The following is a 288358-nucleotide window of genomic DNA, read 5'->3' as shown; positions in this document are numbered from 1 at the left end:
AATATTTTATGATCTTCACTGATGATTGCTCAAGGATGATGTGGGTAACATTCTTGAAGGATAAAAATGAAGCTTTTGGTAAGTTCAAGGCATTCAAGGCCTTAGCTGAGAAGGAGAGCGATAAGAAGATAAAGTGTCTGGGGATAAATCAAGGTGGTGAATTTACTTCTGAGGAATTCACTAGGTATTGTGAAGAAAATGGTATCAAACATCAACTTTCTACACCAAGGACACCAAAATAGAATGGTATCGCAGAGAGAAACAACCGGTCAGTTGTTGAAGTTGCTAGAACAATGTTGATACAAGGAGGTGTAGCGAAAACTTTCTGGAGAGAAGTTATCAGCACAACTGTCTACACTATGAACCGGATTCTGGTAAAGAGAGGTAAGGACAAGACTCCTTATGAATATTGGTATGGTAGATCACCCAATGTTAGTTATTTCAAAATATTTGGAAGCAATTTTTTTATTAAGAGAGGTGATTATATTAGCAAATTTGAGGCTAAAAGTGATGAAGGTATATTTATTGGCTATTCCACCAAGAGTAAGGCCTACAAGTGTTTTAACAACTGGACACAAAGAATTATTGAGAGTGTTGATGTTCGAGTGGATGAAAATCCTGAAGTCTCAGAGGCAACTAGTTCAGAGAAAAAAGATGAAGATCCTTGCATTTTATTTTTGGAACCAGAAACTGTGAAATCTAAAACTGGCAAAGCAAATATTGATGTACCAATTCAATGGGAATAGATAAATTTAGAAGAAGATGATGATAATGAAGAAGATGAACCTAAAGATAATGATCATGTTATTTCAAGATATGTGAAACTGAATCACAATCTTGAACAAAATATTGGGGATAAGGATGCTGGAGTACTAACCAGAAGAAGAATTAGAGAGAATTCTTGTATGATCTCCACTATTGAACCAAGAACTGCTAAAGAAGCATTTTGTGATGATCATTGGGTTAAAGATATGGAGGAGGAATTAGATCAAATTGAGAAGAACAAAACATGGACCCTAGTACCCTGACCAGTAAATAAAAATGTGATAGGTACTAAGTGGGTATTCAGGAACAAGTTGAATGAAGATGGTGTTGTAGTTCACAACAAAGCTAGGTTGGTTTACAAAGGTTATGCACAAGAAGAAGGAGAAGACTATGGTGAGACTTTTGCACCAGTGGCAAGACTGGAAGGTGTTAGAACTTTACTTGCATTTGCAGCACACAAGAAATTCAAGGTATGCTAGATGGATGTTAAGTCTGCATTTTTTAATGGGATACTAGAAGAAAAAGTATACATTGAGCAGCCATATGGTTATGCTCTGACTGATAAGAAAGAAATGGTATGTAGATTGCATAAAGTTTTATATGGATTAAAGCAGGCATGAAGAGCATGGTAGGAAAGGCTTCATACACATATGATAAAGATAGGCTTTCTAAGAACCAGTGATGATAGTAACATTTATCTCAAATCTGAAGGAGATAAAATACTAGTCAGTGAAGTATTTGTTGATGATATCATTTATGGAGGTAACGATGACATGAGCAACAGTTTTGCAGATGAAATGAAAAATGAGTTTGAAATGTCTTTAGTGGGAGAAATAAAAATTTTCATAGGCTTGCAAATACAACAAATGAAGAATGGTATTTTCATCACATAGTCTAAGTATGTGAAAAAGGTCTTGAAAACATTTGGCATGAGTGATTGTAACCAGTTGGGACACCTATGGTTACAAGTTGTAAGTTGTTTAAGGAAGATGACTCCAAATCTTTTGATGAGAAGGAATACAGGTCAATGATTGGTAAATTGCACTATGTTGTTCACAACAGACCGAACATAGCTCATGTAGTTGGCATGGTTGCTAGATTCAAGAAAAATCCTAAGGAAACACATCTGATAGAAACCAAAAGAATTTTTAGATACTTGAAAGGTACTGTTGATTATGGGTTATGGTATCCATATGGAGGAAATTTTGACTTGAAGGTGTACACAGATGCAGATTGGGTAGGAAATATTGATGACTAGAAAAGCACAACCAGTGGAGAATTTTTTCTTGGAGAAAGACTTGTTTCATGGAGTAGTAAGAAGCAGAGTTGTACTTCACAATCTACTGTTGAAGCTGAGTATGTTGCAGCTTACATGAATTGTACACAGGCTATATGGATGAGGCACATTTTGGAAGGTTTTAAGATGAAGCTTTCAGAACCTATAAAGATTTTATGTGATAATACAAGTGCCATAAATATTTCCAAGAACCCTGTTTTGCACGCACGAGCCAAGCATATTGAATTGAAGTATCATTTCTTGAGGGAAAAAGTACAGAGTAAAGATGTGATCTTGGAGCATGTTTCTACCAAGGAGCAGCTTGCAGATATTTTCACTAAACCTTTGCCTAAGACTACTTTTGAGTATCATAGAAGTCAGTTAGGGGTTGTTTCTCTTCATGAAGTCAGTTAAGTATGATGTAGATTACATCAGTCCCAGAGCTACTTGCAAAATTTTATAGAAGGATCATTGTAAAAGTGGATTTATTCCACAGAGGGAGCATCAAGTTGCAAATTGTTGATGATGCAGAATGAAATTTGACATTACATGTTTTACTTTCAATTTGGCATTGTTGTCAAAGGGGGAGAAGAATTATGTGATTATGGGAAGAAGAACCACCGACAAGCTGAAGACATGGAGAGCATGGTGAATAGTTGGTAATGTAAACCAGAATTCCTATTCACAATCATGTAGCAATCAATGGTATTGATATTTGTATTGCCATCAATGCCAAAGTGGGACATTGTTGGCATTTGCATGAAGATTGCACTAATGATATGTTATGTTGTCATTGATGTCAATTAACCGGTAATGAGATTGTTGATATTGTTGTAATATTGTTATTGTAACCGGTAGGAAGAATTTGTGGAGTGAACCGGTAACCAGTGTAAACCTTATCTATTGATGTAACTGGTAAAACCTACTTGTTGTTTTTGATAAACCCTAACCGATTAATTTTGGTGAATTGGTTATATTGGTTTATGATCTGATGATGAGCGGTAATGATTATGACACACATGATTATTATACAAAGATAGTTTGAAGAGAATTTGGTGAGTTGTTGTAACGGTTTTTGTCTAGGGAATGAGCAAATGTATTGCATCTAATGCAAAGCGCGTGATGAGTTACTAAGTTCGATGAAATGGTGATCAAGGAGCAATCAAGGTTTTCTTGATTAATGTGCAGAGATTGCTATGTAATCCAATGGTCGTACATGAACTGATTTGTTTGTAATCTCTATGAGAATTAGGTTTTTGTTGTGTTATCAACCTGATTGATTTGTTTATAAGGTTGATGAAGTTGTTTAGTTTAATGAGTTGGCAAAGAGTTGGCACAGATTAGTTGAGTGTGTGGTTGCCAATCGGATGACGTATCTGTAGTTTGAGTAAAGGAAGATAGGAGCATGAAATGGATCTGATCAAGCAAGTGTAGTGATATTCAGACAGATCACAAGCTCTTGTTGTTTTCTAACAATTATAGCAGAATTGAAATCCCCTAACCGCGTAAGCTCTAACAAGGTGATCCATTAGATTGGATTTTCAAATCCTCTACCGAGGTTACTCCTTATAGGGTATTGCTTCTAACAAGGAATTTGTAAATCCCTTAACCGGGTGATTCCTAACAGGATTAGTTCTTAACAAGACTTTTTGTAAAGCTTTAACAGGCTAGGCTCCTAACAGGGTGAACTTCAGAAGAGTTCAGATAGTTATCTTGTGAGTCTCATCTCACCGTGGTTTTTACCTATTTTGGTTTCCACGTCAAAAATATTTGTGTCAAGTGGTGAATTTTGTGGTTATGTTTTCATGGTTGATTTACTTAACTATTTTGATAAGTCATGATAACTGAAAGCATTGAGAAATGAAGAAGTTGTTTACTATTAATTTGTTGTAACAGTCAACCGGTTTATCTTATGAGTTTTTATATTGACAGAGGTATTACATTGTTAGTTCTAAGTTTACTTTGAGAGAATGATTTTTTAGATTGGTGAAGTTTGTATCAATTTTTCTATCTACTGATTCACTCCCCCCCCTCTCAGTAGTTGACTGGATACTTATTCTTTCATCATACCATCACTACTCACTATCATATTAGCAACAACATTAAATCTTTGAAGATCATTCTTTCTCTCTCATGGTTTTGGTGTGGAGATAACCCTACTCTTGTCCAAATTGTCTTTGGTTTTTGTGAGAGATTGGTAAAAAATATCTTTATAGTAATCTTTTTATTTTATTGTCTTTCATTGAAGCATACATGTCTCTTTTGTGTCTTTTATGTCATTGTTTTTCTATCCATCTTGGTTGTATATGGATGTGGAAGCACCAAAATAGGGGTTTGACTAAGGCACTTGCCTCTAAACAACCACCCATAACCTTCTATTTAGTGTTTTTAGTGTAGGTTTGGGAGAAGCTCTTTTTGTGGAAGATTTTATGGAATTTGGCTTTTTAGGTGACTTATGAACTCTTTTTCTCTTATGTCTTTAATTTAGTTTATTTAAATATGTAGTAGTCAATACATTTTATTTTATTTCATTTTGGTGTTGGAATCAATGAACACTGAGAGGGTGGGGTGAATCAATGTTCTGTAATTTACAAGTTTATTAAACCGATTCTTAAGCAATCTCAATACTCTTTACCACATATTTTAAAAGTACCCTATCATCCTTGACTACTTTCAAAGAGGTTTGGAATCTCATTTCATTAAATTTGTTCAAAACTTTTATATCTGCAACTTTTTACAAGGACACAGAATGATAATCAACTGCTTGTAACATATTTCTGAGCTTACTGGAGGACGAGTCACTAGAATCCTACTTAAAGGAAGGCAAAATTTTCTCTAAAACATTGGTTGCCAAAGATATAACCTCCTTGTCTTCTTATTGAGACTTTAATAAGTCCTCACTTGCTTTGATTTGGGAAAGGGTGGCTAACTTCAATGCTTGAATGGGAGAAAGGGTGCTCAAATAAATCAATCCATGGGAAAAGCCCTCTTCATCTATAGCAATTTGCTTCCCTTTTTCAAGTATAGTGGCTCTTGCCATGGTTACTGGTGCCTCATCAACCTTCTCTTCTCCTTTTTCTTTCTCCACACCTACTCTCATACCTATATCACCCTTTGTTGTATCAACTTCTACTTTTGCTTTCTCACCTACTCCCTTCTCATTTTCAATGTCCTTGGCTGCTTCCTCAGAATGAACTTCCATAACTGGAGGATCTTGCATAGCTTCACCAGAGTCCCCAACTTCTTGGTTATTAGTGGTATTATCTGTAACTACATTCTCAACCAGATCAATTTGTATAGATGGTTGTGTTATCACTGTTTTGAAAATTGGGTAGTATTGCTCCATGATTGGCAAAAAGTATGCAAGGTTGTCCTTTGCATTTCGTGTTGCTTCTAAGTTTTTTGGGTCAAAAAGGGGTTTAGGTTTTTTGAATTTGTACCCTTCCTATGTTCTAAAAGCCCTTGCATTTTAATTTTGTGTTACCTTTTTCCACTTATCCAGAAGGCTAGGTTTGTCGTGAAAGGGTCCCCCCTTTATGAATTACCTTAGGCAGGTCTTTATTGATTTTTAATTATTTGTGCCCTTTCCCTAAGTTTTGAGTTCTTTGTCGAGCCCCATAAAAAACATGCAAGTTCCAGCAAATCTAACGGTGTGCGCAGTCTCGCAAAGGAAATGTGCACAAACTTTATCCTTCACAAAGTATTGAAAGGATAGATGGGTCCCAAAAGTAAGCAGATCCTTTGGATAAAGGCCGATCAACTTGGAGTTGATCCGACGGTACACGTGGATTTGCAGCTGAAAGTGGTCCGAAGTTTACCTTTCGTGAAGTAGCGAAAAGGTAGTGGGCCCGATGAAAAGGGTGACATGCTAGGTAAAGAAGGTGCATCTCCTAGTTAATCTGACAGTTTGCGTTGGTTCGCTAAGAAAAATTGTCGGAGGTTTAAAGTTAGCCAAACAGCGAAAGAGATGGTGGACCCAAGCGGATGGTTTAAAGGATGAAGCTAAAAGTTGAGCATCTGGCTCAAGATTTGATGGCCCACATTGTTTCACTGGGTGAAGTAACATGGATCTTAGCCTTCATGAAGTAGCAAAATGAGGTGGCAGTTGCATGACAGATGATGTGGTGGAATAGTTGGATGTCCAGCTAGGGTTAAGATGCAGAGTCCAATAGAGTTCCTGGATGAGTTGACGGCTGACACGTTAGAGCTATCTGCTAGAAATAAAGGCACGTGGACTCCGTTCAGAGGGCCTACTTTGAAGGTTAAAGGGTGTTAAAGGTCATGTGTCTAAAAGGTGATCTAACGGAAGGCACTATTTTGCATCTCGGAGATGCAAGGTGATTAGTCTTCATGAAGCAATGAAGATTGTTAGCGGTAGTGTTTCCCTACTGTTAGTGAAAAGCTAAGTGGTTACTGTGTGGAGTAAAGGTCAAGTAGATAATAGAAGATCTGAGGGATGGCACTATTTTGCATGGTAGAAATGCGTGAGGTTTAGCCTTCGCAAAGCAGCGAAAAGAGGGTAGGGCCTGGTTTTAAGCAGCTTGACCCAGGTAAGGTAAAAGACGTGCGGGTTTCGCAAGATCCAAAGGACAGCGCTGCTTTGAAATGAAAAGGTGCACAGATTTTAACCTCTGTAAAACCGCGAAAGGAGAAACACATAAAAAATGTTATGATCCGTTGGAGCCATTTTTGGAATTCGGTTGCGAATTCAATTCTGAGTTGATTGCTGGAGCATGCGGTTTTAAATGCTTCAATTCATTGCTTCGTTTCTGTATTTAGTTTCACATCAATTGGATATTGGCATCATTTCGAAGAGTTCTACAGAGGAGTTGGAGCATAGAGAGAATTTGTTCAAACAACCAGTGAGTTTCTGCATGTTGCTTGATTATTACTATTTGAATTTGGATCATTGGATGCTCATTTTCTCAGAGGTTAGTTAGAATTTCAATTAATATAACTGTGATTCTGGGATGGCACCAAGAAGGGATTTCATGGGGAAGGTGAATTATCAGGATAGAAACATATGTGATGATTTCTTGGGACAACTGACTATGTCCACAAATGTCGGGGCCAAAATTAAAGAATTGGTACCTAAAGCCCCCCATCTAAGAATTGGAGACGGTTTGTATGACAAAGGAAACTGGTTGAGAGATCCACAAATAGGGATATCTAGTCTGGGTCTTTTCAAAGTAGGATTTAGTCAGAGACATGCCCTCGCCCCAATGAATAGTATTTGGGAATTAGATGTAGGAAAGCTCATAGTCCTTGGGGTTTTCATGGATGTTGATTTGCTAATCGAGATTGCACAACATTTATGACCCAATTGCCAAATGTATCAGGAATGTGAGTGGAGGAGCCCTAAATGAAATCAATGATGATGAGTTTAGAGAAGTGTTTAAGCTCAGTGAGGAGTCTAATTATTTAGAGCCTATAAATTTTGATAACCTGGCCCAGGTTTATAATGTACAAAGAGATCACCTCAAGAGTGGACCTTTGAAAGAGTTTTTTGTTCAAATAGGGGGGTTACCATGGAGCCTTTCTCCCTGAATTTGTTTACTCTAAGGGCTAAAGGCATGTATTGGTCACTATGTCAGATTTTTGGGGAAGATGTTGAAACTACCATGTCGACTCATTACATGTTAATGATAGCACAGATTCTAAACCCCTCTCTGGCAGTAACCTTTGATTATGCACCTTGCCTCACTGATGCAATTCATATAGGGCTAGTGGATATAAAAAATGGTAAGATGGATAGGCCTTTTGGGTGGTACTCTCTTCTTATACACATGTTTTTGTTCAAAGGTGCTGATTATTTTGCAAATGAAATGGATTTAGTTAAAGTGAAAGATAATGAAGAGATGCCTATACAATTATGGAGTACCATTTTGTCCCGGGATAGAGAGGATGCCATCTACCTGAAGTTTGACAGATGCTTTGCATCTAAGATTAGGATTCTCTTATGTTCAAAGAACCCTAGGATCCCCAGATCTCTTTTAGAATTCCTTAGGCCTAAGGAATTTGCTGGAGCTATCAAGATTGTACACAACTGGGGTGACATATACTTATAGTATGTTTCTACAGTTTTCAGAGTTTATGGTTTCAGAGGAACTCCATATTTATTGCCTTATCAAGTCCCATTAAAGATAGGAATTACAGAGGTCTTAAGGAAGATTGGAGGTGTGCAAGAGGCAGAGCTAATGAATAGGGGAAAAGGGACCATTTTCCCAACTGTCACCGTGGCCCATCAATTTGTGATTACCAAGGGTGGTTGGAAATACTTTGATGACTTCTTTCAACCATATAGGTTGCCTACTGCAGTGATTAGGTTTGCTGATCCTGAGGATTTTTCAATGGCATGTTCAGGAAGAGAGCAGTATGTAAAGGTAGGCCACCCCAATTCCATTTCCCAAAGGATTTAATTAGAAATGAGTTCAACTTGGATGAACAAGAATTGAGGAAAGAAAAATGGGTGGCATACAAAAAGGCTCTGGATTTTATTCATCAGTTTGATTGTAGTTATGACCCTCTATCTAGCTTCAATCCTTTTGAGGAAAAGATCAAATTCTTAATTCTTTATTTTGAAGATTTAATGCAAACTTTGAAGAAAAAGAGGGAAGCTATAATAAGAGATAATCCTAATAAGGCTAAGATGGTTCTAGCCAAGCCTGCCTTTGCTAAGCCCATCCCTCCGGGTAATTATGTAATGCATAAGAAATTAAAATACACTATGTTGATGCCAATAACAGGTGAGCCCTCTACTTCAAGAGGGAAGAGAGCAATTGAAGATGTCATTGACATCCAAGATTCCCCTAAAAGACAAAGGGTGGGGAAGGAAGTGCAAACAGGTGAATCTCTATACTCTCCATCTCAATCCCCTATTCATATAGGAGATGAATAGGCAGTAGTAGAACAATTATTGCAGTTAGGGAGTCTCAGAGAGATTGCATACATGTATGAGGAGACACAAGAGGGAATGCCAGAAGAGCCACCTAGTGCTGAGATGAAGTTAACTATAGATGAGTTCAAAGGTAGAGAGCTAGACCCTGTTGTCAAGCAAGCCAATGAAGAGTTCTTGGCTGATAGCAATTTTGTCACAATAGGTGCCTTTATGCAATTTGTTTGGAAGCAAAACATAGAGAAATTCAAAGCAAGGTGTGAAAAGAGGAAGAATGAGAAGCCTCACAAAGATGCAACTTTGGTGGAGGAAGAAGTAAAGGAAGAAATGATGGCTGAATTTAAAGCCATCACTCCTGAAGCTGGAAGAGAAATGGTGTCAAAGGTTGGTGTTCTAATCCTCCCTGAATGGGATATAGCAGATGCCTCGGTGCTTGAAGCAGACAGAAAAGAAACCAAGCCTATGGAAGGATTGACATTCATCAAGGATAATGCTTCTTTGGTCATGTGGTTCTTGAAGAGGGATGAGACTAGGAGAAGGAAGGATACCTCAGATTCCATTTTCCTAGGAGGTATGATTGTTAAAAGAGTCCAAGACACAGGAGTGGTGGAAGCTGCTAGCAGTGTTCTAGAAACTGCAAAATTTAGTGTGGCAGTGGCTGAGAAAGAAGCAGAGGAGAGAGCTAATATCCAAGTGAAACTAAAAACAATTCTAAAGGCTTATGATGAAGCCAAAAATGAGGTAGCCAATAGGGACAGTATTATTACTAGACTTCAGAGTCAATTGGCAGGACAACACCAAGGAGGTGAATCCTCTACTCTGATGATTGCATCTTCTCCAGCAAGACCTCCACCCACCAGTCCTATTGTAGAATTTCCTCCTTCTCCTATGCCTTCTAGTTTTAAACCAACTGCGACCATTCAACATGAATTGGAGAAGTTAAAACAGGCTCAAGCCATGTTTGCAAATAAATATGAAGAGAAGGTAAAGGCCACAATTTTGAGTTTTGCTGATACAGTAGAAGCCCCCATTGTACACTCTAATATGAAAAGAAGTCTGGATACTTTGAGTGAGTTGAATGAAGACCAAGCTATTTTAGAGTTGATTTTGAATAAGTGGATGCCAAGAGAAGTGGATCTAGAACTTATGTGTGCATCCTATGATGAGGCAGGATCTGATGCCATTATTAAGGCCACATGTGAGTTAGAAAAAGGCATGGCAAAGCTAGCAAAAGGAAGAGCCAGTGTAGAAAGGAAGGTTAACTTATATAGGAAGGAATATACTGAGCATAAATTTGAATTGTTTCTTGGGGTTTTTTTAGCCCAAATCAGTTAAAGGACAAACAAGTATGGCTTCATGAGCTAGGAGATAACTTGTCTTTAAGGGTAAATGAAATCATCAATAAAGATGACACATCTTTGTTTGTTAAGACAATTCAAGAAATAGAAAAGATAAAATCACACTATGGCTTTTTGGAATCAGAGGTTAGGAAAGTGAGAAACTCTTGGAAAAGGTTAGTTAAATTGAAGAAGAAAATTGTTAGCTACTCGTGGCCTGATGATGACGTGTTTCAAGAGTGGACCAAAAAGTATGCAGTGCAAGAAGAAGAAATCCCAGAACAGTTAGAAGATGTTGCAGTGGAGCAACAAACCAAAAAGGCCGTTGAGACTGAAAAGGACTTGTAACTATTTTTTGAAGGAAATTGAGGTTGTAAAAAATTATTCTTAGAAAGGTATGAAGCTTGTTTTGCATCCATGTTGTTATAAATGGATACTAGGACCTAGGAAAAAGGGATCACAAGAATTTTGTAAAGAAACTCTGCAGAAATATATCTCGGTTTTTTCTGGCTATTATAGAGAATATTTTGAGTTATGTAAGTTTTTTCTTAAAAATGAATATCAATATATAGATCAGAACCTTTCGAGCCTAAAACCTGTGTTGTCTTCTGGTGTGCTTTCAGTAATTTACTAGTTTCATTTGAGTAGTCTAGGGTTATTCAGCTGAAACACGGATTGTAATGAAATCTTTATGGATATGTTCTTAGCTTTTCTCTTCAGGAGAGGAATTAAATATGCATGAAACATCTCTGTCAGTAGATTATTTGTTTGAAATTTTGAATTTGATAAACAGTGTCTAGTTTAACTAGAAAAGAACTCTTATACATGTCAGGCATGTATAGGGTTAATAAAATCCAAAGTAATGAGATGTATGGGGATGTTTAATTTTGGAATCCTTGCTTGATTTAGATGACTCTTTAGCCTTGATAAGGCACTGGTATTAGTTGTGGTTTTCTTTCTATATCTCTTGGGGATCAATACTAAAAATGAGCATGAGTTTTTATTTTATTGTTTTAGTTTTATTAAGGTGATGAAGTCCATAGGTTTTTAGCATTGGTTTACTATGGATCTCAAATTTTAAAGTGTAAAAGTTTTCATAGAAGGTATACCCACCTGAGCTTTGGATAAGTTTGAAGTGTAGAAGGTTTTTTGTTAAAACCTTGTTATATGTTATTCAAGAATTTTAATTTTCTTGGTGTCCTCTTCATATGCAAATAGAGTTCATTATATTTCTTACAGGGAGGATAGTAGGGAATCAGAATTTGAGAACAACAAAAGTGGCGACTCTGCTGGGGAGAGTCATAGTGTGTATCTACGGTGCAGATTGGTGCTTGAATTAGTTCGAAAGTTTGTTTGGATATCTGTGTGTTTGTGGAAAATTGTATTATCTCTCATTTGCTCTATCCTTTTCTCTAAAAATCCTCCTGATTTTTTAAATCTTTGCAAGAGATTTGTCAAAACTTGTTTTCTTATTTTCCCCACAATTTGTGTGGGTGGTGACTCTAAGAAATATAACCAATGCTATTAAATAAGTATAATTGTTTTTAGAAAAATAAGTATAATGAAGAGAGGAAGGAATGCCAGGTCATTCATGAGGAAGCACCCTCAAGAGACGTTGCAAGAGGGATTACCTGAACAGGCACAGAGAGGCCAGAAAAGATCAATTGTACATGAGCCATCTAATGCTACTTGGGTACAAAAGAACACTAATGTGGGTAAGTCATCTGAAAGACCCATATATGTAAATTCAAATTCTTCTTCCTGTGAATCCGAGCAGGACATTTTTGGTTTCCATTCTGGGTTGTTTGGTAGTAATGAGGAAGTCCAGATTTTAAATCAGAGGATCTCTCATGTTAGTTTATCCAGGAAAGACAGGAATAGTTCAAATATTAAGATGGACTTTGTACACAGAACAATAGATGGAAATATTATTTTAATTGATATTGACCAAGTTAATGTATCAGACTCTGAAGAAATGTTCCCTGATGAAGATAAGGTATCCCAAGAAATTGAGGCCCTGAATAGAAAAGTCCATCATTTAATTTCCTTAAGGGCACAAAAGGAAGCAAATAAGGAAAATGAGGTGAAAGCTAAATTGATGGAAAGGGATAGGCTTCTAAGACAGATTGCTGATCTCGAGTTATTCACCCAAGAGAAAGCTAAGAGTGAGGATGAAGGTCCGGTCATCAGAGAAATTCTAGTTGCCAAAACTAAACCTGCATACAAATTTGTTGTGCAACCAAGTAAGGAGGTCCTTAGTGACCCACAAACTGTTAGAAATAATGTTGACAAAGGAAAATAGAAGTGCATGGAGGATGGGTCTGGATCTAAGACTACAATAGAAATCTCCCATATGTTATCTGCACATGAGAGAGAAATAGATAAGATGAAGAAAGAGAAGGAAGATCTGCAGAGGGAGTTGGAAAAGGCTGAATTAGAAGCGGCCAATCAAGAGGTCAAAAGAAAGATTAATTATCTAAAGGCTCCTCCTACAATTTTTCCTTCAGTAGACCCAAATAAACCTATTCCTCAGCATGCCTCATTCCCTCCAGTAAAAATCCAATCAACCTTGCCTATTAGCACTGTTCCTGCTAATCAAGTCCCCATTACAAATCAAAGTAGCCAAGCTCCTCCAATTCATAGCCCTAATGTGAGAATGAACATGGGAAATACCCTTACTGCTAATCAACTCCAAAGAAGACCTATTAATTTGGAGTTGTACATATAGCTTTTCTTTGATGGAATCCCAGGATACCCTAACCATGTTCCTACAGAATTAAGAGATAGACTCCACAAATTTGTTGGCAATAATGCAATTAGTGCAAATGAGCACCTAAAATATTTTGGTGACTTAATAAATGATAATGAAATAATTGATGAATATGTCATCATGAAGTTGTTTGTACAATCCTTGGTAGATGATGCAAGGGACTGGTACAGAGGTCTCCTTGTGAACAACATTGGGTCTTGGGAAGATTTTTAAAACTATTTTCAAGAACAATATGGTGACAAAACAAATGTGAGCTTTATGCTCAATGAGTTTAATAATATTAGAAAGTCTGATAATGAAATTGTCACAGATTTCAATGCTAGATTTCAGAAAGCAATGCATAGGCTCTATCAAGTAATGAGATTAGATGACAATATGTGTCTGAACACTTATTTTAATGCTTTCGATTCCAAAATGGCCTATATTCTGAGGGACCAAAACCCACACAGTTTGAGAGATGCTTTTAGAATCGCTATAAATGTGGAAAGTAATAGGAAGACATCTGGAAAAATAGGAAGGAGGACTGATGGAAGGTTGTGGCAAGAATCAAAACAACAACCTAATAAAGTTGCCAAGGAAGATGACAAAATAGAAAAGTTAATGATTGCCATGAAAGATCTTACTACCAAGGTAAGTAAAAATGATAAGCCTCATTACAATTGGCAAGATAGGCCTCCAAGATTGCATGACATGCCTTACAATACAACTTGGAAGGATGGCAAACCCCAAAATGAGAAGCCAAAAAATGCTCAGAGCCAAGATACCCCAGATCCTTTGAAAGGAGGAAATGTTCATAATATGGAGAATACTCCTTGGTGCATGGCTTGTGATGGACCACATTCTCCTCATCAATGTGTTGTAGCTCAAGCCCTCGAAGAATCCATGAGAAAAGAGGTTGAGCCTGATATTAATATGTTCGAAACTATTATTGAAAGTGACGATGAGTCTTTACAAAGTGATTTTAGTGAATGTGATGTGCTAAATAGTAATAGATCTTACCGAGGACAGTTGACACTTGATTGGCATCCTACTTTGAATGTGATAAATATTGAAGATGAAGAAGTTCATCTCCAAAGACCCAGTGATGAAGAGGTAAGAAATCTTACTAAGGTTGCCATAGCCAAAGCCAAGCATAATTATAACTTGAGAAGTAGTAAGAATGATGGAGATCAAGGGGAACCTGGTTCAATGTTCATAAAAGAAGTATCTCAAAAGAAAGCAGTAAGTAATGGCATCTTACCTCAAGACAGTCAGGTAAAGAATGACCAATTTAAGGATGTATCCAAGGGTATGGATAGTAATGCTGCTGGTGATATACAAGGGACTGCTACAATGAAGATTGCAAGTCAGCCTAAGGCAGAAAAAGCTAAGATTAATATTGAGTTGATTAATAATTCTACTTTTGATATGACTCAGGCTCTTACCCAGATGAAGGTAACAGTCCCATTGGTAGAATTATTGAAAATAAAGGAGCATAGAGAAGCTACTCTATCTTTGTTTTTTAAGATATCTGACATTAGTATAGCTTTGCCTTCAGTTTCTATGAAAGATGAAAAGGATCTTGAGTTGCAAACCCCAGAGGTATATGTTGGAACAACTATTACTCAAGAGCCTTCACAGGTTGACCCTTTCTATGTTACTTTGTTAGTGAATAACTAGTTAATTAAGAATTGTATGATAGATTCTGGTGCAACTGCAAATGTGATGCCTTATGGTGTCATTAAAGAATTAGGATTGTCAGTAAGCATAATGTATGGGAAATGTTATGTTATGGATAACAGAGAAGTACCAGTAATAGGTACAATGAAAATTGTGGAAGTAAAAATAGCAGCATTTCCTGAAGCAACATATAAGATGGATGTCATAGTAACTGATACAAAACCTCACAATGGTATGCTATTATCTAGACAATGGGCTGTAGCAGTGGGGGGAAATGTTCAGTTAGATCTCTCATATACTACAATCCCAATAAATGGAAGCCAGGTTAAGTTGTATAGAGAACCACATGCCCCTAGAGTAATTGAGAAGATAGACCCTAGTATGTTAAATTGTATGATTGATGTGGATCTTGACAATTTTAGAATACAACCAATCTTACATCAATTAAAAAATACCGATTCTATTGTGGCTGAATTGGAATCTCAACAACATGGTTTGTGGCACATGTATTTTGATGGAGCTTGCTCTAAAGAAGGATCTGGAGCAGGAGTTCTTTTTGTGTCCCCATCAGGTATAACCTTCAAATATTCTTTTCTGTTAGCCTTTCAACGTACAAATAACACTATTGAATATGAAGCCTTGTTATTGGGGCTTGAAGTTGCGAAAAGGCATGGGATTCAGTTGTTAAGAGTATTAGGGGATTCTAAATTGGTTGTTTCTCAAGTTAGATCTAAGTATGCATCTAAAAATGATCGTTTGAAAAGATATAAACATGCAGTTTGGGATGTGATTGAACATTTTAGTGCATTCTCTATTAATTGGATAGAAAGATCAAACAATATCATGGCTGATTTCTTAGCAAATGTTGCATTAAAGAATGATGATATAACACTAACCGGTGTATCCACAGTTGAGATAAAAGCTAGGCCTGCTATTCCTGATAATGTATATAATTGGCAAGTGTTTGAGGATGATGAAGACAATCTCAGGTTCATACAATGCATTGATGACTATGATGGACAAAAAATTGATTGTAATGCATTGGTAGAAGTGGTGGAAGATAGAGAAACAATGTTTGGAAATGACATGGTTCAGTTGGAAACCAATAAAATACCTAAAGGGTTAGTAGAGTTGGAAGGTATGTTCAGTTACAGTGATAGTCATTTGCATCAGTAGTCAACCACCAAGTTAGATGAATTGGAGGAAGTGAACTTGGGGACAGAATCATCCCCTAAGTTGGTGTATATTGGAAAAAAATTGTCTCCTCATGTCAGAGTTAATCTTATTAATTTATCAAAAAAATATAAGCATGTTTTTGCTTGGTCTTATGAAGATCTGAAGGCGTATAGACAAGATCTGTTTCAACATGAAGTCCCTTTGCTTCCAGATGCTAAGCCTTTTCGACAAAAACAAAGACCCATCAACCCCCTGTTGGAATCTAAGATGCAACAAGAGCTAACCAAGTTGAGGGAAGGGGGGATCATTAAGCCTATAAGGCATTCATCATGGGTGTCTAATTTGGTTCCGGTTAGAAAGAAGAATGGGGACATAAGGCTTTGTGTTGATTTTAGGAACCTAAATGTTGCTTCTTTAAAAGATAATTATTATTCTCCCAATATGGAAGTGATGTTGCAGAGAGTAACTGGTTGTGACCTGTTGTCTATGATGGATGGGTTCTCGGGATATAACCAGGTGTTAGTAAAAGAATTTGAACAATTCAAGACCACTTTTACCACCCCTTGGGGAACATATGTATATGTAAGAATTCCTTTTGGGTTAAATAATGTTGGAGCTACTTTCCAGAGAGCAATGGATGTAGCTTTCAAGGAGTTCATTAACATTATCATGGTTGTGTATCAAGATGATTTAACATGTTTCTCCAAAAGGGCGGATGACCACTATGGGCACTTGGAAAAGGTTTTCAATAAAACTTTGGAATTTGGTGTCTCTTTAAATCCAAAAAAGTGTCATTTTGCTGTCACTGAAGGAAAGTTGCTTGGGCATATCGTATCCAAAGAAGGGGTTAAATAGACCCTGAAAGAATTGAATCTATAAACAATGTACCTGAGCCAAAAAGTGTCAAAGGTATCCAGTCTTTCTTGGGCAAGGTAAATTCTGTTAGAAGGTTCATTGCCAATTTTGCAGAGATAGTTAAGCCCATTGTTAGATTACTTAAGAAATATACAAAGTTCTACTGGGATGAAGAAGCTTCAAAGGCTTTTGGTGAGATTAAAAAGGCTATCCAGGAGGCTGCAGTGTTGAAGTCCTTTGATTACAGTAAGCCTTTTTCTCTATTTTCTTTTGCTTCTTATCATACATTGGTTGTAGTCCTTCTACAAAAGGATAATGAAGGATATGAACACCCTATAGCTTATTATAGCAAATCTTTACAAGCTACTGAGCTAAAATATGAAATTATGGAGAAACAAGTGTATGCTCTGGTAAAGGCTGTAAAAGCATTTAGGCCATATCTTGTGAATGCATAAGTAATTGCTAATGTCCCACATGTGGCTGTCAAGGACATTTTATCTCAAACTAAGGTCATCGGTTAAAGATGCAGATGGATAACCAAAATTCAAGAGTTTGATTTAGAGATTAAAATCACTAAATTGGTAAGAGGTTTAGGTCTTGCTAAGCTAATGGCCGAATCAAACCTTCTTGATGTTGAGGTGAATAATATTGAAATTAAGGACATCCTGGTCACAAGTATTGAGACATAGCCCTGGTACTCAAAGATAGTACATTTTTTAAGGGATGCAACATATTCAGAGGGAATGACCCACAACCAGAAAAGGGCATTGAGACTAAAATATCAAAAGTATGTCCTTATTCAAGGTGATTTGTATTGGCGGAATAGAGATGGAGCATTGTTGACGTGCCTGGACAAATACCAGGCTAGAAAGATGTTAACTAAAATGCATGATGGAGTATGTGGAGGTCACTACTCTACCAAGACAATAGCTAGTAAGATAGTTCGCGCTGGATATTATTGGCCTACTTTGTTCAAATATTCTCATGAACATGTTCGGAGGTGTGACCCATGCCAAAACAATTCTTCCAAATTGAAGTATGAGGGAGCTTTTCCCCTCAACCCAGTCACAGTGGAAGCCCCTTTTGTCCAATGGGGCATTGATTTTATTGGAGAAATAGTTGAGAAATCAGGAAGAGGTCATAGGTGGGTCATAGTAGCCATTGATTATTTCACTAAGTGGATTGAGGCTATACCCACTAGAAGAGCCACAAGTAAGGTTGTTATTGATTTCCTGATGGATAATGTTATAACCAGATTTGGTGTTCCTGTGAAACTGGTAATGGATAATGCCATGAGATTCAGATCAAAGGAGTTCATTGAATTTTGCACTACCATATCATCCTTAGGGTAATGGGCAATCTGAATCTAGCATTAAGAGCCTTTTGAACATTATTAAAAAGATCCTTGAGGAGAACAAAAGGTCTTGGGACCAAAAGTTGAAGTTGGCCCTATGGGCAAATAGGGTTACTGTAAAAAGGGCAATTGGTGTGTCACCATTTGAGTTGGTTTATGGCATGCAATCTAGGGTGCCAGTCAACAATCTTCTTCCTGTATACAGGTTCCTGCAAGCTAAGGATATGGAGTTATCTGAACCTATGGAAGACAAGATGATTCAAATGGTGGAGGTGGAGGAAATCGGGGCTTTGGCCCATAAGAGAAATCTAAAACTTTAGTTTCAATCCAAATATCTGTTTGAAAAAAGAACCTTGTTAAGAAAGTTTCAAATTGGCGATATGGTTCTTCAATGGAATGCAAAAGGGCAAGATAAGGGAAAACACAAAAAATTTGAGTCACTGTGGATAGGCCCCTCTGTGGTTTATGATCTTAATGGAAAGGATTCATATTTTTTGCAAAAAATGAATGGTGAGGTACAGGAATCTCCAGTGCATGGACAATTTTTGAAGCATTACTTCTCTTAAGTCCATGCAACGTAGGTTTTAGTCTGTACATATTAGGTTTTGTTTATGTTGGTTGTTTTAGGCTTGTTTTTGGTCTGTTTTCCAGAGTTTTTCTATGATTCTTGTGTTGATCTTACGATCAACCATCCCCAATCAGAGCCGTTGTTATCACTATTTTGAAAATTGGGTAGTATTGCTCCATGATCGGCAAAAAATCTGCAAGGTTGTCCTTGGCATTTCATGTTGCTTCTGTGTTTTTTGGGTCAAAAAGGGGTTTAGGTTTTTTGAATTTGTACCCTTCCTATGTTCTGAAAGCCCTTGCATTCTAATTTTGTGTTACCTTTTTCCACTTATCCGGAAGGGTAGGTCTGTTGTGAAAGGGTCCCCCATTTACGAATTACCTTAGACAGGTCTTTATTGATTTTTAATTATTTGCGCTCTTTCCCTAAGTTTTGAGTTCTTTGTCGAGCCCCATAAAAAACATGCAAGTTCCAGCATATCTAACGATGTGTGCGGTCTCACAAAGGAAATGTGCGCAAACTTTATCCTTCGTGAAGTAGCAAAAAGGATAGATGGGTCCCAAAAGTAAGTAGATCCTTTGGATAAAGGCTAATCAACTTGGAGTTGATCTGACAGTGTGCGTGGATTCGCAAATGAAAGTGGTCCGAAGTTTACCTTTCACGAAGTAGAGAAAAGGTAGTGGGCCCGGTGAAAAGGGTGACATGGTAGGTAAAGAAGGTGCATCTCCCAATTAATCTGATGGTTCGCATTGGTTCACAAAGAAAAATTGTCAGAGGTTTAAAGTCAGTGAAACATCGAAAGAGATGGTGGACCTGGGCGGATGGTTTAAAGGATGAAGCTAAAAGTTGAGCATTTGGCTCAAGATATGATGACCCACGTTGTTTTGCTGGGCGAAATAACATGGATCTTAGCCTTCGCGAAGTAGCGAAATGAGGTGGCAGTTGCATGACCGATGATGTGGCGGAACAGCTGGATGTCCAGCTACGGCAAGTGATGATTTGTCGGTATGACACATGGTTCCAAGTAGATCGTGGATGACCCACTTTGATTGGGCAATTATGGTGTTGAAATTCATGGCCAAGATAAAACACACGGTCGTTAAGATGTGGAGTCCAATAGAGTTCCTAGACAAGTTGGCGGCTGACATGTTAGAGCTATTTGCCATAAATAAAAGGGCACGTGGACTCCATGCAAAGGGCCTACTTTGAAGGTTAAAGGGTGTTAAAAGTCGTGTGTCTAAAAGGTGATCTAACGGCAGGCGCTATTTCACATCCCGAAGATGCAAGGTGATTAGTCTTCGCGAAGCAACGAAGACCGTTAGCGGTAGTGTTTCCCTGCGGTTAGTGAAAAGCTAAGTGGTTATAGTGTGGAGTGAAGGTTGAGCAGATAATAGAAGATCTGAGGGATAACGCTATTTCGCATGGCAGAAATACGTGAGGTTTAGCCTTCGTGAAGCAGCGAAAAGAGGGTAGGGCCCAATTTTAAGTAGCTTGACCCAGGTAAGGTAAAAGACATGCGGGTTTCGCAGGATCCAAAGGACAATACTGCTTCAAAATGAAAAGGTGCGTGGATTTTAACCTCTACGAAACAACGAAAGGAGAAACACATAAAAAAAAATGGGTGGCATACAAAAAGGCTCTGGATTTTATTCATCAGTTTGATTGTAGTTATGACCCTCTATCTAGCTTCAATCCTTTTGAGGAAAAGATCAAATTCTTAATTCTTTATTTTGAAGATTTAATGCAAACTTTGAAGGAAAAGAGGGAAGCTATAATAAGAGATAATCCTGATAAGGCTAAGATGGTTCTAGCCAAGCTTGCCTTTACTAAGGTCATCCCTCTGGGTAATTATGTAATGCATAAGAAATCAAAATACAGTGTGTTGATGCCAGTAACAGGTGAACCCTCTACTTCAAGAGGGAAGAGAGCAATTGAAGATGTCATTGACATCCAAGATTCCCCTAAAAGGCAAAGGGTGGGGAAGGAAGTGCAAATAGGTGAATCTCTATACTCTCCATCTTAATCCCCTATTCATATAGGAGATGAATAGGAAGTAGTAGAACAATTATTGTAGTTAGGGAGTCTCGAAGAGATTGCATACACGTATGAGGAGACACAAGAGGGAATGCCAGAAGAGCCACCAAGTGCTGAGATGAAGTTAACTATAGATGAGTTCAAAGGTAGAGAGCTAGACCCTTCTGTCAAGCAAGCCAGTGAAGAGTTCTTGGCTGATAGCAATTTTTTCATAACATAGGCCTTTATGCAATTTGTTTGGAAGCAAAACATAGAGAAATTCAAAGCAAGGTGTGAAAAGAGGAAGAATGAGCAACCTCACAAAGATGCAACTTTGGTGGAGGAAGAAGTAAATCAAGAAATGATGGTTGAATTTAAAGCCATCACTCCTGAAGCTAGAAGAGAAATGGTGTCAAAGGCTGGTGTTCTAATCCTCCCTGAATGGGATATAGCAGATGCCTTGGTGCTTGAAGCAGTCAGAAAAGAAACCAAGGAAGGAATGACATTCAGCAAGGATAAGGCTTCTTTGGTCATGTGGTCCTTGAAGAGGGATGAGAGTAGGAGAAGGAAGGATACATTAAAATCCAGTTTCCTAGGAGGTATGATTGTTAAAAGAGTCCAAGACACAGGAGTGGTGGAAGCTACCAACACAATTCTAGAAACTGCAAAATTTAGTGTGGCAGTGGTTGAGAAAGAAGCAGAGGAGAGAGATAATCACCAAGTGAAACTAAAAACAATTCTAAAGGCTTATGATGAAGCCAAAAAGGAGGTAGCCAATAGGGATAGTATTATTGCTAGACTTCAGAGTCAATTGGTAGGACAACACTAAGGAGATGAATCCTCTACTTTGATGATTGCAACTTCTCCAGCAAGACCTCCACCCACCAGTCCTATTGTAGAATTTCCTCCTTCTCCTATGCCTTCTGGTTTTCAACCAGCTGAGACCATTCGACATGAATTGGAGAAGTTCAAACAGGCTCAAGCCCTATTTGCAAATAAATATAAAGAGAAGGTAAAGGCCACAATTTTGAGTTTTGCTGATACAGTAGAAGCCCCCATTGTGCACTCTAATATGAAAAAAATTCTGGATACTTTGAGTGAGTTGAATGAAGACCAAGCTATTTTAGAGCCGATTTTGAATAAGTGGATGCCAAGAGAAGTGGATCTAGAACTTATGTGTGCATCCTATGATGAGGCAGGATTTGATGCCATTATTAAGACCACATGTGAGTTGCAAAAGGCATGGTAAAGCTAGCAGAAGGAAGAGCCAATGTAGAAAGGAAGGCTAACTTATACAGGAAGGAATATACTGAGCATAAATTTGAATTGTTTCATGGGGGTTTTGTTAGCCCAAATCAGTTAAAGGACAAACAAGTATGGCTTCATGAGCTAGGAGCTAACTTGTCTTTAATGAAATCATCAATAAAGATGACACATTTCTGTTTGTTAAGACAATTCAAGAAATAGAAAAGATAAAATCACACTATGACTTTTTGGAATTGGAGGTTACGAAAGTGAGAAACTCTTGGAAAAGGTTAGTTAAATTGAAGAAGAAAATTGTTAGCTACTCGTGGTCTGATGATGACGTGTTTCAAGAGTGGACCAAAAAGTATGCAGTGCAAGAAGAAGAAATCCCAGAACAGTTAGAAGATGCTACAGTGGAGCAACAAACCAAAAAGGCCGCTGAGACTGAAAAGGACTTGTAACTATTTTTTGAAGGAAATTGTGTTTGTAACAAATTATTCTTAGAAAGGTCTGAAGCTTGTTTTGCATCCATGTTGTTATAAATGGATACCAGGACCTAGGAAAAAGGGATCACAAGAATTTTGTAAAGAAACTCTACAGAAATATATCTCGATTTTTTCTGGCTATTACAGAGAATATTTTGAGTTATGTAAGTTTTTTCTTAAAAATGAATATCAATATACAGATCAAGATCTTTCGAGCCTAAAACCTGTGTTGTCTTCTGGTGTGCTTTCAATAATTTACTGGTTTAATTTGAGTAGTCTAGGGTTATTCAGCTGAAACACGGATTGTAATGCAATCTTTATGGATATGTTCTTAGCTTTTCTCTTCAGGAGGGGAATTAAATATGCATGAAACATCTCTGTCAGTAGATTATTTGTTTGAAACTTTGAATTTGATAAACAATGTCTAGTTTTACTAGAAAAGAACTCTTATACATGTCAAGCATGTATAGGGTTAATAAAAGCTGAAGTAATGACATTTATGGGGATGTTTAATTTTGGAATCCTTGCTTGATTTAGATGACTTTGTATCTTGGATAAGGCTCTGGTATTAGTTGTGGTTTTCTTTCTATATCTCTTGGGGATCAATACTGAAAATGAGCATGAGTTTTTATTTTATTGTTTCAGTTTTATTAAGGTGATGTTGTCCATAGGTTTTTAGCATTGGTTTACTATGGATCTCAAATTTTAAAGTGTGAAAGTTTTCACAGAAGGTATACCCACCTGAGATTTGGATAAGTTCGAAGTGTAGAAAGTTTTTATTTAAAACCTTGTTATATGTTATTCTAGAATTTTAATTTTCTTGGGGTCCTCTTCATATGCAAACAAAGTTCATTATATTTCTTACAGGGAGGATAGTAGGGAATCAAAATTTGAGAACAACAGGCTGCTCATGAGAAACCTCTGTTTTAACCTTATCTACCGAAATAGAGGTATCTTTGCTTGATTTCCCTTCCGGTTGGGAATCATCCTTCTCTCGATTGATCTATTGGTTATTTTCTTTCAAAATTTTCTTTAGTATACCTTCTGTCTCCTTAACAACTTCATCAAATCTTCCAATCATTATTTTATTCACTCTGTGTTTGCTTCAGAATTTTTCTTTAACACGTCCCAAAATTCTTTTTATTTCATCCTTTGTTACATCTGAACATAGATTTACTAAGGTATAATCTTTCAATCTCTCATCCTCCAAACTAGTTCTATATCTTCGGGCATCCAAAATTTCATATAACTCCTTTGGAATCATAGATAATAGTTCAATCAATGCTTGTCTAAAAATGTTCATATGTTATACAACAACTTCATCAATAGCCCTTTGATCTTTGTCATCAAAATTTTCATAATATACAAGGAATTTCTTGAGATTTCCTTCCTTTTCAATTTCATTAATAATTTCATCCAAGGATTTCGGGGGTACAATAGTATAAGAACCTTCAAGCTTACCCAATGTAAGAGCTTCATCAAGTTCTGATTTTTTCTTTTTGCTTGCTCTAGCCTTACCAGATGACTCACTTTGTGTTTTAGGCTTCTTTGCTAGTTGAGCTTCATTGGATGGGGGGTTTCCTTACTACCCTAGCATAGGTAGTAGTCTTCTTTATCTCATGCATTGCATCATCTGATTCAGTTTCTTCTTCTACAATGGCTGCAACATAATGTCTATGGGGCTTATGCTTTTGCCTCTTCTCTGCTCCATTGGTTGATGATGATTGTGGCTTAGGTGGAGGGATATCCTTTTTTGCACCGGAGGTAGGTGTTGACTTACTTTGTTTAGCTTGTCTGCTTGGGAGGAGTAGAGACCAGTTTAGCCTTAGGCTTCACCATGTCTTCCTCTTTCAAAATATTTTTCTCTCAGGCTCTCTGTATATCTTCCTTAGTTATGCCCATTTTCTCTGCAAGTTGTTCTACTTACTTTGTAACCTTTCTCTTCCTTTCAGACTGAGTGAATTGCTTGTGTAGGTTCAAGTCCTTTTTTTTAAAAGTGCCAAATCTTTCCTCCTTTTCATCTACTAGTTTATTGAGGACGTGTTGAGCATAGGTGTCAAGAGTAATCTCATCCACCTTGTATCCCATAGGCAAAATCCAAATTGTCCTAGGCTCAACTACTTCCATGTGACATTGATCCTTATCCACCGTAAAGAAAATTATATTTTTATACTTCTCAATAATAGCCTTTCGAATTCTGTCTCTGCCTTGGATCAGCTCCTAAAATATCTTAAAGTAACCCCATAAGGTGGTTTTCTGAGCAACCACATCACCCAAAACCTTCAAACCTTCCTTGATTTGAGTTGTCATCGGTTTATCATATGCCCATTGAACCTTTCCAATACCGTGGATCTCATTCAAGAAGTACAGTGCCAAACAAATGATCAAAGATCAAAATTTATACACATTATAAAACTTAGATAATAAATTTAAATAAATTAGACAAAATAAAACCTCTATGACCCCTTTTCACATCCTATTACACACACAACATGACCCCTTAAGACCACATATACCCCTGATGATACTATATGACCCCTTAGGACCATAGAAGATCACACAGTGTCCTAAGGGGTCATATGTGGTCCTAAGGGTTCATGCATGTGTGTCCTAAGGAGTCATGCATGTGTTAACACGTGCGACCCCTTAGGACCACATATGACCCCTTATAACATCCTAGTGTATACACCATGCACCTTAGGATCACATAGTGTCCTAAGGGGTCACGCATGTGTTCGAACACATGCGTGACCCCTTACGACCACATATGACCCCTCATAACATCCTAGTGTGTAAAACATACCCCTTAGAATCACATAGTGTCTTAAGGGTTCATAGGTGGTCATAAGGGGTCACACATGCGTTCTTACACATGTATGACCCCTTGTAATATCCTAGTGTATACAACATACCCCTTAGAATTATATAGTGTCCTAAGGGGTGATATGTGGTCCTAAAGGGTCATATGTGGTCCTAAAGGGTCATATGTGGTCATAAGGGGTCACTCATGTGTTCTAACATATGTGTGACCCCTTACAACCACATATGACCCCTTATAACATCCTAGTGTGTAAAACAAACCCCTTAAGATCATATAGTGTCCTAAGGAGTCACACATGTGTTCTAACACATGTGTGACCCCTTAGGACCACATATAACCCCTTATAACATCCTAGTGTGTACAACATACCCCTTAAGATCACATAGAGTCCTAAGGGGTCATATGTGGTCCTAAGGGGTCACACATGTGTTCCCCTTAGGACCACATATCACCCCTTATAACATCCTAGTGTGTACGACATACCCCTTAAGATCACATAATGTCCTAAGGGGTCATATGTGGTCATAAGGGGTCACGCATGTGTTCTACCCCTTAGAACCACATATGACCCCTTATAAAATCCTAGTGTGTACGAGATATCCCTTAAGATCACATAGTGTCCTAAGGGGTCATATGGGGTCCTAAGGGGTCATGCATGTGTTATGCGTGACCCCTTATGACCACATACGACCCCTTATAACATCCTAGTGTATACAACATACCCCTTAGGATCACATAGTGTCCTAAGTGGTCATATGTGGTCCTAAGGGGTCACACATGTGTGAGCCCTTACGACCACATATGACCCTTATAACATCCTAGTGTATACACCATACCCCTTAGGATCACATAGCGTTCTAAGGGGTCATATGTGGTCATAAGGGGTCACACATGTGTGACCCCTTAGGACCACATATGACCCCTGATAACATCCTAGTTTGTAGGACATACCCCTTAAGATCACATAGTGTCCTAAGGGGTCATATGTGGTCCTAAGGGGTCACACATGTGTTCTAACACATATGTGACCCCTTAGGACCACATATGACCCCTTATAACATCCTAGTGTGTATGACATACCCCTTAAGATCACATAGTGTCCTATGGGGTTATATGTGGTCCTAAGGGGTCACGCATGTGTTCTAACATATGCGTGACCCCTTATGACCACATATGACCCCTTATAACATCCTAGTGTGTATGACATACCCCTTTGTCCATCACAAAGTGTCCTAAGGTGTCATATGTGGTCCTACGGGGTCACACATGTGTTCTAACACATGCATGACCCCTTACGACCATATATGACCCCTTATAACATCCTAGTGTATACGACATACCCCTTAGTCCATCACAAAGTGTCCTAAGGGGTCATATGTGGTCCTAAGGGGCCGCACATGTATGACCCCTTAGGACCAAATATGACCCCTTATAGCATCCTAGTGTGTACGACATACCCCTTAGTCCATGGCAAAGTGTCCTAATGGGTCATATGTGGTCCTAAGGGGTCACGCATGTGTTCTAACACATGCGTGACCCCTTACAACCACATATGACCCCTTATAACATCCTAATGTGTACGACATACCCCTTAAGATCGCGTAGTGTCATAAGGGGTCATATGTGGTCCTAAGAGATCACACATGTTTTCTAACACATGTGTGACCACTTACGACCGCATATGACCCCTTATAATATCCTAGTGTATACAACATATCCCTTAGGATCACATAGTGTCCTAAGGGGTCATATGTGGTCCTAAGGGGTCACGCATGTGTTCTAACACATGTGTGACCCCTTACGACCACATATGACCCCTTATAGAATCCTAGTGTATACAACATACCCCTTAGGATCACATAGTGTCCTAAGGGGTCATATGTGGTCATAAGGAGTCATGCATGTGTTCTAGCACATGCATGACCCCTTAGGACCACATATGACCCCTTATAACATCCTAGTGTGTACGACATACCCCTTAAGATCACATTGTGTCCTAAGGGATCATATGTGGTCGTAAGGGGTCACGCATGTGTTCTAACACATGTGTGACCCCTTATGACCACATATGACCCCTTATAACATCCTAGTGTGTACGACATACCCCTTAGTCCATCACAAAGTCTCCTAAGGGGTCATATGTGGTCATAAGGGGTCACACATCTGTTCTAACACATGCATGACCCCTTATGACCACATATGACCCCTTATAACATCCTAGTATGTACAACATACCCCTTAGTCCATCACAAAGTGTCATAAGGGGTCATATGTGGTCCTAAGGGGTCATGCATGTGTTCTAACACATGCGTGACCCCTTGAGACCACATATGACCCCTTATAACATCCTAGTGTGTATGACATACCCCTTAGTCCATCACAAAGTGTCCTAAGGGGTCATATGTGGTCCTTAAGGGTCACACATGTGTTCTAACACATGTGTGACCCCTTACGACCACATATGACCCCTTATAACATCCTACTGTGTACGAATACCCCTTAAGATCACATAGTGTCCTAAGGGGTCATATGTGGTCCTAAGGGGTCACGCACATGTTCTAACACATGCATGACCCCTTACAACTACATATGACCTCTTATAACATCCTAGTATGTACAAAATACCCCTTAAGATCACATAGTGTCCTAAAGGGTCACACATGTGTTTTAACATATGTGTGACCCCATATGACCGCATATGACCCCTTATAACATCCTAGTGTGTACGACATACCCCTTAGTCCATCACAAAGTGTCCTAAGGGGTCATATGTGGTCCTACAGGGTCATCCCTTATGACCACATATGACCCCTTATAACATCCTAGTGTGTACAACATGTACCCCTTAGTCCATCACAAAGTGTCCTAAGGGGTCATATGTGGTCCTAAGGGGTCACACATGTTTAGTACATGTATATATATTTAATGATCCCTCTCTCTCTCTGTGAAATTAATTATATCTCTCTCTTTGTCATGAAAATGATCTCCCTCTCTCTCTCTCATTAATGTTTTAATAATTTAAAATGTATGTATGTGATATATAGATAAATTTATATATTTTTAATGATCTCCCTCTCAATCTCTTTAAAATAATTTATTTAAATTTGAATTATGTGAGAACTTCATGTATATAGATGAAATATGTGAGAACTTCACATGTGTACATTTTAATTTAATGAGCTCAAGATTAATGATCTCTCTCTCTCTCTAGAATTTTATTGATTTTAATTTAATGTTTTAAATTAAATGCACTTCATGTGTCTGCTTACGTAAATTTTAACTTTATGATCTACCTAGATAGATGGAGGATCAGGATCTAGGGCATGTACCTATGCCCGATCAGGATCTTCATGTAGAGGCTCTTGGTCAAGATCCACCTCCACAGGCTCCTGATTAGGATCCTCTCCCTGATATCGATATTATTTTCCATCGTAGTGACCATGAGATGAGGAAATTGAGAGGTATTTTAGATGACCCACAGACTGATGGCGTGTACAAGAGTACATGCGAATCCATTTTTAGGAGTTTATAGTCTTTGAGGGATTGTCTAGTTAGCCACACCTCATTTTCACCACAGGTTATAGATTCTATCTATAGACAGTTGAGGGCTGAGGTGAGGGGTCCTCATTCCTTCATTGACGTCTTGGGGGTAGTCTTGAAGGAAACTCTTAAGGAGAGATGTTTTCCACAGTATCAAGAGAAGAACAAGGTCAAAGGATATCAAGTGACAAGATGCATTGATCCACAGGTTATAGAGTTGATTTACCCACGCTTCTTAGCTGCCCATGGTCATTATCCAAATAAGGACTAGATACCATTATACTTTGCACATCAAATCTATGTTGAGGTTCACTGTCAGTTGAAACCCAACTACCTTGACATTCCCAGATATTATGGATAGGGCAGGGGCAAGATTGTGTTGAAATGTATGGTGGACGGCTGTGTATGGTGGATGTAACCCATTCTAGGTGAACCACGTTAAATCTCTGTGTTATCTGTGTCTTGTTTTATTTCTTTATCTTTTGTATTTAAATCTGCATATAATTGTTAGTTCATATTTGCTTCGAATCTGCTTGAAACCCTAACAATTGGTATCAGAGCGAGGTTTTCTGTAAATTGGCAGGACTTTCAGATTTGAGTGGGAGCAATGGAGGATTCCAAATTCAAGGTTGAAAAGTTTAACGGCCAGAATTATCAGTTATGGAAAATGCAGATGGAGGATTACCTGTATCAAAAGGATTTGTGGCGGCCATTGGAAGGAAAGGCAAAGAAACCGACCACAATATCAGATGAAGAGTGGGACATTTTAGATAGAAAGGCACTGGGATCCATTCGATTGTGCCTTGCGTCGTCTGTAGCATTCAATATAACAGAAGCAAAAATGACTGTAGATTTGATGGCAACATTGGCTAAGCTGTATGAGAAACCCTCGACTTCGAATAAGGTATTTCTTATGAAGCGTTTGTTTAATTTGAAAATGAGTGAGGGAGGATCTATAGTGGAGCACTTAAATGAATTTAATACAATTACCAGTCAATTGTCTTCGGTAAAAATTACCTTTGCAGAAGAGGTTAGGGCTCTCTTGATTTTATGTTCTTTGCCAGAAAGCTGGAATAGCTTGGTTATGGCTGTAAGTAACTCTGTCTCTGGTAAAAATACTTTGGTATTTGATGATATTGTTGGTGTTATCCTAAGCGAGGAAATGCGAAGGAAAAGCACAGGTGAGACTCCAACATCATCGAGTAGTGTTTTGAATGTGGAGAACAGAGGAAGATCAAAGGAAAGAGGAAAAGGCCCTAGGAATGATAAGTCACGAGGGAAGTCAAAGAAAGGACGCTCTCAATCTAGAGGAAAGAAAGATTGCCGGTACTGCGGAAAGCCTGGTCATCTAAAGAAAGACTATTGGTCTTGGAAAAACAAAGGAGACAAAAATGAAAATGACAGTAAGGAAGCTAATATTGCAAGTAATACTTTACAAGATGCTTTAATCTTATGTTTGGATAATGTTAATGATTCCTGGGTAATAGATTCTGGGGCTTCATTTCATGTTACACCCCATAGAAAATATTTTCTAGAATATGTTCAAGGTGATTTTGGACAGGTATTTTTGGGTGATGATGAGCCCTGCCAAATTGTTGGAAAAGGAAAGATAAAGATCAAGTTGCAGAATGGTAATGACTGGTTTCTGCAGGAGGTAAGACATGTTCCTAATTTAAGAAGAAATTTAATTTCTGCAGGGCAACTAGGTAGTGAAGGTTGCATAGTTACCTTCTCAAACAGTATGTGGAAGGAAGGTCACTAAAGGATCATTAGTAGTAGCTAAAGGTGTGAAGGTAGGCACCTTATATCTGTGTACTGGTAACACTTACTCTACCTTAGTTACTACAGATAAAGTTACTGCAGGGACAACAACAATAAATGTTGCAAGAACATATTCGATAATGTGGCACCATAGGCTTGGGCACATGAGTGAGAAAGGGATGAAAATCCTTCACTCCAAAAATCTATTGCCAGAACTAAAGAAGATTGATTTAGAGTTCTGTGAAAACTGTGTTTATGGTAAATAGAAAAGAGTCAGATTTCTCAAGGTTGGGAAAGAGAAGAAGAGTGAGAAGTTAGAGCTTGTACATTCAGATGTATGGGGACCGGCTCAGGTATCATCTCTTGGTGGCTCTTGTTATTATGTTATTTTTATTGATGACTCAACCAGAAAAACATGGGTATATTTCCTAAAACAAAAATCAGATGTTTTTGAAACTTTTAAGAAATGGAAAGCTTTGGTTGAGAATGAGACAGGAAAAAAGTTGAAGTGTCTCAGATCGGATAATGGAGGTGAGTATTGCAGCAAAGCATTTGATGATTATTGTTCCTTAAATGGGATTCGAAAGCAGAAGACAGTTCCAGGAACTCCACAGGAAAATGGTGTGTCAGAGAGAATGAATAGGACCATCATGGAACGTGCGAGGAGCATGAGATTGCATGCTGGATTGCCCTTACATTTTTGGGCAGATGATGTACATACTGCTGTCTATTTGATAAATAGAGGACCTTCAACCCCTTTGGATGGTGGTATTCCAGAGGAGGCATGGACTGGTAAAAAGGTAAATTATTCTTTCCTAAAAACTTTTGGTTGTGAAGCTTTTGTCCATGTTGATAAAGAAAACAGAACCAAGCTTGATGCTAAATCTCAGAAATGTACCTTCATTGGATATGGGATAGATGAATATGGCTATCGGTTATGGGATTTTGAAAATAAGAAAATAATTAGAAGTAGAGATGTTATATTCAATGAGAAGGTTATGTATAAAGAACAGATGCAGGAAAAGAAGCATGAACGGGACAAACAAGAATATGTGGTGTTGGATGAGATTCCTGAAAATGAAATGCCACAGGTACCTGATGCTCAGCAACAACAGATTGTCCCACAAACTCCTGCAAGTGTTAGACGTTCTACGAGGACAAGTAGACCCCCTGAAAGATTTTCTCCTTCTTTGTATTCTATTTTATTAACGGATTCTGGTGAACCAGAAGAATATGAAGAAGCAATGCAGGTGGATGCCAAACAACAGTGGTAGCTAGGCATGAAAGAGGAGATGGACTCCCTTATGAAAAATAAGACTTGGGACTTAGTTCCTCTACCTGCAGAAAAAAGAGCCTTGCCTAACAAATGGGTTTATCGGTTGAAGGAGGAGGAAGGAGGTCAGAATAGATATAAGGCCAGACTTGTGGTAAAAGGATTTGCACAGAAAAAGGGTATAGATTATGATGAAATATTTTCTCCAGTTGTAAAAATGACTTCAATTAGAACTGTACTTAGTCTTGTGGCTGCAGATGATTTACATCTTGAACAATTATATGTCAAAACAACTTTTCTCCATGGAGATTTGGAGGAGGAAATTTACATGTTGCAACCACAGGGATATGAGGTCAAAGGTAAGGAGAACTTGGTGTGTAGGTTGAAGAAAAGTCTGTATGGCCTAAAGCAAGCACCCCGACAATGGTATTTAAAATTTGATAGTTTCATGGCTGAACATGGTTATCATAGATGTCATTCTGATCATTGTGTATATTTTAAGAGATTTGATAATGGCAGTTATATTATCATGTTGCTTTATGTTGATGACATGCTTGTTGCTGGGTCTAACATGCAACATATAAATGATCTTAAACAGAAATTAGCCAGGTCATTGCTATGAAGGATTTGGGTGCAGCTAAGCAAATTCTCGGTTTGAGGATTACACGGGACAGGAAAAATAGAACCTTGAATTTGTCCCAAAGTGAGTATATAAAGAAGGTGTTGAAAAGATTTAACATGCAGGATGCAAAAGCAGTTAGTACACCTTTGGCTAGTCATTTCAAATTGACTAAGGAGATGTGCCCAAAGGCACAGGAAGAGGTTAATAAAATGTCTAACATCCCGTATTCATCAGTTGTTGGTAGTCTGATGTATGCAATGGTATGCACAAGGCCAGATATTGCACATGCAGTGGGAGTTGTGAGCAGGTTTATGAGTAATCCGGGTATGGAACATTGGAATGCTGTGAAATGGATTCTTCGGTATTTGAAAGGAACTACTACGAAGGCATTATGTTTCAAAGGATCTAATGCTGCTCTAAGTGGATTTGTTGACTCTGATCTGGTGGGTGATATTGATTCACGGAGGAGTACTACAGGGTATGTTTTTACTATAGGGGGAATTGCAGTCAGTTGGATTTCTAGGTTGCAAAAGGTTGTTGCACTTTCAACCACTGAAGCTGAGTATGTTGCTGCTACAGAAGCCAGCAAAGAGATGATTTAGTTGCAATGTTTTCTGAAGGAATTGGGTCAGACACAAGAGGATAGCCCATTGTATACTGATAGCCAAAGTGCCATTCATCTTGCGAAGAACTCTGCTTTTCATTCAAGGACAAAGCACATTCAGCTCAAGTACCACTTCATCCGGACTATTTTGGAGGAGGGTCAGTTACGGCTTGAGAAGATTCACACAAGTGAGAATCCTGCTGATATGTTCACAAAGGCAGTTCCACAGGAGAAGCTGATTTCTTCATCAGTTTATGTTGGTCTTCTTGATTGGTAATTGTGGAATTTATACCAGTCAAGTCCTAGTGTTTTATCCAGCAGATGTTGCATGTACAGTGGTGTCGTGTAGTATCAGTCTCCAAGTGGGAGATTGTTTGGTGTGGAGCCTGATCAGTCTCCAAGTGGGAGATTGTTGAAATGTGGGAACTGATCAGCAAAGTACTGTACACTCAACACGTATCCTCACTGGGATCCGGGGCCGGGCCACGGGCAGGGGTTCAGGGGCAGCAGCCCCCGAGAAAAAAAATTTTGCCATTTTTTTTGTTGATGAAAACCAACATTGTAATAAAACCCTAAAAAGGCCGACTTTGTTTGTTGCCCTAAAAAATGCATGTTATAAGCGGTCGGGATGCTTAAGGCATTGCAAGGTTGATGTACTATTTTTGCTGGATAATAAGAAAGATTGGACGGCTGTGTATGGTGGACATAACCCATTCTGGGTGAACCACGTTAAATCTTTGTGTTATCTATGTCCTATTTTATTTCTTTATCTTTTGTATTTAAATCTGCATATAATTGTTAGTTCATATTTGCTTCGGATCTGCTTGAAACCCTAACAGATTGTTGATAGAGATGCATATCGTAGGCATGATAGAGCTCCACCCAGACATGGGGAGCTTGTTGGTGAGATATTTCTGGCAATAGTCCCATCCCTCACCCCCACAATAGATCATGTTGTGATTGCTTCTTGGAGAGAAGCAATTGATAGGATTGGACATATTGCATCGGCAATAACCACCATATCATCAGATAGGCTGGGTAAATATATGATGAGCCAACCACGTTCCAGATCATTCATAGATGCATCTTCTAGTCACAAGGTGGCTTCAGATTTAGATCAGTATGTTACTGTTGGCATCCCCTCACTAGATGACATAGTGGCTATAACAAGAGGTGCTAGACATGTACAAATTTCATAGTATTTATTTGAGGACCTGCTACATTTATATCGGTTCACTTTATCTTGACTTGGGATACCATTGGCTGCTGCTAGAGATGAGATTCTTAGAGACACACAGGCTACTACATCAACACATACGCCAGGACAATCACAAAATTCTCATCACTCCACATATGCTTCGAGTGACCCACCTATAGATCACTTTGTTGATGTAGAGGAGCAGATACTGGCTGATCAAATCCATATCATAGATGAGGACTTGGGTTCATTCAAGGAGTAGTTACGAGGATTGAGCCAAACCGGTTTTATGGATATGCTACTAGCATCAGACACTTCATTGATTCCTAGTCATATAGTTAGCCCCTTACACTCCTCATTCATTCATACAGGCAGAGAGAGATATACAGACATGACTGATGTGGTTGATATGATCATAGGAGATTATCAGACTATGCAGGCTCTTGATACACAGGTGTGTATGTGCGCGTAATTTTTAAAACGATGTACATGCAATTTTTAGATTTAATAAATAACTTTAAATAAGTATCATTTATTATTCAAAAAAATCCTAAAATACACATGTATGTGCAACAATTACCTCATGTCACTCCTAGCTTGAGCTCAGAGCCATGTGTGCATAGGCGAATTTCTTTGGATGCTACACCTGCTAGTGGATAATTTAGTTATGGATTTTGTATGTACATGTGCATTACAGTATATTTTAATTTACTCTAGTCTATTTGATTATTTAAATTTAAGATTCATACATGTAGATATATTTTTAATATTTAAATATAAATTATACTTTTGCAGGGGTCTATTGGACATGCAAACTCTCACCAGGACTCTCACTCAGACGATCGCTTTGTTCGTGGCCAAAATGATGCATGTTGAATTGCCACTTTATAGCTCATCTACAATTTATCTTTTTATATATGTATTCTAGACTTTCATCTAGACATGCACGTATTGCTACATTCAAACTTGCTTTACATTGATGTGTATTCAGAGTTACTTTATATTGAGCTTTTATTCTTGGACTTACTTTATATTGCTATGTATTCGGATTATATCATGTGCACATTAGATTATACTTTATATAGTTTGTGTTTGACCATACTTGCATGTTTGATTATACTTTATATATATATGCATGTGTTTTTTATTATATTATACAAGTATAAATCATATCCATGTACAAGTATGAATCATATGTGTTTGATTATACTTAAATATCTAGAAGCCTCTCGACTTAATAGCTTTTGAGTAATTTGAAATTTTTATCGAACATTTTTTAAATATAAAATAAAAAATAAAATTTATTTATTTATTTATTATTTTTACATATAAACAACATTTTTTTAATAGTTTGTTTTTCCTCCACATCATCTAAGTATTTCTAAAGTCGTGTAGAATTGTTAAAAAAACATTTTAAACAAATCTAAATTGTAAAATGACATAAATCGAGTGAAAATCACAATTGATGATATCAATTGTTTGAAAACAATTTTATTAGTAGTTAAGTCAAACATGTTTATTTTAAAATATTTAAACATAAATATTAAAGCTAAATGAATGTTAGAAATGAAAAAAATGTGAGTGCCAACATCTCATATTTATTTCCAAGATCATTAATTGGATTTTAGAATAAATTATAAAAAGAATACAACTAAATACACTACTATATTACTTATGAGCTAATTAAAAATATTTATTTATTATACCTTGATAGATGTATCAAATAATGTCAATATAGGAAAATGGAAAAGATGAATTGCATAAATAAAATTATTATATTACATTTAATTGATTATCATCACATTATATTTGATCTACAACATATAACTTAAATAATTAAAAATATATATATTTTTAATAAAAAAGAGAGTAAAATTAATGTAAATTGGTAGTTAATTTATTTATATATATTAATATATAGAGCAATACTATAAGCTAGTGACAAATATTTCATACCAAACTCCTCCTATAGCTTCTTTCATCCTCTCCACTAAAATACATCCTCCCTTATAGTGTGTCTAGTCTACCTAGGCCATCATTGAGCTACATATCTTGACCATCAACCACAACCTAGATTCTACAACAAGTCTATGATTCTGCATTCCCAATTATCTCCATTTTGTTCAGACATGAATTAATTTCTATCTACACCAAGTAGAAAGGACATTTTAAAAATTAGATCAACTCTTACATGAAGATCTTGTTCTCAAATTAGATGAGAATGCAAAATGAAATTGCATCTCTCTTGACAGGTATATCAAAATTTAAAAATATAAAATGAATAACCCCAAGGGTCTTTTTAGTTAGGCCTTGACTTACATATAATCCACTTGTTCAGTATTTTATTCAGATCACATATTAGAGGGACTTACAAAATTATTCATTGAAATATTAAATATATGAGGGTTAGATATATAAAAAATTTGTAAGTTTGTAGTATTCCAAACCCTTAAATGATTTTTGATCTCATATTTGATTATAGTTTATTATTGAAAACACTTGAAATGGTAAGGTATATAATGTTTTTACACTTTTGAATATTTGTTTTGATTTTAGATTTTATTTTAAAAAAAATATATCAAAAGATGGGGTAAGAAAGGAATATGGTTTATAAATCCTCATCTTGAAATTCTATTGGAATAAAAGAATGCATAAGCAGATGGATCTCAATGTAACTAATTTCTTTTCTTAACTAAACACAACCATAGCACTACAAATGATTCAAATCTTCAATGGATTCTTGAATCATAAACAATATATTGAGCATCCACTTTTCGTGCAACTTAATAAGATTTATATGTATTAAATAATAATAAATAAAAAGTTTCTTAGACTAACCACACAAGGAAGACGTGCACTATTTACAATTTTCTAACTTATGCACACACGATTGACTAAATACTTGTGGCATTCTCATTCACAATAAAAATTCAACTAGACTAGTCAATAAATATTGAAGTAAATTCTATTAAAAATTTCATATAGTTGTATTGTGCATTTAAATTACATGTATAGTTGTAAATGCATTTAATAAAAAATGAATACATGAACTAATTTAAACTTAAATACAAAAATGTACTAGAAATAATTTAAATCAAATTTCATACATGTCCCAATTTAAAGATATACATGATCCTAATTGTGCATACATCCGGGCTTAAGACATTTTCAACTCATCCACATGTCACAAATTTTTACTTTGTACATGTGTACACGCGCGTAAGTTATTATTTTTAATATCACAAGCTATATAAAAATCAATTCATGGGTTCAAACACATTTACTTAGGTGAACTATTTATATTTCATACCACTTGATGTGGTTCAGACCGCTCTGCAATAACACTTAATATTTTCTCATGATCTTCAAATATCATATCAAGAGCTTTTAAAATTTATATTTCATACCACACCAAGTGCTTTTAAAATAACCTTCAAATATCTTCAAATTATTGCCCTCAAAATAAATTTCTAATGTCTTCTTTCATTAAAAAATGTGAATTGTTTTGATCATTTGTGTATAAAAAAATGAAAAAAAAATATGTATATTTATATGACATAGTAAATTGTTAAAAAAAATAGAAATTTGGGTCGGTTGGGGTTTGAACGAACATCGATCATTACGAAAGGTTGAGTTTGTTCGAACCAGGCCATTATGTGAAAGTTTGCGCCATTATTTTTCCTAGGAGGTTCAAACAAAGGGGGGCTCAATCGAACCCCCTATGGTTTGATCAAACCCCCCTTTGTTCGAACCCCTGTTCGTACGAACCACCATTTTTGAGATCTCTCCCCAAATTCTTCAGAATTCTGAGAAATTTTGGCCTTCAAACCTCTGGTTCAAGGCTCAAACGAAAGAATATTGATAACCCCGAAATATAAGATGGTAGTTCTCGGAGCAAGCTTTCCAACGAGTATAATTTTATTACATTGTGAATTTATTATGTTCTTGTTTTTTTAATTTTATGAAATATTGGTTTTTCACTGAACATGAACTTCTATATTCAACGCATTGGGAAAAATAGGAAACTAATTAAAAAAATTGAAAAATATCTATGCCCTAGGTATTGATGTCTTCTTTCTAAGAAAATAAATAAATTCAATTTCAATATATATAGAACAAGTTATGTGTTCAAACCTAAACCTATGTTTGAATTATAACTAGTAGGACTTCAAAACTTAATAAAATGAAAAATATTCAACATATCACTATCAAACCAACAACAAGCCCTGGATATTGATGTTACAAACCAAAATTCAAAAGAATTGAGTTTTTATCGTTTATAGAAAAAAAATTATGTGTTTCGTGTGGCACATCACTCTTAAAAAATGTAGTTTGCTATAAAATACTACTTTTCGAGGGAGATGGAAATTTTTTTAAAAAAATTCTTCAAAACAAATTGGAAAAAATATATTTAGAATCTGTAGACAAAATGCTACAAATCACTAATTTACATCATCTTCAAATTCTTAATAGTTTAAAAGTTATAGTTGTCGGAAGTTGAAGATTATTTAAAAAATGTTCATCTCAGTGTCAAAAGTGGTAAAAAAGTGGGAACCATTATTGTGAGTTCACCCATCAAGCATTTCATTATTATCCTTTGTAGGATTGCTTTCTTACTCCATAATAGTCATGAATAGGTTTTCTTCCATTTTTCTCTCAAATGCCTACTGAAGGACCATTGTTCTATTTGGAATAGAGAATTTTATAGAAGTTTCCCTTTTTATGCTTGAACTCCTTAAGACTCTTTAATTGATTAATACTTCCATTTTCTTCAAAATGACATTTAGATGCATAGTGTCCATAATTATAAAAATTGAAAGGTAACTTACCTTTATACTTGCTAAAGTCTTTCTTCATCTTCCTTACAAAGTTAGCTTCTTTGCCATCAAGATCAGATTTTTCATTCTTAATGCCTTGAAAGTAACTTCATTCTTTAAACATCCACTTGTTCATATTCCTCATTTCACAAGTAATAAGAGATCCAAACAATTCATCCATTGTAAATATATCTAGATCTCCAACAGCAAAAAAAATTGGTTCATACCTTAAGAGAAGGGATTTGAGAAACTTTTTCATAATCACTGGTTCCTTCAGTTATTCACCTAATCCTCTAATAGCATTAACAACTTCATCCACCCAAAGCAAGTAGTAAAAGAAAATATCTTCCTTCATCTTCAAGCTTTCAAACTTTCCTCTATAGGTCTATAGCTTTGCTTATTTTTCTTTGTCATCTCCTTCATAAAAGGATATGAATTTTTCCCAGATATCTTTACCTAATATGCAACACATCACTTTCACAAATTCAGAATTTGACAATTAACATGAAATAGCATAATTTGATTTGGCATTGTTCTCACATGCTTTCTTACCAACTTGATATGTTGGAGGTGCAGTATATGCATCCATAAAAGATTGTCAAACATCAAATTCCAATGAGGATAGATAAGCTTCCATTCTTATACTCCGTAATGCATAATTTGTGCCATCAAACAATGGTACCTTGTTTGAGGAGGAACCTTCTTGACTTGCCATGTGTTTCTATCCAAGATCTACCTTCAACTATTAATTTGTACCAAGGAACCAGAGCTCTGATACCAATTGTTGGAACACACCAATATACTGAGGGGGGTGAATTAGTATATCATCAAATATCAAATTTAATTACTTCACAACCAATCATTGCTTAATTGTTAATATTTTTAACATAATCAAAATGCAAGCAACAAATACAACCACATAAAAGATGATAACACTAGATTTTACATGGAAACCCTAGAAAGGAAAAACCCCGATAAGCAAGTTGCTTGGATCTCTAATACAAATCTATCCGAACAAAAAATGTGAACATTACAATCAGTTATTAAAAAACTAACTTTAGGAGATACCAATCCCCTTGTCAATACAACTTCTATGGGCAACAAATGAAATTGAAATCCCTTACTCTAAGCACCAACTTAGTACCATAGAGGCACCAACCTCAAAACAAATTATACAATAGATAACAAACATTCCATGTTGAGATAAGATTAGAATGATATTAGAAATGATTTTTATAATTCTTCTTTGTCATTTTGATACTCTTGTTCACACGTTGTTTTTTGCATCTGGTCCCACCAACCTTTCTAAAAGCACGCTAGCCAAAGATCACCTTTATATAGCCACAACAATGAGATAAGGGTCCACAAACTCTTTTGTGGGAGTGAGGGTATCGTTCGATCTACTAACACAAAGTTGGTGTGTCACCATCCCGTAATTTTGCAACTACTAGTCAAGATCCCACCAACGGTCTTGCGAACACGTAGAAGCCATTCAATTCTAAGGATTAGATCGTGACCATCAATTTTGATCAAGGTAGAAATCAACTTTCCAACTTAGGAACATTAATGTCTTTGTTCTTCCGGTCAAATTGATACCTGCTAGGCAAAGGGGCAAGTAGTGAGCATGATCATAAAGGCTTAAGTTGTGACTTAAGTGACAGGAAATAGGTAATACCAAGTCAATGAATAGATATAAGAAAAGTGCACGCATCCAAAAATGAGAATTAGCATTATAGGGATAAGACAATATAGAAACCCTAATCAGACTAGAGTGCTTGGTAAACTGATTCCAAGGCCAAAATTGTCAGATCCAACTAATTTGAAATCATCATGATTTTTGCAATACCATGCCCAACATCTCAATATTGTTATCCTATAAATGATATAGGAGCAACCTTCTATAATGATCATAATAGATCATGAGAACTTTTGTAGCTTTGCATGACAACTTTTGCAATAATGAAATGGTTATGCAAACAATCTCCCCGTATGATGGACATCATAACAATGACTACCAACGATCTCCATACAACTCTACAGACACAACAGTTGTAGACTTGACATCAATGACAACAACAATTGCCAACAAGTTATACCCTTGGTGTTTAATTAACAATTTTTTTGGCACTTACTTTCACTTTTGCAAGTTGTAATACAAGTGGGATAATGTTGTCATTAGGTGTGTTATACACCTTGCAAGTTGTAATGTTTGGAATTAGTTATTAGCCGATAGGCTTTAATAGGTGGGCACTCCCACCTATTTCGTCTCATGTCAGATGCTGTATTTTTTCCCTTACACCGGATTTTGGTGAGCTTTTTATATTAGATTTTTGAAGAAATGTTCAACTGACCCAATATGTACTTCTGCAAAGAATTATCAGAAAATGTGTTAAAGTAATCGATGCTTGTTTTTCATGCCAGTTTTAAAAAATTGAAATTCTCGTCCTCTACATTGTCCCTTTGAAACTCAAAGAACGCATGTAATGAACTAGGACCCACGTTTTTGTATGAATAATGAATACGTTTATTTTTATATTCATGTTTGCTCAAACTCTTGCGCCCATGTATGGCTTCTACAAGGTCACTCTCAAGAAGTGCAATGTATTCATCAATAGAAAAATATAGAAAGTATTTTGTTTAACTATAGTATTTGTATTGTTTCTAGAGTGTGAGTTGCCTATAACATCCAATCAACTTTTGATATGTGATTGTTGTCAAAGAAAATGATATACAATTATCTTGATAGATCATTATTATTTGAATTTTCTTAATAACTATCAATCTTTTTATTATTTCTTTTTTCATTTTTTTTTGTTATTGTTTTAACAAAGATTGGAAACTATTGGATTTCGGTATATTAAATGGTTTATAAATTTATTTCTTATATAATTAAATATATTTTTGTATTTTTATTTTGACACTTCTGACCGTTTTTTTTCCCCTTTCTTACATGGTTTTCTGGTCGTTAATTTGATTTCCACGTACGAAAAGCGAACAAGTAATGGGCAAACGAACAAAGAAAGAATCATAGTAAAATTTTATTATAAATACCTCTTTATCAGCAAATACACTTGGTATCACCTTATATCTTTGAGAGTTAAATGAACCAAAATTTATGTGCTATACCATTGACCTCTTCAATTGTCATTATGGATCCTATCACGTGACTTTATTTTAAGTTGATATCTTCTTCTATGATGGTTTAGAAATTGGGCATGGAGAATTGGAATAAAAATCCTAATCAACAAAATTAATATCCTTAGGTGAATTAATTTAGATAACCAATAAAAGAAAAACAGAAATTAGAATGGGGACTTTAGGGAGATTAAATAGCATACGAAAGGGAAACATACCACTTAAAAAAACTAAGCAGCTAAGTATATTATTTAAGGAGAGTTTATTTATTTTGAAGAATTTTTTCTACTTTAATCATCATAAGGTATACAATTCCTTAGCTAATGAAGAAAATGACTTAAATTTTCATTTAAATATTTTAATGTGGGCCCACATAAATATCTCTCTTATCTCATTAACAAAGAGATATTTCTTTTATGTATATATTAGGGTAGAAAAATATTTCAATAAACAAAAAGTAAGTAAAATAATTTAATTAGAGGGAATAAATTATTCTATGAGAATTTATTGTAACATGAATAGTTAAAGAGTAGAAAGAAATATTGAGTTTGGGAATATAATGAAGTTTATTGAGAGGTCTAATTTTTATTATATAATTTAATTGCATGTTTTTTGTGAGCTAATTAGAATAAGGTTTAGATTTAATTAGCAGAGATATTAAATAAGGATAATAAGATAGGATTCTATTAAAATTTTGTTGGTATATGAGTGAAAATGTCAAGAATTATGATCTTAAGAAACATCGATCTAAAGCTTCTAAATTAAAATACATGGGAAGACTTAGAATTTCAAATTATTCATGTGAATCTAATACATTGGTGAAATTGATCTTGAAATAGTATATTAGTCTGTAAGTTGTTTATTATTTATAGATTAAATTTATAATTTATCATACATGTGTAAGTAGATTTCTAAAATCACCATCTATGAATAATTATTCATTTATCCTTTTCAAATTTATTTTAAGATATTGAATATTTAAATTTGTTCACTTTTGGTAGAAAATAAGATCTATATTGATCTAGTTTTTCATAGGTTCAACTTTCAATTTTCTTCTTAGAAGAAAACAATACTATAGTAATTATATAATAATAATATACTAATATTACTAATAATATAATACTAACAATAATAATTTTATTATCTAAATTACAATCTAATAATATAATAATGATAATCTAAAAATATAATAATAACAAAGTATTATTCTATTATGATTAATAAGAAATAATAAAATTCGAATATTAAATAAAAATAACTTATTAAAATAACTTATGTTGAATCATAAAATTGTTGTAAATTTAGGAGTGAATTCGAATGCCACAATTTGTATATAAAAAAATAAAAAATATTTTCTAAATCTTAAGAATATGATTAATTTTGCATAATGTAAGTAATAGGAATTTACAAAAAATCAAGGTTAAAAATAATTTGACATAAAACTAATTTTAAATAATACAAATTTACAATAATAATAATTACCAATTACATCTAAAGGGTTGCAAGTAGGATAGAATAAGGGTAATAGGATTGAGATTAGAATTAGGGTAACCATCAAGGTTAGAATAAAATTTAGGTTCTATTGAGCTTTACAATTACAATTTGGGTTAGGGTTATAATCAAAGTTATGATTACAATTATGATTAGTGTTAGAATTAAGGTTACACTAAGGATTAGGGCTAGAGATAGACTAAAAATTGGATTACATTTAGAATTAAGGCTAGGTTAACTATTAGAGATATGATAAATTTTGGAGTTAGGGTTAGAATTAGGATTAGTGTTAGAATTAGCATTATAATTACAATTAGGATTAAAGTTAGAATTGGGGTACAATTATAACTAGGGTTAGGATGAAGGTTATTTAAGACTAAATTAGAGTAAAAAGAGAGTTAGAAACTAATCAACTAGTTCTTTTTTTTTTTAAATAATGAATGTGACAACAACTTCTTTATCTCAAAAAGTTTATCTATCTATATCTTACTATCAACTAACCCTTTCACCCCTTTTGTTGCAAGTGCCAGTTTAATTTTATTTATTTATTATTTATGCTCCCATGTGAAATAGGAATTCTCATGTGTATTCCTTAATATGTTGTGTGGGAATATGCAAGAGCATTATGTCATGTAAGAATTGCAAGAGTATCTATGGCATTGCAAGTGTATAAGAGATTCTAGGACTCACATAAAAGCGTGTAAGTGGGTGGTTACAATGTAAACCTGAAATGTTGACCAAGTTATGGAAGTCTATGATGCATGCCATAAAATAGTTCGGAAAAGGTGGAAAATGACAAAAGGGGGAATTCAAGTTTGGTGCATAGATTTATGGCATACAACAAAATAGTATATTATCATATGAGCTTGGTGTTTGAATTTGTGCCATGGAATTGGGGCATCATAATTGCCATGTTTTAGCTCATGATTTTTCAGAAAACATTGGTCATTTCCTAGTTGGTTATTGCCTATATAATAGATGATTGGGTTGAGGTTATAAGAGAGAGATTGTTGCAATGCAGAGGTTATGTTGTCAAATGTCCTCTAGATGAACAAGATGGTGATCTATTATGAGCCATAATATATTGTACATGTTTTGTTGTTGGAATACATTGATTCTATGCTTTTGGAGGCTAGGATTTTTATCTCGAAATGATTTTCCTCACACATCACATGTCCCCTCTTTGTGTGGATGTTTTTCTTTTTCTTGTCTTCCACTTCAATTTATTTCTAAGGGTTATTTTGTATGTTATTGTGTTGTTGAAATTATTTTAGATATGAAGCTTGCACATTCTCCTCCAAGGGTTAATGTAGGAAATCTCTGACTTGATTAGACTTTATATGCAGTTGTATCAAATTTTTGTTTGCAAAACTTATGGTGCTAGAGGTGTATGCATAGTATATTTTTTCTCACAATAAAATCTCGTTGATTAATTTTATTTTTTTGGCAAAGATGGACACGTATTGTATTGTTGTATATAAAAATTTAGGCCTTACTCTCCTTTGTTTATAAGCAAATGTTTTTTATTTTCTATATTCACCTCATTTAAACATCTTTCAGTAAAAGTTTATTGACAAAAAAATTAGATATTAAATCACTATAAAACTTCTATATTAGTAAAAAAATATTTCACTAAATTTACACAAAATTTGTGAAAAAAAAATTCTACTCGCTTCAAAATTTGATTTTTTAATGTAAAAAAAATCACATAGAATATTAGACTTTTTCCTAGTGAATCATTTAAGTATACCCTAAGTATGGGATGCTCTAGCCTTCCACTTTTCAGCTAATAATATTTATTACAAATTAACTTAAAGAGAGCAATGTGAGAGGGAATTGTTAATGCAATAGGGCCACATTTACTTCCTTGTGATAATTGTTCATTGTGTGCACTTGTGAAGTTTTTGATAAGCCATGTTAGTTTTATGTGGAGACTACACCTTTCCTTGAGACAATTGGATATTATCAATAGTTATTCTAAGTGGGCTTGATCTTGGGGGAAACTCTATACTTGAACACATTTTAGTCAAAATAGTATAGGAAGTCTTAATTTTTCACCCTATGAGCATTGGCTTGATGCAATGAATGCTAAGTGGATTTTTTATGCACTACTCATGAAATATTGGTCAATGAATATGACTCAAAAACTAAGTTGAATCCTAATCAAACATTATAATTTGGCACATGACAAAAAAACCCACCTTCTTGTTAATGGTTTCTCTTTTGATAATACCTAGGATTGCATTTGAGATTATAGTAGACAATCTTTAGACACGTGAAGAGATCATCTTGCATTATTGTATTAGAATTAAAAACTTGTTGCAAACTCTTTGAGGGCTTGATCACTTTGAATGATGGTAACTAAATGACAATAATTATATGCAACTATTTGTATTGATAAGTTTTTTTATTATGGGTAAAGATGAATTTTAAAAGGATCACACCTTTTTATTGGTCTATGATAGTCATTCCTATATCAACATGAAACAACACAAAATATGCAAAACAACAATCAACCATCAACATTCCACCAATGAGAACAAAGAAAAACAAATAAGATAATCCTCCCAATAAAAACAATGTAACCATCAACCCAAAATAAATTAAAACCAAAACGTATAAAGAAACTCCTTATCCTACCAACAATCTTAGCCTTTTGAGTCAACTCACTGAGTGGTCTGAGTTCTCTTGTCAGTTGACAATCATTCTTTTGGGATCATTAATGTTTATGCTTCCAATGATGTTGAAAGATCGTCTTTGGCGGTGGGTTGATGACTCATTACCTCCCACCACTTGGGTTATGTGCAAGGATTTTAATATGATCGAAGATTCAACTAACAAGGAAGGGTTAATTCATTTTCCCTAGATAGTTGGTGAAAGAAAGGTGTGGTTTTACATACCCAATAAATTGGGCCTTTATGACCCTAACATTTCCCAGTGCCATCCTACTGGCGTTTGGCATACGTGGTGCAATTTTCGTGAGGGTAATCATAGAGTCTTTAAGAGACTCGATCATGTGATGATTACAACTCCATCATTTTTTTCCTTTGGAAGTTGTCATAATCCCTCAGTCAAGCCTCTGTCAGATGTGACCTTGTCAGATCATTTTCCTATTTAATTCTCTATTGAGTGGCAAGTGGACCACCCCCATCCATCTCAAAATCAGTTTTTTTTAATACTTTTTTGTTGAGTCACCCTCCTTCTGTAGCCCACATTCAAAAAAATTGGAATTTGGAGGGTCGTCCTACTTAGTAGCATGGATGGATTGAATGGTAGAATTCTATCATCCAACACACAACAAGATTTCTTAGAATCTACAGTCGACAACTTGCCAACTTTCGTTAGCGATCCTATGAAGCTACCACATTGGACTTGCGGCATGCCACTGAGGATTTGGCCACGAACCCTTTCTCGCCTATGTTACAGTTTAGGGTTGCAAAGCTTCGTCATCAGAAGCAGATTGCTGATAATCATACTGCCAAAGGAGCTCAAATCAAAGCCAGGTTGCATTGGCTTAAGGTGGGGTATCGTGCTTCGAAAGAATTATTTCTTGCCCTTTGGGCTCCCCATTCCTCACCTAGCATTAAGCGCATTAGGGAAGGTCAAACAATGCTCTTTGAGCTACTGGATGTTCTCCAGGCTTTTGTTCGTCATTATGAGAAAGTCTTCACTGCTCAAGATCCTTCTTTTGAGCGTGATGCTACTCTTCAGGAATGCCTTTCGATGGTTCCTAATCGTCTCTCTAAGGCTCAGAGAACTTTTTGTGATCAAATGCTCTCTCTTGAAGACCTTAGAGAAGCAATTTTTCTATGGTAGATGATAAAGCTCCTAGTTGCGATGGTTTTCCTTTTGAATTCTACAAGGGTTTTTGCCCTTGTGTGGGGCCTAATTTGCTCAAAGTTTACCAAGAAGCCTTTCATTCTCAATCTTTAGGTAATCTTATTAATCAAGGAAATATCAACCTCATACCTAAAGCTGGAGACCCTAAAGACATGCAATTGACATCCCATTATGCTCCTCAATGTCTCTTATAAGATCATTGCAAAGACTTTAGCTTTAAATATTAGGCATCTCCTGCCTCAGATTGTGTGTCCTAAGCAAACTGGGTTTATTAAATCCAAATTCATTCTGGATAATATTATTGTTGTGTGTGAGGGTATGGAGTGGAATCATCGCTCCAAACAAAATGCAATCTTTCTCAAGATTGATTTTGCGAAGGCCTATGATAGAATTGAGTGGTTGTTCATTCTTGCCATGCTTCAAGCTCTTGGCTTTGGTCCTCATTTCATCTAATTTATGCAGATGTTATTTGGGGATGCCTTTGCATGCATCACCATCAATGGTCATAAATCTCCTGCCTTTGTTCAGATCAATCTGACAGGGTTGCCCTCTTGTGCCTTCCTTGTATGTGCTCACGATTGAAGGCTTTGGGTATCTGCCTTGCCTAAGTCGCCTTCTTTAAGGATTCCTTTTGGCCCTTCTGCTTAATTAACCAATGGTCACTTTGTGGATAACTCCTTCCTCACCCTCATTGAGGATGAGTAGAATATTCGAGAGGCCCTTCATTGCCTTGACATTTTTTGTTTGGCCTCTAGGTCTACTATTCAGTGGCACAAAACACAATGTTACCGACAATCATTCTTACCTACTCCGTAGCTGCTTCAATTCGGCTAGAAATGGCTTAATTGTGACAAAATTTTCAGATTTCTAGGTATCCCTTTTGCCTTTCAAAGATCCCCAATTGATCTATGGAATGTGGTCTTTGCCAGAATTGAGAAAAAGCTTTCTTACTGGATTGCTAAGCCTCTCTCTTGTAGGGAAATTTCAGATTTGTTCCAAGGTTTTGGCCGCTACCCATGTTTATTACTCTTCTTGTTGGGCCCCTTCAAAAGCTTCATACCTGAAGCTTGAGAATCTTTTAAGGGATTTTTTGTGGGCCTCCTCCATTGCGCATTCTAGCTTCCATAGAGACATGGGAGTTTTGATGTCTCCCTCGTGATTCTGGTGGCCTTGGTTTGCTTTCTACGTAGAAACAAGGGGCTTGCTCTATGTCCTAAGTGTGTCATACGAGCCATTTTTGGCTCAGAGGCCTAGAAGATGCTTCTCAAGCATTGCATTTCTTCAAGTTATCCGGTCCACAAACTAGCTTGGAAGGGGATTGGTTTTCAAACCCTCCTCATTATGAAGGATGTTGTTCACGTAGAGGGCACTTTTGTTGCCAAAAGCATATGACGTGCCTGGGAAGCCATTAAGCCATGGCTTAGATGGAATGGTTCTAGTTTTCGGGATGATCTTTCTTTAACAACCACAATCTTTGGTGGTCGCCTCTCATTCAGATTTAAGGCCAACCTTTGGCTAAAGTTCCTGGAGTGATTGCTCTACGCTTTCACAAGCATGGCATTCACACTCCTAAAGATCTCTTTTCCAGAGCTTCCATCAGCATTTTCTCTTGGGAGGATATTCGAGTTCAGCTCACTCGACCAGATCGACGGACATTTGAAGTCGTCTTATCAACTTTGCCCATCGAGATGGTGCATAAGTTGGGCATCCACTTTGTGAGGCTCTAGTGGAAAGATTGGTTGTGGTACCCCCAAACTACATTCACCTATTACAAACCCTCTTTGGATTACTCATCTCTCTCTGCATCTTCCCATGGTGTCGACTTTGAATTTCAGATGGCACTTGCAATCGACTTCTACCACTTGGCGATGCAAATTTCTTGGTATCTGGTTTGTTGTTGTGGAGCCAAAACTTGCCCATTTTGCTTGGTGTATTCTTTTCCAAGGCTTGACTCTTGACTCTCACCTGCAGCACATGGGTGTTTTGGATCCTAGATGCTCTTTCTGTGGGAACCTAGAGACTTTTATGCATCTCTTTTGGTTTTGTTGAAGGGCTCAATCCTTTTGGAGATGGATTCATGATTCTTCTGGCCTTCCAAACCATAAATTTTTTCTTGGCATATGGTTTTTCTTGGGGACCCTCTTGGTTTCCCCCATTCTTACCCCAAATTTGGCATGCTTTCAGGATGGAAATTCTCTTTTCTATTTGGAAAGACAAAAATGTTGTTTTATTTTCACACAACTCTATTGATACTTAGGTTTCGCTTATGCTAAAGCTTGTATATGTAATAATGTCATGCTGCATATTCAGGTTCAAGCAAACAAGGTCGCCTTGGAGGTGGCCCGCCTTCAAGTGCTTCTTGATCATTGGGGTAATGCTTCCTATATTGTTGCTAGAGTACCTCCCGATCTCCCCCCATCTCGAGGTCCTTCTCCGTCGTGTGGGGTCCTCCTCCACGTGGGCATCGACATGGGAGTAGTTATTCTCACCACTCTCAGACTCTGCGATCTCAGGGTCACTGCTAATGTGGTGGTCGTGACTTCCACCATTAGTGCTCACCTTCTCCGACTCCTGGTGGGAGCAGTGTTGGTGGTTCCGCTCCTTTTGCTGGTGGAGGTTGTGGGTAGCCCACTAGAGATACTACTAATTGGCCCATCTCGTTCAAGGTTTTTCCTTTCTTGGCTCTAGCCATTTCTCCTGTTCGTGTTGTTGAGAACATTGAGGAGGCTACTGTTGTTGATGAGTGTTGGACCCTTCCGGATGATGCTCCGGACCCCACTGATGTATGGGGTCCTAAAAATGATAAAGATCCACCTCCGCCTTCCACTAAGATTTCTTTAGCCGCCTAGCGGCAGTTATATTGTTATCTTCTGCTTAGTTTCTAGGCACTGCTTGTGTTTTTTGGCTTTTTCGAGCTTTGCCCGTCTTGACTTGGAGGGGTAATCCCATATCCCCCTACTTTTTTTTGTGAATAGTGTTACTCTTTATTAAAATTTAATAGATATGATTGCCTATTCATCAAAAAAAACAAAAACTCATGGGACCACCAACTTTAAAATATTCCTAAAAAATCTCAGTAGCTAGAGTTCTGTTTTTTAGGAAATCCCCCTCCATGAGACCCAAACCTTAGCATTCCTTTTGTTTATTATAATGCTCATTGTACCTACAGTCCCGCTGATCAATTTGAACATTTGCTAACATTAATATACTGTATCTTTCTTTCTGCAGCTTGCATAGTATTATTTTTAAGACGAATTATTTTTTCAATATAGCATTTAATAAATAGGGATTACTTTAATATGTTTGTAAAAATAAATGACACCGAATTTACTAAAAACATTGAAATTGTGTTTGTCCACTAGTTTCATGAGTACAAATATCTGGATTTCAGCCAGTGGAAATATTAGCAGGCATCTGCCATCAAAAGGTTTAGAAATTAAAAGATTAAAAGAAATGATAGTTTGAGGATGGAATTTCAAAAAGGCAAAGAATCAAATTGTGTATCGGATTCAGCATAAGTAAAATGAAATTACAAGTGACCAAAATGAGCTGATGAACTCTGAAAACATAGACGAGTGTTAGGGGCAAAAGTAAACTTCGAACCAGAACTAAAGTCAGGAGATAATCCAAAATAGATGCCCTCACAAGCAACTGACCAAGAATAAATGACACAAAAGTGGAAAAAGAATAAAGATTGAACATTGCCACTCAAATATATTTTCAAAATAAAGAGCTTGCTCATGGGTAAAACTTACGCTTCTAAGATGGGAGGAATGATTAACTCTGATAAATTCATACCAAAAACCTGAACATGCTCCATAGATGCCAAATATTTGGTTTGCAGGAATTCCACTCTGTACATTAACAGAGAGAACATGAATCCAGTTTCTCTTGCTTCAGATAAAATCATTCTTCCACAGATAGATTTACTTTACGTTTACTGGTAGTGGTAAACATATTTGAATTATCTTGGCAAGTATGCTATTGTACACAAATTGTATTCTTTGTGGAACAACAACAGCACCTCTCACATTTACAATTTGAACGTTACATGAAATACAATGGCACAAAAAGGTAATCTTAACCCTTTATACGACAACAATACCCCTTAAGAGTTGCAGTTATGCAGCTTCATGACTGGAAATCAAATTGCTGATTGGAAATATAAGCTGTTGGAATTGTTTTTGAATCTCATGCTTTGAGTAGTCATATATCTTCCAAGGCTAAGCTTTTCACACATATGCTTTCTGAAGGAGTAACACAAGCATCGCACTCTTCATTACCAACAAAAGGACATAATCCACAGGAAGCCATTCTCTATACACAAATTATTTGAATGATGCTTCAATCTCTTCAAGAGTTCGCCCCCGAGTCTCTGGCACAAAAAATGCAACAAATATGACATTGCTGACACATATGGCTGCAAATATCCAGAAGGAACCTGCATGGACAAGAAAATCAACGCTGGTTAAGATATTAACCAGTGGAACATGTGATTGGAGAAGCTACTAATATTACACTGTTATTTTGCCTCTTGACCTCTCCTGTGTTAATGCAGTTGTCCCAAAAAAGCAATGTGAATAAAAGCAAACACACTCTCAATTAAAGGACCAAGTTTCTTCCCACATGGCAAATTGGAGAGAAAAGAGGTACACTCTTCTCTTTACCATTCTTTTTAACATTATCAAATTATAAACTAGGATTTCTAGCAAAATGGACTAGGCATCGAATTGTCTAATATTGATAAAAGTTAAAACATTAAAGCAAACGATTCATATTAGACATTCTGTTGGACTCTGCACCATAGCAGGATATACCTAGCATAGGAGAACCAGTTTGGCTTCTCCCTATAAATATAGGAACTTTTTATTACTAAGAGGGGAAAGATGGATCCTATCTGCCTACTATTGCAGAGATCTTGGTTTATCAATTAAAATGAATATTAAATTCCACAAATTGAGCTCTTCAGTTAAAATTTAGTAAATAACTTAAGTCTGAATAAGGTGAGGCTAAAAAATTGGGAAAAAATATGCAGAAGTGATTATGACCTGGAGCACTCCATTCAAGAATGAAATTGAATGTGAGAGTGACTACCCAAGCACTAAACCAGCTTATCAGAATCGCCAAGCTCCCTGCAGTGCCCCTTACACGAGCAGGAAGAATCTGCAGAGAAATAAACTGTCACAATTAATATTGCACCAGTAAAAGAATCCAGTATCCATGCAGAGAGAAGGGCATATATGATTATTTTGTTCACAAAACAAATACAAAAGCACTAAATAATGAGTTTTATAAATGATTGTCTTTTTAGAGGTTAGTTGTTAAAACTAGAAGAATATTCGATTACATGAAGAACAAAGATTTACTCTTGGATCAAACACCGTAAATTGAAAATACAAAATGAGAGCTTGTATGCATGAAAATACATATTTCACTTTTATAACCATTTTATAATTTATTTAGTATCATAATAAACTTGATATTTTACTAAAATACATAAAGACCCAGAATCTATCATATAAACAAAATCCAAACATATCTTTGTAAAACTTAATGATACCAACCTCTCCCATGACTATCCATGGGACTGGCCCCATTCCGAGAGAGTATGAAATGATATATACCTACAACAAAAAACCACTTCAGTAAAGATAGACAGATGCTGAATCCTTCTCTCAATATGTAAGGGCAAAAACTTATATGATGAACCAAAGCAAAATGAGGTTATTATGTTATGTTTTCTGTAAACAGGCACAGATGTTTTAACACCTAATGTAATTTCGCATGGGTATGCAAAATGATATATTGCTAATGAAGAAAGAGAAAATCTAAGAAGCATTTGCAATGTAATCCACCAATCAAAGAAGCATTTGCAATGTAATCCACCAATCAAAGAGGATTCTTAGTTAGCAGTCATTCATCATATTGTACAGGAGCTCTGAGCCTAAGTACCAGAACAATATGAGCCTTATGTAGACAAGTCCTCCATTCAAACAATCTTTATAGGGTACAATTTATTTCCAGCATGGATGCAAGAAAAGATGCAGCTCAGATTTGTGCTGCTAGAAGAGAGAGAAATTGGAGTATTACAAATCATATCTAACATGTACCAACTTTTCTTCCTAGAACAATCTAAAGTAGGATACAATAAAAATGGAAATTAATGATGTCAAACATTTTGAGTTCGATAATTCAGAATTTCAAACCTGAGCAAGGCATTTACCCCAACAGAGATAATATTAATGTGTTTGATGTAGATAAGAAAAATCATCAGGGTATTTAGTTTCATATAGATTAAAAGCATAATGAAAGATGAGACCAATGAAACCATTGCAAAATTACTTATCTCAGCTTGTTCTAATGACTAGCCGAACATTAATATAAAAAATCAAAAAATATTGAAGATGAGGAGAGACTTTCATGTAAGGGGATAAGGAGTTCCAATTTTGTATGAGATTTAAGTCAACACAGGTATCAAGAACATAGGATTTTTTCATGATTGAAAACCAAAAATCATATTTGCAGAACTCCTCTAATTAGTTTGAAATATTTTATCATGAGCATCTGGTCATACCTGCCAAAGTTCATAGGGATTCTTACTTTACTACAGTTGGTGAGCTGCATATACATGATTGTAGAAACTAATTTTTTCATAAATGAATTAAAAATCACTTCTTTTACATAGCCAATGAATTTGCTGGATTAAGAATATAATGTCATAGCATGAGAACTGACAAGAACAATAATATGTTATGAAATCATCACATAGATCTGAAAGATCTAAACCTATCTTGTCTCGTTAGAACAACTTACCAATAAACCAAAGATAGCAAGCAGCCCAACACACGTACTCATGTCAGGGGAAATCTCATCACCAGCAATGTCCTGAAAGTTCTCCACTGGTCAACATTATTGTTATATGCAACCAATGCCAAGAAAGCATACCATTACATGAGATGCAGTAACCATAAAACACTAACCTACTACGTGATGTAGGAAGCTTAGAAATTTTACAATAAAATTTAATGGCTATGCTAAATTTGGTGAGCAGTATATTTTGTAACTGTAAGCTAAAGTAATGTTGTTCATACAAAAGAAGAAACAAGAATAGTAGACGAGTAAAACAGAATGGAAGTAAATTCAAGTTTGATCCTTAACTAGATGGAGATGAAAGAGATCACAAAGTTATGGAAACTCTAAAAAAAATGATGATTACAAATTAAAAACAAATAAATAAATCACAGGACGATATTCATTTGCATTCATCGAATTATGAATACAAAATTAATTACAAAGTGAAACTGACAGAAAACCTGCATAGAGATGAGAGAAAGTCATTTAGATTAGTTATTTTCAAAGTAATATAGCATTTTATCTTATTTATAAATTTATAATGATCTTTAAATAAGGATTTTTGTGGAGCTGATTACTGCCAAAAACAACTAAGGATCACAGCCATGACTGTGGCATACCTGCAGCTAAGGCCACAATATGCATGTAGCTGTGCAGCCATGCCAACATCTTCCTTGCAGCCAAGGATGAACCTCGTCAACTGTAAGGAGGAATGTTCAAGCCGGTGGCAAAATGTCTATTCTCCAGCAGGATAGATAGGATCACAGAGGATGAAGACAATTCAACCACTCCTTATGCTTTTCAACGGATTCCTTTTTATGCTCATGTTTGAAAGTCCTAATAGGAATTTTCCTCTTTTAACATTCTAAGATCTAGTCTCCTAGTTTTACTGTCGTTACTAAAATAAGACGTCCTCCTACTTGGGTGTGATGGGACAAATGTGATGATTAGCTATAGAAGTGTAATAAATGTACAAAAGTAGGAGCAAATATATATACTGTATAGTCGAGAATATAGGGACAGTGGATTTTGTACGCATGCAACAAATTTTGTCAAGATAATTTGTGAGTTTCCTATCATATGAGTCTCTTTCATTACTCCAGTATTATGAGCATTCTGATATTCTGATTCAGATAACAGTTCAATATAGGAAAAGAGAAGGATTCACTTAATCCAAGCTAGGGGCCACTTGAAATGGATTGCAATCACATAAGCCCAGATTATTGCACATATAGTTAAGTCCATTTATTATAGTCAAGTTTATCGCAGTCAAGCTTATTATAGTCGATAGATCAACTTCGTTAACCTGCAGCACCTACATTGAACCTGTAGCGTCTACTGTGTAACTACTAATTTGTTGAAGAAGTTATACAATAGGCTTTTTTCCTAGCATAGCATTTATTTTCTTGTTTGCAAATTTTGATTTTTTCCTACAACGCAACTTTAAGATTTCAGTCCTAAGGAATCTATCCCTGTGCATACAACCCCCAAAACCATGTTAAGGAGATGTCACTTGGTTGACATATAAATAGAGTACATCATGACCCAAGAAGTCACTTGATATTGGATAAGTGTATCCATTGAGTTGTGTGCAAGCCTTAGTTGCACCAGGTTTTGTCAGAATTAATGGCACTTGTCAAGATTATTTATTCTGAAAATCATGCTGTAATAAAATTGTCGTTAAGTGTTTTTCAGTTGTTGTATGGTGCACCTGCAACTAGGGTTTTTAGTCCCTATGACTAGGGTTTTCGAAGCTATTTTCCATAGTAACAACCAAGGTTTGAAAACCACCAACGGCCAGGGTAAATTTATATAGATATTTTTTCAAAATCTTTTGAGTAGTTTACTTTTCTAGATCTGGGAATTTTCTGTAAAGAAAAAGAAAAAAAGTTAATGGCATCAACCAGCCACAGATTTCATAATAGAGTGGAAGGTACATTAAATTTCTTTCCTTGGAAAGTCAAGGTGACTTTGTTTCTGGAAGAGAATGATCTTTGGGATATCATAAATGATGAGATGCTGTAAAATCCAACCCCTTGGACACCACAATTTTTTCTTTTTATTTACTTAACACTGAATACGAACTTAATTCACCAAATATTTTTCACCTAGCTTAGAATGCTGATTTGAAAACCCCTCAATTCACCATGGTGACAATAACACAACATTACTTTATATGTGCTTACACTCAATAGTGTTGAGCTCCCATAAATAAGGTCATCCCTAGGCCCATACCTAAGCCTCAAGGATTCATTCATGATGACCCTGCCTACGTATCCTCTTGTGGGAAATTAAAGGCTCGTGGTTCGCATTCAAATGTTGGAGGGATTTCATTCTCTCCTCTTGTACGAGATCTCTCTTTCAACTCTGACTATTAATTAAGCGTAATCTATTTGTTAGGATTCCCAAAGATACTGAGAGGGGGGGGTGAATCAGTATCTAACCGGTTAATGAATTTACTTGATTTAAAACATGTAAAGCATATCAATATTGTGTACCGGTAAACCAAAAATAATGCAGTAAACAAGAAAAACAGTAACCACATGAAGAGCACACCATAACACAATAGTTTAACGAGGAAACCCGGTGTGGGAAAAACCTCAGTGGGATTTGTGACCCACAATATTCACTTACTGGCCAATAAGGGAATATTACTACTACAATAGGGGCCTGCACATGAAGGAAGGCCAAGTGCCTAGAGCTCACTACTCAATTACAAAAGGAAGTCACACTGACTTACAAAAATGGATTATAATAATCCAATGTCTTGTACTGCTTCAAAATAGCATCTGCTATGCCAGATCCAATACCGGTTTTAGCTCTGCTGCATACATAAACCCTTAACCTAAAATTCGCATATTAGGTCTGCATTATTTCGCCTATCTTTCATTACCAAATGTTCTATAATGATCTCATACATATATGAGTCATCTTACAACTCGCCATGTCAGCTTACAATGATTTTACAATTAATTACAAAATATATTACAAATAAAATTCCTGTCGGCCTGGGTGCCGGTATCCTTTCTTTCACTATCGGTGTTCTGTGTGTCGGTGTAGAGTTTGTCGTTGCCGGTGCCGGTATAATTGTCTTGCCGGTATCATATGATTGCAAGGTTGCCATCAATGACAAAACCTTTCATCACCTACAATTTCTCATTGGAGTGTGCATTTGCCAACAATCTCCCCCTTCGGCATTGATGGCAACACTCATGAGAAAAATCCAAAAAGTGTTGTCCAAAAAGAATTTGCGAAAATTGTCTTACCAAAAACTGTGTGCCAAATCATATGTGCTCCCCCTGAGCTGATGGTGTCTTCTGCTAATCATTTTTCTCATTACCACTACTCCCCCTTTGGCATCAATGACAAAGGTTGTCAAAGTGTCAACTGAGTGTGGTTTCCAGCTTCATCCTTGTAACCGGTTGGTTACAATTTGAAAAAGGTCTGCCAATACCAGATTCAGGCTCTCAGTGAACCGTTCACTGTCCTTTAATGCAGCCTCTGTCCTCTGAATTGTACCGGTGAGGTGTTGCATTTGTTGTTCCGGTGTCTTCTGTCCTTGAACCAATGCCTCAGATATCTCTTTTCTCAAGGAGGCGAGGTAGTCCAATTTTGGACTAAGTCTCCATTTCAGATCTTTTCCCTTTCCTTTTATTCTTTCCTTCTCTCTTTCAAATTTCTGAAGTTCCTCCTCAAAACCTGTTATTTTCTGCTCAAAAACTAATAATGGTTCAGATGAATTAATGAAATTGTCAGCTAATTTATTTATTTCTTCTTGTACCATACTGATCTTCTTGTCTATATCTACTTTCAAAAAGTTTATTTTACATATATCTCTGTACAACTTTTTAAATTCTTTTAGTGTTTTACATAGTGCCGGTAAAAGAGTGTCAAATTGTCTCATGCACTTCTTTATTTCCTCTTCAAAGAATTTATGTTTTTCTTTCTCAATTTTCTCTTTGAATGCTTCCTCATTTATTTGTTCAACTGTAACAATGTTGTCAGTAATATACTTAGATAACATGTCAAGTTGATTTAAAGAATCTTTATTATCCACATTACACTTGGGTGCTATCATCTTCAAAATTGGTAAAGTGTCATCTATAGCCTTATAGGCTTGTGCATTGCATTCTGTTATTCTCTTTATTGAATCTAATAAGACCTCAGTTACATTAGTAGGTCTGAACTCTGTCATGGCTGCACCAGATGATTGTCCAACAGTTTTTACAATCTGTAATTCGCCGGTTGTAGTTTTAACTTTTCTTTCCTCTTTCTCTGGAGGATCTGCTTGGGTTTGCATTTCTAAAAACAAAATTTTAGGCTTATCCTTTTGGGCCGGTGGCACTGTCTCTGTCTGTACCTGTGAAGGAGCCTATTGCTCTGCCTGTTTCTCTGTGTTGTCTACTGCCGGTGACTCAGTTGGTTTTTCAGTTTCAGTAGATGTCGGTGGCTCAGTGGATGCATCAGTATGCACATCTGTGGTCTTTGCCTTTCCAATGTCCGGGGGTTCACTTGATTCTTCAGTTTGTTTTAGTTCCCCAATTTGTCTTTCTTTATCTTTCCCAAATTATCAATCAGTTCATCTTTAAGCCATTGGCACACATCTATTCTTGCATTATCTTTTACCATATCATAGGCACTTTTAATGCATAGGCTAGAGATTGAGTTTAACCTATTTGCATGTGTAGTTTTGTAGCCTAATATCATACTGATAAATTTGACATTGATATCCGTTACATCATTTACCCTTAGTGATCTCTTGTCAAATGTTGCACCAGTTAGGTCTATCACTGTGTCATTTGAGACTCTCTTGGTTTTGTCAGGTCTGTTATTGGTGGAAGGTAACCCTCTTACAGCTTTGACAGCTTCCTTAGTAATCTTGTGAATAGAGTCCAGCCAAAAGAATTCACCATGAACCCTGCTTAGCACAATTCTTATGATATCCTTGGGAAAATCTGGGATACTAAGAATTTTTGTAAAACCTAGGGTTTCTATTATTTTGTGTTCAGCTTTGACATTTCCGGGTTCATCACAAATTTCAGATTTATACATGTTTTTTATTTCATCATCACCCAATTCCTCTATATGACAATGTATATACATTCTAGGGTCTTCAGCATAAACTACTCCCTTAGGGATTTTAGAGAATGCACCAATGTTATCATCTTTCTTAGCAATTTTGGGAACCAGTTTGAAAAGGGGTCTAGGGCGCTTAACTACCTCAACAATAGTAGGGTTTGCAATGAATTCAGGAGTAGATGAAGAAGTCATGGGTATAAATACCTTTATCTGCCTTAAGGAATGATTGCTTGATGAATTGCTTCGCTAAGGGTGTCTTCGCTTGGAAATTTTCGCACTCTCGAAAGTTTGAATGCTCGGTGAATGAAAATGGAGCCAAAATACTTTCTTTATAATGTTATTTTCGCCATCTACCACATTTAATACTTGCCGGTTAAGTCACAACTTAACTCATCTGCCGGTATAGAAGTAATTTCAACTTCTCACCATCAATCGAGGGAATAATAGCATGTTTTTCACTTAGTTGCTAAACCCCCAAAAGAATTTTCTTCAGTTGGATGAAGAGTCTCCTGCCGGTGGAGTGTTACTCTGTTCTACCGGTGGAGGAGTATTCCCATCAACATTCTGATCTGATTTTTTAATCCATTGTTTTGAGAATTCTTGCTTTACCTCTTCAACCTTTTCTTTACCTTTCAAACTAGGATCTTTGTTATTTGCCGGTGAGGACTTGCTTCTACAAAATTTAGCAATGTGTCCAATCTTGTTACAGGCATAACAAGTCACATTGTTTTTCTGGATAGCTTTTCCATATCCTATGCCAATATGTGTTCTGCATTGATTAGATAAATGTCCAAATCTTCCACAAACATAACATCTTACATTCATTCTGCAATTTTCTGAATTATGACCAACTTTGTTGCATTTAGAACATTGACCGGTGGGTGTATTAGTGCTTTGATAATTTCTAGATCTACATTGATTTGCTCTATGACCATACTTGTTACAGTTAAAGCATTTGCCATTAAATTTGTAAGCAGTAGGTTGTTTTACCGGTTTGCTATGATCATGATTGTTTGCAGTACTGGAGCTTTCACCTGTTTCAAACCCAAGCCCATTTGTATCACCATTAGGTTTCTGATTCTTTAGCATGTCACCAAGTTCTTCTGAGCTTTTCTTGAATTTCTCCTTGTGTTGATTTGCAATAGCCAGTTCTCTTTCCAAGATTCCTTTCTGTCTCATGAATTCATTTGAGTCATTTTGTGTATGCATCGGATCTATCTTCAACATATCATTTTCATGACTAAGTCTTGTGTTTTCATTTGCAACATCATTCACTCTTCTAGACAAGTCTTCTTCAATTTTCTTTCTATCTTCAATTTCTTTACAAAATCTCATAGTCATATCCTGCATCTCATTCTTTGTTGTACTATTTTCTTGTCTTAGCTTGTTTACCAGATCATTAAGAGTTTCCTTATCATCATTCTCATTCTGCATCTTTTCACAAAGTTCTCTTCTCTTATTTCTTGCAATGGTAAGATTTTTTTGAAGCGCTTGAATAATATCTTGAGCAGCTTTTAGATCATCTTCAAGTTTGATATTTTTCAACTTTTCTGTATCATAGTCTGAAAGAGCTGTTTCCAATTGTTTCTTCAAGTTTTCCATCTCTACCGGTGTCAAGATCTTCCTCAAGCTGTTAGACTTCTGAAAATAGAGGACCAAGCTCTGATACCAATTGTTAAGATTCCCAAAGATACTGAGAGGGCAGGGGGTGAATCAGTATCTAACCGGTTAATGAATTTACTTGATTTAAAACATGTAAAGCATATCAATACTGTGTACCGGTAAACCAGAAATAATGCAATAAACAAGAAAAAAAATAACCACATGAAGAGCACACCATAACATAGTAGTTTAACGAGGAAACCCGGTGTGGGAAAAACCTCGGTGGGATTTGCGACCCACAATATTCACTTACTGGCCAATAAGGGAATATTACTGCTACAATAGGGGCCTGCACATTAAGGAAGGCCAAGTGCCTAGAGCTCACTACTCAATTACAAAAGGAAGTCACACTGACTTACAAAAATGGATTATAATAATCCAATGTCTTGTACTGCTTCAAAATAGCATCTGCTATGCCAGATTCAATACCGGTTTTAGCTCTGCTGCATACATAAACCCTTAACCTAAAATTCGCATATTAGGTCTGCATTATTTCGCCTATCCTTCATTACCAAATGTTCTATAATGATCTCATACATATATGAGTCATCTTACAACTCGCCATGTCGGCTTACAATGATTTTACAATTAATTACAAAATATATTACAAATAAAATTCCTATCGACATTTTGTGTGCCGGTGTAGAGTTTGTCGTTGCCAGTGCCGGTATAATTGTCTTGCTGGTATCATATGATTGCAAGGTTGCCATCAATGGCAAAACCTTCAATCGCCTACAATTTCTCATTGGAGTGTGCATTTGCCAACACTATTAACTTAGTTCCTTTACAATGAAAGATAACCATTGCCATTAGGTGTTAGTTCCATAATCAAAATTACCAATCATTAGTGTTCAATATACACATATGCACAAGGGTCATATCATGGATCTCACACCCAATGACTATCTCAAGCATACATCACATATATACAAGGGAGTAGCTCATACAAATCACAGGTACACAAGCTGACTAGCTTTGGCATAAATCACATACACATTGAGTAGCTCCAATATACATCACAAATACATAGTGAGTGGATCATAAAAGCATCCCAAAGACAATAATGACAAGCTCATATAGACATCGAAAAGACAATAGCGATTGGCTCATATAGACATTGCAAATAAATTAGTGACCAACTCATATAGGCATCACAAATAAAATAGTGTCTGGCTCATATACAATGGCTAACTATCTCCTATCCATAGTGCATCCCAAATAAGAAATGAATGTTGGTGCATTGCACATTACACCGTGGTGCTTGGAATATTTATAATTTAAGTAGGTTTATCGCACCATGTATTTCAATCTATTTTCCTAGGAAACAAAGTATATGATGTTGAAGTGGTTGATTTAATATGGGTTCTATTCTAGTAAAGCATTTCATGCTTGTGAAATAAGCAACCTAAAATCCATTTCCTTTGGTCTTTTGGTAGAAAAGTTCTTGATAGTGGCTTCAAGATTCAAGGTAATTATATCAAAGTATAGATAGCAAGAAATAATTATGCTATATCCCCAACCACGAAAAGAATTACCCTTTTATAATTAATACATTTATTTTTAAAATAAGTTGTCACTTCCTCCTACAGTTTGCTTAGCAAATTCTAATATACTTCCTTGTCCTATATTAGATTAAGATTTCCAAGTCAAAGGGTTTATGATATTGATAAGATGAGAACAATGCGAGAACTAGTTTACACAATGCCAGTTAATTGATTCAAATCACCTACAACACATAGGAAAGAGACTAGATGGTATAATGTCACACTCCTCAAAAATAATACCTACAATCTTTTCATTAGCATAAACTAGCTGTGATTAATTATCCTTGGTGGAAAGAGTAGACATTCAAAGTTCATCTCTTTTATTTATTTTCTTTTGGAAACATAATTGTGAAAGACGATTATACTTAGCTCTAGGATTATCTCAAAGATACTTTTGTTTTGACGTTGAAAAATCACTTCTCCATGCAATAACGACCTGTTGTGCATTGCACACGCTCCCTGTTGCCGACAGGGTCCCCCTTCCTGTTTTGAGTTTTCCGTCGTTGCCTGCTAAGTTTCGCGTGGAGTTTCTCGCGTCTCTTTGAGCGAGTCCGCGACTGGTCCGTGAAGTGATTGATGTTGAAGTAATGAGCCGATGAATCCTCCCGGCTAGTCTAGCTCTCGGTCGTGAACGCCAAGAGTTTTGTTCGAAGTTTTGAAATCGCCTTAGGTAGGCGTAAGGTAGTAGGAATTGGCGGAGCCCGCCAAGCAAGGACAGTGCGCCTAAAGGTCGCATGAAGACCAAAGCCGCCGTTTTTCGCACAACAGCTGTGAAGCAGACTGCATAAGGATTGTCGCAGCGATGTTTATAAGATTTGAAGAAAAGATAATTTTCGCCTGCAAATGAACGATCGAATTGCCTGGCCAAATGCCTTAGAATCCTGAAGCCTCCTAAAACCAAATTTGTGAAATCTGGCAAAAGGCTAGTCTGAGGTCCGAACAATTTCACTAAGATAATCTTGCCAAAATCGCCCAGGGGATCGAATTTTGGACCCTAGGGTGAAAATTTCAAAATCTGATGCTTTCCATTTGGTCCGAAAATAATGCGAAAGCCTTTAAGTATTGCAAAAGATGGTTCCAGGTCCGATAATCGCTAAAATGTCCAAATTCGGATCCTAGGACGAAGGATGGAGGGCACAAAATGCAAAGTTTTCCTCAGGCCTCGAAAACGTCTCAAAACCCCCCTATTTTTGGACCCCAGCTCCGAAATTTAAAAAATGGCTAACGTAAAGAGCACACGCATATGGGCGTTCAGGTCCGAAGTTCGCTAGATGTGTTTCCAACTCCGAAAGCACTTGGGCGTTACATTTTCGGACCCCAGGGCAAATGTGTAGGTGCGAAATGTCGCAAGGGATCATCTTCTAAGTCCGAAACCTTTAACTCGTTACTTTTTCGGACCTTGGAGCGAATTTTAAAAGAAGAGATAAAGTGCGAAGTAGTCCGAAATCACTTAAGTTTTTCATTTTCGAACCCTTGGGATTAAAAAGTATAAAGCGTGAAATGTTCCAAAAGGGGCCTTGTGGTCCGAAATCACTAAAGCGCCTCATTTTCGGACCCTAGAATAATTTCGAAAAGGGTATGAAGTGCGAGATTTTGCAAAACCTCCCCCAGCTCCGAAAATCACTTAAGACGCTCAAATCCAGACCTGGGAGTAAAATTAGATAGTGGAAAGGGCAAAATCGCGAAAACACGTTAGGGTTCGAAAATCGTTCGAAATCACTTAAGTCTTCTTTTTCGGACCCTGGAGGGCAAATGGAGAGTGTGCGAAATATTTAAAAGGTACGCATTTGGTCCGAAAATCGCAAAGTGCCCTAGCTCCGAAAATCGTTTAAAGCCTCGAAGTCCTTTTCGGACTTGGAAAGCAAAAATTGGAAAGATACAAGTGTTACAACTTGCTAACAAAGAGGGTGAATGCTCCGAAGATCGCATAGGGCATCTAGGTCCAAAGTTTCTTTTTTTTTGCAAATGAGGGCGCCGTGACTCTTGAAGTCATGAAAATCGCGAAGGGTGGCACAGTTTAAGAGGTTAACATCCACACTCAACCCTCCAAGGTTTTTTCGGACCGCCAAACCCTTCCTTGGGTAGCGAATGCATCTAACATAACCTGCATATAGGCGTTGGAAGTCTGAAGTTTTTCTTATAGGCGTCGAGCTCCAAAATTCCAGGAATCGCCAAGATCGCGAAGGGCGCTGTGACTCCAGGGTTTTACAAAGCATGCGAAAAGGGGGCGTTCAAGTCCGAATTTTTAAAAAATTACGAAGTGTGCTAAGTGCTCCAAAAATCTCCAGCTCGCCTAAAACCCCAAAGACCTCCGAAATTCGCCAGAGGTGTGCAAATCACGAAATATAAAACGCGAAATTTGCGAAGCTTGCAAAGAGGAAAACGCAGTTCGAAATTTGAAAACCATCCAAGGTCCGAAAATAAGAAGGTAAAGTGTTGCATTAGCTCCTCCTGATCATTTAAACTCAGATTGCCAATCACCCAAGGATCGTCCATTCATTTCACGCGACAAGGTTGGGTAATCTCTTGCCATCTGCTCCCATTAGGTAAGTACGCTTTGTTGTGTATGATCATTTGAAAAATGCTTAAATCAAATAGACAAATGCGTAAAATTTGATCGCAATGCTTGAATTCTTGAAATTTGCATCTCTTTCGCTCATAAACGTTGTTCAAAGCACTCGAAATTTAGAAATCCACTCTTAAGGCTTCGCCAGAAATTGCATCTCTTTTCAAACTTAGGAAAATTTTCATGCTTTGTCTCTGTTGAAAGTTAATCCAAAATCCACAAATGATAAGTATAAATGCGTAGTCAGGAATCTTCGTGAATATTCTGGTTTCGGGATTGATCAAGCTGTTAGCTAGAAATATTGCTCCATGTCCAAACTAAATTTTAAATTAATCCCGGCATGCTGGAGCATTTTGTTATCTAACCCGCATTACCTTTCTTGTATCACCTCGTAATCCGCATCCGACTGTGCAGGATAAATGCCTAAATCGGCGGTGGAATCATCAAAAACTCCCGCAGCAGCCGAAACCTCACGAGCGTCCAAATCAGATATCCCGCGTAAGGTTGAAAGGATGAAGTATCAGTATCAGAGGGGAGGATTGCAGGAGTCGAAAGTTCAGAGCGTCTGGGACAACATTGGTGATACTGACCTTGCCCATATCGATATTCAGGACTTCAGGAATCGGGTCTTCTCACCCAACGCATATGGCAGGCCTAGGCAGATGGTGGAAAGTGGCATCGCCCAAGCGGCGGGTTTTCCTCCAGCGATACAGAACTATGAATTAGTAGTGGAGGCTGCTCGACATTATGAACCAAAGTCTAGACTAGTGCTTCTGGAGAATATGACTATCGCCGACTTCTCCCCTGAGGCTATTGGTGATGCATTTGACATCCCCTTTCCAAATAATCCCACAGCTACAACCATAGACGAAGCACAAGGGGCATATGATATGAATCCGGCCCGATGCAAAGCACTGATCAACGAAGAATGGTTTAAGGAGAAAAGGCCTTCAAGCACCAGGATTGTAAAAAAGACCCCCAGGAGTGATTTTCATAATGAACATGGGGATATGGTCACCTTACTCAACCGAGTCATGGGACTTCCTAAGTCCAGCTACTTTGAAGAATGGATGTTCTATTTTACAGAGCAGGTCTTCGTTGGAAAGTCTAAGTTTGACTGGGCCCAGATCATAAGCGATAACATCCACACTCAGCTGATTGAGCTCGAAACGAAGAAGTACTTCACCATGACCTCTTATTTGGTCTATATGTTCGCCAAGGACCAGCCACTGCCAGGATTGATAAGGAAAGGTGAGATCGAGAATGGGCCCGGTCAGGTGAAAGTCTATGATTGTTACCCACAGCTGCACTACCAGGATATAGCTCAAAGGGAAAAGAACAGCCCGGCTTACGCAGTTGGTCAGTATGAACGCGTCAATGACGCCTTCACAATGTGCCTGGTTAGGCTAATGTAGGGAGGGTTACACATAAGGCTCTCGGAGCAAGCTACTACTTTAGTGCAGAGGTATGGAGCCTGGTTCATTCAGTTCCCCAGGTTTTCCTACATCCAAATAGCTGGCTTCGATGGTGCTCCCCTTCGACTTCCACGGTATCCAACTGACAAAGTAATTCTTATGGAGGTTGCAAGGCAGTCCCGCCCAACCGGCATCTTACTCCGAGAAAGCAAGCAGGCTGGATTCACATTTCCTATGATCATAGGCAGCCATGATGTCTACTTGAAGACCCCTACCCTAGCAGAGGAGTCCCTTGCAAAGTTGGCCTCTTATGGCCTACAGGACCATTTCCCAAGAAAATACTTTGATCACGATAATCTAGCTAAAAGAGCCTATGGTCGAAGGTACAAAGCAAAGGAGTTAGTTGAAGACTATTGGAAGAATTGCTCCAATGACTACGAGGTCAGGCGACAGGAATATTCTAGGTTGAGTGTGCAGCAGATGCAACTCTTTGAATACCGTCGGGTCCCAGATCAGCTCACAGACTCAGGAAATTGCCTCTAGGCCTAAGAATTTGAGGCAGTTATGGCAGCCCCAGCAAGGTACACAAATCAGTGGTTACATCAACAGATCGAAAGGCTAGTCCATGAGGGAGTCCAGTTCACTTACCATTTGATGGGCAGTCTCGATTCTCAGTCTTCAGAAGACAAAGGAACATCTAGTGCACCCCGGGAAAGAACTGAGAAAACAAAGAAAAGAAAGAAGGCTAAGGCTTGCAGAGGAACTCGGACGTCCAAAAGAACAAGAAGGGAGAAGATTCCTATAAAGAGGCCGGAGGTCACTTCATCTTCAAAAGATCCCAGTTCGTCCGATGATGCTATAGAATTGGATTGCGTACCTGCTCCGCCCTCCCAGAGCGACATCGATGCATTTGAGGCTAATGATCCTCCTGCGCCTGATGTACTGGACACTGAGCTAAGAGCCCTCAAATTGACCGAACTGGGTAACCAAATAGAAGAAGGAGAAATCCCATCCACCCAAGGGGTCAAAGTGCATGAACCTACCCAACAGAGCCATCACGAGTTGCTGCTCCTCAATACAGCCAAGGACGACTCCACCGTCGAGGGAGAACAAAGGATAGACGAAACTCATGAGCTCGAGAGAACTGAAGAGCAACCTTCACATGAGGATGTCGGGCAATTGTTCAGCGAAATAGGGGAGAATTCAGCTGCAAGCAAAGAGCTTCACACCTCTTTCACTCCTCCGGTTCCAGGGCAGCTGCGAATTTGTGGTCAGTCGGTTGAAAACGTAGGAGAACAGAATGCTGACTTGACCCTATCATCAACCCAGACAGTGCCTCAAGAGTGGCTGATTGCCAGAGCTCAACGCAAGGCCGCCACCAAAACACCCATCGATCTAGAGGATATCTTCTCGCGTATGGATCAAGCAAAAGCCAAAGGGAAGAAGAAACCAAGGGCATATTCTAGAGTGACCAAGGACGAGCAAAGGAACCGCACTCTTCATATTGCCACCCCGCCCGTGGGCAAGCCAGCAGATCAGATAACACTAGCAGATTATAGCATCACAACTGTCCCCATCGGACGAGCTACCAAAGAGCAAGAAAAAGAAGAATTTAAGGATTCAGTGCAGAACATACTCAGACAGCTCGAAGAGATCACAGCGGAAAAGGATATGTATCGGGCTCGTGTCGAGCAAGCCGAGGAATACATCGATCAGCTCCTAAGGCCATTACACAACCCCTCTGAATCCCATATTCCCTCGACAGCGTTGGCGCAAAGGACCACAACTGAATTTGAAGGAATTCAAGATATCGCAAAGGTTGTCAAGGAGTGGATGCAAGACATCAAGAAAAGGGGAGAACAGATCCTTAAGGAGGTGAAAGAAATGGCCCTTCATGGAGAGCTCACTCTAGTCAAGTTGTTAGAGGTAAAGAAGGAATCCCTTCACATGCACGAAGTGGCAGCCTCTACCCTTCCCCTCATGAGAGTTCTTTTCTGGACACATGTGCAAATTCCCACATTGTCTACCATCCTAGATCCTCATAGCATCAGTGTTCTCAAGGAGTGGTACTGGACCATCACCATGAAGAACGACACCAAAGAAATTATAGACAAAGAAAGTGACGCATGTGAGGTAATTCTGGGGAACATGCAAGAACTAGGTAAGACCATCCTCCAATCAATGGTTTTAGGATGGATAAATGACCTGTCCAACAGTGCAATCCAGCCGGACTGGGAAGAAATGTTGGGGACGGATAAGATTTCCTATTCCGCTAAGGACTTGAGTTTTGCTGGTCAGTTCCATTCAGATATATTATGCTTTGAGTGTAATCGCTCCAGCTGGAAGGACGGTTTAAAGCACGTGGACCAGTATCTCGAGGGCATGCAGTACAAAATTCGCCACCCTCCCATGCCTCCATTCAGTCTGCTCTTCTAGTTGTGTATCAAATTCCAGGAATACGTTCGCGAGGAACGAGTAGCAGGTCATGATTTATGGCGGGAATACCTGCATGGCGAGGATCAATTTCTAGAGAAAGAGTGTGAGACCGAAATAGAGAGAGTAATTTCTCAAAGTGTTTTTTTCCCTCCAAATCTTTAAAGTACACTTATGCCCAAAAAGGTGACAGTTGACTTTTGGTCAACAAATGTAAAACTTTTTTTGGTGCACCTTTTTGGATTGTTCCAAATTGTTGTAATTATCCCTTTTTGGGTAGTTATTGCCCATTTTGGGGTGGTTGTTGATATTTGCCTCCCATTTATGGGTATGGGCAGCCATGCTTTATGGATGAATCTGGGCCCCTTGTTTAGATTAAATCTAGGCCATTCATCCTTTTTGAAGCCTATTTAAGGGACTAGTTTTCCCTCTTTTTTGTAAGAAGTTTTTGGATTGTTGCGAAAGCTCTGGAGAAATTTACAAGAATTAATGCAATGAATTAAGACTGTTTTCAAGTTTCCTTGTGAGTGCATGGTCTCCTTCTTCACTTAATTTAGAAAGCTTTCAGTTATGTCTATTTATTTTACATAGCATTTTTTCAATCAATCATCTGATAGAATCCTTACAATCCATACCATTAGAGAACGGCTGATTGTTTTTCTTTCTGCATGGTTAATCTGGACCCTTTCTTGCTTAGTTCGGTTATCAAATACATACTGTGAATGTAGAAGTTCTAATATCGTACTTGATAATATGAAAATCTAGTTTCTCCTTTGAAGATTGCACTGGATTTATGCAAACATTGTGTCTAAATAGCTGGTGATGTTTAATCTAGTTCCCTGGAGGTGTCTGTCTGCTTGACTGAATTTGTTGCCTTAATTAGAATTTACAGTTCATGTCTTTCTCTCCCTCTCTATCCTTCCCTCCTTTTTCTTTTTTTTATTCAAAAGATTTGCAGTCCTATCAAAACAGTATGAAATTAACCGATATCATCCAATAGAAAGATCGTAAAAGTTCCAGGGAACTTATCCATAAATTGCCAGTTAAACATAAGTCCCCCTTGTGTTTCTAGCAAAAACACATCAAGCCATTGAAAAATCCCGCAGTCAAGACCTGACAAAAGAAACCTTGAGGTAGTCTCCTTTGATCAAACTTAGAAAACAGCATTAGGGACTTCCTTATCTCAAGAGAGAGTAGGATAATCAGTCGGCTATTCTATTCTGCGTTGGCCGTATGGAGTTTGCAGCAATGCGATTCCAGACACGTCATCACGACCAATGATGTATAGATCTCACTCCTTGTGTTCCTTGGAAGCCCCTCGAGCAACTCCATGTGGCTCTCTTTTACTTGTTTTTCTCACCCTTTTATCACCAAAACCCTCTATCCTTAACACTTTGATGGTAATCCGGAACCTATTGAAGCTCCCATAGTGGCACAATCAGTTACGATGTGGAGAATGGTTGTTACATGTAGCTTCACACCCACCAATTGATTTTGCTTGAATGTTTCTAAACTCTTTTCTACAAATCCATTTTTTGTATAAAATGCAACTATTGCGGTCCATGAGACCACTATTCTTAAGGTCTCTATGCCTTCACATTGACTTCTAGCAGCTTCCTTTCTTATGCCATACTTTTTATTGCATTATTTCTACCTTTTCTTCTCCCACTGTAATCTTTATTTCCCTAACATCCCCTCATATTTGTCCTCCAACAGCGATAAATTTTATGCATCCCCTCCACAAGTTGAATAGCTGTACTAATCACCTTTGTGCCTCCACTCTTTCCCTACTATATCCTCTTTCTCAACATTTCCCTCCTTTATGCTTTGACAAAGGTTTATTCCCTATTCCAAAGCTCCCAGTTCAGCATGCATTAGGAAGGTGTGGGCATCAGCTATGGAAATTGTTTCTACTTTCTCCTACCCATCATTCAAGTTGCCCAAAATTGGCTCCCTTCAGCAATGACAGCTCCTTACACCCTTATTTTGCCTCCTAACCTACCTTCCTACGCAATTTTTTCTCTTTCCTCCTTTTTTACAACTACACTCCCACATTGCTAATTCATGGAGGTCGTGGGTGAAGGTTTTCCCAATGCGCATATTTTCCATACTAATGCTATTTCCACCCCCACCCCCCCAAGAATAGGCTCACCATGCCATATTGATGGCACGAATTCTCCTTTCCCCTCTCTTGCACCATACTCATTTATTACGAGTTGTCTCTTGGCCATAGAGAGTAGAAAATTTGCAATAAATGCTTGTTCTTTTGCCTACTCAAGCCTTTGGCAAAAATGCTACCACCATTCTTTCTTTACATTTTATTTATATTGTCTTATTTTATTCTACTCCTTACTGTGGACTACAAGGATGTGACAGTTGCAGTAATGGATCATTTGATTCTTCATTTATCTAAAAAGAAAATAGCCAAGGAGATGTGTCATGTCCCCTCCTGGATCGTTATACATATACGGAGAGAAAGAGAGAGAGAGACCCTAAATGAATTTATATAATAAACAAAAGGAATATTTGAAATTTATTTATTTATTAATATTTATTATTTATTATTAAATATTAATTATTGTTTCATTTATTTATTATAAATGAAACAATTATTATTTATTTATTAATATTTATTATTAATAATATTAATATTATTATAAACATTATTAATATATTATAAACAAATACAATGTAATTAGAAACAAGTAAAAGTCATCACAAATGAGTTGACTCATGGTTAAAGGTAACAATCCATTTGATTAAAGCACTAATTACAAAGACAAATAAAAGGTGGTAACAATTTCATGAGTGTTTGTGATTACTACAGCAACTACGACGGGTATATAAACAGCGATCCACTATTATTAATAATAATCATATTACTATTGACAGCCGAGTTACCTATTGTAGCGAACCACTATTATTAATACCGATATTATTAATAGTGATATATTTATGAGTTAACAAAGTCATTTATAAATAAATCGGTCTTATTAAAAGAAAACGATTCTGTGAAGAAATGAATCGATTTAGTTAAAGCACCGATTGAGGAAAAGTCATATGAAATGATGCATCAATGAAGAGACAAATACATATATGAAGAAGCGGTAATTAGTAGTTATTTTTTATAAGAAACGATTTTTGGAAAGAGTCGTATCTTTTGAAAGAATACATCGATGGTGTTTACTAAAAGAAATTGGTTAGCACGAAGAAGGATACTAATAATTAATACATCAAATAAATAAAAGGTAATAGTTATTGCGAACATATATAAATAAAAATAGGGAATGGGTGTGACGCTTGAAAGAAGTTTAAGGTGTGTCTTTTAGGTTATAAAAAGACAGACCTGAGATCATTATAAGGGAGGAAGTGTGCTATGAATAGGGGAGAGGGGGGGAAGGGCAGCAGAAAGGATAGAAAGTCTGCTGTGTGGAAAGAGGAAGAGGTCAGGTAAGTAATGAATGAACACTTCATGTTATATATTAACAAATATAAATAATGAACATTTAATTATATACGTTAATAAATATAATTAATATTTATTTAATGTATACGTTAACAAATACAAGTAATTAATATTTTTATATATATATTAATGAATGGATAATTTAATATATATGTTAATAAATATAATTAATGTATATTTAATGTATGTTAATGAATATTTTTATATTAAGGAATGGTTTTAGGAATATGTGTAAACATATGTTAAATGGATATGTGAAAATATATGTTAATGAATACATATTAATCAACAATTAGAAAAATACATAATAAATAAATGTGAATATTGGTTAATGAACATTTTTATAAAAATATGTTAGGGAATACATGTTAAATCAGAAATATGTAAATGTGGATTATGGAATGGAGAATAGTAATCAAATGCAAAAATGTATTATAAATGTGATTATATGATGGAGGCTATAGGGAGGAAACTCACTTAGTCTAAGGGAGGGATTATGATAATCCCTAGGGCAGTATATATACTGAAAACTGATATGCATATGTATGGCTTGGTTGATTAAACTCAACCAAGAAGAGATGGATCTGGCTGGTCCCCTCTGAGGACTTGGATGATGGAGGCATCACCCAAGGCAAGGAATAGACAAGGGTCTTCCTTGGATGGCTTGGGTGTAAGACGTTACACCCAAGATAGGATTCGAACTCATCTTCGATTTCCTGAAGGGCTTGGAACCAAGGGGTTCCAAGAAGGCGAGCTTCACAGCGACCTAAGGACATACTTTCGTATAGCATTCGTATCCTTTTTATTAGATGAAAACTATGATCATGTTAATTAAGTATTAAAGATAGATTGCAAATTAAAAATGGTTTATATATATATATATATATATATTTATATGTTGTATTCTAACAATCTGTTTTGCAGGACAGTAATCTCTAACTAGTAGGGACATTACAAGATGTTTGATGCTTTGGTTAATCTTTACCAAAATGAGAACATAACTAGGAAGATGATATTGTGAAACAAACTCAAATCCATAGAGACAACTAAATAAAATACAACAATCGATTACTTGATGAAGGTCACACAACTTTGTGACCAACCTGTAGCAGTTGGGGAGACAATTGCAAATGCAAAGCTTGTGAACTTGGTGTTGAATGATTTCTCATCTTTATAGCACGCATTTGTACAAGGTATTTGTGCCTGAGAGAATATTCCCTCTTTCGAAAGACCATGGGATGAGTCTATCCAAGAGGAAACTTGAATGGAGTCAAAAGCTAGGAAGAAGAGTGGTGATAGTAATTTAGCCCTCCTTGGGTAAACGAAGAAAAGTAAAGGAAAAGAGTCCAACAAGGATAAGGGAGAGGATGAGGATTTATCCTCATAGCTAGGAAAGGACTTGAGTAAAGTCAAGCGCTTCATTTGTCATAATTTCAATCATTATGCATCAAAACGTCTAGACAAGGACAAAATGAAGCAAAAATAGAGGGAAGTGGCAGTCTTTGCAAAAATTCATATGTATAAGTTTTTTGTCAAGTTTGAAAAAGACTTCTCAATGGTATCTTGTCTTTCTGAAAGGAAGTTAAGGTAGCGAAACAACTTCCTACACTAATTTTGAGAGGGCAATGCAAAAAGTTTTCAAATCTTTACAACAATCGCAAAAATAACACAAATAGCATCCATACCATAACACAATGATTTATGTGGGGAAAACCCTTTTGGGAGAGAAACCCCACACTCCAAAAGCCACCCAATATATTATTCAAAAATCAACAACAAAATACAATATACTTGCAAAGAAATCTTTTCACAGGAGTATCACCAACTAGAGATTCAGAGGTAACTCAATACCTATAAGACTCTTACACAACCTCCATCTCATGCACCTAATATATATAAGAGAGACAATACATGAAACTATTAAATGGTATTACAAAACCATGAGCTTAAAACACCTAAAAAGTGGTGCCCAACTTATTTCCAATCCAAGATGCCCTTTTACAGCTCATGTATGTGTCCACCACATTATAATGTTTCCTATTTTAGGAGACCCAACTTTTGGAGGCAATAGCTTTTGATCTAGGTGTCTGATTGATGAACCATTTAAAGTGTTAGAAAGCTAGTGAAGTTCTCTATCAAGCTATAACTGACTATGCCAATTATGACCAATTTTAGGTCCAAAAAATACCTCTAAGGTCTTCAAAATTGACTTCAAAACTTTCAATTGGAACTTTAAAAAATGGAAACTTTAATATCTTCAAATCTAGACATGATCTTGCAACAAAAAATTACTAGCATGCTTATTAAGCCAACTTGTAGTTTTGGAGAAAATTTTGGACCAATCCGTGCTCAAATGTAAACTTACTATAAATAGTAACCATATGTAATTATAAGGCTTCGACATCATTATCCTAACAATCTTCCACTTGTTCAAAACCCTGCAAGAGCAAAGGGAGTATCTACACCATAATTTATCACTAGGGGTCATGAGGCCCATAAACTCCGAACACCATCTAAACTTCTATGTGCTCACAACCTTAGTTTAAGAATCTGCAACATTCATCAAAGTCTCTACCTCAACCAGCTTCACCCTACCATCCTCGACCATATCTCTAACAAAATGGTACTAAACATCAATGTGCTTGGTCCTAGCATGAAATGTCAAGTTCTTAGTTAGGCAAATTGCACTTTGACTATCACAATAAACTATCACTGCACCTTGTTTTACTCCAATATGAGAACACAATCTTTGAAAGGATTCTTTACAAGCATGAGTAGCTGCGATATACTTAGCTTCAGTCGTGGACAAAGCAACCACAATCTATCACTAACTCATCCAACTAATTGCACCACCAAATAATGTGAACATATGAGCACTAAAAGATCTTCTTCTATCAATATCACTTGCCTAGTCTAAATCCATATAACCATGAATATCAATGGAAATCTCATCTCCTATCAAATTGCCACGATAACACAAAGAATACTCTGAGGTAGCCTTCAACTATTTGAAGACTCATTTAACTGCATCTCAATGTACTCTACCAAGATTAATCATATATCTAGAAAAGAACTCCCATTGCTTGGGCAATGTTTGGTCTAGTGCAGCCCATAGCACACATCAAACTTAAAACTGCACTCTTGTAAGGTACTCTGCTCATGTTTTCCATCTCTGATAAGGATGTAGGACAATTTGAAGTAGACAACTTTGTTCCAACTGTAAGGTCTACAATTCTGCATGTTAAACCTCTGTAAAACTATAGTCCCTCATGAGATTTCCTCTATCTTTACAATCTAATGAGACAATTATGCTTATGATTCTCATGGTCTTGATTGGAAATATATAATGGAATTATTACTAGGCAATACTTATACCAAGAAGGGCTTAATTTGTGAGTCTTTCATGAATAGGAAATGTTCTAATAAACAAGAACACGACCTTTCTTGTTTGATACAAATTCGAATATGCAATGGATTTGCAAAATGTACTAAGACTATTGTGATTCATTGATTGTATTATTGATACAAGAGTATAAATTCTAATCTTTATTTGTTAAGATCGTTGTTCTTGACTTGTCCCCTTATGATCATGCAATTGGAATGGTTATGAGTTTGATCTGAAATATGATCTTTGTTTCTCTTCCTGTTATATCCTTGTATTTATGAAACCTCTAGACATCGTCTCTGCTAGAACTCCCCTTTGTGCATGTGTCCTTTACCTTGTAATTGGACAAGTAATCACCCTCCTCTTACTCGTTGTCTAATAGCTCTTCTAAGTGCTACAAATATGAACAAGTATAGAAAAAAAGATTATTCAATGCCTTGAGATGAACTCGTGATCATCCTCTAATATGCAATGAGGGGGAATGACGTGAGAAGTTGTGTCTCATCATCCATAATCCATTGCAAACAAGTGCCAAATTGTGCCTCTTCCTTGTTAATTAATGACATTAGTTAATTAACTAACTGCAGATCATAGTAATCCTTACTTGGACAGCGATAGTGTTTGAGACTATTAGAATATTTAATTATATTTTAGTCACCTATATTTAGTTCCTTGTTTAATGGTCAGTTAGCTTTTAAGCTTTATTTAGCATTTAGCTTTTTCTTTTTAGTTAATTAGCTTTTAAGCTTTATTTAGCATTTAGCTTTTTAGTAGTTCACTTTAAACGACTTGTTCTTAATTTAGAACGTCGTCTTGTAATCTCTATATATACGCTTGTATATTGTTGAATAGATTATCCGATTATTGAATCATTCATTCAATTTATTTTTCATGGTATCAGAGCGGGTCAATGGGATTCTTTAAAGTTTGGCAAATTTTTTTATAAAAAACGATTTTGCTTTTTTTGAAGGCTTTTTGAGGTTTCAAGGGTTTCTAGTTTGTGGGTGAATTTCTTTGTGCTAGGCAGCAGTTCATGTTTTTTTTAGAGTTCTAGAGATTTTCAGGCCTGCAACTTGGAGTTTTTTAGCGTTTTTGCAATTTTCGACTAGGGTTTTGACCCTTCAGTTCAAATCGAAATTTTATTTTTCTTGCAGATTCTTTGGTGGGTTTTTTGAGACCTCAACTGGGTCGTTGACAGTTTTTTCTGGGTGCATCGTTTTCCATGCCTCGATTTTTGAGCTGTCGGATCTGCATTCTGTTTTTAGATTCTTGGTGGGTTTTTCGAGAGCTTTTCTGGGTTGGTCTCATATTTTTCTAGGTGCCTCATTTTCCGCACCTCAAATTTTGTGCCAACAAATTTGCCTTGGAATTTAAAAACAGTTCACAATTTCTGCTATTTCTATGGACGTTGAGATTTATGCTGTTTTTTTTGGGCACCATTTATGCTGTTTTAAGTTTGCAAAATTTTTTTAATTTCTGAGTTTCTTCCAAACCTCAAAATTCGTGCCTTGGAATTCGTGCCAGAATTCTCCTCCAAGGTTTCAGATTTTTTCTGCAACTGCTTCTATTCTGATTTTTGAATCAGATTCTTCTGTCTCATGCTTTCACTAGGTTGACCTCGTTCAACCTCCATTTTCGTGATGGCATCTTTAACCAACATCATGTTGGAACACATTCAGAAGTTCAGTGGCCTCAACCACAACACCTGGAAACAATGCATGTTCACGATATTTGAATATCGTTGCCTTGATCAAATTGATTTAGACCAAAACTAGTCTTACAGGTCCCAAGGTTTTCACGATTTTTTCCTGAAAAATTGTCTGTCGGTTTTTTGATTTTTTCCACAAAAAATCATGGGAGGGTTTTCATGATTTTTTCCTCAAAAATTGTTCGCAGGGTTTATAATTTTCCCTTAAAAATTATCTCATCTGTAATCCGTGATATTCACATAAGATTTTAGTTATCTGGGTTTTACCCTTTTTTTCCACAAAAATGATGATTTGTAACCTCAGATTTCTTGGTTTTTCGATTTTCTCCTCAAAATCGTAAATTCTCTTTTCGAGGGTTCCTATTTCAGGGTTTGACGGTTTTTTCCTCAAAATCGTGCTTTGTTGCAGTTAGTTTGGGTCGCACCTGCTAGGGCAAACATCTGCAACCGTGGTATCTTGTAGTCAGTTTTGGAGTTGATACTCTTTTGCAAGAGGGTTTGCCGATTTTTCCTCAAAATCATGGTTTCAGGTTTCAGTTTGGTTACCCAACGTCAAGTTGGATGGATTTTGGTATTCTTGGTCATTAACACTTTTCAGATCTAGGGAGGGTCTCCACCACAGCAAAGTGTTCTTTTCATTTGTGATCAAAAGACCCGCAGTGTCTTCTGTAGGGTAGTTAGTAGATAGAATGACCATTAAGGGAGGGTATTAGAATATTTAATTATATTTTAGTCACCTATATTTAGTTCCTTGTTTAATGGTCATTTAGCTTTTAAGCTTTATTTAGCATTTAGCTTTTTCTTTTTAGTTAATTAGCTTTTACGCTTTATTTAGCGTTTTGCTTTTTAGTAGTTCACTTTAAACAACTTCTTCTTAATTTAGAACGTCGTCTTGTAATCTCTATATATACGCTTGTATATTGTTGAATAGATTGTCTGATTATTGAATCATTCATTCAATTTATTTTTCAGAGACAACCACATGCCTTTGATTGATCTGTTGTATTCTTTCCTTGGACAGCGATAGTTTATGCCTTTGATCAACCTATTTCATTCTTTCATTGGACAACGATCTATTTATTACTACTAAGTAAGGTGAGAAATATCCTTGGTTCGCTAGGCCTTTGGACAATACTATAATCCTTGCTTGTTTTGTTTTAGAGATCAGACGAGGTTATTACAGTCTCCCCTCCTTGGAATTGCTTGCCCACAAGCAACCTTGAACCGTCATGTCAATACGTGGGTCCCAAACAAGCCGAATGCTCCAACACATTTTCCTCACTATATACTGATGTCACGGAACTCCAATTTTTTGTTACTCTTTCATATTATGAAGCATCCCATGTAATCTATCCATCACACAAATTCCTGAGTCCTAAGTTTTATGATCGTCTTCAATCTTCTCACATGATTCTGGAATGGCTTTGTTATCCAACTCGAAAAGCGGATTATCATAGGTCACATTAGCTTCAACCTCAAACAAGGGATTATTAGCAATTTAAAAGTTATCCTTGTTTCCAAAACCAAACCTATCTTTTTCCAAACTTTCATTATCTGATTTCTCCAAACAATGGTTTGAGTCAAAGGTCACATCTATGTTTGTCAATTCCTTAATCTCATCATTTCTTCCTTTGTCTTCTAGCTCCTTGAAGTGTTTAGTTACTACATCTTGAATTTTTGTTTCTTGTAATGCCTGTTGACCATATATTAATTTAACTTTCCTTAGTTTGTATAAACCTAAGGCCTTATGACTACTAGCTGCCAATCTCTTCAAACTCACACCTTTGTCAAATCATCTTCCAAGGCCTTCAATGCTATTGGTTGAGATTCTTGACTAGGTTGAACATGTATGCAAAATTCCTGATGCAATATTTGAATCACAATTATGAGTTTGGAAACTCATCTCTAGTTCATCTAAGTGTCCATGCCTTTCCTTGATTTTCTGCAAGTTCTTTCTTGCTTGAGAAGCAATCGTCTTGGCATGCCTAGATTTCTCATTCCACCATTCACACAATCGTAGAGTCCTCTCCACACCTTTAGCACTATCCATTAGTTTCTCTAGTTCTTTTCCTACCATTGCTTCCTCAAAGAGTTTTCTCATTTGCTTGTTGTAATGTCCCTTTCCTAAGCCAATTTAGCATGTTGGAGTCATTAGCCTATTCAAATGATTAATGTGGACTAATGATTAGGGTTAGGGAGTCTTGGAAGCAATATCAAGTGTCATTTCATATTCTAGTAGTTGGATGAGCGTAACGCTCTTTTCTAGAGGCTTTTCGGGTTAATTCTTCCACACTTAATTATTTTTATTAAGTCAATTATGCGCACCAATAGAGTTAGTTGGCATACTTGCTATTTTTAGTATTATTGGTGGGTTCAATTTTGATGATCATCTCAACTTTTGATATAGTCCAAGGACTTTAAATTAAATAATGATAAGTTGTAAGTTAATAAAGTTAAAATAAAGATTTAACTTTATCGTTATTTTAATTTATTTAATGAAGGGACTATAGAGGCCAATTATTAAATTAAAGGTGACTTATTTTAATGGATGAGTGTTTATTACTCAATGCTACATTGGGAGATTAAAAGGGGAAGTGAGTTTTAAAATAAAAGCAAAAAAAGAATTCCCAAAAAAATAGCGAAAAAGCAAAACAATGCTTTTTTCGACAAAGCAATGAAAAAGTAAAAAAGCTTTCCCAAAAAAATTTTAAAAAGTGTTTTTTCGAAGAAGCAACCAAAAAGACAAAATAAAAGCAAGATTGGAGCTATCATTTGAAGATATGTTGAGTTTGGATTTTGATATTGTTTATGTTTGGAAAAGATTGCTTCTTCATCTTTGGTTTGCGAGGACGAGAACCCTTGCAGGCAACATTCTCTACATTGCTGAGAGATACAATCTGGAGAATACTTGGTGATTTCATCAAAAAGTCACAACTGTGCTCATTGTAGGAAGATCTACATTTCCGTTTTGCAAAGTTTATTGAATATCTAATTGATAGAGGTTGATTTGGAAGGTGATTTGTGTTGACGTGGCTAAAATCGTATTGCTACAACTCTATCTAGCCAACGCAGAATAGAATGTTCTCGTTGAGTATCCTATCCTCTCTTGTATAAGGAATCCCTAATGCTGTTTTAGTTGATCAAAGGGGATAACCTCAAGGTTCCAAATGTCAAGTCATGACTGCGGGATAACTCAACGGTTGATGTGTTTTGTTGGGAGCACAAGGGGCCTTACGTTTGCAACAAGTTGGTCTACATCCTAAGATGTTGTGGGAAAAATAAAAACAAAAGGATAGGGTTAAGAGACCTAAAATTAACAAGACTAGTGTGCGAGTAGATGGATTCAACATACAAATCCCTGCTTGGCCAGAATAACTCACAAGAACGGTGCAATCTTCAAGGGGACTTAGCAGATTTTCAGATTGCAGGTGCATGCCTAAACACCCAATTTTGGCGCAACTTAGATGGACACCAACAATTGAACTAAGCACAATTTTAAAGGCTCAGACTAACCATACATAGGGATACACAATCAGTATATCCCCAATGGTATGAACCCGAATCCATCAAATACCTGCACACCAGAAGGACCTATCTAAACTTGCTGAAGGAAACCATGCAAATAGAATAAAACCAAGATGATAAACACCAAAATGATTTCAGCTACTATTACAAAAAATTTCTGCAGCATTTCTATGCTACTCCTAATCTGAAAATTGTCTAACTCTAAAAATATCTAACCCTCTACAAAAACTCTAACTATCTAACCCTTTACAAGAGAAAGGCCTCTGCCTTTTATAGATTTTACAATTTTGAATCAAGGCTCAGGATTGACTGCATCCAACATTCCCGATTCGCCTTCTAGAACCCGACAGCTTAAACCCATGCCCATTCAATCCTCAGTTATCCTTTCACCCACATTCTCAACTACCTACAATTGTTTGGCTTTAATCTGGTCAATCAAGTAGTTGGACATAACTGATCCATGTCCCTTTGTTTTGAATACATTTGGTAGGACCCATAGGCAGTTGTTTACATTAAACAAGTTCAATTTTTAAACTGATTTTCTAGAATTTGTTCCAGCTATGTATCTTTCTGAGAATGCATATTTTGTAGCACTTTGTGTTCTTTGTCTTCGGTCTGGCTGTTGGACTTCAACTCGTCGTCCGGTGGTGGCACGTTTCCCTATGCTTCATCGCATCGACCTTCCGCTCTGCAGTGCGTTCTTGGCTTTGATCGCGATCCTATCTTCTCGACATCATTGATCTGCAAATAATCAATTTGGACTTAAATTAATCACTTTGAAAAATTAAATACATTTATTTAACAAATATTAAATTTTAGGGCAACGTCGAGCTTTGAGGGGGAAATGAGAGAGCTTTATTTCTCTCTCGCAAAACCTAAAGGAGGTCCGAGCTTTCTAATATGATGAAATTCCTGAATTTTTGTTTTGCAATCTTAATTGTCGCTGAATTTATAAAACACCCCCTTTGGTTTAAATTAAAATTCGGCTATTTCAAATGTTTTGAGCGACTTTTAATTTTAAATGCCCCTCCTTAAAAAAATCAGACCTTTTGAGGTAAATGTGTGATTTCACTTTGTCTCAAAAGACATGAAAAGCACCAAACTTCATCAATTTAACACCCTCCCTAAACAAAACTCAGGTACATTTGTTAATGTTTTACCAACATAAAAATTGGAAACAAGATACACAAAATTTATCTTGGGAAAACCCTCCACTTGAGGGTGAAAAACCCAGCCCACTCAAAAATGAACTTTATTATATCTCTAAAAATGAATACAACTGTTGATAGTTTCAGATTACTATCAATCACAATAAGATAAGATAAGTTTGATTTGTTAATGCATGGTAGCTTATGCAAGATAAGATCTTCCCAACCTTCCTTGTTCTGTTATTTATCTACATGCTTCATGTCTGATTTATATTGCATATGATTATCGGATTGTACAAACATTGCTTATCATTATGCTATCGGGCTAACAACTCGATAGCATATTAATGTCAATTGTTAATTGGCATTAATATGCTATCGGGGTATTAACTCGATAGCATATTGTTGTGACCATTTCACACATCGCCCCATCGCAAATGGGGACCCCCTCTTTTTCGCTTGTTTTCGCTTTCGTTTTTAGGGTTTTGTTAGTCCGTTAGTTGTCTGGATTTAGGGCTAAGCCTTAGGGTTTTAAATCTTGCCTGTTCAAGCCAAAATCCAGTCATTTTTTGAGAGCTTTTGAGCTTTCTTTTCTAGAATGCAAATTTTGAATGCAATAAATTCGCCAAAATGGTCTAATTTTCAATTGGAATGTTCATGCAAAGCTTAAACTTGTCTAAATGATGACCGTCAATGTGAATTTTTGTCTGATTGAATATTTTGACCAAATTTTGACTTTTTTGAAGTTTGATCCTGGGCATTGGAATTGATTTGTTTTCGCCTCGTGAAGTGTTAAAATGTGAAAAATCTTGTTATTTTGGCCTGTAGGAGCAAAATCGCTCCTGTCCCTCAGTGAAGGACGGGAGCTCAATTTCAAATATCTCATTGTCCTTGCAGAGTCCAGACGAAGTTTACGTTTGAAGTGATGGAGAACGACAAGATCTTTCCATTGAATATAAATTGAAGATTTTCATGAGCACAGAAAGGCCTCCAGGAAGAAAATCGCTCCTGTCCCTCAGTGAAGGACCGGAGCTACAATTCAAATTTCGCCATGTCCATGCAAGATTTTGATGACTCAGCAATTGGAGGACGTCCGAAGGAAGATACTTTGCCAAATGAATATAATTTGAGATGCAAAAAATGAAGGAAAATGACCTATATTGACTAAATCGCTCCTGTCCCTCTCCAAGGGACCAGGGCGAGGTACCTTGTAGCTCTCGTCCCTCTCCCAGGGACCAGAGCGATTTCCTCCATTTTGCAAAATCCAGACAAGGGTCAAGGCAAGTTTACGTTCAAAAACAAGGGAAAACATGAGATGAACGCATTGAATATAAATTGAAGATTTTTGGGACGCCCATAACAGTGCTAAATGCCTAGTTCGCTCCTGTCCCTCAGGAAGGGACCAGAGCGATTTTTGATATAATTACCTCTTTTTGCAAAATTCCAAACAATGTCAAGGCATGGACGAATGGGGTGAAGAGGGACGAATCCGTTGAATATAAACTTGGAACCTGGCAAAGTGAGGTAGTGGCCACAAGGGAAGGATCGCTCCTGTCCCTCTCCAAGGGACCAGGGCGATACATTGATGATAATACTCCCTACGCAAGTTCAAGGTCGTTCCTCCGAAGTTCAAGGTCGACACAAGTCAAGACAAGGTGGCGAGGGACATTTCAAGGCGTCTTCATCATGCGCAAACACTCAAAGGACGTTAAAATGAAGAAATTGACACCCTATGACATAGATCGCTCCTGTCCCTTAGGAAGGGACCAAGGCGATGTTAGATGCATTGGCCATTTCATGCAAAATTTACGTAAGGACAAGACATTGCAATGTTTTAGAGGGTCCATGGTATGGTAAAAGGATGATAAACAAGAGTTTTGAACGTGAAATGATCATTATTTTGAGCATGGAGACTATATCGCTCCTGTCCCTCTCCAAGGGACTAGGGCGATTTGCTTTGGATTCCTTGTTTTGCTTCAAGATCAAGCTAAGTCAAGACGTCTTAAGATAGCATATGGTCCAAGGCATCGTTTGAAGATAATTTGCAAAAGTGTTGAACGTCCAAACATTGCCAAATAATGTAAAAGCCTCACATCGCTCCTGTCCTTTGGACAAGGACCAGGGCGATATCATCAAAAGCACGCACGTTCCTTCAAAGATCAAAGCGAAGCAAGGTTAGGTAAGGTGAAGGACGACGTTTGAAGGACATTACAATGAAGATCGAAGTGCAAAGTTGACAAGGTCAAGGAAAGGACATGGATCGCTCCTGTCCCTCTCCAAGGGACAAGGGCGATGATCCCTTTAATACACTCAAAACTTCATGCGAGCAAATGGAATAAGCGCAAAAGACACGAACAAAGGATGCTATTCGCCCACAATAAAAAAATCGAAGTCAAAAGATGCAAGATAGACATGAAAACAAGAGGATCGCTCCTGTCCTTTGGACAAGGACCAGGGCGATGTGCACTTAAAGGACACCCATATGCGCACACAAGGCGATCAAATTCGAAGGACCATCAAGGTGATCGATTTTTAACGTGGAGATGAAGGAGTTGGACGTAAGAAATGCAAAAGTCAAGACAAAATGGTGAATCGCTCCTGTCCCTCTCCAAGGGACCAGAGCGATGAGGTACGTCCCTTTGTTTTCCAATTTTGGCGCCAAACAAACAAATTTAAATTTCCTTAAATGCTAAATCGATTAAAAAATTGAAAATCCATTTTTTATTTAGCATTTAATATGGCGTTATCTTTTATTAATTATTTTTTGCCTTTATTAAAAATCGAAATTCTCATTTAAAAAAGCGCAAGGCATTAATAATTAATTATTTAATTAATATAAAAATCGATTTGAAGCGCCCAATTAGGCAAGTCGGCCTTGTTATTTTATTGCAAATCATTTAAAAAATGGTTTTATTTGTCAAGTCGGCCTAAGAGGTGAAAGGGTATGAGCGCTATTTATAAGGGGAGTGAAACGTTCATTTTTACATAATCATTTTTACCTTTCTTCATGCGAATCAAGAAGAGGCGAATATAGTGCGAAGTGTGTTCAAAGGTGGTGCGATTTCAAACCAAAGGTGGCGCTAGTATCATCTTGTGTGGAGTGCGAATTGCGTTGAAGACCAAAGGTGGTGCGAATTTCATTCATCCAAGGGTGGCGCGTAGTTATCAAAAGGTGGTGCGAATTTGAAGACCACACCAAGGGCGAACTTGGAGATCCATCTAAGACCACACCAAGGGCGAATTTGGAGATCATTTAAGACCACGTCTAAGGCATTACTTGAAGATCACGTTCTCTCCAGAGGTGGCGAAGTATATTTTGAGGGAATCATATTGAAGATTATCTTATACCTCAAATTTTGCCTAGGCGAATTTTGTTTTTGCATTCTAGAGTTAGCTCTCTATCAAGGTATGGCGATTTAATTGTTATTGCTTTATTCATTCATCGTCATATTTCTTTTTTGAATTTTGAAATTTTGAATCTCTTAGCTCAATCGTTGTTTTTTTTTTTAGGAAATGATAACTCTAGGGACTTATCATGAGGTTTCCTAAAACCTATCTCTCTTATCTACGTTATTTATTGCAAAATCTATTTCTTATAATGAAATGTTGTGTAGGTATGGCGACCCCAAAGGCGGGAGCATCCACCAGTCGCTCGGCTCTCATGAAAGAAGATCAGAAGACTGAAGAGGTGGAGACCAAGATCGTGTCCAAGTGGAGCAACATTGGAGATACAAACTTGGGAAACTTTAGCACGAAGAAGTTCCGAGAGGTCCCTTACATCGGCAAGCCATCACCTGTCGCCCGGAGAATAATAGAGAGTGGCATCATTAAGGCGGCCGGTTTTCCTCCAGCTATTCAGTGCCACGAGTTGATGATCGAGTGTGCCCGTCATTACAATCCACAGTCCAGGACAATTGTGTCCAATGAGGGAAACACTTTGGCGTACCTTTCAGAGGAGGCCATAAGTGAAGCCTTCCATCTTCCAGAGCACAGGGACATGATATACAAGAGCATTGAAGGAGCTAGATCAGTGTACGATGACGATCCAGATGCTTGTCTAAGCATCATCAACAAGAACTGGCTACTCAAGAGTCGTCCCCGTCTGAGCAAAGTACCGAACACACCACACCGGATCGATTTCCAAGAGGAGTACAGAGATTTGATCACCATGCTCAACAGAGTTACAGGAGCACCTCATGCCTTCTATTTTGAGAAATGGCTGTTTTATTTCATCCAGGTGATTGTTCAAGGGAAGGGTACAATACATTGGGCTAGGATAATTAGCCATTGCTTAGACGTACAGTTGAGAAGACTCAGGGCTACTAAGTCCTTCCACATGAGTTCATACGTCATTTATGCCTTAATCAGGAGCGTTGAGTACGCAGGACTACCTCACAGAGGAGTGATTGGAAGAGGACCCGGCGAGGTCAGAGTTTGTGAATCCTATGCCTACTTGCATCATCCACCAGGGAAGAACTACAAGTTAATCAATGATACTTTCACGATGAACATCACCAGGACGTTGCAAGGAGGGATTTACAACAGATTATCTCAGGATGCCCAGGAGTTAATCAAGAGGTACGGTGCTTGGTTCATTCAGTTTCCCAAGTTCACTTACATTAGAGTGTATGGATGTCCTTTACCTCCATATATGTTGCCGAGGTACCCGACAGATAGAATTGTGTTACTTGAAGTAACAAGGCAGTTGGCAGCATATGTGAAGGCATTCAGACACAGACATCAGAATGGAGTTCAGGTACCTATTATCTTGGGTAATTCAGTTGAGGTATGTCCCAATGTCTCAGCCATGGATGACGCAGAGAGGGAGTTAGCCTTGTATCCTTTTTCATCTTTTGCTTGGAGGAATAGTTTTGATCCTCATGGACATTTAGAAGAGACAGTCGGTAGAAGATTTAGACATGAATACCAAATTGAAGATTTTATGATGAATCTCCTAGATGATCTTGAAGTGAAACGCAAGATACATTCTAGATTGCCTTTGGATTTCATCAGGAAATGTAAGATTTACAGAGTGGTCAACCTTACTCCATATAAAGAGTGTTCTCTTTGAGGACATCAGCGTTAGATGTGGTCAAGTTGAGGAGGTGATCAATCCGATCCAGGACAGAGTATTTGAGGTACTTCGTACCATTCTTGGCAGGAGGATCGAGGTCGAGACAGATGTGGATTTACAAGAGTTTGAGGATAGAATCACTATCATCTTTCGCAAGGACGCAGATGTTACAGATGAGCAGTATGATCAGATGTATGCCACCATGCTCCTGATTGATAGAACAAAGGAACTTGAACCTACTTGGGACACGGCTCTTCTAGATGCATTTGATCAAGTTATCCACTTAGAAGAGAGTATCAAGAATCTTCCCGAGATTCCAATCACAGAAATCGAAGGAATTGTGACAAAATTCATTGCATATGCTAAGAAGGAAAATTGGAAAGGGAATAAGATTCTAGATGAAAGGTTGTTACAGATGACATGACATCTTATTTCTCATTGGTTGATACCTCCTAGATTTTCGTGCCAAATTTAATATTTGGCTATGTATTTAATATTGTTCAGTAAAAAGGAGGTCATTTGTAATAAACCCTAATTAGGGTTTAGGTGTCATGATCTTGTCCGTTGGTTTGCTTTCGATCTGGACCTTTCATTGTAATTGGGGATGCTATTTATACCCCCATTTTCATTTCATTTGTAATAGTCAGTTAATAGAGAATAGAGTTAAGAGCGAAATAGAGAGATTAGAATTGTAAGCAATTTTTATTTTGTAGCAAGATTGAGTCTTGAAGAGAGAAGTTCAAGCAATTGTTGTATATGATGACTTGGAAATCAATAAAATATTGAAGTTATGGTGTTTTGTTGCAAGTTCCTTGAGTTATCTTCATGGTTGTTGGATGTACTTGAATCACGCTCAATCAAAGTAGTTTGTTAATTGGAAAGACTAAGTGTGAGATTTGATATTTGGTAGGATTCGCAATCCAAACCACTAGCTTCTTGCTGATTGTAAGAACGCCTTGCGTGGTCGACTGGAAAACACCTTGAGTCCTTAACCTTCAAGCATTTTCGTATCTAGGATATGTACCTTCGTAGTAGTGTCCTTGATCTTTGATGCATTGAACATCATTATTACCTTAGAAGATCGCACTAATTTCAGTTGAGTTGTTGTCTCATGGCAAAATTGAAATTGGTTGAGTCTTGCCAAATCTCATTCATGCTAAGTCGTTCATAGGGTTAGGCTAGATTAGACCTCTTAAGCCCTATCTTTTCCATTTTTTGAAAGTTCTTTTTAGATTAGTGAAATCTTCGAGCTATTGAATCCGTAAGACGCCTTGAAGGAAACAGCAAATCACATCATACCACTAAAAAAGCTTGTCCACACGTGGAGACCCCACTAAAAGAACCTTGGAGTCTATCTAACTGATCCTTTTTGCAGATCTTCAGCAGTTAGAGACTATTTTCTCAAGAGAGGATAAGATGCCTAATGGTATTTTATTCTGTGTATGATCGTGTACAAAAAACACGTCAACAGAATTGGCACTAGAAGGAGGGCTTCTTTAGTTTCAAAGTTCGAAGTCCGAAGATTTTGAAAAGAGAAAAACATTGCGAACATGATCATGAAGTACGATGGTGTTGCCAGATGAAGGACTGAATCAGGTGGTGCAACCCAATTTGCAAATAGGCAATACCCAGGAAGACATCATTTCCCAATTGAATCAAGTAGCTTGGAACGCAAGGAGAAGCCAAGTCGAATATAACAGAGTTAGAATCATCTTAGAGCAAGAGGAAGATATAGCCGAAGAACATCAAAGGGTCATAGCTAGGAATCTTCGCAATCAGAGGAATCCACAATAATCCTTGCAAGACTTCACGCTGGATCGCATTGGTTCTTTCTCGCCCGAGAAACATCAAAGGTTGTTGAGGTCCACACCAGGCATCAAGGATCTAAGTGAACTTCAGTTTACTTCCAAAGCAAAGCGAGTTAAAAGAGAGGACACTCCCAAAGAGTTCGAACTAAGATTGGAAGAATCTCCTGAGTCATCACAAGTTCTTCAAGAACAAGTCCAAGCGGCGATCCAATCTAGTATCCAAGCAATTTCACAAACAAAAAGCCAAGCTAGTTCATCAAGTTCAGTTTCAAGGAGTACAATGGCTCATCGTGCTCCACCTCCACCTCCTCCTCCTCATGTACTTAATGGTGCGACGTGGCTAGTCAACAATCCATCACCGTTGGAATTTGCAGTTTATCATGATATGCCGAAGAATCCAGAACACTTTTGTTCCAAGTTTAATGTTAGTGATTTCCATCGCACAGCAGAAGATCACATCAAGATGTTCGAGGACCTTCTTCGAAACAGACAAATTGAATATGGAGATGTGGCATGTAGGCTTTTTCCCTACTCATTGGGAGAAGAGGCATACTTTTGGTTTATTCATTTGCCTACAGGGTCCATCAGGACTTGGGACGCGATGAAAGATGCATTCATTGCTAAATTTGGCATCCCAACTACACCAGCGGAGTTATATAGACAGTTTGTTGAGGTTCGAAGGAGAGAACATGAACCTATTACCTCCTTCAATGACAGATTTCACCGAGCCTACACAATGCTACGTCCTCCTTATCTTATTGCAGATCCAAGGGAAATTTACTATGGAGCCTTAGATCATCTCACAGCTATGTTCGTAAGGACACATCCAGCTCCGAATGATCTAAATGCGGCATACACAAGAGCCATTGAAGTGAGTAAGCACATGGGACAAAACATCACTGGACCACTACTACACATGGGGTCCGTCGCAGCACCTAACCAGATGCAGGCAGTTGGCACGGCTTTGGCCAACCAAACTCCAGTCATGAATCCAATTCCGCAAGCGACATATCCCAACGTACAGCCGGCGAATCAGTTGGTCCTTCACCCAGGAGCTCCAATTTCTCAAGCCCTACCCGCTCAACCTGTGTACCTGCAAAATGCTACAAATTCGTCAAGGACACAAGAAGAGAAAGATGAAATGAAAGAGCTGATTGAGCAAGTCAAGAAGTTATCAACTGAGGTCACCCATTTGAGGAACCAGAATAATCAACTCCAGAGCATGCAGAGGGCCAACCATGGCCAACACGCGAACAATCAGAATTTCCAAGGGAATAATAATCCAGGATTCAGAAACAATTATCAAGGAAATAACAATCAAGGTTTCCAAAGAAGACCATGGAATACAGCTCCCAACAATGGAAATGTGGTGACGCCCTTGGACAATCCACCAAACGCGCAAAGTCAAGAGAACCCCTCTTCGAGCAAAGTGTTTTTAGCCGAAGCAGCCTTGTCTAGTTGGTGTAGACTCCACAACACGAACCAACATTCCGAGTTGCAATGTCCTGAGTTTAAAATTGCGGCCGATATTTTCCAACAAGAGATGCGTACCACCAATCCACCTGAAAATCCTCCCACCACAGGGTACGAAATTGTTCCAACCACGCAGTATGGTCAAGCCATGATCGTTGAAACCTGCAGATATTCACAAGAAGAAATTAGTCAAGAACAAAATGGGAGATTTCCTCCAGAATCGGCCAATGGACCGATGTTACCACCAGGATCTCAGTTTCCGCCAGCATCTGCAAATGGACCTGTAGAGGATTCAGAATACTATTTCCCACCATTGAACGACAGTGTTTTAGTAGAAGGAATCAAGGAAGTATTCCACCAATCGTCAGGAGGTGCAAACCAAAGAGTTTATCACAGGAATCAGAGAAATCCCGAACCATTGACAACATCGATTCCTCCAAACAATTTTTCAACTCCACCGGATCCCCAAGCTAGCAACGTCCCTGAATATCCACAAAACACTCAAGAATACAGACAAAGAAGAAATATTTCACCTCCTGCGGGAAATGAAATGAAAAGATTGACCGCCTTGGTGTTAGATGAACTCAAGAAAGTTAAGGTAAGTTTACCACTCTACGAGTTGCTCAAAGTGTCTGAAATTAAAGAGGCAGTGATCAATAGTTTGAGTGAACCTAGTGCAACAAGGTCAAATATTCAAGCCACTATCAATGTGACTCAAGAGGAAGCCGATTCTCAAGAACAACCCGAGCAAAATGAGTGCATGGTTCAAACTATAACCTTCCCAGCTAAAAAGGAAGATATGTTGGAAGGAAAAGTATTACTCAAAAGAGGCGAAGCAAAGAAAGCTCAGCCTACAGTCAAAGAGAACCTCACTACTAACTTGGTTCTTCCCGAAAAGGAGGTCGCAATCAAGAAAGATGTGGTTAAAAAAGGAAAATCTGCAAACCAAGCCAGTCACTCGAAAGAGGAGAGCCCAGCGAAGGAAGATTACTCGAAGATTAATCAAGTTAAACATCAAGAATCAAGTGAAGGAAATTCAGTGCCTTCTCAAGGAAAGGACGAACCAGCCCCGTTCCTGTTATCAGTCAGAATATTTGGAAAGCTATTACACAATTGCCTTTATGATTCCGGAGCCTCAAGCAATGTCATGCCTTTAGCCGTTTGTCAAAGACTGGGAATAACTCCCGCACCTACCAAGAGAAAAGTCACTCAGCTTGACAAGACAGAAGTTCCAGTCATGGGAGAATTGAACAACATTCACATGCAATTGGCCGCAGATCCAAGGATCCAGAATTTTATAGATATATCAGTAGTGGATATTCCAGATTCATATGGAATGCTCCTGAGTCGAGATTGGTCCCGAAAATTGAATGGATATGTATCGACCGATTTCGCACACATGTGGCTACCATGGAGAGGAGTCCCGAACCAGATTAAAATTGATAGCACCCCAAGGTTGAGATTGATGATAACTGAATATGGAGAGGACAACGAAGTTCTATTTTTAGAATCCGACCTAGGAACATATAAACCAAAAGTAGAAGAGATCTTAATGATACAAGACATACAAGATGAAGATACCCAACAAGAGGTCATGGAGTCAACTGAAATCGTCATTGAAAGCGATCAAGGATCCGACCAAGAGGACGAAGGGATGTTTGAAAACTTCAGAAGGTTTGTACAAAGAAACATCCAGCAAAGTGTACAACTTGGCAATATAGCATCTGTTCGAGAGTTGCTCCTTCCGAATTGGTGTAGAATTCACAATGCCGTCCACTCGGAATTATCTTGTGCTTTATGCCAGACCGCATTGGAGCAAGTAAACAAAAGAATCCCGCAGACACTAATTGTAGAGGAAGCTCAAGATTCAGAGAATGAAAGCTCTACAGACACCGAAAGTTCTGTAGAAGATGAAGTTTCGTCCGATACAACAGATGAAAGTCATGAAAGTCCAGAAACAGACAATCAAGAAAATCAGATATGGACACTAAGGTTCGACGGATCTAAGTCCAAACAAGGATCCGGAGCCGGATATGAATTAATTAGTCCTAAAGGAGAAACATACCTTGCCGCTCACAGATTGCAGTTCCCTTGCACCAACAACGTAGCAGAGTATGAATCTTTGGTTCATGGATTACTGTTAGCCATCCAAAAGGGGGCAAAGATACTGCAAGTATACGGAGACTCAGAAATCGCAATAAGACAAATCAGGAAGCAATATGTCTGCCATGACAAAAGGCTAACTAAGTATAGAAATCGAGTCTGGGATCTGATTGAAAGTTTTGAAGCTTTCAATATCAATTCAATTTATAGACATCAGAATCAAGTGGCCAATTCACTTGCACAGGCCGCGAGCTCATTGATTCCATTAGCAATGGAAGGATTAAAGAAGTTTACAATCGAGTTAATATCAGTTCCTTCAGTCCCAGATAACATTACCAATTTCCAAGTTTTCGAAGACGACAAGCACATTCTAGACTTCCTAACCAGCACGGACGTTTTCTTAACACAGATCATAGATGAAGATGAAGTGGGTGAAGCTGAGTTCGATGCCGAAGGAGTCCTGAACTTAAAGACAAACACTATTCCGAAAGGAATGGTTGAATTAGAAAGGATTTTCGATCCTGACAAGTTGAAAGAAAAGAAGAATCACAGTATAGAAGGCAATATGTGTGACGCGATCAATCTAGGTGACGAGACACAAGTTAAGAATGTTTTCATTGGAAAGTCCTGCACAGCGACTGAAAAAGATGGAATCCTAAAAAACATGAGGGACTTCCCAGATGTCATTGCATGGAGCTATGAAGATCTCAAGACCTACGACACTGCGATTATCACTCACACAATCCCGTTGAAGCCAGGAAGCAAGCCATTCAGGCAAAGACAAAGACCCGTCAATCCTTTGTTAGAACCGCTGATATACCAAGAAGTGAAGAAGTTACTCACAGCTAAAATCATTTTCCCAGTAAGACACTCGACGTGGGTCGCCAACCTGGTACCTGTTAGAAAGAAAAATGGAGAGATCAGATTGTGTGTGGATTTCAGAAATCTTAATAGAGCGTCAGAGAAAGATAACTATCCGCTCCCATCATTAGATGAAGTACTGCAGATCGTCAATGGATCGCAGATGATGTCCTTCCTAGACGGATATTCAGGATACAATCAAGTCCTAGTCGAACCTGAAGATCGAATAAAGACTGCTTTCACCACCAAATGGGGAACATTTGCCTATAAGAGAATGCCTTTTGGACTCATAAACGCCGGGGCCACATTCCAGAGAGCTATGGATATCGCTTTCAGAGATTTAATTGGTAAAAGCATTATTATATATATGGATGATATCACAGTTTTCTCTAGGCAGAGAGAAGATCATGTGGACGATTTGAGAAGAGTCTTCCAAAGATGTAGAAGATACGGTGTCTCCCTTAATCCGAAGAAATGCATATTTGGAGTCACAGAAGGAAAGCTTTTAGGACATGTCATCTCAGAGAAAGGAATATCTATTGATCCTGAAAGGGTGAGGGCCATATCTACTATCAATTTGCCAGCAAGCAAGAAAGAGCTCAAATCATTTTTCGGCAAAATCAACTTCGTCCGAAAATTCATTACCGGATTTGCCGAGATTGTCAGACCATTGAATGAAATGTTAAAGAAAGATGCAAAGGTTGAGTGGACTCCACAAGCCAGAAGGGCATTTGAAGAAATAAAGACCGCCATCATGGAGGCGCCAGTCTTGATTAGTCCTGATTATCTCAAACCATTTTATTTATATTCCTTCGCTTCCGAATACACTTGTGCCGCCATTCTCACCCAAAGAAGTGAAGAGAGGGATGAAAACCCGATTGCTTTCATGAGCACCCCGTTGAAAGATGCAGAATTGAGATATCCAAACATTGAAAAGCAAGCATACGCATTAGTAAAGGCAGTAAAGAAGTTCAGACATTACCTCCTGAGAGCCAAGATTTATGCAATAGTACCTGATGCGGCAGTCAAGACTCTTCTCATGCAAAATGAATTAGGAGAGAGAAGAGGAAAGTGGGTCGCCATCATCCAAGAATTTGATATTGAGATACAACCCATGAAACTTGTCCGAGGACAAGCTTTGGCACAGACATTAGCGATAGATGGGCCAGGATTAGTCCAACAAATTTATGAATTAGAAGATGTCACACCTGATGAATGGTACAAAGACATTGTGACATATTTGCTTAATCACAGATGTCCTGCTCAGATGACACCTACACAAAAGAGAGCATTAAGGTTAAAGTGTCAACATTACGTGCTTCAAGGATCTGTTCTATACCGGAAAAATTATGAAGGAGTATACCTGAGGTGTGTTGGCAAAGACGAAGCAAAGCAGATAATTGAACATTTCCATTCCAAGTTTGGAACCGGACATGGAGCCAACCTCGCCACAGCTCACCAGATCCTAAGAGCAGGATATTACTGGCCTACGCTTTTTAAAGATACATTCAATCACATTAAGACTTGCCACACATGTCAAGTCGCAGCTATAAGAGAGAGAAATCCTGCTATGCCACTGAATCCCGTGATTGAAGCCAGACCATTTGCGAAATGGGGAATGGACTTTATTGGTGTTATCAACCCCGCATCCTCAGCACAACACAAGTACATCATTACAGCTACAGATTATTGTACCAGATGGTCAGAGGCACAGGCACTTAAGGTTTGTTCTACTGAAGTTGTAATCAAGTTTCTAGAGGAGAACATAATCACGAGGTTTGGATGTCCCTATGCGTTGGTTTGCGACAATGGATCGGCATTCACATCATTGAGATTCTCAAATTGGGCTTTTGAGTACGGGATAACCCTCAAGTTTTCATCAAATTATTATCCTCAGGGTAATGGATTAGCAGAATCCACAAACAAAAATTTGCTCAGTGTTATCAAGAAATTATTAGAGAGAAGCCCCAGAGAATGGCACACCCAGCTGAGATTTGCTTTATGGGCAGACAGAATCAGAACAAAGAACGCATTAGGCATTTCGCCTTATTTCCTAGTCTATGGCCAAGACCCAGTCTTCCCTATGCAACTCAGGATTCCAACCTTGAGATTTATTCAGGAGTACATGGAAGACACTGATGCGGTACAGGCCAGGTTGACACAGTTGATGAACCTAGAAGAGAAAAGAGATCAAGCACTAGATAACTTCGCTAAACATCAAGGAGTGGTGAAGAGATGGTTTGATCGACAAGCAAGAGTCAAGGCGTTCCGAATTTCGGATCTCGTCCTGTATTGGGACAAAGCGCATGAGAAAAGAGGAGAACATGATAAGTTTGATAAGCTTTGGAAAGGTCCTTATCAAATTTCAGAGATATTGGGAGAAAATGCATTTAGGTTGCAGACTTTAACTGGAGAGGACATTCCGTTGCCTGTCAATGGGAGATATCTCAAACACTATTTCCAATCCTAAAATGCCAAGGCCTTCCCTTGTACATAGCTAGTTTAGTTTGCTTTCGTCGCTTTCCGTTTGTTTGTTTTTCTCGCGTTGGTTTGCCTTTTGTTTTTCTTAGTTTAGGTGCTTTTGTTTTTTTTAGGTTAGTTGTTTTTGTCCTGAGGGGTATCCATTTGACATTGGGTGATTTTGTTATATAACGCTCTGACTTCCTGCTGGATTGTTGGATGCATTTGGAAAATCATGAGGTCTTTTGGAATTACTGAGGGAGTTTCTTTTAATGAAGCTTTGAGTCAGGACATATTTGCATTGAAGTAGATTAGCTTATTGAACTCACGTATTTTTTGTCCTCCAGTTATTATATTTCACACACTTATAATCTCCGAGTCATTATGGTTTACAGGCGAAGCTGTGATCAGTGAAAAATCTAAAGTCTAGCTTCAGCGCCACCGCAATCCTCAAACCCTAGTGAGTTTCGTTACTCACAAGCCAAAGAATTGACAGAACTGAAAAGCAGTATCAAAAGAAAAGTTGAAAAGATGAGAAAAAATCAAAAGAAAAGAAATGAGCTAAAAGGAAATATCAAATTGGCTAAAGGGAATATGCGAGTAACTCCATCGGGGCTATAGACGCCTGACTGGCAATGGAGCAATGTTCGTGAGCTTGCGGCGATAACCTCGTCGGGACTATGGACGTCTGACTGGCAGCGAGGCTCTATCCAGGATGCTTTTGGAGTTTAGACGAACTATGTAGCTTATCACAGGGGAACTTGGAGATCATGATTGTCTTGTTGAGGGGAATTAACGCATTTGCACACACATGGGTAATTGTGGACTTGATACTTTGTCTCAATATGATGGTCTCTTCTTGTAAGTGTTTCTTAACTCCTGGTTTTGTTGAGGGAGGTTTTCTGGGTCTTCTTTTAGAAAGATTGATTCCCAAATGTTTTGCAACATGTTTTACCCTTTTTTTCCACAAAAATGATGATTTGTAACCTCAGATTTCTTGGTTTTTCGATTTTCTCCTCAAAATCGTAAATTCTCTTTTCGAGGGTTCCTATTTCAGGGTTTGACGGTTTTTTCCTCAAAATCGTGCTTTGTTGCAGTTAGTTTGGGTCGCACCTGCTAGGGCAAACATCTGCAACCGTGGTATCTTGTAGTCAGTTTTGGAGTTGATACTCTTTTGCAAGAGGGTTTGCCGATTTTTCCTCAAAATCATGGTTTCAGGTTTCAGTTTGGTTACCCAACGTCAAGTTGGATGGATTTTGGTATTCTTGGTCATTAACACTTTTCAGATCTAGGGAGGGTCTCCACCACAGCAAAGTGTTCTTTTCATTTGTGATCAAAAGACCCGCAGTGTCTTCTGTAGGGTAGTTAGTAGATAGAATGACCATTAAGGGAGGGTATTAGAATATTTAATTATATTTTAGTCACCTATATTTAGTTCCTTGTTTAATGGTCATTTAGCTTTTAAGCTTTATTTAGCATTTAGCTTTTTCTTTTTAGTTAATTAGCTTTTACGCTTTATTTAGCGTTTTGCTTTTTAGTAGTTCACTTTAAACAACTTCTTCTTAATTTAGAACGTCGTCTTGTAATCTCTATATATACGCTTGTATATTGTTGAATAGATTGTCTGATTATTGAATCATTCATTCAATTTATTTTTCAGAGACAACCACATGCCTTTGATTGATCTGTTGTATTCTTTCCTTGGACAGCGATAGTTTATGCCTTTGATCAACCTATTTCATTCTTTCATTGGACAACGATCTATTTATTACTACTAAGTAAGGTGAGAAATATCCTTGGTTCGCTAGGCCTTTGGACAATACTATAATCCTTGCTTGTTTTGTTTTAGAGATCAGACGAGGTTATTACAGTCTCCCCTCCTTGGAATTGCTTGCCCACAAGCAACCTTGAACCGTCATGTCAATACGTGGGTCCCAAACAAGCCGAATGCTCCAACACATTTTCCTCACTATATACTGATGTCACGGAACTCCAATTTTTTGTTACTCTTTCATATTATGAAGCATCCCATGTAATCTATCCATCACACAAATTCCTGAGTCCTAAGTTTTATGATCGTCTTCAATCTTCTCACATGATTCTGGAATGGCTTTGTTATCCAACTCGAAAAGCGGATTATCATAGGTCACATTAGCTTCAACCTCAAACAAGGGATTATTAGCAATTTAAAAGTTATCCTTGTTTCCAAAACCAAACCTATCTTTTTCCAAACTTTCATTATCTGATTTCTCCAAACAATGGTTTGAGTCAAAGGTCACATCTATGTTTGTCAATTCCTTAATCTCATCATTTCTTCCTTTGTCTTCTAGCTCCTTGAAGTGTTTAGTTACTACATCTTGAATTTTTGTTTCTTGTAATGCCTGTTGACCATATATTAATTTAACTTTCCTTAGTTTGTATAAACCTAAGGCCTTATGACTACTAGCTGCCAATCTCTTCAAACTCACACCTTTGTCAAATCATCTTCCAAGGCCTTCAATGCTATTGGTTGAGATTCTTGACTAGGTTGAACATGTATGCAAAATTCCTGATGCAATATTTGAATCACAATTATGAGTTTGGAAACTCATCTCTAGTTCATCTAAGTGTCCATGCCTTTCCTTGATTTTCTGCAAGTTCTTTCTTGCTTGAGAAGCAATCGTCTTGGCATGCCTAGATTTCTCATTCCACCATTCACACAATCGTAGAGTCCTCTCCACACCTTTAGCACTATCCATTAGTTTCTCTAGTTCTTTTCCTACCATTGCTTCCTCAAAGAGTTTTCTCATTTGCTTGTTGTAATGTCCCTTTCCTAAGCCAATTTAGCATGTTGGAGTCATTAGCCTATTCAAATGATTAATGTGGACTAATGATTAGGGTTAGGGAGTCTTGGAAGCAATATCAAGTGTCATTTCATATTCTAGTAGTTGGATGAGCGTAACGCTCTTTTCTAGAGGCTTTTCGGGTTAATTCTTCCACACTTAATTATTTTTATTAAGTCAATTATGCGCACCAATAGAGTTAGTTGGCATACTTGCTATTTTTAGTATTATTGGTGGGTTCAATTTTGATGATCATCTCAACTTTTGATATAGTCCAAGGACTTTAAATTAAATAATGATAAGTTGTAAGTTAATAAAGTTAAAATAAAGATTTAACTTTATCGTTATTTTAATTTATTTAATGAAGGGACTATAGAGGCCAATTATTAAATTAAAGGTGACTTATTTTAATGGATGAGTGTTTATTACTCAATGCTACATTGGGAGATTAAAAGGGGAAGTGAGTTTTAAAATAAAAGCAAAAAAAGAATTCCCAAAAAAATAGCGAAAAAGCAAAACAATGCTTTTTTCGACAAAGCAATGAAAAAGTAAAAAAGCTTTCCCAAAAAAATTTTAAAAAGTGTTTTTTCGAAGAAGCAACCAAAAAGACAAAATAAAAGCAAGATTGGAGCTATCATTTGAAGATATGTTGAGTTTGGATTTTGATATTGTTTATGTTTGGAAAAGATTGCTTCTTCATCTTTGGTTTGCGAGGACGAGAACCCTTGCAGGCAACATTCTCTACATTGCTGAGAGATACAATCTGGAGAATACTTGGTGATTTCATCAAAAAGTCACAACTGTGCTCATTGTAGGAAGATCTACATTTCCGTTTTGCAAAGTTTATTGAATATCTAATTGATAGAGGTTGATTTGGAAGGTGATTTGTGTTGACGTGGCTAAAATCGTATTGCTACAACTCTATCTAGCCAACGCAGAATAGAATGTTCTCGTTGAGTATCCTATCCTCTCTTGTATAAGGAATCCCTAATGCTGTTTTAGTTGATCAAAGGGGATAACCTCAAGGTTCCAAATGTCAAGTCATGACTGCGGGATAACTCAACGGTTGATGTGTTTTGTTGGGAGCACAAGGGGCCTTACGTTTGCAACAAGTTGGTCTACATCCTAAGATGTTGTGGGAAAAATAAAAACAAAAGGATAGGGTTAAGAGACCTAAAATTAACAAGACTAGTGTGCGAGTAGATGGATTCAACATACAAATCCCTGCTTGGCCAGAATAACTCACAAGAACGGTGCAATCTTCAAGGGGACTTAGCAGATTTTCAGATTGCAGGTGCATGCCTAAACACCCAATTTTGGCGCAACTTAGATGGACACCAACAATTGAACTAAGCACAATTTTAAAGGCTCAGACTAACCATACATAGGGATACACAATCAGTATATCCCCAATGGTATGAACCCGAATCCATCAAATACCTGCACACCAGAAGGACCTATCTAAACTTGCTGAAGGAAACCATGCAAATAGAATAAAACCAAGATGATAAACACCAAAATGATTTCAGCTACTATTACAAAAAATTTCTGCAGCATTTCTATGCTACTCCTAATCTGAAAATTGTCTAACTCTAAAAATATCTAACCCTCTACAAAAACTCTAACTATCTAACCCTTTACAAGAGAAAGGCCTCTGCCTTTTATAGATTTTACAATTTTGAATCAAGGCTCAGGATTGACTGCATCCAACATTCCCGATTCGCCTTCTAGAACCCGACAGCTTAAACCCATGCCCATTCAATCCTCAGTTATCCTTTCACCCACATTCTCAACTACCTACAATTGTTTGGCTTTAATCTGGTCAATCAAGTAGTTGGACATAACTGATCCATGTCCCTTTGTTTTGAATACATTTGGTAGGACCCATAGGCAGTTGTTTACATTAAACAAGTTCAATTTTTAAACTGATTTTCTAGAATTTGTTCCAGCTATGTATCTTTCTGAGAATGCATATTTTGTAGCACTTTGTGTTCTTTGTCTTCGGTCTGGCTGTTGGACTTCAACTCGTCGTCCGGTGGTGGCACGTTTCCCTATGCTTCATCGCATCGACCTTCCGCTCTGCAGTGCGTTCTTGGCTTTGATCGCGATCCTATCTTCTCGACATCATTGATCTGCAAATAATCAATTTGGACTTAAATTAATCACTTTGAAAAATTAAATACATTTATTTAACAAATATTAAATTTTAGGGCAACGTCGAGCTTTGAGGGGGAAATGAGAGAGCTTTATTTCTCTCTCGCAAAACCTAAAGGAGGTCCGAGCTTTCTAATATGATGAAATTCCTGAATTTTTGTTTTGCAATCTTAATTGTCGCTGAATTTATAAAACACCCCCTTTGGTTTAAATTAAAATTCGGCTATTTCAAATGTTTTGAGCGACTTTTAATTTTAAATGCCCCTCCTTAAAAAAATCAGACCTTTTGAGGTAAATGTGTGATTTCACTTTGTCTCAAAAGACATGAAAAGCACCAAACTTCATCAATTTAACACCCTCCCTAAACAAAACTCAGGTACATTTGTTAATGTTTTACCAACATAAAAATTGGAAACAAGATACACAAAATTTATCTTGGGAAAACCCTCCACTTGAGGGTGAAAAACCCAGCCCACTCAAAAATGAACTTTATTATATCTCTAAAAATGAATACAACTGTTGATAGTTTCAGATTACTATCAATCACAATAAGATAAGATAAGTTTGATTTGTTAATGCATGGTAGCTTATGCAAGATAAGATCTTCCCAACCTTCCTTGTTCTGTTATTTATCTACATGCTTCATGTCTGATTTATATTGCATATGATTATCGGATTGTACAAACATTGCTTATCATTATGCTATCGGGCTAACAACTCGATAGCATATTAATGTCAATTGTTAATTGGCATTAATATGCTATCGGGGTATTAACTCGATAGCATATTGTTGTGACCATTTCACACATCGCCCCATCGCAAATGGGGACCCCCTCTTTTTCGCTTGTTTTCGCTTTCGTTTTTAGGGTTTTGTTAGTCCGTTAGTTGTCTGGATTTAGGGCTAAGCCTTAGGGTTTTAAATCTTGCCTGTTCAAGCCAAAATCCAGTCATTTTTTGAGAGCTTTTGAGCTTTCTTTTCTAGAATGCAAATTTTGAATGCAATAAATTCGCCAAAATGGTCTAATTTTCAATTGGAATGTTCATGCAAAGCTTAAACTTGTCTAAATGATGACCGTCAATGTGAATTTTTGTCTGATTGAATATTTTGACCAAATTTTGACTTTTTTGAAGTTTGATCCTGGGCATTGGAATTGATTTGTTTTCGCCTCGTGAAGTGTTAAAATGTGAAAAATCTTGTTATTTTGGCCTGTAGGAGCAAAATCGCTCCTGTCCCTCAGTGAAGGACGGGAGCTCAATTTCAAATATCTCATTGTCCTTGCAGAGTCCAGACGAAGTTTACGTTTGAAGTGATGGAGAACGACAAGATCTTTCCATTGAATATAAATTGAAGATTTTCATGAGCACAGAAAGGCCTCCAGGAAGAAAATCGCTCCTGTCCCTCAGTGAAGGACCGGAGCTACAATTCAAATTTCGCCATGTCCATGCAAGATTTTGATGACTCAGCAATTGGAGGACGTCCGAAGGAAGATACTTTGCCAAATGAATATAATTTGAGATGCAAAAAATGAAGGAAAATGACCTATATTGACTAAATCGCTCCTGTCCCTCTCCAAGGGACCAGGGCGAGGTACCTTGTAGCTCTCGTCCCTCTCCCAGGGACCAGAGCGATTTCCTCCATTTTGCAAAATCCAGACAAGGGTCAAGGCAAGTTTACGTTCAAAAACAAGGGAAAACATGAGATGAACGCATTGAATATAAATTGAAGATTTTTGGGACGCCCATAACAGTGCTAAATGCCTAGTTCGCTCCTGTCCCTCAGGAAGGGACCAGAGCGATTTTTGATATAATTACCTCTTTTTGCAAAATTCCAAACAATGTCAAGGCATGGACGAATGGGGTGAAGAGGGACGAATCCGTTGAATATAAACTTGGAACCTGGCAAAGTGAGGTAGTGGCCACAAGGGAAGGATCGCTCCTGTCCCTCTCCAAGGGACCAGGGCGATACATTGATGATAATACTCCCTACGCAAGTTCAAGGTCGTTCCTCCGAAGTTCAAGGTCGACACAAGTCAAGACAAGGTGGCGAGGGACATTTCAAGGCGTCTTCATCATGCGCAAACACTCAAAGGACGTTAAAATGAAGAAATTGACACCCTATGACATAGATCGCTCCTGTCCCTTAGGAAGGGACCAAGGCGATGTTAGATGCATTGGCCATTTCATGCAAAATTTACGTAAGGACAAGACATTGCAATGTTTTAGAGGGTCCATGGTATGGTAAAAGGATGATAAACAAGAGTTTTGAACGTGAAATGATCATTATTTTGAGCATGGAGACTATATCGCTCCTGTCCCTCTCCAAGGGACTAGGGCGATTTGCTTTGGATTCCTTGTTTTGCTTCAAGATCAAGCTAAGTCAAGACGTCTTAAGATAGCATATGGTCCAAGGCATCGTTTGAAGATAATTTGCAAAAGTGTTGAACGTCCAAACATTGCCAAATAATGTAAAAGCCTCACATCGCTCCTGTCCTTTGGACAAGGACCAGGGCGATATCATCAAAAGCACGCACGTTCCTTCAAAGATCAAAGCGAAGCAAGGTTAGGTAAGGTGAAGGACGACGTTTGAAGGACATTACAATGAAGATCGAAGTGCAAAGTTGACAAGGTCAAGGAAAGGACATGGATCGCTCCTGTCCCTCTCCAAGGGACAAGGGCGATGATCCCTTTAATACACTCAAAACTTCATGCGAGCAAATGGAATAAGCGCAAAAGACACGAACAAAGGATGCTATTCGCCCACAATAAAAAAATCGAAGTCAAAAGATGCAAGATAGACATGAAAACAAGAGGATCGCTCCTGTCCTTTGGACAAGGACCAGGGCGATGTGCACTTAAAGGACACCCATATGCGCACACAAGGCGATCAAATTCGAAGGACCATCAAGGTGATCGATTTTTAACGTGGAGATGAAGGAGTTGGACGTAAGAAATGCAAAAGTCAAGACAAAATGGTGAATCGCTCCTGTCCCTCTCCAAGGGACCAGAGCGATGAGGTACGTCCCTTTGTTTTCCAATTTTGGCGCCAAACAAACAAATTTAAATTTCCTTAAATGCTAAATCGATTAAAAAATTGAAAATCCATTTTTTATTTAGCATTTAATATGGCGTTATCTTTTATTAATTATTTTTTGCCTTTATTAAAAATCGAAATTCTCATTTAAAAAAGCGCAAGGCATTAATAATTAATTATTTAATTAATATAAAAATCGATTTGAAGCGCCCAATTAGGCAAGTCGGCCTTGTTATTTTATTGCAAATCATTTAAAAAATGGTTTTATTTGTCAAGTCGGCCTAAGAGGTGAAAGGGTATGAGCGCTATTTATAAGGGGAGTGAAACGTTCATTTTTACATAATCATTTTTACCTTTCTTCATGCGAATCAAGAAGAGGCGAATATAGTGCGAAGTGTGTTCAAAGGTGGTGCGATTTCAAACCAAAGGTGGCGCTAGTATCATCTTGTGTGGAGTGCGAATTGCGTTGAAGACCAAAGGTGGTGCGAATTTCATTCATCCAAGGGTGGCGCGTAGTTATCAAAAGGTGGTGCGAATTTGAAGACCACACCAAGGGCGAACTTGGAGATCCATCTAAGACCACACCAAGGGCGAATTTGGAGATCATTTAAGACCACGTCTAAGGCATTACTTGAAGATCACGTTCTCTCCAGAGGTGGCGAAGTATATTTTGAGGGAATCATATTGAAGATTATCTTATACCTCAAATTTTGCCTAGGCGAATTTTGTTTTTGCATTCTAGAGTTAGCTCTCTATCAAGGTATGGCGATTTAATTGTTATTGCTTTATTCATTCATCGTCATATTTCTTTTTTGAATTTTGAAATTTTGAATCTCTTAGCTCAATCGTTGTTTTTTTTTTTAGGAAATGATAACTCTAGGGACTTATCATGAGGTTTCCTAAAACCTATCTCTCTTATCTACGTTATTTATTGCAAAATCTATTTCTTATAATGAAATGTTGTGTAGGTATGGCGACCCCAAAGGCGGGAGCATCCACCAGTCGCTCGGCTCTCATGAAAGAAGATCAGAAGACTGAAGAGGTGGAGACCAAGATCGTGTCCAAGTGGAGCAACATTGGAGATACAAACTTGGGAAACTTTAGCACGAAGAAGTTCCGAGAGGTCCCTTACATCGGCAAGCCATCACCTGTCGCCCGGAGAATAATAGAGAGTGGCATCATTAAGGCGGCCGGTTTTCCTCCAGCTATTCAGTGCCACGAGTTGATGATCGAGTGTGCCCGTCATTACAATCCACAGTCCAGGACAATTGTGTCCAATGAGGGAAACACTTTGGCGTACCTTTCAGAGGAGGCCATAAGTGAAGCCTTCCATCTTCCAGAGCACAGGGACATGATATACAAGAGCATTGAAGGAGCTAGATCAGTGTACGATGACGATCCAGATGCTTGTCTAAGCATCATCAACAAGAACTGGCTACTCAAGAGTCGTCCCCGTCTGAGCAAAGTACCGAACACACCACACCGGATCGATTTCCAAGAGGAGTACAGAGATTTGATCACCATGCTCAACAGAGTTACAGGAGCACCTCATGCCTTCTATTTTGAGAAATGGCTGTTTTATTTCATCCAGGTGATTGTTCAAGGGAAGGGTACAATACATTGGGCTAGGATAATTAGCCATTGCTTAGACGTACAGTTGAGAAGACTCAGGGCTACTAAGTCCTTCCACATGAGTTCATACGTCATTTATGCCTTAATCAGGAGCGTTGAGTACGCAGGACTACCTCACAGAGGAGTGATTGGAAGAGGACCCGGCGAGGTCAGAGTTTGTGAATCCTATGCCTACTTGCATCATCCACCAGGGAAGAACTACAAGTTAATCAATGATACTTTCACGATGAACATCACCAGGACGTTGCAAGGAGGGATTTACAACAGATTATCTCAGGATGCCCAGGAGTTAATCAAGAGGTACGGTGCTTGGTTCATTCAGTTTCCCAAGTTCACTTACATTAGAGTGTATGGATGTCCTTTACCTCCATATATGTTGCCGAGGTACCCGACAGATAGAATTGTGTTACTTGAAGTAACAAGGCAGTTGGCAGCATATGTGAAGGCATTCAGACACAGACATCAGAATGGAGTTCAGGTACCTATTATCTTGGGTAATTCAGTTGAGGTATGTCCCAATGTCTCAGCCATGGATGACGCAGAGAGGGAGTTAGCCTTGTATCCTTTTTCATCTTTTGCTTGGAGGAATAGTTTTGATCCTCATGGACATTTAGAAGAGACAGTCGGTAGAAGATTTAGACATGAATACCAAATTGAAGATTTTATGATGAATCTCCTAGATGATCTTGAAGTGAAACGCAAGATACATTCTAGATTGCCTTTGGATTTCATCAGGAAATGTAAGATTTACAGAGTGGTCAACCTTACTCCATATAAAGAGTGTTCTCTTTGAGGACATCAGCGTTAGATGTGGTCAAGTTGAGGAGGTGATCAATCCGATCCAGGACAGAGTATTTGAGGTACTTCGTACCATTCTTGGCAGGAGGATCGAGGTCGAGACAGATGTGGATTTACAAGAGTTTGAGGATAGAATCACTATCATCTTTCGCAAGGACGCAGATGTTACAGATGAGCAGTATGATCAGATGTATGCCACCATGCTCCTGATTGATAGAACAAAGGAACTTGAACCTACTTGGGACACGGCTCTTCTAGATGCATTTGATCAAGTTATCCACTTAGAAGAGAGTATCAAGAATCTTCCCGAGATTCCAATCACAGAAATCGAAGGAATTGTGACAAAATTCATTGCATATGCTAAGAAGGAAAATTGGAAAGGGAATAAGATTCTAGATGAAAGGTTGTTACAGATGACATGACATCTTATTTCTCATTGGTTGATACCTCCTAGATTTTCGTGCCAAATTTAATATTTGGCTATGTATTTAATATTGTTCAGTAAAAAGGAGGTCATTTGTAATAAACCCTAATTAGGGTTTAGGTGTCATGATCTTGTCCGTTGGTTTGCTTTCGATCTGGACCTTTCATTGTAATTGGGGATGCTATTTATACCCCCATTTTCATTTCATTTGTAATAGTCAGTTAATAGAGAATAGAGTTAAGAGCGAAATAGAGAGATTAGAATTGTAAGCAATTTTTATTTTGTAGCAAGATTGAGTCTTGAAGAGAGAAGTTCAAGCAATTGTTGTATATGATGACTTGGAAATCAATAAAATATTGAAGTTATGGTGTTTTGTTGCAAGTTCCTTGAGTTATCTTCATGGTTGTTGGATGTACTTGAATCACGCTCAATCAAAGTAGTTTGTTAATTGGAAAGACTAAGTGTGAGATTTGATATTTGGTAGGATTCGCAATCCAAACCACTAGCTTCTTGCTGATTGTAAGAACGCCTTGCGTGGTCGACTGGAAAACACCTTGAGTCCTTAACCTTCAAGCATTTTCGTATCTAGGATATGTACCTTCGTAGTAGTGTCCTTGATCTTTGATGCATTGAACATCATTATTACCTTAGAAGATCGCACTAATTTCAGTTGAGTTGTTGTCTCATGGCAAAATTGAAATTGGTTGAGTCTTGCCAAATCTCATTCATGCTAAGTCGTTCATAGGGTTAGGCTAGATTAGACCTCTTAAGCCCTATCTTTTCCATTTTTTGAAAGTTCTTTTTAGATTAGTGAAATCTTCGAGCTATTGAATCCGTAAGACGCCTTGAAGGAAACAGCAAATCACATCATACCACTAAAAAAGCTTGTCCACACGTGGAGACCCCACTAAAAGAACCTTGGAGTCTATCTAACTGATCCTTTTTGCAGATCTTCAGCAGTTAGAGACTATTTTCTCAAGAGAGGATAAGATGCCTAATGGTATTTTATTCTGTGTATGATCGTGTACAAAAAACACGTCAACACATATTAAATGCTATAAGTTATCGGGTTAAATTCGCCGATACATACTTGCTATTGGGTGCATAAACATTGGCACCAATTCACATCTGTTATCGGGCTTAATTATATCGGGCATATTTGTTATCGGGTTTAATGAATACACCGCTTCATTTGGCATTAACATTGGTTAACAAATGCACCGGTTGGATTATATACATCATGCACTTTGAATCATCGGTGTTTATATGAACTGATTCATTATATTGATCAGTCATTATATTATGATATTACAATATGCTATCGGGGGTTTTTGAACCAATAATCAGCATTGTGTTAATGGTATAATTGTAAAGGCACCGATCAATGGGTGCATTGATCGGTCATGCCTAAAAGGCATGACTGGTCAATACACCAATTGACCGGTTGCCTAAATGATATATATGCCAATTGAATTCATTTGGAGAAGGCATAGAAAATATTAAATGATCTCTCTCCTTCAGACCTGCAGATAAAAATCAGAATTATTAGACATTGACATAATTCCTCATATCCATATATAGCATTCATAGTTCATAACTTGTTCTTTAATTGAAATTGAAATAACTTTACATGATTCTCTACAAATCAATCATGACAATGAAGTCAAATGATACATCAAATATACATTCTATAAACCTTCATAAGTCTGAAAACTCTGAACACAAAAAACATAAAATATTACTGATCTGACGGACTCCATACACATTATTCTCAACTTGCTACGAGACAAAATTGGAAGCCCGCAATATGACTATCAATCTGCCATAGAAGAAGTAGACCACGAAAATAGAAGAGCGATATACATAAAGAATCGCAAGGCAAGTGAAGAGGCTCCATGATGGAAGGGGAAGAGTCACCGACAACCACACAAGTGAAGACACTCCATGATGGAAGGGGAAGAGTCACCGACAGCCACACAAGTATTCCACCGACATCCACTTAGACATCTCACCGACATCAGTCAAAGCGATGCAAGAAAGAAAACAGTAACTGAAGCCACGAAATAAATAAGAGACGTTGGAGAGGAGAATAGATATCATTTTAGATCTCTATCGCAGCTATAACTTCAACAACATTGACTTAGTTGCGCGAGTTTAGGTGGAGCGATTAAAAAAAAACCGCTCTCTGCTTAGCATGAAATTCGGCTTTATAGACTTATTTGCGCAACTTTTCCTTTCAAAAATTTTCAGTCATTTGTGTCATTTGGCGAACTCAACGTCTTTTGGTTTTTTGGCCTAAGAGGCTCTATTCGCGTGATTTGGAACTTGCTTTTCATTTTCGGCTCAATGAGCCTTAATGCACGACTTTAAACTCTTGACCTTTTCGGCCTTTTAGCCCCTTTTGTGAGCGATTTTGGTTGACATTTCGCCCCCTCCACTGCGTGATTTCGATTCACATTTCGCCCTCTCTTTAATGATTTTCGGGCTTTCTAAAGAAGTTGCACGATTTTACCTTTCTATTCATCTTCTATCAAACTCGAGCCTACAGGTGAATTCGGGTATTTTGAAGGTTTTGTGTGATTTTAACTTAAAACATTTTCGGCCCAAGAGATGGTGCTGCGCGACTCAATATCCTTTGCTTATCACTTTCAGCTAATGGGCTGAAATTGCGATTTCGAGCTTGCTTTCCATTTTCGGCTCAAAGAGGTAGTTTTGCGCGATTTTGGTTTTTCTTGCAAACTTCGTCATTTTCAGTTGCTTTGCGCAAACATACTTTCTTTGGGTTTGAGAAAACTCGGGATTTTTTAACGAAATGGCGCGATTTAGGTTATGCCTTCCAACTCGGCATAATGGAACAAAAATCGCGATTTTACTGCAGATCGTGCGACTTAGGGTTTTTGCTTGCCTTCACTAGAAATGAACTTCGTGTTTTGCAATAAGTATGCGCGAGTTTGGCTCAAATTGGGCTTTTTGACAAAATGGATGGGCATGCCAAATTTGGTCCGACTTCCTCTCTATCAGGCAGACTAGAAAAAAGACAGGGGTCCCCTGAAACAAAGGTGTGTGTGCAGAACGCACAACAATTTGGAGGGTTTTGTTGTTGTTGTTGTTTATTTTTGGTTGTACTTCCTCATGTTAACTGGGTTTTATAGAAAAAGGTTGGCCTTTGAGGGTTTAAATCTGCATTTTTGGTCTTTATTATTTGTTGCTAATTAGTTCAACACCTAGCCGTACCATTTTGGAGTCATTTAGTGGAGTACCTAGGGTTTCTGGACATTGTATTTGCTGGTCATTTCTGTAGCAGACGTTTATTTCACCAAATCAGCAAATGGGTATGTTGGAATTAGATATGTAACATCATTTTATGATCTGGGTTGCTCTTTCATTTGATAGATTTTGTAAAATCAAAACAGAAATCAATTTTGGAATTTTCAGCTACTTGTATTTCTGAGTTTCTTTTATTTTCAACTTTAGCTTGGATTCACGATGAAGCAAACTTTCATGGCACTTAGCTTAGTAGAGGAAAAATACATAGAAGCCAATACCTGCCAATTGTGAGGCCATATGGAATCCTAAGTTACTTGCAAGATTCTTTGATCAAGTGTTGGATGCCACAATCATTTACTAAAATAATCAGAGTTAGTGTCAAATTCTCTGATAATCCAATGTTTCATGACAAGTCCAAGAACATAGAAATCAAATATCACTTCATTTGTGACAAGATTCAGAAGTGTAGTAGTTACGCTCTAGTATAATTCCAAAGATCAACAAATAGTTGATATTATAACCAAGCCCATAGCAAAAGGAAAATTTAGAGCATTCAAAGACAAAGTTGGATTGGTGCAAAATTCCTTCCTCACTATGAGGGAGTGTTGAGTTTTTAGTTTAGATAGGAACTTCCAAATTAGTTCGATGTAACATGTTGAAAGTAGTTCAAGTTATTCTATTTTCATTTTACTTATAGTAAGAAGTGAGAGTCTTTTATTTAGCTAAATTAAGTTTAATAAAATGAAGGTATGCATTAATGATTCAGACTAACTCATCACTTGCAAGAGAGAAGGAATTTTTTTGAAAATTATATTTTTGCCTAACAGTATAAAGATAGGCAGGAGATACAAGAATGATGTATAGTGATTAAATACCATGCAGCTGTGGTGAATAGTTTGTACAGGTTTCCTTGTAATTTTTTTGAAGGAATGAAAAGTTGACTTGAAGGTGTCATTATCTATGTATTTGTTTTACATTTTTGTAATTTGATGTTTCAACTGTTGTGTGATTGATGCAATGCTAAAAGAATAATTTTAATTATAGAACATTAGGACAGCAATCGCCTTGGTTGAAACTTTTCACAAGTTGAGAGCACTTTTTTTAAACCAGCTGAGACAAATCTTATTTAATCTAAAACTAGATCATCATCATACCTATCTAGGTAGTGGTACATGGTTCCTTCAAAGTGAGTCATAATAATAAGGATTCAAGTTGTGTCATCAAGAAATAATTTAGAACAGAGCACATTTTATTGGTTAAACGTGCCCAAGTTGTCCCATCTATAATGGGGAAGTTCTTTCTGAGAAACAAATTAGTAGCCAATGACAAAGGTGATATTGACTAGTCAAAAGTGTAAATGATGTTCAATTTACATTCAATATGCAAGTTATATTCTATTTAATATTATCTTGTTCTATATATTACTGAATTAACATATGAATCTGACTATCTTCTTTTGTGTGGCAGGTGAGAGGAGCATTTGTTATTTTCTATGTCCTTTCTCACCAATGCCATTCGATATATATATATAACAAGTGGGGTACGATCAAGCAATGCCTTGATCGGTCATGACCGATCAAGACATTACTTGATCATGCCTCTTTGTTAATAACAAACAATGCATATTAATTACCAATGCCAACCGGTATATGTTTAAAATTTAACACCCGATGACTATCGGTGTATGCATAATCTTAACAGCCAATAACTATCGGCGTATGCTTAACCTTAACAGCCGATAACTATCGGGCGTATGCTTAACAACCGATAACTATCAGTGTAACTTTATCATGCCACCCGATATTAATCGGTGCACATATAACCCGATATCAATCGGTGTTCGATTAATCATTTGTTTATTATCAATTATGTTAATCGATACAAATCGGAATGCATTAGCATGATTTAGTAATCAATGAACATAAACAATGATATAGTATGATTATCGATGTTAAGGATTTGATCGAACTGAATAGGTTAATTATATGCAAATGTAGAATGGCTATCAAATGAAGAATTAATTGTGTGAAGGTTTTCATCATAATTATCGATATGATAAATGATTGAATGAGAGGCTTCATTTATCTCTCATTCAATCATTTATCTTACCGAAGCTATCATGCATTAACACTCCCTCTTAGCTAGGTAAGATAAATGTAAACAATATATTCAAGCATCACAATTCAAATGATAGTTAGCATTTTTTACTCAATTTGACATTCTAGAAAATCATACCACCTAATCACATCATATGAAGTATAACCTAAACACGTGATACAGATGTCCGTCACGTCAATCTTGTGAAGACAGGATATCACTTAAGCATGTGATATCAGTATTGCCTAAACACACAATACCTAAGGATAATCATATGAGAAGGATTAACTTCTCATCTTATCCAAGTTGTGATATGTGCACTAACACTTTATACAAATGTTTTATCACAACACAATCATGGCACATCCATGCCACACCAGAGATCCAACATGATAACTGCTTTGGACATTATAAGATCGTCACCTTATAATGTCTCCATACAAGTGTTCATTATCTTGAGAGATCGTCACCTCTTAGATAAGAACTCAAGGGATAAAAATCCAAAATGTCCTATCATTACACATTAAACATCTTATTGATATGATAATACAGATTACAAAGCAAATTACCTTTCTATCATACCTAAACCTTTTCTGAAGTGATCAACCTTCACTCTGGAAAGAGGTTTGGTCAGAATATCTGCAGTTTGATCTCCTGTACAAACATATTCTAATTGGATCACATTCATGTCTACCATATCTCGCACATAGTGGTATGGAATCTCAATATGCTTGGATCTGTCATGGAACACTGGATTTACTGAGAGTTTTATGCAGCTCTGATTGTCACAATGTATAATAGTGGGTTTCATAGGCTCTCCAAACAACCCCACAAGCAACTTCCTAAGCCATACTACTTCTCGGGCAGCCATAGAAGCTGCAATGTATTATGCCTCGGTGGAGCTTTGAGCTACTGAAGACTGCTTCCTGCTGATCCAAGATATCATGGCTGAACCTAGACTGAAGCAACACCCTGAAGTGCTTTTTATGTCAGTTACACTTCAAGCCCAATCTGAATCTGTAAATCCATGGAGGTTTATGTCAACTTTCTCATATTTGAGACCAAGGTTTAGAGTACCTTGTAGGTATCTCATGATATGTTTTACTGCAACTAGGTGTATCTCCTTAGGTTCACACATGAACTGGCTTAAGGCATTAACTGCATAACAAATATCTAGTCTTGTATTCACCAGGTACATCAAGGACCCAATCATCTGTCTGTATTGAGTAGAGTCAGTGGGTTGTGACTCTGTTGCTGCTTCTTTAAGTTTATGTAAATTGGTTTCCATAGGAGAGGTCATGGGCCTACAGTTTAGCATTTCGAATCTCTTCAATATATCCAAGGTATACTTTCCTTAGTTTAGTATAATGTTGGCAGAGTTCTGCCATACTTCCAATCCTAGGAAGTAATGAAGGAGTCCTAAGTCCTTCATATCAAACTCTTTGGATAGATCTTTCTTGCATTGATCTATAAGATAATTATTTCCTGTGATTAATAAGTCATCAACATATAAAATCAACATTAGCATATTACCTTTATTTCTTTTGTAGTAGAGATTAGGATCTGCATCATTTTTAGAGAAGCCTAGTCCTGAGAGATAAGTGTCAATTCTTTCATACCAGGCCCTGGGAGCTTGTTTAAGCCCATAAAGAGCTTTCTTGAGTCTGCACACATGAGACTCTGCATCATAAATTTTAAACCCTTCAGGTTGCTCTAGGTAGACTTCTGAGATCTCACCATTTAGAAATGTTGTCTTAACATCCATCTGGTGTACCTTCCACCCCTTAGCTGCTGCAATAGCTAATACAGCTCTTACTGATGTATATCTGGCAACAGGTGCAAAAGTTTCTTCATAATCTATTCCTTATCTTTGAGAGAACCCTCTAGCTACAAATCTAGCCTTGTGTTTTTCAATACTACCGTTTGCAGCATGTTTGATCTTAAAAAGCCATTTAGATGAAACAATAGATTTCTTAGTTGGCCTAGGAACAATCTCCCAAACATCATTTTTGATAATGGATTGATACTCTTCAGACATGGCATCCTTCCATACTTGATGTTCAAAAACCTCTGATACATTGTTTGGTTCGGCTTTAGAGAGATCATTCATAAGGGAAACATAGCTAGTGAATTTGTTAGGCTTTTTGCTTTCCCTGAAGGTTCCTGGAGGAGCAACAAACTTCTGAGCTTCTACTACAATTTTGGTGGCCCATAGTGGTCTTTTCTTGAGGTTTTCTCTCGGTGGACTTTGAGTTTCACTTATAGTTTCCTCAGGATTCTCCCTCTGAAGCTCAAGAGAAGGATCTCTATCTATGCTAGGGTCGGGGATATAGACTTTAGGGTCTAGAGAGCTTTGGGCTGTTTTGAAGGCTAATTCTTCTTCAAAGATCACATCCTTGCTTAGTTCAATATTCTTTTGACCAAGTATATAGATCCTATAAGCCTTGGAGGTTTCACTATATCCTACAAAGATTCCCCTTTTTCCAGAAGGCTCTAGTTTTAATCTTTTCTCCTTAGGTACATGAATATAGACAGGGCATCCAAATATCCTAAGGTGGCTAATATTAGGTTTTGATTTAGTAAAGACTTCCTCAAGGGTCTTATCTTCAAGGTGAGAGTGAGGACATTTGTTTTGAATATATACAGCAGTGCTAGTTGCTTCTGCCCAAAGATTGATATTTAGATTCTGATCAAGAATCATAGCTTTGGCAGCTTCAACTATTGTCCTGTTTTTCCTTTCAGCTATCCCATTTTGTTGGGGGTTATAAGGTATTGTTAACTCCCTCTTAATCCCTAAATTTTTACAAAACTCTTTAAATATTTCTGATGTGTATTCCCCCCATTGTCAGTTCTTAGGGTTTTAATTTTATTTCCTGAGTAGTTCTCTGTTAGTGATTTGAATTCTTTAAACCTATTAAGGATCTCTTCTGATTCTTTACATTTCAGAAAGTAGATCCAAGTTTTCCTAGAGTAGTCATGAACAAATATTACATAATACAGAAATCCCCCCAAAGAAGGCATGGACATAGGTCCACATACATTAGAATGAACTAACTTTAAAATTTTACTTGTTTTCCTAGTACTATTCTGAAAAGCACCCTTAGTATTTTTACCTAGGGCACATCCCGTGCATGCCCCTGAATGATATTGCTTTAGCCTAGGTAGACCTGTGACAAGGTCTCCCATTGATGATAAAGCTCTAAAATTTAGGTGGCCTAGTCTTCTATGCCAGATTTCATTGGCATCTGTGTTCTCATGAATTAGGGCTAAGTTGGGCTCTGTACATAGCTCATACAAATAGCCTTGTCTTTGACCAATTGTTTTAGCTTTCTTGATGGATGAGTTCTTTGGCCAAGGCAATACTTTGTTGTCCATGAAGGTTACTCTGTATCCATTGTCCTCCAGTGCTGATATTGAGACTAGATTTCTCTTGATGCCTGGAACATATAGCACTCCTCTAAGTTGTAATGATACACCCGACTTTAGTTTGATGGTGCAGGTTCCAACTCCTTTGATAGGGTGTGTAGAGTCATCTTCGATAGTTACTTCCTCATCATTTTCCTCTTTCATTGAGTCTAGTACTTCTTTGAATCTTGTGATGTGTCTGGATGAGCCACTATCGATCACCCAGGAGTTCACTTTATTTGATGCTTGATTTGTGAGTGTTGAATAGAGTACATACTTCTCGGAGTCCTCTTCTCTTTTGGATTTTCCTGTTTTGGCAAATGTGGCTTGTTTAGCTCTTTCTGGACATTTGGCAACATAGTGCCCAATTTGTCACATCTGTAACACTGAATCTGAGAGAGGTCCTTTTTGAAGGTGTTCTTGTCGTGACGACCTTTTCTCTTCCTGAATTGCTTCTGCTTGCCTTTCTTATTTGAGTTCGTATTAAGAACTTGAAGATCTTCATCTATATTCTTCTATTTGATCCCTTTCTTATTTTGCCTTGATTCCTCTTGAAGACAATCAGCCTTTAGCCTATCGAGTTTTGGGAAGTTATCCCTTGCACTGATGCCTTGGACGAATGTTTCCCATATGCTAGGCAACCCATCTAGAGCAATGAGGGTTAATTCTTTGCTTTGGATCTCATATCCAAGGGTTGCCAGTTCATCCCTTAGGGCAGATATTCGCATGAAGTAGGCATTGACTGATGCTCCTTTTATTATGGCTATGTGATTTATTTATCTTTTTAGAGCCAAGGTTCTACTGGCTTTAGATATCTCAAAAGCGTCTTCAAGTGCTTTGAACATGTTGGAGGTTGTTTCATGTTTCCTTATAATGGGCATTATGTTGTTCCTTACCCCATCAACTATGATTTTGATAGCCTTATCATTTCGTTCTCTCCGAATTGCTTTGTCAAGTTCAGTCTCAGGTTCTTCAGTTTCAGTCTTTACAAATGATTCAACTTTATTTTCTTTTAGAATCATTTGAATTCTGAATTTCCATGCGGAGAAGTCATCACCTCCTGCAAGCCTGTCTTCAAATTTGATAGCGCTAGCCATTGATAGGATTGTGATTTTGAATATATGCTTGATTTGAATTTTTCGTAAAATTGAACAGCCTCAGATTCGATTTAACTATAGCTTTGATACCATGTAAATGATGTTCAATTTACATTCAATATGCAAGTTATATTCTATTTAATATTATCTTGTTCTATATATTACTGAATTAACATATGAATCTGACTATCTTCTTTTGTGTGGCAGGTGAGAGGAGCATTTGTTATTTTCTATGTCCTTTCTCACCAATGCCATTCGATATATATATATAACAAGTGGGGTACGATCAAGCAATGCCTTGATCGATCATGACCGATCAAGACATTACTTGATCATGCCTCTTTGTTAATAACAAACAATGCATATCAATTACCAATGCCAACCGGTATATGTTTATACTTTAACACCCAATGACTATTGGTGTATGCATAACCTTAACAGCCGATAACTATCAGCATATGCTTAACCTTAACAGCCGATAACTATTGGCGTATGCTTAACAACCGATAACTATCAGTGTAACTTTATCATGCCACCCGATATTAATCGGTGCACATATAACCCGATATCAATCGGTGTTCGATTAATCATTTGTTTATTATCAATTATGTTAATCAATACAAATCGGAATGCATTAGCATGATTTAGTAATCGATGAACATAAACAATGATATAGTATGATTATCGATGTTAAGGATTTGATCGAACTGAATAGGTTAATTATATGCAAATGTAGAATGGCTATCAAATGAAGAATTAATTGCTTGAAGGTTTTCATCATAATTATCGATATGATAAATGATTGAATGAGAGACTTCATTTATCTCTCATTCAATCATTTATCTTACTGAAGCTATCATGCATTAACAACAAGAAGGTCACAACTGTGTTGGTCAGAACAAAAGGCTTTATCAACTTCTCATGCAAACCTTCCGTCTTGAATAGCCTTCTAGATGTCCTCTAGATTGAATGGAATTAAGATGATAACCATACTTGCAATTAATTTCTGTAAAGTATTATTGACCCTGGAAGCTGATCCAAAAGATATTCAATATGGCATAAAGGATACATGTTTTTCATAGGATTGTTCTGAAGTATGTAGTAGTCTATGCAAAGATGCCATAACCAATTCTTCTTAGGAGTGAGGACAAGTAGAGCACCACAAGGTGAAGAAATTGGCCAAATCTTCCCTTGGTCAATGGGATCTTGAAGTTTCTCTACAAATCTCTTCATTCTCCCAAAATTGTCTGCAATAATTGGGGATGTTTGTATGTGGTGAGCTCGGGATGAGATAAATCTTGTGCAAGACAAAGCATAGTGTTGAAATGCAGTTTATCTCCAAAGACATCTACATCTTTCTATAGTAGATTGTTATAATTGAGCTGTGAGGGAATGCTTCTTTGCAATGTTTCGCACCAACTCTAGGGACACCATGAACAGCACAAACTTTTGTGCATGACAGACAAGATTTCTACAATGCTTTGCAGATTCACTGAGATGGTAGTCCTTACAGGAGACTCTAAAATGTGGTAGAGAACATTGTTGACCTTGATGGACCCATGTCATGGTTAGCTCTTTAGGTAGCACCTCGATCATACAAATATGGCTTTCCAAGAACATTGCAGATTTCCATTGAAGCTGAATAACAAGTAAAGGAATCTCACATTGTTAGGATACCATCTTTAAATGAACACTAACCAATTACTTGATCTCTTGTTCCTAAAGAAATTAATGAATGAAAGATTTTAATGGCATCCACAAGAGTAAACAACCTATGGGACCGAGAAAAAAATATCCTTAACTTATCCTCATGCTCTTTTCCATGTCAGACCTCCTACTATTTATTTTGACAAGGAAGTTGGCCATTTGGTTGATTTATTTTCCTCAAATAGCTAGTGCATGTTGTCAACCTTCCAGCCCTTTTTGTACCGAGTATGGATATCCTCATAAGTTGTGCATTTCATGATGAAGTGTCATTCCATTTCTACCACTCCCTTATTGCAGAATATACAAACTCTTCCCAAGTTTTCTTGGGTATCTTCCACCTATCAGTCTCACACCTAAGATGATGCAAACCTATCCTCGATTGTACAACTAACAGCCTCACTTTCCCTTTAATAGTAGCCCTAAATATGTTTTTTCACCATGGTCCTTAGTTGGTTTACACTCTTTGATGTAGTATGATTTTTTCCACCCAATCTCCTCTGTCCACATGCTAGTTCTAGATTTTTTAGTCACATAACTTTTTTATTTCTTCATTGATGTTAGAACATTCTTGCAAGTTGATGCCCCACTTGTTCATCTAGTTGTTGTTTTGCTTCATCCAAGTTTTCTTCCTACAATCTTGAAAGCATCTAGATGAGTAAGGCTAAGGGTGTACTACTCTTTCAAGCTCTAGACATTCCATAAAGTTTTGTGCAATTATATTCATGTGGCTTCTGATGCCAATGACGACATGGTGCAGTTGTCCCTTTACCCAACATTTTGGTGTGAAATGGATGCCCTAATTCACCAAAATCAATCAATGTTGATTGTGCATTAATGTACATGCAAGTTGGACCATTTTGATAGGTGGTTTGCTCTTCCTTGATTGCAAAGTGCTAAGTTTGAACAAGTAGAGTCTTTTATGCTTGGAAATCTCAATTAATGTAGGAGTTAACCTTATGATTAATAAACTAGTTCTTTCCCTCTCCTTCTTGCTTCAAGGCAAGAACTTTTGGTTGCATAGTTGCCTAGTGCTTGGGAAAAGGTTTCCCATTGCAAGGTGGTTGTGCAATACAAATAAGAACCACCTTGCAATGCAAATAAGACTATTTCTAAACATTTGTGCTTCTGCATTGGATCAGGGAACTTTTGCTTTTTGCTTTTCCTGGCTTTTTTACTGATCTTGACAATCCCCAATGTTTTGCACTAGTGAATTGTATGTAGCAACCAAGCCCACTATGGTACTTCAAGACAATGTGTACATTTGTCTCAAAGAGATTCAGAAATGCAAAGAGTTCTTGAAACTCATTTGCATAATTTGGAACTAACTGATCCTTTTATCTCATTGATGAACATTTCTTATACGCATTGTAGCATTTGATAGGATAGTATCGAGCACTTCCACCTCAATGATCTCGTGCCATGTGCCAATAGATTTTATGTCGCTCTCTTTCTTTGCATTGTCGCCCATTGATAGACTACAATAGTGGGCATCGTAGAGTTGCAAAGGTGATCTTTTCTACATCAATGAACTTAAAAACATTGTGGTAAGCCTTCAATTGTCAAAACCAATTGTCTATCCCCTCATCCTTTAGGTCATGAAACTGTAAGTTATAATCTTGTTCTTCTAAAGTTTCCTAGTCAATCTTTTACATTTGTACCAAAACATTTGTTTTGGAAATGTTAGAGGTCTTGGTTTTGCGTCCTTGTGCTGTTTTGGGTAGAATTAAATGGAACAAGGTTGTATGCCTTTTTAACAATATTGTGAACAAGTAGTCATGGACAACTATAACTCGTGACAATCAGGCATCTGGATGTGTGGAAATATTTTTTTCTCAAATAATGTAGAGCCAATTATGGATCACTTTTGAGTAAACAAAGTTTTGGTACTAATGCTTTGTGCCAAGCCCAGTAGTTTTTGAGAGAATAATCCACATGCTCAGAGGCAAATCTACCTAACTAGTGTGAAATTTATGTTGAACATGCAAGAAAAATGGACAAACAAAAATAGAAACACCATTACATACTCAATAGAGACAATGAGAAAACCAAATAATGTTCTAATCTTCTTGAATAGGATATGACACATATGAGGACAATGCTAGACTAAGAATTATTGTATGTTGTTGAGAATGGAAACAAACAATGGAATTTTGTCTCTAATATGGACCTTCCTATGATGAGATTCAATGAGATAAAGGAGATATAACAAGCACGTGGCGAATATTTTTTTAATAAAGTGCAATTATTTTATTTCCCCAACTTGGACGCCACTTTTGTAGTTGAAAGCAAATTTAAATAAAGCATAATGAGGCATTGGGTTCTAGGATTTAGAGATTTTTAAAAAAAGGCTTCAATTCTCTTATTTGATTATTATGAATGTGTATTTTTCAGAATTCTTTCTCTAAGCAGCTTTGTCAGGTATTTTCTAGAGGATGAAAATCCATGGAGAATTGTGAATTGGATGAAAACCCAATTCACCATTGAGGGAAATCTACACAGGGTTTCCATTTGTGCTTAATTGGATGAATTTTCAAACAAATTTTACAGGTTTATTTCAGCAATAAAGCATCAAGGGTTTGGTGCATTCAGATCGGTCAAATTCAATAATAATAAATGCTTCCAAGAGATCAATTTGTTCATTGATTAGTGAAATTCTCTGCAAGGGCTTCAAATAAATTTGGTCGCAGCAGGATAAGGTGATTTGTGGAAGAATGGAAAGGAATGGCGCCTTCTTAACTCAACCGTACAATTTTCTAGCTGTACAACTCCTCCTGCAAGCCGTACGATTCAGAAATAGCATTGGGGTTTGCGCAAATTTCATGATCAAAAATTGTCAGCAGTGAATTTGGAATTCATTCAGGCATCAGGGATACTTTATGGCTCATATTGTTTGGCACAACGAGGAATTCCAGTTCGATTCAATAATATAGGACTTAGTAGATCCATTGTTTCTTTCAATATTTGTTTTTAGTAAGTTGGCGCCATTGTAGCAAGTTGGACACACTTTTACTGTGATCTCCTTGGACTCATCAATAAAATTCCTCATTTGATTGGGCACTGGACTCCAGGTATGCCATTCCTCATTTATGGTGTCTCAATCTTTTATTATTGATTATAAGTACTGCTATTCCAAATAAATCAAAACTCAGAATTGATCGAAGGGATGTTTTGATATTTCCAATGAGCTTGGATGATTTAGAGGAGTTAAATGATAGTTTCAAATGTTATTTTCAGCTTCTAGTTTAGGCTCCTAGATTCTTGGAGAGAGTGTCTATTTTCAGAAAGTCACCTAGTCAGGCTTGTTTATCATCTTTCATCATCGGGATCACTCATGTGCTGTCAAATTTCAATTCTGATGCTTTTCGGCCATTTTCGCAAGTTGGGTGTAGTATTAGCTATAATTTAATTAAATTTGCTAAGGTTGCTATTTTAATGAAAATTGATTAATGAGCACCTTAGTGTTATAGCTCGTTGGAACCAAGATGAGAATTTTTAAATCTTGAGCTCATAAAACAGGGACCCTTTGTGTCAAATTATCATTATATTAATGTAAAGGTTATTTTTGGAGCAACGGTGAGTTTAAATTAATAAAGTGACTTTATAAAGTTAAATTATAAAATCATAAAGTAATTTTATATTGTTAAATTATAAAGTTAATTGCACAAGTAAAGTTCGTGGGGAATATTTTTTAATAAAGTGCAATAATTTTACTTCCCCAACTTGGACGCCACTTTTGGAGTTTAAAGGAAATTTAAATAAAGCATAATGAGGCATTGGGTTCCAAGATGAAGAGATTTCAATAAAAGGGCTTCAATTCTCTTATTTGATTATTATGAACGTGTATTTTTCAGAATTCTTTCTCTGAGCAGCTTTGCCGGGTATTTTCTAGAGACGAAAACCCATGGAGAATTGTGAATTCGACAAAAACCCAGTTCACCATTGAGGGAAATTTACACAGGGTTTTCATTTGTGCTTCATTGGATGCATTTTCAGGCAGATTTTATAGGTTTATTTCAGAAATAAAGCATCAAGGTTTTGGTGCATTCAGATTAGTCAAATTCAATAATAATAAATGCTTCTAGGAGATCGATTTGTTCATTGATTAGTGAAATTCTTTGCAAGGGCTTCAAATAAATCTGGTTGCAGCAGGTATAAGGTGATTTGTGACAGATTGGAAAGAATTGGAGCCTTCTTAACTCAATTGTACCATTTTCTAGTCGTACAACTCCTACATGCCGTACCATTCAGAAATGGCATTGGAGTTTGTGCAAACTTCATGATCAGTAATTGTCAGCAGTGAATTTGGAATTCATTCAGGCATCAGGGATACTTTATGACTCAGATTGTTTGGCACAATGAGGAATTCCAGTTTGATTCAATAATTTTGCGCAGGCTAGGCATAGGACTTAGTAGATCCATTGTTTCTTTCAATATTTGTTTTTGGTAATTATAGTTAATGCAAATAAAACTAGTTGGTGCCACTGTAGCAAGTTGGATGCACTTATACTGTGATCTCCTTGGATTCATCAATAAAACTCCTCATTTGATTGGGCACTAGACTTCGGGTATGCTATTCCTAATTTATGGTGTCTCAATCTTTTACTTTTGAATATAAGTGTTGCTGTTCCAAATAAATCAGAACTCAGAATTTTCTATCAGTCCTTCATAAAATTGTACTTTGGTTCAAAAAGCATTGTTTTCTCACATATTTCATGGTTGAACTCTTAACTATCCTTTGGCATTGAAAACTCGAACCAAACTGAAAACCACTTCAATCAGCACTTAAACAAATCAGAAAAAATTGGATCAGAATTGGTGAGGATCTTTCAAAAATTGCAAAAAAAAATGAAAAAATTTAGCCCCCCTAGCCTAAGCATTGGTCGCCCATACAACCAAGGGTTGGCATTTCCAAGACAACTAGCACTAGGAAGAGCAATGTCATTGGTTAGGGTTAGGCAGCGGTGGTGAAGCAGCAATGACTTCGACTGCATTTACCAGTGATTTACTCTTCCAGTATGTTGCTAGCGATTGGGTGTGTGACCAAGTCATAAGCCACTAGTGGCTTAACCTTGGCAGGTGGTTAAAGGCTTGAGTGGTCTAAGCACTACGCATTGGCACTCAAGTGCTTAAGTGCAATGCTAGCCTTATGTCTAAGCATTGAGCACTCAACACTTCTAAAGCGCTAAAAAAAATTATTTATTTTTTTAATTTTTTCCATATTGTACCTACATGTTGAAGGGGTTGTACAACCTCCCTAGCAAATATTGTCTCAAAAAAATTTCTCCAAACCTAGCCAAATTTATAGTCAAAAGTTATTTTTTCAACATCCTGAACACAATGAAAAGGTCCATTTGAGCCAAAAAAAACTCTTGAAAAAAGTAATTCACCAAATCTTAGCTACAAATATTTATTTGCTCGTGTCAAATGGTGGCCAAATTGAGTGAAATAAAAGACAAATCTGACTTTCTTGAGCTTCCTAGACATGATCAGATAGCCAAAAAAAACACTAATGAAAGAGTTTCAATTATCATATCTCATCAAAAAACACACATGCAATACAAGATTAACAAATCTTTGCAAATCCTTTCTAATTCTCTAGATCATTTGAAAATGCAAGATAAGAGCATACAAAAGTTCACAAGATCATACAAAAAACTCAAAATCACACAAAAAAACTTGATGGCAGAAACTCTCTAAAAAGGGAAGGGGTGTGCTAGATTCAAATCTCTAATACCATGTTGAAGTGAGCAACCAAAATACAACTAAGATCTACTAGTTGCAACACCAAATAACCTCCCACACACAAGAGAGAAGCAACACGGAAGATCCTATTCCACGAAACAAGAATACAATATGATACAAGATTATCACAATGCAAACGAAGCCTTGCTTACATAGGCAAGGTGAGACATAGGATTTGACAAGATGATGACAAGTGTCTTAATCCTATACATGAGACAACTAACATAAACAAATATTAAATGAACCTCAGACACGAGGTAAATGAGATAAGATAAGATAAGATCTCATTAACAACTAAGACTTCTACAATTATTCCTAGGACCTAGGTAAACTTAACATATGAATAGGACCTACTAGGTGAACTAGTTAGGGAAAACACCTTATTCACACCAACAATCACAACCTATTCATTGAATCAAAGTATTGTATGAATAGGCTTGTAAAAGAAGCTCTCATTAATGATAATTTGGTAAATCAAAGTTTATTTGATGCTATTACAAAGGTGTATAATGAGGTGGCCACAAAGATTCATAGGAGTTTATCTAATTGCAAAATTCAACGACCCTTTCTACATACCCAATTCAGCCAATGACAAGGCAAGTTTGGCACAAAGGAATCCAACAAGTTGTTGAAGGATGGAAACAAACCTTTAAACTTTGAAACATTTTCCATTTGTCTAGTATTTCAAACTACTAGTTCCTACATTGTTGAGAAGAAAGGAATAATTTTTGTAGCTTCATCTACTCCACCGATAGATACAAACTTACCCCTAGGAAAGAAAAGTTATTGAAGTTCATAGTTCCTCATGGCTTAAGCACAAGAATATTATACAGCATAGATGCAAGACTCACTGAGTATTTGTCAAATTTTTTTGCTCAATAAATTTTTTAGGCAAAACCCGCAAGTTTTACTTGTAGACTTATTCCTAAAAACTTGCCTAGTTTTTAGTGAGTTTTTCCAAAAAACTTCACAAATCTGTGGCAAAAAGTTGGTTGCATCAATAAAAAAGGCCCAAATGCATCAAAAAATTATCTAAAAATTTTCTTTTACCCCCACTTCCAACCTATTGCGACCTTTTCACACATCATTCCATTGAGAATGGGGACCCTCCTTGTTTCTTACTTTCTAGGATTTTTGTTAGAGCCTTGTGACCTCTCGGCACCAATTTTGTCAGTTTTTAATGGTCTGAGTTTTGGAAGTCATAAGTCAGTTTGTGCAACCCATGGTTAGAACAAAGTCTAGACATCGTCAATGTGCGTAGAAATCTGAAGCACGAAGATTGCAATTGATTTGAGTGAATTTGGACAACTTTCTATTTTTGGAAAGTTTTGCTTTTTCCTATTTTTTAGGAAGTTTCATTTTTGGCATTTTAAGCACGATCCCCGAAATGGCTATATTTAGAAAGTTTTCCTTTTTTTAGGGATGCTTTCTTTTTCTATTTTTGGAAAGGGATCTAGGGTTTGCATTGTTGGCTCTGAGTTATATTGAAAATGATCGAGAATCCTCCAAAATTCAAATTTTGTCCGAAAAAGCTAAGTTCCTAAGTTTTAGGGATCCAGAGGAATTCAGGGGTAAAATGGTGTATGATTTCCAAATTTCAAGATGATCTGAGTAAAATTGCATAAGTTATGAAGGTTTCAAATCTGGTTATCATGGAGATCAACTCTCTCCAAGTCCACCCAGCAAGGATGATCTCAATGTTCACATGGTGCACAACTTTGATGAACTCCGCCATGTATGAGGTGCATAAGTGTTATGAAGTCCACCTAGAGATGTGTGAGCATGGTCAAGGTATCAAGCAAGTCCGCCCTCATGGTGTGTGCCAAGGGTATCGAGTATCTCCAAGTCCGCTTGCCTATGGGAAGCAAGTGTCATGAAGTCCGCCCTCACCTTGGTGCACAATTGTCATGAAGTCCTCTTGGAATCAATGCACAAGATTGATCAAGTTCGCTTGGTCATAGAATGAATGAAGTCCGCCTTGGAAGGGACTTAGCATAGTCACAAAGAGAAAGAAGTCTACCCATGTAAAGGGGAACAAGTCTAATGAAGTCCGCCTAGCAACAGAGGTGCACAACTCCCCTCAAGTCCGCCATATAGCAAGTGCAAAGATGTGATAAAGTCCGCTTTGAAGCATGAAAGGAGGGAAAGAAACAAACCAAGTCCACCCTAGGGAGATGGTGTGTGGTGCAAGAAGTCAAGGAAGTCCGCCCTCCTATAATGAAGAGAACAAGTAAAGTCCGCCCACCATCACTTGCAAAATGGGAAAGAAATTAAGGAAATTAGCCTCAGTTACAAGAAAAAGAACCTCTCCAAGTCCACCTTCATGTACTTGAGAAACTTGCTAAATTGGAAGTAAAAGAATATTCTCATGGAATCTTCATGGCTGTCAACAAGATACTTATCTAAGTTCGAACTAGGAATCAATTTTAGAAAGTCTTTTTTAAATTGAAAGATTGCAGATTGAGTTCGATTCATCAACTTGGAATCAAAATAGAAACTTCCTCTTGGACTGAAATTCACAATTCGAACTTGCCAAAGGATTCCAACTCAACTAAAATCAAATTAGAAACTTTCTTTTGCAACTCGAAAGACTAAAGAGCAATTAGAACAAATCAAGAAAGATTTTTTGTGTTTCTAACTTGGAACTTCGAAATTCATGAGGTTAATATACAAATAGCATTCCATTCTCTCATTCATTCACAAAGAGTTCAAACTTGAGATAGAAAGTTGAGTAGTTCTTGAAGAGTTTTTGTGCAGGTTTTGAAGTTTTTTCAACAAAATTATGAAGGTTTTTAACAAGATTTTGAAGGTTTAGACACAGTTTTGAAGAGGATTTCAACAGTTTTGAAGAACATTTTCACAATATTTCGAATTGCAACCTCTGATTTTTCATCACAAACAACATTTTCCCTTCTTTTCTGAAGATTTGGATGACCACAGAAGCTAGACCATCACGCAAAGTTCAAATGAAGTTCCAAGTTGACAGGGATTCCCCTCCGGAATCCAAGATGAACTCCAAATGGAAGCAAGTTGGAGACACCAACCTTGGGCACATCAATCTTCATGAGTTCAAGAAGACGATGCACCGCACGGATACACAGTTACCCACTCCAATTGCATGAAGGATGATGAAAAATGGGATAGAGCAGGTTGTTGGTTTTCTTCCAGCAATTCAGTGTACTGAATTGATTGCAGAATGCTTCAAACATTATAACTCAGAGAATAGAGAAATGGTTGCTCTTGATGGCAGACTGCTTGCCAATATCAATGAAGTAGCAATCAGAGAGGCCTTCTGCATCCCTGAATACCACAACATGATCTATATAACTAGAGATGAAGCAATCAAATTATATGAAGACAACACAGAAGAGTATGTGGCTAACATCAACCACTCATGGTTGGAGAAGCCTAGAAAAAGTGTTTCAAAGATGCCTAAGACCCTTCTCAGGCCTTATTTCAAAGAGGACTATGGAGACCTCATTGTCTTATTAAACAGAGTTATGGGCAGCCAGCAAGGTGCACCCTTTCAGCCATGGATGTACTATTTTATCCATGAGGTTACTGCTGGTGTAAAGATGATCAATTGGGCGAAGATCATAATTGACAATTTAGATTATTAGTTGAGAAACCTAGAAAAGAATGGAACGTTTTACATGAGTTCCTACTTGATCTACTCCTTGGCCAAAACATATAGATACAGAGGCCTTGTGTGTAGAGGAGCAGTTGAAAACAAAGAGAACCAATTCGCTATCTATGATTGTTATCCACAGCTACATCTGGAGGAGATATTTCATTTTAAGAGGGTCAATGATGCATTCCTTATGCACATCACAAGAACCCTTCAGGGAGGTCTCCATCAGTGACTCTCTCAAGAGTCAAAGGATTTGAATAATAGTTTTGGGCATTGGTATATGCAATATCCCAGGTTCACCTACTTAAGGATCCAAGGATTCTCTAGACCCCCATACAAGCTGCCCATGTTTCCTACAAACCGAATGGTTTTACTTTAAGTGATAAGATAGTTGGAAAATTTTATGATTGTGCAAAGAGGAAAACAAAAGACAGGAGCGTCTTTTCCTCTTAGTATTGGAAAAGGGTTGGAGATTTGTCCATCAACCCAAGCTGCCACACATGCTAACAAGGAGATTCAATGGTACCCATTTCTGCAGTATCAAGCCAGGAGTCATTTTGATCCTTTTCATCGGATGGGAATGGTTAATGGAGAGAAGTTTGAACATAGGCCAGACCTTGAAGATTATTGGGCCAACGTTGTTGACAACTTTGAGATAAGGAAGCAATTCTAGTCTAGAATCCCATTGAATTTGATCAGGGCATCATAAGTCTTCCGAATGGTAGACCAACTTGAGGAAGAAAATGAATACGAGCAGCCACACTATGCCAGCCTGAAAAACGAGCCTCTTGCCCTGGTTGATTGGATAGATTCTGAGAGATCTAATTTTGGTGATCTATTGAGGCCCATGATTGAATACTCTAAGTGGTGGGCAGCTCAGAAAACAAAAGAGCTCAAAGCAAGGAATATCACCCTCAATTATGATCTCATGGGGGCTGATGAGTCTATGTCTTCTAATCACCGTGTGACATCTAGCGGTCCAAGGAATCAAGAAAGTGTTGGATCAAGGAAAAGGAAGGAGCCCACTGAGAACTCAATAAGGGCAAAAGGAAAGAAGATTACTGGAGAGGTAGATGTGAGCAGGCGGCAGAAATCAAATGAAGGTCATTCGACTATCAGTGCTTCATCCACTACTCCAGTCAAAATTTTGATTGATGAACATGAACAAGATAGCGAAATGGGAGGCAGCGAGATGGAGATTTCATCTTCCATTATTGAGGAACCAATTCAGGAGCCCATTCCCACAAAAGTTGTACAAGCAGAGAACCCTGAACGTAAAGGAGAATTCCTAGATGGCATAATCTCTGCGGTGAAAGGAGTTGGAGATAATTTTGATGATAGCGTCATGGAACAGTCAACCATCCCTGATTGGTTGAAAGAAAGGATCAAAGCTCGGGTTCCTAAGAAAGTTCACCAGGAAGATAACACAGCAACACTCTTGGCTGAATTGAACAAACTGAGTGAAAAGAAAACATCCAAGCCAGCCAAGAAGTTTTCTTTGATTCAAAGAAACAGTGCAGGATTCAGAACCGTTCAGGTAGCAGTGTCAAAAGTAGATAAAGCTCAGGACAGTATCACTCCTAAGGAATATGAGATCACTACCATAAGTCTGGGTAGGACCACCAAAATCCAAGAAGTCCAGGAGTTTAATGATTCCTACAATACCCTTAAGGAGAGGTTAAACAAGGAAGTTGAGAAGACAAAGAAGGTAGAGGCTGAAAATGAGCAATGGAAGAGGTATGTTCAGTACTTGACAAATCCTATTAATCGGGAGGAGGTAGCAGTTATTCCACCCACGCCCCTTCCACAGGAATCAATGAAAGACTACGAGGATATGAGAACAACTTTCAAAGAAGGCAAAGGATGGACTTCTGATGCCTCAAAGGGTGCTGATATACTTGTTGAGAACCTAGTGTCAGCTTATGACTCCACCTCTTCACTCTTGAGCAGAATCCAGGATATATTTGAAGTTTGGGAGGACATTGAAGACATTCATAACAGAATAATCCCATGCTTGAAGACCATTAGAGGGCTTCCCCGGTAGGATTTAATTGATGGAAAGGTTATTCAACTTGGTGACATATATGACTTCAACACTTGGTACTTTTCCTTGACTGCTAGAGTTGAATCTCTGAGGAAATCAAAAGCTAAATGTTTGGAGATAGAAAAGACTATCAGGAGTATTCAGGACAAGGTCTTCCTCGTGGCAGCAGAGATATTGTAGCAGGATAAAGTGCGAGAGAAACATTTATGTGCAGAGAATCTGAAGGCCAAGATTCAAGGAAACTTCTTCAAAGTTTCATGGCCGATTCTCAAGGATGATCTCACCAGGATTTCGTGTTTCTTGCTCATTGATGAGAACTTCCTAGCACAGGTAGCTGACTGGGAGAACACTGCTTGCCACATGTCACCACGGAGGAAGTTGGACTGCTTGCATCTAGATACATTGAATTTGCAGCTTCCAGAAAGGAAACTAGATGCCCACTTCACTGAAATTAGCAATTGTGCCGCTTGTCTCATTTTCTCTTGTTCGAACTAATAGAGTTTTAGGAAACCCTAATTAGGGTTTTGATCTTTCAATCTGAGCCCTTGATCACTGTTTGATCTCGGCCATTCAAAACTTTTTGTGCCACTATATAAGGTTTCCTCCTCTCATTTGGAGAGTGAGGTTTTTGAAATGTTGTTGCGAGAGGTCATTTTTGGATAATATATTGCTTGTGTGCTTCTAGGCTTTGTAATCTCTATTATCTGAGTGATTAGCAAGGTTTTCAATTTCTTCAACACAATAGATTAGATTTTATTTAATGTATGTTAGATTGAACACAAGATTTGATGTATTGATTTGTGGTGTATCTTCGCTCATACTTTTGATGAACAGATGATTTTTGTTCATTGTGTAAAGTTAGTCTGAGCTTTCCTTTGTGTATGCTTAACTTCCGATCATAGGCACGTCCCTTGAAGATTGCATCCACTTTGTGTAGTTGTCCTAAGCAAGGCAAAGCAAAGTGTGGTTATTGAGTTCACCTAGTCAATACTGTCTCTTGAATTCTTAGAAGTAGAATAGACCTTCTAAACCCTTATCCTTTTGTCTTTTTTTTTAAAGTCTAAATCCAAAAATCCAAAAAAAATAAAAAGAACATCTATTGTTAAATTTGTCCAAGTCCTAAGATTGTAAACAATCCAAGCGTAAGTCCCCCTTGTATTTCAGCAATACATAGCCCAAGGTAGCTACCCAACATAAAGTCGCTTGTTCGCATATATAAACCTTGGAGTCGCCGTGTGGTCTTTCTTGTGCAATCTTAGCATACATAGTGATTTTGATCAAGAGAGGGTAGAGTGTCCTGGACATTTTATTCTCATGTTTGGTGAATGATAAAACGCACACCAACACGACCCATGGGCACCCCCTCAATCGTTGGATTTTTCTCACGTCTAACACCTTGTGCAACTTGCCATTGCTGCTCCTCAAACCCATTGGGGTATTCACTCCCAAACCCCCACTAGTTATTAGGCTCTATATTAACACAAGAAATTTTATTACAATCAGAGGGTCTGGGAATGGAGACCAGAATCGAGAACTTAGACAATTAAAACTATCACTAACATAATGTCATTGATCTATATCATACCATCAGTATCAAAGATTCAAATGTGATTATTAGAAATTTAGAACCTCTCCCAAATTTTTCACTATACCAAGGAAGAGGAAGATGTAAAATGTTATAATATGCAAATCATGAATAATGACAAATCATGATGATTTTCAAAGGCAAGCTCCATAAATTCATAATAGTTGTCAACTAAATATTATATCAAGATTCCACATGAGGATGTGATTTGTACTCAATTTGCATTCATATCAATCAAATTTAATAGAAAACACTTTTGTACTCTCTTATGGACTCACTAGATACATATTGTCTTGTCATTGACTTTTGCAAAAAAAATTGTGTCTAATGAGATTTAAGCAATATTTTAAGTTGTTGAGTTTTTGTCGAGTCGTGTTTTTTGGGCTTGGTGTGTCTTTGTCGAGTCTGAGTTTTTCAACTATGCTATAGAGTATATTGTTGGGCCCTATTACACTTTGAGGTGCTGATTCTAAGGGCACCACAAATGTTTATGATAAAGGCATAGATCTTCAATAGAGTTAAATTTGGGTGCCCCTAACCATCTTGAAACAACCAAAGGGTCCCAAGAGTCACGAGCACATTTCCATGTATAATGCTGACCCTTGATACAATGTTAACATACAAGTTATGATCCATCCTTCCTATATGTTTTTTGTTATCTGTTGGGTATTAATTTTTTATTACTGTATACAACTATCACTATTTTGATGTTTTGGATTTGAATTATCTTTTAAGATTCATGATTTTATATGGCATGAAATACATAATGTCAGACTTTTAGTTTACTAGCTCAACTTTCAATATCAAGGATGAAATTTTCCAAATGTGATATGAATCATTTTATTTGTTCCATTTCAAATTACTAATTTATATCAAATGATTAGATTTGAGATTTTAGAAGTACAATTCAATGTATTTACTAGTTTTATTATTATGAACTGTGATGATATAATGATTTTCTTATGTTATATTTATTGCTTATTTATCTTTAATCATTTCAAAACAATAAAACCACTAGTTTCTCAGAATCTTTATATTATATTGATCTTTTATTACAGTATCTCCTATTTTGACACACTTTCACTCATTATGATATAAATAATAAAAGTTAACTTGTAGTTAAGATAAGGCATTTTTAGTTGATTTATAGGAATCAAAATGTCCTCCAAGATGTCGATCTAAGGTATAATTTTATCTTGAAAAAAACTTACAAATATAGTTAACAATTGTCATAAAAAACTCCCTTTGTTGATTTCTCTTGGTTTTCTTCATTGGATGATATGAATGACAAATGCAATCAAACCCTAGGCATGACCTTCAACTAAAGGTTGAGTACAGTGTTGTGTTTATTGTCCACACTTGTTGATTGTTGCCCAAGTTACCAGTTATTTCATCTGTATTTATTTATCAGTAACTTGTTTCTTTTAAAAGGTTTCCATGCCAAATCTACTAGCTAGATCTTCTAATATTGATTGGGTTATTTCCCCTTTAAAGGGTTGTGCCAAGTTTCATGCTTATATCATCATATTGACTTGGATTTTTCCTCATAACAGGTGGCATTTCCAAGCTTGTTCGCTATATTTGCAATACTGATTTGGTTATCACTGAAGCATGTTGCCTCCATGGAAGTTGTCAGTCCAAGTTTCTTTATTCTAACTGGTTTGTCACGCCAAGATTGTTGCCTCTATTTATTTCTTAGGAGAGAGTTGTTGCCTATGAATGATATGATGATCAGTAATGAACATTAAATAGCTTGTTGATGTTCATATAGTATTTTGCATTGTCCTTGGAACTCACTAACTATGAACTGCCACTCTGCCTATAGGGATTCATTAGAATTGCATGGGATTCTCAAAATTTGGATAAACATCTAAAGTTTCCATGTTTGTATGCAATTACAAAGATCGTATTATACAAAGAAAAAGATAAATTCTTGGGCTTCAACAACCACTATCTTTCTCTTTTTTATCAGTTAAAATAATTAGCATTCATAGAAGAGTTATGAATAAAAAGCAACAAATATACAAGCAAAAAGATATACATGAAAGAGTCTTTTTGTGAAGGTTTTCTAGATTGTTTCTGTCCTGATAGAAATAAGAGTATAGAGTAAAATAGTATGGTCAAGGCAATCTATGCTCCACATTAGATATATGATTGAAGTACAGTATATTGCATAATATTCAGTGTCCAAATTTTCTTGTAAGAAAAAATGCAAAAAGCATGTCACATCTCAAGCATACAATATGTGTAGTAGATAGCTATTGATACAACCAAATTTTGAAATGCAAGTGGAGGAAGAAAGAGAAAAATTACTTTGAGGTAGAAGGACAATCCAACAAGAGAACTGCTAAAAGCCATTCCACCAGCTGAGACCTGCTTACAAAACTCATCCCAACTTCAACCAGATATACTCCAAATGGTATATCATTTCAATATTTCACAGAAAAAACAGCAGTGAAATATAAATTTTAATGTATGCAGTGACATATAACTTGTAATGTATGCTCCCACAAGATCCTTCCTACCATTAAAAGAATGCGTCTTCCTGCTCTTTCCACCAGCCCAGCCGTCACTATAGTCATCAAAACCTGTCAAAACAAGCAAACTATTCTTCAGGTGTAAAAACCACAAATATGTAGAATAAATTTCAAAATATCTAGTTAAACAAACTGCTACTTCCTTTTGAAGCATAGATATTGAATTTATAGATGTTCATTGCTAGCTCCATTGTAAGCATCTTGTATTATTCTATGTTGTATACAAGATTAGGGCACAACTACCTCTTCAAGACACAACTGACTTGAACCAGAGTCAAGATGACACCACAGGTTGCTCTAAGAGATATGTCATCCAAGTTATCAAACTATTTATAAATTCAGAACAGCTGTAGAGTTTTACTGCCTGCAATCTAGCAGGCAGCTATCAGATTCATGGAAAAAAAAAGGAATGAGGCTACTTTCCATTTGGAAACTCCTCACTCATTACATCGATATTGAGGCTTTCCAAACAGCAGCTAGCTCTTCTTGTCAAATTTGAATTCAAGTGTTTCCCTAAGAATGTCGAATCACTGCCTCTGGGCCACAGACATTAAGGATGTTGTTTGATTGACGTAACATTCTGTTCTCTTAAGTAATAGAGAATGCATTTTTCAAAAACAAAATAAAACAGCAAATTTCAAGTTAGGGAAAGTCCCATGTTTGCGCACTGCAACGGATCATGTTTGCTATAGTAAATGAAAACTATTTTTAATTAACAGATACATCAACCTTGTATTTCAACTTTTACTTTCCTAAATGACTCTACTGCATATTGAAGTTAATCAATACTGTCATTTGGGTAATTTTCAAGGCACGGCATAGCAATTTTAGGATGTGGAAACTACAACATACATTGAAATGCGAACTCCATATGAGCTTAATGACAAATCTAAAGAATATAGGTGACATGATTATTAACAATACCCTGAACAAAAAAGTTTATTCATGACCTCCCAGAGGAACTCTATGAATAGAGCTATCATAATAAAATTCTAACTTGACATCAAGAAGTAAATAGGGTTCTATTTACCATCTGATTATAATTTAATCTGTTAGGATGTAGATTACTAACCATATCCAGAAAGTATCACAAAACTCTCAACAATATATGCAAGGCATCACAACGTACAAGGTACAATCATTTTGAAAACGATAAATCATGGGGGATGTATATTGATTATAGGACCTTGAAAAAGACAACCATGCATCCTCTTCCACAGATTGATAATTTGTTGGACCAACCACAGCACACTAAGTACTTCAGAAATCTGGATTCAAAATCTGGGCATCATCAAGTAAGAATCTAGGAAGAGCATGTGCAGAAAACAAGGAGGAAGATATGTAGAAAACAACCAAAACTAGACAAGTTTCGTATAAATGGCTTGTACTTCATCTTAGGTTGTATAATGCTCTTACTAATTTTATAAGATCAATGAATGAAGTGTTTAGACAATTCATAGATTGCTATCTCATTGTTTACTTGGTTTATATGTTGGTTTTTTTGCAAACTTATGATGAGTATCTAATACATTTGAAAGAAGTTTTGCAAGTTTTGAAGGAGAATAAACTGCTATTCTATGAGAAGACATGTGAGTTTGTATAACAATCACTTGTATATTTGAAAAATGTAAATGGAGATGGAGAGTTAAGAATAGATCCAACAAAAGTGAAAGCCATTTTGAAGTGGACCATGTTGGAAATGTTGTATTGATGTCAAGGTTACGTAGATGATTGGATTTCATTGTCATTGATGTCAAAGAAATTGTTACATCCCACTTGTGCCCTAGTTGTTTATATGTTGTGATTACGCCATGTTATATGCGTGCCCTAGTTGTTTATATGTTCTGATTACGCCATGTTATATGTGTGCCCTAGTTGATCTACGATATACTTGCAAGATGTTTAAGCATGACCTAGATGTTTCATGTTTTTAACTGATTAAGTGTGCCCTGGATGTTCATGTTTAAATTGAATGAATGTGCCCTAGATGTATATGCATAATTGAATGATGCTAATTGTCATTAGAATAATGAATTGATGACTCATAATTGTTAAATTGATGACTTGATAGTTAACATTATGACATGATGTTTCATTTTTTTTAATGATATTTGAAATGTCAGAGTAGGACAAGATTTTGATCTAGCTGGTTGAACTGGCCAAGTGTGTGCAGGAGATTGTCGTCCTCCGAGAAGGGAGGAGAAGTATCATCAGGTCGGGAGGTAAGGAGAGGGAATAACTTATGCCATCTGGGAAACCCTAACCCTGAGTCAAGTAGTCTCATGTTAACCTTGGTTATTTACGTCAGTCGTCCCGTCAAGTAACCCTAGCTGGCTTGTATAGAGGTTTTAGGGTTTCACAACCCTAAGTTATTGATTGTTTCACAGGTTAATTTGTTTTTAATTAGGGGAAAAGCAGGTTTTGAGGGGACCCGAAACCCCATACAACAGGTTTTGGAGGGACCCAAAACCCAATAGATTTTACTGGGATCTAGAACCCAACAAAGCAGGCTACTAAAAGAAATAAACAATGAAAAACCGCAGCCAAAATCCAGCAAAGATGACTAAAACCAGCAACAACCAGCATAGTCACGCCACACCCAACAAAGCTACAGCTCCAAACTATAGCACGGAAGAGTAATAATCGAGGGTATAACAAGCACCCTCAGCCAACTTTCAGGGTTTTGAAAGGTACCCCTAACCTTCAATAACAACACCAAATTACAGCAGATATTCATACAATTTGAATCTAGCCAGTAGGGGTTTTTAAAGGCTCCCTCAACCTTCAAACTGGGTTTTAAAATCGAACCCAAAACCAGCAACCAAGGGTTTTGCCAAGCACCCTCAACCTTAAATAATGAGCTCAGAACACCAGACACAAAATTTTCCCCAAACCAAAGACAACAGAAAGACCGACTGGGCCCTTTAAAACTAATAACAACCAGCCTGCCTGTGGGATAAACCAGGAACGTACCACTAGAAAAAGGGGGAATAAAGACCTCAAAAACCAGAAGGAAGGAGGCCAAACCAATAAACAACAAAAAGGAACCAGTCCTAGAGACAAGCTGGGAGTCTGGGAAAAAGAACTTCCAGACCCACCCAAGGAGACACCTTTGAGAGAAGAAACAGGCATCCATAGCCAACAACAAGAGGAGCACCAAAAGTCGAAAATCCCCAACATTCCATCTCTCCACCTCAATAGGAAAGATCTCCACCTCTACAGGATAAAGAATGAAGCAGAAAGACAATAGCCAACACTCTCCAGCAGCAAGCAAAAACCAACCCTTTCCCCTCCACCATATATCCACCTCCATAAGAAATATGGTCACCTCTAACAAACAAGGAGGGGAAAAGAACAAGAGCCAAGAAATCCCTCTCAAAGGTTCACACCAAAGACAACTCTCCACCTCAATAGGAGAGTAGCCCAACAAAGAAGAACCAAAAAAAGAAGCTCCTTCGAAGAACCAAAGCACCAAAGGCCAGAACAGCAAAAAAAAATCCTCAGCACAGAGGAAAGGAGAGAACACAAAGAGCCTCTCCACAAGAGATCCGTCAGGGTCCCAGATCTTCCCAAACACCATCCCAGACATAGGCAGGAGAACACTACCCACAAAAGAAAGAGCAGAAAAAAGGCCATTGACAGGAACCACCGCACACCCCTGAAGACCAAAAATAGAGGCCACAAAAAACCCATGCCAAAACGCTTTCATCGTTGCCACAGCCTCCACTCCTTCCTCTGCACCAAACTCCTCCACCCACCAATCCAACAAAGAAGAGTCACAAAGAGCCCCATCAGACAGTCGCAGCATGGAAGGTGAAAGGAGGAGAGGGAGGAAATCATCCTCATCTGCAACACCATCTTCCCCATCTTCTGCAACTCCTTCGCACGAAACCCCTCCTGCTCTCCCGCTCTCCATTTAGAGTTCACGAGTTAATTTGTTATTATTATTAATTAATTTATAATTAATTATTTTATTAATAATTAAATTAAAATTGGCAGTGGCTCATGTTTTACAGCGTATATATATATATCTTATGCAAATACATGTATATGAGAGTACATATACATGACCGTATACGTGCTCCCATAGGCATTGCATACATAAGATGTATAGATTCATATATATAAATATATGAATATCTTATACTAATACTCTCGCAAAGGTAAGGTTCATTTTTAAAACACCTTAGGCCAACTCTATTTGGCAATTTTTAATAAAGATAAGTGTGAGAAGGGGGGGCCTTGTTATTTAAATTAATTTTAGAATCATTCCTAAGCCGCTAATAGTATAAGTGGCACAAAATAAGGATATAAAACAAAACATTCACCCCATCGTTAACGCAATGCATAATAAACATCTCTTATTACATGACCTTGATACATTTATCAGGCATGATGAACCTTGGCTTCTATGTTTACTTGATAAATATAAAATTCATTTGAGGTTAATGAAAATAAAATCGAAGGCTTAAAGAGCAATGCCTATGTAATATTTTTTTTATCAGGGATTATATGGAACGATATGGAAAATAAACTTGGACACCATGTATTATTCATTTTTTTTCCTTAAGCGATTCTTTGAGAAGCTTCGATGAAAGGAGAGCAAGGCTTTTTGGAGTGAGGATCGTCTCAAAGAAGAAAGGAAGCATGAAAATGGCATGAGGAGGGCAGGAAAAATTCCCATGACTCTCCTTGAGTGGATTAAGGAAGAATGCCTGGTATTAGGGTGTATTGGTGGTGGAATACTTTTTGGGAAATATATAGGTAGACTCTTGAAGAAAATGATACATATTTTTCCTTCTTGTGGCTAGAAAGATACATTTTGGCTAGGTTTTCTAGATACGTGGAATAGAGAGGGAACTCATTGTGAAGGCGTGGAGTAGTACAAACTCAGTTGCTTATTTTCATTTCTTCAGGTCATGATATATTTCTGTTGTGACCATTTCACACATCGCCCCATTTAAAATGGGGACCCCCTCTTTTTGCTCTTTTTTTTGCTCGCCTTTCGCTTTGCTTTTTAGGGTTTTGATAGTTTGTCAGTTGTCTGGATTTAGGGTCAAGCCTTAGGGCTTCCGTTACTATCTTTTCAGGCCAGAGTCCAGTCAGTCTTGAGAGCTTTTTAAGCTTCCTTTTGTAGGATGCAATTTTGAATGGAATGAATTTGCCAGAATGGTCTATTTTCAATTGGAATTTTGAGTGCAGAGTCTTAATTTGTCTAAGTGTTGATGATGAAAATGTGAATTTTATTCAATTGACTAATTTTGACCCAAATTTTGAGTTTTTTGATTTTTGATCCTGGGCATGGGGAATGATTTGTTTTTGCCTTGTGAAGTGATTAAACTTGTGAAATCATGATATTTTGGCCTGTAGGAGTAAAATCGCTCCTGTCCCTCAGTGAAGGACCGGAGCTCGTTTTCAAAAAATCTTACTATCTCTGCAGGATCAAGATGATTTTTCGAATGGAAGTAGTAGAGAAAGGCGTGATCTTTCCGTTGAATATAAATTGAAGAATTTCACGAACACAGAAATGCCTCAGGAAGCAAAATCACTCCTGTCCCTCAGTGAAGGACCGGAGCTTAAAATCAAACATCACCTCATCCTTGCAGGATTTTAACAACTTGACGATTTGAAGAGGTCCAAAGAAGTGCATTTTACCAGTTGAATATAATTTGAAGGCACAAACATGAAGAAAAGTGGACCAGAATGCAAAATCGCTCCTGTCCCTCAGTCAGGGACCAGGGCGAACACAGTGATAGCTCCCGTCCCTCTCCCAGGGACCAGAGCGAAATTCTTCATAAGGCATGTTTTAGGCAAAGATCAAGCAAGTTTTAAGTTTGAAGGCAAGAAAGGAGGTGAATTGAACCCGTTGAAGACAAATTGAAGATTACAAAACATCAACAAGGGACCCAAATGCCCAAGTTCGCTCCTGTCCCTCAGTCAGAGACCAGAGCGATCTTTGCCTTAGAGACGAATTTCTTGCCAAGTTTGAATGATTTCCAAGCCAAAAGTGAGTGAAACGGAGCACTACAAGACCATTGAAGATAATTTTTGAAGTTAGCAAAGTGAGATGAAGCCTACAAGAGCAAGATCGCTCCTGTCCCTCAGTCAGGGACCAGGGCGATATGATGGTTATATTGCCTTTCCTCCAAGTTCAAGACACTCCAAGACGAAGTACAAGGTGGTGAGGACGTTTCAAGGCATCTCAATGAAGAACGAAGTATCCAAAGTCGCCAATGTTGAAGGAATTACACCAAGACACCCAGTTCGCTCCTGTCCCTCAGTCAGGGACCAGAGCGAAATTTTCATAAAGGCCTAGATTTTGAAAGTTTAACAAGTATTAAGCGACCAAGAAGGATCAAAGGACTTCATTTTATACAATGAAAGCAATGGCAAATTGATGAAAGCAAGCATGAGCCCAGGACATTGAAGTTCGCTCCTGTCCCTCAGTCAGGGACCAGAGCGATATTTACCATATTGGCCAAATCTCTCAAAAATCACGTTAAGTCAAGGTTGTGCGAGGTGGTAAAAGGTCTAAGGTGTCTTAAGAAGATGATATACAAAGGTTTCAAACGTCAAATGACTATCAATTGAGCCAAGGAAGCTATATCGCTCCTGTCCTTCAGGCAAGGACCAGAGCGATTTTCATTAAATCCTTCATTTTCCTTCAAAATCAAGACAAGGCAAGGATAGGCAAGATCAAAAAAATCATTTAGGAAGCGATGAATGAAGAACAAAGGTTGAAAGATGACAAATGTTGGCTAAAGCACTAAGATCGCTCCTGTCCCTCATCAAGGGACCAGGGCGATAATCCTCCAAACATCTATATGCCTTGTAGAAGTCAAGCGAAACAAGCGTGGAATGGAGAAACTATGTCATTGCTTGCCATATAAAGAGGATGGGTGATTAAAGTTACAAAGGTCAAAGAGAGAAACACCAGGATCGCTCCTGTCCCTCACCAAGGGACCAGGGCGATATTTGCTAAAACACTTGTTATCCTTTGAAGATCATGTCAAAACAAAGTTGCAAAGGGTTTAAAACGCCGTTTGAAAGGTAATGAACGAGGAGTTAAAATCAAGAACGAAGAATTTCAAGTAAGAACATAGGGATCGCTCCTGTCCCTCTCCAAGGGACCAGAGCGATATCACCTCAAGAGGCACTCATTTGCAAAGACAAGTCACCCAAGTTCGAAATTCATAGCAAAAACGCCAGTTTCAACGTAAGGATAGAGACTTTGAACGTCAAAAAGCAAGAATCAAGACCAAGTTGATAGATCGCTCCTGTCCCTCAGTCAGGGACCAGGGCGATGAGGTTTGTATTTTTTTTCATCTTCAAATTATGGCGCCAAAGCAAACATTTTTTTTGAATTTATTTTAAATGCTAAATTCGATAAATTAAAAAATTCAATTAAAATAGCATTTAAAAATTGCGCAAGATATTAATTAATTATTTTTGCCTTGTAAAAAAAAATCGAATTTGTTAAATTAAAAAACAAAGGCATTTAATAATTAATTATTAATTAATTAAAAATCAAATGGAGCGCTTGGATTGAAAGGTCGGCCTTATTATTTATTTAAAAATCATTTTAATTACCTTATTTTTACCAAGTCGGCCTCAAGGTAATTGTGGTGTGAGCGCTTATAAAGGGTGGTGAAGATTTTCATTTTCACATTATCACTTTATCATCCACATTCAAGTGCGATTTGGAGTATCCAAAGGTGGTGCGAAATTATCATTCAAGAGGAGGTGCGAGTGGTGTTCAAGGTGCGAATTTCATCAAAGGAAGGCGTGAACATCATCTAAGGAGTGCGAACGTGAAGTTTGAATTAAGGCGAAAGACATTGAAGAATACGTCAAAGACTCCAAGGGTGGCGAAGTTGATAAGAAGGACGTTTGTTTGAAGATCACGTTGAAACCTTCTAACGTTAATTTTGCCTAGGTGAATTCCATTTGTTTTGCGTTCTAGAGTTAGCTCTCAAGTGAGGTATGGCGATATGGTTTTATTGTTTTAATTTTGAATTGTTGATCGTCATAGCTCAAGTTTTGAATTTTTGAAATTTTGAATTCCAGTTGCTTAATCATTATTTAGGAAATGATAACTCTAGGACTTATCACGAGGTTTCCTAAAATTTACTATCTAACCTATGTTATGCATTGCAATATCTAGTTACTTATTATGAAATGTTGTGTAGGTATGGCGACCCCTAAGGCGGGAGCATCCACCAGTCGTCCAGCTCTCATGAAGGAAGATCAAAAGACCGAAGAAGTGGAGACCAAGATCGTGTCGAAGTGGAGCAACATTGGAGATACTAACTTGGGCAACTTCAGCACGAAGAAGTTTCGAGATGTCCCTTACATTGGCAAGCCATCACCTGTCGCCTGGAGGATAATTGAAAGTGGCATCATTAAGGCGGTCGGCTTCCCTCCAGCAGTACAGTGTCATGAGTTGATGATCGAGTGTGCTCGTCATTATGATCCTCAATCCAGAACGATCGTGTCCAAGGAAGGAAACACTTTGGCGTATCTTTCAGAGGAAGCTATAAGTGAGGCTTTCCATCTTCCAGAGCACAAAGATATGGTCTACAAGAGCATAGAAGGAGCCAGGTCAATGTATGAAGATGATCCAGATGCTTGCCTAAGCATCATTAACAAGAACTGGTTACTCAAGAGTCGTCCTCGCCTGAGTAAGGTACTGAACACACCACACAGGATTGATTTCCAGGAGGAGTACAGAGATTTGATTACAATGCTCAACCGAGTCACAGGAGCCCCTCAGGCTTTTTACTTTGAAAAGTGGATGTTCTACTTCATCCAGGTGATAGTTCAGGGTAAAGAAACAATTCATTGGGCTAGAATGATTAGCCATTGCTTGGACGTACAGTTGAGGAGACTCAAAGCTACCAAGTCCTTCCACATGAGTTCATACGTCATCTATGCCTTGATCAGAAGTTTCGAGTACGCAGGACTACCTCACAGAGGAGTGATTGGAAGAGGACCCGGCGAGGTCAGAGTTTGTGATTCCTATGTTCACTTGCATCATCCGCCAGGAAGCAACTACAGGTTAGTTAATGATACCTTCACTATGAACATCACAAGGACGTTGCAAGGCGGGATTCACAACAGATTATCTCAGGATGCACAGGAACTAGTAAAGAGGTACGGTGCTTGGTTTATCCAATTTCCGAAGTTTACTTATATCAGAGTTCATGGATGTCCTTTACCTCTATACATGTTGCCGAGATATCCGACAGACAGAATTGTGTTACTTGAGGTAACAAGACAGTTGGCAGCTTATGCGAAGGCATTCAGACACAAACATGGAAATGGAGTTCCGGTACCTATCATTTTGGGCAATTCAGTTGAGGTATGTCCTAATGCTTTAGCCATGGATGACACAGAGAAGGAGTTAGCTTTGTATTCTTTTTCATTCTTTGCTTTGAGGGAGAGTTTTGATCCACATGGATATATAGAGGAGACAGTCGGTAGGAAATTTAAGCATGAGTTTCAGATTGAAGATTTTATGATGAGTCTCTTGGATGATCTTGAAGTAAAAAGAAAGATGCATTCTAGATTGCCTTTGGATTTCATCAGGAAATGTAAGATTTACAGAGTGGCCGACCAAGCACAGGACAGTGGCAGACATCTCCAGTCATCCTATGATCGAGAAAGCAAATCAGTAAGGTTAGATTGGAATGAGCCCGAGGTCGTGGATCTAGATGCTTTGATGGCTCCGGTCTTGTCTTGTACTCGCAGATGGGTTGATGTGCAGCATCAGAAGTTGAGAGAGCAAGGCATAGCTATGACTTTCACTTTGGAAGAGAAACCAGCCGAAGGTGGAGCTAGTGTAAGCGAAGGTAATCCTAATCCCAGGAATGCAAATGAAGGCAACCTTCGAAGTGCAAGTGAAGGCGATCTCCATCCAAGAGGCTCGAAGAGGAAAGAAAGACCTGGAAAGAGAGAATCTTCCAAGGAAAAACAAGAGGCCAGCCGAGATCGTTCATTCGGTACTTCTTCTAGACCAGAGAAGAGGACACTTCAAGTGGAAGAATCCATGGAGTCGATGGTTCAAAATGATAAAGAAGGACAGGTACCTCAAGGGTCGCCAAGTGGATCTCTCCAAGATTATGAGTTACATAAAGACAAGAACAATGACGAGGTAACATCTCCTCACAGAGAAGAAGAAATATTGCATAAGGAAATACAGGTCAAAGAGACAAGATCAGCCATCCCAGATTGGTTGAAGGAAAGATTAACGAAGGTGATTGTGATCGAGGACGAAGACAATGTGATTGATTTAGAGAGCCTTGTTGGACATTCCCAGGAAGTGACAGAGAGGAGAAAGGCTACCAAGATGTCCAAGATGATTAGAGATGAGACTGGATCCAGAAAATTACAGATAGCTACACCGGCGGTGGACAAGTATGAAGGGGAGATTCTAGCAGAGGAATATGATGTAGAGACATTTGAGCTAGGTCCATCCACAGCCGAGTAGACACTAGATGATGCCACCGACTCCTTTGAGGCATTGAAGGACAAGCTTAGAGAAGAAATGGAGAAGAGTAGAAAGCTTGAGAGGGAGGTCGGTGCATGGAGAACGTATTTCAGCCATCTCAATCAGCCTTTGGGACGTCAGGATCCAGCAAGATCACCTATACAGGCACTTCCCCTTCAATCAATTGGTGAGGCAGAGAGATTCAGGAGTATGGTCCAGCGTATGAGTACTTGGATGGATAAATCTCATACAGTTGCCGTAGAATTTGCAACAAGGATGATGAAGACTATTCATAGGGCTATTCAGGTTCTTGAGATCATCCACAATTTGATGATAACGATAGCCGCTTTTGCTCATACCAAGAATGTTATCATTCCTGTCTTGAAGGTAATTAGACAAACATCGAGGAAGGTCTTAGCGCAGGAAAAGATTATGGATGGAGGACCTCACAGTTTACTTCAGTGGTCAACCTTACTCCAGATGAAGGAAGTTCTCTTTGAGGACGTCAGTACTAGATGCAGTCATGTTGAGGAGGTGATCAACCCGATCCAGGATAGAGTATTTGAGGTACTTCGTACCATTCTTGGCAGGAGGATCGAAGTTGAGACTGATGTGGATTTGCAAGAATTGGAAGATAGAATCAAGGTTATCTTTTGCAAGGACGTCAATATCACAGATGAGCAACAGGACCAGATGTTTGCTACCATGCTCCTGATCGAAAAGACTAAGGAACTTGAACTTACATGGGACGCAGCTCTTCTAGATGCATTTGATCAGGTCATCCACTTGGAAGAAAGAATGAAGAATCTTCCCGAGATTCCAATTGCTGAGATCGAGGGAATCGTATCAAGATTCATTGCATATGCTAAAAAGGAGCATTGGAAAGGAAATAAGATTCTAGATGAGAGGTTGTTATAGATGACATGGCACCTTAATTGCCATTGGTCTATGTCTCCTAGATTTTCGTGCCAAATTTATAATTGGCTATGCATTTAATGTTGTGCAATAAAAGGAGGCTAATTGTAACAAACCCTAATTAGGGTTTAGGTGTCATGATCTTGACCGTTGATCTGCTTTCAATCTGGACCATTCATTGTAATTGAGGATGCTATTTATACCCTCATTTTCATTTCATTTGTAATAGACATAGTTAAGAGATTAGAGAGAAAGTTTGATGTATTAGAGAGATTAGAGTTAGAAGCAATTTTACTTTTGTAGCAAGATTGAGTTTGAGGAAAGGAATTCAAGCAATTGTTGTACATGATGACTTTGAAATCAATGAAATATTGAAGTTATGGTGTTTTGTTGCAACTTTCTTGGTTATCTTCATGGTTGTTCAATTCATTTGAATCATGCTCAATCAAAGTAGTGTGTTAATTTGAAGGACATAGTGTGAGGCTTGATCTTTGGTAGGATTCGTAATCCAAACCACTAGCTTCTTGCTGATTGTAGGAACGCCTTGCGTGGTCGACTGGAGATATTTGAATCACTTAACCTTCAATCATTATTGTATCTTGGATATGTACCTTCGTGGTAGTGTCTTTGATCTTTGATGCGTTGAAAATCATTTGTTACCTTAGAAGATCGCATCAATTTCAATTGAGTTGTTATTTTATGGCGAAATTGAAGTTGGTAGAATCTTGCCAAGTCTTGTCCACATGAAGTCATTCTTAGGGTTAGATTAGATTAGACCTCTTGCAAACCCTATCCTTCTGTTATTTTTGAAAAGCTTCTTTAGTTTAGTAAGACTTTCGGAGTGTAAGGCCCCTTAAGAACACAGCAAATCACATCATACCGCTGGAGCTTATCCACACGTAGAGACCCTACTAACCAGAACATTGGAGTCATCCTAACTGATCCTTCATGCGAATCTTCAGCAGTTAGAGACTTTATTCAAGAGAGGATAAGATGCCTTTAGGTATTTTATTCTGTGTATGATGGTGTACAAAATACACGTCAACAATTTCTCAAACCCTACAATTAAAATGAGTTAAGCTAAGGGAAATATTGCAGTCAATTCCATTTTTCTGAGTTAGTAGAAAAGAATGTGTTAAATAAAAAAGAAAATAGTATACATTCCTTCATTTTGAGTCATATTAAGGAAGAATTTGTCTTAAAAGATAAATTTCAGTATGCAGGTTATGCTAATTAGTTATTGTGACTTGTGTTAATCTTTCATACATATACCTTGTCTTCCTAATTAGAAAGGAGGGAATTCCATGTTATGGGTATGCAGAATTGCTTATTTAAATGTCGATGGTTGGAATGTTCAGTCCTACGCAAATTGTTAAATGTCTACTTAAGCCTTGCTGAAGGGTTTTAAACCAGTAGAAACTATATGCAACTGTATAAACGTATTTGCAAGCAAATATATTAGTATATATATATGTGTGTGTGTGTGTGTGTGTGTGTTTATATATATATGTGTGTGTGTGTGTGTGTGTGTGTGTGTGTGTGTGTGTGTGTAAGGAGATAAGTAATCTGGGTTTGAACTATAATTTGAAAATCATAAAGATTATAACCTGTAAGGAGGTGCAGAAATATACCATTCAGTTTGGAGAGTTTGCATACCCAAGACTTGTAATATGAAGAATTTACCCTCTTTATTGAGCTGTCTCAGAGTTGTCTAAGTCTAAAAAATCATAACAGCAATGAAGATGATCTATCTATTTGAGATTTACCATCTCTAACTCATGTTAAACTAAAACCCTAGACTAGGAAGGGAATGGGTAAGAGTACAGCTGTACCACGATGCAGTTAGCATCTCATTAAAGAGAATACCCTCAAAATTGCAACGACAGCAGAGACATGTTGTGCAAGGTGTTCATTCCATACTTTAGGATCAAACGGACAGCTGGCGGTTTTTAAAACTCTTACCATCCCAATCCAGGGAATTAGTTGTATTATTAAAAACTTTTTGAAATCTTAAATGAGAAAAATATAACGAAAACTTCTTAAGAGTGTTAGTGCTAATAACAAAAACAATGTAAAACTATTGGGTGGCCAATAGTTTCTAAATGAGATCAGTTATGGCTCTTGTTGGTTAAACCTATTTGACCTAGACCTATGCCGAGAAGGGTGGTGATCATTGACAATACATTTAATCATCAATGTTAAAACCTTGCCAAGGTGGTGTTGCATAATGCAAGCTACCGTCAGATCACTAGAACCAGATACACCTCTAGTCAGGAGTGTCATGCTAGTTGGGGGTTACCCATAGTGTATGACCGACTAGTTTGTGTGGGTCTTAAACACCAAGTCTCAGATGGCACGAGTTCCACTTCCCGTTATCTCCTTGCGAAGGGTTGGGCCAATCTAGTCAAATATGGCACAGGGGACTAGTAAGTCCGTGGTTGGGCGGAAAAGCGCTCTGATGATGCTTTCTCTCCTCATTGGTTTGTTGATAAAGTTATGGAAGTTCAGAATGTTAGCATCAAGAGAAATGTACTTTCTAAACCCTTCCTCTTTCATTTAAAATGAAATGTTTTAAGTTACTTTCACATCTACTGTTCATCCTTACAGCAAAGAACTGGTTTATATCTAGCTCTTAGTTTGTATCTAGTTTCATTTCAGTTATTGTAATTCAAATAAAAAAATTCATGTTCTTTCCTTTCTATTAAACTGCTAAGTTGTTTTTAAATGCTTAACTTCATTTCAGTATGTAACAGAAATTAAAGAGGTGTACAAGATTGAAAAAAGAGAAGGCAAAAAGTGCAGCAATCATCTTAAAGTTTAAATTAAAAATTTAAACTTTTGGAACAGATGTTTAAAGATAAATATTGCAGTAATTTACATAACATCATCATAAGACAATGATATAAAAAGGAGAACTGATGATATATACAGCAATCTTAAGGCAAACAAATTAACATATTGAGCTATCATGGAGAAGCAGCGACTTGATATTGTTGCCACTGATTTCATGAAGAGTACAGATTATGCAGTGATACGGACTACTGAAGAAGAATAGAAGTCAGTTGGAGAACAGCGATTATCATTATCAGTGGCAAAAGATCAGTTTTTGAATAGCATCTAAAATTGACAATATGAAGCAGTGATGGTGTATTAATATCAAGGCAACGATGCTGAGATGACACAATGGATAAGTTTAATACAGATTTGATGTGTCCCTTCCTTGCGCTGGTCTAGGATAGTCTTCATAACAGCGACTATTTTAGAAGTGAGCATTTCATTAGTATGGACTCCTCTTCTCTTGCATGGAGTCTATTGTAAAGGAAGCAAATAAGATTGACAGGGCCGACTGCAAAATTGTTTGATGGAGCAAACACAAAGACATCGATCTGATGTTAGTTAAACATAAGCACACTTATATTGAATAAATTATATTGGATGGAGCGCTGTTGAGTAAAGACTTATTACAGACTTACTAAGCAGATATCATTAAAAGGAGCAATTGTATTTGATCTATACCAAACAGGATTTGTTTTATTAGATGCAGCGATTAAGAATCTTAGGCAGTGATCAAGAAAAGGTTTAGTCGCTGATGTAATAAGAAACAATAATAGTCACTGTTGTACAGCAATTTAAATTGATTAAACTTTGCATTGGTTTGTTGTTTATCCTCCAGGAGATTCGATATTTTTAATGAAGTATTGTGGAGGTGACGTGCAAGGTATGGTTATAAGATTTTTAAGTATCAAAAGAAGCAATTACATGTTAAAAAAAGGGTACCAACTTGTTAAAAGGAAAGCCAAGCCAGCAATTAAAAATTTAACAGAAACTCATGCGATTATCTTTGAGAAATATTAGTAATAGTGTTAACAAGGGAAGAGGTGATTTGTTATTGAAGAGATGTGACTTATTTAGAGGTGAATCTATAATGAAGCATGAATTCTTTCAACCTCTCTTGATAAAGATATAAATAGATACGTGTGACTTGTGAATCGCGTGGAAGGTATATATGGTGTGAATGAAATAAAATATATTTCAAAAGGAATAGGAACCGTGTGGAAAGTTGGGAATGAAATAAAATTGAGTCTCAAAGTGTGAAATGAATGGTGTGTAAAGTAGACAAGTAAATATATATTGATATACACATTAAATTAAAAATAGTGGTATGCTTGGTGCTGGAAATACAAATCAAACACGGAAAGTTTTCATTAAAAAAATCAATTGCAGATCTGTGGCAAGACTGTAAGAAGATTAATTGCAAGTGTGTGGATTGTGTGTAATGCCTGAAAAAGATAAAGGCATAAGGAGAATATGCTATATGCAGATCTGAATAAAAATTACAGCAGATCCAATTGAAAGAACATGTGCAGATATGCATAAGGTACTGCAGTCAGTATATGAAGTTTGTGAATAGATTACTTGCAATGGTCATGAGCAGATTTATAAGATTATTGTAATCGGTGTTATTAACAGTTTTAGACAAGATTGAGAAGAGTTTAGGCAGATTTAAGAAGAGACTAAGAAGGAAATTTTAATGAACACATAGAGAGAGTTTTTGTCATCCACTGAAGAAGACATAATTTGTGGAGGAGTTTGCAATTGTCCATCATCCATTGAGATAGCAACATAGTCAAGGTGGAAATTAAATTGGTGAGGTCGGTGCCTCATATTGGGAGTTGGTGCTTCTAGTGGGTTGGTGCTCACAAATTGAATTAGGGGTCGGTGCCTCTAGTAGGTTGGTGCCTACAAATTCAGAAGTGGGAGTTGGTGCTTCCAGTGGGTTGGTGCTCACAAACTAAGTTAGGGGTTGGTGCCTCTAGTAGGTTGGTGCCTACAAACATTGTAAAAGAAGAAATACAAAAGGATTAATTTGTCGTGTTTTTTCCCATTTGGGTTTCCACGTCAAACATTGTGTTATTGTGTTCTGTGTGCATGATTGTTGAAAGTTAGTGAACAATTCTATGATGATTAATAAGGTTTAAATTGGTAAAGTTTATTGTTATACTGATTCAGACCCACAGGGAACCCAGCCGCCTGGGCAGGACCCGGGTGGGACCCAGGTCGAACCAAGGAGGATCCGGGTGAACCCAAGCCCGTGGGTTCCCAAAAACGGGGCCCATGGGTTAGAAAACAAATAAAAACAATTAAAAATCAATTTTTTTAATCTTATTTTAACATCTAAACCCTAATCCGCCCCTTTATGATGCATTTCATGCATCAAAACATGCATTCAACTCATTCTACTTGCATTTTTGAAGATTTTTTCTCTACAATCAGGTTTCTTAGTTTTTGTATTTTTCTTTGAAGGTGACGACTACAAAGGTGTGAGACATGCATCAAAGGCGTAGGAATCACTGGAGAAGGAAGATTTAGCCATTAAAGGTAAGTGAATCTAATTTTTTTTCAAAGTTTTTTCAAAATTTTTAATTTTTTTTAAAAGTTTTTTTTAATTTTTTAAAGAAGTCTTGTATATTTTTTTACACTTTGTATGCATGGTATGGGGTTATAATGCCGAAATTTTAATAATTTTTTTCAATAATGTTGTGCTTTCTCTTTTCATTTTAGGTGCATTATTCATATAATCATACATAATGGCTGGAACTGGAAGTGCAAGTGCAAGCTCTAGTTCAATTGCAAATGTCCGAACTGAAAATAATCCCTTTAAAATTGATCAAGATTCGCCACTTTGGCATTATACAACAATGATCAAGCAAGTGTCTAGTGGTGGGGGTTTTGTTTGGCAGTGCAACCATTGTGGCGCTGAGTATACCAGCTCATACTTTCGAGTGAAAGGCCACCTTTGTTTCATCCCTAGGGTGGAATAAAATTTTGTAAGGGATCAGATGGCAAGGGGCTGTCAAAAGCTCTAGTTTGGGGATATATTAGAGAACAAGAGGAAGCTGATAGGAGAAGTAGCAAAGCAAAGACTAATCATCCTCTTGTCCATCCAAGATCAACGTCTAAGAGGCCTTCTAGTAGCATTGGCTCCACAAGACTAGTTGGTTCACATCCTTTCATGCAAAACCCACCAGTTGATGCAGTAGAGAATCAGAATGTTGTGGCTTCATGGAAAAGAGGCCCATTGGATTTTGCCTTCAAAAATAAACTAAAAGAGATTGCAGATTCCAAAATTGGACGTTGCCTTTATGGCAATGGGCTTCCTTTCAACCTTGTTAGATCACCATACTTTCGAGACATGGTGCATACTCTTTGCAATACACCTTCTAAATATGTTTGTCCAGGGTATGAAAAGGTGAGAACCACCTTATTGGCAAAGGAGAAAGCATCCGTAGAGTCACAGTTGAAGGTCATCAAAGATACATGGCAAGAAACAAGTGTGACCATTGTTTCTGATGGATGGAAAGATTGTAAAAATAGGCCATTGATCAATGTTATAGCAGTGTGTCCTAAAGGGGCAATGTTTTTGAAAGCAGTGGATTGTGAGGGGCAAGTGAAAGATGCAAGTTTCATTGCCAATATCTTGATAGAATGCATTGACATGGTGGGGCCTGAAAATGTTGTCCAAGTTGTAACGGACAATGTTAAAAATTGTAGGGCAGCAGGGACTATAGTGGAGGCTACATATGGTCACATCTTTTGGACACCATGGGCAATACACTCACTCAATTTAATCATGCAAAAGCTTGGCACACAAATTGATTGGGTGAAAAAACTATATGCGGAGGGCAAGGAGATTCAAATGTTTGTGACTAATCATCATATGTCACAAGCCATTTTTAGGACCTTCTCCAAGTTGGAGTTGTTAAAGGTAATTTATAATTACTAATTTTTAATTTTAATTTTTAATTTTTTAGTTTTAAATTTGTATTTTTTTATAGACTTACAGTTGATATATGTTGTGTATTTTGTTATGTCATGTTAGGTTGCTGAAACACGATTTGCATCTCACACACTCGTCTTAAGACGACTTTTGAAGGTGCGAGACGCCTTGAGTTCTATGGTCATCAACAACTTGTGGAGTGTATGCAAGCAGCCCCACACAGAAAGAGCTCTAAAAGTAAGAGCATTGATCCTTAGGGAGAAATGGTGGGATGATGTGGAATATGTTTTGAATTTCACTAAGCCCATCATGAGCATGATCAGGTATGCTGATACTGATCGCCCATGTTTGGGTGAGATTTATGATGGCATGGATTGCATGGTGGAAAAAATAAAAGAAGTAATAAATAGAAAAGAAAATGACCCAACGGAAACATTTTTCAAAGTTGTGCAGAAAATTGTTGTTGACCATTGGAACAAGATGACCACCCCCTTACATCTCTTAGCATTTGCTTTGACGCCAAAATTTTATAGTGCAGAGATGCTTGCAACACTAAGGAGGGTGCCACCATATAGAGATGCAGAGGTTGCTTCTGGCTATAGGGCTGCCTTTAAAAAGATTATCAAGATGAGGAGACAAGAAATATTGTCTTGAGGGAGTTTGGCCAATTTGTATCTGCAAAAAATCATGATGTTGTAGCTCTTAATGCTAGATATGGGATGGATGCTGATGAGTGGTGGTATGTACATGGTCAAGGCTCCGTTTACTTGCAGCCTCTTGCAATTAAACTTAACTCCCAAGTATGTATCTTTTTATTTTTTAGTTTTTTAGTTTTCCAATTCCATTTGATGCTATCATATTTTTATTTTATAGTTTATAAATTTCTAATTATATTTTAACTTTTAACAGGTTGCAAGTTCTTCTTCAGCTAAGCGGAATTGGAGTACATACTCCTTCATCCACTCAGTCAAAGGTAATCGTTTGGGTGCAAAGAAAGCTGAGGATTTGGTCTACATACACTCCAACCTTCGTTTGTTGTCACATAAGGACCCTGGATATAGTGAGGGTGTAACAAGGAATTGGGATCTAGCCCTTGAGTGTGCTGATTTAGATGCTACAGTTGCACAACTTTGCCAAGTCTCTATAGACGAGGCAGTTATGGAATTTGAGAGAGACATAGCTAGTGGTAATGGCATTCCATTCGATATTGGTTCAATTGATGCTGAATTTGAACCACTTGATGACCTTGGGCTTGGGTTGGATGCTTTAGATGAAGATGAATATGGAATTTAAATCCAATAGATGGCTTGTAATTTGAATGTTTAACTTAATACTTTATTGTGTCATGACATTTTCACATTTTGAAACTTGAATCGGTTGAAACTTGAAACTTGAATATTATCTTTTTTGCAAATTATGAATATGATATTACATTTACGATATATCAATATCAGAATATTTATTGGCATTGGCAGTTATGGATTTATGATTTATGATTTATCTGTTATCATTTATGTACCATTGTATGGGAAAGTTACATTGTATGTTTCATATTTGTATGTTTGAACTGTGAACATATATAATTTTGATGTTTGAAGTTTGAACATATATATATATATATGTATGGACGAACCTGTACCCGTACCCAAGAAGAATTTTTTTTGCCGAATCCATGAATCTATACCCGAATCCGAACCGGAACCGGTAACTTAGCCCACGACAGCAATTTTTTAAATTTTAATGCCTATCACCAACCAACAATCATTAAAAAATTTAAAACTGCTATCATGTGTTGTATATGATGGTGGTAGTCATTTTTAAAATTTTGAGCAATGATAATTAGGAAAAAAATCTTTATTATGCCCTCATTTATCTAAATTAGTTTTGACGAAATTTAAAATTTAAAATTTTAGTTTTCATTGTCTTGCAATCCAATGTTAAGTGTGTATTATTGTATTGTATCACATTTATTTGTGATTATGCTCCTTTTCTTGTGAACAAAGGCATTAAGCATTGATCAAGAAATGTTGGTTTGGTGTCAAATAACTTTCAATACAATAGAAAACAAAAAAAATTAAATTGTGGACAATAATTAAAGGTTGTGTCATTGAAACAATAAAACAATAAGGTACAAAAGTCTAAAAAGGATATATATATAAAAAGTGCTTGTGGGCAAAAATTCTCAATGAGTACTCTTTAGGTTTTCCAATTCTGTAATGACCCACCAATCATTATCAAGGATATTTTGTTTGATAGTATTTGTTTTAGAAGTAATTGCAATAGACCATCTACTCCACTCTAAATTAACTACTATCAATTATAGCAAATCTTGCACTTCAAGCATCCTCTCTGACAAAATAAAATAATTGGCATACATAATTTCCATAAGTTTGAGGAATTCCTTCTTTAAAAATGTCCTAAATAAAGCAAGTGAGGTGTGATGGCTACAAATGAACATCTAAATATCTCTAACTCTTGCCACCAGTTGCTTCACCCAATCTATTTTGCCTATGTCTATCAATGCATTGTTCAACATATGAACACAACATGGGATCCAAAAGATGTGTTTGTAGGCACCTTCCACCATCTTGCCAGTTAATTTGCCAATATGTGATGAATCAGTGTCCCCACTTGAACAACATTTGAGACCCCAACCTCCTTTATGGCCTCTCTCAAAATGTGAAATTACGAGTTTGCATCCTTGTGCTTCCTTGAACAATCAATAGCTCTAAGAAAATAAGAGTCAGCTACACATGTAACTAGGATGTTGATGAGTGTACAACATCTAATATCAATCCACCCATTGATTCATCCTAATCCAAGTTTGGTGACATGCCTTCCATCACCAAACTCACCTTGGAATATTCTTTATCAAGGATGGTGGTGCATAGTTTATGTTCTTCATGATGGATAAATGAGGGACCTGTTGTGACATTTTTACACATCGCCCCATTGCAAATGGGGACCCCCTACTTTTTAGGCCCTCTAGGTCTTTTGGTCTTGGTTTTGGGGTCTTTTTGTGGTAGTCTCATCAGTCCCTCTAAGTTTGCAAGTGAGTGGGGTTAGTTTGATCAAGCCTGTTTTTCGTTGGAGCAATTTTGACTAAGTCTAAGGCTCATTTTGTCAGTTTTAGGGTTTCTACCTTCAATCATAGATTTTAGGGGTTTCCTTTTAGGGTTTTCAAAAACTAAAAGTTGCAATGGAGTCAAGACCCTCTAAGGATCCAGCAAGTGAAATTTGAGCGAATTCTAAGCAATCTTCTATTTTTAGAAAGTTCCTATGTATAAGGGATTTCATTGCCTCCCGGAATGTCTTCATTTCACCGAAAATCAAACTTATTATTATTCGTAATTTCTATTTTTAGTAAGTTTCTATTTATAGTAAGTCACCTTGCGTCTTGTTTTGGCTCTAACTCTAACATTTGAAGCATTTTCTAAAGTCTATTTGTGACAGGTTCCTCGCAGGCGGACACTGAAGACTGAGCTTTCATGATCATTTCTAAATTTGAAAAAGTCAGAGAGCAGGCATAGTGATCAAAAAATGGTTGTATGAGGCATTCATTCCAGAAGTGGAAATGTTAGGAAAAATCTTTTTTAAGTCTGGAAATCCACCTATACTCCCTGAAATGGCATCCTAACTGTGAAAAGTTGAGAATTGGCCAAGTCTGGAGAGAGAAAGATCAAATTCCACCATGCAGTGAAATTAGCACCCCAATCAGGTGTTGGGGCTAAATCAAGGAGACCATGGAAAGTTGAACAATGAAGAAATTCCTTCATCCTAGCAAAACAATGCCCAAATTCTCGGGAGGGCACCAAATGAAGGAAGCCGGGGAAAAGTTGAAAATGTGAAAATCCATGGCATTGTGAAAATGGCGCACAAGGAAGAGATAGGGTGCCAAATCCATGAGGACATGGAAAAATGTTAAATGTTGAAATTCCATGCCTTAGTCAAAATAGCACCCACTAGAAGGGATAGGGCACCAAACTCAGGTCAGCATGGAAAACTCAAAATAAGTCAAACTCCATGACCAGTGCAAAATAGCACCCAGTCAGGTGAGAGGGGCGCCAAATCGGAGAAGGCATGGAAAATGTTAAAAGCATTGAATTCCTTGCCAAGTGAAAAATAGCGCCCAAGGAAGGATCTAGGCGCTAAAGCAAGGTGGTCAAGGAAGAATTCCAAAACATAAAAAAACCACCATCAAGGCAAATTAGCGCCCAAAGGGAGTCAAAGGCACCAAACAAAGGAGCACAAGGAAAATGCTCAAGACAACAAATCCTTGACCAAGTGCAAAATGCGCCAAAGAAGAGTAATAGGGCGCCAAGATGAAGAGGTTGTGGAAGATCAAAAAAAAATGATGGAATTCCTCCACCATAGGCAAATGGCGCCCTAGTCTTGGGGATAGGCGCCAAAATGGAGGTCTCATGAAAAATGCTTCAAGATGAAATTCTTCCATCACAATTGGATTCCACGCTCGGGTCAAGAATGAAAAAATTCTCCAAGGCAAAGAGGAAATTGAGGGTTGAGAATGGAATGAAAAAGAAAAAATTCCCCTTGGTAAAAATTTTGTAAAAACTATTTTTAGACACCAAATCTCATCAGAATTTGAAATTTTTTGCATATTTGGACTCGTGAGATAATTCTCTCTCCTGTACCCAGATCCTAAATTTTAGGAAAGTCCCTAAAAATAGGAGATGATGGAAAAGTGTTGAAAATCTCCTCCTAGGTGTGAAAAGGTCAAAAGGCTTCAAGAAAATTCTTCATGGATCAAATTTTTCTCTCCTAAAGTTTTCTCTCTCTAGGGGTTTCTTGCTAAGTGGCAATCGGGTTAGCGCAAGTTGAGTCAATGGAACATCTTTTGCATGCAACTGTCGCGTGAAGGCATAGTGGCGCATTTATTGTTGGAATATCTGACCATGGTGGCGCCTAATTCATTGCACGGCAGCCATCGTACTTAATGTAGTGGTGGAGCATTTTTCGCATGTAACTATCGTATTCCAGAGATGATGGAGCATTTATTACACATTGGGCAAATTTGAAAGAAGTGGTGCATTTAATGCACAATGGATACCATTTTGGGCATGTAACATTAATTGTATATGGGCATGATGGATCGTTAATTGTTGATTCCCACCTTGTTGCATCATGTGTGGGGAATCTTTTTGGGAAAACCCTAATTAGGGTTTGCATGTGTCCTCAAGGCATGAAGCCTATATAAAGGGGTGACCCCCCTCATTTGTAAAGCAGAGGGAGATTTGTATGAAATTGTTGCGATAATTTTTTGAGATAATAACAGTGAAACAGTGTTCTCTGATGGCATCCACTTAAGTTATTTTTCAAAACTTGCATAGTTTCACCTTCCTCACTTAGAGTAGAAGTAGTATAGTGCTTTGATTTCAATGGAGAATGTAATGGTGTTTGATGAATTTCCATGGTTCATACTTTTTGCATCTTGTTGATTGTAAGTTGTAGTGTAAAGTTAGCCTGAACCCCCAAATTTCTGCTAAATTTGATTGTGGATGGTCGTTTGGATTGCACCGTGTTGGGTATTCAAATGCACTTTCTCAATATGAAAATCCTTCAACATCCTCATAAGATTGCACTAGTTCTTGCAGAGTTGTAGTTAAACTTGGCGAAGCAGAGCTTGGTTTATTTGGAATTTGTCCATCAAAGCATTATCTGTTGATATCACTGCCCTTAGGAATAGATTTAGAACCTTCTTAACCCTTTCCCCTTTAATTTAAGTTGATTCTAGTTCAGTTCATTTCAAGCAGAAGCATCACAAAATTGCCATATCCGATGATGTAGTTCCAGGCCACAGCAAAGAAGTGAAAGAACAATCCAAACGTAAGGCCCCTTGGATTACTAGTAAATCACATCAACTGAGTCACGTCTATTGCATAAAGGAACCTTGGAGTTAGCCGTTTGATCTTTTTTGCAATCTTAGCATACGGCCTAACCTTGATCAAGAGAGAGTAAGGTGACCATTGGTAACTTTATTCTGTTAGACGCTGTCATAAAAAACACATCAGCAGGACCAACAAAAGCTACATCTTTGAACAATTGTTTGAATCAAGGAGAACATACCATATTAAATGAGATGCCATAGTCATAGAAAACATCTCATGCTGGCATGTTGAATATACTTGCAACTATCCCCAACCTCTCACTAAACTAATCTCTCTCTTGTGAAAATATCATCACTAACACTAGCAACCATATATGGCATAGGCATCGATGATCATGTAGACTATACTGGCACTAGCACACACTTAAAAATTGCTTCTACCTCCATATGTAATCTATTAGCTTCTAGCTTCTCACCCTCCTTTATAATTAGACAAACCTTAACCCCATGTCTTGTAAAGCCTAAGAGATGACAATATATCTTAGTGTAAGCTCCCCCTAAAATGTATTTTGTAGCTATGACACAACCAAACTCTACTACCCCCTAGATTTTATTTTTGTCTTTGTCTAGGGCTGTCACAAATTGGACAAGAGGTTTTTAGTAGTTAAAGAGCCCTTTGAATAAATTTTTAAGATGGTGGAAGGGCACTCAAATGGGTTTGGTGGCTGTTCTCCTTAACCCACAACACTCCCGTACCTAATGAAACTCTAACATTTCTTTCTTCCATTTCCTATTACTACTCTTATTACCGTCGTCCATGTTGTTTTGTGAAAAACATGCAAGTACAAACTAAAATAGGAAAAAATACAAAGAAAATCAAACATTTATCCCAAAAAAAATTAAAATTAAAATGAAATAATCACTACAATAGGAAAAAATACAAAAAAAATCAAACATTTATTCCAAAAGAAATTAAAATTAAAATGAAATAATCACTTACATGTTCTACTTGTTTTGCTATCTCAATACTCACTATTCACTAATGTTGCCCCTAGTTTTGATTTGTCCAACTGTACCTTCAAACCATACTTAAAATGATTTTTTTCCTCCAACTTAGCTGCATTTTTTTGGCATATAAAAATAAATCAAAATTAAAAAGGGAGGCTTCCTTTGGCTCATTTAGGGCTAAGCATGGTGTGGAGGCCAACAAAAAAATATTTGGGAGTTAAAAAGCAAGTGTTTTGCCATGGGGATGTGTTGTGACCATTTCACACATCGCCCCATCGCAAATGGGGACCCCCTCTTTTTGCTCGTTTTTCCCTCGTTTTTCGCCTTCGTTTTTAGGATTTTGTTAGTCAATTAGTTGTCTGGATTTAGGGTCAAGCCTTAGGGTTTTTATTTTTGTCTTTTCAGGCCAAAATCCAGTCGTTTTTGAGAGCTTTTGAGCTTCCTTTTCTAGGATGCAAATTTTGAATGCAATGAGTTCGCCAGAATGGTCTAATATTCAATTGGAATGTTGATGCAGAGCTTAAATTTGTCTAAGAGTTGGAGTCAAATGTGAATTTTTGTCCGATTGAATATTTTGACTAAATTTTGACCCTTTTTTATTTTTGATCCTGGGCATTGGAAATGTTTTGTTTTCGCCTCGTGAAGTGTTAAAATGTGAAAAATCATGTTATTTTGGCCTGTAGGAGCAAAATCGCTCCTGTCCCTCAATGAAGGACGGGAGCTCATTTTCAAATATCTCACTATTCCTGCAGAGTCAAGACGAATTTCAAATTGGAAGTGATGGAGAACGGCGAAATCTTTCCATTGAATATAAATTGAAGATTTTCATGAGCCCGTGGGTCGAAGCACGGGCCCTACCCGATAACACCGCAGTGAGTATAGCCAGATTTATTTATGAACAAATTATCACGAGATATGGAATTCCGCTTCAGATAACAAGTGACAGAGGAGGCCATTTTGTGAACCATGTGGTGAGACTCCTTACGACGGAGTTCAAAATTTTTCACTCCTTGTCCAGTCCGTATTACCCGAGGGCCAATGGTCAAGCGGAGGCAACCAACAAGATTCTGGTTTCGGTCATCTATAAGTCGTGCGGGGTAGAAAAGGAAGATTGGGAGGAGCGACTACCGTCGGTGTTATGGGCATACCGCACCACCTACAAAGTAACGACGGGCCAGACACCATTTCAATTAATGTACGGACAGGAAGCGGTAGTACCGATGGAGTTCATGGTGCCAAGTCTCCGAATTGCTATTGAGAATAAACTTGGCGATATGGAGAGCCTGTATGCTCTAAACAAACTCGATGAACGAAGGCTGATGGCACAATGGGTGACAGACGTGGCCCAACAACGAAGGAAACATTGGCACGACCAACACATTCAGTGGGCGAGGTTCACCCCGGGGCAGGTAGTCTTGAAATATAATGGACGAAACGAAATTAAACCGGGGAAATTCAAAGTCCAATGGTTAGGGCCCTTCCGGATACGTGAGGTCAACACGAACGGGGCGATAAAGTTATGGACGCTGGACGGGAAGGAGATACCAGACGCAGTCAACGGGTCGAAATTGAAGATCTATCACGAACAGAGGGAAACGGGACCCTCCCAGTCAGTCAGCCGCTAAAAAAAAAAAAATTGAAAAACTTGGAAAAATATATATATATATATATAAAAGAAAATTGGAAAAAATATATATATATATATACCAAAGAAAAAAAAAAAAAAAGAGAGAAAGTGGCCACCGTACGGTGGACCACCGAAGGTGGCACCACCATGCGGTGGAACCACCGACGGTGGCACCACCGTGCGGTGGTCACACTGTGCGGTGGGAGCCACCGAAGGCCGCAAGGTTAAAATGCCACATAAGCTATAAACACCGCCGAGGGAACGAAGGAGACACCACGCCAAGCCGCAAGGGAAAGACGCCAAGGAAAGGAAGAGGACGCACATCGCCGAAGGCACACCACGCCACGCCGCAAGGAAAAGACACTACGCCGCACGAAAGAAGCCACCACGCCGCACACCGCACATACCCCACGGACAGGCAGCGAGAAGTTTGGGTTTGCTCCTCCCGATGTCTACCGCACGCCCAACGCACATCGCCCAACGCACAGGCACATACAACAGTGGGATCACCTGAGGGGAATTACTTGGTAGGCATTTCCATGCATGGCCAACATTTCTTCAAAACGTGTATTTGCAATTTGTGCTCCGGATTGTTCAAAACACGTATTCACAATTTGAGGGCATGCGAATTGGAGGTGGATTTTAACCATTCTAAACTACGCTTGGGTGTGGGAGTCATTGGCCGTGGTCATCGCACAGCTAGACGTGTAGCAAGTCTGCTTGGAAGTGGCACAGTCATCTCGATTAAGGGAAGTGTTTGATTGCTGGGCGTAATAGAACATTCCGTGCCGACTCGTATTGGCAATTTGGGGGCTCCAATTATATTGATCTTTCCACGCGCGTCCTGGTTGGTACTGGCGGCGCTGGGCCATATATGGCCGCGTGGACAGTAGTTGGTTGGCAAGCGGAGTGATGATCACCTCCGCACGGTCTTAGCTGCCCGGAGGTAGTTAACGGCTTTTGTAACGACACGGCTAAACTCAAGAATCAGTTGGAGGAGGAAACTAATGGAGTCTCTAGGAAAAAGGAATTGGAAAAAACGGTTGCAGGAGGGCAGCCACATGAATAAGGATAAGCGAGTTCTCCCTTCGGGTGTACGCATAGCAGGTAGCACAATGGACGCCACACAGAAGAGAAAGACACCACAGCAGCATGCCGCAAGAGGGAAGAACACATGGACTCCGCAGAATGTCACCTTTGAGGGATTGAATGGGTCTGAATGCAAGAGGTGGTGGCAGGATACACCAGATGATGATTTGGTGAAGAAGAGCCTTCGGAAAGCAGGAGTGGAGTGGGCCATCCAAATGCCTGTGTTTGCTATCCGTGAGTACGAGGGAGCATTACGGTTCATGGTTGATACCTTTGATAGCCATTCACGGACGAGTACTTTTGAGTACCTTGGGAAGGATCTCACGATATCCTTCAAACCGGCAGATTTCACGAGAGTGTTTGGCATTCCAGGAGTACATGGCAAGAAAGTGGAATTGAAAGCTAAGAAGATGACGCGGGAGGAAAAAGAATATTGGATTAAACGAGTATCCCGAGACTTGACCACAGCAGAATTGGAGAGCATTGTTGATGCCACGAAGAGCCGTGGGATGCGTAGGTCTTTTGTTGCCGAGGGCCATTGGCGGTGCATAATGGACGTCCTCAAGAGCAGGTTGACGGGGTCTGGTAGGGCATCGGATATCGCTCTACCGCAGATCATATTGATGAATGAACTTCTGAATGGCGTTGTGTATGATTGGGCTACATTGTTATCAGAGCGGATGTGCGAGTTCTTGAGGATGGAGCATCGCACGTTCTACATGCCCCACTATGCCATCGGATTGTTTCTGGAGGCCACGCGAGAAGTAGTACCAGAGGCAAAATTGGAGATACAGCCGCAGAGACCATTGACTGTAGGTGAGCCTCCTATCATGCATTGGAGACACCTTGACATTGGCCATTCTTCCGCGAAACGGAAAAGGATAGTAGAGACCCCCTCGGCAGAACCTGATAGTGGAAGAGAGACTTCGAGCAGCGAAGAGACTTCGGAGGAAGAGGATTCAGAGGAGGATAGTAGCAGTAGGGCGACAGAAGAGGGGAGGATGGAGCCCACGGGGGAGCGAGTCTTGTTTGCGCCACCCTCACTACCACTTGGCACACTTGTGAGGTCATCCGCGGGAGTGGGAGGCACGTCGATTCCAGCTTTTGGGGAGGGCCGCACACCCGTTGCACTTGGGCCCATGCAGCAGGTGGCATCACCTTCCATCGTACCACCTCCGCAGGCTAGTGCGCCACCCGCGGGACCGCCTCCGGCCATAGAGGCACGTACAGAAGGCATGGCGGAGTCGTGTGGATCACCGCAGCAAGTAGTGGCAGAGGAGGAGCACAAGGAGGTGGTCCACGCAGAGCCTCAGGTGCGGTTGGACGTTGTGGGATCCGAGGCAATAGTGACTGTGTCTGCCTCTTTGTTGGAGGAGCCCCTGGATAGACACACTTTAGAGGTGGAGAGAGGCCCGGAGGTGTTGAGTACGGATCCATCGGTGGTGGCTATGGGGAGTTGGCTGACCCGGCGATTTCAGATGACGGTGATGCCACCAGTAGGAGCTGCTGTATTCTCACCTCGGCGAGAGCCTCTGACGGAGGTGGTAGACTTGGAGGATACATCGGGTGAGACACAGGTACCAGCAGTAGGGCATGAGATAGGAGAAGTCGTCCCTGCTATCCAGGAGCAGGCGGGGGTAGAGGAGACACCTTTGTGCTAGCAGGATGTAGCAGTTTTGGTCCCACTCGAGCCCCCTGCACCTATATCGGGGTCCCAGCCTTCGGGGCGGGATGGGGAGGACATTGAGGCTTACTTAGCAGATATGGTGACGAGGGGTTGGCGAGTGGTGGCATCGGCTCAGACGCGAGCTTTGCAGCAGGTTGTGGAGGAATTAGAGCAGGTCCTCCAGTTTATGTGGGTAGGCTGTTCAACAGCTTTTGCTACATGCTTTGAGTCACAAGGGTGGCCAACTCTTCAGACAGATGCAATGCTCGAGGCTTGGAGTGTGCCTCAGCCCGTCGTGGAGAGTAGGGTGACTACTCTCGTCCGACAGATTGAGCAGGTTTATAGGGATGCCTACTATGCACTGCGGCAGACGCAGCATGAGTCCGCGGTCCGCGAGGCTGCTCGTGTAGAGATAGAGAGAGATCTCGCCAAACAATAGGCTTCGTGGGCAGCCGAGAGGACGTAGTTGTTAGCACAGCTTGAGACAGCCTGTGCAGAGAAGGTTGCGGTTGACATCCGCCTGTCGGAGGAGCAGAGTGCGCAGAGCCTTGTGCAGCAGGAGTTGGATGCTGTTACTGCAGAGCGGGGTTTGTTGCAGACTTAGTTGGTCGGTATGACAGAGTCCGCGGATACCAAGGAGAAGGAGTTGCTGGAAGCTACGCATATGGTGAAGACGGCTTTAGAGAAGGTGTTGGTGGCGGAGCGGGATGTGGCAGCACGCACTCAGCAGGTTTATGACCTCCGTGCCCGCCTGGCGGCCCAGACACCAGCATCCCAGCCTTCGACTTCAGGGACGCTTCCTTAGCACCCTCCTTGACTTTGTTTGGGTGTATATATGCATTGTCTCCATTTTGTTGTTAGTCGTCGGAGACGACTTCTTTTTTGGGGGGGATGATGTTATCGGAAAATATGTATCGTTTAGTAATGTTAATTATTGATAGTCAGTTAGCCGAAGGGTAGGTAGTTGGAGTCGCGACGGTTGTGTCGCACCCCTTCGGCTGTCATATATTGTACCACCTCCGGGTGTTGGAGGACATGGAATATGGACGACGGATTATAATATGAACATCTTTTGACATTAATGTAAAGCTTATTCTGGTACTTCCTTTGTAATTGCATTGCTGTTCAGTTTCTGTAGTCTTCCTGTTTACCCAGTGAGGTAAACAATTACAGCTCAGAATTCTCTAATGGAAAGTGTCAAGGATGCACTTATCAACGCTCTCAAAGACGCTCGTACAAAGTATAAATCTATTTTTGATCAGTTGCCTCCACCAAATGGTAACTGGTTTTGATGAAAAAGGGGGAGTGTACCGAGTATACAAAGTATTTGAGTGTACAAAGTTTATAATATATATACCGAGTGTACAGTTGAAATTTACAGGGGGAGCATGAAATACAGAGTATAGATCATCAAGTTATATACAGCATATTGATAAGGGGAGTATGCATTTGAGTATGTATTTGAACAAATGTATATACTGTCATTTCAGTTTATTTTGTAAGTATATAGATTTTGTATTATGACTTTGAAAGGAGTTTTGTCAAACATACCAAACTAATGTCAAAAGGGGAGATTGTTGCTATTTACTAAGTTGTCATTAGTTTTATGCCCAAAGTCATTCTATATACTCTAGTCGATTAATACCACCGAAATATCCAGTCGGTAATTACTAAGGTGTCGGTTACAGTGAAAGGCTAGTCACCAAGATGAGACACACCGAGCTGTCTACCGAGTAAAGTTCTTATGTCTACCGAGCAGCAAAGAAGGTATACCGAGTCAATCTGAACCGAGTGAAAACGTGTTACCAAATTCAATGAACCTGGACACACATGTGAAACGTGTTACAAGATTCTAGAACATGGAACCGTTATTACATAGGAAATTGCATTTAAAGATTTTGTATGATTTTGAGGAAGTTTATCCAATGAAATAATTTCTATGTTTATTCATTCAATAAAACATGTTCGTATGATCGATGCATGATAAGATCACCGTCTCAGAGATCTATATATACAGAATGATTTGAGTATCTAAACAAGGAGGAAAAATGATGAGTTGAATATGAAAATCTTGAGAGAAGATAAGATGTGAAGATTAACAAAGATATTCAGAGGTCACTGAGAAGGTTTTCAGAGAACAATTTAAGTGACAGAGTATACAGAAGTGGTCACCGAGTTGACTTATCAATTACCGAGGTATGCTATGAGCAAGGTAATTTCATATTGAGCACATAGAGTCTGCTATAACATTTCAGATGTAAAGTTGCAGATATTTTGTAAAGATTTTGATTGAATTATTTTGAGTTGAGTTAGAAACCTTTAACAGGGTAAAAGACTCTAACAAAGTCTATAAATTGTAAAGCCTTTAACCAGGTACAGCATTTTTGTAAAAGTGTTTGTAAAATCCTTTGGCAAGGTAGATCTAAAGATCTATGTACTCCTAACAGGGTAAGCTATCAGAAATAGCTAAACATGTAGCTCTAACCGAGCAATCTTGATTATTGCAGTAGTGAAGTTGTGGGTGCCATCCCCACCGCAGTTTTTCTCTCTAACCAAGAGTTTCTACGTAACCAAAATCTTTGTGTTATGGAGTGAAATTTGTATGAATGTTATTTCTGTGATTATGTTTCAGCATTATATATTATGAGATCAGCAGTATTCAGTTTATGTTTAACAGTAAAATTGTTGTTCAAGAAAAGTTTTGAAGTACTGATTCACCCCTCCCCTCTCAGTACATTAGCTTTCCTAGTTGGACCTAACATATTCTGCGTTGGCCAAATAGAGTTGTAGCAATACGATTTTAGCCACGTCAACACAACGTAGAAGAAGGATAATGGAGGTTCGAAGCTTAAAGGTACATAATATTTATTTTCTACTCAAAACAAACTTTGTTTGAGTTTCTTGAATGCATTTCTTGAAGCAGCATTAGTAGGCAGAACAATGGTATTATATCAGATTTTATATTTCTGTTACTATTGAATATTATTATTGGTGTTTTTGTATCAAATTGCAAACACAACTCTACACTTCTGAATGTCATTCAAACTGAAACTATTCCGCATACCACCAATATCCTTTCATGCAAACAAACTGTTTAACAAAATTGGAGAGGGAAAAGTTTAAAATTAGCTCAAATCTTGAAAGGTTCTTTACAGTGGTATCTGAGCCATAAGGCCTGCCAGCTTGGAGGGGTATGTACACCAGTGATAGGGAAAAACGATACATAGAGAAAGAAAGTGAAAGAAAACAATTTCAGCTTGCAAACCCATATCCTAACGAGGAAACTTTTTCAGCTGCATTAGCAACATGGCAGCTAGGTAAAGGTGTCCAAGAATTTGGAGCAATGAGTGGTTCACAGAGTCCACCACATAGTCCTGAGAGGAGAATGGATCTAGATAGCATGCAAAATCTGTTGAATGACTTAGCACAGGGACAGTAGCAGTTGATGCAACATTTTATGCAGTCACAATAGCAATTAATTAAATGCTCTCTGGATAAACCAAAACACTACAGGGGAAGGTAGCAATGCATGTAACGACATTCCTAGAAGAGCTAGTGTAGGAGGCTCTAGTAGACCTTTCTAGCCCACATTTGCACCTAGAGAGGAAGGGGAAGCAATACAGCCTGAAGAGGAGCAACCCTTGGTAGATGAGGTTGTGGAAGTTTATGATGAATATAATTCACTTCGTCATGCAATTAGAAATGAAATCACACTTAACCAATATATGAATCAATGTAGAATTAGAAGATCACGATAGGAACAAAGATCATGTGGCCCACAAAGGGAATATTAGCATGCTTTGGAGAAACTCACTCTTCCTAATTTTGATGGTAATGGTAAAGGCACAACTCGAGCTTGGATACATAAATTGGATACTTTCCTAAATCTGAAACCAATGCCAGAAACTGAAGCGATTAAATTTCCAATATTACATCTAGAGGGTGCAACGTATGATTGGAGAAACAAAATCATGCACTAATTCAGTCCTATGTGGAGTTCAGCAGCAAACTGATTGCTCGATTTAACAGGAAAGATATAGAGTAGTATTTCCATGAGTTGGCCTTGATTAGACAACATGAGGATATGGATAGTTACATCAATGACATTCAGAAGATAGTGGTTATGGTTGTCAATATGTCAAAGAGGAGAGTGGTAATGTTGTTCACAGAAGGATTGAACCATAATTTGAGAGGATTGGTATAGGCTTTTAAGCCTAATATTCTATAGGCTGCTATTCAGACGGCACTTGACTTTGAGACTTCACATCCTAGTCCACAATTCCAAAAGAAGAGCTTCAAGAACATTAAACCATTCAAAAGCACTATTAATCAGCCTAAGACCACATCTAAGATGGACTTCAAAACAAGGAATGAATTGTGCAGGACGAAATTATGTTTCTCCTGCAAGGAACCATGGGAACCTAGACACAGATGCCTTGGGAAAGGCAAAGCATATTATATCAAGGTCACTTCTGATATTGAGGAGGTAACATATACTAATTCTGAGAGTGAACTTGAGGTACAGCAGGTAGAGCATGACCATGGTGGTATAGGAGATGCTACACAAGGCTCTATTGCTACCTTATTGGGAGTTCCTAAGTACCACCCTTTCAGAGTTAGAGGAATTCTACAGGGACATCGAGTTACTTGTTTGGTTGACAATTGGGTCACAAAAAATTTCATTGACAAAGGTCTTGTAGCAAATAGAGGATTACATGGTACTACGGGTTCAATGGTTACATTCACTCAGCAGGTATAGTCAAGACTTTTAGAGAATGGAATTGGAGCTCATGTCAAATGGGAAGAAGGTAGTTTTGAGAGCCTTGGCAAATGGTGCGACCAAACTCCAAAGTAATTTCAGCTAAGGCGTATGGAGGCATTATTTCAGAATGGGGATGTTGTGTGGGCAGCCCAATATTTTGTGTCTTCCAAGTCTTCTTCCAGTGACGATAGGCATTATTCGGTGGACGTACAGTCAGTTCTAGATAAGTATAGTGTTGTATTTAGAGATATCCCACTAGGCAGACCTCCAGATCATGGATTTGAGCATGTGGTTGAGTTGGAGGAGGGCATTAAGCCTATCATTACCACTCCCTACTATCATCCCAAAAGATTCAAGGATGAAATTGAAAAAACAATTAAGGAATTGTTAGACATGAGACACATTAGACCCAATTCTAGTCCCTTTGCATCTTTGGTGCTTTTAGTTAAGAAAAAGGATGGCACGATCAGGGTGTGCATTGATTACCATGCCTTGAATAAGAAAACTATAAAGAAGAGATATCCCATACCCCGAATAGATGAGTTGTTGGATGAACTTCACGAAGCAATTTATTTCTCAAAAATTGATCTGTGCTCAAGGTATCACCAGATCAAAGTACATGTAGGTGATGTGCATAAGACAGCATTCAGGTGCCATTACGGACATTATGAATTTATAGTTATGCCTTACAGTCTCACTAATGCACCTGCGACGTTTCAAACCTGTATGAACCACATATTCAATAAGCAGTTGTAAAAAACAATGTTGGTATTTTTCGATGATATCTTGGTATACAGTAAGACATGGGATGATCACCTCAAGCACATTGATGAGGTAATGGCTATCATGGAGGCACAGTCCTTGTATGCGAAGGCCTCCAAATGTGAATTTGGTATGACAAAAAAATTATATTTGGGGCATGTGATTGGAGCAAAAGGTTTGAAAGTACACCAAAAGAAAATATAGGCCATACTTGATTGGGCTCTGCCAAAGAACATTTCTGATTTGAGGGGGTTTCTTGGTTTATGCAGTTACTGTAGGAGATTCATTAAGGAGTTCTCCTAGTTAGCAGCACCACTAACAGATCTAACAAAAAGGGGTGCATTTAGATGGTCAGATGAAGTATAAAATATATTTGATAAACTCAAGCAAGCGATTTAATCTTGTCTAGTGCTAGCATTGTCGAGTTTTTCTCAACCATTTGTTTTGGAGTGTGACACATCAGGTGAAGGGATAGGTGCAGTGCTTATGTAGAATAGGCATCCAATTGCCTACGAGAGTAGGGAGTTGAGAGATGTAGAGTGGTTATACTCCACCTATGACAAGGAAATGCTTGCCATAATGCACGCATTGGCAAATACTAGATAGTATCTTGTGGGTGGAAAATTGTGGTCAAGATGGATAATAGATTGAGATATTTTCTTGGGCAGAAGGATTTGAATGAATGTCACCAAAAGTAGTTAAGTAAGATTCAGGCTTAGGACTTTGATATCAAATATGTAAAAGGGAAAAAGAGCATTATTGCAGATGCACTATCTAGAAGACCCACACTCCGTTCCTTGTCAGAGATCTCAGTTGATTAAAAGGCTCAACTCATGGTTGAGTATTCCAGGAATACATTTGCTTGCAAGATTATAGATGGTAAACTCCAAGATGATAGGTATAGGTTGTTGACAATATGATATATTACAAGAATAGGATATTTTTGGTGCCTGAATCGAAAATAAAGGGTAAAATCATGAGAGAAATTCATGACACCTTGTTGGTAGGACATCCAAGTTTCTTCAAAACCTACATGCATATTAGAGAGAGATTTTCCTAGAAGGATCTCAACAGTGATGTTTTGCAATATGTTAGAGAATGTATGACTTGTCAGCAGAACAAGTCTGAGCATACCTCTCCCGTAGGGTTACTTCAGCCATTGCCAATTCCTGAACATAAGTGGGAGAGCATATCGATGGACATTATCATGAATCTTTCGAGGGTGCTAAATAGAGATTGCGTATTTATAGTGGTTGACAGGTTAACAAAATATGCTCACTTCTTTGCTATTTCCACTAATTATAAGGCACCTCAAGTGGCAGAATTATTTTTTAGAGAAGTATTCAGATTACATGGGCTACTGAAGAACATTGTCATTGATCGTGACAATAGGTTTCTCATTACATTTTGGCAGGAGTTGTTTAGATTGGTTGGCATTGAGTTATCTCCTAAGACAAGCTATCACCTATAGTTTGACGATCAGACTGAGATTGTGAATAAGTGGATGGAAGGATATCTATATAAATATGTAGCAGTACAGCAGAAGGCTTGGATAAATTGGCTACACTTGAGAGAGCATTGCTACAATACTACATATCATATGTCGATAGGTATGTCGTCCTTCACAGCTTTGTACAAATACAATTGAAGTGAACTTCAATGAAAGGCAAAGTTCAGAACTGTGCATAGGCTTAAAATAATTTCATAATATAATATTCAGGTCTTTCTCAACACAGTTTATTGAGTGCAATATTCCTTGGTTGGTAATGGGTGTGTATGCTATTGGTACCGGGATTATTTAATATTATTAATTTATTGAAGCCGTGGGGAAAAAATAAGCTTCAGCACTTGATAAAGTTATTCACTCAATTCTGCAAGCTGCCAAATAAATAATTATTGGTTCCCATTTCCTGCTTGGACGCACAGTATAATACACCTCTTGCAAATTGAAGGGCGGTTTTTGGCATAAGCTTTCTTCATTGTTGGGAGTTCATTTTAATGTGGAAGTAGTATCAAATCATATTTCCTTGTTGTACGACTGAAAAGTAAAGTTATAGTTCTGCGTAGAAGTAAAATATTGATTGATTGACCTGTTCATTGTACTTCTATATCACATGAGTCTGAAGATTCTGACCTATGAGGCTGGCATGTATATTGCCCAATCAATGTTGCTATTGAAGTGAGCTTTGATGGACAGCAAAGTTCAAAACTGTACATAAATTCTAAAGAATGGTCTTTGCTACGTAGAAGAAGGATAATGGAGGTTTGAAGCTTAAAGGTACACAATATTTGGTTTCTACTTAAAACAAACTTTGTTTCAGTTTCCTGAATGCATTTATTGTAGCGGGATTAATAAGTAGAACAGTGGTATTACATTAAATTTTATATTTTTGTTACTGTTGAAAATTGTTATTGGTATTTTCTATATCAGGTTGCAAACACAACTCTACACTTCTGAATTTCATTCAAACTGAAATTGTTCCACATAGCACCAATATCTTTTCATGCAAACAAACTATTTGATGAAATTGGAGAGGGAAATTTTCAAATTAGCTCAAATCTTGACAAGGTCTTTACATAGGATTACATTTTGAATTTTTTCCCCTTATTACAAGAATTTATATAAAATGGCCATTGTTAGTTGTAGCCATGGCAACATTTTATAATGATTGAGCATCTTCACGAAGGTGGAAATTTTCTTTGGCATTGTAGTCAATGCCACAAAAAGAATAAGAGCTCCTATAGTCAAGTAAAATCTCACCTACATGCTATGGCTGGCTAGGAAATCAAAGTTTGTCTATGGCAAAACAAAAAGGGATTGCCAAAGGAGCAAGTTCTCTCATTTTTAGTCGATATTGTACATGAGAGAGAAAGATTAAGATCTCATCATTTATCCAAGAAAGGATCACAAAAGCCACCTACAAGGGCATCTTTGGGATCTCCAATAGTGGTTGCCCAACATCCTTTCTTTGTGACACCATTTTCCCATTGGATAGGGCATTTCAAAATTAGGTGAGTAATTGTAGGTGAACACAGTGAATTGCATTTACATCGACGAGTTTCCTTTCAAGCAAGATCACCATCTTGGTAACATATGATGGCAATCAACATAATATACCCTTATATTAATTGTTACATAGATCTTAGTTATGAGAACTTGCACACCACCTTATAAGAAAAAGAAAAACACTTGGTAAAAATATCACTACAACCAAGTGAGGATTTATGGGCCAAAACTAGAGTGTCCATTATTTCTAATGGATGTGAAGATTGTAAGAACCAAGTTTTAATTAATGTCATTAAAGTGTGCCTTAAAGGGGGAATATTTGAGAAGGTAGTTGATTGTGAGGGGAAAATGAAGTATGCAAACTTCATTGCCAAAATATTCATAGAGGCAACAGATATAGTGAGTGCTCAAAATTTTGTCCAAATGATGATAGACAATGCTAAAAATTGCAACGCAATACGTTTATAGTCCATCACATCTTGAGTTTCATTTAGTCCATGATGAGTATGATCATTGATAAATATCTTTCATATTGGAAGAAATTTACGATGGAATAGACTCCATGATTGAAAAATAAAGCACATTTCGGTAACCAATGAGAATGATCCCACAAAAGAAAAGTTTTAAAAAGTGCAACAAATGATGCCACAACCTTACATATACTTGCATTTGCATTGTTTCCCAAATATTATAGCATGGAGATTCATTCTTTGCCTGGGAGAGTGGCACCATTTTAAAATGTAAAACTTGTTAATGGGTACAAGGTTTCATTTTGAAGAATATTCCAAAATCTAGATGTGGAGGATCTATTGTGGGTGAGTTTGGAAGCTTCATAACATTAAAGCATTGCAATCAGGGATCTTTATGACATGTACAAGAAGGATGTTTATACATGATACCTCCATGGGCAAGGTTCTACATAGTTGCAACCTCATGCAATCAAAATTCTATCATAGACAAGCACTATTTACTTTCTAAGACTCTTACAATTAGTTCATAGCTATATATTATGTTTGATAATTAAAAACATTGTATTGACTTAGTCTCCATTTTCAACAGGTTGTGAGTTTTTTAGCTGAGCGGAACTAGAGTACATGCTTCGTTATCCACTCAATAATGTGAAATTGGTTGGCTACAAAGAGACAAAGTTAGTGTATATGTACTCCAACTTCCACCTCTTGTGACATAAGCAAGTCAACTACAAGGGGTGATAAAGACTTAGGATGGAAACCCTAGGTATGTCAACTAGGATTTATTTGTTGCATAGCTTGCAACAATCACTTTAGAGAATGCAAAGGCTGATGTAGCTAGTTGAATGGTATTGTAATTGGTTGTGGTTCAAATGAACCAAGTGATGATTCGACACTTTCAGTGAAGAGAAAAATGAAGATTATTGTTTTTTGTATTAATTTTACATTTGACATTGAATTATCAATTATCTTTACCACTATCAACTATGGTTCAATTCCTTTTTTTTTTGCAGATTATGGCTATTTTTATATACCATATGTGTGTATGTGTGTATCTATGTGTGTGTATATGTATGTATATGTGTGTATCTATGTATGTATGTGTGTATGTGTATGTGTGTGTGTATGTGTGTGTCTATGTGTGTGTGTGTGTCTATGTGTGTCTATGTGTGTGTGTGTATGTATGTGTATGTGTGTATATCTGTGTGTTAGTGTGTGTATGTATGTATGTGTGTACGCGTGTGCATGTGTGTATGTGTTGACGTGGCTAAAATCGTATTGCTACAACTCTATCCGGTCAATGCAGAATAGAATGATCTCATTGAGTATCCTATCCTCTTGAAATAAGGAAATCCCTAATGCTGTTTTAGTTGATCAATAGGGACAACCTCAAGGTTCCAAATGTCAGTCCTTGACTGCGGGATAGCTCAACGGTTGATGTGTTTTGCTAGGAGCACAAGGGGCCTTACGTTTTGCAGCAGGCTAGTCTACATTTTATTCTCAAACTGGGAAATAAAAGCAAAGGAGAAGGGTTTAGGAGACCTAAAATTAACAAGATTGGTGTGCGAGTAGACGGATTCAACATAACCAATCCCTGCTTGGCTAGAATAACTCACAACCTCACAACAACGGTGCAATCTTCAAGGGGACTTAGAAGATTTTCAGACTACAGGTGCATGCCCAAACTCCCAATTCTGGTGCAGCTCAGACGGACACCTGCAATTGAACTAAACACAATTTTAAAGGCTCGGGTTAACCATACATAGGGATACATAATCAGCATATCCCCAATGGTATGAACCTAAATCCATCAAATACTTGCACACCAAAAAGGATGTATCTAAACCTGTTGAAAGAAACCATGCAAACAAAATAAAACCAAGATGATAAACACCAAATCAATGTCCATTATATTGATTTTAGCTGCTATTACAACAATTTCTGGAGCATTTCTATGCTACTACTAACATTTAACCTTCTACAAAACTCTAACTATCTAACCAGAATCTAACAATCTAACTGTCTAACTCTAAATAAATCTAACCCTTTACAATGAGAAAGGCCCCTGCCTTTTATAGATATTACAATTTGAATCAAAGGCCAGGATTGACTGCATCCAAGGGCCCTGATCTACCTTCTAGAACCTAGCAGCCTTAACCCATGCCTATTCAATTCTCAGTTATCCCCCCAACCATATTCTCAACTACATACAACTATTTGATATCAATTCGGTCCACCTGGTAGTTGTGACATAACTGATCTGTGTCCCTTTGTTTTGAATACATTAGGTGAGGCACACAGGCAGTCATGTACAATAAAATATTTCAGTATTTAATCTAATTTTCTAGAATTCTTCCAGCTATGTATTTCAGAGAATGCACATTTGCAGCATTATGTGTTCTTGGTCTTCAATCTCATTGGTGGATTTCAACTTGTTGTCTGGTGGTGGCACGTTTCCCCATGCTTCGTTTTTTGATCCTGCGCATTGCATCTTCGCTTCCCATCTTTGATCGCGATTGCATCTCCAATTTGCACTTCAAGTTGACACTCTAGCTCTTCCCGACGTCGTCCTGCAAACAATGAATTCCACTTTTAATAATAATTTTGAAAAATTAAATAAATTAATTGAACAATCATATTAAATTTTTGGTAATGTCGGGCTTCTTAGTTTTAAATGCCTAATCCTTTGACATGAAATCAGCTATATTGGAAGGATCGTGCGAATTTCATTTAACACTTTTATCGTCTCTCTCAGTTTCGGGCCATTTGCTCCTTTGGCACAATTTGGTCTCTTGTTCTCTTCGACGCCCCTTTAATTTCGGGCATTTAGATTATTTTGAGAGACATTCGTTAAAAACGCCCCTTTAGAATTTCGGGCTTATGAGCCGAAATGTGCGATTTTGTGTCTCTCAAAACAAATGAAAAGGCTGACCCTTGACAAAACTCGGCAATTTGGGATTAATGGAGAGATTCTTTTTTTCTTTTTCTTTTCTTATTCTCGGCCTAAATGACCTCTTTTGAAAGTTTAACTTTTTCGGCCTAAATTATGTCCTCGCATGAACTCAGTCCTTTTGGCTAATTTGGGTGACTTTGCGCGAAATTACACTCTTAAGTTTTTCGGCTCAAGAGGTGAGAATGTGCGATTCTTACCTTTTCTTTCATTTTCGGCACATTTGACTATTTTGTGCGAACTTTGCCTGTCTCCAATTTCGGCTCGATGAGGTGTTTTGTAGATTTTTGGCCTATATGGACTTTATGTGTGATTTCATGTTTTTTTTTTCACGATTTTCATTGCTTCCAAATTCGCATTCTTTTTTCCACCTACACGATTTGGTTTCGCACCTATGAAAACTTCGAGCCACCTAGGGTTTTTGTTAGATGCGACTTTGGACTTAGATGCTTGCCCCACCCTCTTCACAAAAACTTGGGCCTTTCACTTGAAATGTGCGAACTTGGATTTATGCCCTAGTTAGTATGAAATTTCGGCCATTATTACCAAACCACGCGATTTTGCGTTTCGCGAAACCCGAGCATTTTAGGAAAGATGTGCGACTTTCTTTGTCTCGGCCCTTCAACTAGCGAGTTCGGGATTATTTTCGGGAAAACTGAGACAATTGCAAGGGTTTGGAGATCACAGGCCCCTAAAGGCTTGCGACTTACGATTCCTCATTGAGCTGAGATATAGTCTGCTTGCCCTGAAAAACTCGGGGTATTTACAGCTTCTGCAAAGGGAAAATGGGACCTATGCAGTTGGTTGGCTTTGGAAAGCCCGATAACAAGCCCGATAACAAGATGGTATCTACATTTGAAAGCAAATGCCCGAATTTGATTCCCGCGTTCAAGGATTTTGGCACTCTCTTTGCGTGCGGGAAGACCAGACCAAAACAGGGGGCTCCTGAAGCAAGGGTGTGTGCGAGCACAACAGTATGCATGCATGATGCATGTATCTATGTATGCATGCATGCATGTATGTATGTATGTATGTATGTATGTATGTGTATGCATAACACAGACATAGTGATATACAATAGAATTTTACGTACTAGATCATGCCCACTATTATATCTTTCATAAAAGAAATGTCTTTTCCTAAATTCAATGTTCAAAAATACTAGCAAATATCCAAATCTTTTTCTCTTCCATAGATCTACATTCTCAACAAATGGACACAAGTAACAGAAATTTTCCCCTCTAGTTTTTCTACTGTTTTTTTTCTTTAATGAATTTCAACAATATAAAATCCACAAGTAGTCTAACCCTTGTAGGATAGGTATTAATTAGCCTACCTGCAAGGATCCCAAACCAAATGATGCAGCATTCGATGAGGATATGCCTGCCATAAAGTAACCAGAAACTGAGAGGCCATTTTGAAAGATAAAAGATGCAAACTATCAATTGAAATTGATGAGTAGCAACAAAAAGACAACTGCCACAGTAATGTCAATTTAAATAAGTGAGACAATCAAAAAGCGAATTTTGAATAAGTGTAATCTATATGGCTTCATTGGTTTCTAGCAAAGGAGGTGAAGAACAATGATAATACAATGAGATTCTTACCAACTTCTCGAAAAATCTGACCAGCATATAACATCACTGCATTGATTCCTGATAGTTGCTGGAAAAGTAGCAAGCCTATCCCTGCCTTCACCAAAAGAAATCAATAATACTTTATTCATTTTGCAAAAATGAAGTAGAATCTATCTGTATTCCGTGTAAGTTTCTCTCTATTTGAAACTGGCTTGGATCTCCACAAGGCAGTTAACTGCTCATGGCGTAAAAGCATTGCCTTAGAAATCTAGATTCACTCAATCTGAGGGACCATATCATAAAATGGTTCCTATACTCTGAATCTGAGTCATTATATCATATAATACTTTTCCATCATAAGATCCCATAATAACTGCAGTAAATTTATTGTCAAAAAGCATTATACTAATTGTTCTAAGTCATGATGCCAAAATGACAAACTATGGGGCTTGATCTTGGAAAGAAAAATTGCAAAAGAAAACACTAAAGCACTTACAAGAAGAGGATAAAATATCTGTCGCTTAAAAAGATCTGATAATTTTGCCTTAGGTTGAAGTTTGAAGATCTCCACTGCTTCCTATAGCATTCATACAGCTTATCACATTAGGAGCCCTGTATATGTGCATAAATTCTTATGGCTTCAAACAATGTTTTAGAATTTAGAAAATTCCATATTGAAAATCATAAAGAGAAAGGATTTAAGAGTACTAGGAATGAACAAAAATCTCATTACTTACAAGAAAAAATAATTTAGACCAAAATACAGTCCTGTGTGCATCCAAGCTCAAACAATAGATCCATTACAAATAATTAGATTAAAAGAAAACGGTTAAGGATAAAATTGAAAAAAATGTTTGAAATTGTCAATTACAGCTTAAGGAAAATCAATTCCTCTTAACTATTTAGACTCAAATTGAGGGGCTTTGACCAGGTCATTCTCATGTCTTGAGATATCAAGGATATAGTTTATGACATCAAAAAGAGAAAGCATAGTTTCATAACTTGACAAGATAAAACAAGACAACCATTATAGACATTTTTTTCAGTTCAGCCAGTGTAATTCTATACATGAAATGTAGTTCCTATGCAGGATAAAAGGTGTGTAATAACTAAATTACTAGTGGAATGATCATTATCCAACATCTAGAGCAAAAAAGTGTGTACATGTCCAGCTTTTATGGTTTAAGACATCTAAGAGAAACCAAACTAGATGCTACAGAGGTACCTGATGATTAACAATCACAAGCATTTCAAAAGAAAATGAATCATTTTATGTCTCCCTTAATTCCATACATCGATCTAGGCACAGCATGAAAGACAAGCTTCTATTCTAGGTGTTTGAATGCTTCTTGATGTCAATGTGTCATGCCCCTTCCCTGTATGACAGATTGCAGCTCTAATAAATGAAATTCAGATGATGAATTAATGGAAATTCCAAAGGGGACGACCTTATAAAATAACCTAGGCGAATAAATAAATTAACACTAGGGCCGACTGAAATTAAAAGAGCAGCAATTAAATTATGGCCGACTTAATTAAAGGAAATTATTAGCAAGGTTCCAAGGTAGTGATTCTTCGAAGGGAGCTGACTAACATTAATTAATGTAGGCTAACCTGGCAGAAATTCCTAACAAGGGATGCGATTAACATTCAGTGACCAGTGCTTGGGTTATGAGGGGAGGTGTCCATTGCAAGAAGATGTTGATTCACTAAGGGGTGTGACTCTTTCCCATTAAGAGATATAAATCAGGAGTCATTTCTCTGGGCAGGAAAACCATGGAAATGGAAATGGAGAATAAGAAATCTGAACATTAAGGAATGAATGAATTCAGCAGAATGGAATAATCAAGTCCGAATTGGGAAGACTTCAGAAATAAACCTGAGTTAGAACTTAAGAAAAGCAGTCTATAATATTAGCAGAAATATGATTAAACTGCCAATCCATCAAGAAATATAGGATAAGCAATTAATTACCTGATTTCCTGAGCAATCATGTTTGGAATTAATGCGAAATGTTTTATAGGAAGATGCAGCAGTACCGGTCTTCCCTCATCAAGCACGCCATCCCAAGATGGATGGACTGAAGGTCAAGCCAAACTTGTGGACCAAGGGGCCGAATGACTTGGAGGCTCATTATGTGCCCTTGGGCTTGGTTGAGGAAGACAGTATCCTAGTGTCCTATCAAGATTTCCCATCAGATTCCTAATATGGTTGGCTATGAAAAATAAGAAAAGAAACAGATATGAATGATTTTAGGATACTTAATTTTAATAAAGATTATTTGTATACATAATTTCTTGATATAAATGCTTTGATGTTAGTTAATATTGTTTATAAGACTTAAATTAGGATTTTATCTAAATTGGCATAACTATTATGTAATTTTATTATATAAATTGTATTGGTAGATGAATTGCATTTGTTGAAATTGTTATTTGTGGACAAAAATCAGGTATATCCCAAAAGGGGGCATTACACAACGAACAGAAGGTGTGTAACTGGTTGGTTAACTTCAGCCCGATAATTGGTTTGTGGATGAATAGTTCTATACACAGTAAGAGCTTAATATTCATAAATGACCAAGTGCCTTCCAAAATCAGCTGAGAGACATGAGCTGTGATAGAAAATGGATGTTGCTTTGACAAGATTTGTCTTATACAGGAATAGCCATCTTCAAAAATCTCCCTATCACACATAATTGAAATTGTGATTGGTAGTGTGCATATTGGAGACAAAATTTATAGAAAAGAGTCCCAATTGTTGTTGGAAATGGGATGAGGAGTGTGCATTCCTTGTTTCCTATTTGATGGCTTATCAGTGGTGTGAGTTCAATAAGTACAATATATACTAAATAACTTTCATGTTGAAATGGAAGCCCTACAAGTATCACAAATTGGCAAGTCTTGGCGACACCAATTGGACCTAGTATGCTTAAGTGTATTTCAAAAATCAATTTTTAGTGCTAGTCTCCTTGACTATGGTGTCTGAACCAGAAAAAAAGATCATTCTCAAGATGCTGATCTATAATTAATCCACCTATATAAATACATCCTGTAATGTCCCCTACTAAGTTTAGGCTTGTTTTAACCATAATTAATCCATCTCGACATACTTTGGCTTAAACTAAATTGATTAGGAGACAGAATTATCTTTAACATGAATCCAATCAGTGATAACGAAGAACATAGGCTTCTTCCTGATATATTCTTAAACATTCTATCTGATTTATATACTAATATTTATTATTAATATACATATAGCTTTATATATATTTATATACATTATTTATTCTCAGATATTATCATTATATTACTGCAGATGCAGTTCCTATAAAACATCATAATAATTATAATTATATTATTATTATTATTATAATTATATTATTATTATTATTATTATTATATTATTATTATTGTCTAAATTTATGTTACTATTAAATTCTGCATAGGAATGTTATCGGGCTTCAAATATTAAGCACATCCCTATGCATACCACCCCAAAACCAATGTCACTGCCTGGAACTCAATAACAATTCTGATCTGAGCTGATCGGTTCCCTTCAAACTCTTCCAAACTGGAGTAAAGAAACCAGATATATTATATTCCCCTTCAATTTATATATATCCTCGATTTCTAAAGATCATGCTTCTTAAAATGAAGAGACACGTCCTTGTATTTATTAATTCTTTTACATTAGTCAAATTACTTTGATCACACCCTTTGCCTTTTTTCCTAATCGTTACCTTAGCACTGCTTTTATCATTTATTAAAGTTCTTTCTTTTAAATCCTAGCGCTTCATACAATAGTCATACTCCATTATTGAATCGTTGTTGTGTGTTTATTAACAAGTGAATCGCACATCTTCTTATTTCCATTAACCATTTATTAGTTTGTAAAATCTCTTTAATGAATCAGGTTTTATTTGCATTTTGCCGACTTCTTAATAAATTGGTTTATTTCAATCTATGTGTGTATAATATACTAGTGATTAGATAATTTATCATAAATATATTAATAATTGATAATAATTATTCTTACCTAAAATTATTAATTAAATAATTACTGTTAATAAAGAATTTATATTCTTGGAATTAATTTATTATTTTATTAATTATTTAAGTATATAAGTTGTGTTTACACTTTACAATTAAGAATATGTAAATTATGTTTATAATTTATAATATAATATTATTTTATTTTTCTTTGAATATCTCAAGAATTTAATTAATAATAAATATTAATATATATTAATTAAATAATAATATTTAATAAATAAATTTCAATGCTAATTATAATAATTGCTTCATTTAGGATATATATAACGATCAAGGAGGGTACATGACACATCCATAGATTGCAAAAATTGTATATCAGTCTTGTATAGTTAGGAGTTAGGACCACAACAGAGCATCATGACTAAAAGTGTTCAGAATGGTTGGCATGCTAGCCAAAGACAGATGAATGATATAGTGAGCTACAAGATTGGTGTTACTTTTCCTATGTTTGATTACATAGTGGAATTTCTGTAGATAGGCCATCCACTCAAGCTGATCTTGGCATATTTTAAATCCATATAAATTAAAATGTTTGACATGACTATGTAATGATCTTAACATTAATAGTCTTTTCATTATCACAACACAGAAGTCACATGCCATTCCAGCATTAGAATAAGTAGCAGAAAATTAAAACATTGGAACTCCTAGAATGATATGTGAAAAGTTGTTTGTATCAAACCAAGGCTGCTCCAAGTACAAATCTAGGCATTTATCTATACCTCAAAAGGATGAGGGAACTACCCAATTGAACACTAGCACACAATATAGCCTTTTCTCAAGATCTTCAAAATCCTTAAGTTATGTGTTGTACACAAATTGATTGTTTTGGCAATTCTACATATAATGTGTGAAGTATTTCATGGAAAAATTGAGTCTATATTTTGTGAATCAACATTTTGGAGTCATTTCTTGTTAAACTCTCATCAATCTAATTGTCCATGATGATAGGTTGCCAAGGGAAATAAAAAACCAATAAATCCACTAATCCTTAGTACAATATGCCAGGTCAATCTAGGGAAGAAATTGAAAATCAAATAATAGCCCCATATCATTCAGATTCTATTATACAGATATCAGGTTTCTGTGATTGGTTTGAACTTTAAATCCTACTAAATGTCTCAGTCAGCTTTTAACTTCATCTTCTTTGATGTGTTGCTTTGGACTCATTGATATAGACAACAACTTCTGTCTTCAACACACATGCGATGTTCAGTGGCATTGAATGTTCTCCCCAAGTAACCTTATTAGCACACCAGTGTCGGATATCCACACAACAATCTCACTTTTATGTGGATCGAATGGCTTGTTTCACCAATATATGGACACCCACAAGAGCATGGAATGATGACAATCACTCTCATAATAAACATTACCAATTTTTCAATCATCACTCTTGTACATGATCCACTTAGCAATAGGTTTTTCTAATCGCATCTAATATAAACTAAGATACTTTTGTATGGCCAGTTCCTTAGAACATTGAATATGCTTGACATTATCTAAACAATATGCACTCTCACCCTTGTACGTCTATATAACCCATGCTAATAATAAGTTAAGGCAAACAATTAAAAAGCTTTCTTTACTTTTTTGTGGTTTACATGCATTTCTTTCTTAGCTTTCTAGTGTGTGCATTGTGAGGCCATATCATGGAATCAAACATGCCATTTTATGTTTCCTACAATTGAGTTAATACTCCGACATTTTGATATACCCTTTTACATTTTGATGTTTTTCCTTTTTTGAATTCCAGCAAAGTTTTCAATAGTCTCTTAAATGTATAAAATATATATTTGTCTTTTACCTTCTCATGCGTTGATATTTTTGTGAAAGCATGATTCCTTACTTTCTCTTTGGAAAGCCTATATAATTTCCAATTCTTTCATACACATTTGGTCTGAGAAGTCTTGTTAGATTCAATTTCTCTTATTCTAAATGATCCTCATGAAATATCCTTGTTGCTTTAATGAAAAGTGTATTAAAGAACTCATATGCATGCGACAGATCGGGTTTTAGAGTTGAGTTTTGGCTATCCAATCTGGATAGTATCCAACAGCTCTTCAGATGTTATGATGAACAGTTAATCCTACTGAAGTGTGACCGCGACCGCGATCCAAAATGTCACTTCCCCTTTGTGAGACATTTGGGTGGGAATGATTCCATCTAGCTATCTCCGATGCTAGTGCTTTGTAAGACATCTAGGAATAACTTCTGGTCAAACCCAATGCCAATGCTGGGAACGACTCAATCCACCCTCTCTTTGATAAGGATATGTATGAGTTGAGATCGAAGAGCATGACTAGAAACTCAAAGAGGTCTTCTTTAGACTCCATTTTTTTCTTCCAAATGAGTCCACTTGATGGTAACCAAATTTCATATCAATATTTACAAAACACCTAACCCCACAAAAATTGTTATAGAGATGAATGCTACCTATGGTGGTCTTGACAATTATCTTGCTTAGGGTACAAAAGAAGATGCAAAACATCCATGCTCTATCCTTCTTAGGCACTAGAAAAATAGGATTACCATACTGTGAAGTGCTAGTTCAGATGCAGCCCTTCTTAGTCAAATCCTAAATCTACATCCAATCTTCTAATTTTTTGAGATTAATGAATAATACAAAGGACTGCCTGGAACTGGAGATTCCAATATGAGGTCAAGACAAAGTTTCACATACTAATGGAGTGCAACACTTGGGGTAATATAAAAAATTTAGCATGCTGATCCAAGGGCATAGTCAAATGTCTTTGATGGAAACAATAAATAGTTGAAAAACATGAATCAAATTTGTAGCTTGCGTAATTCTAAGGTCAAACCATCAAAAGAATAAGCTTTAATAACAATTGATGATTTATAGCACTATTTGTATTTGATTGAAGATACCTTAACATTTGAAATTACTTTAAGAAGTCCGTAGTGTTGATCACCACTCATAAGGATGACACAATGTAGTGAGGCCTTAAATTTGGTGTGATTGCAAAGTTAAGCTTCATGGTAGTGACTATAGGGATTAGATTCTTCTGGCTACAATTATCCTCTATACAATATAGAATTCAGTCTTGTACCCACTTCTCATAATGGAAATGATGTTTCTTCGCTTTAATATCAAATATTGAAGGTTCTCTTTGACTTGTAAGAGAAGTATGCGTCTTCTATTTGATATCAAGGACAACTTCATCCTTATCAATATCAACAATTGCAGGTTCAGTCTACGCTTATGTTAATAGAACTACTCTAATAGATTGTTCAAGATTTTAAATTATAAATATTTCATGGAACTATAAAAGTCACATCTCTTGCTTTGTTTGGCTTGCAAAATAGTGTCTAGTTGCTATTTCCACACTTCCAAATCAAACGATTCATTCTGTTGATGCTTATTTTTGTACTTAAGTTACTTCTTAAAATAGGTCTCCACCTGGCATTAATAGATTATTTAAGACTTCCAAGGTTCTGCTTATCTTCTTTAGAATTAACTTTAATATAATATTTCCTATCAACTTTAGCATGAAATGGGGCTCCTTCTCTTCAATATCAAATATTGAAGGTTCTACTCGAGCTGTATGAACAGTACACATTTCTTACTTGACATAAAAGACAATTTAACCCTTGTCAATAATTGCAGATAGAATCTATACATATGTTAAAGGAGCTAGTCTAATTCACCATTCACCATTTTAAATGTTTTATGGAATTATGAAAGTCACGTCCCATGCTTTTTTTGACTTCAGACTTATTGTCCACATGCTCCTTCTATGGTGCCAAACCAAATAAGTGATTGTGTTAACACTGATTGTTGGCCTAAGGCTGCTTGCTACATTAGGTTTGGTATAAAAAATATATTGTGTTGCTTTCTAAGGTTTGGCTCATCTTCTTTAGCATGAACTGTGATAATGAGCTCCTCTTCTTTTGCAATATGTTAGCAGGTTGACTACCAGATTGTTAGTGGTGAGGAATTTTGCTCTATCACAATAGAAGCATTATTATGAACCTACAATAATACTTACCAGCATGGAGCTTTCATATCAGCATTGTGCGTTCAATAAAATGGACTCTCGCATGCATAACTCTTCGTTCAACAGGAAATTCACAAAAATTAACATCTAAAATTTAAATTGACAAACAAGTAGGCCATGCTCAGCAGACAGTACAAATTGATATGACATGTATTAGAGCTCACAAAATATCTACATCCTCAATGTGGGTGTAACCTTCGGAAATAAGCCTTATTTATGCTGATTGGGAGATTGATTTTGTCTGGAACTGTTATGTATATAGTAACTTTGGTTTCTTGAACCTCAACCAGGTTACATCTTCAAAATGTGGATCAACCATCAGCACTTTCCCTTTCAATACTCACTCACACATGCCTGAGTTTTTAGGGTAACATAGTGAGGCATGTGACCATAGACAGAATCACAAAACAAGCATGTAGAGAACTTTCATTTCTTTTCATGACAATTGAGCCCTTGTCTAGCAATATTCTATTTCAACCTCGCCTTAAACCATAGATAGGCCTAACAAACATGCAAATCGCACTTGATGATATCTTACCTTGCAACTTGTGCCTTGCCTTTCAATCCAATTCAAGTTTATCCAACAATTGGCCACTCCCATCTAGCATATACTCACATATTGTGAATGTTAGTGTATGGACTATGGAAGGTTTATCGTACATCCAAAGAGAGGTGATCCATATTCTTAAATCCCAACTTAGAAATACTGATCCCTTTAATGATCAGAGGAATGGATATTGGGATAGAGATGTAGAGATTGTGGAACCAAAGACTAACATATGACAAATGAACGGTCACCAATTTTTGGATAAGCGCAATATTACACTTACCAAATTTGACATAAATGATGGAGATCAACAAATATGGAGCAGCATTTTGTGGTTCCAACATCAGAATCAGATTAGTAATTTGCTATCCAAGTTCCCTTATAGCATGAAATCTGTACATGCCAAGTAAATTCTGCCAAAACAAAGTTGCAGATTCAATTCATGTTTGCTAGATAAGATTGTACCTGCTGAAAGAAGCATTGTATGCACAAGAAATCCTACCATGTGTGGATAATGCTCCAATCTAGGCATTGCAGGTCAAGTATCAAAACAGTAACCCCCATCCACAGTCACACATAGAGAGAACTGAAATGTAGGATATAAAGTCTGGCTCTACAACTTCCTGTTGCATTTGTTTGGACATTTGATGGCCACCTTTTCAAGGTCATGTTTAGAAAAACCCAGTAAGCATTGTATTCCATGACATGAAGGGTGAAGCAATTTCTTCCACATTTGGAGTAAATTAAGCGAGAATGTTTCCCACAGAGAGATATGACAGGAATCCAGATTTTAATGGACTGCTTTGACCAATCCTAATATAGTCAAATTGACATATGCACTAACTGTAGTTACAAAGGTGAACTCATTGAATTTCACCTGCTAAGAAGTAAATGCAAACATTAAAATCTAGATAGAAAGTGAAATAAAATATAGCATTTCAATGCATCTGAACTGCACAGTATACAATATCATCCAGTAATAATTTTTCTTTACAACTATGAAGACAACAAAGATAGCTATTCATCCATCCGTATCAATCGATAATGACAGAACTGTGAATATGCCATACTAATTCCCAATGTATTGTCTCCTCCTATCGCACTACTTCTGAACATGTGCTTTGTAGTGTCTCCTCCTATCACACTACTCTGAACATGTGCTTAGAACATAACAGCATAAGGTCCACCAGGGGATGTGATGTTTGTCTTCATAATATTTTGGTCCACACGTGCCAAGTGCAAAGTATATGCATGCTTAGATGTAGTGTAAGATTGGGAAATAGCTACCCAAAATTTGAAATTGTCTGTACTATGTACATTAAACCATTTCATTTTCTATCACATACATCAAGAGAATTAGTAAGGGAATAATTAAGGGCTACCAAAGAGGAGTTGAAACATTAATTCCATTTGGATGCATTCAAAGATCATGCATGAGCCAGTAATCTATTCTAAATCAAGAAATAAATGCAATATAATAAACCAACAGAAAGAATAGTATCTCGTCATTAGGTTCATCCTATGAAAGAAGGATGATAGCTGGGCCGTGGTGAGGGAAGATACCTGTGTGTTCCCAGTGCATTAGTAGCTGCATCCTTTCAATTCGATATATTTCTAGGGTTGGTCCACTGCCCTACTATCTATAGGGGTACACAAATTGATAGGTAGGTCCCGAGGTATCAAGAAAAAATACATTATAATAAACCAACAGAAAGAATAGTATATTCTCATCAGCTTCGTCCTATGAAATAGGTACATGAATCCTGGACCTTATTGGATGTTCATTGAAAGATTATACAGACACAAAATGTAAATATTTTATAAGGTCTTAATTTACAACAGTGTTTCGCAGAGGCTTCTCAAAAGTGCAGTTTAGCCTCAAGTTCCTAAAAGCAAATCCAAGAGTATCTCAAATTGAAAATCTCAAAAAAAAATTTGGGGGGGGAATGATTCAATTAGACATTTTAAACAAATTTATATCTGATCACAAATGTTAGCATTTTATGAAAAACATTGACCAATAAAAGGGACAGATAGATCATATAAAGTAAAACATATCAAGGCCATGACAAAATCATTGCAATCCATACAAAACAAACAGGAAAAAAAAAAGGGGTTATTATTTAATATTCACGTATATCAGAAATTTGATAAACAATTTATTTCAAACTCGATCAAATATAGATTTAATTCCTATCAATATCTTTGTTGCTAGAATGGTTGGTTTCAAATAAGGTGTCAATTCTCCAGATGATGTTATAGAAGTTGATATGTGTAATGTCCCCATTTTTGCGCCTTCCTAAGCATCAGTTATTTTCAGAGGTTAGACTATTATCAGTGGTCACCGTAGGCTAACGTGGTGATAAAGGGGTCCTTAGAGGGTAATTCAGGGTTATTTAGCTGACACTTTGGTGTCTTTTCCAGTGTTCTCCAACTCAGTTAATCAATTGGTTCATGGATTTTCCTTCTAGGGATCATTCAGAGCTATTTGATAAACACTTTCTATTTTTAGTAAGTCAATTGGATGTTGGGGGTCCATACTTGCTATATATAGTAAGTCATCAGGGATGATCAAGGGTACTATGGTTATACCTGGGAAATTGGCAGAATCAATTGTTGATTTAATATTTGGCAATTAATTAAGTTTAATAATTAAATTTAATTAGTTAAAGTTTAATAAAGCATTGACTTTAATTAATTAATCAAATTAAGTGACTTTGTATCTTATGGGGATATAAGGGGTCTTTATTGCATTAATTATATTAATGATATAAAGTCAATTATTAAGCCTTTATGAGATGCCAACTTACATTTAATGAGATCAAGCAAATGAAATAAAATGTATTAAATGTTTTTACTTCCATATGGATCGTGGGTTTTGGAGAGAGATATATAAAGGCTCATTGGAGTTTATTTATTCATTCATGTTTTGGAAATCAATGAAGGTTTTGGAGAGCATGGGTTTTTTGCTGAAGTTTCAAGCTTGTTGAGGACGAAATCCCTCAATGAGAACAGTGTCTGCAAGTGTGGAAGATCACCCAAGGTCACTCTTTGATAATCTCATTCAGCGATTATAATTGTGCATCATTGGATTTAATTTTACAGAGTTGATTGAAGGCAGATTGGGGAAGATTTTGTTGCAGATTGGAAGTGAGAATTGCTTCACAGGCTAGCTGTACCAGTCGAGGTTACTAGAGATCCACGTTGGTGTTGGAAATAAGCCACACCCGGACCGACGATGGACTGGTCCAAGAGGGGCCAGTAGCTCAGTGGTAGAGCACTCCAACCATAGATGACACACTCGCAGAGTACTCGGCGAGTTTCAAAAACTCGTCGAGTTTTTGAGCTCTGCGAGTTTTTATGACTTTAACTCGCAGCAAAAACTCTCGCCAAGTAATCACCGAGTTTTTTGCAAAAACTCGGCGAGTTTCTTTAAAAAACTTGGCCAGACTAAAAAAAGAGGCCCAAACATGTCAAAAAATTATTATTTTTTGTTTTTTCAGGTCAATTTCATTCTCTTCATCAGAATATACACATGAAATATAACATTTAAGTATAAGTGGCATTTCAATATGTCTTTTTCCTTTCTTATACTTTATAACACCCGACGCCTTTATAAAATAATAAAAGTATTTTTGGCCTCGCGAGGCGCTGCCCCTCAACCCCGCGCTGTATCGCGACAGGGAGCATGCAAGGGGCGCTGCCCCCAAACCCCTGTCGAAAAATATAGGGGGAAACTGCGCTGATGGAAGTAGGGAAAATTTAACCTCCGAGTCTAATTAGGCTCCATATAACAACATAATTAGCATTGAAGAAATCTTGGTATTCTACATTTTAGAGTTGAAAGTTTGAAACTATCAGTATGAATGATGAAATTTCAAATATTGCACGTTTGTAGATCTCCACCAAGATCTAGACCCATCTCTCTACCCCTCTTTTTCTCACCCTCAGAACTAGAAAGATCTCCACTGGGAAGAGGAAGAGGAATAGTAAATAGTTTTAGCTAGAGCTGGGAAGAGGAAGTTGTAATTGTAATTTTTAATGATATATTTACTTTTGGTTTTACAAAAACTATTAACTATTTTGCTTCCAGCCATCAACATTCCTCATGAGGATGCGATTTTGTAGACAATGCGCATTTAAATATATCTAGAATCAGCTTGTTTCTTTTGTGTTATCATTTATTGACTCATTGGATGCATCTTCTCATTAAATTTTGCAAAAAAAATGCATTTTTTACTAAGTTTAAGCGTGTTTTTAAGTTGCTGAGTTTTTCGCTGAGTTTTTCCCGAGTTTTCCCCGATTTTTTTTCCCAGGGGCTTGGCGAGTCGAGCCAAGTCATGAGTAGTTCAACTATGACTCCAACAACGTATGGAAGGTCCTAGGTTCGAGTCCTAGCTGGTCCATGTCTCAACATGGTATCAAAGCCAGGTCCAGGCTAGGAGCCCCAAGCATACGAGAGGTGTGGCTTAAGGGGGGGTGTTGGTGTTGGAAATAAGCCACACCCGGACCGACGATGGATTGGTGCAAGAGGGTCCAGTAGCTCAGTGGTAGAGCACTCCAACAGCGTATGGAAGGTCCTAGGTTCAAGTCCTAGCTGGTCCATGTCTCAACAACCTACGTGGGATTTGTTTTTCTGATCTGATCATTTTCAGATCAGAATTCTCCAATATTCAGGCAGTAGCAGGCAGAATTATTACCAGCCATCCTGTTGAGACATGGACCAGCTAGGACTCAAACCTAGGACCTTCCATACGCTGCTGGAGTTCTCTACTACTGAGCTACTGACCCCTCTTGGACCAGTCCATCGTCAGTCCAGGTGTGGCTTATTTCCAACACCAACACCCCCCCTTAAGCCACACCTCTCGTGTGCTTGGGGCTCCTAGCCTGGACCTGGCTCTGATACCATGTTGAGACATGGACCAGCTAGGACTCGAACCTAGGACATTCCATACGCTGCTGGAGTGCTCTACTACTGAGCTACTGGCCCCTCTTGGACCAGTCCATTGTCGGTCCGGGTGTGGCTTATTTTCAACACCAACACATCCCATATTTATTCATGTCTTCACCATCCAACTAGGCGATGGAGTTTGAGTCTGCTGTGAGACCCTAGGCATGGGATTTTGGGGTTGTGTATGCACTTTCAGATTTGGAATTTACTTGTATGCTTCTGATGAAGATTATTAATCAAATTATACAGTTATTATTTGCTAACCTTTCATACCTGGCTAAGGCGTTGGACCTAGTATGCACAGTTTATTTTAGAATTAATGAAATGGAGTTGAGGATTTATGAAATTAATCGTTTTTAATGATAGAAGTTGTTTAATTTTCTATTTCCCTGCATTTATCATCCAATATTCACAAAAACATTAAAAAAATCAGAAAAGCAAAAAAATCAGAAATTAAATATCCAAAACAAGGTGGGATATTTCAATGTCACTCCTACTTGCATTTTAAAAGAGAGGTACCCTGAGCAGCTGCTAACTTGTCGTGCTAAGACTTTTGTAGTTTTGTTGAGTTACAATATTGCATGCTTCAACAATAAAAAGAAAAACAGTCTTGCACATGGTGACAAACTGCTACAACTAACTTATCTTTATTCATCTGAACTAAACTGAAGTAGGAAGCTTTCAATCTGAGCTTGCAAAGGAGTCCACTATGGTTATGATTAGCTGTCACTTAAAAAACGTATAAAGTAAATAAGTTCCGTTTTCTTTTGATTTTCATTAAACCCATCTATGACTATCTCCAATAATAAAGAATAACACAAGCTCATTATGTTCACAAGTACCATAGGTTCATTAAGAGTAGCACAAGTTCAAAGTTACATACCATAGATATTTACAAAATTTCTTCCACTGAATCAATAATCTTAATTTTCTTAATTAGCTAATTAAAATCATCATGGCAAGCAACTTTGAACCATTGTTCACATTTGTAATTGTAAAAATGTTACAACAATGAAAGAAATTACACATGGATCAATCTGTCACCTGGATATCCATCGCTTCCTCAGTAACATCATGGTCCTCTCCCCGCAACTTTTGTAGAGAAGTATAGAGTTGATCTTTCAATCCAGCTTTTGCCTAAAATTAATCCAAAAACAACACTAAGATAGTTAGAAGAGTTAAAAATGCTAAGAGATATGATTTAGAATCTGGATTTATGAAACATCCATGAAAAATACATTTTTGTACCAGCCATCGAGGAGTTTCTGGAATAAAGAATAACCCAATCACCATTAATACCCCCGGTATAGCACCTGGTACAGAATAGATTAAAAAATGTAATTATTCATAACCCTCAGAAAAACAATCAAGAAGATTTTGTATGAGAAGAACAGAAGGAAAATAACCTCTCTTATAAAAGCAATGTTGTATAGCTGTTCAGATTAAGCACTCAAGATTAGAATTGAACATGATGTTTAAATATATTCTTAGAGGTATCCACTTTCTTTTCATAATCTGATAGATTCTAGCACTCAAGATTAGAATTGAACGTGATGTTTAAATATATTCTTAGAAGTATCCACTTTCTTTTCCTAATCTGATAGATTCTTTTGTTTGTAAATGATGTTTACTGGATATTTCACTAAGGTGGTTGTAATAACCCTTTTAGGAGATCCCTACATTATGCACAATACCATAAACCGTTTCTGGCTTAATGACTTAAATATGGAACTGGAGGGACATCAGCAATATGTAATGACCTTGCTTAGGAGTTTCTGAGTGGGTATGTCTTGTACAGCAGATTGTCTTCTTTCAGAAAGCTGTTCCCATCCAGGAAATACTCCATCATATAAAACAAGGAAATACTTAGCATCTGTAAAACATATCTAGTGATAACTCCAAGCATCTGAATTTGTTCGCCATATTAACACATTAAGGAGCTCATCTCATTGTTCAATTTTAGGCAACACAACATTGTCATTCTCATACACGCATTTCAATTCTGTTGCACAGGTTGTCTCAAACTTTGTGGTATGAAAAGCAATATAATGTTGAATGCCATGCAGAAAAATATCAACAAATCTCGAAACACGCAACAAGACTTTTTGACTCATATTGCTCTAATTTAATTATGAAAACCATTACTGCAACAAAAATCTTAGAGCACATTATTTCTGATTTTACCAATCTTTGTGCATTTAGTTGCAAATAAGTTATAGTTATTTAATTACCTAAAAATAGTCTATGGTTCAACAAAGACTTGTTCCCCGTGAAAATCTTGACATTTCTGAGATAGGAACATCCTGAAGACTCCAGGAAAGGAACAAAATATATCCCTGCTGTCCCCACACCACCACCTGAAAGTGAGTGGGCAGGGACAGCATCTCCAAGACTTCCCTATAAATCAAGGGCCATTTCCCCCTACAAAATTCATTTGGACGATGGCTGGGAATCCCCACATCAACAAGCCACAGAATAAAAATTTTGAAACACTTTTAATATAAATTAAATCCTTTTTTTGGATGATTTTTCTTCCACAATAGAGCAGATATTTTTATCTCTATTATATGTTACTTGGTTTATTGCCTCTTGCAATGTATTATCACTTCCTTGACACATAAAACTTCTGTCATGAACAACTACTTAAATGTCCCTTATACTATTATGTCGGCTTCATCAATAATTGACATACATTCATCACTATGTGCACTTTAACAGCTACGCAGAGAGATATGAGAAATTTCCAACAACTACAATAGTACAGTTCAAACAACTATAAACACAAATAGTGGCAAACAACTATAAACACAAAAAGCAGCAATAGGATAATGATTCAATACTTCAAACGGGTGTGACTTTGATGATATCTTTTCAATATAATATATTAAAAGTTAATTAAAATATGTTCAGATCCCTTAAGTACCTTTTAAGAAGCCTACACATGATGTCAATGGATGATGTTAAGTATTATATTATATTTCAGTCAGTCTATTATATTATATTTTGATTGCAATTTCTTATACATTTTTTATGACTAATTTTTAAGTACTATATTTTATTTGCACCACTACCCTCGCACCTTTCCCGCACCATTCCCAAATTTTGGTCCATAGTCCCCTGTCCCCCAATTCTAAAACTCCATGGAACATAGAAAAATACTATAAGGTTGAATAAATGTTTTTAATATTGATGGTGTTGCATCTAGAGTCTCAAATGAGATTAAAAAAAAATTAAGTACTCTAATCAAGTAGGTATCTGTTCCATTATAGATCCATTGGATTCAACCGCCCAAACAAAAGTAGGCCTGATGTTACACAAGTAGATGGCCTCTACCTAGGAACTTTTTGAAATTACTTAATGTATAACGAAAGTCTGTGGTGAACACAAGTTGCATTTTTTACAATCTCTTAAATTTTTTTGAATCTAGTTTCTCATATTAAAATTCATTATGCTCATACATGCAAAGATTTGTCCTATAAAGCATACTTGCCCTACCATAGATCTAATGGAACACAAAATCCCAAACAATGTAAATTTAAATAATAAAATTTAAAAATTGACTCAAAGAAACCCTTGAAATAAATTTGCTTCCTTGTAATACTATATTCATCTTGCTTTGCCGTGTCAAAGCCAAACAACTCCTTGGGTATGTTATGACTCCAATTCATCATGTGCAACACATGTATACCTGTTATCCCCATCTTGGCCAAGCAAGTAAGAGTCTAGCCACAACCTCTTCATCAAAGTCAAATAGTCTAGAATAAAACAACAAAAGGATTGTCAGGAGTTGACTGCATAAATTAGGTGAAGGGGCATGTCGTTTCCTTCCTGTTTAATCAAATTCCAAGTTACCATGCACATGGTGGCTCCTAATAAGTTTTGGTTTCCTAATTCTTATCCATGGGTTCAACGAATCAAAGAAACTTCACCCAAGGTTCACGTACAGCCACCATCTCCTTAATTAATTCCCAAAAGTAGTCTTTAAACAAGTTGGGTAGATTGAATCCCATTGAGTCTCAAGTTATATGGTGAACGAATCCACCATTCAAAACAAAGATTGCTTTTAATGCGAGCATTTGGTGGTGAACCAATTGAAGAGAAATTAAACCTACTTGAAAACTAGCTACAGTAGGCTACATAAACTCCTTGTTCTCCATTTACCATCTGATGAAGCTATCGATTTACCCACACTTTCGAATAAATTCATGTATGGATTTTTAATACTCAGCAACTTCCTTTACATACAACAACCATCTCCTTAACTAATTCCCAAAAGTAATTTGTAAACAAGTTGGGTAGGTTACATCCCACCAAGTGTTATGTTGTATAGTGAATGAATTCACCTCTTAAAAATAATGATTATTTTTATGCAAACATTTGATAGTGAACTGATTGAAGAGAATTTAAACTTGTTTAAAAACTAGCCATAGTAGGCTGCATCAACTCCTTGTTCTCTTTTTACCATCTCGTGAAGCTAAGAATTTGCACATGATTTCAAATAAATTTCGTTATGGATTTTTCACAAGGAAACCTGGGGACACATCTGGTACCCTTGTTCAAAACATCCGTCGCCTTAAAAACTATTCCACAGCATCCTGTTGTGACGTTTTCACACATCGCACCATTGCAAATGGGGACCCTTGCTTTTTTGCTTTTTAGGGTTTGTTTTTTGGTCTTTTAGGGTTTTGTTAGTTAGCCTTTGCATTTTGAGTGCTGTCGGGGAGATCAATAGGATAGCAAGTCCGGCTTGAGTGATGTCCTGATCCAGAAATTTGGCTAAGTCTGAATGTCCTGATCCTGAAAATTTGGCTAATTCTGAATGTCCTGATCCTGAAAATTTGGTTAAGTCTAGAATGTCCTGATCCTGAAATTTGTCTAAGTCTGGAAACTGAAAAACCTCAAAAAACTAGATTTTGCAATATAACTCCTGGAGGTCTGAAACCACTCTCAAACATCCTGAAAGTATATATGGAATATAACTTAAAGTATAAGTCACTTATACTTAAATGTTATATTCCATAAAAATTATCCTGATAGAGAGTTCAAAAAGTCAAATTTCGCTCCTGTCCTTCACTGAGGATCCAGAGCGAATTTCGCTCCTGTCCCTCTCCCAGGGACCAAGGCAAAGCGCTCCTGTCCCTCACCAAGGGTCCAGGGCGAAAAGGCTTATTTGAGTCATTCCTGACCTTGTTTGGTCAAATTGAAACATCAAAGACACAATGAAGGATGAAATGAGCATGATAGAGCATCCAGACTTGACAATGAAATGATAAAGTTTTTTGCCTAGAAGGTCAAATTCGCTCCTGTCCCTCACTGAAGGACCAGAGCGCTTTTCTTTATATGCACAATTTTAGACCTTTTTTGGACATTAACTTTTATTCATAGCATGAAGTAAGGTGAAATCTTCCCTAGCAAAGGAATTTCGAGATGAAAAGTGAAAAGATTTGGCCTAGAGGGCAAAATTCGCTCCTGTCCCTCACTGAAGAACCGGAGCTTGATTTTCAAATTTGCACTGTTCTTGCAGGATTAGGACAATTTTATGATTGGAAGAGATCAAGGAGGGCATGTTTTGTCCATTGAATATAATTTAAGCAGTCTACAAAGGAGTAAATCAACCCAAATGACAAAAAGTGCTCCCGTCCCTCACTGAAGGACCGTGCCACTTTTTCAAGTTTCTCCTATTTGTTTGATATTTTATGGCAAAACTTGACTTGGATGGAAGGACGAAGGATGTTTTATGCCTTGGACGCAATTGAGAGATTTAAAGAACAAAAGGGTACGCCAAGATGTCAAAAGTGCTCCCGTCCCTCACTGAAGGACCGTCCCACTTTTCCAAAAGTGCTCCCATCCCTCACTGAAGGACCGTCCCTCTTTTCTAAAAATACAAATTTCTTGCAAAGGTAAGGCAAGTTGCGTGATTGAAATGAATGAAAGAGGGCAAGATTCATCCATTGAAGATAATTTGGAAGACTAGCAAAGGACAAATTGGTTTAAAAATGAAAAAGTGCTCCCGTCCCTCACTGAAGGACCGGAGCTTGAATTCCGAATTTGCATTATCCTCACAAGATTTAAGTAATTTCACGATTTGAAGAGGTCAAAAGAAGTATGTTTTATTCGTTGAATATAACTTGAGTGGCCTACAAAGGAAAAAATCAACCCAGGTTGCAATAAGCGCTCCTGTCCCTCTCCAAGGGACTAGAGCGAAGTTATCAAAATTCATTATTTTTTGCCTTATTTTAGCAAATTGCACTAGATGCCAAGTTCACCAAAAAACTTCGAAATATTTTTAAAAAATCTTTTAATTAAATTGGCATTTAATGAAAAGCGCATAGCATTTAATAATTAATTTTGAGCCTTGGAAAATCATTTTTTTTTAATTAATTGAGGCATTTCGAAATTAATTATTATTAAATTAAAATTTAAAAAGAAGAGCGCTTGAGGTATCATTTTTTATTGCTTAATTAAGTCAGCCTTCTCCTTTTATTAATCTTTGTTTATTTTTTCCACCAAGTCGGCCTATGGAGAGATGTAGAAGGTGAGCGCTCTATATATTGGAGGTGTTGTTTCACAATTCAAATCATTCAATCATCCTTTCAAGTGCGAAATTGGAGAGCAATTTGAGGAGCGAAATCCAGAGGAGTGGAGCGAAATCCAGAGGAGTGGAGCAAATTTCTACTAAGTGTGGAGAAGCTAGTGGAGGGCGAAATTCATCTTGAAGGCTATTGGAGAGGCGTATTTCTTGCTAGTTTGGAGGATAATTTCCAGATTTTTGAAGACATTTGAAGGCGAATTTCCAGATTTTTGAAGAGGAAGGTGGAGTTCTTTTCCAAGCTAAAGGAGGTGCATTTTATCCAAGGGAGAGCTTTGATCTACACTTTGCCTAGCAAAATTCATCTATTTTTTTTACATCATTTCTTAGAGTTTAAAACTCAAGAGGAGGTATGGCAAAATCATCTTGACACCCTTATTCAAGGTTTGATTTTTTAGACATTTTTTGGAAAAATCTAAGTATTACATGGTTAATTAGGAAATGATAACTCAAGATTTATCATGAAATTTCCTAATTAAAATCTTGAATCTTCCTTTTAAAGTTTAATTTTTAGATTTCAAGATATATTACTAATTTTGAAATGCTGTGTAGGTATCAAGATGGCGACTCCAAGCTCGAAAGATCTACAAGTCAGAAGACTCTCCTCAAGGAAAATCAAGCCAGATCAAGGACGATCAAGCAAGGACAAGGACGACCTTCTTCGATCCAGTCTAGCATCGACAAGGACGGCTTTTTTTGGACTAACGTCATCAAGGGCGACTTTTCCAATCCAGTATTCCAAGGCAAGGTACATCAATCATCCTGCACATCAAGGACACAAGAAGTTAGAACAAGGGTTCATTGAAGAAGCAGATAGTACCAGATGAATTAATTAAAACTAGCTTTCAACAACATCAAGTTGAGTATCTACCAAGTTGCAAGTGTCAGACGAGGTGGCATCCTAGTCATCACTTCTCCAATCAGTGTGGTCCACCTCAGCATTTCCAGATTCAATGTACCTAACTCATGGAAGGTGGCACAAACTCCGATGTACCTACCCTAGCTATCCATTGGTGGAATTTTTTAGAGAGGACATGTGTCCAAGCAATACAATTTTATCATTGGTCGAGCATTAAATGTTATGTAATGGTTGTAACAAACCCTAATTAGGGTTTTCATTGTTGAATCTTGGCTATTGATCTCGAATTGATCTAAGCCATCGAATTGTATTGAGGGCACTATATAAGCCCTGGCATTTCATTTTGTAAAAAGAGAGTTAGGAAATAGTTAGGAATAGTTGGAAGCAGTTAGAAGATAGAGAGAGAATAGCAATTAGAGTAGAGTAGAGAGAGAAGGCAAAGATTGTTGCCAAGATGTTGTTGTAAAAGACTTGTAACTTCATTGAAGAAATGGTGAAATTTATGGGTCGATTCAACAATTTGCATGGTCTTTATACTTCTCATGTTTGATTTCATGTTATTAGATGAGTGGAAGAAATGTGCTTGATTGATGGTGGAATTCGTACATCCATACTACTAGCAGTTTGTTGATTGCAGACTTGCCTTGCGTAGTCAACTGGAATCATTCAGCTTAAGCTTAACTTCAATTGTCGCTTCTTCATTGATATGCATCAACCTGATGGTGTCTATGCCTGCAGTGATGATTTGAATATCATAAAGCTTTCCTTCGAAGATCGCACTAACCTTGTGGAGATGGTCCTGGGATGTCAAAACAAGACTTAGTTAGAATTTCATCAAAGATCATTCATTGCTCTTACATTCTTAGTGTTAGAATTAGATCCTTTCCTCGCCCTCATCCTTTTTTCTTTTTTTTTCAAGTCAAAGCTAGTAAAATCTTGTGTTCCAGCAAATATTCAAAGCAGATCAGACATTCAATCATCAAATGTAAGTCCCCTTGTGATTCCAGCAAATCACATCATACCACAGAGAGCTTATCCACACATAGAGACCCTACATCGAAGAACCTTGGAGTCATCCTGATTGATCCTTTTTTCGCGACATCTTCAGCAATCAGAGGCTTTATTCAAGAGAGGATAAGGTACCCTTGGGTATTTTATTCTGTGTTAGGCAGTGTACAAAATGCACGTCAACACATCCCCAACCCTTGCTAATGTCAGGAAACATTGAGGATGGCCATCCAAAAAAAGTCAGAAAAACATTAAAAAATTTAGATAGGATCAATGCAAAATTTTAAAAAATTGCTTTCTACTGTGGGCCTCCACACCACACTCAACTCTAAATAAATAAAACATTCCCCATACTTTATTGCCAAAGACATTTGAAAAGAAAAAGTTTTCCAGTGGCAAATTTAGTGAGAAACAAAAAATTTTAAATGGCAGAGTTCGTTTGAAGAGAAGGGCAGCTGAGTGACAAAGTGCAGTAGCAGGGTGCATCCTTAAAGAGAAGAACAGCAGAGGTAAGTGTGCCTATTATTTATTTTCTGTTTCAAAGGCTTTTTTTTCTCATTTTCAGTTTCCACTTGCACTTCATTTTTTTCACAAAATAACATGATGAGCAGCAGCAGTGAGAACAAACATGAACAAGCATGTAACAAAACAGAGTTTCAGCAGGGTGTGGAAGTTGTGTGGTTAGGACATCCTCATAACCCATTTAATTACCCTTCTGCCATCTTGAAACATCATGAAAAGGGTCCATTCAAACCCTCTAAACCTCTTCTACAATTTGTAACAGCATTAAACAAAGATTTTAAAGGAGCTACACCAAGGTAATTAATTAACTTTTGGGCACTACAAAATAGGGGGTCAAAATTTGTCTTGATATAACCATAGCTGAGAATAAGGGATATATAAATTGTCTATGTCGGGCGAAACAAGATATAAAATTATGCCAACATAGTCTACAAAATCTGCTATGCCATACATGGTTGCTAGTGATGTGTCTACATGAGGAAAGAGGAAAAATAATGTTAGTAAGAGGGTGGGGGCAACTATAGAGACGTTCAATATGCAATCACACGAAGTGGTAGTCTTCCATTGCCAGTTTTTCTCTAACCATGCCATCCCATTTCTTGTGGCACATTCTCCCTATTTCAAACAAATGTTCAAAGAAGCAACTTCTATTGGACCCTTGTTTAACCCCCTCTAGAGAACATAAACTACATATTAGCCTCTTTAATCTAAAAAAAAAAATCTAACGTGAATTTGTCATGAAAAAGATGGAGTGAACTCAATCAAGGATGGTTGCTCTATTATCATGAAAGGGTGGACCAATATTAGACATCAGCCACTCATCAACATGAGCTATTATTTTCTTAGAACTATTGATTGCTTAGAGAAGCTCAAGGATGCAAACTTCCAAATTCAAATTTTGAGAGAGACAATTGAGCAGGTTGGGGCCTCAAATGCTGTATAGGTAGTCACTAATTAAACAAATTTGGAAATTAGCTAACACAACGATTGAAGGTGCTTGCAAGCACATCTTTTGGATCATGTGTTCATATGTTGAGAAAGAGAGTGAATACATTGAGTCAAAAGAGTGGTCGTAGAAGCAAGAAATATACAAAGTTCATTGTAACCACCATACTTGACTTGCTTTCTTTAGGATTTTTTAAGAAAGGAATTCCTCAGACTTATGGAGACAAAATATGCCAATTACTTCATTTTGTTAGAGATGATACTTGAGGTGTAGGATCCTCTACAATTGATGATGGTTAATTTAAAGCGGTTTGATTTTAACTCTACTAAGGCATAAACTGTGAAACAAAATATCCTTGATGACAACTACTAGTCCATTGTGAGTTAAGAGAATTTTGATTTTATTACTAAATTACTAATTTATTAATGTTTGTAACTTGATAATCTTATTCATTTTTGTATTAGCAATCACAATTTGTCATGAATCCTATAATCTTATTTTGTTTTCAATTTTTTGTTTACAGATATGTGTGCTCCTTTATCTCACCTATTCTAGATATCACTAAATATGTTAATATGGACTCTCCTAATCTTAGAGATACTTACATGACATTTGACAACTTGATTAGGTAGATGAAGCAAGCAATTCATAGCAAGGATCCTACTTGGGATTATACAACAGGCTTAATAAGCCCATAGTGATGTGGTGGTGGAGCACTATGAACACCCTACTCATATGGCAACCAATATTCTAAATCCCAAATGATATGATCAAGGGCTAGGAGAGATTCACTTTCTAATCTTGAAGAGGTGAAAGAAGGCTTAATGAAGGCCCTTCAAAACATAGTTGAAAAACTCGGACTCGCCACGGACTCGGCAAACCAAAAATTTGGACTCGGACTCAGACTCGTGAAAGACTCGGCAAGGACTCGGCAAAAAAAAAACTATAGTTTTACAAAAAAACATACAAGAAATTAATGCATTTAGAGAACATAAGAGCCATAATTGAAACATTACACATGTCACATACTCATAATTTCAAACTTTCAACTCTAAAATGTATAATACCAAGATTTCTTCAATGCTAATTATGCTTTTATATGGAGCCTAATCAGCCTCAGAGGTTAAATTTTCCCTACTTCCATCGGCGCAATTTCCCCCTATATTTTTCGACGGGGGTTTGGGGGCAACACCCCCAAGTTGGGGTCAAGGGGCATCGCCGAAGGATCCTAAAATTTGACTAAGTCTGGAAAATTGAAGAATCCTCCAAAAACTAGATTTTGCATTATAACTCCTGGAGGTCTGAAACCACTTTCAAACATCCTGACAGTATATATGGAATATAACTTAAAGTATAAGTGACATTCTTATACTTAAATGTTATATTCCATATATGAATCCTGACAGAGAGACCAAATTTTTTCACATGTTAAACTCAATTTTAAAGCTTGCATGACTTTTTTTCTGGGTCGCGCGAGTCCATGCAAAAGACTCGCGCTTTTCTAGGTCGCGCGAGTCCATTTGAAAGACTCGCAAGTCCATGCAAAAGACTCGCGCGAGTCCTTGCAAAAGACTCGCGAGTCCATGCAAAAGACTCGTGAGTCTTTCAGATGGACTCACTAGGACTCGCCTCGCGAGTCCTTAGCGAGTCGACTCGTGGCTTCCATGGACTCGTGAGTCCGTGGTGAGTCCATGGCGAGTCCACGAGTTTTAAAACTATGCTTCAAAAGATGAACAACATTGAGGAGACAACTTTACTTTGAACACGGTGAATTGGCTTTGTTAATGTTTGTAGTCCAGCATTTAGCAAACCAAAGGCAAGGATAGACAAAGCTACATTAAGTCAATCCACTTTATTGAATGGTGAACATTGCACATCAAGAAGGCACCAAAGTTGAGGATGCTTATCATTCGCCTCCTTTCACATGTTGTCAATTCCACTACTAAAAAGAGAAATCGGTCCACAAACAACTTCACCCATTCTATCAAGAGGAATAGGCTTACATCTTGACAAGTGGAGAAGGTGGTGATCATGCATAGTACCTCATGACTTCAAGATTGACAAACTCCAACTTTATGGTGAGGTGTGAATCCTAAAACACCATGCAGATTAATGAGGAGACAAAAGAGGGATATGTGAATGTTGTATTGGACGAGACAACCCTTGATGTTAGGAGTGAATCAAATTTAAACTTGGATTTTGATGCAATGTTAGCAAATGTTAATTAGGGTCAATAGTAGGTTTTCTATGGTTTTGTCATTTTGTAATTGAAACTTGTAGCCTTTGGCCTTTTTTTGTAATTTTTATATAATTTATATGCACATTGACAATGAACTTGATAGAATATAGTTAATTTGTGTGTCAACTTTCATGTGAAATCTCAATTCAACTCTAATATTATGTGATAAGGTTATTTAACGTATATGATGAATTGTAATGCCCTTCCCATTCACAATAATGAGATGTGGGATCAATGTTTCCATTTCACCATTTTCTTGGTGAATTTAGTTCTCATGGTTGTTCTAGCTCTAATTGTTGTGTTTAGACCGCCTGCATGTTTCAAGATGTGATTCCTCGACATGTCCATTGTTGATGTTATGTGATGCTTACATGTTTGGTGTATCATATTTCTTCAGATCATGGTTAATTGCATTATTATTTATACTATGATTAAATGTTGTCCTACTTATATATTATTTTGTTGTATCGATTTGATTGATATGACGTTTTACCCTATTGGATGATTATTTTTTTTCCAATTTTGGAGTTCATCTATGTTGTGAGTTACTCGTATATGTCTTAATTAGATTAATGATTGATTTCCTTGTTTTCTGTAAATGAATTTTCAGGGGTAAAATAATTGCAAATGTTATCGTAGTAAAGTATTTTTGTCTTTAGGGAGAATATGAAAAAATGAAAATAAAGTCAAGTTATATATTTAAATTTCAGAAATTATTTGGTTGGGAATGTATATATATTCAATTTAATTGTTAATTAAAAAATATTGAAAAGGAATGAATGCTAAATGTTTAAGTCTATCAAAAGGTGAATTTGAGAATTTAGAAATGAAGGTAAATAAAGAAAGTGAAATTTGAAAAATTAGAAAATTGGAAAAAGGGCTAAAAAGGATTAGAAGTCATTTTTGCATTTTGCATTTTTGCGAAGAAAATTGCTCTCGAAAACCCTCTTTTGGAAATTTTGAAATTTAACGAAATTGGATGGATTCGAATGGGAATCACTTGGGAGTTGGATGGATTGGGATAGGAAATGGATCTTGCTTGTGTGTGTATGATCGTGCCTTCTCCAAATTGGTAAATTACAAGTTCTCATGTGTTTTATGTGCATTCAAATTCAAGGTAATCTTCTTCTCCTCTCCATCTCTTGAGTTCTTTCTTGTTTTGAATGCAATGCTCACCCTTCAAGAAGCATAGGACTTCACTTGTAGGAGTCAATTCAAAAAATTAGACAAATTTTAAATTTATTTTGAATTTTTTGAAAAAATGTCATTTTATGCCCTCACCTTGCCATTTTTTTTTAAATGCTTGGAATTTGAATTTTATTGCTTGAATTAGATATTGTTCACATTTGAACCAAAAGGGCACTTTTCATTTTTTTATTTTAAAATTTGAGAAAACATGACCTCCATTAATGTAGTTTGCATGAAATTTTTGGTTTTTTCTTGTGAAATAATTTGGAAAATTTTGAATTTCAATAGTGTTTTTGGATGTTTCAGAATGGGGAAAAAGATGTCTACACCATGAATTTTCATAAGGATCGTGACGAGATCATGTTTTCAAGTTTTTGAGCCAATTTTTATGTCATGTTTTTGTGCCACCCTCAATTGTGATGAGTCATGATGAAGCTAGGATGAAGGTAGAATCATAGTGGAGTGGCTCTACACATTTGCCAAGGCACAAAAGGGCCACTAGGATATCTCGTGGGGGAGTTTCCTTAGTAAGTGAAAACTAATGACATTTGGGTAGTACAGGCTTGACATGGGCATAGAAGGCATGCCGACCGGGCACAAGAACTTGTAAGTTGGGTTCCTCGAGAAGCAAGCCAATCACACCTAACTCCACTTAGCCATACTAGTGAGCTTTGCAATGACACTCCTTGCCTCCTCTCTAACATCTTATCCTTGTGTCTTTGTGTGTGTGCCTTCAGTTGCATTGTTTATCCCATTCGTGATTTTGCCCAATGATGAATTCTCAACTATGCCATTGGTGAATTTGTCCGATGATGATTTATTGTTTGCTTCATTGTTGAATGTGCTCAATGTGAGAGTCTTGTTTTATGCCATTGGTGTTTGTGCCTAATGAGGACTTGTATTTGATCCATCTTGTGATGCTAGTTGGGTTATTTTATGTGATGTGCATTCGAGTGTATACTCCATGTATGACATGTGTGTAAGCCTTCTCCCAATGTGTTTGGTGTGAATGTGTTCTTGTGGCCCATGTGACTATCTCCTAGCATGACAGGAGTAGACCTAAGGGTAGCACAAGTTTGGGTGGCATCAAAGCCACTATTGGGGACCGAGGATCTTGGGACAAACTCCAAGATCGCGATCAAGTGGTAATGATATCCCATTTTAGCAATTCTTTATTGTTAAAATGTTGTAAAAATGTAATTGAAGGACAACTGAGTCCTCTGTTGTAATTGTAATATTTGACTATCGAACCTCCTAATGGATGGAATGTAAAACTCCCACATAAGTGGTGAAGGATTTATCTTCTTATGCATGTTTTGTCAACATTTGTGTCAAATGCTAATGCTATTTCATATGCAATTTATCTTTTGGAATTGTGGTAAAATGAACTTAGAGAACATTTGGATTTGGGTTTAAAATGAACCTAATGTGTTAGAGAACATTTAATCTTGGTTTTGGACTTGGTGCTTTCTTGTGTCAATTGTCTCCCATGTTTGAGGATTGTATGTTATTGAGAATCGACTCGTATTAAGACTGTTTAGGGGTCCCTTGTGTGGTCTTACAAGTGGAAGAAAGTGTGGAATCCATCTTTCCCTTGTCCTCCTTGCTTAGGGCAACTTGTTGGAGTCTTGGGGAGGTTACAATACCCCTATAAACCTTCTCTTTCACAAGTTTTGTGTGTACTACGTTCGGGGAGATCAAATCTTAGGTTTTCCCTAAGTCGTTTTCTAATGTTTCAAGGTCCCTCTTCTATTTTAGGCCCTCCTAGATGGTCCATTAATGTTGGCATGTCCTGAAGGCCAATCCCTGTCTTGGGATTGCTCATTGGACAAGACACCAATGTCAAACACTAGACCTAGAGTCTAGCGCCAAAACAAGACACCAATGCCAATTTGGGACAGTTGTGCTTGGGGCGCTCGTGATCCACCTAGGTGTTGGAGTCCTAGTAGCTCTCCCATCTCATAAGGGCTAAAACCTCATGCTAGTAAGCCCTGTTGTGTTTAGTGTAGTCTTGAGTTGTTTAGTGCATCTAGGAGTGGATTGGAGGTCAATGATTCTCTCATCCTACTCTTGTGTCATGTTGTGAAAGAACACAATTGGTTAGTAACTTAGTACCCAATCAACGTATTAGGTGTTGTCTCCCAATCCCCTCTCGTGAGTTAATCGTGGTTGATTCGTTGTGTGATTGGTATGTCTTTCGTTGGTTCCACCTTGCTTGTAGCAAGAGTGAGGTCCTTGTGGTTAGTGTCTGTGTGTCGTGTAGCACACGATACTTGTTTACCGCTACAACTAGTAAATTAAATACAGAAAATAATAATGTACATGACAATGCATACCAGACACGGCAGTAAAATATATCTTTATTCGCACATGCAATTATTACAAAGAAGAAGACCAAAGATGGTCGACCAAGGATTACAATAGATCCGACTATACCATACTACTTTCCTTATTGATACACAACATATTTAAAGAACCTGACGGTTGCCGAGAGGTACACAACCATCAACCAACCAACACATAACTAACTGAGAGTGACAACCCACTTAATACAATTAATTAATACACTGTCGAGTAACCAAAATTATCAAACATAACAATATGCATTTTATGCCAATTACATTATCCCCCCAAAATAAAAAGTCATCTTCCAAACGACAAGTTAACATCAAGTAATATCTAGAAAGACTAATGAGACTAATGACAAGAGTGTAGGCAATGACTTGTACTAGACAACCCCAACTGGTAGTGTACTTGCCAAATCAAATGGGGGTTTGGGGGCAACGCCCCCAACGGGGTCAAGGGGCAGCGCCCCTTGCAAGGGTCTGGGGGCAACACCCCTAGTAGGGTCAAGGGGCAACACCCCTCATGGGGTCTTGCAACCTTCAAAACCACACGGAACTCCATGGCGCACATGATTTTTGTGATTTTCTAAGATGCCAAAAACATTGTTGATGAAGTCAAACAATAGTCTCCAGTGAGAGTCTATCCCGCACAGTCCAAGTGGCACCTCCATGTACGGCTCCCAACTTCCTCTTCGGTGATTATTTTCTACAATTTCTGCCTCAAAGCCATAAGGTGTATGGTATGGACTACGTACGGACCACCTCTCCTCTTCATACAGTATTGCCTCCTCTCTACCTTCCGTCCAATCCTTCCAACCGTACGGAATCTTCCAATCGTACGGAATCTCTTCGGCTTCAAATTTCTACACGATGTGTGGGCCAAAGTGGTCATACGAATCTTCCACGTGCCTTTTTTGGTGTTATTCCTCCTTCGTTCGGTCTTCGTACGGATTCCATCCTCCAACTTCATGTATGGATTTTCGGATTTCTATGAATTCGTCTGGCAATTCCGTACAGACTTCACCAAAATCCCTTCTCAGCTCCATACAAACTCCTTTGAACTTCGTGCAAATTTTGTTACGAATCTCTTTGCTTCTTTTCGTACAGATTCCTACACACCTTGCCATACGGACTCCTCCTCCTGCCTTTGTACAGTTTGTTTCACCCTTCATACGGATTTCTCTTCCTTGTGTAAGAATGTCTTCCGTACGGACTTTTAATCTCCTCCTTGCGTCGTCTTGTACGGATCCGTACAGTTGTCCTCCCCCTTTGCTCAATTTTGCCTTCGTCAAAATGTTTTCTTCCTTGCGAACGGGTTTGTACGAGTCACATTCCCCTTGTCATACGAGTGTGTACGGATCACTTTCCTCTTGCCATACAAAAGTGTACGGACTTTCGCTGCCTTCTGCTTCTCGTACGGACTGGGGAAATGTGTACAATGCTCCTTCTCTGGACTAGCTTCGATTTTTCCCTACTTCTTGTCTGTGTACTTAGCTTTGAATGGCCTTTAAGGTGCTCGAGTACTTGACAACTTGTAATTCCTTCCGGGTGCCTTGTTCGTACTACCTTTGTTCTTCCTTCGTGAGCTTTTCCCTTCCACTTTCCATCTCCGTACTACCGAATGTATCATCCATAACTTTACATGCTTTCATCAATTGCTCTTCACCAGGAGTTGTAGCTTCAAGAAAATTACATGGTGGTGAAAATACCTCATAGTCCTCCATTTGCCAGTGGAATAGTCCATTCAGGGAACTTGTCTCATCTTCAAAACAATCTTCCAGTTCGAGCACTCCTTCATTGTTGGGTTCCATGCCTTTCCTCCCTTCGTCCATACCAAACTTTCCACCCTCAAACTCTGAGTCAGAGGATGCGAGTTGTTCACTCACCGCCTGGTTCCTCAAGTCAATCACATATTTATGCCCTTCACTCTCAATGGAGAGTATGTTCTTCTTCCAGTTATGATTTGCCTTCGCCATGATCAGCCAACCTCTTCCAAGGAGGGCATCATAGGCCTTTTTCTCTAGTGGAATGACGATGAAGTCGAGGAGGAAATGTTAGGTGCCGATAACAACTTTTTATGCCATAAGTGTTCCCAAGGGTTTGATACCATGTTGGTCGACACCTACAAGTCAGAATGTTGGTGGCCAGAGAGTTGGTTTGCCCAAACCCCTCCATGTTTCTTCCGGCAATACATTTACTCCAAAGTCGTCGTCCACGATGGTATTGGTCAGCTTTTGTCCCATGATCTCCATTTCTACTACAGTTGGCTCTCAACCAATACTCACAGTGAGCAACATGGGGTCCGCGACCGATGTGCCAGATGGTTTTACCGTTGGTTGGTCCATGGTAGATGTGCCAGGTGATTTTGCCGCCGGCTCGCGGCATTCTTGGCCGATGATATTGTCACCAACTACATTTGTGACAGCCATTTTCAATTGTGGCATCGTCTGCAGAAGGTCAAATACCCGTATTGGTACGGTAGCTTGCAACATTTGTTTTGTGATAGTTTTCTCGGACTCCAACGGTGGTGGAGTATTGGCAGCATCATGTGAGGCCCTTCGCTCCTCCGCCATCGCCCATTCAACATCCGCCTTTGCCTCTCGAAGTCTTTCCTTCTTCATACGAGGATCGGGGTACATTACTTTTTTTCTTTGTAACCTCATGATTGCGAGTACCTCCTCGTCTGGCTCTTTGACGTCCAACATATTAACCCCTTTTTGTTTTGGACAATTGGTGTCTTCATGGTCACCTGGTCCACACCATTTGCACAATGAATGTATGTTGTCATTCTTGTAATGGCAATCTCTCGTGAAGTGTCCCCATTCGCTACATTGTCGGCACTGTATGATAGGACGTCCTCTGGAATCATACTATATTTGGTTTCGCCCTCATTGATTTCCATAACCGCTTGGCAATACATTTTGTGATTTCAATGGGCTGGACTCTCCCTATGTGAAGAGTACTTGTGTACTTCTCATCTTCAAATTGTACAAACACTCCTTGATTGAATGCCCCAGCACTTGGCAAATCTCACAAAACATATTTCTAGGACAATTACCTTTTGTGTGCCCCTCATTTTGCACTTAGTACACCATAGTTCATTACCTTCTTTGTTGGTTCCTTTCTCAGCCTTCAATTCTTTCATCATTCTCAACATATCTCGTCGAAGGGCCTGTACGGTTTTGGATTCGTCATCATTGCTACCTTCGGTGCTCTCATCGTCATCGGTCATCCTCTTCCCTCAGGAGGAGGTTTTGTTTTCACTCTCAATGTCCATCACCCGATTGTAAGCATCGACATACGAGGATGGAGGCACTACTTTCATCTTCTTGCCCAACAAGGGTATCAATCCCTCAGTGAACCATCTCTTCTTCAACCCTCGACTGGCTGGTTCTCCATCTTGTTCAACAGTTCTTTGAGCCTACGGTTGTAAGCCCATACCCTCTCATTTTTCCCTTGCTTGGTATTATAGATTTCGGCCACGATCTCATCGTCATCCTTCAGGAGTTTGAATTTCTCCTGGAACGCCTTCTTCAGATCATTCCATCTAGTTTTGTGTAGGGCATCGAGGTCTGTATACCAATCAATTGCAATCCCCCAAAGGGTGGTCGAGAATGCCTTCAACCAGTAATCCCGGTTGTCTTGGCCATTTGCCTCCCAAATGGTTATACATGTTTTGCAATGTCGTATGGGATCCTCTAATCCATCCCCCGTGAACTTCTGCGGTTTTTGCTTCTCCTAGGTGTTCACCATTGTTTTCGCTCGAAAGGTACGTGTGTATTCGCCTTGTGTGTCGAACCTAGGTGGATTGTTTCGACCACTACGTTCCAGTGCTTTCCCTGCACTCTCGACCACACAAGCATCCTCTACTCGTCCACCTTCAACGTCCCCAACACTCCAAGTACTTCCAGGTGTGCCGAACCTGGGTTGACTGTTCTGACGGCTATGTTTCGATGTTTTCCTTGCACTCTCGAACACGCGCGTGTCCACTACACGTCCACCTCCAACGGCTACAACTGGTAAATTAAATACAAAAAATAATAATGTACAGTTCAATGCATACCAAACATGGTAGTAAAATATATCTTTATTCACATATGCAATTATTACAGAGAAGAAGACCAGAGATGGTCGGCCAAGGATTACAATAAATCTGACTATATCGTACTACTTTCCTTGCCGGTACACAACATATTAAAAGAACCTGACGGTTGTCGAGAGGTACACAACCGTCAACCAACCGACGCATAACTACCCAAGAGTTACAGCCCACTTAATACAATTAATTAATACACTGTTGGGTAACCAAAATTATCAAACATAACAATATGCATTTTATGCCAACTGCAATACTCATTTTGCACATTGTTGTGCAAGTGCAACATGTTATTGTCATATCTTGTTGTTCAAAAGCAAAAGTTATTTTGTCAGATTTTGCCTTAGTGTGTTGGTTGGAACATCATTGCATGAATGCCTTATCAATTTATAATATGAATATTTGAAATTTCCTCAATTCTTAAATTTTCCTTATTTTTTAATAGTCATTCCCTATCATCCCCAAAAAATTCCATCCTTAAAACATGTTTCCCTCATACCCTACCATCCCCATCCCAAAAACTTAGTGGAACATTTTTCCATGCTCAATAGCTTCCTTGGCAAACTCCAAATTTCACAAATATTTGAACATTAGATATATGTTGTGAGTCACATCAAACAGTCAAAACAAAGTTGAAGATTTCACTAGTTGCCATGTGCATTATTTAGAAATGTTTTATGCTGACTTCCTTTGAACTCAAAAAAAAAAAGAAGAAAGAAGCAGCATCACTAACACGGGCAAAATTATAAATAGATGTCAAACAAATTCTCCCTCTAGGACAAGAAACTTAAAAATTTAGAATGGAAAGATTTTTCATCAGTTTGGTGGTCTGACACAACAGCTCAACCTGCTTGGACCTGTGAGTTTTTAATTCCCACAACTATTTCTTTTTATTTTTAATGAAGTGGTCCTCACAGCTCTTAATCTTTTTGAAACTCTTTACACCTGTAAAATACAAAATGCGACTTAAATTGGCATCAGTCTCATTTGTAACTAATAGTTCTTCTAATGTGAAATAACATTAAGATACCCTCTATCTAACAACCTACAATGTTCTTCTGGTAGACAGTGAGGTCTCAAGACTATTTGGTTGTCAACGCACAATTAATTTTAACTTCAAAACACTAATTAATAGACACGTTTAAGAGAAACAATGCATTCTTAGAGGTTTTCCACCATGATAAAATAGTGTAGGTTCAAACAGTCCAATAATTAGGCATAAAACGAAGGAAAACAAAAAAAAGAACACCATATTTGGAATGTTCAAATATTTACAAAGGTGTTTATAGGTTTTCACGGGGATGAATACCCTTAAAATTAGTTAGATTTAAAGCCAAATAGAAACTCTCCAAATCACCCTTCTTTAACATAAAAGTGGTCATCATTAGTGGCAATATTTTTTGGTTCAGAGTTAAATATCAATAATTAATGCAGTCAGGAATAATCAAAAGGAAGTGAAGAAGACGGCCTAAAGCATCAAACCCTGAAGCAAAGAACGAAAAAAAAAGGCAGGCTGCTAAAGCAATTCTCTAACCAACATTGACTAGAACAAAAGAAAAGGATTCCGGAAGGCTGAGAGACCTATTGATCTGCTAGAAAAACTGTTAATGGAAATATTTTTGGATGACATTAAATTTCATTAATAAATTAATAATGAATTAAGATTATTACAATTGGTACTTAAAATGGAGGAGATTAAATAAAAATTGTTTCTGCAAGTTCTTGTATAACGAAGTAAAAACGATTGGAACACTATCTCTACATTAAGGGAATACCGTTAATCCCCCATAAGGTTTATGGTGTATAAGAATGAAGAGCCGCTGTATGTGTCAGGAATTAAGAGGTTTTCTGACTTCGTAGGTTTATACAGATGACTTGTGGCTAATTTCCTATACGCTAATGCACCATTGACCAAATAAGTAACAAAACGTCATATGGTGGGATTGGATAGAGCAACAACGAAGATAGATTTGAGTTGATTCAGGAGGAAATGACCTAGGTATTGATATTGCTGGTTTCAACCTGGCAAAATGTTTTTCTTGTTTATATATAGGTACAAGTGGGGTACAAGTGTTCAGCATATTGATGTAGTTTTTACCCAACATAAGAGAGTGGTGTATTATTTAAGAAACAATGGCTCAAAAAAAGATGCACTATCTGGAAGAAACTTGATGATTTAGGATTTATGGTGTAGAAATCACTGAGACAATAAGTCAGAGAGGATTATAAGTGGAAGAATTCTGCTAGCGAGGAGTCTCCTTTCTATAGCATAATCGAAATTTAAATTTAAGGTTTAATTATTATAATAATGGAGATAAAAAAATTTGAGTGTCCGCCATTTCAGAAATAAGTAACTGCAAAAATTTATTGATGGCCCATAACCAGCGGCGCAGCTCTCCATAAAAGATATATAAGACACGTCAATACTTATTAATTGGAGGAATCACAAGACACCTTAACATTTTTGAAAGATGTCATTAAAACAAAACATAAACATCGAAATGCACTATTCACAGATTTTCATTTAATTTCCTCCGAATTTTGTTTTCTTAGGCTTTAACTTCTCTTACCACTAATGGTAACTATTTTGGGTATTTTCAGATTGACCATAATTCTCCCCGTCATTGCTGAGGAATAATCTTTTCCAGCCCTGGACCTGGAATAGAAGTTTTTGTATGGCCTGAAACTCCCATTTTAGAATAAAAAATAACTCCTTGATAACACCAGAGCTCCCATCGCCAACTTCGATGGTTACGATTTTTGGGTATTTTCAGATTGACCACATTTTCCTCGCCATTGCTGAGGAATATTTTTTTGCAGCCCTAGCTCTGGAATACAAGTCTTATGTATGGCCTGAGACTCCCAAGTTTAGAAAAAAATAACTCCTTGATATCACGAGTGCTTCCATCGTCAACCCCAACGGTTGCTCCGTTACCTGGTGAGGAACTAACCGTTGCAGATGGGTAAGGTTTTGTTGACGTGTATTTTGTACACCATCATACACAGAATAAAATACCTAAAGGTATCTTATCCTCTCTTGAATAAAGTCTCTAACTGCTGAAGATTCGCATGAAGGATCAGTTAGGATGACTCCAATGTTCTGGTTAGTAGGGTCTCTACGTGTGGATAAGCTCCAGCGGTATGATGTGATTTGTTGTGTTCTTAAGGGGCCTTACACTCCGAAAGTCTTACTAAACTAAAGAAGCTTTTCAAAAAATAACAAAAGGATAGGGTTTGCAAGATGTCTAATCTAATCTAACCCTAAGAATGACTTCATGTGGACAAGACTTGGCAAGATTCTACCAACTTCAATTTCGCCATAAAATAACAACTGAATTGAAATTGATGCGATCTTCTAAGGTAACAAATGATTTTCAACGCATCAAAGATCAAAGACACTACCACGAAGGTACATATCCAAGATACAATAATGATTGAAGGTTAAGTGATTCAAATATCTCCAGTCGACCACGCAAGGCGTTCCTACAATCAGCAAGAAGCTAGTGGTATGGAAAGCGAATCCTACCAAAGATCAAGTCTCACACTATGTCTTTTGAATTAACACACTACTTTGATTGAGCATGATTCAAGTAAATTGAACAACCATGAAGATAACCAAGAAAGTTGCAACAAAACACCATAACTTCAATATTTCATTGATTTCAAAGTCATCATATACAACAATTGTTTGAATTCTTTTCCTCAAACTCAATCTTGCTACAAAAGTAAAATTGTTTCTAACTCTAATCTCTCTAATACATCAAACTTTCTCTCTAATCTCTTAACTATCTCTATTACAAATGAAATGAAAATGAGGGTATAAATAGCATCCTCAATTACAATGAATGGTCCAGATTGAAAGTAGATCAACGGTCAAAATCATGACACCTAAACCCTAATTAGGGTTTGTTACAAAAGTTCTTTTTTTATTGTACAACATTAAATGCATAGCCAATTATAAATTTGGCACGAAAATCTAGGAGACATAGACCAATGACAATTAGGATGTCATGTCATCTATAACAACCTCTCATATAGAATCTTATTCCCTTTCCAATGCTCCTTTTTAGCATATGCAATGAATCTTGACACAATTCCCTCGATCTCAGCAATTGGAATCTCGGGAAGATTCTTCATTCTTTCTTCCAAGTGGATGACCTGATCAAATGCATCCAGAAGAGCTGCGTCCCATGTAAGTTCAAGTTCCTTAGTCTTTTCCATCAGGAGCATGGTAGCAAACATCTGGTTCTGTTGCTCATCTGTGATATTGACGTCCTTGCAAAAGATGACCTTGATTCTATCTTCCAATTCTTGCAGATCCACATCTGTCTCAACTTCGATCCTCCTGCCAAGAATGGTACGTAGTACCTCAAATACTCTGTCCTGGATCGGGTTGATCACCTCCTCAACATGACTGCACCTAGTACTGATGTCCTCAAAGAGAACTTCCTTCATCTGGAGTAAGGTTGACCACTGAAGTAAACTGTGAGGTCCTCCATCCATAATCCTTTTCTGCGCTAAGACCTTCTTCGATGTTTGTCTAATCACCTTCAAGACAGGAATGATAACGTTCTTGGTATGAGCAAAAGCGGCTACCATTATCATCAAATTGTGGATGATCTCAAGAACCTGAATAGCCCTGTGAATAGTCTTCATCATCCTTGTTGCAAATTCTACGGCAACTGTATGAGATTTATCCATCCAAGTACTCATATGCTGGACCATACTCCTGAATCTCTCTGCTTCACAAATTGATTGAAGGGGAAGTGCCTGTATAGGTGATCTTGCTGGATCCTGACATCCTAAAGGCTGATTGAGATGGCTGAAATACGTTCTCCATGCACCGACCTCCCTCTCGAGCTTTCTACTCTTCTCCATTTCTTCCCTGAGCTTCTCCTTCAATGCCTCAAATGAATCGGTGGCATCAGCTAGTGTCTGCTCGGCTGTGGATGGACCTAGATCAAATGTCTCTATATCATATTCCTCTGCTAAGATCTCACCTTCGTACTTGTCTACTGCCGGTGTAGCTATCTGCAATTTTCTGGATCCAGTCTCATCTCTAATCATCTTGGACATCTTGGTAGCCTTTCTCTTCTCTGTCACTTCCTGGGAATGTCCAACAAGGCTCTCTAAATCAATCACATTGTCTTCGTCCTCGATCACAATCACCTTCGTTAATCTTTCCTTCAACCAATCTGGGATGGCTGATCTTGTCTCTCTAACCTGTATCTCCTTATGCAATATTTCTTCTTCTCTGTGAGGAGATGTTACCTCGTCATTGTTCTTATCTTCATGTAGCTCATAATCTTGGAGAGATCCACTTGGTGACCCTTGAGGTACCTGTCCTTCTTTATCATTCTGAACCATCGACTTCATAGACTCTTCCACTTCAAGTGTCCTTTTCTCCTGTCGAGAGGATGTACCGGATGAACGATCTCGGCTGGCCTCTTGTTTCTTCTTGGAAGATTCTCTCTTTTCAGGTCTCTCTTTCCTCTTCGAGCCTCTTGGATGAAGATCGCCTTCACTTGCACTTCGAAGGTTGCCTTCATTTGCATTTCTGGGATTAGGATTACCTTCGCTTACACTAGCCCCACCTTCGATTGGCTTCTCTTCCAAAGTGAAAGTCATAGCTATGTCTTGCTCTCTCAACTTCTGATGCTGCACATCAACCCATCTGCGAGTACAAGACAAGACTGGAGCCATCAAAGCATCTAGATCCACGATCTCGAGCTCATTCCAATCTAACCTTACTGATTTGCTTTCTCGATCATAGGATGACTGGAGATGTCTGCCACTGTCCTGTGCTTGGTCGGCCACTCTGTAAATCTTGCATTTCCTGATGAAATCCAAAGGCAATCTAGAGTGCATCTTTCTTTTTACTTCAAGATCGTCTAAGAGATTCATCATAAAATCTTCAATCTGAAACTCATGCTTAAACTTCCTACCGACTGTCTCCTCTATATATCCATGTGGATCAAAGTTTTCCCTCAAAGCAAAGAATGAAAAGGAATACAAAGCTAACTCCTTCTCTGCGTCATCCATGACTAAAGCATTAGGACATACCTCAACTGAATTGCCCAATATGATAGGTACCGGAACTCCATTTCCATGCCTGTGTCTGAATGCCTTCGCATAAGCTGCCAACTGTCTTGTTACCTCAAGTAACACAATTCTGTCTGTCGGATATCTTGGCAACATGTATGGAGGTGAAGGACATCCATGAACTCTAATATAAGTAAACTTCGGAAATTGGATAAACCAAGCACCGTACCTCTTTACTAGTTCCTGTGCATCCTGAGATAATCTGTTGTGAATCCCGCCTTGCAACGTCCTTGTGATGTTTATAGTGAAGGTATCATTAACTAACCTGTAGTTGCTTCCTGGCGGATGATGCAAGTGAACGTAGGAATCACAAACTCTGACCTCGCCGGGTCCTCTTCCAATCACTCCTCTGTGAGGTAGTCCTGCGTACTCGAAACTTCTGATCAAGGCATAGATGACGTATGAACTCATGTGGAAGGACTTGGTAGCTTTGAGTCTCCTCAACTGTACGTCCAAGCAATGGCTAATCATTCTAGCCCAATGAATTGTTTCTTTACCCTGAACTATCACCTGGATGAAGTAGAACATCCACTTTTCAAAGTAAAAAGCCTGAGGGGCTCCTGTGACTCGGTTGAGCATTGTAATCAAATCTCTGTACTCCTCCTGGAAATCAATCCTGTGTGGTGTGTTCAGTACCTTACTCAGGCGAGGACGACTCTTGAGTAACCAGTTCTTGTTAATGATGCTTAGGCAAGCATTTGGATCATCTTCATACATTGACCTGGCTCCTTCTATGCTCTTGTAGACCATATCTTTGTGCTCTGGAAGATGGAAAGCCTCACTTATAGCTTCCTCTGAAAGATACGCCAAAGTGTTTCCTTCCTTGGACACGATCGTTCTGGATTGAGGATCATAATGACGAGCACACTCGATCATCAACTCATGACACTGAACGGCTGGAGGGAAGCCGGCCGCCTTAATGATGCCACTTTCAATTATCCTCCAGGCAACAGGTGATGGCTTGCCAATGTAAGGGACATCTCGAAACTTCTTTGTGCTGAAGTTGCCCAAATTAGTATCTCCAATGTTGCTCCACTTCGACACGATCTTGGTCTCCACTTCTTCAGTCTTTTGATCTTCCTTCATGAGAGCTGGACGACTGGTGCATGCTCCCGCCTTCGGGGTTGCCATACCTACACAACATTTCACAATGAGAAACTAGATATTGCAATATATATCATAAATTAGAGAGTAAATTTTAGGAAACATCATGATAAGTCTTTGAGTTATCATTTCCTAAATAACGATTGAGCTAAGGGAATTCAAAAATTCAAAATTCAAAATGCGAAGCTATGATGATCAACAATTCAAAATTAAAATGATAAAACCATATCGCCATACCTCACTAGAGAGCTACCTCTAGAATGCAAAACAAATGGATTCGCCTAGGCAAAATTGATATTAGATGGCTTCAACGTGATCTCCTCTTCAAATTAGCAACTTCGCCACCTTTCAAGTCTTTGACGTGATCTTCCAATATCCTTGGCAAGTTCGCACAAATGGAAACTAAGGTTCGCACGTACTCTCCTTTGATAATGTTTCGCACCACCTTGCTTGAAATGAAATTCGCACCACCTTGAATACAATTCGCACTTCTCCTTTTGTCTTCCTCAAATCGTATGAAAAAATGATTAAACGATGATAAAAAAAATGTAATCTTTCACCTCCCTTTATAGGCGCTTAACCCTCACAATTACCTTGAGGCCGACTTGTAAAAATAAGGCAATTTAAACGATTTTTAAATAAATAATAAGGCCGACTTTGATAAAATAAACCCAAGCGCTTCATTTGATTTTAAATTAATAATTAATAATTAATTATTAAATGCCTTTGTTTTTTAAATTAACAAATTCGATTTTTTACAAGGCCAAAATAATTAATTAATATTTTGCGCTATATTTTAAATGCTAATTTAATTGAATTTTCAAACTTTATCGATTTTTAGCATTTAAATAAATTCAAAAAATGCTTGTTAGCGCCAAAATTTGAAGAAGTGGGAAGATTCAAACCTCACGCTCTGGTCCCTGACTGAGGGACAGGAGCGAAATATCAACTTGGTCTTGATCCTTACACTTTTGATATTCAACATCTCCATTCTTACGTGGAAGTTGGCATTTTTGCTAGGATTTTCAAACTTGAGTGACTTGACCTTGCAAATGAGTACATCTTGAGGTGATATCGCTCTGGTCCCTTGGAGAGGGACAGGAGCGATCTAGATGTTTTTTCCTTGATCTTGCTTGTTCGATCTCCAATCTCCATCATATAGCAAGTAATAACATTGTTTCTTTACTCCATGCTTGTTTTACTTGGCTTCTACAAGGCATATTCGATGTTTGGAGGATTATCGCCCTGGTCCCTTGGAGAAGGACAGGAGCGATCCTTGTATTTTAGCCAACATTCTTCGTACTTAACCATTAACTTCTCGTTCATTGCCTTCCAAACGACGTTTTAAACCCTTTGCAACTTTGTTTTGACATGATCTTCGAAGGATAACAAGTATTTTAGCAAATATCGCCCTGGTCCCTTGGTGAGGGACAGGAGCGATCCTGGTGTTTCTCTCCTTGATCTCGCTTCTTTAATCACCCATCCTCTTTACATGGCAAGCAATGACATTGTTTCTCCATTCCACGCTTGTTTCACTTGACTTCCACAAGGCATATAGATGTTTGGAAGATTATCGCCCTGGTCCCTTGGTGAGGGACAAGAGCGATCCTCATGTTCTTGTTAAAACTTGTCATCTTTCAACCTTTGTTCTTCATTCATTGCTTCCTGAATGATGTTTTTGATCTTGCGAACCTTGACTTTGACGTGATCTTGAAGGAAAACGAATGATTTAATGAAAATCGCCCTGGTCCCTTGGTGAGGGACAGGAGCGATATAGCTTCCTTGGCTCAATTGATAGTCATTTGACATTTGAAACCTTTGTATATCACCTTCTCAAGATGCCTTAGACCCTTTACCACCTCGCATGATCTTGACTTAACGTGATTTTGGAAGGATTTGGCCAATATGATGAATATCGCTCTGGTCCCTGCCCGAGGGACAGGAGCGATCTTCAATGTCTTGTGCTCATGCTTGCTTTTAACAACTTGCCATTACTTTCGTCGTGTAAAATGAAGTCCTTTGATCCTTCTTGGTCGCTTAATACTTGTTAAACTTTCAAAATCTAGGCCTTTATGAAAATTTCGCTCTGGTCCCTACCTGAGGGACAGGAGCGAACTAGGGTATTTAGTGCAAAATCTTCATCATACTAACTTGCAATTATCTCCAAAGTGCAAAACAATATCCTTTACTCTCTTTCAAACATTCAAAATGTGAATAGCAACCCAAATTTAGCCTCATTTGAATACTTTCGCTCTGGTCCCTACCTGAGGGACAGGAGCGAACTGGGTGTCTTGGTGTAATTCCTTCAACATTGGCGACCTTGGATACTTCGTTCTTCATTGAGACGCCTTAAAACGTCCTCACCACCTTGTACTTCGTCTCGGAGTGTCTTGAACTTAGCGGAAAGGCAATATAACCATCATATCGCCCTGGTCCCTGACTGAGGGACAGGAGTGATCTTGCTCTTGTAGGCTTCATCTCACTTTGCTAACTTCAAAAATTATCTTCAATGGTCTTGTAGTGCTCCGTTTCATTCATCCATGCCTTGGAATTTGCTCTTACTTGGCAAGAAATTTTTCTAAGGTAAAAATCGCTCTGGTCCCTGACTGAGGGACAGGAGCGAACTTAGGCATTTGGGTCCCTTGTAGATGTTTTGTAATCTTCAATTTGTCTTCAACGGGTTCAATTCACCTCCTTTCTCGCCATCAAACTTAAAATTTGCTTGATCTTTGTTTAAAACAGGCCTTATGAAGAATTTCGCTCTGGTCCCTGGGAGAGGGACAGGAGCTACAATGGATTTCGCCCTGGTTCCTGACTGAGGGACAGGAGCGAACTTGGCATTCTGGTCCACTTTTCTTCATGTTTGTGCCTTCAAATTATATTCATCTGGTAAAATGCACTCCCTTGGATCTCTCCGAATCGTCAAGTTGTTAAAATCCTACAAGGACGAGGTGATGTTTGATTTTAAGCTCCGGTCCTTCACTGAGGGACAGGAGCGATTTTGCTTCCTGAGGCATTTCCGTGTTCGTGAAATTCTTCTATTTATATTCAACGGAAAGATCACGCCTTTCTTTATTACTTCCATTCGAAAAATCATCTTGATCCTGCAGAGATAGTAAGATTTTTGAAAACGAGCTCCGGTCCTTCACTGAGGGACAGGAGTGATTTTGCTCCTACAAGCCAAAATATCATGATTTCACACGTTTAATCACTTCACAAGGCAAAAACAAATCATTCCCCATGCCCAGGATCAAATATCAAAAAAACTCAAAATTTGGGTCAAAATTACTCAATTGAATAAAATTCATATTTCATCATCAACACTTAGACAAATTAAGACTCTGCACTCAAAATTCCAATTGAAAATAGACCATTCTAGTGAATTCATTCCATTCAAAATTGCATCCTACAAAAGGAAGCTTAAAAAGCTCTCAAGACTGACTGGACTCTGGCCTGAAAAGACAGTAACGGAAACCCTTAGGCTTGACCCTAAATCCAGACAACTGACGAACTACCAAAACCCTAAAAAGCAAAGCGAAAGGTGAGCAAAAACGAGCAAAAAGAGGGGGTCCCCATTTGCAATGGGGCGATGTGTGAAATGGTCACAACAGGTTTTTAAAACCCCATTCAAAATCTGAAACGTATCCTTCAACCGCTAAATTTATCAGTTAAGCTCTTCACAAAAATACTCTCAGAATTCCGGGCTTCAACCTCTTAAAAAGATTTTGGAAATTTTAATCAAGATTTACGATTGAAATATGATATAAAAAGGGTGCAGAAATTTTTATATGGTTATGTGGAGCGGCTCATGCATCCGTCGTATGGTGCAGCAGTTTAAATTTATTTTTATTTTTATTTTTATTTTTATTATTATTATTATTATTATGGAGGATTTTATATCATTCATAAAGAATTTTTAGTTATTTCTTATGTGAGCACATTTTTTAGATACAAATAATTCAACTTCATTAATATATTAATTATTTATTAATTAATTTAATTTTTCATTTAATAGACTATTAGTTTTTATGTTCGATTATTTTTTAAAAGTTAATTAAAATTTTCTTTTCTTCAAAAAATAATTTTGGCTTTTAAAAAATAGTATGACATCATGTTTAGATTATCAATATAGATCAATATCCTTAATTCCATTAGACAAATATTTTTGCAATATAGCTAGATGTAACACCCCATAAGAATGTTTAAAAGAGAGCATATGTTTGTTTCTTACTTTAGTGGTATCATGTATAGGAAGGTAGAACAATTGTCTCATAGGTGACATTAATGGAGTTGGAGGAATATAGGAGGGAGATTGTGGAGAAAAGGAAGAATAGCAAGTAGTGTAGGAGGGGACAAAGGAATCCAAGGAGTAGTGGCACTAATCTTTAATCCCACAAGAGAAGCTAGAGAGAGAGAGAGAGAGAGAGAGAGAGAGAGAGAGAGAGAGAGAGAGAGAGAGATCTCCAAAGGAAGAAATCGTGTAGTGAAAAAAAAAAAAAGTAATCTCACAAGAGAAACTAGTAGAGTAATAATCCTATGAGGAGGAGGAAGAGCTAGAAATTGTTAATCTCGTTGAAGGAACTAGTGAAGATGCTAGAGAAAGGCAAGAAAATATGAGAGTGGCATCCCCACAATTTGAATTATAATAAAGTGAAAACTCCAATGTTAAATTGTGAGACAAATGATATCCCTAATAATAAAAAAAATTACAAAAAATAATATCCGCACTAATGTAAAGGGTGAAGAACCATTACCAACCCTCAATAAGTCATTTTTAAGTAATAATAATATAATCAATACATTATATGAAAAACTATTTCTTAAAATTTATGAATAGTATGATCATGAAATGCAAGCACAAAAAGTAAAATAAAGGATGAACACATAATCACATCACTTGGAAAAGAAAATTAAAGAACATAATCTTTTGGGAAAATGGAGAATATAACAAAGTGATCGCAAGAATGACATATATTGGAAACACTCCAAAAATTACAACAAAAATGACAAATACAAACCAGTATTGCAAATCCCAATAGAAAGAAGAAAATGGGAACTGGCATTCAATTGGAAGGGAAAACAAGAGATAACCTAGTTAGCTATCACAATATCAAGGCAAATATAATACCATAGGAAAAGCTCAAAAAAGAGGTTCTTTCTTATCCAATACAAAATGGAGAAAAAAAATCCTTAAAGCAAGCCCTTGGTTGATGGATAGAATTAGATTTTACATCAAATGTTGGGAACCAAATTTTAATCTACTAATCTCCCAAACACCAATGTGAAATCAATTATATAGTTCTTATAGAGTACTAAAATAAACCTACCTTAGTGGATACTAGAAATTTTCTAGGCACTTACATTTAAGTAAATCACAATATATTGAACAAGTATACCTTCAAATACCTTCAAAGAAATGAAGAGACCAAGTATACCTTCAAAGAAATGAAGAGACCAAGTATACCTTCAAAGAAGTGACATACACATCATTTACAAATTTATAAGGGGAAGAGATAAGGAAGAATGTGTAGAGTGTAAGCCAATAGCAAAAGGTTTAAAACTAGATCTACCAAAAGAAAAGGAACAAAGTAGTGAGAAAGAATAGATGAAATCCACCATACAAATTAATAATGAAAGTAATCTACAAGGTAATAATTAGTATGGAGGAGCATAAGGTGGAGGATACGGAGTTTGGCTCCAATAATCTTCAACTTGTAGATTTAGGTTACAAGGATTACAATATCATGTCAAAAAAAATTGAATTAGAAAAAAAGAAGGAAGCTTATCTCACTTTAGACAAGTGCAAAATATGTAACATGAAACTTGATATTATGTGAAGAGTAGAAAATAAGAGATTAAAAAGCTAGGTTGATTTAATCTCTCAAGTAAAACAACATCTGCATGAATTTAACAAGAAGTTTTCTTGCATGGATAACAAAAGAAAGAGTTTTAGATAGCAATTAGGTGTGCTCCTACATCCTACATGGAATTGTTTGAAGGTGATGACAAAGTAATTAGTCTTGGGTTTGCAAGTTGGAGTGATTGATCTCTTTATCTGCCAAGGACAAAAAAAGGTGAGACTACTTAGCATTATCAAGGAAGAAAAAGGTGAGCATTCTAATTATTCCCATGACTACAATTAAATATATTAAAAAATTCATAATAGCATGGATTTACTTTACACTATGTCCTTTCAATATTTTTATCATCATAGAAAGTACTATTGACATGGTTAAAAGGTGAAAGATGTGATTTGCAATAAAGGACACCTAGATCTTTTAACTCAAATATAGAGTTGGATTTACACAAAGGAGTGAGATCTTAGTATTCAATGCCCTACCATAATTCATCATGGTAGAGGATGCAACATTTTGTTGTTGTCTTGAATGTTAACAATGACAATCAATAATTTATATCTGTTGCCTAGAATCTTTGGTATTTATATATATTGAAAGACCAAACGATCATGAAAATGTATGATATCATTTAATATGATTAGGTCAATATTTATTGTTCTATTTTGAGGTCAATATATACCAAGGAGAATGTATATGATTTTGCTAATATAGGTATTTTCTAATGACAACTAAAAGATAGGCATAATGTTTAGAATAACTAAAAGATAGATATATGAATAACTAGAGATTTTGTGGTACCTGGGTAGAGAAAACCATATATTGTTTCGTAACATACCTCTAGGATGACCGCGTGATAAGGATGACATATGAGAATGGAGTTTTGTAAGCTAGGAATAACATGTAAAGGCTTTCTTACTGCTATGAGAAATGACAATGGCACATAATTTTTCATCTTATTATGGTGTTCATCAAATGGAACCTTTTTCTCTACGGTAACATCATCCCATAAAAATCGCATTGGTGTATGCAAGTTCATACTTCATATGACAATTAGTTATGGAATTATAATAAAATTTTACTCTTGCCACGTATCCATGAAGATAATCTATTGCAAAGTGAAGATATTTTTGTCACCATTGGAAATGGGAATGAGGAATTTATCATCACCACTGTTTTAGGACAACTACTACCATACATAGTGTAAATCTATAATGCTTGATACAAGAGAATCCAAGGGTGTAGAGGAATCTTGCGTCTCCCAAATTATTGTTATTTTCATTTTATATTATGGTTAAGTGGTTAAAAATAAATGCAAGAATATGTATGTCTCCATTTACCTAGGAAAGTTCCCAATGAGACATAGGAAGTGAAAATTATTTAATATTTGTGGCCTATGTTCAATGGCATTTGTAATTTTCAAGAAAGGACACATTTTTCTATCATTTATAATGCTAAAATCATAAAAAATACCCTTCTTGGTGTGGAAACAAAGAAGGGGAGGAATCATGCACTCATATTTATTGAATGGTTACCTAAAAATGGAAAAAGACACCTTTTAGGAGCCCTCTTGGGGAAGTTGAAAGGTCATATATTGGCTATGTGTTTCTTTTTTTGATAGCCATGTGTTATTCATCGAGAGAGGGAGTGGGATTTTCAAGAGGCGCAAAAATTATATAAAAGGGAGGCTTGGGCTAGTTGTTTAACCATCTAAAGTTGAGTGTATCATTTCGAGTTGATCCAAGGTTGAGTGCATCATTTAGAGTTGATCCAAGGTTGAGTGGATCATCTAGAGTGGTGCACATGGATCATTCAAAGTGGATTGATAATTTGAAGTCGAGAAGAATTTTCCTTCATTTCAAAGTTGATTTATATTTTTTCTTACAGGATTGGTAAAGCCCATGATGCTAAGCATTGTAAGTTCTAAATATTTGTGCTTCTTAATATTGAAGTAATAGAAAATCACTTATTTATATTCTTGCAATCTCTATGCAATTTTATTTGTTATGATATGCATGAATCTTGGGTGGACTAACCCTCATATAGTGTAAAAGAGCATATGTTTTAGGTGTGTTAGGGGAGTCCCCTACATCATTTGGTATCAAAGCATATGATCCTATGAGTGGAGAGGATCCACCAAGACCTGCGAGTATAGGAATATTGAGGGTGTATCAATAAAATCCTAGAAAGAGGTTGTTGCAAAAGAGGATTTTATAACTATAGAGGATTTGAGTTCTAGAAGAGTTTGTTGTAGGTGAGAGGAGACCTATAACTACATAGGGTTTGAGTGCCAGAGAGATTTTTTGTAGGGACTATCACTATAGAGGGTAGAGAAGAAGGCACAAAATTATATATGAATGAGATTGTGAAAGAATGTTTGTTTGTAGAGGGACATGTGAGTCTTTAAAGAAGAATATGAGTTCAAAGAAGAGGATGAATTAGGTCACAAGGAGACTAGTGATAATCCCATTTTGGGAAGAAGTGGAGAATAGGAAGCTTCGTAAAGAATTAAAAAAGATTGAAATTAGAATGGATGCCTTGGAAAAGAATTATTTTCTTAATAATGTTGTGATTGCAAGAAATAAAAAAGAAGTAGAAGATGATGAGTTTGCAGTAGAGACATGTTTGTTGGGAGGCATAAAAGAAAAGAATGAATATGAGGAGATAAGTCTAGTAGTGCCAAAAACGAAGAAGAGAAAAATAATATTGCAATAATTGAAGAAGTTGCAACAAATATAGAAGCTAAGATGCTATAGTTAGAGGACCCCAAATTTGACAAGCAAGTGGATGAAGAGGAGAATAAACTTTAGTGGAAAGAAGAGATGAATAACAATAATAGATTGGTAGAAAAATTTGGATAGGTGTACCTAAGGAGCTGAATGGTGTAGTGAAAACTGGAGGAAAGGAGGTCACAATAGCAAAAAGAAAATAAGGTAAAACTTGAGAGTTTTGAGTTTGATTCATTTGAGATGATAAGAGTTGAAGAGTGTGAAGAAGAGCATGGAATAGTAAGTGTAGATTTATATAAGGATGCAACAAATATGATATAATTGAAGGAAAATTGGTAAAGGTGAAGGAGTGGGAAGAAGAAGATATGAACATCTTTAATTTCCATAATGTCATTCATATCGACTTGTGTGTGCATGAGTGGGCAAGAATATTTGGGTGGAGGTGGTTGGTTTATAGTGGGTTAGATTCCATGAAGGAGAAGAGGAGAGGAGAAAGAATTTGGCCGAGGAGGACGATAAATGGTGGATGCAAATCCACAAGAGAGAAGAGTAATCAACAAAGTTGCAAGAGAAGGATGAGAGTTGTTCTAGCGAGATTTTGAAAGAAGAGCATCTACACTTGTTATAGTGACGGAGTTCGTTGAAGATTGTTGGCAATTTGAAAGGGTGGCTCTACCATTCAGCTCCATTATGTGAGACCAAGCTCACAAAATTTTCCTACCCCAGGTATATGATGTAGGAGCATCCAAGGGTGTAGGGAAATCCCATATCTCCCAAAATATTGTTATTTTGTTTTCTATTATGGTTAGGTGGTAAAAGTAAATACGAGCATATATATGTATCCATGTACCTAGGAAAATTCCCAAAGGGAAATAGGGGATAATAATTATTTAATATTTGTGGCCTATGCTCAATGGCAATTGTAATTTTAAAAAAAGGACACATTTTTATATCATTTATATGCTAAAATCATATTTAAACACCTTCCTTGGTGTGGCAACAAGGAAGGGGAAGAGTCATGAACTCATATTTATTGAATGGTTACATAAAAATGGGAAAAGATGCATTTTTAGGCATCCACTTTGGAAAATTAAAAAGACATCTTTTAGGAGTCCTCCTTGGGAAGTTGAAAGGCAATCTATTGGCTACGTGTTGCTTTTCTTGATAGCCACATGTTATTCATCAAGATGGGGAGTGAGATTTCTAAGAGGCACATGAATGCTATAAAAGGGAGGCTTGTGCTAGTTGTTTAATCATCCAAAGTTGAATGGATCATTTAGAGTTGATCCAAGATTGAGTGGATCGTCTAGAGTGGTGTTGATCATTCAAAGTGGAGTGACAATTTAAAGTTGAGAAGAATTATCGTTCATATGAGAGTTGAGTTGTAGTTTTTCTTGCAGGATTGGTAAAACCCACGAGGCTAAGCATTGTAATTTCTAAATATCCGTGTTTCTTTAGATTGAAGTACTAGAAAAATATTTATTTATATTCTTGCAATTTCTATGTAATTGTATTTGTTATGCTATGCATGAGTCGTATGTGGAGAAACCCCCATATAGTATAAAAGATCATGTGTTTTGGATGTGTTAGGGGAGTCCCCTACATCAATGCTCTTATGTTTTACATTTTGTATAAGTGGGGAGGAATACAAGCATCAACATAAAGCATCATATTGGTTCTTGCATAAAAAAGTAAATAGATAGTTAATCTAGAATTCACCTATAGTGTCGTTTGAGCTAATACACATCAAATGTTAGCTATACTTCATACTAATTTGATCATGTTCAAACAATATTATGAGATTGAAATGACATACATAGAGACACCATGAGAAGTTGGGGATTCTAGGATACTTAGTAAAACAAAAGAACAACTTCATCTTGCTCCTAGTATTGATTTTGAACAAAAGAATTTCTTTTTGTAGGCAACCATCTACTTATCATGTGTGTCTCAATAGAGGGAATATAGAGTCAATGGATATGATAATGCTAGAAGGGCATAGTTACACTCAATCTTTTTTGCATATGATGCAAGTATTGAGGACTTATATATCCTACAGTAACATGATCATACCTCATAAGTTGTGTATGATCAACAAATAGAGGAAGTTAATCTAGGCTACTTCAAAGATACTTTTAGGGAAAGAACTCATTGAGATGTTTCTCACTGATCAAATATTGAGTAATGTTGAATGAAATAACATATGTTTGGAAACATTCTTCTCTATAGGCACTAAACAACCGATTGATGAGTGGGAATCGATAGCAAAGGTTGCAACTCTTTTCTTTGAAAGAGGAAACATGGGTATAATAACAAATAGTGTTAATCACATGGTTGGCAAATAAAGCGTATAGTGAATAATTTATTGGATTGGCAAAATGTACTTTCTTCTCTCCAAGATGGTGGGGCATCCATCAATATTTTGACTAAGAAAATGCAAGTAGCTTAAGGGTATTTTGACGTAGTAGATCAAGGTTATTGAATTATGGTAATAAACATAAATGACATCAAATTTATTATGAAATTTAATTATTATCTTGGTAAATAAGTTGAGGCAAGCATGGTAATAACTCTATAGGGACATCATTGTAGTATGGTCCTACGTCAACCCACGATAATGGGATCCACATTTTGGCCAAATTAGGATGGTGAAATCAACATTTTTCACCAAATCTTCAATTTCGAACACCTATAGCAACTAAACCATTAAGAATTCAAGGATTATACAAACTAGTGATTTTTTAGCAAATTATAATATGTATAATTTTAAAAAGTTGGAAATAAATTGTGAATATTTTTATAAAATTGTTTAGTATACAACATTTTTAAAAAGTGATGATTATGTTGTAATGTATAACTTTTTTTATAGAGAGGATAAAATTCTAAATTTTAAAACATAGATTTTTCACACCAATATCTAGCGCATGGATATTTTTTCATAATTTTTGTTGTATTTTTTAAATTAATTTTTGAAGCTAGAGCAATTCTAATTTGTACAGAGGTTTATTGGTGTCGAGGAGACTCCATTGCAGATATGATTTAAGATTAGAGGGGTTTTATCCAAGGGGGTTTTATCTAAAGGGGTTTGATATAACCCTCTTTAATTAAAATCCTTTAAATGGAATCTCTCAAGGCTTAAATCATTATATTTTCTAAAAAATATGTGATTTGAGGCAAAAATCAGGATAACCTAAAAGTGGGACATAGTATTATGGGATCACCCTTGAGAGGGATGAATTAGGTGGAGTAGAAGTGTATGAAGGAGAATAAGATGTGAAATTTACTTATGAGATGCAAGTATGGTAAGAACATAGCTAGAAGGTAGGACATAACAAGGAAACACATTAATAGGAAATGTTGATAAAGCTATGGTAGATGTAGGGATAACATTAGGAGTGTCAATGAGAGTAGTAGTAGCTATGGAAGCAATAATAGTGATATGGGGAGGCTTAGAAGAATGATAAGGATGGGATGACACACCATTAGAAGAGGTCATCAAGGATCCAATGTCATCTAAAGTATCCATGACAAAGGAAGTATTAACTGATATTTAACATGAGGTGTGGCCAATTGTTGAGGTGATTGATTTTTCACGAGTGCATTCACAAGTAATCTTCTACTAAGTAGATAACCTTGTTTATCTACATGAGTATCATGGCCATGCCTCGTAATCTTCTTCATTAAAATGGTCATAAAATGTATTCTTAATCTGTGAATCAAAATAGACTCATTTGCATTTGATTGGGTAGAGATAGTAGGATTAAGACAACCACTCATTCTCAATAGAAGATTAGGATCTTGAATAAATAGTAGCATAAACAAAGAAATAATAAAAAAATATTATAAATCACACTTAAATTTAATAATCAACAAAATTATTAAGATACCATATTTGAAACTAGAATCTTAAAAGCAAATCCAAAGGTGATTAGGGTGAGCAAAGGTAAGGTCGTGCTGCAACAAAGTGCAAATCCCCCCAAAAAGATATATCTATGAAGCGACAATAAAGAGGAATATAACACTAATATGATTTGAAAAATACAAGAAAGAAATTCAAACGTTCATTATTGAAACCCTAATTGGAACGAAGGATAAATCCTAAAGTAAAACCTTAGGAGGCACATAAGAGTAAAGTAGTTTGCCAAAAATGCAAGAGAATGAAATAAATTTTATATAAATATTGTTTAATTAAACAAATTCAAACAATAAACATACGATTGACCTAGATTAATAAGAGCCATCTTAATAAACTAAAAGGGTTTTTAAAGAAATTAAATGCAATAGATGAGGCTACTTACCTTTAGAAATAATGATGGAAAATTAATATTGATGTTGCACAATCAAGTAAAAAATAATGGTCAATAATTGATAGATACATCGATTTTAATGTTTAAAATTCAACTTTCTCAAGATTGAATTCTAGTGTCACATGAATTATTTATGTATAAGAATAGCATGAGAGAAAAATGTAGCATAGATCTGTTCGCCTTCTCTTTCCTTGTATTTGAATTTGTCAATCTGATGTTTATGAACGCCTCATGAGAGATTGTTCAATCACTAGGATCAAGCTTCTAAATGGACAAATTTTTGACTTTGAGCACGTGGGCGTTGACAACATTCACAAAGTTGCAAATTACATGAATATTACCAAAGTGATGGTTAAACTTTCATGTAAATGGCTAATAAATGATTGAATATGCGAGAATGTGTGTAAAAGAAGTGAAATGGAGATGGATAGAGGTCAGGTTGTGTGCCAAGTTGCTGATATGCAATTGGATTAGGACATTCCATCAAAATGGGCCCAAGCAAATGGGAATTGGCAGGGGTATGCAAATATAGTGTTGCTTATCGCGTGGTATTCCTTTTTTTTTTCGAGGTTGCAAGGCCTTTTATGAGAATAATGTAGTCAACTCGGAATTCAGGGCTGCCAACTGTGGGTATTTCCGCCAGTATTTCCATGGAAGGAAGCAGCTCTTTTTTTCTTTGTTAGAAGGTCAATATCGGTTTCTCATTTTCTTTCCTGTTTTTCTATACCACTTCAAGGTTTTAAGGAGTTGATAAGCAAATTGATTTTTGCATTCTTGAATTCTGTTTGTAATAAATCTTTAATCGGACAATACAAACTTGACAACAAAAAAACGATTTATAGGTTTTTGAAAAGTATTTCATGTCTTACCCGCTGTGGACAACAATCGCCAATTCATCAACAGCCCCCCTAAATAAACCAGCATTATTCCAATTGAGATGAACAACTGCAGCATACAAACAAACACAATAATCAGAACGAATATTCTCTCTTTCTATCAGGTTGTAAATATTAGGTCTTGTTCTCGATTCTTTTAAAAATTGAAAAAATCAGTAGAGAATTCAGAAAGACAATGTGAATGGTGTCCACAAAATTTTATATCAACGGATATATCCCGTGCACCTGATTCATGGTGCCGAGCATTCCCCTCAATTGGTGTGGTGCAATTTCTGCAATATAGATTGGAACCTTATTTTGGAAGGACAAAAAGATTAGTTAGATAATAGCAGAATATCTATTGCTTTCCTGTTTCAACACTGGCCCATAGTATTCAGAATAAAATATATGACATTAAGACAAGCATTGAAAATTTGCTCTCACTGTGAAAGAAGAGATTCCGATTCCAAATCCTACGAGGAATCTCCCCACGTATAGAAGGCCTACACCCTGCAAATCGCATTTATGTCATTAGAACTAATGTCTCAAAACAAGACCTATCTTATGTGGCTGTATGCATGTGCATTGTCAGAATATACAGAGCCAAGAGTCATGCCTATCAGTTGATGGATGCACACATGAGCACTTCTAATTTGTTCATTCCCAAGGAACTGGATCTTGATATTCTCGAGAAGTCTAGCTTCAAATTCATTTGATGTTGGATGTCTCTATTCTCTATCAACTACTTTGTTGCCATTTGTTTGATGTTGAGTTTATTTAGACATGTACTAGAAAATAAAGAAAGTGTCTAGAATGTAAGTTCCATACTGTGAATTCTCGTTAGAATTGATTGAGGACAATAATGAGAGAGGCTCCTTTTGTCAAAGAATTGAAATTTTAAATTTTTTTGAAGCATTTATTTCAATGTTTAATTACCGGCTTTCAAAATAAGCAAGATAAGTTTCTTGGGAGGAGTTGTTAACTATTGCTTTGGAAACAATACATTATGTTGCATATTTGACAAGCAACTCAATTTCTAAGATGGTCCATAAAAATATAATTCAAAATGAATCAGCTAAAGTACAACACAAAACATGAGATGGGTGCCAAGGGTATGCCAAGTGAACCATCATGGATGATTATTCAGTTTTATAAACAGATTCAACAGGAATAACGGAGTCTAGAGTCTCTTGGCATATTGCCCAGATAACAATTACAGCTCAAACCTGGCAGCTATGAAAGACATGAAAGAAATTGGAATTCTGAAGGCCAAGCCCCACATGAAATTTATTAACTACAGTAAGATGCTTTAGAGAAGCATTCATTTCCTGGCTCCATAGTTCCACATTTCATGTTCTTACAGACAAGTTACAGGAAAGCGGGGAGATTCTTAGCTCCAAGAGCTAGAATCGTATGTTTAAAGATTTTCAGTATATTTGATTAAAACAGACATCCTTTGATGGCGGAGTCTTTCACTAACTGGATATTTTCCAGGTATATTTGGTGTCTTTAGATATTTTTCTTTTCTTTTCGGAGTTTCCTTTCCTCTACTGAATGCTTTTTCCCCTTGGCTGTAGCATTGATTTCACTTCTATGGAGCATGTTTTATTGTGTATGCAGTGAGTTAAGTGAATCAGATTTTCTAAATGATATTTGTGTTGGTGAATTACCTATTGGAATATTCGATGCAGTTACAGATCAAAATGTATGAAACACATAGAAAGATATTCTATTGACTTTTCTTTCTTGTTTCTATAGTCAGGCTTTTCCATCTAAAGTAGTCAACTCCAAAGTGTCAGTGGACAGTAGGCCTTTGTGCTCAGAAATTGTAAAATATGCAAGGTTCTACAGTGAAATTTTCTACAACCAATAATATGATCTCTATTTTTCTGACACAAAATAGATGTCTAAAAGAACCTAAACTTGAAAAAAATAACATACATGAAAAAGATAATCACCCGAGATCGTGTCCAGGTTCATTTGTCAAAGGAATAGCAGAACATGGTCTCTGTGAAAAAAGCAGGAGCACCATAGCGATAGTTTTTATTACTTAAGAGGTTCTAGCTCAATGGGTTAGTCATTTCTTTCTTCAAAACAGGCCATATTACACTGCAAATTTGTTTTGAACTTTTAACAGGTGAACAAGAAACAATTGAACTAGAATAGAAATAGTAAAAGTTGGGATATTAAACTACTTCAGCCTCTTGTCACACTAGACACCATTTGTTGTGGTTTTTTATACAGTGCCAGCCTGGGATACTGTTACATTTTAGATAGGTATATTCCAGTTGGGACTTTTATTTCTGATGTTTGCGTTTAAAGTTTAAGGCCCATCATCCAGCTTCCCATTCGAAGTGTATTCATTAAGATGTTCTATGTCCAAAGTAATTATTGTTTCTTTAGTCATCCTTTAAATTATGTTAACTATAGTGTTCCTCCAGCAAATATACCTATTTTTATGAAAAATGGAACCAGCAATTGATTTGAGCAGAATTAAAACCCTAAAAGTTAGAACACAGTGCTTCTTGTTTACAACTTTTATATTAGTGCTCTAAGTACCTGAGTAACGGCAACAGAGAACCATCCAATGACAACGGGGACTGCTGAGACAGCCAAAGCCTACAAGAAGCAACCACTAAAAAATCAACTTTTTGATAATACCCTGAAGGTGAATTTCGATTGATTATCAAAATAAAAGTTAAGGAGATCTTCGACTAAGGGGACAAAGGGATAAAAGAATCTATTCGTGTGGTGATCATCTTTCAGTGATAAGTGCTCATGTGCATACCTACTGGGTTTGCAAATTAGATCGTACTCAATAATGAACAAATTATATAACTTTAGACCAAAAATACACATTTGAAGGACACAAGCTGGTTAGCTAGATAAGTAAACCTTGGAGTTAATATGTGTAATAAAAATATCAGTAATAGAGAACCTAATGCATTTATTTGCCACATAACAGGAGAAATTTAATTTGCTTTTAGAAATATTTAAATAATGTAATCATGAAATAAAGAAAATGGATCCCACTTAAGAGGAGGAAATAAAAAGATATTGCAACGATGGAAGGAGACACGCAAATCAGAAGTCAAAGTCAAGAAGACTACAAGCATACTTACCCCCCTGCGACCGAGAACTTCTGCTGTTGTACCACTGAGAATGGCTCCAACCATTCCTCCCACTGTAATCAACGAACCAAATAAAGAGAACTGGAAACATGAAAGTCGAAGAGTAAAATGCTATGAAAGAAAAAATGGTACTTTTATTTTCACCTCTTTTATGATGCATCCAAGGAAATCAAAACGGAGGACCATCTGTTGTATGTTACTATAGTTGCTACTTGTTTCCATCCAATTTCAAATAGGTATTGTATCTCAATGTTATGATGTGAAGAATACGAAGTTTTGGTATTTTTCAAGTGTTACAATTATACAGCTTCACTTCTTAAAATTAGTGAGTGTTTTATTCTTCAAACCCTCAATTCAAATGGCATATCCTGGATTTTGTATACACACGAGATGCTCCCTTAAAAAGCAGGGATTATTTCAGCAAAAGAAGTAAAACCCTGTACGGCATGCTGAATTTCTTGTATCGTCCTAGAATTCAAATTGTTACTGCTTATAAATGTTACAGAGACATCTTCATTCATCTCGTTTCTTTCTAATATTATATTTTGAATGATATAAATACTAAAAACAAAAGCAACAAGGACACATAGGAAACAATCAGATGACCTGTGATATAGAAATGCTGAGATCTGACTCGATATTTAATTGAGTTGGTGATGAATATCCAATCTGCGCAACATCAGTGTACCACAATAAGAGTTCAAAGATTCATTTGCAATGGAATTGAAAAGTGACTCTTCACAGCAACAATCAGGTACACAATTTTTTTACTGTACCCAGTCTAGCAATCACAATGGAAATGAAAAGAAATAACAATATCAATTATTTTCAAGAAACAGCATACTGACGTCAGATAACTAATGAAGTGTGACCACGATTCAACAAATTGTATGTCAAAGTGTTAGAATCTCATATTTGCAGGGCAATGTCCTTAGGCCTAGGAAAACATTTTAGTTTCATCAAAAAGCTATAAATAGGAGTTGGGAGTATGTCTTAAGCATGAGAGAGTTGAGTGATTAATGTAATGATAAAAATTAGAAGTTCGTTATGTTGTTTTTGAGTTGTGTGAGATAGACAAGGAGAGTAGAGGGTAGCCATTGTTAGATGGTACAACCACTTGTACTATTTTTTTGAAACTAATTCAACAGAGCAGTAGGTCGTTTGCCACTTAGGATTTCCAAGATAAATTCTTGATGTTTTTTTCGGTAATATAGTTAGGGGTATCTATATCCAAGGAAAAGTATCAAAAATTAGAAATACAATATTAACACCAAGACTATAGACACTGAACTATAAACCCCATACCAACAAAAAGCTGTCACCTTGGGAGCAAACACAATATCAACCAAATTAACATGATCAGCTACATACCAAAAAAACCAAATAAAATGTTGCATTGGGGATTGTTACCCCGTCAGCCTATTAAATCATCCGCGACCTAGTATGCCTACGAACACCTGTATGCTGAAAACCATGCTTGTGCAAACATCCTCAACACACTCCCCAGATACACATATTGGTTGTACCCAGTTCTTCACCACCCCCCGCTTCCTCCACTTGCACCTAGTTGTTGTGTTCTCTCATCTACTCCTAGGGCTTTGGCATCATTCTATCCAGAGTTGGGAAGCACTCTATGAAGGACTTCCTTCAATAAGCCCTATGAAAAATATTTGCAAAAAAAATATTGGAATGTAAATTTACTTGATGGTTCAAGATCCCCTGATCCGTGTAACCATAAGCTCTCCTAGCAACTTGCCCACATTGTTATAGTATACCCTGCAATTCCCCCACCTAACATTATAACAATAGATATAATCGTATTCACTAGCGGTCAAGGATAATAAAAGAAGCGCCTAAGAAATGATAATTAATATTATTAAATTGAAATTTAATAAAGATTACATGTGAAGGGTTGTGTCTCATGAAGGGATAAGGTATATAAGGAAGATCGATCAAGGAAAAGGGGACATCAATTTGTGAAGACATATTATATATTTTTTCTTGTGAATTATTCAGCAAATCGAAGACGTAACCCCTCAAAGATTAGAAATCAAAGAACGAATCCCCTTAATTTCTCTTGTCAAGTTAGTGGACAAAAACCCCTAACTTGACCAGAAATTAGAAACATTTCAAAGATATCCATACAAAGGGAAACCGCTACAAATTTGAAAGAAGAATTACAGCAGAGGCTAAAGGATAAGTTTTAGAGATACATAAGTTTTAAATCTGAATTATATAATCAAAATTATGATTTTTAGGATAGAATTATATTTATAATTAACTATTCTATCATTATTGTGAGTTAAGGTTATTTATTAAAGGAAAAATAAGGAAATTTTAAAAAGGGACATTACAAATGGTATCAAAGCAGCAGTTCTGCCAACCTGCTGGTCTAAATTTAGTTTGTGCAATGGAGCCAAAGAGACCAGAGAGCCTTTGAGAGAGAAAAGAAAAAACTAGAGGCAACATTACAAGAGGCTAGCAAGCAAATTAGAGGTAGAGAAAATAATAAGATGGTCGATTGGGAGGTAGAACGAGAGAATTAACAGAAGGCTCATATGCAATGACCAGAACAAACAACACAAGTGCTCCAAGTATGAATAATACAATCAGTTCCCTCGGGCCTGCATATTCTAATGGAGGTGAAGATAGTAATTCAAATCATTTAGAACATAAACAATAGAATTCCACTTGGATCACCACCTAGAATCACACAACCCACATTCTTACCAAGAGATGAGCAGCCATGGGAAGAGGAAGAGCCAATTATGGCAGCAAATGACTTTGATGAGTGCATAGATGCAGACTCAAGACTTGATCTGGATATGAGAACATAGATTCCATTTATAGAATTTCATAATGCAAGATCAAGGAATATTTCAAGAGGAGAAAAAAGACAACCTGATAGAGATCTACAACAAAGATTCATTAAGATGACTCTCCTCACTTTTGATGGTTTAGGGAAGGTCAGCATGAGCATGGGTCCAAAAATTGGATACCTATCTTTCTCTTAGCCCCATGTCCAAAAACTAGATACCTATCTTTCTCTTAGTAGTACCATGACAAAAGACGAAGCCTTAAGTTTGTCATCCTTCACCTAGAGGGTACAACACATGAATGGTGGCATCATGGGCTAATCACAAGGGAATCATCAAATCATGATATATGCTGGCTTAGCACAAATGCTCATAGACAGATTTGATAGGAAAGTCCTAGAAATACATTTTAAGGACTTGACATGACTAAGGCTGAAGAACATGTAGCAGAATTTCTAAGGATTTTAGTCATGGTCCCAGATATTTTTGTTTATTTAACGGCTTTCGGTGTCACTTTAGGGTTTGGTTCGAGCTTTTGAGCCATCATCTCTACTAGGATGCTATTCGAAGGGCTTTGAAATTGAAAGATTCAATGACCAAGAACAAATTCCACTCAAAAGTGCACTAATGGAGCAGCATGATAAACCTTTCTAAAAAGTTACTCCTCAACCAATATCATTTTGCTCCAAAATCGAAAGGGTGAAGAAACTAACAATGAGCTTCAGAGGAAGAATTTTTGCTTTTCTTGTAGAGAGCCATGGGAGCTAGGCCATAAATGCTTGGGGAAGGGGCAAAAACACTATATAGAGGTTCACCCCAAGGTGAACTCAAAGGCCAAAGGACCTGAACCTAAAGCCATGACTAATGAGACGAAGTACGAAAGCAAAGAAGAGGAGGAGATTCTGGGAGGCACTCTTGTTACTCTTTTTGGAGCACCCAAGTACCATGCTTTGAGAGTTTGGGGAGTTTTGTAGGGTCACAAGGTGATAGTGTTGATTGATAGTTAGGTCACTCATACTTTTATAGATGTAGATTTGGTTTCTAGGAAAGGTTTGGATACAAAAAAGTTTGATGGGTTCAATGTTATGCTTGCAGATGGCCATATCATTCCTTGTAGGAGGAGACTACAACAACCCAACTTATTTTTGGGGAGGTATGAAGTCAAGGATGATTTATATGTTGTGGGATTAGGCAAAATTGATTAGTCTTAGGCGTGCAATGGTTGCTCAATAGAATTTACTCAAAACTATTAAACTATGGGTTTCAAATTCAAAATGGATGGGAAGGAGATGATACTCCAAGGCATTTCAAATGGAGCCCCAAGCATGGCTGAAATGAAAAGAATGGAGATGTGTGTTTGAAAAGACCAAGCCAATAATCAAGGGCTCCCTCCAAGGTAGGATACTCCACTATGATAATGTTTGGTCCAATTTGAATATTTCCACGGTAGCACATCAAATATGGCTACCATACGAAGCATTGGCAAAAAGGGACGTTTTTAGGAAGAATCATCATCCTAGCATGGCCGTTTGGAATTGTGGAGGTAAGATCCATAAGACATGGTTCATTGTAAATTCTGCTGCTGACAGTACTGCTGTTACTTATATTCTCAGCTTTACCCACACATTCAGGACAGCCATAGAGAGGAAGTTGAAGAGGCATCTCCCACCTTTAAACCTTGAGGAGGCATTTGGGAATGATGCAAGAAGGTTTCCAGCTAACTTTTCTTTATTTTGAGCAAGGAAAAGCAAAATGACAGCCACAACAAAATACTTCAGTTGATGGTATTATCTTCGGGTAGTTAAATACCAGCAGATACGAAGGGGATTTTTTAATCTAATAAGTTAAGTGGTGCTACATGAAAACAGCATTGAGTAATCATCAGTACGTCCTAGCACTGTTAACAACGTCAGTGGTGAAGTTTGGGCTAATATGAGACTGTTGTAATCATCTATCTGTACTCATACAGTCTATTTAAAACCATTCTCCAGAGGGGACATCATGGGTCTCATGATAAGCAAATGTAAAGGTGAACTTCATAACAAACTTTTGGAAGAGGCATTTGTTTATGATGTTGAAGCTTACACATATGATTTAAGGTCATTAAGGAAACAAGGGCAATGTGGAAACCAGGATTAGTGAGTATTATTGTTAAAGAAGATAGTTTATTTGTTGCAGTGTCCAATATCGATGAGCATGGATCCATAATATGCTGTCTTGGCATGAAGTGGATAAAGGTTTTTGGAGTTGTTATTGCTGGAGGACAAGCAATCTTGGGAAGGGTGGATTGTAATGCCCCCACTTAACATTATGACACTAGATATAACCATATTCACAAGCTGTCAAGGATGATAAAAGCACCTAAGAAAAGATAATTAATATGTAAAACTGAAATTAAATAAAGATTAGACTTAATAATGGTCAAAAGGCATGTGAAGGGTTGTGAAGGAAGATCAACCAAGTAGAAGGGGACGTCAATTTGTGAAGACATATTATATATTTTTCCTTGTGAATTATACAGAAACCAAGGTTGAAACCCAGCTTCTCTTGTCAAGTTAGTGGACAAAAACCCCTAACTTGGGCGGAAATTAGAAACATTTCAAAGACATTTATACAAATGCAAATTTGAAAGAAGAATTTTAGTAGAGGCTAAAGGATAAGTTATAGAGATACATTATAAATTTTAAAATTGAATTATATAATCAAAATTATAATTTATAGGTTAAATTCATATTTATAGTTAGCTATGCAATCATTATTGTGAGTTAAGGTTATTTACTTAAGGAAAATAAGGAAAATTTAAAAAGGGACATTACATGCCCTAAGAAGGCTAACCTCCTTAATCACATCTTTCCTCTTGCTTAGGCTCTTTATTTTTGTCTTCTAAACATAGCCTTGTTGATGAGTCTTCTCCTAGACACTATTATTTCCTTCACCCTCACAACCTCTGCGTCTGCTTCCAACAATTCCATGCCAGAAAACTTCTGGCAAAAATAATTTAAAAACCCATACATGTAACTCTGCATTGGGAAAAACCTCCACTAACTTGAATATGAAATTCCTGCTAACCATTGCTCTAATTTTCCAGCTCTCCCATAACCAGATCCTCTATATCAAGCACAACTTTTATAAATGCCAAAGTTGCTAAACTTTCACTAAAGAAAATTGCCTCCAAGCATCTATCCAAGATTACCTGTTATGTTTTGGATCTCTCACAGGTGTATGCCTTTTCTTAGCCATTCTAATGCAGTAGAATGATATAACAAGCAACCCAAATCGCTACACTACACCTAGTTGCCCTTCTCTGCATTGCCACTGGTTCCACAATTCCACATCAAAACACCCACTCACCATTAAAAAGACACAACCAATACGCATTGGACAAAATAATCAAGGATCAATAAACTTCACATGCCTTAAGCACACGGACACTCTAATCACATCCTCTTCCGCATAACAAACTCCTTCTCAAACTATATCTACAATTAAGGTGGCATTTATGACAAGTGATGATCCAGCCCTTCCCAAGCACTTGATAAGTGACTATAAGTTGCAGTTATAGGATCTTAATCTATGCCAGCACTGACTAAGAAGTTTGCTTCCGATTCATGTCTCTCCTGCAATCTAAAATCTGAGCTCAATGAACTTTACACCAATCTCCCTAGCTTCTTCTTCATAGCATTTTAATTTCCAGTTCTTACTAGTACCTTTCTGCATTGCATTTGTTACCATTATCGATCACCTTTTCCCATCAAATTTTTTATATCTTAGGAAGTTGCAGCCACCAAGCTTGCCATTAACGCTTTTCACTCTTCCTTATTTTTTGTTCCAATCCTTAGAAAAAGGGATCCTCCATATGCTAGATTTTCTACATCAGTCAGTGCAAATCTTCCACATTTCCCAGGTTACCTCTAGAACTAGAAATACCATCAAAATTCAATTTTAGGAAATTCTTCTCATATGAGGGGGAATCCAGAGTTCATTATATTTGGGCTTCCCCTTCAATCTTTCAGTCTGCATGCTCCTTTTGATAAAATCTTGATGTTGTGTTAGTGTTTATTTTCCATTTTGCAAGCAATTTTTTCTGATTTTACTCGTAGCAGTCATGTCTTGAATTACCTTATTTTTGTAAGCTAGTAGAAAGGTAGGATATAAATTATGGTTCTTAAATCTTCAATTTTAAAGGTTTTTTAAATCAATTACATAATATCGAAATAAATGAAAACCGTGTGTTTTTATGATTTTTACTCCACAGTAGATCCTTTCGTTTCGTTGGGTGGGAGACACTTGTCATATCACTAAAAGGATTCTAGAGACAAATCACTTATTTCACAATGATTCTTTGGATTATACATACAATTCGCTTCATCTACTCTTCGCTATACCTAAACATGCACAAAGAGCTCAACAAAAGCATAGAGGGAGGTCCATAATCATTATCTCCAAGAAAATGTTAGAGCAGAAATCAAAGTATAGTAGCTCCCATCTCTTATAAGCGATCGCTACCATTTTCAAATGATCAGAGTAATCGTGACAACTTTTCTTAGAAATAAATAGACAAATTTCTCAATCCAATATTATCCAAATGCTATCATATAGCTCCCCACCTCTTCCAAACGATCGCTACCATTTTTAAATCATCAGAGCACTCGTGACATCTGTTCTTAGAAATATAAATGTACATACCTCTGAATCCAATATTAATCTTAGTAGCTCCGCAACTCTTCTAAACGATCGCTACCATTTTTAAATCATCAGAGCAATCGTGACATATGTTCTTAGAAATATAAATGTGCATACCTCTGAATCCAATATTAATCTTTTCTTAGGAATAAATGTACATACCTTTAAATCCAATATTATTCAATATTATTCTCCGCGTATATTCTTTTCTCCATCTCTTTAAGTTGATTTACTATTAGGTTGATTTAGTATTCTTGAATTTTGGAATTAATATCGACACTACTATGTTTTTTGGCAATTGATTGCTTGCAACTATAACACACCAAACTTACAGATCAAGTTGTTAAATCATTCTGGATCTCTGGATCAGCAGTACTATTTTTTATGTACTGATTTCACTCAACCTTAGCTCAATTGAATTTTGTTTTCTGGTAGCTCTGCAAATTGGCTCAGTAAAAGGATTTGGATTCACAAGGAAGCAATGGAAGACTAAAAAAATTTGTACCAAGGAAAGTCCCATATGAATCAGGCTTGTTTTGTTGGGTGTCCTCTTGTTCAGGTAGCGATGATCTGATAACATGTATTACTTATATGTGATGATATAAGGGACAGGTTTGGTCTCAAAGTATGCTAACTAAATTTTATGAAGGTGGTCTTATTTTCTTGTACTAAATTTAAATTATTATTATTATGTTGAAAGGGATTTACATTTGTGCACATAAAAATTCAAATATAAAAAATAATTTTTATTTATAAATATAAAATATTTTTTTAAAAAATATAAGCTTATCAGACTTTCAATTAATTATCAAAGGAGCATGTTTCTATTATAAATCTTTAAAAAAAATTATATATTTATATTCAATTTTGGGTGTGAGGATATGTTTCTATTATAAATTTAAAAAATTCTCATTTTTATTAATTTTTTTAAATAAATTTGACATTCTAATTTTAAAACAAACTTTTAATATTTGTAAGTTTTTTATTTTTCTATTTTGAATTTTTTTTAATCTATCTTTAAAAAATCTATATAAAATACTTCTTTCAAATATCTATTCAATTCATCCAATTATAAAATTGATTAAAAATAAATGTTTAAAAAGAATCCTCCAACATATTTTATATATAATTTAAAAAAAATATATAATTTATTTATACTATATCGTAATTTCTTCCTCTTAAAACTTCTGCCTCACAAAAATAATTCATATAAAAGGTTCATGAACTACTTCCTTAATATGCCTGCAGTTTCATGGTAAGATACTTATTTATGAAAAATAGTAGGAACTTGTTATTATCCTATGGAAAAAAATATCATTTTACATGAGATTCTTTAACTGACAAAGAAATTTATGCTATAAAATAAGTTGTCATCTCTAGCCTGTATGCACATAATCTGTTACTCATTCTACTTATTCAAATGAGTGGTAGCGGTTCGCAAGCACCTTTGATTTCATACATATAAAACACTATATCATTTTATGCTTACACAACTTAAAAATTGACATTTCTTACTATACCATTGTAAGGGCTGTAATTAGCATAAATTTTCAAAAAGATATTGGGTATCATTTAAAAAAAAACTAGGCTATCTTGTTGGGTGCATAAACTTAATATTTTTTTCTATTGTATTTTTATTATTTTGGTAGGAAAATTGTTAAGAGTAAAATAATAGTAGTAGAAGTTTTTTTTTTTATTGATAAATTAGTATATATATCTTAAAATTAATCTATATAAAATAGGTCAAATATCTTTTCGAAATTAGAGATGGTAGGATTTTTTGTTTTAAAATTGAAAAAAGGATTATTTTATTTAAGAAAATAGAAAATTGTAGTCATTAAAATATAAATATATATATTTGTTGTTATTAAAATCAAATCAAATCTAATATAAAATAATTCATGTTTTCTATTTTAATATGAAATTAAATTAAGCAGAAAATAGAGTTAAGCAGTCACATGGGAACACGATGTAAGGGAAGCGTACCAATAGTCATTATAGCTAACTTAGTGCACCCACAAATTCTAAATGGTATATCGAATTTTGACAAAAGAAAAATTTGTCTATGCATGTGACTTAATTGCCTATAGCTATTGTTTAGACTTCTAGGTAGTAACGATGCACGTTGTGGGATCCGTTATGCGTGCAAGGGTCAAAAAGTACACTTTTCAAAGTGTCACCTGATATTTGCTTAAAGATGCCCCAATAACCATGCACTTAAAATCGCCAATACTTATGCACAGATGTCCTAGTAGTAGTGTGCTATGGGTACCAATAAAGGTGCACAAATGGATCAATTATGGTCCAAAAAAGCTAAAAAAATAAGCGACGATTAGTACATGTGTAATTAATTAATGAGCTTTTAGTTATTTGTTTTTTTATTTTTTTAAGTTACTAATTGGAGGGTTGGGTGTGCAAGGAGTGAATGGTTATTAGACATGAACACTAACTGGTTCTCTTCCCCTAGGTGTGGGCTTGTGTATATATCACTCTTTTGAGTTGTAATAGTATTATTTGACATTAACTATTATTGATCTATAATGGTCACTTTTAGAACTACCAATTAATAGTTGTACTTGTAAGCAAATATGCAATAAACAATCATGTAGTAAATATCTTAAGATGAAGAATAATCCTTTTCGAAAGACATTAAAATTGCATGTCCCACTTGAAAGGATATATTCTTAGAGAAATTATTTTACAATCCTATCCACATGCAAACTAGGATATCAGGATACCAATAGGATAGTTTCATTGGAATCATATTAATTCTTAAATCATGTTGTTATTTTTAGAGTATTATTGTCAAATTGTGTGTGAGAGAGAGCTTGCTTTTCTTTGTGCAAATTAGGATGCCAATACGATATAGTTTCATTAGCTAAGGCACCAATCCTTAAATCATGCTATTGCTTACAAAGTATAATCATAAAAAGAATGTATGGGACTTATTGTTTTGCACAAAGTAACCAAACTTATAAAATTACAATAGTTATGAGGTGTAAATTATAATCTAGTTATGTATTAAAGTGTATGGGATAATAGTAAAAAATGAATATTAAATATAGACTATTATATATCTTTAATAGAAATCTTATAAATTATTCTATATCTTTAGGAGAAGTATAATTCATATAAAATTCACTCTTACAAAATTATCTTTTATATATTGAGATTTATTTTCACAAAAGATGATTTCAAGGAAAACTACAAGGGTTTAAATGAGGATTATGAAGAAAATAAATTTGAAGTAGTGAAATCATATCAAATACACTTAAATAAATATGGTATCGAGAAACTTATAGGGAATTACAATATGTAAAATAATTTATAATGTATCAACACAATATTTGTAGAAGTTGTTGATTACATTCCAAGAACCATACGCAAGCAAAACACCTATCACACAAAAGAGATCAAGCAAAGATAATATGGTATATAACAACCAGAGAATTATGTATTATTGCACAAATAATGATTGGAGGTATAATAATACATAGTTCTATGGTTATTATAGAGCATATTATCTTTTCTTGATCTCTTTTGTGTGATAGGTGTTTTGCTTGCATATGATCCTTGGTTTTTGCGGTTAATCATCAACTTCTACATTGTATTAGAGCTTTTTCTTTAAATTCAACATGGTGTTAGAGCTTTTTTGTCAAGTTCCTATCTGCATGTTTGAGGGATCCAACTTGGGGTAATTTTTTGTGCATATTGGACTCAAACAGAGGTTGTCATTGCATTCGCAACATCAAAAAGCATTACGATCAACTATCGTTTTGTCAAAATTCGAGCAATTGAAAAATTAGGTCAAATTGATTGAGAGCATAAAACAAGGCAAAATCTGGGGGTAGCTAAAAAATTGGGGCATTTTGGAGCAAAACAAAGGTGACCATTGTGCTTAGAAGGCTCGAGGACCCTAAAATTTATTGTCAATTTGTCGGATTTGGAGATCAAGGAATTCTTTGCAAAAAATTTCAGAAAGTTTCCATTTTTTTGTAAGTTTCTATTTTTGGAAAATTTTCATTTTTGCAAGTTTCTATTTTTGGAAAATTTCCTTTTTTGCAAGTTTCTAATTTTGGAAAATTTCCATTTTTGCAAGTTTCTATTTTTGGAAACTTACTATTTCCAAAAACTTTCTATTTTCAAAAAGATGTTATTTAAAAAAAAAATCTATTATTGGGAACCCTTCAAGCCTTCCAAGCCTTAATTTACATGCAGTTGGTTTTTTGCCCATAAAATCGTCATACAGAGTTGAAATTGGGCAAACAAGATAACGTTGGAAAGTTGATTCCGGCACCAATCTAATTCTACAAGTGATTTTATTAGTTTTTGCACCAATTTTTCGTACCAAGCCTCCAAAGTTAGCCTTCAATTTTGTGCTTTAGGGCCAGACTCCTTTTTTGAAAACTAGATATCATTAGGAAAGCTTGCAATGTCCTCTAGTTAGATTTATTGGTATTATTTTGTGCATTGTGCTCTAGGTACATTTTATTCAAATGTCCATGTTTTCAGTATCTCATCAATAACTTGGTTGTTTTTGCACTTGGGACGGTTATGTTTGTTGAAGAGGGTTGTATTTGATGTTCTTTACATGTTTTGAGATTCTTGGGGATCGATGTTCTTATTTGAGGTATCATGCATTTTTTTGTTCATCCTTATGTTATCAATCTGACAAACGCCAATTATGAGGCTTGGCATAATAAGAGCATCTTGACGCATCTTAGGTGGCTTGATTTTTTATCCTATCTCTATGGACTCATCCCTAAGGCAGATTCAGAGAGGGGTCAATTTGCTTGAAGGATCATTAATGACCATGTTGTAGGAGTGATTGGTTCTAGTGTTGATCTTGACAATATGTGTGCTTTGATTGACATTGAATGTCCCTGCACACTTTGGACTCACCTTTGGGAGATCTTTGGAGACCCTCATCTCTCCATTTTGAAGGATATTGTAGTAGATTTGTCATTACCCTTGCATGTGCAGATCATATACGTTATGGTAGTGGTACTTTTGAGTTGTTGGAGCATATTGATGAGTCTTTTATGTCCAGATGGATCTGAGGCTTGTCTCTCAGTGCTCACTCCTCATATTAAGATCCCATCTCTGTCTTCGTCATCTTTCGTTGTTCCTGATTAGATTGGTATTGGCTCATACATAGCCCCTATTGATTCAGCTCAACAAGTTGATTGTTCCTTCCAGTTTCAGCTTTGTGGGTTAACTTCTTACCAAATATTGTAGGGCTATTTGTTGAGTCACACATTGTAGACATTGGGGACATATTTGAGGATCTTCACTTCCTCTTTGATGGCAATTTGAGCATTCATGTCATCCCATATTCAATGTGATTGTTCATCAGGTATCTTCACAAGTTGTTTGAATTTGCTTCAATTGATCTGGCACATCATAATTCAGAGATGTCGATAGTTGAGCAATCTACCATGGCACACATCTTGAGATTATTCCTTCCATCTCCTTTCATGGAGTTGCTTCAACCTTGGCCAATGTATTTGTTTCTTCCTAAGGGGAGACACGTGGTTTGTCGTTCTTGGATCATCTTTAGCGTTCATCCTTGAGCCTTCATCTTCGGCATTGAAGCTTCTCTCTCATGAGGGGATACATCATCTCTTCTTTCCTCTCCTATGGGGGAATCCTGATTGTACTTTTGTGAAGGAAGTTATCCTTAGGGAGTCTATTTGAGGCCTTTTTTTAGCAGTTAATGTTTCTTTTCATGCATTGCATCTCTCACTTTTGTAGAGGGGCTTTTCCCCATGTGGTTTTTCTCATTTTCTCTACTTAGAGATACTTCATTGGTTTGTACATGGGTACCTAATCAGACCTTTTGTTGTTGGGACCCATTTCTACATTCATGCATTTAGAGACTTTTACTCACCCTAAGTTTCAATTAAGGGGGAGGGGAGGTGGGGAGAACAGTGGGGGGGGAATCGGTGGAGGTGTTAGAGTATATTTAGCTATTAATTATGTTTTCACTAGTTATGCTTTTTTGCTTAAGTTCACTTAGGAGTGGTTGCTTTTAATTTAGTTTTTGTGCATCTAGTTTATTTAAAGTTGAATTTTATTTAGCTCATCATACTTGCACTTTAGTTCTCCTAAATTTAGCTTTGTGCTTTCTTTATAAGAACTTCATTGTACAATTGTAATTCATTCTACATTCTTTTCTTTTGAGTAATACATAATTCATTTATGCAACTCTCATTTGTGGAAGGTGTTTTGTTTGTTGTTAGATCTTGCACGTGCTTGTGTTGCAAAATTCAACATGGTATCAGAGCTTAATCTTTAAATTAAACTATATTATAAAATTTGTTTTTGATAAAAAAAAAAAAAGCAAAACAAGGGTGTTGACTCTGTATACAAACAACCTGTAGGTGGCATAAAAAAAAATGCAACAAAATAAGGGTGTTGATCCTATATAAACTTAGGTCAAGTAGGCCATTAATAGAAGGTTAGATTACCATTGTTAAAAGGCCAAACAAACCATCAACAAAACCATAGTAAAAAGCTAGGAGCCGCCACTTGTAGCAGAGTTGGCTGGGGCTTGGGGTTTGCATCCCTCGAGGTCACAGGTTCGACTCCGCTTCATAGTGGGCCAAGGCATGGGGTCAGTTATATTGTGTGCCAGTTCTTGCTTCGCTGACTCGAGGTATAGGAATGGAATTTACCGCTAACATTTAAACATGGGCTTTGCAACTAGGCAATGGCCTTGGGTAGGAAATTTTTTTCAAAACTTCCATAGGAATGGTGGCAGAGGTCAAAGCAAGGGGCACTAGAGGAATGATCTACAGTGGCAGAATAGTGGCAATATAGAAATGAAGGAAAGTTTCCATTGGGCCCACATAAAACTTCAAACCAAACATAGATTTTCCAAACCAAACTGGAAACCATTCATGTGGTCGAAAAAGTTGAACGAGGGGAAACAAGAAATCTTTAATATGTGTGAAGAAGACAAGCATCCTGACGAGAATAGTTAGATCCATACGGAAACAAGCCCTTGACATCAAGAAAAACATTTAGAGTATTTAAACCGGCTCTACATTAATAGCCCTGAGGTTTTTGGTAAGAAGCAAAGTTGTCTGACAACCCCTAACAATATTCCTCTACAAAACATATATGGGCATTAGGGACCGGGGGTTTCTAGGTCACATGGTGTTTCTAGAGTGCTCACATTCCCAAATAATATTCCTCTAAGAACTCCTTTGTGTAAAAAATCATCGTCTCCATCGACGGGTGTTCCTAAATCGACTGTTGGTCATATGGCATGGGACTCCCATTTCAGATCTGGAGGGGGGAGTTTCAATCCACCCTATTTCAACCAATCGAAGAAATCTGGTGCTAGACATGGTGGGGAGGTTTCCAACTTACAAACCAGCCTTCGCAAAAACATAAATATCCATAAGTCAATTCAAAATGGAAGGGGCTTTACTAAATATTGGAGGAAGAATCATTCCTATAAGATGAAGGAAATAGCTATTCCCACAGATCCTAAACTGAATGGAATGGACTATCAAACCAGAACGAGAAAGGGAGAAGTATAGTCGACTAGGATTCCAGACCTGGCGAGAGGAAAGGTCTCTATAAAATTGTCGGATCACCTCCTTGATTCACAGAGCTCAGATCTGCATGAAAGAGCGTTGATACGTAAGTTTTGGGGTTTCGTTCCCCAATCTTCTGATTTATGTATATGGGCTAAGAAACATTAGGAGGGAGTGAAGCAAATTTTTTTCATAGATCATGGTTTTCAATTCTTTATTGCCATTTTTTCTACAAAGTTGTGTCGAGATAAGATCCATAGATCTAAGGGATGGTTCTACAAGGGTTTTGGTTTATACACATCACCTTGGTCTCCAAATTTTAACCCTCAGGCACATATATTAAATATGTGTCATTCTGGATATCTTTTCTAGGGATCCCAATAGAATATAGAGATTTAGACCTAATAGAAATCTTGGCAAATCATCTAGAGTTTTTTGTTAAGCATGATTTAATTCCATTTGAAGATCCACAACCTCCTTTAAGGGTATGTTTATTATTGGATCTTTCAAAACCATTTCCTAAGAATTTCTCAATCATTTCGAAAGTTGGGGAATGGGACTAACAACTCATTCTTTAGGATGCAATAATAGTGGACTTGCACTCAGATTCCATGGGCCATCTAACTACAGACTATCAAGGATCTCATTGCCAATATATAAGAGTTTGTGAAGACCACTCTTCTCTTGCACGCCAGTGTTCTAGAAATCCACCACATGATAGAGCATTCACACTAGAGTCCTTGACCTCTGAATCTGAAGGAGTAATAATAAAAAAGTTAAAAGTTGTTGAGGAACTTCCTTCTGATTCAACATTGAATAGTGTGGGGACACATTTGGAGCCTTTAATGGAGGAAAATCAGGAAAAGCGCCCGCTGAAGATAGTAACTCAGAAAGACAGGAAAGTAAAGCAAAAAGAGTTTAGCAACATTCCCGCTTGTAGCCCTTCAGAGGAGGTTGAGGTTCAAAGTAGTTAGAATCCAAATACTGAAATAGCACAATTGGAACCCTTACTGGAGGAAAACCAGGAGAAATCCCCGCTGGAAATAGTAAGTCAAAAAGATGGGGAAGTAATGCAGAAAGGACTTAGCAACACTTTAGCTTCCAACCCTTTAGGGGAGGTAGAGGTTCAAAGTAGACAGAGTCCAAATAATGAAATAGACATAGCTCAACCCTTGGTGAGTAATACTCAGATGGGAGAAACAATAGTAAGAAAGAGAGGGAAAGTGGTGGAAATTACAAACTCTCTTATTTGAAATCTCATTAACTCTCTCAGTTTTGCTAGTAGATGAAGAAGGGTCTCAGTGCCTCTAAGTGCTATATCATAGATATAAAGCCTTGTTTCCTTTCATCACATCTTGGTGGATAAGTCAATAATAGATCTGTGTTGCCCCAATGCAATACCTACAATCCCAATCTCTCCTTTGGAAGAGAATAGGTTGTTTTTAAAACACTACAAATCCTCTTTCCTGAAGGGTAATCCAAATTATTTCGACCAATTTGTAACAAATCAGCTCCATAAAGCATGCTCTATATTTGTGGATGAGATCATAGATCAGCCAGGTAATATAGTTGTAATTGAGAACTTGATGGGTTTTTTCTCAAGCATATAGTAGATCAAAAGTTTACTGCTCTTGCAACACTAGCAATAGAGGAGATCCTTGGAAATTCGCAACAACAAAGAAGTGGTGTAATAAAAGAACAACAAGAGGGAGAAAATCAAGATCTCCCTGTAGTAGTATCTTCTATATATTAGACGAGACCTAGAAAAGCAGTTATGACGATCAAGCCTAAAGGGAGAGTGGGGAGACCACCAAAGAAGAAGATAATAGCCAAAAAAACCGAAGAGGAGGTCAAAGTAGGAATTCAGACTACACTAGATGGTCAACTTGGATCTTGGAGAGTGGATTACTCTCCGAGACAACAATGAGAATCGTGTCTTGGAATGTTAGGGGCATTAACGCTCCTAACAAAAGGCGCCTTATCAAATCTCAAATAGAGAATTGTGGGGCTGATATTTTCTTAATACAAGAAACTAAATTCTCAAAAACCATTGAAGAACAACCTTTTAAAGGATGGAAAAAGTGGAAGTATGATGCATCCCAGTCCATTGGGGCCTCGGGAGGGCTGGTCATACTGTGGAAGCCAAGTGTGGGAAGGATAGATGTTATTTCAATCAAAGCAAACTTTATTCACATCAAAGTAGTAGCTTCTTCAACATCCTTTCATTTGATTTCAGACTATGGTCCAAATTCATTAGTAGGGAAGAAAGTAGTTTGGGACAATCTTGCCCAAATCTGTCTCAATTTCCCAGAGGACCCGATTATCTTAGGAGGAGATTTTAATGCTATCCTTTCCTCAAGGGATAAGTCCAGAGGCATCATTCCCCCCAAAGTCAATGCAAGATTTTAAAGATTTTGTTTCCTCCAACACTCTTATAGATTGTATGCCAACAACTGGCTCCTTCACTTGGTCAAACAGAATACAAGGCTTTTTTCATATTGCAGAGCGTTTAGATAGGTTTTTTGTGAATCCTATTTGGAATGCTTCATTCAATACTCCAGTTTCCAAAATCCCGCCTTTATCAGGATCTGATCATTTTCTTCTTCAACTAGACATTCCCTTGTTTATTAACACAAATAAGGGTTCTGCTTTTTTAAAATTCCAACAAATGTGGTTTAGAGATATCTCCTTCCTTCCTTAGTTGCAGAAATGATGGCTAGCTGCTCCATTTACTCTGGGCTCTAGGATGTTTCAGTTTTGTAAAAAGCTTCAATGGATCAAAGTAAGAATCAAAGAATGGAATACCTCAGTTTTCAAGAATATTTTCCATTCTAAGGATCAACTGGAGGACAGTATTAAATTTCTAAATGAAGACATTATTCAAAATGGCATAAATGAGGAGTCTTATAAGCAACAAAATTTCTTGAACTTACAATTACAAGAAGTTTTGAAAAGAGAAGAACTTTTCTGGAAACAAAAATCTAAGGAGACATGGCTACAAGAAAGGGTTAGGAACACAAAGTTTTTCCATGCATCGGTCAAAATGAAGAGAGAAAACAACCAAATAGCACAAATTAGAAATGATGCAGGGGGAATTCTTATGGATAATCTGAAAATTCAAGATGAAGCAGTTCATTTTTCTCTTCCACTTTCTCAAATTCAGTTGTTGAGGATGAAGACATAAGAAGAAATACTTAGGACATTATTCAACATATACCATGCTTAATCACACACCAGGACAATATATCATTAATGAAACCCTTTTCTCTGGAGGAAGTTAAGAATGCAGTATTATCCATGCACCCGGATAAAGCCTTAGGACTGGATGGGTTCCCTGCTCTTTTTTTTCAAAAATGCTGGAACTTTTTAGGGTCGGATGTCTAGAAGATGGTGGAGTCTAGGAAACATGGTAATATGTTGAAACAATTTAACACTACCCTCATTGTATTAATTCCCAAGCTATCCAATCCACAGTCCTTTGCAGATTTTAGACCCATTTCTCTATGTAACACAGTTTACAAAATTATTACTAAGGCCATCTCTCTCAGATTGGCTCCTTTGATTCCTAAGATCATATCCAAGAAAGGAGGTTTTGTGCCAGGTAGAGAAACAACAGAATGAGCTTTGGTAGTGCATGAAATCATGCATTCAATAATGGCTCATAAGATAGAAGCAATTATGGTTAAGCTTGACATGTTGAAAGCATATGATAGGGTCAATTGGATTTTTTTGCATCAAAGCCTTCTCAAACTTGTCTTTTCCAAATTATGGTGTAAATAGATTCTTTCTTGTCTGTCAGGGGCAAAATTTTCAGTTTTGGTTAATGGTAGTCCAACGGGTTTCTTTCCATCCTCCCAAGGAGTTAGACAAGGCGATCCTCTATCCCCGTCTCTCTTTATCATCATGGAAGAGGCTCTAAGTAGATTGATCTCAACCTTTCAGGGTTTGTCCCTATGGAAAGGAATATGAATTCCTCAAACTCAAATTATTATCACACATCAATTATTTGCTGATGATACTGTCTTGTTTGGGGAAGCCACAATGAGGGAAGCTAAGGTTATTAAAAGAGAAGCCCTCAAATTATATAGTGAGGTTTTAGGGCAAAAAGTGAGCGAGACTAAATAAAAAACATTCTTATTTCATTTCTCTTCGCTTTTGTCACAAAAATTGATAAATACTTTGGGCTTCAAGCAAGCGAGTTTACCATGCAAGTATCTTTGAGTTCCTCTCTTCCCAGGAGTGATAAAAGGTTGCCATTGGGAATCTATAGTCTCGTCGATCAAGAATAAGGTAACTTCTTGGAAGAACAATTGGTTATCACTAGCTGGGAGAATTTTGTTGATCAAATCTGTCTTGGCAACAATTCCAAACTACATCATGTCAGTCCTCCCCATGCCATTCAAGATCCAAGAGCAGTTGAAATCTCTCCTAAAGAAATTTCTATGGAAGGGCAGTAGAGATTCAAAAGATAAAATACACTTATTGGCCTAGGAAAAAGTTTGTTTTCCTAAAGTGTATGGGGGGGCAAGTATACCTATTTTCGAAGATAGGAACATTACTCTAGGGGATAAGCCTGTGTGGAAATTGTATTTGAACTCTTCGTCTGTCTGGGCTGCTATTATCAGAAGTAAGTATCTTGATTTTGAAGAACCAGAAAGAATTTTCATAGTTTTGGATCCTCCAAAAGGGTCAAAGATGTGGAATTTCTTAGTGAAATGTAGAGAGAGTTTGCTGCCTAATCTAACTTGGATTGTGCATGATGGTAGGTCAATAAGATTTTGGGAGGACTCATGGAACAACTATCCGCATTTGGATAGTCTTCCAAACTTGGATGTCATTAAGGAAGTTTTACATACCTCTTGGGGACATTTTGTAAGTAACTATTTCCATCTAGCACTGGTTAATGGCTTTTGGAAAGTGAAATGGAAAGATTTAGATAATATATTTGCCCCTCTCTAGCAAAAACAGTTGTTAACAATGGAATTAAGAAACAGATTGATTTTCTTCAAAGGGAAACAAGACAAACTGATTTGTCTTCCTTCTAAATCAGGGGCATATTTAGTATAGGAGCATTTTAAGAAGCTGATATCTCAGGGGATAGACCAACCGTCCAGAAAGCTCTCATTTTGTTGGAAGGGATGTGGATTACAAAAGGAAAGATCATTTGCCTGGCTAGCCTTAAAGGGTAGAATCCTATCTAGTGACAGGTTATCTCTACTTAAGATTGCTCAACCCTTTGATTGTGTGTTGTGTAATTAGTCCATTGAAACAACTAGTCACCTTCTTTTAGAATGTGTAGTGGGACAAGAATGTTGGAAGTGGCTACTTAACAAACTAGGATGAAACTCTCCATTACAAGCTACTTTACCAGAATTTTTTGAATCATGGCCAAAGTTCTTTGCAGACTCTTTTTTTGCAGTTATTTGGGATATGGCTCCTACCATACTCATTTGGAATATTTGGTGGGAAAGGAATAGGCACATTTTTAGGAAGGAATTTCATAGCGTGCAGGACATGCTTATCAAATTAGAATTTGCTACATCAGAATATGTTAATGCTCACACAGCTAAATTCAAAAATTTGGATTCCCCTTTCACCTCGTGGGATAATGATCTAATGACAGGTTGGAAACTCCTGCAAATCCCATTTAAAAGAAGTTTGACGGTAATGCTCAAAAGAAAATCAATACAAAAGGAATTAGATGGAGACCCCCTTCGAAGAACTTTGTTAAGCTAAATTTTGATGGGGCTACGAGGAGTAACCCTGGAGTGTCTGGAATTGGAAGTGTTCTCAGGGATCAATCAGGCCAAGTATTGAGAGCAGGTTATGCAAGAATACCATATGACACAAATAACATGGCAGAGGCTAGAGCTTTGTTGTTTGGGATTAACTTAGCCATTGAGGAGTAGGTTAAATATTTAGAAATTGAAGGGGATTCCCTGAATATTATATTAGCTTTAAAAAAATTCCAAGCCCCCGATGGGAAAATAGATTATATTATTCAAGAAGCTAGAGAGAAGATTTCTTGTTTTCAAGGATATAACATTGTTCATTGTTATAGGGAAGCAAATTAGTTAGCAGACTTATTAGCTAACATGGGATGTGAATCAAATGAGGAGGAAAATTTTCTATCACCTGTGCAGGTCCAGGAAGACAAGTGTCTTAGATCACAAATGATTTTTAATGGGACACCCCATTCCTAATCCGATTGATTAGCTTAATGTTTGGTTTGTTGTGGATGCAGCATTGGAGTAATTCATAATTTCTCCCAAAGCCCCAATTTATGAAACTAGATGTGGTTTAAATTTAAACATTCTCTTCAGACTCGCCTTGTGGTATGGGCGGTGGGAAGATCTTCATGCCAAGGTTAGCCAAGTCACTACTGATTGTGCTACGAGGACACATCCAACCTGTTGGGTCATTTCTGCGGAGTAGGAGGGGTTCGTCATCTCAACATCCAATAATGTTGGCACAAAAGTACGGGATGAAATCAGCCTGTCAAAATTGGAAACTCGCACGCTCCGGGTACCATACCAATATCTTCACACATGGGGAAAGGTCGATTATCCCTCATCTTGGGAAAACTTGAGGTACTGCAAGCATTTGGAACTGAAAAATAGGACACATGGATTCTCTTTGTTGCATTCCCAATCTCTTCATACCTGCTTAGGATCTCAAATTTAGAAAATATCAGGGTTCCCACACATTTGAAAGCTTGCACATCATTTCATGGAATAAATGCGATCAATTAAGGCCATTGCAGAGGACTTTCATAGAAGTATAAGGACAAGGAATGAATACAACTGTGATGGTTTACATGAGTTACAAAAGATACATCACATCACTCCCTCATCGACTCTCTATATCCTGGCCATTCATAGCATGTTTCATCAGAATTTCAAGTCTGAACCTCATTTGGCAAAGTATAATTTTTCCTTTTAGGCATTTCTCATTCGATGGGTATGGCTCTTCGAATCTACTTGGTGGGAGTTCGTCATGATCTGAGGCAGAATGCTATCACTCATCCTCTGAGATTATCTGACTCATTGGCAATCCTGTGTGCAAATAGTGAGTGGGCGGTGAGGACTATCCTTGGTGAAGAATGGATAGCAGCTAATCCAATGGCTTCTCCAAACTTAGTTGCTTCCAGGTTGGCATCTATGGTGATGGATCTCAACCAGTCTTAGGATTACACAAAGATGATAATGGGGGCTTGTGTACATCCAACGCTATTTACTTGGGAAGAATTGAACTCACAATTGGAGAAATATGACTTGTTTTTAGGGGAGGTGTGGTGGGGAGGTTTTTTAAACAGAGATCTCTTCATGTTTGACTCAGTGCCAAGATCGATATTCCTTTCCTTCATCTATAGATTGAGATATGCTTCTCCTCACACCTTTATCCAATGGGTTCAACAGTATGCACATCAAATTGGAGAGCCACTGGCTTCAATCGTAATGAAAAAATTCAATGTTGTTTGGAAAATTTGTGAACATGCTCAAGTTGATCCTCACGACTATCAATCATCGTTTCCAATTCCAATGGAGGCTGGCTATTCTCAAGAATCAAGAAATGTAAAATGAAGGTTTATTTGGCTGGGGTGGCAGGTTCGTATGTTGCTAGAAGTAGGGTAGAATTTCGAGCATGACAACTTCAAACATTGAAGTTTTTTGTTAATATGCTCCTTTGTTTGTAAGGGGTTAGTTTTTATTGTCCAAATTGGGTAAGGATTGGTGTCATATAGCCACTGTTCAGGGCTCTTTTTGTTTACCTTCATTTCAAAGATCCCAGGATAATCCATAAATGGGGGCTGATCAATAAAAAATGTATCTAGTAGGGGTTAGGAGGTAGTGTCATTTCCTATTAAATAGTATAGATAGATCTTCAATTATATTTAATAAATTATAGGCCAAGGCCTTTTGCTAAAAAAAATAAAAAATGCTAGGATCACAACTCAAGAGTGGGAAGAATCACCCACAATTTGACTTGGAAGAGTTTGGGGAGGGGGGGTGCAGGGGAGGGGAGAGAATTAATTTTTCACCTATGACAAACAACAATCTAGGCAATACTGCTATTAGGAACATCATTGCAAGCGGGATCAAGGCGGGGAATCCCCTTAGCGTGTCTGTCCGCACTTGGAGCAAACTGTTGCTATAGAACAACACTTGGAGCAAATTGTTGTTGCAGAACATGAGCAACAAGAGTAAAAACCTCAAGGCCAGAGAGGGTCACAATAGTAGGAGTAGGATCCAAAGGGAAACGAAGGCCACAACAATAGTAAGAGGCATAACCTCATCTTGGAAGGAATCATCATCAACATGTGAAGACTCATCAGAATAGGAAGCATCGACAATCAAATGATCAACATTCGTGTCTTTCCACCAAGTCGTAATACCTTTATGGTGCCAGAGAGAACAATTAGTAGCTAAGTGACCTATAATTGCAATTAACTAAAGCCTGTTTGCTTTCATGTAATGGATTGTGTGCATTAAAAGATTATAGATTAAATATGATCTATGGACTTCAACATTGATTGCATTTTTTTCTTTTAAATATACAATGATAATATTTGCATGAGTTGATGGGTAGTTGATAAGCCTATTCATAAGTAAATTAGAGCTCAACAAATCAAGTTGGGATTATTAATTTTTATACAATAAGAATAATAATGTATAATTCCAAACTCAATGTGATAATGTCCATCATAACAATAATGTACATACTACAACTCATAATTATATTTTGTTTCAAGAGGTTATGAAAAATAGTCAAAGAGGAGGATTCTTGTGTGAATTCAAGCATTGCAATGAATGAAAGGTATTTTTATGGACTTCCATGAAAAGGATTTTTTTGTCTACTATGAATCTCTTAGAGCAACCTATAATAATATTGCAAAAGTAAACACTTCTTAGAGACGGCTAAATTGGCAAGAGAGGGGCTCGTAGAAGGTGTATATGGAGTAGATTCTCAAACATGATTTAATAAATGTATTCTTTAAGGAAGATAACAAATATTGACCTTGTTGAGTACTATTGTAGCAAATTGTAAGGATATATGTAAGGAATTTAGATGGATAAAATTCTTTCATGTGTGAGAAGAAAATGAAATAGAGGAGTTAATATTTGAAAAATATGGGGGCTGGTTTGAGCAATAAAAATAATTTTGTAATTTTTTAGTACCCAATATAGCCCCCAATAGTGTCTAAACAACCCCCTTTATAGGCCCTATTGACTCAATGATCAATTTACATATAAAAGACAAGCATAGAAAAATATATTGGGAATGTTTTCATTTCGTTGCATTACAGGGTAGTATGGGAGCCTTTATCTTCTTCCATGATCAAAGAGCTCCCCATTTTAGTGGTAAGTTTTTGAGAGCATGGTGAAAGTGAAGGTTCCCAACTAGGGATTACAAATAACTTGTTTATTCTTTCAATTTCTTGGACCTAAATTTTTGTATACCAAAATTTAATAAAATGGGTAGTTAGGAAGAAACTTGTATAAGATGATTGTACATATGAGTTTTTTTGGGGTGTGTGGAAATGGGTGAAGATGGACGTGGTTTCTTTTTTTCTTATTCAAATGAAAATTGGAACGAATTCTTTTTTTTCTTCCTTTTCAATTTTTATTTTGTAAACTAAATCTAGATACATGGACAACTCCCTACCTCTTCTTCCTTTGGCTTCTCACCATTGGCAAATCTAATGAAAAAGAGTTAAAGAAAGATACTAGGTTCTATGTGGTGGGTTCAATCTTAAGTTTATAAGGAAAAATGAAGGATAAAATGTAAGCATGCATGACTCTCCCATTTTTTGAGAAGGTGGAAATCAAGCATTATGATTATGGTCTCAAAAAGTTATCAAATTTATTTGAAAGTTGGCAAAAAATTTCTCAATGCTCTTGTATGTGGATTTCCATAATCTAAGTCTCTTTACTGGATCATCTCTTTTAAGCCAAATTGAGAATAGATGAAGGAAGAAGCAATATATAGTCCCTCAAATTCCTCATGAAAGAGTAGCTTATTGGGGAGAACAAAAAATTCCTTACGTAAGAGTATTGGCAAGAAAAAGTAAACTTGGTGTATTGCTACTCTCTTAAGAATGTGTATCAATCTTTTGTTTGGAATTTGGAGGACTTAAAGCTTCATAATTTGATGGATAAGGGCTATACTATTGATGAGGATGCTAGTATGAGTGCAAATCAATCCATTGAATTATAGAAACTATTTAGTGTGCACTAGGATAATCAAATGGGTAATCAATAAATCAATGAATGAGGAAAAGTTATTGAAATGGAAAACTATAAAACAATTTAGGGTGCATGTGAATAGTAAAATCAAATCGATAATTTATCAATCAATCAAAGATGAAAATTTGTTGAAATGAAAAACTATAAAACTATATAGGTTGCACTTGGATAGTCAAATGGGTGATCGATTAAATATTTATGTGCAATTAAATTATATTTCATGAAAGGCCCAAGTCAATCAATTTCCCATCTAAATATGATGAAAGTGTTACTTATAATAAGGATGTAGACCATGTTGTTTAAAGTGAGCAACACTTTGACAATCCATGAAGACCTACAACCCTTCAAGTTTGTCTTGACACATATGATGTAGAAAATTGGGCATTATAGCAAATGAGAGAGGTGATGGTGTAGAGAAGAAAGATTGACTCCATCTTTGAGTGTGTGAAACTAGATTGAAAATATTTAAGATAAAGCCAAAATATGTTCTATCCTTGGAGGATACTTTGGAGGCCATTTAGTTGGATGAGTAGCTTGTGTTATCTACTTTCTAGTGATTAAAAGGGGGACGAGTGATAAAAATAATGTAATAGCTATAATATTATTATTAAGAGTGAAAAGTGCATCCTTACAATTTTATCCTTCATTTTACACTTTTGTCATACCCTAGCACATGATTTTAACTAGTTTGGCACTCCTATGAACCCTAGATTCTAATTTATACTCACAAATACCATTTTATCCTTTCTCAAAACAATTCTAGTTCTCAAATTATAACGTCCTCTATTTGGCTTAAAATTGCATGTGTGACTTGACCTAGTTCGAAACCACAACTGCAATTTTGACTCACTTTATCCATTTCTAAAAGATTAAATGTAGTCTTGAGATGACTTAGTGTCAACTAGCTATTAATTGTACCTGCACGATTTTTTCACAATCCATAATGTTAGTGTATAGAGTGTGTAGTGTTGTAAATTGTACTTCTTTGATTAATGAATCCAATTTCATAATCTCCTAGCACTCATTTTAGTATTTCCTATTCCTCTATGCATTAGAGGACTTTTTCTAGCATTAAATTAATATTTAATTCAAAATTATGAGTCCTATATTACTTTAATACATCAACACACTCTTATTTGGGCCCTTATTTTAAGTGTGTCCTTTATCTTATTTCATTTTAAGCTTATACATGGGTCCTATCTCATTTTAAAGTTCAATGCACTCTTTCCCTGACTTAAATAGTCATTTTTCACAAACTATAAATATGATATTATGGTTGTATTATCTCACGACCTTTAAATTTTGAGCCTATTTTGTTGAGACATTGGGTACACCCAATGTCAGACGCTTTTAGTTGAAATTTGGGGTGGATAATGTGTCGACCTTGCCATTTCCAAATCTATTCTTGATATGTGAAAATGATTATTTTAAGTCGTCCAAAAGGTGAATTTACCTTGAGAAACCTATATAAGACATCAATCCTAATTCATTTCATCGTATCATTCTAATTTAAGATAAATTATTATTCTTCAAGAGAAGATCTGAGTTTAAGGAGCAGTAAGCTACAACAAGGCATTTTCAAGTATGATCTCATAATGGATTTTATGATGATTTATCATGTTATTGCATCAACACATAAGGAAAATCTCCTAAGAGCATTGCGTCACCAATTGAATGTATAATCATTTCAATCAATCATTTATATTCAAGCATTTCACTTCAGATTTCTATTTCTTTATCATCATTGTTATAGGGTTGAGTCCAACCTAGGGTTTGATTGAGGCAAGACCTTTATAGCCCAACACCATTTTTCTCTCCTTTTGTGCAGATCCAAACTTAGAAATAGGTTTCAGGTTTAGATTGAAGGTATAGGAGCACTTAGGACACTGAGGCAAAGGTTACAAAAAAAATTCAGCAGAATACACTTGGATTGTGTCAACTAGCACCATATTCCTCCAGGACTATGCTAATTAGTGCTATAGTTCTTGTTTAGGTTGAAATTTGGTAGGAGGATAGTGTAGAGTCTTAGGGTTCTAGATCTAATTTCCATGCTCAGTTGATCATCTGTCAAAACTAGGGTATCTAGCCACTGTGTGCAATCATTTTAGCTAAGATTTTTGTGACTAGTTCATCTCTGCATCCTCTTTCCAGTTCTATGCATGTTAGTTGATTTCTAGATCTGCTTTGTCTATTTATGTTATTTATTGTCAATTTTGTACCTTTTAGCCTAGTTCTTGCATATAACTCATCCAATTGATCAATTCAATAAGAGAACAATCAATCATTGTGCCCTACTCTCCCAAGGGTTTGTAGTTGGGCCTATTGATTGTTCTCCAATGTAATTGGTGGCATTGGATTTGATTCCTAGTTTGCATGCTTAGATTAGTGAAACTCATTTCCACTACATTACATTTTAAGCCTTATCCCTAGAAGGGAGATTTTTGAAAGAAGTGTTGATAGTCTTTTCTTGCACCAAAATTTCCTCATGGGTGGGACCAAATTTGGGAGAGGGTAAACCATAGCTATGGAAGAAAGGAAGAACTAAGTTATCATCATATGGATGAAAGGGAGTTCATCATGAACATCTTAGATTAAACTTGAAATTGAACTAGCAAAAGAAGATAACAATACCATTAATTCAAATGCACTTATGATAAAAAAAGATACTCATATGCGATATAAATCAACAATGATGTAACCAAAGCAACGTTCAACCAATGTATGCAATGAAATTGTGCAAAATTAGATTTAAAATTAGAAGATATGCAAATGTAAGATACGCCCGGTCCACCAAAATGTAATATAGTAGAAATGAGGTTCACTAATATAAACATATAAATTAGGAATCAAACTCAATCCCACCAATTACATGTTTTGTATAACCAAAGACCAAAACCATCTACAATCTACTTATGTACTTATGTTTTTAGTGAATCTGACCATTTTAATGGTTTATCAAGCATGCTATATTATTTGATGTATATTTTTTTTATAGCAATATGTTCTCTTTTTAGATTGCTAAATTAGTTTAGTTTTATACTGCAGAATATGTTCACAGTATAATTTCTGACTATTTATAAACTACAATTATCGCTTATAAATATCTTGTTATAGACTGTGTTCACTTATAAATAACAGCACCAATTACTGTTCCTCTTCAAATATGAATAATATATTTGCCTTCTCTAATTTTTTAATATTAGATTCTTCAGCACAAATTACATGTTTTGTATAACCAAGGACCAACACCATCTACAGCCTACTTGTGTTTTCAGTATATCTGAAAACATTCCAATGGTTAAGTATGCTATTATTTGATGTATATTTACTTATAGCATTATGTTCTCTTTTTATATTGCTGTGGTTTTAGTTTTATACTGCAGAATATGGTCACAGCTATAATTTGATTATTTATAAACTGCTGTGATTGTTTATAAATATATTGTTATCGACTGTGTTCACTTACAAATTATAGTTATTATTTGTAGCTATCTAACTGTTGCCACTTAAACTGTCTGATATCTATAAACTACAGTTATTGTTTAAATATCATGTTATAGGCAGATTGCAGTTATTGTTTGTAGCTATCTAACTGTTGCTGCTTAGGCTGCCTGATATGGATTGCTAATATCTATTTGAAACTATTTTTATTTAAATTTATAAGCATTTATTCTTAATCACATATACAAATGACTACCAATTCAAAACAAACAAATTAAATAGCTTATTCAGTCTCTATGAACAAACAATGTTTTTGGTTTGCGTATGTTACAAATGCATCCCATTTACAAGCAAAACGATATATAAATTCCATTTCCGTTGACTGTAAATTGTTTACTTGTATAAACGTGGTAAAAGAAGATTCCAGTAATTTCAATTTTTAAATTGCAATCTGTTCTTTTCACCTGATTAAAGGTTAAATTCAATCGATTTCTCTGTCACAAATAGGGGCTTAGACTCTGATAAAAATGGAAATTACCTAAAAAAACCAGGCCCTTATCTTTAAAAAAACAATAAAGGAAGCATTTCAATTCAATCTTAAAGCTTAACAGACATTTCGGATGTAAATATTCTTGAAGATGAGAGATGGAAAGTTACCGCAAATCCGTACGTCAGAGGTCCCATGGCCACGATTAATGTCGAAAAAAATACAAAGCCGGACTTGAATTTATGCCCTTCCTCTTTTCTGATCAGCGGCTTTTTGACACTAATATTGGCCTCTCCATCCTCCAATTGCTGTTCCATTCTTTACACGGATTTTTTGTCCCGCGCTTCTGATTTCCTGTCCTTTAACAGAGATCTGCTTTAATCAACAAAGCTCGTATCAAACTTCAGAAATTTTCAAAAATGTAAATTTCCTGTAAAAAATCATTAATAAGAAGATAAAAGAGATTACATTCCCGGTTATGTTTCTTTAACAGAGATCTACCATAATCAGCAACGCTCGTATCAAACTAGAGAAATTTTCAAAAATGTAAATCTCCAAAAAGAAAAAGTCAAACAGCAATGAAAAAAAGTCTAAATTCCTGGCTTTCCTGCTATGAAATTTATACTTCTTTAACAGAGATCGACCATAATCAGCAAAGCTCGTCCCAAACTTGAGAGAAATATTCAAAAAATAATTTTCCTTCAGAAATTCATCAACAAGAAGGAGAAATAACTAAATTTCCGTAAACAGAGATCTGCCATTAACAGCAAAGCTCGTCTCGAACTTCAGAGAAAAATTAAAAACTGTGAATTTTCTTTTAGAAATTGTCAACAACGAGCAAAAAGAAACTAAATTCCCGGCTCTCGTAACATGAAATTTATACTTTATTGCCGTCTACAAACAGCAAAAACTTCGAAACAAACAAAATCTGAAATTGTTCGCAAATTTACCTCAGAATGAAAGGAAGCTAGGGAATGCCGGAAACAATTTCGCCGGCAGGAAAATATCGCTTGCGCCTCATATGGACTACGTAAGGCCTTCAAATATAAATTAGTAATGGCTTTGGCAGACCGGTTAAGAACAATTGATATTATATTTGCTGCAACTACCAAAAGCTTCTTCTTAATATTTTTATTCATTCAACGCTCACCAACCTCAACCAGACAAAGTGAGGCAATGTCATTCCCCAAGCTGCAAACATATTTTTATCTCCAAGATCGACAAAAAAATTATAATATACTGTCATCCGCGATCTTTCTCGACAAGGAATCAAGTACCGGCATAAAACAATTATGCTGGATTCACGTGGGTTAAATTTGAGCCGATCAAATTTAACCCCAGTTGACACATGATCAGTTAGAGTGGTCAACCGTTTTAGGAGCAGCCGGGGAAATAGGTATTTTCCTAAATGGGTTAGTTTGTACAGTTCAGACTCCGCCTTCATCTTCATTTAATTGACGGAACAATTGGAATTATTCCATCCACTATTATCTCAGTTTATTGGCATTTATTCGTCTTCCGCTATTAATCACTGCATGTCTCATTCGAAATGTCCGATGCAATGATGCTTCCAGTCAGGAGATCATATAAATCAGAAAAGCCGATTAAAAAATTATACAATCAAATCCAAACTTTTTTTAATTATAAAAACCAACTAAAATTTAATAATAAACTAATTTTCTGATTATTTTAGTGAAACCGACCATTAATACAGAGATTTGTGCATTTGTTGAGAGATTAAATTATATTGATGAATGATTTTTTTGAATACAAATATTTTTCAATGGCAATGACCAAGGTCACATCAGACTGGGGTCCACTTATGAGAAACGGGCTGGGATAACAATTGTTAAATGTGCCCGCGACTCGTACCCATCTTCCCACCTTGAATAAGCTAGAGTCATATGACAATTCACAAAAACTTTTCATGTATCGTGCATATTGCATTTCATATATGTTAAAAATATATTATCTAAAATTTTATTTACAATAAATAAATCTAGTCTGATTGAGATGGGCATGGATTCCCTCGTGCAAAATTTTCATTTTCAGTGTATTTTTTTAGTAGGCATCTTAGTTGTAGGTAATGAGAAGAGTTTAAAGAGTTGGTATGTTGTAAATCTTAATATGCCATTTTTTTTTATATTCACTATCGTGAAATCTGGAGGTGTCCTCGCCGAAGCGAGACTAATCCTCCAGTGTGTACGACCCGCTCACAAGGTAGCAACACACACAGAGTTACACAGTCGGGGACTCGAACTCAAGACCATGGGGAGCATACCCATGCCTTAACTTGAAGTTGACTCTTTATATTAAATGGGTGAATTTTAGGTCACGTGTTTCATTTGTAAGATTTTTAACGATTCTTTCATAACACTTTTGTTAAAAACAAACGATTGATTCATTGATCTAAAGAGTCAATATGTGTTTTTTATAATATTTCAATCTTATTTCACATATATGATTCAAATTTATTATGTTGAAAAATGCATGTTGGTATGATATAAGAAGTTGTAAAGTGCCACACATATTATTAAATTTATTTTTTAGACCTATATATCCATATTAGATATCACTTAAATAACCTTAAATACACCATAATATGCTTAAATAAAGTATAAACGAGATACATGTCATAAAGGAAGAGGTAAAATCATAGAAGAATGAGCAATTAGAAGGTATTATGAAAGGATATAAGGAAGAGACATAATGCAATGACATAAAAAAGCCTAAATCATTGAAGTATATTAATTTATAATCTTACATTTTTTTTTTGCATATATATTTTTTAAAATTTTGGTTTATACTTAATTTCATATTTCAATTCTTGTATTGCATTACACCAAGGTTTACTACATAGAACAAAGTACAAAACCTTGAAGTTTAGCATAGGTTTTTCTATTAACATTGGTTTTAGTTGTTGAGATCTTGACTATTGTTGAACACGGAGGAAGATCATACGAAATAAAAGAATTAGTGGTAATTTGAAATTAGGGAGAAGTGAAATATTATAATTTTTTTGGAGTTATATATATGATGAATACAATTATTTTGAAGAGATGTAACTAATGAGTCCTAGAGTTGTCTTTTGTTTTCATATAGATATTGATGCATTTCTATGTTTTCTATGGACTTGGTACGTTTAATATATTATTAAATACCTATTACTATTTTAAGAATGGATGGATAATATTTTTTGGTGTTTATTTTTTTCAATGGTTGAATCTACTTAAATGTTTCAATGATTTATTGACTCTGCATATATATTTATGTTTTTTGTGATAAAAATAGCTATGGGATCCAAGGATTGGATATTTTAGATCTCTTAGAGCCAATCATGAAGGAAATATGACTAGCTCAAAAGTGGGTCACAAAGCTCCAAAGTGGAATTTTGAATCACAACTATTCATTCTTCTTCTAGGATAGAGTTAGATCGACAAATTTCATGCCTAACTTCAGTTTTGACATGCGCCTCATGAAGAGAAAGACAACCATTAATGAATCCAGATATCCAAATAGTCATCATAAAACTCCTAGTCAACTTTAGTTCTCATTTTTCACACCCTGTTCTTGTTAGTGTGAATGAAGTTATTTCCAAACTAGGTATTAGTGATAACCTACTCACATGTTAACTTAGGATCATGTGAGTTATCTTTATATCCTAGGTGGCATTCTAGAAGTTTTCTTATAATGGGGTCATGTCTCATTATTTACTTTTAGACACATGGGTCATTTAATATTTTCTTTAGGCATTTACTATTTCACATTGAGCATTTAATGTTTATTTCAAGGGTAGTTGTTCCTACATAATCACACCTTGTCTATATAACCAAGGCGTGTGTACATTGTATCATATTTCGTTCATGAAATACATCATTTATCAATATTCATGCAAGCTTACGTTGCAACACTCTATTGTGGAAGGTATCTTTCTTGGTTGATATTTTAAAGTCTGCAACTTCATTATGGGTTTATTAGCATTTCAACATAGTATCAAAGCTATGGCCTTGTAAAGCCTTTCTTGTATTAGAGAGTTGAGCTATTGCTAGATGAGATATTTTTATTTCAAGTTGATTTTGGCTAGCATTGGAGGAAATTTGAGCTCACCATTGAATCTAAAACGCTAAGTTAAAATTGGTTTTTGTTTCATCTAAATCAAACCATTTTTGCCAAAGTTTGAGGCTTGCAAGTTGGGCTAGTTCTTGATTATGGAAGGTAGTTGATCCTTTGGAGTAGATTGGGCCAAATTTAACCATGCCATTATGTCAAAAAGGCCCCAAAACCCTAGAAAATGCCTATCAATTCATCAAAATTTGATATTTTTTCCTTGGGCACAAAGGCTTTTTTGCTTATTTTGGTGATTGTATAGATTCATACATTTTTACAGATTTCACACAGTTGCACAGATTCAATCTGTACGATTTGTACAGATAAGTGGAAGAAATTTTTTTGCCTCCTTGGTTATATCAAGATGCTCAGGCAAAAATTGACATTATTCTAGTAGGTAGTCTTTGGCAATTATCTACATTTTCAAGTTTACGACATCATAGAGTACTTAGATTACGTTATCATCGTCACGTTAGCCTAGGGTTCGGTACATTTTTTGCAATTTATTATCTAAAAAAATGTTTATTTTGTCGAAGGTCGACATCTCCTTTTTAGCAGTTATATTACATACGGTGGTTGTTGGACGCGTCTATTCTGGCTCCAAAAGTGACCTGTCGTACCAATGACATGCATAGCCCATGCATACCATAGCCCATACCATGCCCATTTGGTGCAAGCGCCGGACCCACCAAAAATGATGTGGAGTTGTCTTGGAGTCAACTGTTTCAAACATCGAGGCCCACATGAAACTATGTGGACATGCCAGAAAATGGTGGATCGTGGGCCGCGGCTCGGGCCGATGTGTTGTGCCTAACACGCACATTAAAAGCCATAGAAAACAAACATCCGGCGACAAGTGTTGATGACCACGTTTGGACGCCAAAATGGCAGGAAAAAGAGGTCGTGGGCTTCCAAACTGCTGTGGTTGTCTCGCATGTGCTACTGACAGGTGGGTCCTTACTCAGTCAATTTGTCAATCGCAGTCGTTCAGTGAAAACCGACGCCATAGCTCCAAAACAGACCTTTCGTACAGTGTGTTAGTCCGTAACAAGTTAGTCAATCGCAACCGCTAACTACAAAATTGACGGTGTAAAATGCGAGACAAACACGCATGTTAGCAATCCGTACTGTCTTTTTGGAGCTAGAATAGACGTGTCCGATGCTCCCGCCATTTTCTGCGGCTCCACGACCACATGTGGAAAAACACGCGTGTTAGGGCTCCGCGTGTTGTGGTAGGTGGATCGTACAACCGGACCTCCCGCCATTTTCTGCTTGTTGTGGAAAAAAGGGGACAAGCATAAAGGGACAGACGGACTAATGTGCGATTAGATAAAGGACTCCAAAGCCCTAATTTGTTGTTCCAGTGTTATGTTGTTTTGAAGGCATTTTTGAATGCTGTTATTGAAGGCGTTTTTTAAGGCATTTTTGAAGGAAAAGAAGGGTTTGAAGGAGGCAGCGAGGACTTAGTTTTGAAGGGTAGCCTGCATTCATTTGTGAAGGTTAATAGGTATGTTGAGTTACAGTTGGAAAATTTGCATGTTTTATTGCTTTTTTGAGTAGCCGTTCTTTCAGATTTGTATACGTTGTGCAAAAATTATATTGTCTTGTTTTTGCTTTGGTTATTCTTGTTTTTCTGTAGCTTGAAATTATTCGGGTTAGGGTTAGATATAGGGCTCGATGCGTGTTTGTTGGCTCCAAAAAGCCGCTGTAAAACGCGTGTTAGTATGTCTATAGTGTTGTTTTGCTGGGTTTTTGGTGTCTGTTAGTATCTGTGTACTGTCCTTTTGGTCTGTCATTTCTGTAGTGCTTTTCAGTTATCGACAAGACAATATTTGTTTTTGCCGATTCTCCGATGTAACCGCCGTTGCCTTATTAATTTAATCGGCGAGAGTAATGCCGATAGGTCTGACCTTGGATTTCCATGCGTTGTTATTGGTTTTTCCGCTTCTCCGATGGATTTCCATGCATTGTTAGTCGCGCAATAGCTGTGGCCTTGCCGACTCCGTCGTACGCTCTGAGTAACACGTGATTAACAATTAATAGTAATATTGAATTTATCTTCAAATGATTCAAATGAATATGTAGAAATACCCATATAAATTTGTAATTAATTTTACACAAGGATTTTTGTCTGGTTTTTTTAATATGATTTACTATTAATTGCATAAAATAGTCTAAAATAGCAAAAAAATGTCTGTTTTGGAGCTGTGGCTGAACCCATAACCTATCGCTAACATGCTATTTTTGGTCCCTGTTTCCCTCCTGATAGTCGAAACATAGACCGATATGTCCCATCGGGTATCGACATAGTTCAATTTATGTCCCTCGAATGCCCCGATGAGTCCGCATAAATCATATCGGGTATCGACATAAATCACCTCGAAGAACTCCTAGCCACTCTCCATCCGCCTTAATAGTCCTATCGGGACTCGGCATAGCAAAAAATTGCTTCTTCCGATGTCCCGATGAGTCCTAATGCATGTTTGCTTTATCGGTATAATTTACATCGATATCCCTGCAGGTGCTTTTATCTTCATTGGGGGTCGGAATAGCCTTTTTCTATTCCTCTCAAAGTCCCGATATGTCTTCGATGCACTTTTATGCTTAATGCTTCGGAGTTTGTTTTATCGATATAGGTAATACTGATGGTTCCTCCTTCCCCATTCTCCATGTCATCAGGGATCGATATAACTATTTTTGCACTATCCCGATATGGTCTTTTTCTCCGATATGGTCATTTAAAAAAAAAAAGAAAGACTACTATGATATGTCGGGCCCACCATCCTTTTGTTGCTTCGCGAAAGATAAACTCCACGCTATTTTGCCAACGAAATAACGCAGACCATCGGATCCTTTTCAAGATGCACCTTCTTTACTTTCCACGTCATCCTCGTGTTGGGCCCACTTCTCTTTCGCTGCTTCGCGAAAGATAAATCACCCCGAAGAACTCCTAGCAACTCTCCATCTGCCTACATAGTGCTATCGGGACTCGGCATAGCACAAAATTGCTTCTTTCGATCTCCTGATGAGTCCTAATGCATGTTTACTATATTGGTATAGGTTACACCGATATCCCCGCAGGTGCTTTTATCTTCATCGATGGTCGGAATAGCCTTTTTCTATTCCTCCCGAAGTCCCAATATGTCTCCGATGCACTTTTATGCTTAATGCTTTGGACTTTGTTTTATCGGTATAGGTAATACCGATGGTTCTGCCTTCCCCATTCTCCATGTCATATAGTGTCTTAGCAACAGGGTAGTTAATCTCAACTGTGCATTATCGACAGCTTAGACAATCGCAGAATGTTGGTCGCATTATGGACGGTGTAAAACAGACTACTAACATGCCTTAATAGTCCTATCGGGACTCGACATAGCATAATAGTGCTTCTTCTGATCTCCCGATGAGTCCTAATGCATGTTTACTTTATCGGTATAGTTTACACCGATATTCCCACAGGAGCTTTTATCTTCATCAGGGGTCGGAATACAATTTTTCCATTCCTCCTGAAGTCCTGATCAGTCTCTGATGCAGTTTTATGCTTAATGCTTCTGAGTTTGTTTTATCGGTATAGGTAATACCAATGGTTCCACCTTCCCCATTCTCCATGTCATACAGTGTCTTAGCGACAGGTTAGTCAATCTCAACCGCGCGTTACCGACAGGTTAGACAATCGCAGAATGTTGGTCGCATTATGGATGGTGTAAAACGCACTACTAACATGCCTTAATAGTCCTATCGGGACTCGACATAACATAGAAGTGCTTCTTCTGACCTCCCGATGATTCCGTATGCATGTTTACTTTTTCAGTATAGTTTACACCAATATCCCCGCATGAGCTTTTACCTTCATCGGGGGTCAGAATACCATTTTTCCATTCCTCCCGAAGTCCCGATCAGTCTCCGATGCACTTTTATGCTTAATGCTTCGGAGTTTGTTTTATCGGTATAGGTAATATCGATGGTTCCGCCTTCCCCATTCTCCATGTCATACAGTATCTTAGCGACAGGTTAGTCAATCTCAACTGTGCATTACCGACAGGTTAGACAATCCCAAAATGTTGGTTGCATTATGGACAGTGTAAAACGAACTACTAATAGGCCTTAATAGTCCTATCGGGACTCGGCATAGCATAATAGTGCTTCTTCCGATCTCCTAATGAGTCCTAATGCATGTTTACTTTATCGGTATAGTTTACACCGATATCCCCGCAGGAGCTTTTATCTTCATCGGGGGTCGGAATACCATTTTTCCATTTCTCCCGAAGTCCCGATCAGTCTCCGATGCACTTCTATGCTTAATGCTTTCAAGTTTGTTTTATCGGTATAGGTAATACCAATGGTTCCGCCTTCCCCATTCTCCATGTCATACAGTGTCTTAGCGACAGGTTAGTCAATCTCAACCATGCGTTACCGACAGGTTAGACAATCGCAGAATGTTGGTCGCATTATGGACGGTGTAAAACGCACTACTAACACGCCTTAATAGTCCTATGGGGACTTGACATAGCATACAAGTGCTTCTTTCGATCTCCCGATGAGTCCTTATGCATGTTTACTTTATCGGTATAGTTTACACTGATATCCCCGCAGGAGCTTTTACCTTCATCGGGGGTCGGAATACCATTTTTCCATTCCTCCCGAAGTCCCGATCAATCTCCAATGCACTTTTATGCTTAATGCTTCGGAGTTTGTTTTATCAGTATAGGTAATACTGATGGTTTCACCTTCCCCATTCTCCATGCCATATAGTGTCTTAGCGGCAGGTTAGTCAATCTCAACCACACGTTACCGATAGGTTAGACAATCGCAGAATGTTGGTCGCATTATGGATGGTGTAAAACGGTCTACTAACACGCCTTAATAGTCCTATTGGGACTCGGCATAGCATACAAGTGCTTCTTCCGATCTCCCGATGAGTCCTAATGCATGTTTACTTTATCGGTATAGTTTACACCGATATCCCCACAGGAGCTTTTATCTTCATCGAGGGTCGGAATACCATTTTTCCATTCCTCCTGAAGTCCCGATCAATCTCCGATGCACTTTTATGCTTAATGCTTCCGAGTTTGTTTTATCGGTATAGGTAATACCGATGGTTCCGCCTTCCCCATTCTCCATGTCATCGGGGATTGATATAACTATTTTTGCACTATCCCAATATGGTAAATTTCAAAAACCCTAAACCTTCAGACATATAGTATGGATTGACTGACACGCGTGTTAGTCTCACGTTTTACACCGTCGATTTTGCAGTTAACGGTTGCGATTGTCTAACCTCTAACTAACACGTTGTACGACAGTTCAGTTTTGGAGCTAGAATAGCCGTCCCTTCCAGAGGCAATATGGCTGAAGCTATTCTGGCTTCAAAACAAACCTTTTGGACAACATGTTAGCGACAGGTTAGTCAATTGCAAACAGTTTCTTACAAAATCAACGGTTTAACACGTGCGACTAACATGACTGTTAGTCAATCATTGCCCGTTAATCGAAGAAACTTTTGATTAGTTGTGTGCATCATATGGAAATGTGTAAGTCTAAAAAAACGTCCACAGACTATTGTGCAGAAATTTAGATTGTAGAATAACATGGAACATGTGGTGGATGAACTTAGTTATTAGAAAGCACTAAAAAATTAAGGCATAGGGTGATAAAAATTGAAATAATTTATAGACGTTGTTGTTAGTCTGACATATTTGCATGTCCATTTTGGAATAACAGGTATCTTGATTTTGAACATGGAGGCCAACTTTTCTTTAGAAACAACCAAAACACAAGTCGCATTTTGGGGACGAATAAGTGATGAGAGGTTGATGAACTTGTTTATTTATGAAGACACCTCATTCCTGTTCGTGATGAAGTTGATCTTTGGGCCTGAGTACGTAGAAGGTGGATGGAAGTATAGAACGAATGCGGACATAGTGTCTCTATTTATGGCATGGTGTCTCGAGCTCCGACCTGTTCTGAAAGTTAGAGAAATCATGAACAGGTGTGTGAAGAAGGAATGGCTAGGCGGAATGGAAGCCTTATTAGGATTGGCATGAGACATGGATGGCTTTGAAAGTGTGGGCGGAGCATGGATTCACATGAGTGAATTCAATCCTCCCTTGCGACTGTTCTTGCTCTGAGTGCGACATTTGATAAAGAGGCCAGAAGAAGTGTAGCATAGGTTGGGATGTATGGTATTGTGCAATACCTTGAGGCGATCGATGTCTGGGAAGTGCATGTGGAGATGGGAAAATGGGGACCTTGGTCGGAATATAGAGCACTTGTGCAATGAACAATTCCTGCACGCACAAAATGATGGGGTTGACCTTGTGGAAGAACAACTAAGAAGGGTCGTGTGTTGCAGTTTGGTGAAGGCTCCAGCAGGGAGACATAAATTAACCAAGTTAGGAACATGGAAGTGTTGGACGTGGAAGAGGGCACGGTCACTGTTTATGTGTTGTAGCGAGATGACACATACAACCCTTTTTGAAGCAAGGACTGTGTTTTTTTTAAAATGTTTCTGAATGTGTTATGTATGGACCGTTATGTATACCGTCCACCGACTTCGATGGTCTAGTCGGCTAGCCGTCGAGGTTTATCTTGCAGAATTTAAACAGTTTTAGGATTAATATAAAATATAGCTTTACCGGACAAATAAAAACTTTGTTGACACCAACTGGTACTCTTATCTTCTCTGTTTTGAAATTGTTGTCAACATTTTATTATATATGGTGGAAAAACAAATGTTTTTTATTGTATGTGCATGAAATTGTTGTATAACATCAAAGTCAAGCATTTCAATATATATGACTACAAATACAATTAAATTCTTGTAGGACAATTGAGTTTCTATTCTGGTCATTCTCAGAGCATTTTATATGCCATTTTGGTCATAACCAATACTTCATCGGTTGCCCAACCATCGATTCACTAAAAAAATGCAAAGTTTCTCAAAAAGTTGCAAAAAGTTGTCAAGCAACAATGACAACTTTTGGTCAAATGTGCATTTTTGCCTTTTATGCATTTTTACTTATACTGAACCTCCTAGCATGACTTCCTAACATTAAACCGATATGCCTAAATGCCTAATGAGGCTTTAGAAGTCATTTTTTATCGTAATGCAAATTTATGCTTTTTTGGGCTTACAAGGGCTCATAGGCTAGATTTGACAAAAGTAGCAACCTAGGGGACAATCATCCTTGAAATGACTATCAAACACACATGTGGAGCTCTAAGTATTCCATTATTCAGACACCTAATCCAAAATATGGATCATCAGCTCAAAATGTGGAAAATGCATATAAAATGGTAAATAGTTTCCTAACCATGAAGTAGTGTGATCGGCCTTGGGCAACGAATAGGGATGGTCGAAGACCAATTCCCTTTGCACTTTAGACTCCACTAAACCCAGGTTTCAGAATAATACTTATCTATCAAGGAGCTAATGCATATTAAATCAGGATCTCAAAGAATTAACAACAGAGCAGTGCCTCTATCTCTGAATATAATGATACTTTGTGGACAGATAACATTATCAACTCAAGAGACAATATGAATAATCAATATAATGGTTCAGTATGTCTCACATAAAGAATAAGAACCCAATCTCACATTTAATGTAACAGAATGTGATTCACATTACAACATATTCTTAAACAGATTTATGAAGAGGACAAAGCATGTATCATCAACAAAGAAAGTAATAATTACATTTGAAGTAGAAACAGTGAATCTTGTATATTAATGTCTGAGAAATGATAGTACACAGAAGCTACCCACTTGGAGATACTTCATTGCAATTTGCTTACACAAAATGACACTTTTGCTTCCTATAAAATTTAATAATACATATGACTTTCAATCCTTACAGCAATGATGTTCCAAAACCCCCCCCCAAAAAACTCCCTTTTTTACGCAAGATGACTCAATACAAATACAAATGTTGAAAGATAGGAATGAAAGGACACACCCTTTCATTATCTTAACAACTATGTGAACAAAAATTAAAACGCCTAACCAAGATATCAATTACATTACATAAAGTCAAATACCACACTAGGACTTTCGATCCAGCCGCCATCCACATTTTTTAATATGCCCCAAGTAGGTCGGATCCTTATATGTTGTAGCATTGAAGATGGCATCCTTGGCTGCATTCTCAATCGCATAAATTTTTTCCAATTGATCGACCGTGTCATTCATGTCAAGGACATCTGCTCTGGTGATGGCTTGGGTTGCATTAAGCATAGACTTGCACTCAACGATCCATATGGTTTTGTCTTTGATCACACCTGCATCATCTACCAGACTGGGAACCCCATGCTCAACAATCTACTGGCATTCATCAAATTCAGACTTCAATGCCTCTGTAACTCCCTCATGTGTAACAAGTAGACCCTGCAGCTTCTTTTTTTCTTTCTCTTTCGTCGTTGCATCCTATAACATCATGTTGAGTCTATCTCGAATTCTAGTGTGTGAAATCATATTGTCCATGTTCCTCTGATATTCACCCCAGAATTTGTTCAATGCTTTTTCCATATTGTCATACCTCCTACTTAGCAACACGCAAGCTGTATCGGCCCTAACGCTCTTCATCTATTTTTTCAACTTGTTATGTTCATAAGATAGCTTTTCAAAAAAATTCTTCCATTCGCCTCCTAAATCTGTAATTTGGGGAATGGGGTGCCCACTCCTCTTAAGGGTCTCTTCATACAAAGCCTTATACTTATTCTTCTCTGCTATCTCATGTTTCATTTGGGCCTTATTAAACTTTGAAATATTCATACCCATGTCAGCTGTGACTATAGGATCTACTTCTCCAACCTTCAAGGTCATCATGTGACCAAAAGATTTATCTACATCAATGATTTTTGGCCTCTTATTAGGAGGATATAAGACCCACAATAACATTTCTTCCTCCTTTGGATCATATCTTGATCCAATAAAAATATCTTGCACTCCTTGGATGTTTAACTTCATATCCTTATTATCTGAATGTAACAAAGAATCAAAAATAAATGAAGCACTCAGGTCCCATCCTGGAAACACAATTATTCCTGCATCTACTAGCAATTGCCTGCCCCTTTGCGGGGTCATAGTCTCAATTTCTCTGTCAATGTCTTCCTTCAACCTCATCATCATTTCTACTTCATTATCAGGGGTCACATTTGGCACTGCTTCCCTCAATTTCTTACCCTTGAAGTGGTACAGGAATGATTTGAATTCCTTAGACTTTATGAAGTGATCATCAGATACAAAAGAAACATGTTCTGCCATTCTTTCATCTGTCTCTGCATTTAGAGCAACAATAAGCCTATCTTCTACCTCCGAATCCTTCTCCTTCTCAGGGGCACGGAGCTTGGAGACTACTTCATTTTCCCCTGAATCACTTTGGGCTGGTTCTCCCTCCATGTTTTCTAGTCTCTGCCTTCTTTCCTCTAGCTTCTTCTCCAAGGTCTCCATAACTCCTGCAAGTTCTTCCACCTCCTTATTCCTATACATGTCTTCAAATTCATCCTCCTCATGGAGGTAGTCTCCCAAATCCTGTCTTTTCCTGCTTGAATGGATGTAACCCTCAGGATCATAGTGTACTCTAGATGCCTGCCGAAACAAATTGTATTTATCCACCAGCTTCCTGTCAATGGCCTCATATGCCCTAGTTGATACAATTTTAAAATCCTGAAAGTGAAGTGTGCCAGGGAGGAAAGCTTGCTTGTGTGCTCCTCTGAAATGTTTGGCATTAGACACACTTAACTACCTTACAATTTCCGAGAAGGCAATCCTGTCTGGCGCAGGCTTAGGGAGAACATATGGATAACCCTCAAATCCATAGCATCGAACAAAAGTGAAGTTTTGGCACGAGTACCAATCGCCCCAGTTGTGATTGACCTTTGGATTTTGGTGCTCGTGAGGCCTAAGAAACTTCTTAACCTCCTCCGAAAATGATCCTTGCTGAGGCTCACCAAAGACCAAGAAAAGTGGTTTCACAAAGAACTCCTCAAATTTGAGGTAATGAGAACTATCAAACCTGTAATCCCAAAGGGAAAACCATAATTGCACTGGTTGCTCCTTTCCGTCTTTCCCAATTGTATTCACATTCAATTCTTCTAGCCATAACCCTCTAAGTCTCTCATAAAATAAAATGATGTGCATTAACAGTGAGTAGTGCTTGAAATATTTGTCTGGATTGTCTTTCAGGTTTAAGAAACCTTCATGCAATCTGTCTACCAGGTAAGAAGCGAAGTCAAATGCGCTAGGCTCATGCCTCTGCACTTCTGCTGCTAGAACAAGTGGTCTAATGTTTGCCACATTAGGAGCTTTAACTCCTCCCACCTGACCACAAGCCATAAATGTATATTGCAGATACTTCTTAAAAATAGTCATGTCATATGGAGGACCTTCTTCATCTGTTAGCCTCCCCTTCTCTGCTTTATGGACAACGAGGTTCCAGCCCTGGTATGTAGTGTCCATGTTCCTCTACTCTTCTTCCAAATCTACAAAAGACAAAGGCAATTCCGCCTCCAAATCTACTGCAAAAACTTCCTGAATCGTGGCCTTTGCAAAATGCACTAGAGTAGTCCCATCAGGCAACATAATGCATCACTTGTTTGCATTATAATTTCTTACTAAAAGCTTCAACAAATGAATGTTCACAAACACATTGGGTACTACAAGTTTACCGAGACCTGTTTTCCATGGGTTCGAAATTGGCATGGGGTTATCCCTGCGGAAGTAATGGAAAAGGAACAACTTGTGCCCTCGCACTATGGTGAATATATCCCCAATCCCTCTGTATCTGTCCTCTAACTGCTCGCGGATAGGTAAATTTGTCTTAGCTTTACGTGACCTTGCTCCTGGAGATCCCGTTTGGTCTATCATGTCCTAATTCAGCTTTCTACCCGATTTCTTTGTTGCGGTACTCAATACTTCCGCAACTTTTCGCTTCCCTTTTGAGCTTGACCCCTCCATTTCTGCAAATTATTTCACTCTGTAGTCAGTAACTCAGAAATTTTCTCAATAAGCACTTACTATCTTTCTGCAATTACTTTGTGAGAAATGCTGCTCCCTCTGAAATACCGGCTATTTGGGACAGATTTGCTTGCAATCTTTGTAATTGATTATTGCAATATTTGACAGATTTGCTTTGTGTGGCAATGAATGTACTCAATTTTTGCATTTAATGGAAACTATGTTGTCACGGTCAGTTCTTCTCATGATGAAAACCAATGGCTAATCGGCGACACTCCTCCTGATGATTCAAATGTTTGCCATCGGTTGTCTGTTATTTCTTTACCACTTTTTGCTCTCTAATCGGAACAAACTACCCCGACCCACTTATCGGGTCTCGAAAAACCTATTTTTTGTTTATCCCGATGGTTCATTTCATCGCGATGGGCATCACTTCAGTCTCCTCCTTGCCTTTTGTTTTAACGCTCCATCGACATAACTCTCTCCGATGCATTCGCCTTTGGTTTCTTTTTACTTGAGTCATTTGGTGTGGGCATAGTTTAATTTTGTCCCTTCGATACTCCGATGATCTCAATATACGAACAGATGATATCTTCCGGTTGATCGAACGACCCATGTTGTTTCGTAAAGGAAAGATGGTCAGAGTTTATCTTTCGCGAAGTAGCGAAAGGGAAGTGGGCCCAGCGAGAGGATGACGTGGAAAGTAAAGAAGGTGCATCTTGAAAAGGATCCGATGGTCTGCGTTATTTCATTGGGCGAAATAGCATGGACTTTATCTTTCGCAAAGCAGCGAAATGATGGTGGGCCTGACATATCAGAGTAGTCCTAATTTTTTTTTAAAAACGGCCATATCGGAGAAAAAGACCATATCGGGATAGTGCAAAAATAGTTATATCGATCCCCGATGACATGGAGAATGGGGAAGGCAGAACCATCGGTATTACCTATACCGATAAAACAAACTCTAAAGCATTAAGCATAAAAGTGCATCGGAGACATATCGGGACTTCGGGAGGAATAGAAAAAGGCTATTCCGACCCCCGATGAAGATAAAAGCACCTGCGGGGATATCGGTGTAAATTATACCGATAAAATAAACATGCATTAGGACTCATCGGGACATCGAAAGAAGCAATTTTTTGCTATACCGAGTCCCGATAGGACTATTAAGGTGGATGGAGAGGTGGCTAGGAGTTCTTCGGGGTTATTTATGCCGATACCCGATGTGATTTATGCGGATTCATCGGGGCATTCGAGGGACATAAATTGAACTATGCCGATACCCGATGGGACATATCAGTCTATGTTTTGGCTATCGGGAGCGGTCTCGGTCTGCTATACCGATACCCGGTCAGTATTGAGTAACACACGTGTTAGTCGCGCATTTTACACCGTTGATTCTACAGTTAGTGGTTGCGATTGACTAACCTATCGCGAAGCAGCGAAAGGGAAGTGGGCCCAGCACAAGGATGACGTGGAAAGTAAAGAAGGTGCATCTTGAAAAGGATCCGATGGTTTGCGTAATTTCGTTGGGTGAAATAGCATGGAGTTCATCTTTCGCGAAGTAGCGAAAGGATGGTGGGCCCGACATATCAGACTAGTCCTGCTTTTTTTTTTAAAACGGCCATATCAGAGAAAAAGACCATATTGGGATAGTGCGAAAATAGTTATATCGATCCCCGATGACATGGAGAATGGGGAAGGCGGAACCATCGGTATTACCTATACCGATAAAACAAACTCTGAAGCATTAAGCATAAAAGTGCATCGGAGACATATCGGGACTTCGGGAGGAATAGAAAAAGGCTATTCCGACCCCCGATGAAGATAAAAGCACCTACGGGGATATCGGTGTAAACTATACCGATTAAGTAAACATGCATTACGACTCATCAGGACATTGGAAGAAGTAATTTTATGCCATGCCGAGTCCCGATAGGACTATGTAGGCGTGTTAGTAGTCCTTTTTACACCGTCCATATTGGGACCAACATTCTGCGATTGTCTAACCTGTCGGTAACGCGCGGTTGTGATTGAATAACCTGTCGCTAAGACACGGTATGAAATGCCCGTTGGATGGTGTAAAATGGACTACTAACACACGTGTTATTCATGGGGAGATCGGGAGGATTAGAAAAATGCAACTCTGACCCACGATTAAGATAAAACCACCTGCGGGGATATCAGTGAAAGTTATACCGATATAGTAATCCTTTAGGGCTACAGCTATTCTGGCTCCAAAATAGACCTTTCGTGCGGTGTGGTAGCGACAGGTTAGTCAATCGTAGTCATTTATTGCAAATGATTTTGCAATAACAATTTGAAGCTAACATAGAGATTGAAGCAATATTAAGTACAGAAAAGGAAAAACTAACAACTATAGATCAATACTTCATGTGACAAAAAATTTGTATTTGAATACATCAATACTTAACAAACATTGTGTTAAAAAATTGGCAGCAGTGTGTAAGAAGCATTGGTTCTTTACAAATTGTAATGTCCACCAGCCATCCCTCATTAGTACATGCAGATGAAAATGACATCTTTAAACATAAAAATATTGGCTACAAAATGACCATCGAAGGCGCTCCATGCACCTACAATGGTGACACTTTCTCCTATTTACCATGACAAGATGTTTTATAACTTATCTGGTAACTACCTAAAATAGTGCTACTGCTAATTTTACAAAATTAATCCTATTGTCTGCAATAGGGTCATAGAAGTGTAGCGAGTGACATATGCAAAATAGGAAATTGTAGATAAAAAACAAAACTAACTCCCAATGTATTGGAGTATGACACCCATGTTCTCTCCAATCTCCATTACTTTGACAGCGGCTGGTGTCGAGAGCCAGTTATCATCGGAGTTCAATAGTCTGTGGAAGGGATCCAGATTCCCATTCCTCACCCCCACCCTATACACCTCCCATGCCTCCTGGATGAAGTTCTTCCTCCTTTCCCATGCTGCCCTTTTTTGGGCAACTTCCTCATCTTCAGTGTCTGACTCCTCTGATTCAGAGGAGATGTAGTTGGTGTGGTTAAAATAGATGTGGAGGGTGCTTACCCAACAATCAGAATCCAACTCTAGAATGGCATTTCCCAAGGCCTGCCCATCAGACGGGCAGACAAAGTTGTCGATCCTCTATATGGTCGCTTCCTTTGAATCGAATATGTCAACCATAGGGCAAATGACAGCCTCATAAACAAACCCATCACACCAGTGTCGATTAGCACCCAATATACCATTAGCCACCCACCATACAGCATTCCAGAGCACATCGTTTTCTTGAAATAGATGGCTGCATTGGGCCTGGATCGATTCCTCTCTACACAAGCAACTGACACCAAAATGATGCACCATCGGTTCAGATCAAGACTTCTAGGCTTAAGACTGCAATCTGAACCATTCCTTATATAAAGTTTTGAATTTTCTAGAGAAGTGTACATACCGACCAAAAGAGGCCCGAATTCCAATCAAGGTTTGTCTGAACAACATATCTTTACTATTATGAGAACTAGTTGTCAAGGTCCCTGCTCCTATGTACTTTATCTGAGGCCTGATGCGAATCTGCCAAAGCTCATGATAAAACACAGAGGTCTCCGGTTTGTCCTTCCACTAAGGTATGGCTGGCCTACGTCTAGCTAAAACAAAGCTCCAATTGAAACCACATTGGCAAGCCAAAGGAGGATTATCGACAACACTTATACCGATGAAACAGAGCACAGACTCATTGGAGCACATTAAAAAATACTCAACTCGGTGTGCACTTTTCGAAAGATCGCTCCATCGAGAAATCTTGTTCCGATGAGGAAGTAGGTGATTGCTTTCTATCAGCTTGCATTGGCTTATCGACAAAGCATATAAATTGCTATATCCATGACCTATGAAAGCATCGGTATAACTTGTAACAAAATGGCCAAGCTTATAACATAGTACCGGGAGATTGGAAGTAATAAGAAAGTTTTATCCTGAAACCCGATGACTAAAGGAAACTGAAGGCGACACCATCGGAAAGAAGATTCATATCGGAGTAGTGTGAAAATTGCTATACCGATCCCCAATGATATGGAGAATCGGAATTCCGAGCCATCGGTATTACCTATATCGATAAAAGAACTCAGAAGCATATAACACAAAAAGTGCATTGGGAATTCATCGGGATTTCGGGAGGAATAAAAGGGCTATTCCGACCCCCGATGAAGATAGAAGAATTGGCTAGAGTATCGGTGTGAGTTATACCGATAAAGAGTGCATCAAATGAGGATTCATTGGGACATCACAAGAAGAACTTTTATGTTATGCCGAGACCCGATAGGACCATGCTAAGTGCGGGACGCGTCTATTCTGGCTCCAAAATGATAGTATGAATTGACTAACACGCGTGTTAATAACGCGTTTTACACCGTCGATTTTGCAAGAAATGGCTGCAATTGACTAACTTGTCGCTAACACGTTGTACGATAGGTAGAGCCAGGATAGCTTCAGGCGCTTCAGCCCAGCCCTATTCCTCCCTGTAAGAAATTTTAATAACTTTGTTTGTTGCTAAAGAGGACACGAAGAAAATAGATTTCCAGACTAACATATAAGAAGGTTTCAAAGAAAATAGAAACTGTAACATTAAAGAAAACTTATGCTCATTTTCAATATTTGATCCCAAGAAAGAATGAATGCACACCAGAAGAGAAAGAAGATTTAGCGCTGAAACTTTGATGTGTATATTTATATTCATTTTGATAATTTTAGACTCAATGTAATTCCAGAGAGAACCAGAAACACCGCAGATATATTTCAGCAGAGTTTCTTTACAAATTCTTGCGATGATTTTTCCTAAGTCCTGGTATCCATTTAAAACAATATGGCTGCAAACAAGCTTCAGACTTTCATAGGAAAAGTTTGTTACAACCATGATTCCAGCTAGAAAAGGAAAGAAAAATACAATCATTTTATATCGTAATGGCCTTTTAAGTTTGTTGTTCCGCTGCAACATCTTCCAAGTGTTCTGGGACTTCCTCTTCTTGAACTGCATATTTCTTTTTCCACTCTTCGAACACGCCATCACCTGGCTAGGAGAAGCTAACAATCTTCTTTTTCATCTTATTTAGCCTTTTCCATGTCATTCTCAATTTCCCAACCTCTATCTCCAGAAAACCATAATGTGACTTTGCTTTCTCAATCTCCTCAACTGTCTTAATAAATAAAGTCGTGTCATTTGTATTAATAACCTTGTTTACCCTCTCCGACAAGTTACACCCCAACTCATCAAGCCATTCCTTTTCCTCTTTCAGCTGATTTGGACCAACAAAACCCCCGGGAAACAACTCATACTTTTGATCAGAATATTCTTTTCTATATATGTGGGCTTCTCTCTTCACACCTGCCCTTTCTTCTGCTAATCCAGTCATCCCTTTTATTAACTCATAAGTGGATTTGATATTGGCATCACCCTCTGTCTCTACATGAGATGAACACATAAGTTCCAACTCCAGTCCCCTAGGCATCCACTTATTCAGAATTGGCTCTAAAGTGGCCTTATCTTCTTTCAAATCAGTCAAAATATTCAAAATTGTTTTCATGTTAATGTATACAATAGAGGCTCTAATTGAGTCACCAAATTTCAAAATTGTACCTCTCACCTTTTCTTCATAGTTGCTTCTAAGTAAGGTGTGACCCCATTTAAAATTTTCCATCTCATCTTCTGAAGTTTCAGTAGCCTCGAAACCAGAGGTCATAGGAGAAGGGGGAAATTCAATGATAGGACTGGTGGGTGGGGGTCTTGCTAGAGAATATGCAATCATTAGAGTAGACAACTCACATTTCTGGTACTACCCTGCCAATTGACTTTGTAAACTAGCAATGATCTCTCCTTTGGCCTCATTATAAGCCTTTAAAATTGTTTCCAGTTTTACCTAGAGATCAGCTCTCTCCTTAGCTTCTTTCTCAGCCACTGCCACACTGAATTTTGTAGTTTCTAGAACTGTGCTGGCAGCTTCCACCACTCCAGTGTCCTGAACTCTCTTCACTATCATACCTCCTAGGTAGTTGGATTCTGAGGTGTCCTTCCTCCTTTTTCTCTCATCGCTCTTTAGGGACCACATAACCAAAGCAGCATTATCCTTAGTGAATGTCACTCCTTCTAGGGGCTTCGTTTCTTTCCTTACTGCTTCAAGCACTAAGGCATCTGCTATGTCCCATTCAGGAAGGATTAAAACACCAGCCTTTGACACCATTTCTCTCCCCTCTTGAGGAGTAATGGCTTTGAATTCTGCCATCATTTCTTGCTTCACCTCTTCCTCCACTGTATTTGCATCTTTTTGTGGTTGCTCATTCTTTCTCTTCTCACATCTTTCCTTAAATTGCTCAATGTTTTGTTTCCAAACAAATTGCATAAAGGACCTTGTTGTAACAAAATTATTATCAATCGGGAACTCATCATTGGCATGTTTGATAGCAGGGTCTAGCTCCTTTCCCTTCAACTTACCTGCAGTCAAATTCATCTCAGCAGCCGGTGGCTCTTCGGGCATTCCCTCTTGTGTTTCCTCATAAGTGTAGGCAATCTCACTGAGACTTCCTAACTGCAAAAATTGCTCTGTGGCTGCCTGATCATCTCCCACATGGATAGGGGATTGGGAGGGAGAGTATAGAGGTTCACCTGTTTGCACCTCTTTGCCTTCCCTTTGCCTTTTAGGGGAGTTTTGGATGTCAGTGACATCTCCTGTTGCTCTCTTTCCTTTTGAAAAAGAGGGCTCACCAGTTACCGACACTAGCACACTATACCTTCGCTTCTTATGCATCACATAATCACCCAGAGGGATGGCCTTGGCAAAGGCAGGCTTGGCTAAAACCAACTTAGCCCTTCGAGGATCGTTCCTCATTATAACCTCCCTCTTCTCCTTCAATGTCTGCATTAAGTGTTCAAAATGAAGAATTAAGAATTTAATTTTCTCGTGAAAGGGAGAAAAACTAGACTGAGGATCATAACCACCATCAAATTGGTGAATAAAATCAAGATCCTTCTTGTATGCTACCCATTTTTCTTTTCTCAATTCTTGCTCATCTAGATTGAATTCATTTCTTATTAGATCCTCATGAAAATGGAACTGATGTGGTCTACCTTTACGTACTACTCTCTTTCTGAACATACCATTGAAGAAATCTTCAGGGTCAGCAAATCTTGATACTGCAGTAGGCAAACTATATGGTTGAAAGAAATCATCAAAGTGTTTCCAGCCACCCTTGGTAATTATAAATTGATGACCAATGGTGATGGTAGGGAAAATGGTCCCTTTTCCCCTATTTGTTAACTCTGCCTCTTGGAGACCCTTGATTTGCCTTAGGATCTTTGCAATTCCTATCTTTAATGGGACTTGATAAGGAAGCAAATATGGAGTTCCTCCTAATCCATAAACTCTAAACACCGTAGAGACAGGGTATAAATATACATCACCCCATTTGTGCGCAATCTTGATACCTTCAACAAATTCTTTAGGCCTAAGGAACTCTATGAGGGCCTTAGGGATCCTAGGATTTGTTTGGCACAAGAGAATCTGAAGCCTAGATGCAAAGCATTTGTCAAACTTCAAGTAACTGGTGTCCTCTCTACCCCAAGACAAAATTGTGCTCCATAATTGCACATGCATCTCTTCACCATCCTTTTCCTTAACCAGATCCATTCCATTAGCGAAGTAATCAGCACCTTTAAACAAAAACATATGCATGAGAAGAGAATACCACCCAAAAGGTCTAACTACCTTACCATTTTTAATCCCTATCAGCCCTACATGGATTGCATCAGTGAGATAAGATGCATAATCAGAAGTTACTGCCAAAGAGGGGTTTAAGATTTGTGCTATCATTAGCATATAGTGAGTTGGCATACTGGTTTGGGCATCTTCCCCAAAAATCTGACAAAGTGACCAATACATGCCTTTAGCCCTCAAAGTAAACAAATTCACAGAGAAGGGTTCCATGGTACTAGGGCCTACAACAGTTAACCCTCCTATTTTGACAAAAAATTCTTTCAAAGGACCGCTCCTGAGATGATCTCTCTAGACATTGTAGACCTTTGCAAGTGTATCAAAATTGATTAGCTCTAAGTAGTTTGATAACTCACTAAGCTTAAACACCTTCCTAAACTCATCATCGTTAATCTCAATTAAGGCTCCCCCATTCACATTTCTCACACATTTAGCAACAGGGTCATAATTATTTGCAACCTGGGTTAATAAATCTACATCCATAAAAACCCCAGGGACTATGAGCTTTCCCACATCCAATTCCCACAGACTATTCATTGAAGCAGCAGAATGTCTTTGGCCAAAACCCACCTTGAAAAGTCCCAGCCCTGATAGCCCTATCTATGAATCCCTCAACCAGTTCCCTTTGTCATACAAACCATCTCCAATTCTCAAACGGGGGGCCTTGGGCACTAATTCTTTGATCTTAGCAGCGACATTTGTAGACATGGTTAATTGTTCAAAGAAATCATCACATATAGCTCTATCCTAATAATTCACTTTCCCTGTGAAATCTCTTCGTGGTGCCATCTTGAATTATAGGTATTTCAATTTAAAACTCAAACAGACCTCTCAGAATCTAAACACCCGATGAAACCAATCCGAACTGTAACTTTCAAAATGAGTGCAGAACTTACTTGTTGCCTGAAGAAATTCGCTCTACGCAATGCTTCCTCTGCAAAATTACTTGAATTGATACTAAAATTCCGTTGATGTGAGGCTTAATAGGGCAACAAAGCATTGAATTGTGACATTAATCTACAGGCTTCGCCAATGAATTCGCAATTGAATTTAAGAAAACCTCCAACACACCACAAAGGAAATCTCATTGTCATGGCTTTTCGCTGTTTCGCGAAGATTAAAAACCACGCATTTGCTCAATCTGTACTCTCCACGGTGAGCGCAAACCCTTTTCACTAACCGTGTGAAGTCCTCACCGCAAAGGGTTTTCGCTATTTCGCGAAGTTTAAAAACCTTGCATCTCCGGGTTGTGAAACAACGCTCGTCGTTGGATCTATTTCAAGATGTAAAACCTTTAATCCCTAGTCCAATCTGTCGGGCCCACCATCCTTTTGCCGCTTCACGAAAGATAAACTCCATGCTATTTCGCCCACAAAACTAACACAGACCATCAGATCCTTTTCAAGATGCACCTTCTTTACTTTCCACGTCATCCTCCCGCTAGGCCCACTTCCCTTTGCTGCTTCACGAAAGATAAACTTTGACCATCTTTCTTTTACGAAACAACGCGGGTCATTGGATCGACTAGAAGATATCGTCCGTTAACCTTCATTTCGGGCCCGCCACTCTTTTTTCAAAACATAAAAAGGGTAAATTTCAAAAAACCCTAAACCTTCAGAATAGATGCAGCCCAGACAGATATGGATTGACTAACACGCGTGTTAGTAGCACGTTTTTCACCGTGGATTTTGCAGTTAACAGTTGCGATTGACTAACATCTCACTAACACGCTGTGCGACGGGTCTGTTTTGGAGGGCCATGACTATTTTGGCTCCAAAACAGACCTTTCGTACAGCGTGTTAGTGATAGGTTAGTCAATCGCGACCGTTAAATGCAAAATTGATGGTGAAAAATGCGTGACTAACACACATGT

At 37.2% G+C, this 288358-nt stretch overlaps 1 protein-coding gene across 2 annotated transcripts; it reads right to left on the bottom strand.

Moving 5' to 3' along the window:
• Positions 1-51185: 51185 nt before the first annotated feature.
• Positions 51186-264878, bottom strand: LOC131043443 (sugar transporter ERD6-like 4). Of its 2 annotated transcripts, none has more exons than XM_057976640.2 (19): positions 264616-264878; positions 263836-264037; positions 235051-235113; positions 234436-234525; positions 233873-233932; positions 231758-231823; positions 231560-231625; positions 231308-231383; positions 191798-191862; positions 191594-191686; positions 177474-177554; positions 177008-177092; positions 176737-176783; positions 134021-134083; positions 133809-133868; positions 54311-54382; positions 53062-53121; positions 52592-52660; positions 51186-51938 (listed from the first exon to the last, which is right to left on the bottom strand). In XM_057976640.2, exons 2-19 carry the CDS (start codon positions 263980-263982, stop codon positions 51777-51779), a joined length of 1425 nt encoding a protein of 474 aa, XP_057832623.1. In that variant the 5' UTR covers positions 263983-264037; positions 264616-264878; the 3' UTR covers positions 51186-51776. The 2 variants fall into 2 exon arrangements, with proteins under 2 accessions (XP_057832623.1, XP_057832624.1); XM_057976641.2 differs by having other exon boundaries at positions 52546-52660; positions 264616-264873.
• Positions 264879-288358: the final 23480 nt, after the last annotated feature.

Source organism: Cryptomeria japonica, chromosome 5 (genome assembly GCF_030272615.1).
Source record: "Cryptomeria japonica chromosome 5, Sugi_1.0, whole genome shotgun sequence".
Classification (NCBI taxonomy): Eukaryota; Viridiplantae; Streptophyta; class Pinopsida; order Cupressales; family Cupressaceae; genus Cryptomeria; species Cryptomeria japonica.
This window is presented reverse-complemented; position numbering and strand designations above follow the sequence as displayed.

Excerpts from the sequence above, each read along its gene's own strand:
- LOC131043443 (XM_057976640.2), bottom strand. The coding sequence starts at position 263,982 with ATGGAACAGCAATTGGAGGATGGAGAGGCCAATATTAGTGTCAAAAAG. Across the intron at positions 234,526-235,050 it reads TCAGCATTTCTATATCACAG|TTCTCTTTATTTGGTTCGTT; the intron begins GTCATCTGATTG and ends TCATGTTTCCAG. Across the intron at positions 177,093-177,473 it reads AGATATTTTATCCTCTTCTT|GCAGGGATAGGCTTGCTACT; the intron begins GTAAGTGCTTTA and ends CTTTTGGTGAAG.